Source organism: Bos taurus, chromosome 26 (genome assembly GCF_002263795.3).
Source record: "Bos taurus isolate L1 Dominette 01449 registration number 42190680 breed Hereford chromosome 26, ARS-UCD2.0, whole genome shotgun sequence".
Lineage (NCBI taxonomy): Eukaryota > Metazoa > Chordata > Mammalia > Artiodactyla > Bovidae > Bos > Bos taurus.
This window is the reverse complement of record NC_037353.1, coordinates 40473243-40761600: the sequence shown is the minus strand read 5'-3', so window position 1 is coordinate 40761600 and position 288358 is coordinate 40473243. Positions and strand designations below refer to the sequence as shown.

Genomic DNA, 288358 nt, shown 5'->3' with positions numbered 1-288358 from the left:
CGTCCAATGTACATATGTATATACACACACATGTATATTGTTTGAAAGCATAAAAAGTATATTTTCTAGTAGCTGCATTTAAGAGCTTTCAAACTCTTTACCTCAAGAAAAGAGATCACCTTTTAATAAGCATTTCAGCTTATGACGGGTACCTGCATAAACTGATCATTTGTTTTTTAAACTGATTTCCTGGGATCAACCAGCACTTAATTAACTTACTCTATCATATAAGAGCATCAGGAGAGAGTGTGTGTTTATCATTTTCCTGGGCCTCTCACAGTTTTGTTAAGATATTTGGTGGCAAATATCAGAAAGTGACTTTGAATGAGCTAAAGTACAGGGTGGGATTTCCTTGAAGACACTGAGGTAGTAACCTCTGAAATCAAAGAAGAGGCCAAGCGACACAGAGGTCAGGAGGGAGGAGAAAAGGAAGACTCTCTCAGCCCCCAGTTCGTGGGCTTCCCTGCTGGAGCCTCGTTGTCCGCATCTCTCAGCTATCTTTCCCATGTGTGCTGTTTCTCGGTTTCAGTTCTCGAGAGAGAGGAGCTGAGTGGTCCAGCGTGGGTCGGGCGTCCACGCCTGCTCCATCATCTGTGACCAGGAAAGCAGGGTCTCATCATAGAACCACGGCTGCTGGGGGTCCCAGTGTGCGTGTACATGTTTTTGTGTAGGTGTGCTTAGGTGTGAGTGACCAGGGTGCTGTGATGCAGGCGGTGGTCTCAGGGATCTGTGACTGGACGGACGTCTTCTCCACACACACAGTTTTTGCTCTGGAGGGGTAGAAATTCCCCTTCCTCCTATGACTCAGCAATATTGTTCCTAGGTCACCTCCCCTCTCTGGATCTTGGTGTCCTAAGAGGGAAGTTGCATAGGTGATACCTAAGCACCCTTGCAGCTTTAACCAAGCACACCCACAATAGTTCATCCAGCACCTGGGGAGTCTGTCTCAGTGGAAAATTCAGCTGTTCAGGGTGGGTGACAGGTTCTGCTTGGAAATACCTACTGCCTTTTGTAAAGGGATGACCACGAATGAATCATGTTTCAAATAGATATTCTTTTAAAAGAATAACCTTTAAATTGCTTCCATGTCCTAGCTATTGTAAATAGTGCTGCAATGAACACTGGGTGGCATGTGCTTTTCGAACTATAGTTTTCTCAGGGTATATGCCCAATAGTGGGATTGCTGGGTGAGCTAGTGGAAGCTGCTGTATAGCACAGGGAGCTCAACTCAGCGCTCTGTGATGACCTAGATAGAGGGTGAGACGGGGGTGGGGAGGGAGGGAGGCTCAGGACGAAGGAGATATGTGTATACATATGGCTGATTCACTTCATTGTACAGTGGAAACTAATACAACATTGTAAAGCAACCATACCCCAGTTAAAAAATAATAATAATGGTACTTCCCTGGTGGTACAGTGGATAAAAATCTGCCTGCCAATGCAGGGGACACGGGTTCGATCCCTGGTCCAGGAAGATTCTACCTGCCGTGGAGCAACTAAGCCCATGTACCACAATTACTGAAGCCCTCGCACCCTAGTGCCAGTGAGCCATGACAAGAAAAGGAGCCCATGGACCATAGTAAAGAGTAGCTCCTGCTTGCCTCAATTAGAAAAAGCCTACGTGCAGCAATGAAGATTCAGCACAGCCAAAATTAAAGTTAATTAATTAGAAAATGATAGTAGAAGAATAATCTGCTGCAGTATGCCTGTGATTGCCTGCATGTCTGTACCAGCTCATCTTTGCTGTAGTCCACTTCTGTGCGATTAATCAACCCTGGCCTGCAATGGGCTGGAAGGAGATGAGTGAGACTTAGCCACTGGCCGGAGTCAGGGACCCACGTATTGATCTTGTGTCTGCCTTTATTACTGATGGAGACTTGGGTGCATAGTATCAAGTGTCAGGACTCTGATTTCCTCATCTTTAAACTGGGATCCAAATTCCCATCTTTTCAAGGAGCTGGGAGAAGGCAGATGGAATAGTACATGTGGACGTACTTTGGACGTCGTAAAGTTCTATGCAAATGTTAAATATATTCTCCATTTTAAAATCTGCCTACCATGTCTCTTGGGTGTGTTAAACCACATGCGTCTGTGCTTCTCATCAATCCCATTTGAGACCCCACTTTCTCTGGACCATGTGACAGAGGAACAAAATCTGTGGTTATTTTCTTTGAACTACTCTTTCATTTTAGAAACTGCGACATCTTCAGAGAAAATAAATATTCTGTGATATTCACAGCTGTACCCCTATGAGAGTAATTAAGAGAATCTCAGAGGCAAAGTTATATATAAAATATCCCCAGGAGAGTCATTTTCCACTGAACTATTCCATAAAGATGAGAATCACTCCTCATACTCCCACCTGTCCCAATCTCGTTCCCGCAGACACAAAATACTTGTAGTATTATTGAGGTTACTACTTATATTTTGTTACAAATATGAATATTACTTAGTTTTTTAGGCCCTTAAGATTTAATATTTATACATATAGGGTCAACCTTTCTGATGGCTCAGTGGGGAAGGAATCCACCTGCAATGCAGGAGACACAGGAGATATGAGTTCTATCCCTAGATCAGGAAGATTCCCCTGGAGAAACAAATGGCAAGCCACTCCAGTGTTCTTGCCTAGAAAATCCATGGACAGAGAAGCCTGGTGGGCTACAGTCCATGGGGTCGAAAAGAGTCAGACACAACTTAGCAACTGAGTGTGCACATGTATAGGGTCACCACAAATAATTAAATATCATTCAAAAAAGGTAAATAATTCGTTTTCCTGCAAAAAGTAGCCTTAAACCTATAAAAGAAACTTCCCAGTCCATGGGTTCGCAAAGAGCAGGACACGACTCAGCGACTGAACAACAACAACTCTGAAGAGAGTTCATACCTCTTAACTCTCAAAGGAAATTAAAATTTCTGACCTTGGACTTGAAGTACATCCTTGTGTGATGAACCCATCTGTCCCGGACCAGCCCATCTCGTAGGGAGTGTGAATGATCATGCAAATTGTTTCACAAGCCTCATTGTCTGGCAGCTGAAGTTCCAAAGACAAGATCAGTGGCACCATCGACAGCTCAGAGGTGTTAAGGAGGATTATAAAGGGCATTTGTGGGACTTCCCTGGTGGTCCAGTGGTTAAGAATCCACCTTGCAATGAAGAGGACACAGGTTCGATCTCTGATCAGAGAACTAGGATTCCACACGTGGTGGAGCAACTAAGCCTGCACACCACAACCACTGAAACCCAGGTGCTCTGGAGCCCGTGAGTCACAACTAGAGAGTCCATGAGTCGAAACAGAAGATCCTACGCGCCCCAACTAAAGCCCGACGCAGACCAATAAATAAAATAATTAAAAATATAAAAGACATATCTTTTTTAAAAAGGCATTTGTTTATAGAGGAGGTGGCCATCGGTGATTTCAGTGACATCTGTCCACATTGGTCGAATAACAGGGCACAGAAGCCAGAACGCAAGGACGTCAGGCTGGTTGGGATGCTGAGGAAGTGGAGGCAGAGGTACCCACTTGCCTGATAGACGCATTAGCAATGAAAGGAAGGAGAATAATACAAGAAAGCCTCAAGGGAGGTGAGGTATTTATTTTCTTAGTTACTTACAGCCAAAACACATCCTTGTTTCAAGGTCAAGGAGAAGGAGCTAATGAGATCCACCAGCTGTAAGCTGTGCAACCTTGGACAAGTTACCTGACTTTTCTGAGCCTAAAAAAATCTGCTTCCATAAAGTAGGTATAATGATACTGCATATTGATACTATATGTTTCATTGGTAATGCGATAATTCGGGAATACTTAGCTTTACATTGTATATGGCACCCTTTAAGCGATTGACAAATAAGGTGATGATTAACAAAGGGAAGGAGCTGCAGAGGGAAGAAAAAGAGGCAGGCCGAGCAGAAACTGAGAGGGAGAAGGAGAAGGAGATGGTACTGGAAAGGTTGGAAAGGCTGCTCTACAATCAGATGGAAAAGGGATGGATGTCAGTTTACACAAAGAGGTGCTCTCCTGTTAAAGAGGGGGGCAGGAGGGGAGCCTTCTGAGGGCCAGTCCTCATTTCTTTAACAAAGGACACAAGCTTTTCTTTGAAACAGTAGCAAGAAGGGGACAGTTAGAAGAGAGAAAAAAGTTCAGGATTGCCGACGTGAAGCACATACTAAGACTCCACAAGAGGTGAACAAGTTTATAGAGTAGCCACGAGAGTCCATTCGAATCAGAAAGAAAGTCCGGGTCAGAAGTGCAGGTGAGGGCAGAGAAGAAGCGCAAGGGAGAGAAGAGAATGGAGTGGAAGTGAGGACAGCCTGTCTTTCCTTTTTTTTGTTTTTTCTTTTTCTTCTTCCCTCCTTCTCCCTCCCTCCATCTCCAACCCTTCATTACTTCTTTCCTTCTACCTTAAGAGGTAATAGATCGTAGATAGAGTTCTTAATTGTTCCTTCTGTATTTTCTATCATCTTGTAAATCTTAAAGGTTGGATGTCCAATTTGTAGGTTCTTGTAGATATACTGAGCTCTTTGGAAGAAGGAGCTGTAAAAGGGGAAATAATAGCAAAATTAACGTCAAAAGTTTCTAGTATTAACATTATAATATGCAGCTTGAAAATGGATCCCAGAGCGGGAGAAGCTTACGTATCACAAAGAAAAATGTAAGCTTAATTGGAAATCTCTCCAGACTCGTATCTTCATGCACTGTTTACTCTGTTCTGGGGTTTTCCTGGTGATTAGGTTATTAAAATGCAATAACTCTCCCTTTTCAGACTACTGAGGCAATATTTTTTTTCTCACGCAAAACATAGAGATAAAGTTAGAATTAAAAGTTAGAATTAAAAACATGACTTCACATATAATCTAAAATACCTTCAAATGAGTATACCAATTTACTGAGGAAATGTTTCAGTGAGAACTGGCTATACGCTAGGAATCGTGCATTAATGGGGAGATAAGTCTCATGGTTCCTGTGATCGTGGGCATCCATCATCTTTAGAAGAAATTCCATTTCCGGACAACATGGCAAATTAACCAAAGTAAAACCTTACTCTACCAGGGCTTCCCTGGTAGCTCAGCTGGTAAAGAATCTGCCTGGAATGCAGGAGACCCCAGTTCGATTCCTGGGTTGGGAAGATCCGCTAGAGAAGAGATAGGCTACCCATTCCAGTATTCTTGGGCTTCCCTGGTGGGTCAGCTGGTAAAGAATCCACCTGTAATGTGGGAGACCTGGGTTCAATCCCTGGGTTGGGAAGAACCCCTGGAGAAGGGAAAGGCTACCCACTCCAATGTTCTGGCCTGGAGGATTCCATGGACTGTATAGTCAATGGGGTGGCAAAGAGTCAAACACGACTGAGTGACTTTCACTTTCAAACCCTACTGTGGACACATTAAGGAAAAAAAGCAAAAGATATGTGGATGGGTCCTAGCACTTCACATCAAAACCATGAAAACCTATGGGAACACAGACGGTGGATAAGTCCTTGTGTGGAAGGCAAGTGACAGCCCGGATCAGGAGGAGCCCAGGGATGTAGGTAGGAGGTGTTTGGGAGGGCTGGCGGAGTGTGCCTTTTCCATCTCCCACCTTGACCTCAGTAGACTACTGACACTTGTTCCTTTAGTGGCAAATCAGCTCCCCAGCTCAGCACTCATCAGAGGTCGCTGAGTGACACTGAGGCAGAGCCAGAGCCCCTCTGTGGTGATAACAAACATGGAGAGGCTGGCCATCCCCTGAATGTTTCCTCCTCCAATCTGCCAGTGTCAAAGCAAAAAGGGATAATCTTTGGAAATAAGCAGTTCCCCAGGTTGTCTGAGGTGGGAGTCCCTGGGAAGTATGAGGGTGGGGCGGGATAGGAGGGAAGGGGTGACGCGCATTGGGAGTGGTTGATTCCTATTTGCAGAATCTGCCAAAATCTGTCCAGAAACATTCCCTACCTCACAGCCATATCTTTGACTTTCCATCTGGTACACATTACATCAACTGTAATTCCCTAGGCAACATGCATAGCCAGAGAGAAATAACAAGACTTCTGCAGAGCACACATAGCCTGAAAGGCTACGTACTGAAAACCTCTACTGGAGAATTTTAAATAAGTCTGAAAAATATCATCTAAAAAAAAAAGGGAGGAGAGATATTTGAAACACAAAGTAAGAAGATGAGGTTGTGAATAAGAAGAGATGGGAGATCCGGAGCATGAAAAATGGAACTGTAGAAATGAAAAGCCTAATAGATGAGTAAGAGAGCTGAATGGACACATCCAAAGAAGACAGACTGATTCAGGAGAGAGAAATGAGGTGTGGGAAGAATGGGTGAGGACAGGAATTGACACATTTTATTTCTGTGTAGATTTGCAATGACTTCCTATTACTTCTCCCTTGCAAAAGAAAAAGTGTAGCCATGAGAACCAAAACAAAGACCTTAGATGAGACCAAGAAGACAGGATGAGGCAGAACAAGATGGAAAAAGTGTGCGAATGCTCTTCTAAGGGAAAAGACATGAATAATAATTATACAAATAGGAGATAAAATCTAATTAATTAATTATATAATAAAACCCATGCATTTTGGTAAGGGGAGGGGAGAAGGGATGAAGAGTGAAGTGGGAGGGACTGTTCCCTTATTAAACTTTGGGGTAAAAAATACATTCTCAAGTACATATAAAACATGTAAATCATTCAGAATGTGTCCCTTTGGATCAAATAAACCTCCTCTTGGACCTAATTTCTGAAATCTGTGTTCAGTTTAAGGTCTTATTTCCCATGACTCCTTCTCAGAATCTGACCCTTCCATACTCAAGTCACACTTCAGGAATAGCTAAATGCAAATTATAAATACATTCTTGGGATATTGTTTCCACTATTGTTTCCAAATCCTCTCTTGGATCATTAGATTTTGGATTACAAACCCTCCTGGGGAAGTTTCCACGCCGTTGGTGTTTCTGAGCCTGATTCATTGACCAAGAGAACGACTCATAACTAGAATGATACAAGCGCCACCCTGCAGGATCACTTCCTCCCATCTCTCCAGTTCCTGGCCCTTTTCTCTACAGTGATTTTTATCACAGTGTTTCATCTGAATTCAGTTCATTGGTCTTCCTCTAACTAGCTGAAAGTGTCTCATTATCAGCCCATGCCTGGTCAATTATCGGATTACCTCCAGTATCAATCAACAAGACATCTCCTCTGATTTAATTTGTAGGCTCACAGCACTGAGACAGCATGGGGGTGCTTTGCTGTCAGAGATTTATTAGGGAGAGAGGATTTATTGCCCTGTCAGCAATATTTCCTTCATCCTGATCAGCTTCCCATTAGAGTTGGTTAAACTGCCATTGTGATGCACACTATAGACTGGGCTTCCACTGGAAAAGTGTTTTGGACTCTGGGGGACTCAGTGATACCATCAGCGTGCAAGGAATACCTTTAGGAATCACATGGGAGAAGACTGACTGTAACAGACTGGGGAAGGGTGAGGGGAGGCTTGGAATCTCCTTTATGCTTTGGGGTAACTGACCTTAATGCTTGATGTTTAGAAGGATCAAATTAGACCTTGAATTAAAGTTTTATCTACAAAAGTGATGTCAACTTTCTGGACTCATTTTCTTTTTTTATGCAGTCAGTAATTGTGTACGGTTGAATCTTTAAAAGGACAAGGTTTTTAAACAAATTGTGCTTCTTCTTTTGGTTACATTTCTTTTCAACTCAAGGTTTTAAGAACTTGATGTGTTCTGCTTTTTACTGAGCACCTGTTATATTCAGGGTTTATGCTAGGTATTAGAGATGTTGTTGCGGTGAAAAGGGAAAAAGAGGAATGAGTATTTCTTTTTCCCTTTTAAGAGAATGTGAAGAGAATATGAAGAGAACAGTGGGCAGGCCTGAAGAACAGTGAGCATACGTAGTGTTTTTACTTAATATGCTCCTAACTCTGAAGGGCTGTAACTAAGCTTGCTTTTCTGCCCCCTAACTCTGCAGGAACTATACTTCCCACCTATTTCCCTTTGATTCTATGCTAAATACATCCCCTATCTGGTGTTTACCCTTACACCTTTCCCCTTATAGCTACATATCAGAAGGGAGGCTGCAGAGCCACCAAAACCCCAGACTCAATTAGTGGGTTACTGTTGCCAGTTTATGACTGTCTTTGAAACAATGCAAGAGGAAGAAATCAAGATCACCTTTGTTCCTCATCACTGACTGCTCACTGCGAGCCCTTGTCTTATATAAGCCCCTAGACTCCTCATGGAGCAGGAGTGGGGTAGGGGATGGGCACCGTTCTTGAGGCATGAGCCTACTGTTTTCCCCTCTCCGCTGGCCGAGAATAAAAGCAACCTTTCTATTTGCCCCCAAATCTGTCTCTGTATTTTTCATTCAGCTTTAGTGGGCAGAGAAGGCCAAGATTTTGGCCAGCAACAATACTAGGCAAAGTATCTTGATTTGTTTATCTGAAAATAGGAGAGTGATAGAATTCTCTGAAGCTCTTCTAGGGCTTCCTGGGTGGCTCAGTGGTAAAGAATCTGCCTGCCAATGTAGGACACGAAGGAGACAGGAGTTTGATCTCTGGGTTTGGAAAAGCCCCTGGAGGAAGAAATGGCTGCCCACTCCAGCATTCTTGCCTTGGCAATCCCATGGACAGAGGAGTCTGGAGGGCTACAGTCTATGGGGTTGCAAAGAGTCAGTCATGACTGAGCAACTGAGCATGCGTGCACGCATGCACCACAAAGCTCTTCTAACAGGTAAGATCTTTGATTCTGACTGTGCTCTGAAAAATAATCAAATAAAAGCTGTACCTTCTCTTAGAAAAACTTCCTGAACAGATATAGTGAATTTCTCAGGATATGCTCTTTGCTTATCTTCCCCCATCTCAACTAGGCAATACCAGTGGGTGTTTAATTCAGACCCTGAATATAATATATTATTTGAATTCTCTTTTTTTCAGCAGAGGTACAGGAAGCAAACCGACCAAACCCATGAAAGAAACTACAGTTGACCCTTGAACAACGTGGGGTTAGGGGCGCTCATCCTCCATGCTGTAGAAAATCCGCTTATAACTTACGTTGGTCTCTTCATATTTGTGGTTCTGCCTTCGAAGATTCAACCAGCTTGGGATCATGTAGTGCTGTAGTATTTCTTATTGAAAAAAAAATCTGAGTATAAGTGGACTCATGTAGTTCAAACCCGTGCTGTTCAAGGGTCAACTGTATATTACTATTTTAGGTATTCACTTTTCTATTTTTTTTGTTATGAACCTATCTCTATATTAACAATTTTAGATGGAAAAGCATCTATATAATAGCTGTTAAATTGCCCTTCTGTCTTTCCAAATTGGATAAGTGATACTTTGACTAAAAAATAATCCTTTGGGACTTCCCTGATGGTCCGGTGGCTGAGACTCCACACTTCCAATTCAGGGAGTCTGGGTTCGATCCCTGGTCAGCTAATTAGATCCCTCATGCCACAACCCGACACAGCCGAATAGATAAATTAAATGGATTAAAAAACAATAATCCTCTGAGGCACAGAGGAGGGAAGGGGAAGGGGGAGTTAAATTCTAATAGCAATAAACCAAAGGTCACATTTCCAGGCTTGAGGCAAATTCCAAGGACTAGCTCCCTGTTTGCAAGTAAAGCACATTATTGCAAGGTCCTGCAGTTAGAATTTTACATGTCTTTACATGTTGGTACATGTGCTTTAGAAAAGAGTTTGGCATTCCTTTTAGATTTGAAGATACACTTATTGAATTATCCAGAAAGTTATCACCAAATACCCTAGAGAAACTTCTATGCAAGTATTCCAATGTATAGGAGCAAGAATGAGATTAGCAGCCAACTGTAAACAACCCAAATGTCCACCAGCTCGTGGATAGTAGAATGGATACATCAAGTTGTGGTTACATAATGTACTACTACAGTAATCAGAAGAATAGATTTCAATGATAACATCTGCATAAATGAAGTTTAGAAGCATCAGGGGCAGTTTTATAACAGTGGAATTACATAACAGTGAAGAAAAGCAGACGGTCCTGAGGGCTTCTCTGGTGACTCAGTGGTAAAGAATGTGCCTGTCAGTGCAGGAGACACATATTTGATCCCTGGGTGGGGAAGATCCCCTGGAGAAGGAAATGACAATCCACTCCAGTATTCTCACCTGGACAATTCCATGGACAGAGGAGCCTGGTGAGCTACAGTCCTTGAGGTCGCACAGAGTCAGACACAGTTGAGCATTCACGCATGCACACAGGCTCTGAGGAGGTGATGGGCTTTGCTTAAAGTCTCTGAACAGATAAGGGGTCAAAATGAAACCAAAACCACAGCAATCAAAACAACAGTTATGTAATGAGTGCCTTCTATGCCCAGGCATTGTATTAGGCACTTGAGATGCATCAGTAAACAAAAGAGATAATATATAATATTGGTGAAAAGAGAATTTTTTGTTTTAAAATACTGGAATTTATTACATATATATTTATATATACATATATATATATGGAATTTATAATATACATATATATTACATATATAATGCATTTGTTAAGAGATCATCTAGATGGCATTACAGGTTAAGAATTAAATGCATATAATGCATTTGATAAGAGATTTTCTAGATCTCATTTGTTTCTATTCAGACAGCAAACATAAAGAAATTGCAGAGAAATTAAGGTGGTAAGTAACGTAGGGCAAGGGGAGTCAGAAGTCTGGAAGGTGGAGACAGGGTTCGATTAGGGTGGTCAGCGTGGGTCTCATGGAGAAGGTGACAGCGGAGCAAAATCTTTAACATCCAAAGAAAGAATGTTCCAGGCAGAGGACCATAAAGGCAGTACCTGTGCTGCCATGTTCAGTGGAGAGGCAAGACCAGTGGGCTGAAGCAAAGTGAGTGGGGGAGAAAGCAAGAGGTGAAGTTGGAGAAGTCAAAGAGAGGTGATGATCACATAAGGGCTTATGTCTCAGGCCTCCGACTCCAAGTCCAGCCTTATTTTTGCCATTTACCCTAGAACTTAGAAGGAGCACTAGGCATCGAGGAACAGTCATTACAGTTAAAGATGAAGTCCACGTGAGAAAGTCTGGATGCCATTTAGATTCTAATTATTTCCATATTCCATCAGGTTAAAGCAACTTACACAAGAGATGTGGGTTCGACCCCTGGGTCATGAAGATCCCCTGGAGAAGGGCATGGCAATCCACTCCAGTACTCTCGCCTGGAGAATCCCATGGACAGAGGAGCCTGGAGGGCTGCAGTCCATGGGGTCGCAAAGGGTCGGACACGACTGAAGCGACTGAGCACATAAAACAACTTATTCATTGTGGGTAAAGCACCAGTCACTTCAGGGTAACTTTTAATGAGCTTGACCTAGAGTCAGCCTGCATTTTCTCCTATAGTGAACACTCGGTTTAAATCTTAAGGGAAAAGTAGAAAATACTTTGAAGTTTCTCTGCCAGTCATTTAAATAGCTTATTGGGTCCTTCAGTTTTCTTCCCTGGGCGTTACTGGTTTGAACCAGCTCCTACGTTGCAGAGGAGAGAGAGGCATCCTTTGGCTGGAGTGAGAATTTGGGGTGGCCATGACCTTCGCTTCAGTTTCACTTCCCCACAGAAAGAATTTGTAGACACAAAACTTGCATTATCATGCACAAATTGGCAGGAAGATTCTAGCTCTTAATGATAAGCTGGAATAAAACAACATGCGTGTGTCCATTGGAGAGGAAGGCTTTTATGCACAGGCCCCAAAGGGAAAGACAAATGTAAACTCTCTCAGAGCAATACCTGGGGAGAGTGGCTGCCTCCCAGCTGTAATAAGTTTTAGTTTGCTTCTAGGCAGCCCCAGTCCAGCCACGGCACAGGAAGTCTTTAAATAAGCATTTGCACAGAACGCGCATGAAGCTGTTGCCCTGAGTATTGACTTGGAGGTTTATGACAGTCTTAAAGGCCAGTCACAGCACACAAACTTCAAGTTACTCTGTTGGAAAGGGAAATTTATAGGACAAGACACAAGCAGGATGGGGATAGTTTTATAAACCTTACTCTCAAATATAAATAATTGATAAACTTCATCCTATGTAAAAGTATAATCTTTACTTCTGCAGGCATGGGTTTTGAGGTCAGACATGAGTTCAAATCCCAGCTCTATATTTATTGGTAAAAAGTCAGAGTAGTGGTGACCTCTAAGAGGCGAATGACCCAGAAGGACCACAGGCACCTTGCTGGGAGTGATGGGAAGGTTCTATCTGGGTCATTGTTGCAGGGATTCCCACATATGTTTAAAGTCATTGAGTTGTACGCTTAAGAATTGTGTAACTTACTTTACAGATGTTATACCTCGATTAAAAGGGAAAAAAGGAGAGGAGGAGGTGGAGGAAAGAAACAGAATGAGCTTCCCAGAGCTCAAAGTGTTCAGGTAGAATACAGATCACTATTAGGAATACTATAAAGGTCTCTTTACTTCAGGAATTAGGATTCAAAGATCCACATTGGGTTTCTCACCTTGGTAAACATATAGAGGACTTTCAGACTGGAGCAGTGCTTCAGGAAGAATGGAGTAATGCTGGCTATTTTGTAAGGCAGAACTCGAGAGAGATTGACTGAGCGGGAGGAGGTCTCTGCAATGGTCTAGAGACTTCTGTAAGAGTCTTGAACAGGGTTTCTTAGTCTCCGCTCTATTTCCATCTTGGACCAAATAATTCTTTGTTGTGTGGGGCTGCCTGTACATTGTGTGATATTTAACAGTCTCACTGACCTCCACCCTCCAAATGACAGTATTACCTCTGCAGTCAATACAGTAAAAAATGTCCCCAAACATTTCCAGTGTGGCAGTTGGGGAGGAGCACACCAGAATCCCCAGGAGGGTCTTTAAAACTAAAGATGCTCTTCCTCCAAGCTGGATACCAAGGTCAACCAACTTGATTCTCAATCCCTTTCTTTATGATCTAAATTTAGCCATTTAGATATAACTGGAAGTCTTTCTACAAAGTGCTTTCCTTTTTTCACTGAAACATAAACATGATGGCTGGAGCTTCAGCAGCCATCCTGCAACCATGAAATCAAAGTCAAGAGAATTCTAGATATTTTGGTTCTGACATGTGAGTGACTGGATCCAGTGCCAGGTAGCCTTTTAAAAATGTAAAAAAATAAGTAAATAAACCTGTTTTGGTTTAATCACTCTGGTCAAGATTTTTGTTATGATTTTTATAGTAAAAAGCATTTGTGATCAATATAGCTTTTTCCAGTGTTTCCTATGTCCTTCTCTATTTTCACCATGAGGATCACTGAAGTGTTGCACAGTTACAGTTAAGAATGTGTTGTATGTCTCAGGAATGGCAAAAAGCTTGGTCTAGTTTGGATTCTCCCAGCCCTCACTGCAGTTAGAATCTCCTTGCAAGTTAAAAATAATACTAATGATGATGATGATGCCTGGGTCTCACCCCAGACAAATTAACTCAGTCCATGTGGGTGAGACTCCATTTCCACTGTGTTTAGTGCATCTACTAGCTACATCCTTCTCTCCAGATGTATGGAGGATCCACGTGGGGTGAAGGTACAGTCTTATGACAAGCTGAGGTACATTTCCTATGTCCTCAGCCCCAGTCGGCAACATGATGCCCTGGCTGGTCCATGCTCTCCTTCTCAGCTGCTACATCCCCCATCTTCTTCCCCTTGTCGCACTGACTGCATTCTCCTGTCAGGGCAACATTCTCCCATGTGTCTGCTCCAGGAGTGTATCTTTACTTCATTCATCACCGTTCCCTGGCACGCAGAACATGGCATCTCACTAAGAGTGATCAGGAGCCAGGTACCAAAGTTTGAATCTGTCTTTACAACCAATGCTTTTAACCCCCAAAAATGCTCAAAGGGGAGCCTCCTGGCACAAGTGATGTTCCCATGAACCCTGACTACAGGGACCTTATTTCTGCATTGCAGCCATGAAGGTCTGATATCTCAGAAAGAGAGGAAGGAGAGCGAAGTGGTTATGGGCACGGCATGTTGGGATCCTGCTGTGAGCAGGAGACAGTAGTTAAGAGTCTGAGATTGGGCTGCTCTGGTTTCGAATCCTTCCTTTTTGTCCTGGAGCAAGTTATTCAACTCTTCAAAGCCTCACTTGCCAAATGGGAATGAATTACATAAATAAGGCATATTAGGGCCAGATATATAGTAAGGACCTAAGACGATATCACTCCCAAGGACTAAAGATGGGTTTTGGGAGGACAGAAATCTTACAGGTTACAATGATTTGTGGTTCTCCAAAAAGGACAAGGAGGACTTCCCCAGTGGCCCAGAAGGTAAATAATCTGCCTGTAATGCAGGAGGCACAAGAGACGCAGGTTTGATCCCTGGGTCAGGAAGATCCCCTGAAAGAGGGGATGGCAACCCACTCCAGTATTCTTGCCTGGAGAATCCCCATGGACAGAGGAGCCTGGTGGGCTACAGTCCACGGGGTTGCAGAGTCAGACACGACTGAGCAACTTATCGCTTTCACTTTCAAAAAGGACAAGAAAGCCTAGCATGCTGCAGTCCATGGGGTCTCAAACAGTCAGACACAGCTGAGCGACTGAACAACAACCAAGGGTCACAGAACAGAAACAGCAGTTTAGCACATCCATGGGATTCAAATTTCATGGGGAGGGACAGTTAGGAAAAATGCTGCCTTAAAAGGCTCTTTAAGGTGTGGGAGTCAATAATGGGAAAAAAAGGCCCAGCAACATTGGATCAGAGCCTGTTGATTAAGGTGTCTTTGGTTCTGAGCCATGGGTCCTGCTCTCCCCCTCCCCCCTTTCCCTCGCCCCCTCCCTCCCCCCAAGGCAGGCAGGTGCAGGCAGGTTTCAGGCTTCGATCAGCAGTGGTGAGCTGGCTATGTCGGGTACCAGGTTTCACATGTCTCTTTGTTTCTTGATTCACAAACTGATGACCCATGAACCAGCAGAAAAAGCACTTACTTCAACCTGATGGATTGTAGCTTTTCTAGAATTTCTTTCCAGTCCTTCATCCACATCCTTCATTTTGTCTCATATTAAGTTCTTTAGCTTGTATTCTTTCTCCTGAAACGTCTTTTGATAGTTCTTAAAATGGCCTTTAAAATGCCCTCAAGGATTTATTCTTCTCTATGAGGAGTGGTCCCCAGGGCTCTGTCAAGTTAAGGAGATTCTTCAACTCTCACTTCTCCAGGATGCTACCGAGACCAGTAGGTAGAGGTCTGCTGATTTTAGAAGTGCAAACTCTTTCCAAAGCATGGACTCCTTGCTGACTCATGACTTGAATCAGAAGAGTAGAAATCAAATAATACCCCAAAGTCAAGAAGGATAGATATCAAAACTCCTGCCCTGTCTGGTAGGAATATGTGCATTTAATACAAAGATATGAACCCATTCATTCAAAAGTTCTATTCAATGTTCATGCTAGTGTGTGGTTTTACTTCCCTATTTGCTGCTTTTCCTAAACTTTTTTCTTTGTACTTCATAAATCACATTTATCTAAACACCTTATGATCTCCCAGGCTCCTACTCACACACCTTGTTGGGATGATGTTAGCTATCTTTCTATGAGGATATTTTAAAATTCAGCATTAATTACAGTAATTCCTTCTTCCCATCCATTCAGGCTCTTGCAGAAAGAAGCAAAAAGTTTGCTTTTTTCCCTTCATGAAGAGCCTAAAGAAGTTTTTTTAATTAACTGCCAAATTAGCCAAGATTGGATTTAATATTTCAATTTGGGAGATTGCCTCAGTGCAAGAATATCTGTCTGCAAGTTAAGGGAGTAAATAAGAGTAAATGTAGCATGTTTAAACATTCAGAATGACAGAGTTCTCCTTATTATTCAAGTCAAAAACCAACTTCCCCCAAAAAACAGCATGAGGAAACTGGTAGAACCATCCCCCATTAGCTCTGTCCTAGTCCCAGAGATCCAAGCAGCAGAGTAAATGTTAAATTCTGGAATGATGTAGTAGGTTCTTTTTTTTTAATAGGCCATTTATGGAGTTCTCTGAGGATGCTCATTCCCCCCAAATAGCTACTATCAGCCTAGAACCCTGAGTGTGCACTGCCAGTGCTGGGCTGTCTGCCAAGCGCTTAGTATGAATGATCACACGGCCCTGAAGCCACACTGTGCATAGCAGAAATTCTGTTCTTGTCTCTGCCTCAAAGATGAGGAACTAAAAGTTAGAGAGGTTAAGGACCAACTTGAAGGCAGCTGAGGGATCGTTTCTTTTTTTCTTTTTTTAGTTTTCTTTCTTTATTTTTGGCTGCACTGGGTCTTCATTGCTGCACGCGGGCCTTCTCTAGTCGTGGCAGTGGGCTCTACTCTCCAGTTGCAGGGTGAGGTCTTAGGGCAGTGGCTTCTCTTTTTGCTGAGCACAGGTTCTAGGTACGTGGGTTTCAGTAGCTGTAGCACTCGGGCTCTAGAGCACAGATTCAGTAGTTGTGCGTGGGCTTTTTGTTGCTGCGTGGTGTGTGGGATCTTCCCAGACCAGGAATGGAACAGGTGTCTTCTGCACCGGCAGGAAGATTCTTTACCACCGAGCCACCAGAGAAACCCAAGGGATCAGTTCTTAATGACAAGCCTTCAGTTCAGTTCAGCAGCTCAGTCGTGTCTGACTCTTTGCGACCCCATGGACTGCAGCACACCAGGCCTCACTGTCCATCACCAACTCCCAGAGCTTGCTCAAACTCATGTCCATTGAGTTGTGGATGCTATCCAAACATCTCATCCTCTGCCACCCACTTCTCCTGCCTTCAATATTTCCCAGCATCAGGGTTTTTCCATTGAGTCAGTTCATTGCATGAGGTGGCCAAAGTATTGGAGTTTCAGTTTGAGCATCAGTCCTTCCATTTACTATTCAGGACTGATTTCCTTTAGGATGGACTGGTTTGATCTCCATTCAGTCTGAGGGACTCTCAAGAGTCTTCTCCAACACCACAGTTCAGAAGCATCAATTCTTGGGCACTCAGCCTAGACTGAAGTTGATGGTTCATTCTCAAAGGCCAGGGCTGATGGGGATGTGGCCCCACTTACTCGGGCCTTCTGCAAACCTCAGCCTGTCTCCCTGCTTTGGCAGCCCACGTAAGCAGGGAGACCAGCACAGCCCCGACCAACAGACACGTTACTGCAGTACTGTCCAGACCAAGCAGGACCCACAGTACAAGTTGTCCAGGTTTTCCCTTCTCAGATCCCCCTTCGGACTCCTCCCCAACCCCCTGACTGCACACCATCCTCCTCTTCATTAAAGGTAATCAGGAAGGGACTCCTTCTCCCTGCTGCCCCACATCTGCCCATGTATTCAGGCTGTTGCCACACTCAAGGCTCCAAGACACAGCGATGACAAGACTGCCCTTCACTCTGCTTCCAGGAGCCATGTACCGCATCCCCAAAGTCATCTCATTCTGCAGATCCCATCTCAGAACTCCCCCCATATCCCCACCTCTCTCCGTCACGTGTCTATAATTCAAGCCCCCATCCACTCCAGGCCAGACGGCCGTCTCACGCAGCTCACAGGAATCCTCCCCTGGCCTCTCCTCGCACAACACCAAGTTATCTTTCTACAGCTCAGCTCTGGTCCCAGCGTTTCACAGCTTACACCCCAGGGACTTCTTGACACCAAACCTCAAGCCATCAGCAATGACAGCAATGCCTTTCCCAACCTGGCCATGGCACTGACCTTGAACCTCTCACTGCAACCCCAGGAGAGCGCTCCGTGTCTGGGGTGCAGTGGGCTCCCGCACTGCAGCCACTTTCCAGCCCTTACCCACCCGTCCTTTTGCCTCCTTCTTCTCTGTTCTCTGTTTGGTAAATTCTGATTCCTCCCTCGAGACCCAGTTTAAATTGGCTTCGGCAGATGGGGAGTGACTGTTAGCACTAAACTGATTTCCAGAAGGGAATGAGGAGGCAACAAACTTCACACAGTTCAGTGGATTTCAAAACAACTTTAAGCACACACCACCTGACTCTGAGAGAAGAATTTAGGACAGTGGTGGTGAAATAATCTTCGTACCTATAAAGACCACTTTGATCATCGGAAAAGTCTCTTCTCCATCCACTAGATGGCGCATCTAAATTTACAAGGCACGCATCAGAGCAAGCCCTTAACTCAAAGCTGTATCGTTTACATTTTCTTTATAATGATTACAGAATTCACCACACACTGCTCACTACAGTGTAAACACTAATCACGTGAATACTTATTCAGAATACTAATTCATATACAGGGTTGGGTGTTAAGGATCCATAAGACCAATATTAAGATATGAGCCAGAACTAGACCTCACTACTCCATCTATCATCACCCCGTTTCCTTTGGTCCTGGGAGATACATTTCTCAGCTCTCAGCCTGAAGATGCCCCAAATTCAGCCAATTTTCTAACCACTTTTAAGCAAAAAATATTGAAACTAATAATGACTCTGCCTGACCTAACCATGGAATAAATGGGCATGATCTTGACATTCCTTGGGTCTCTTCTCTGATCCCGAACTTCCTCTCCCTTCATCCTAAAACCAAAAGCCTTTGTCTTCAGGGAGGCAATAAACTCTCAAGCTGGGGCAAGCACAACTGTTTTTATTGTATATTAAATGGTATTTATGGAACAATAATCATATGGTGATCCAAGCCAAAAATCTTTTAAAGTGATAATGAGACTATTTCTTTGTAGGTGGAGATGCATATTTGACTCACTCCCATGAATTCTGGTCTGATTGTATCCTATTCCCTTCATTTTATTTTGGTGCTCACAAGCGTGTTATCTGAAGTCACTCAGCACAGAGCTGCGCTGAATAAACCTGAGTGCTTCTTTATGGCCACTTAAGGAGAGAAAGTTCCCCTATTCCCTCTTTAAAGGCAGACATGGTCCACTGTGGCAAGTTCACACATTAAATAAGCCAGGTTTGCAAGCATCTGCCCTAAGATACTGGCAACAGAGAAGCCCTGTGCAGTCAACAGATTATTGAAAGACATTCTCATCCAAGTCATCAATTTTCTCCAGCCATCACAGGGCTGGAGTTCACAGTGAGGTCAGCCCATCAACCAAGTTTTACCATCTGACCCTGGAGGGTCACAAAGCTTACCCATAGCATTATAGGGTACTACTATAAGTTGTATTTAGTTGTAACTATTAGCTGGGCTTCCCAGCTCAGATGGTAAAGAATCTCCCTGCAATGAAACTACACCCAGCTTTAATCCATGGCTCGGGAAGACTCCCCTGGAGAAGGAAATGACAACCCCTCCCAGTATTCTTGCCTGGAGAGCTCCAAGGACAGAGGAGCCTGGTGGGCTACATGGGGTCACAAGAATTGGGGCTAAAATAAGTATTTGTTTTTCTTTAAAACTCAGTGTAGATGCCAATTCTTCCAGGAAGCCTTCTGTGAATTCCTTTCACAGATAAATGTTTTCTGAGTATGGTTTGATGATCTGCTATTACACTTAATGCAGTGGATTATAACTCTTTATGGGGTTGGTTAACCTCCTGAGGGCAAGGATTGTGCATTATTCATCCTGTTATCCAGCAAAATGCCTGATACATAGAAGGAAGTACAATAAGCAAATGGATGAATTACTCAAGCAATAATTTTTAAAAATTGAACATTTTCTAGGGGAGAGCATCTGTGTTCCCATTTTTGTGGGCTGGGATGTTTCCCAACCTTAGTTTTACAACTGATGTGTGTTTACAGGTTAAAGAAACTACTGGATTCCATCTATGTGACAAGAAATAATCAGGTGATTTAGTCAGTTTTATCAACAACTGAGCAAAAAGGTAAAAAGCATCCTGTAAGATCTCAAAAATTAACACATGAACCTTAATGATATTTTATATTATACAATTGTCTGATTGTATAATACAATATTATTTCTGTCTTTTTCTTTTTTGGCACATAGGGGTATTAGTACCCCCACCAGGAATCGAACCTGTGTCCTCTGCAGTGGAAGAACAAACTCGACCACTGGACCACCAGGGAAGTCCCACAGATGTATTATTTCTTCCCATCTCAGGACAACTCCATTGAGTGGGTTAGATCAGGGCGCATTTACATATGAAGGAATTGAGACTCAGAGACATTAACTGACTTGAGTTGGTGAAGGGTTGAATCAAGGTGACACCTTTGATTCCAAATCAGTGTTGCCCCTGGGATATCACCGGGCTCAGCGGTCACGGCCCGCCTTGCCATCACTGACCACTGGCTGTTTGACTACTCTGGCCAGTGGATTGGCTCCCTGAATCCTTAGTGTGACCATTCTGGGCAAATAACTCTCTTTTTGGCTCAGCCCTTTACTAGCTATCAAACCTTGAACAAGTCATCAAAATCTTTGTCTAAGCCTCCTGAAGCTGGGATAAAAGAGTAAAATCAAGGAAAATGTGTTATCTAACTCTCAGGTGATGAGGGTTCAGTGTCATCCTTACCATCAGTATGATCACAGCAGTAGCTGCCATTTATTCCATTCTGGCTATGTACCCTCACTGTTCCAGCCCTTGACATATCGTAACTCATTTCACCTACCGAATAGCCAAAGGTAAAGCAAGTATACTAAAGGAAATCCACCCTGAAAATAAATTGGAAGGACTGATGCTGAAGCTGAAGCTCCAATACTTTGGCCACCTAATGTGAAGGGCCAACTCATTGGAAAAGACCCTGATGCTGGGAAAGATTGAAGACAGGAGAAGGGGATGACAGAGGATGAGATGGTTGGATGGCATCATTGACTCAGTGGAGGTGAGTCTGAGCAAATTCTGGGAGATAGTGAAGTACCGGGAAGCCTGGCTTGCTGCTGTCCATGGGGTTGCAAAGAGTCAGACATAACTAAATGACTGAAAAACAACACTATCATTCTCATTTTACAGATGGAGAAACTGAGGTATGAGGTATGATAAGGTTAAGTAACTCAAGCACAGTTACATATCAAGTCAGTGGAGGAGAAAGGATTAAAGCGCACATAGTCTGGATTCCGAGTTTGTGTCCTATTGTATGGCAAGAACTTGGGCACATCTTACCAGCTTACGGGGGCAGAGGGTGCTATACCATTCTCATATTCAACGCAAAGAGGGCTTAGAGTTCATTTACCTGGAAAGATGAAAATTTGGGAAGTTCTCATGGAAGCTGAGTCTTCATCTAAATATGCCCGAGCCTGAAGCTTAAGGGCAAAGTCAAGGCGATAATTCCTGCCAGTGCCGCAGAGCCATGCAAGCAATTAGTTCATATCAAGCTGTTATTAAGAAGTTATTTTTGTAACAAAAATACTGTCTTCCTTTAATTTCTATGCAAATGCAAGGAAGCCAACACAAGTATAGTTTATTTAAAGATGTTCTTGTCGGAATTTAATTTATCCTTTTGAAGAAGCTACAAAAAGGAAAGGTAGGGAGATGAGCCAGACAACTTGGACGTGTCCTGAGCTGCTGATATAGAAAGGGCAGCTTCTTTCTCCTTTTAGATTCAACACCAAACCCTCCCCTCACCTTGACCAAGGACAGAGCATGCAAGTCTATTGTGTCCAGTGACACTTGGAGATAATATTCCGGGCATCAGTCCACACGGTGCAGAGTAAGTAAATCCCAACACACAACCAGTCCCCTGAAAGATCAGCACAGTGACTGCAAACGACACCGCAGCACAGTGTGTTTAGAGTGCCCTAAAGTGGGGCTTGTGAAAAGCAGTGGGGGAGAAACACTCAAGCACGACGTTTGGAAAAACAATGCGGTATAGAAAAAGGACACTGTACCTGGGCAGAGGGAACCTGAGCCTGGTTCCACATTTATAGATTGTGTCCCCTGGGTGTGTCATTGGCTTCCTTGAGCCTCAGTCTCTCTTGGGAAACAGAAATTGTCTTAACTGTTTCTTAAAGTTGCTGTTTCTTTTGAAAAGCATGCAACAAAGGCCATGAAAACTCTTGGCAAACTAGAAAATACGGCTTGAATTGTAAGACATCTTTCATTCACTCTTCATATAAAAGCAATCACCTCTACGAAGGGTCAGAACACCTGGAAGGAGCAGTACGTGGGTGATTATATGAATCCAGCATATCATCTAATTCTTGTTATACTGATTAGACCATGTTATTGAAATTACATTCAAGTTATGCCATACAAATGGTGGTCAGGGACAAAGTGTTGAACAGAAAATGGTGTGGTTTTGTATTTATTGTGTAACAGATCTACACTGGCAGCAAATACTTGGAGGGGCTGCATTAGGCTATTATAGCAATGAAAAATATTTCAATCCCATTGTAGCTCTGGAAGAAAAAATTGAACTTCAAACATTCATTTCTTAATAGCTTTTGATTAAGGCCTGATCAGTGATGACTGATTTTGATGCAAATCACTGACTGCTTAAAGGGTAAGCTGTATTATGCATCAACTTTTAATTTGTCATATGGAGTGATATGCAGAATCAGGATCTCCTTGGATTCTCTTTTGAAAAGTTGAGGAGTCAGAATGTAACAAGAGCAGGTGGGCACTGCTCTTGTTATTAGTGATTCCCACTCACGCACCAGCATGGTTTTGTGGAGGATCAGCTGTACCCTGGCTGAAATAAACATGGGTTATGGAAATAAACATGCATATGGGCAAACATGATCCACTGCAGATGAAAGATTTATCAGCTTTCCTCTCATGACCCATCTGGTAGCAAAATTCATGGCTGTTCAGATGTTATAAATTTAGAAAAAGGCTGTGTAGGTAGGAACTCCTGTTTACTCAGGCTCTATGTTAAATGGCCTATGAAACTGCTGAACCATTGAGAAGCATCTTTCCAGACTTTAATTTGTACACAGCGGTCCTATTTACTTGGAAAGTCTCTTTATTTTCCGAGGAATAAATCCATTGTGATACTTTAATAAACAAACAAAAAAAATACTACTTAGACCCTGCAGGATGAACCATACCAGTGCCAGTAACTGGGAAAAGTTTAGAGAATAGGGATTTACTCTTTGTGTAGTGGAACTGCAAGAAAAGCCTGGTCCAACTTGTCTCTCCCCTTAAATACACTGCAATGGCATTTTTAAAAGATCTTATACACTTAGTAAGAATTTGGGGGACCATTGGAGAAAGCGACTTGAAATGGAACAGCTGATTGGCCCCTCTGCAATATGGCAAGTAATTATTGCAATATGGCAAGACAGCAGTTATTCTCAGATTCTTCCAGCTCTGATGTTTCATGATCTTATAATCCCATGAGACTTAAGTCTACCTGTCAAGTATACAACCTTCTACACCTTGTGATTTTGGATACATTTCACAAACTTAAATGCCCTAATGGGTTAGGGAGCAACAGAAATGAATAACTGATCATATGGTAACTGTGGGGAACAGAAGGATGTGTGTTCCTTCTAAAGGGGGTGTATGGGTTAAATTGTGCTCCCCACAATTCATATGGTGAGGTCCTAACCCCCAAGTGCCTCAGGATGTGCTCTTATTAGGAATTATGGCTGTTGCAGAGGTACACAGCTAAGATGAGGTCCTAACAGGGGTAGGGTGGACTCCTAGTTCAGCATGACTGGTTCCTTACAAAAAGTGGAAATGTGAACACAGACACAGGGAGAACACTATGTGGACACAAAGGCAGAGATGAGAGTGATGGGTCTACAAGCCAAGGGATGCCAAAGACCTCTAGCAAACCACCAGAAGTTAAGAGAAAGACACGGAGATCTTCCTTACAGCCAACAGAAGGGACCTACCTTGCCAATATCCTGCTCTCAGACTTCTAGCCTCCAGAAGGGCAATAATAAATCTCTGTTGTTTAAGCCACCCAGTTTGAAACATTTTTTAGGGCCACCTCAGGAAGCTAATACGTGATGTCAACTAAACTCCAACCCAACTTTGTGTGTCAGAGTGCTGGTGTCATTCTTTCAATTTTCTAAGAGAATTCAGAAATATGGATTCTGTTCTATATATAAAATCTCTCAATTTAACAATGCCGGTCAGCAATACAGAGAATTAAAATGCAATGAAAAGGCAAAATACATCTGGTCCACAAATCACCAGCTGGAAACCTCTGCTCAAGGGCTTGCTAAACCTGTCTCAAATTATGGTCTTTAAGATCACTTCAAGAATTATCTTGACATTCTCCTCCATCTCTACTTTGGAGTAAGGTCCAGGAAGGCTACCAATAGCACCCTCGTGGGTTAGGTCATGTGCTAACACACAGAATCAAAATAATTTTTTTTCTCTTAAGCTTAAGTTAGTTGGTTAGATTCATTTACTGATTTTCACACTTCTGAGCATGGAAATCCTATTTTCAAAATTGACATCATGAAAGTGGAGTCTCTCTGGCATATATTATTTCATGTGTTTAAACTTATACATTATTTATTATAAAGGTAATTGATAAGAATAAAAAGACCCTTTGATTAACAAAAATATCTGAAATTAGGATCTGTGTAATTCTGTCAAAATTTATCATCAAATGTTTTCTGTACATTTTTTTTTAGTTTTGAAAAATCCTTGGTTCAGACAGATAAAGTGGTTGCAAAAGATAACAAAAGTATATAAATATGTCCTTTGAAATCTTTGGAATCTTTTCAATTTAACTTATTCAAGCTTGAAAGAAGAAATATAGGAGATATTTACCACTCATATAATATCTCATGTACAGAAATCAGAGAAGCACAAAACTTTTGCTTCCAGTAAATAAGTGCTACAGTATTTTAATAAAACTTTACTTATAAACAATGAAATTTGAATTTCAATGAGTTTATGTCATGAGATATTATTCTTAGTCACAGGATGTACAAAAACAAGTAATGATCTGTGGGCTGCTGCTGCTCCAGGGCATCCACTAAAATTGTTTAAAAGCATATAATTTGTAAAAAAAAAAAAAAAGGGAGGGGAGGAGATGAAGCAATAAAAAATTCTCAATCAATCTGAAAGAAGATGATAAAGAAAAGAAAAGAGAATGTAGAACAGACGGGACAAATAGGAGCAAATAAGATGGTAGATTTAAACACATATTAGTGACTACATTAAATCTAATCTAAAAGATACACTATTCTTTTTTGTACATCTTTTTAGGCAATCCACTCCAGTACTCTTGCCTGGAGAATCCCGTGGAGGGAGGAACCTGGTAGGTTACAGTCCATGGGGCCCCAAAGAGTCGGACACGACTGAGAGACTTCACTTTCTTTCTTTCTTTAGACACTATAAAAAGAAAACTGTACTCATATCAGATAAGCCATACATTAAGGCAAAACGTTTCACGGATGATAAAGGGAGACATTTCATAATATTCTGTTTCAAGCCATTGGGAAGATACAACTCATAATACGCGTGCACCCAATAGGATAGACTCAGAACTATAAACCAAAACTTGACAGGGCCACAGAGCAGAAGACAAACCACAGTCACAGGGGAGAAATGGACATAGCTCTCTTGTTGCCAACAGAACAGCAGACCAAACTTCAGAAAGGATTCAGAAGACTTCAAAAACATCATTAGAAAACAGGATTAAGGTATACGCATAGAATGTTGCATGGAAGAACTGCAGAATCTATATTCTTTTCAAGTACATATAAAACATTACTAAAAATTAAAATAACAATAAGCTGTACTGTAAGCAAGAATCTACCAATTTCAAATAATTATCGCCATTGACTATGTTCTCTGATCATAATACAACGAAGCTGTAAGACTATAAACCAATTATAAGATAGACAACTATAAAGTCTGCCTGCTGGAAAATTTAAAAATTGACTTCTAAGTAATCCATGGGTTATGAAGAAATCCCTCCCCCCAAAATTACAAAATATTTCTAACTGTATGATTATTTAAAATGCATGTAAAACTTGGAGGATACAGCTAATGGCATGCAGAGGAAATTTCATAGTCCTAAAACCACACTGTTACAAAAATAAGAAAGTTTGAAAATTAAGACACTAAATATCCATCTCAATAAGTTATTTTTAAAAAATAAAAAAATTAAAATCAGGGAAGTATTATACATAGAGGTTTTTATAGATACATTTATACATGGGTTACATAGTGAAGTCACTTCAGTCACGTCTGACTCTGTGTGACCCCATAGACGGCAGCCCACCAGGCTCCCCCGTCCCTGGGATTCTCCAGGCAAGAACACTGGAGTGGGTTGCCATTTCCTTCTCCAATGCATGAAAGTGAAAAGTGAAAGTGAAGTCACTCAGTCGTGTCCGACTCTCCGCGACCCCATGGACTGCAGCCTTCCAGGCTCTTCCATCCATGGGATTTTCCAGGCAAGAGTACTGGAGTGGGGTGCCATTGCCTTCTCCGCATGGGTTACATATACTCCTGTATTTCCTTGTTCCACAAGCTGAAAGACCCTAAAAGCAATGGCCCCCAGTAGCAACAAGAGCGAGTACCAAACAGATCTTGATTTTTTGGATGCCATTCTCCAGTAAAAGGAACCAGGGCTCCCTTGAGAAATGCTGGTTCTAGGACTGAGGCACTGAATATATAAGACGAGCCTGGAACACTATATAGTGCCAAAACGTAAGGAAGAGCTTAAAAAATCCAACAAAACTCCCCATAATGGGGTATGTCAAAAGAGCTGCAGAAGCCTCTGATAGAGCTCTCATGGCTAGAGCTAGAACAATTCAAGAAACAAAATAAAGTAGTAGATTATAGCCCAAACCATTAAATAAGTATCCACAAGTCCATGTTGAAAGAAATAAATGATAAAATAAATAAATGGGAGAGAATTTATTCCTTTTTTCCAAAGCACAGTATATGGAAAAGAGTAACATAACAGTGGAGGAAATGATACACTTTTCCTTAGCCAGGCGATCAAGGTCAACAGTAAGGTGGTAAGTCATGTTGATAGCATGTGCCCTTGATATGAAATGAAAATGGCAATTTACCTTTGCGGTCTCCACCCACGGATGCTTCCACCTCCATGTAGAACTTCCAGAGTGCCTGTGAAAGGGGGCGTCATCAAGATGTCCTTCCTGTTCAATGTCTCGGACTGGAAGTGACACCTGCTATTCCCTCTTAGGGCCCAAACTAGTCACATGGTCCCAACCTCCCTACACAGGAAGTGAGGAAGGCTAGGGAGACCCTGGCAAATAGTACTGCGTCTGCGTTTTTGGTTTTGGGAAGCAAAAGAAATGGATCTTGTGTGTGACGATCTTATAAAACTGGTGCATTCAAGCCAAATACAATAAGTTTAAATAGTAATGGCTTCAAGTGTCTCTGGGGAACAACAGTAAATCAGCCTGATAGATTTCTTTAATTCACCAGGCTGCAGACGGTTGCCTCTTCTTCACTTCATAATCTCCTGGCAATGATGTACATCTTGCCATCAACCTACAATTGCCTGCAGGGGTATATTACTAATGATGTAATTTGGGGTTTCAATTTTTATTCAAATTCTTACATATCTATGTGTTGGTGTTCTTCAGAGAGATTCTGATAATTCTGAAGTTTCTTTGAAACAAAAATCCAGTTTTAAAATGGATTGAAGTCTGATCCTAAAGGAACATGCTTTGTCAATCAGCCAGTAGCAAACATCACTCTTCTATTTCTGTAAGCTGCATTTTCAGAATGCTGGAGCGCCTTGGGTAGCTAAAATTTAGTGCTTTCAAAAAAATGATTTTCTTCCATGCCTCTCTTCCTTCATCCCTTTCTTCTAGAATGGTTTGCTGTTTACTTGCTAAGTCATGTCCAACTCTTTGCAACCCCATGGACTGTAGCCCGCCAGGCGCCTCTGTCCATGGGATGTTCCAGGCAAGAATACTGGGGTGGATTGCCATTTCCTCTTCCAGAGGATCTTCCCAACCCAGGGATTGAACTGCATCTCTAGCATTGGCAGGCGGATTCTTTTACCAACTGTGCCACCAGGGAATATTCCAGTCTAAAAGTCACTGGGGTTGGGGACACACGAGAAGGTGCACTCAGAGTGTACAGTGGCTTTCCAGAGAGGACATGGGCCATGTGAAGAAGATGAGTTGAGTGAGGGTGGTGACTGCCTGGAGGTGGGAGGGGGCCCTAGTGCTGAGACCTGAGGGAAGAAAGCAGACGTGCCTCGGACACCAAATAGCGGGTTTCACTCCACACACTAGGAAAACCATAGCTCAGTGCACTACAGATCCATGTCAGAAGTGTGCACATCCACCCAACCCGAGCAAACATCATTCACCACCACAAGGGGGAGACACCAAAGGAGAGCAAAGTGACTTGGCTGAAGCTGTCGACAGGAAGAAAGCAAATCTAATGCACTGGCCAGATCATCATCAACAGTTTCAGCCTCCTAAGGATATCACACACATTCATACGTGTGCATGCACACACACACACACACGTACATACCTATGCGTGCACACACACACACACACATGCTCACAGAACTGTTAAACAACAGCATGGTTTTCTGGTATGAGCCTAGGTGAAAGATCAAAAATGCTATTAGAATTCAAAATGTTAGTAGTTGGAAGGTCTAGTCAATCACCAAGTTGCAGGAGTTAGACCTGAGAAAAGAGACTCAAGATTTCCTTTAGGGTATTATTTTGCTGAGGTCCATGAAGCCACAGGATAAATCCACAGCCACACGGTTCCTGATGGATGTGGGAATAGACACTGGGGTCCTGTCTTCCAGTCTGATGCTCTCTTGAGTCAGCCATCGCTACCCTAAGAAGGCTCGTGGAGAGGAGCCAAAGGACCATTTCAGAAACCCCAGGGGAGAGGGATGGTACGGACTTAACCAAATTAAGTTATAGGCAAACAATGACCCAGGCAAAAATTTCTCTTTATCTCTCCTGTTGTCAGACAAAAAACAAATAAAAACTTAAGTAAGGAAAGGCTATGTTCCAAAGGATGTTAGAAAAGAGAAAAGGGTAGAGCTGTAGGAAAAAGGAAAGGGAACTATTGCAATATGGGACTTCTGACCAGATCTATAAGCATCTCAAAGGTCATACTGTAAAGAATTTTTTTTTTTTTTTTTATGGGGAGGAATAAGCAAATCTAGAAAACTACAGGTGTGGGGCATTGGGATGAGCAGAGATGGTGTGACTGGTCAGCAGATCACAGGATATTTTACCCCAAGGTCAGCTTATTTCTCAGGTTGGGCTGTTAAAAAGGGGTTGAATGCTGGCATAGGAGGATGGTGGGTCCGAAACCAGGGGCTTAGAGCATCAGAGTGATCTTAGCCAAAGTTTGGTTAATAAGCATGTTGTTCAGATCACAGATAGTTCAGTTAATATGAAACAAAGACTGGAAATTTGGAGAGCATCTATCTAGTCTTGTCCCAGGTAAACAAAGGAGGCATCTGTGAGTCTTATCTAAGCCCTGTGGGGAGGGAAGGTTCCTTGCAGCAAGTCAGCTCTGGAACACAAAGGACTGGAGCTTTCTCAAGCATCTGTTTTCTGGGACCACAGGGTACAGGTAAAATCAATGTTGTTGCAGCAAAGTAGGGCATTCTTTGGTACGTTTCCAACCACTTGTCTTCATTTCCCTACTCCACAGCCCACTCTGTGAGAAGTCTTTTATTTTAAGAAGAGGAACTTATTTCACAAGATTCTTCTTATGAACCAAATCTAAAGGTGGAGGCTGCAATGTCCCTCATGGTAACTGGATATTGATTTCAAAATGCTGAGACCCAAGTCACCCCATCCACCACTTCTTCTAATTGACTGTTAAAAGTTTTCATGCTGCCTTTTTCTCTTCTCTATGAATAAAAGACTCTCAGGACTTCCCTGGTGGTCTAGTGGTTAGGAATCTGCCTTTCAATGCAGGTTGGATCCCTTGTCAAGAAACAAAGATCCCACATGCAGCACTGCAAGTAGAGAGAAGTCCGTATCCTGCAATGAAGAGTCCACATGTGGCAATGAAGACCTGATGTGGCCAAATCAATAAATGAGAAAAAGACGCTCTACTATGACAGAGCTAGAGGTGGAGATTCCTAAATCTTGTCCCACCTAAGACCGATTCTGTGGGACCTCAGTAGTCCCCCAGATATCAGCTGAGGCCTCCCTACCTCTCAGGTATCTTGTTTACTTGATTTAAACCCTCAGTTTTACAATTTACATGAGTCCTGATACCTCCCCGTCCCACTTTTTGCAAACTCGGAGAGCCTTCTGCCTTGTGGACATTTGTCCTTTTCCAGGCAAAACCTGGGCTCAGAGCTCTGTGTTTTCAAAAGTCCTATAACAGCCTCATGTCCATGACGCACTGTGCTCGTCTCACAGTTTTAGCAAAAGCAGAGGTGTACAACACACATCACACACGCTTCCCCCAACTTGCTGTTTCTCAACTCTGGGAAAACAGTTTGTCCCACACCCAGACTTCTGGGTACTGGTTTTAATATGTATACGATTAATTTGTAGATGGAATTTTTTAAAGTATTCACTTTTTCTAAGCTTCACTGTAAACTTCACATTAACAATCAGGCCTTGAAAAACCATAAAATCTTAGAGTCATAAAGGATTCTTAACATCATCTTGTGTTACTTCAGTTGGGAGAAGAGTCATACAGGGAAATATCAAAATTACTTCTCAACTTTTACTGTGTCGGACACTTGACAAAACTGGGTCTTTCTACTTCTTTCTCTGGGTTGAGTTTACTTATTTTCTCTTGAAATTAGCAAAAAAGAAGGAAATTCCAGGATACCAGGAGACCTGGAGAACCACCAAAGATTATTCTGCTGCCCACTTCTTCTTAACAATATAATCCAATTTCTATACCTCACGGACTTCAGCCTTCTGATAGTGAGTTAAATAGCCTCATATGTCCCAGCAGAACTGGACTCATTCATTTTTAGGGGATGGACAGAGCGTCAGGATGCTATTGGACAGCATGACATAAACAAGAATCCTATTACTTCATCTGAGACAGATGAAAGGCAGGTCCTGCTCCATCTTTCCTGGCAAACAGCTGGCACAGCTTTGCAAGGATTTCTCGTAGGAACCTTACAAGCATCATGTGATCCATCTGGTGCGATAATGAGAAATTTATACTTCAGGGAAAGGTGGGCTCGGGGCCTGATGGGACTTATTGAAGAATTATACAACAGTCACAATTTACTGCTTCAACTTGCCTCTCATTAGCAAGGAAAGCTCATCAATTTTATGATGTGTGTTAAGAGGCCTATAAAGTAGATTGACCACAGTCTCCTGGATTCACTTTTATTTGCACAGAAATGGGAATTCCTAGCCTTGTTCATTGCTCTCTGATACTAGATGGTCACTCCCTTTGTCACTGGCTTTGGGTTTTGGGTTTTGGGAGGGTTGGAAGAGAATATGGGCTTTGTAGTTCAGAGGCTCAAGCTGAAGTTATAAGATACTAAGTTGCCTAGCAGTTTTCTGCCGTGGAATCACAAAGTTTTACTTCTCTGAGGGCTTTCAAGAGCTGGAACCTCCCAGATCATGTCAATTTGAGCCCCTTAAGTGCAGGGACAGGGTGTTGCTAGGCTAGGCATCCTTCACAACCCCCTCACTGAAGGTTGATGCTCACAAGTTTTCTGAATCAGATTCGGTCCCACAGTCCCACTTGATAAAGGAGGATATTAGGCTCAGAAGATCAAGAGGCTCTTCAGCAGATCAGCATTGGGAAAGTGCATTCAGTGTCCACTCTGCTAGGGACGATTTTTATTCCAAGATTCAGTTGAAGCTCCACAGCCTCTGAGAAAATCTGCAACTACCCCAGGTCTATAGCTCCTCCCATGAGAGGAGCTTTGCAGCTTCTCTGCAGAGGAATGTTTTGGGCCCTAAAACGCAACATTTGCTAAATGACTTTACCATTTCTTTTTGTCTTTTGCAATAGTCTTTTCTCCTTCCTGCTAATTCAGCACATTCTCATTAAAAGGCAACACTTTGCCCTCATTTCAGATTTTTGACCTCTCACCACCTTCTTTTTTTGTGCTACATGCTACATAAGGATTACTCTCCCAGGGCAGGGAATCCTGTCTCTCCTCGAACAGAGGGTGGGCTGCCTTCTCACCCACAAGAAGCCTCTTGTTCAGACTTGATTCTCCAGAGCTGGCATCTCTCTTGAGGAACCTCTGTGTCTCCCATGCCCTGCTGGCTGACTTGCCACACCAGTCAGCTCAAAGTGCTGCTTCTTTTCCCACCTCATAGTTCTTTGCCCTTAACGCTGTCCCAGTGCTGGCTGCTCTCGGTGCGGGTGGGAGGGGGAAGGCTTGATGCTCTCCTGCTCGCATCCTGTGAGCCCAGGGACTTGTCTGGGCAGACAGCCTCATGTCTTAAAGCAGGAATTTTCCACCTCAGCACAGTTGGCTTGTGGAGTGGATCATTCTTTGCTGTGCAGAGCTGTCCTGCACACTGTAGGATGTTGAAGGACATACATGGTCTCTACAGGGGCATCCCAGGTTGCCAATGAAGGAGACCCAGTTTCGATCCCTGGATCAGGAAGATCTCCTGAAGGAGAAATGGCAACACACTCCAGTATTATTGCCTGGAGAATCCCATGGACAGAGGAGCCCATGGGGCTACAGCTCATTGGGTCTGAAAGAGCTGAACACGACTGAGCTACTGAACACAAGCATGGTCCCTACACACCTGATGCCTGCAGCACCCACCCACCAAAAAGGTCTCCAGACAGTGCCAACCATCCCTGGGGACAAATTTACCCCTGTCTGAAAACCGCTGCTTGAATGGAACAGGCCAGCTGCTCATTAAACCCAAGGACAGAAGACAGGGCTCTGTGATTTCCTTCCTGTGTGAAAAGGACTGGGAACCAACCACCAGAGTCATGTCAGAAGAATCAAGTTCTGTGTTCAAGAAACCTACACTCAAGTGTAAGCTCTCTGTGTGGAAATGCCAGTGTATTTTCTTAAAAACCATAAAAATCTTTCGTTAGTTTCTTAGTATACACCAAAGCATGCTGAGGAAAAGGACCTGACTCTGGGGCATAATAATAAACTTTTGCATATAAATAATATTTTAGAGTTTAATACAGCCTTCCACATGTATCAGCTCATTTTGGTGTGTATCTTCGAGGTACTAAAGGGAAATTTATGATGGTAATGACACTGCTTTGTTAAAGCCATCCTCTGGAAACCGAATTCAGCCAGTTTTTAAAAGTTCTAAGAATTCCCTGGCAGTCTGGTGTTTGGGACTCTGTGCTCCCACTGCCAGGCATGGGTTCCATCCCTGGTTGGAGAACTAAGATCTTGAAAGCTTCAGGATGCAGCCAACAAACAACCCCTGCCCCCCCAAAAAAGTAAAAAAACAAAAACCTTCTCCACTGGATTTATTTCCTTGTTATACAAATCAAGGGCAAATACATATTTTCTTTAAAGTATAGAAAATAAAAATAACTTCAGGAAATAATTGAAAACTTAAATGGCAGCCCACTCCAGTATTCTTGCCTGGACAATCCCATGGGCAGAGGAACCTGGTAGACTACAGTCCATGAGGTCGCAGAGTTGGACATGACTGAGTGACTTCACTTTCTTTCTTTCTGTGAGGTTATATCCTGATTGTTTCTCACTCTCTCTCCTTCTTCCTACCCCAAATGGAAAAAAATAATTGAACTACCTTTTATTGGTGGAAAAATGTCCCCTTAGCAGGGTACGAGCAGGAAGTTGATTTTTGCAAACCCAGAAGTTGCTTAGTAAGCATTTTGCATCCATAGGGCCGCTTGGTAATCAGAACACAAAACAGCAAGTGCCCAGCAGCCAATCATTCCCAGGGTTTTCTTATTACATTCCTTGGTTTCTCGACCTTACAAGCTCATCACTGATGTCCAGTGGGATTTTAATGTGCTCTCTTCCCCACTGCTTCCTATTCCCTTAATAAGACTAAGTGATGAGCTTGGTTTGATGCTTCTCATTCAGGAGGGGCTGTTGATTACAACCATCTGTCTTCTGAAATGGCCTTATCTTTGGCCCCGTGCCTATCTGCTTCCTATAGCCCAGAGCACTGATGAGATGATGGGCAAGCTCCTCCCAGACAGCCATATGTCATCAAGTTCCCTCTGATTGTAGAGGTGCACCTACGGGGGAAATGGCTTGATTTGTACTATGAGTTGGTTGAGGTCACAGGCAGAGTCGTAATGGGACTCTAATGGACTCAAAGCTATGCTTGGAAAAAGCTGTTTTAATTGGCTGTGTAACTTTGATGGACGTAAGCTGAGCACCTGTAGTTGGAAACTTGGAAGACCAAGTTGGGCTGACTGGTACAGATACAAGGACATTCAAGAGAAGAAGCTAAGTGTATGCTGGGCAGTTACGTGAAGGATGTGGGAACCTGGAATGGGATACAAATTTTTCCATGACGGGCTCCCTCTTCTTGATACAGTGGGCACTGGATGCTTTACTTACAGTCAGAGGCAGTGGGGCTGCACTGAAAAAGCAGGCTGTCCACCCTCGGTTTATTCCCACAGATTCTAGCTGCCCCAGAGGGTCCTGTCAACAACTAGAAGGACAGAAAGACACATCCCAACCACCTGATGGAACTAAGGACATCATGATCACCTAGAGTGAACTCTGGGTGGCATGCAAAGTGAAATTCACGACATAAATATCAGAACCTGCTTTGGGAATCTGCAAGAACTTTCATACTTCAACATTCCGGAAATAATTTTTAAATTTCTTGGGTGACTGAGGAATCCATTATGAATCCATTTCTTTCTTTTCAACAAACTGAATTCCCTGAAACCAGCTGTCCTAACAGGGGGTTAATTTTCATTTCCTTTATTGCATTTTCAACCAAGTGATTGTGAGGAGACTGGGAATAACCAACAATCCAGGAAATTCCTCCAGATGGTCTTAAAGGGCGCCCCCCCCCCGCCCCCCGCCGCCAGTCTTCAAGCCATTGCTGATATGCAGTGAACAATCATATCACACAATGAACAGACAGATATTTACTTGAAATTGACTGTTAGGGAAGCAACAGGGTTTAGGGTGAAAGGAAATCAATTTTGAGAGATCACAAAAATGCCAAATTACAAAAAAATAAAAAATAAAACCCCCCAAACAGTAATTGAGCCGCTGCTTTCTTTGCACTTCAGTCCAAGCTGGAGGGAGGAGGGGTTCTGGTGCTTCTCAAAAAAATTACTTCTCATCAGAACTTTCCATTAATCATTCTGCCTGCGGTCAGAAGCCGAGCTGCCATGGAGGAGTGCAAAGTCCACCTGTAACACAGAGAATCTTCCAACTTGGGGATGTGCCGTCAGAGCTCTGGATGCCAACCACAATCACCTCTTGCCTTTACAAAGCCTGGTTTGGTTTGCAGAGAGCATCCTGGAACACTACATCATTTGAAATGTAATCTGGGGAGTAGGGTTTGATGGAGCTGCGGGTAAATGAATGGACATCCGAAAAGGGGGACTCTGCTTCTCTGAGGGGGAGATGCAGACAGCTAAGGTGTCCAGAAGGTGAATGGATTAGACTCATTAGTGGCTTCTGCTCCAAGGCGTAGTGTAACGAGCGAGTTGCCTGTTGTTCCCATTACTGTCTTCTGGAAGCCACTTTAGTTTTTAGCTGAAAGAGAGTTTTCACAAAGCAGGAGCTGGTGTTTCACCTCTTGGCTTTCTGAGGCCACCAGGTGAAGCTGGGAGCAGCTGCAGGGCAGGCTTTCCTGATCTCAGTCTCAAGCAACCTCATTGCCCTAAAAGCAGAGTGTGCCCACAGGCGGGTACTAATCACCCTTGGAGCCAAATGCTGGCTGCCCTGTGTGCATTTTTACATGGATTCAGGAGCTGGTTCAGTGTGGGTCCTCACCACTGAGGGAGCACTGCCCATTTCCCCCTCACCCCACCCAGCCTGCGGAGTGTGTGGTGGGGTGTGGACTCTTTCTTTCTAAAGCACAGAAGCGTATGTTAGACCTGGGTGGAAAGACAGGCCTGATGTGGCTGCCCGAGACTCAATGGGTCCTTTTCCTCGCCAGCAGAAATGCAGAGTCCCCAAAACACAGGACATTAATCCACTAGGAGAGGTCACCATGCAGGGCATTAGCCTTGCCTCTTAAAACTTCTCCCCAAAAATGTACGGGGCTGGGGGGGTGGTGCGCAGGAAAAAAGAGTGGGTATCATAGAGCTGTCTTCTCTTCTTCTCTAGTATATATGTTCCTCTGGTCTTATTTCTTCTGTTTTATCTTACAACTAAAGGAAGCTCACCATGGAAAAGTTTTAAAAATACAGAAAAATCAGAATTAAAGAAGGATGTGCTATACTGTTCCCTATAGAAAACACAGGTGGATTTCCTTCTTGTCTTTTCTCTATACATTTATATACACTTCCCAGGTGGCTCAGTGGTAAAGAATTCGCCTGCTAATACAGGAGCCACAGGAGACATGGGTTCAGTCCCTGGGTCAGGAAGATCCCCTGGAGAAGGAAATGCCAACCCTCTCCAGTGTTCTTATCAGGATAATCTCATGAACAGAGGAGCCTTTCGGGCTACAGTCCATGGGGTAGCAAAGAGTTGGACATGACTGAGCAACTAAGCATATATTTTATATAAGCATTATATTTATATTCTGTCTTTTCTTCATCTGCATACATTTATATATTTATGGTCTCATGGGATACGTGTTCTTTTAACCTTGCTCTTTACAGTTTATAAATCTTGAGTATCTCCCCACATCTTTAACTTTAACATAATATACAAAGCTGGGTGATATTTTGAGAGATTAATTTCTGCTTCTCCTCCCTATATTTCCCCTTCCTTCCCTCCCTACTCTGGCCCTACCCTTAAAGCAGAGAGTAAGCTCTGTGTTTTCCCACCCAGTAAGAGTTTACAGCCAGACAGAAAGAAGTTGCCATCAAAATGCGTCCTGTCCTGGAATTTGTTTCAAAAAGTCTGAGCCCACTGGAGGCAAGGAATAGTGAGCTGAGTCAGGTGAAAGGAGAGTCTGGGAGAGAAAGATGGAGGGAGGAAGGGGTGGATACTAAGAGGCCTCTGGGATGTGTAAGAGTGAGCCTGAGGAGCGCGCCAGGGATGAGAGGAAACGGTCTGATGATGTGTCCAGAAAGACAGGATCTGGAGACAAGCTCCCAGCACCAGCAGAGACGTTATTCCAGGGGGGACTGAGGACAGTCAGGAGTCCCCCACTTGAGGGGACCTGTGTTCAGGGTAGAGGGTGCTCGTGGTCGCTGCTGTGAAAAGATGATTGTAATTACAGCCCCCCTCCCCCTTCATTACCTCGCCAGCCATAACACTGAAGATGATCCAAAGCTTCATCATGAGCAGGAGGCAAAATGGGTGGAGCCTTTGAAACAACGAGGGACTTGAATCCAACAATAAAGGAAATGGGCTTCCCTTGTAGCTCAGACAATACAGTAAAGAATCCATCCACATTGCGGGAGACCTGAGTTTAATCTTTGGGTTGGGAAGATCCCCTGGAGGAGAGCATGGCAATCCATTCCAGTATTCTTGCCTGGAGAATCCCCATGGACACAGGAGCCTGGCGAGCTATAGTCCATGGGGTCGCAAAGAGTCTGACATGATTGAGTGACTTTCACTTCACTTCAATAAAGAAAATGAGGCTTTTTGCAGAGCTGGGCTTCAAAAGTGGAGGCTCATTCTGTGTACTTAACCCATCCTTCCCACAGGGTTCAGCACAAAGTATTTCTAATTTCCCCACCATTTGATCTCCTGAATCTTAACTGTCATTTTGCTATCAAATCAATGTCTTTGTAAAATTTCACTTATCATTTTTCCCCAAATTTTTTGGTCTAATTTTATCTGTTTAATGCAACATTTTATATTTGTATACAGTCTTTGTGTGCATGCGTGCTCAGTCATGTCTGACTTTTTGTGACTCTATGGACCATAGCCCACCAGGTTCCTCTGTCCATGGGATTTTCCAGGCAAGAATACTGGAGTGGGTTGCCATGTCCTCCTCCAGGGAATCTTCTCAACTCAGGGATCGAATCTGTGTCTCCTAAACTGCAGGCAGATTCTTTACCCTTGAGCCACCAGGAAAGCCCATGGCAAGTGGGAAGTGTCCCCACCAGGCGGCTGCAGGGAGGTTGATCTGTGGCCTGAGCAAGCCAGCCAGGGCATCGTCCTCCCCCCAGCTGAGCCTGCAGTGACCATCCCCACCTCCGGGAGCAGGTCACGTCACGTTCTCTGCAGAGAGGAACAAAGAGGAGAGGCTGCCTGAATCACTTTCGAATCTGGACAGTCCAGGCAAAGCCAAGATCAGAGTTCTATCTCGCAGTGAACAAGTCCTTCTCTCTTTGCAGGTTTTCCAGGTGGTGCCAGTGGTGAAAAAAAAAAAAAAATCCAGCTGCCAATAAGGAGACACAGGAGACCTGGGCTCGATCCCTGGGTTGGGAAGATCCACTGGAGGAGGGAATGGCAACTCACTCCAGTAGTCTTGCTTGGGAAATCCCATGGACAGAAGAGCTTGGCAGACTACAGTCCATAGGGTCACAAAGAGTCAGATATGACTGAGTACACACGCAGCAGCAATCTTCTTTCGGTTCACAGGAAACCTCAGCCAGGAGACAACAGCTCCTCCTACGCTACTAACCTGGCAACCACTGTACTTGGATTTCTGCTGATCCCTAGCAGTGGGGTGTCTGAGTCTCAGTCAGGAACACAGTGTGTCCTGGGTGGGGAAAGGAGGGATCACAAGAGTCAACTTCTATGGAGAGAGGATCTCTCTGAGTGGAGACTGCAGAAGCATAAAGACTCCTCTTTGGGGAAGTTGAAGAGAGAGATTGCATGGTAATTGTGGCAGACATGGTTCTAAAGAGGATTTGTTTGGATCAAGAGAGCTGTATGCTTCTAGACTAAGAGGAAACAATGTAGGCAGAGAGAAAGGTTGAAGTGGTAGGATCAGGGGAGGTCTGAGCAGTGAGGCGCTGGTGAGAATGTAAGAAAATAGGGTCAAGAAACTCATTTTTCAGGGTCACCCCTGAATCTTATCTGAATGACTGTTGCCCACTTGGATCACTTTCTAATATCTGCCATTTAAGAATATCATAATGAATAGGAAAAAATAACATTTAAAAGTCAAAAGAGAGGGGCTTCCCTGGTAGTCCAGTGGTTAAGAATCTGCCTTGCAATGCAAGGGACACCGGTTTCATCTCTGGTCCCGGAAGATCTCACGTGCCACGGAGCAACTAAGTCCACGCGCCACAACTGAGCCTGAGCTCTAGAGCCCACGAGCTGCAACCACTGAAGCTGGCAGTAGAGCCCGTGCTCCGCAACGAGAGGAACCACCGCAATGAGAAGCCCACGCACTGCAAGGAAGAGGAGCCCCCACTTGCCACGACTAGAGAAAGCCCGCATGTGGCAATAAAAGACCCATCACGGCCAAAAATCAAAAAATAAATAAACCTTTTTTAAAAAGGGTCAAAAGAGAATAAAAATCTACCTCTCCTCTTGTTGTGAATTGTGGTTATACCGATTTATATGATGGTCAAAGCTCATTGAACTGAATATTTAGAGTTGGTATATTTTATATATCTCAAGGTAAAAAAATAAACTTACCTCTCCTAGGAACTATAAAAATATTAATTAGGCATTCTATTGACAAACATGATTACAGTATTTAGAGGCAGTCAGAATTATAAAATTTGAAAGCAAGAGTACTACAATGTTTTCATTTCCCAAGTATGATTCTAAAAATGCATATAGAAGCTGGAAAATCACCATTAATTCTGCCCTTGTTGGTGCAAATTAGATGGGAATCTCTCCCCATAAGTGCTGAGCTGGATCAATATATGGTTTGCATTCTGTGATCAATAATGCTGATAGCTAAGATTATAATTATAACTAACATTATTTACCATTTCTATAAGCCAAGTGTTTCAAGAATGTTATCTCATTTCATCCTCATTATGAGCCTTTGAAGTAATGGCATTTTTGTAATGGTATTTTCCCAATGAGGAGCCTGAGGTTCAGAATGGCTATATTATCTGCTCGAGGAAAATAACCAATCTAGGGTTCAAGTCGATCTCTGCCTATGCCCAGAGCTCAACTTTTGAATCACTTGTGGCACTGAAATTTAAAAAAAAAATCATTTTATTTTAAATGTAACAGAGTTAGGGAGGGAGACCTGGTATTCAAAGAAATCAAGTGAGTAGTATTTTGGGTGAAATGAAACAATTTGTAATGTGATGAATCAGGTCATCTGTTGCATAAGTTAATATCTTTGCATCTGTCCATTTCCTCACGATGGGTATGCCCATGTGACCAGAGCTAAGGGGAGGAAATGTCTCAGCCAGGAGTCTTTCTTTAATGAGGCAGAGACATGAATACTCAGGAGAGGAAGGCCACTTCTTTCATAAACATTAGTAAAAAAAATCTACCTACAACTTCTGCTCACACCTCTTTGGTTTGAACTGCGGCACGTGGCAAGGGAAGTGGGGAAATAAATGTCACCTTTTGCAGCGTACACTTTCACTGCCAATTAAATCAGTTGTTCCTTAAGCAGAAGGATACTGAGAACCCAGCTAGAAGCCCCCACCAGAGAGAAAGTGAAGCCAGGATTACAGGAAACCAGAGCCCAGACTCAAGAGCAGGCACAGTGGCAAGATAGGAGGCAGGAGTGTCTGGGGTGTTAGGATGGGAAGAACTCCTAAGCCCTCCACCCTGGTGCCAGTGCTGGAAGGGAGGCTAGCTCTGCTTGTCCTGGCTTCGCTCAGCTCAAAGTGTGGAGGTTGGGAGAGGAGTCCCGGGAGCCCGTGTAGATGAAGACGTTGCTCCTGGCTTAGACACACAGCACCTGATGGACCCACCAAAGCAGGTCTACAGGACCATGAAGGGGAAAGCCTCCCTCCTCCAAAACACATCCACGGCGCCACTAGGAAGGAATAATGATGCCGAGGCCAGAAATCACAGACATTCACACCCATTGTGCATGTCTTGCTGGTATATCAGGGTTGGAATGTGTGTGTGTGCTGACTGCTACGTGGGTGAGTCTACTGGGGGAGGAAAAGTGGCCAGGACCCCTCTTCTTAGCAGGTCAACAGGGCTGTGATGCTGCCCTCACGTGGGTTGAATTGAATGGACTAAAATTGAGGACTATTGATCTCAAAAAGAAGCAAAGAAAATACACTGTAGTGTTTATCAAAGTGTGCACGGTGGACAAATTGCATCAGAATCACCTGGAAGTCTTGTTTAAAAACACTCATTCATTTATTCTTTCACTGAACAAACAGATAGTGATTTCATGTGTGTGGCAGGCCTAGTGCGAGGAGCTGAGAACAGAGCAGTAAACAGGGCAGACGTCATCCCTGACCTCCTGGAACATTCAGTTTTGTGAGGAAAATTTGTTGTTGTTTAGTCATGAAGTTTGCATCTGATTCTTTTGCGACCCCATGGATTGTAGCCTGCCAGGCTCCTCTACACATACAATTTTCCAGGAAAGAATACTGGAGTGGGGTGCCATTTCCTTCCCCAGAGCATCTTCCTGGCCCAGGGATCGAACCCATGTCTCTTGCTTGACAGATGGGATTCTTTACCACTGAGCCACCTGGGAAGCCCAGTGAGGAAAAGAATGAAAAGTAGAAACTGTAGTAATAAGAAAGTAAAGAAAGCAGTTGCACATTGCGATGTATTTCTGTGAAAGAAGCAAATCCTGGTGGTGACCACAGATTTCAGAAGTCTACGAGCTGTCTTCTATTTTTCAGATGCCAACTAAGTCCTTGAGCTCTCCCTTGTTAAGCCTTGGAGAAGGGAATGAGACCTTAACACAAACCGAGATCACTTATCTCACCACCTTGCATACCTTACAGTCAGTGTTAGTTTGATTTAGAAAACTAAAGGGACTTTTCAAAAAACATGACATATGAACTTTTCATGTTTATCTCCTTCACCAAATCCACTAAAACTGCAGGTATTACTGCACAAGTTCTGAGAGATTAGGCAGGAGAAAACAGCTATTGAAAGATTTCAGTGTGTTTTTGAAAGACAGAATGCAAATGAAATAATGACAGCAGATAGCAGGAAGTTACCACCTTGTGTGTGTTTCAGGGGAGAGGTATAGAGATGGGAGGATGCTGATGATAGAGATTCAGTTCATCCTACAGAACCTCAAGAAGTGCAAGCTTGGCACCACAGACTGTGGAAGCAGACAGAGGAGGTCGATTCAAAAGAGGGTGGTAGGTTGTCTTTGCAGTACGCAATTGTCCCCCTACCTACCACCACCAGCTCCTCTCTGCCACCCCACACAGCCACAAACAAGCTCCACTTATCTTCCTTCTATAGAAAATGGACTGCATAGTATGTATCCAGAAATGTATACATACATACATTTCTGGAGAAATGTATCCAGAAACCTACAAGCTCAGGGACATCAGGAGGGAATTCCAGGAGGCACAGTCATAAAAGAGTAAGACAAGTCAAGGTCTGCATTCTGAACCCTGGAATTCCCAGCCTACCCCCCAAATTCTGCTCCTAGGACCCTAAAGCAAGATATACACTCCCCTAAGCCAGAGATTCGCGTGTTCGTTTAAGAAAACACTTATTGTGAAAGCACTGGAACATACCAAACACTCCAAGTTGCTCTGGGGATAGCAGGCTGGCTGATCACCCACACTGGAACCTATTATCAACTAATCAGCCCTCTGCCCTCAATCTGAGGCAGAGATCCACGTGAGTGTTTTTAGAGCTTATCATTTTAAAAAGGTGGGAAAATAGCAATTAAGGAAAATGGAAGATGAAAGAAAGTAATCTGAGGAAAATAAAGGTGGAAGGAAAACAGGATGAAGCAGAAACAAGTGTTTTTTAATTGTTATAGTTGATTTACAAAGGTTTTTTTTTTAAATACAGTTATTACTTTATGGTCCTCAGGGAGATGAGGAAGCCATTCTACCCATAAAACAAGAACAAAATGCTTTTAGGAAAGAACAAATGGAAAATAATATATAACTCTTAAAAATACAAATTTGTTCTTGTTTAGTGGCTAAGTCATGTCCTACTCTTTTGCAGCCCCATGTACTCTAGCCTGCCAAGCTCCTCTGTCCATAGGATTTCCCAGGCAAGACTATTAGAGTGGGTTGCTGTTTCCTTCTCCAGGGGATCTACCCGACCCAGGGGTCAAAGATAGTTTTAAAGAGTAACCCAGAAATCACCCAGGAAAATAAAACCAAAATATGAATAACAGAAGAGAGGAGAAATGCAATAAGAGAATATATCTGTGAGAGTCCTAGCAATAGGAGTTTTAAAGTATGAAGTCAGAGAAACAGATAGGAAGAAATCATTAAGAAAATAATACAAGAAAATTTCCCAGAACTAAATTTGGGTCTCTTGATTGAAAAGGTTTGTTGGGTGTCCAGTCCTATGGACAGCAAAACATCCATAACAAGCCTCATCATGATAATATTTCTGAATACTAGAATGAAAAGAAAACCACACACTTCCAGGGAGCAAAAATAACAGGCTACATGAAAAGTAGCAGGAATCAGAATGTTATCAGTCTTCCCAGTAGCAACACTGGATGCTAAATAATGGTGAGAAACTCCTTTAAAAGATGATGAGGGAAGGTTATTTTTAACCTAAAATTCTACACTGCATGAAGGGTGAGAGTAGAATAAAGACCTTTTTTGAAGTGTAAGGACTCAAAGATTTACCTAAAAGGCACATTTCTTTAGAAAGCAACTGAAGAATGTGCATTCACAACATGAGAGCAAACCAAAGAAGACACTGGAAACAGAAATTCAACCCAGGAGATGGTGAAAAGCAGTCTAAGGTCCACTGGACAGAGTCCTAGAGAACAATCCATGCACAGTAGGACCAGAACATACAGGGTAGTGGGGAAAAGGTCCCCAGCTAAAGTTGGGACTGGCAGATTTTTGTTACGGACTGAATGTTTGTGTCCCCTCCCCCAGATTTCATATGCTGAAGTCTGGACTCCAGTGTGATGGCATTAGGAGATGGGGGCCTTTGGGAAGTGTTTTGGTCATGAGGATGGAGCCCTCATGAATGGGATTAGTGCCCTTATAAAAGGGGCCCCAGAGGAGTTCTTCCACCTTCTTTCTGCCATTTGAGGACACCACGGAAGTTGGCAGGCTGTAACTTGAAGGAGGACCCTCACCAGAACTGGGTCATCCTGGAACCTGTCTCAGACTTCCAGGCTCCACAACTGTGAGAAATAAATCTCTGTTGTTCATAAGTCACCAGTCTCTGGAGCTTTGTTATGGCAGCTCAGACTAAGACGGTTATCCAGTGTGAATGGGTGTTTTCTTTAAATATGGTAAAAACCTTCGGTGAATTTAGGAGGGAATTGGCAATAGAACAATAGAAAATTATGCAAATTATCAACTGTAAGGAAGACAGAACTATATAAGAGAGAAAATAGTCATCATGTAATTACTTGGTACAATAGTAAGTAATGTAGAGAATAGCAATATAAGCATTTTAATATATACGATATTTACCAGGAATTATGATACAATTCTATTGGTTAACTGGTAGTGATGGTAAGAGTTAATAGTCAATCATAATACAGTTAAAAGTCAGTAAGCAGTACCGCCTAACACAGATAACTTAGAAAATAGTACTGTAAATACATTAGAAAAATAAAATTCCCAAACATCATATCATCTAAATGCATTATAGCCTTAAGTACTTGATAAATGTCATCACCTGACAAAGATAGCTGATATTAAGTTTATATTCAATATCTTTAAGCAGTAATTGCAAGATGTCAAATTGTACTTTATTACCATCCCAACTTACAAGAGCCAGAAAATATTGACTACCATTGTTTTCCTGTGTTGAAGTGATGAAATCTAATTTTGTTAGCATTATGGAACAATTTACCAAGTGCATGATAACTATGAAATGGAGATTTTATATTGTCCCCCAAACCAATTTCATTTTTCCCTATTCATGCTTCTGGGTATAATTTAAAAGGTCTTAAAAACTGAATCACTCTGTACTATTTTCAGGCCCTATAATGTTAAGAAACACAAATATATACTTGACTTCTATTTTCCATTTGTTAATTTTTTTTTGTCATGAGAAAGTCATACAAACAGAATGAGGACAGATTGAACATTAAGATTCAATAGACTCATTTTAATGAGGAAGGTTATAATAGGAAGAGGAAATAGAATAAAATTCACCCAGAGACAGCAAATGATCCGATGCTAACTCCTTCTTCTGGCTGTTTTACGCTTGCAGTCATCATTCTAGATGCCTTGGCCTGAAGGATTTTTTATGTAATTTAAACATATCCTCTGTTCTCAGAACTGAGATAACCAGTTTCATATTTTCCATTTCGCTAGCAAAGCGGAAGAGGCTCCGGGTGGAATGAGAGGAATGCTTAGTCTAGGCAAACATATAATTGCTCTGTTAGAAACACCTTCATCCAGAAAGATAGATTAATGTAACTCATTTTGGTGGCATCTTCTTGAGCCAAATACACTTCAAAGTGGGGACAGGATAGGATGTAAGCTCTGAAATTAAAATGTGGAGATATATTTATATCAAAATCATTTTCTCTCCATCCCTGTAAAACAAGAAGATAATACTGCCCAGAACGACCAGACAGTGCTTACCCACAGAGGTGAAACAAATAGGAAAATTCAACACTTCACATTGGTATTCTGATGCCAACCCTCACAAGAGGAGAAAAGTCCACACTATATCCAGACCTACCTCTTCCAGGACTGCTCCAGGTTATTATCACATCTTTGGAGCCTTAATTATCATTTTCAACTTTTTTCCCCCAGTGGGGAAAGGACTCAGTTAACTAAATGTTCTAATGAACTAAATGAAAAATCTTCATGAAACTAAAACAATTTTTATTTAAGACTACTTTATTTAATGAAAATAAAATAAACCTAAAGTTAAACTAAAAGTTTTAATGAAAATAACCACTGAAAAACATTTGGGTTGGGGGGATTATTTCTCAAAGGCAGGTAAGACCCATGGATGAAGAAAATACTTTTGGCAAAGTTTGAATGCCCTAATTTGAACTCAGTGAAAATGAAAATAGTAATTTTTTTAAACTGTCATTATTGTATTTTTGATTGAGAAAAAATGAACTGCAGAATTTGTGTTTGTGTAATTCAAGAGATGGTTGCCAGCTGTCAAGTATTAAGTCCACAGGTAGAAATCTCAGTTTTGCTAAATTTTGTTTTATATTCGCTACTGAAAATACTGACTTAAATGTGCTCAGTTGCTCAGTCATGTCCAACTCTGTGCAATCTCAAGAACTGTAGCTTGACAGGTTCCTCTGTCCATGGAATTTCCCAGGTAGGAATACTGGAGTGGGTTGCCATTTCCTTCTCCAGGGGATCGACCCAACTCAGGGACCAAACCCAGGTCTCTTGCATCTCATGCATTGGCAAGTAAGTTCTTTACCACTAGTGCTACTTGGGAAGACCGGCTTTAAAACACACCACATCAAAGGTGAATAAAAACATTCATCAGTGCTTCAGACAGGCATGATATTGACTGGTTTCTTTCTGGAAAGACCTTGCCCAGAAACCCCAGGAGAAACACGGCCTCCTATGATAAAACATGGGAATACTTGACGACACCACATGGCCTCTCAGTGTCCAAAGAGCCAGCTGCCCAAAGACAAAATGCCATGTGGCTGTCTGCCTTGACTTAAGATGGGGAAAGGCATGGACCACACGCAGGCCACCCAGGCCCTGGAGTGCCTGGAGGATAAGGAGCCAATTTCCAGAGGGGCCCGAGAGGCAGGCTGAGGACGAGGATCCCAGCATATGCCTGGTGATGGGCCCTCTCCTCCTGTCCACTGAGCCCCCAGTGGTGACCTCTAACTTGGCTGAAGGAAGGACGCCTCCTCCCCATCCAGCCCCATGGCATTGCCTCTTCACCTGCTCTTTCCACAGCCTTTGGTTGAGAGCTTTGCACTCAGGGGCCTGGACTCCACTCTGGTTGTGCCAACTGTAGCTGCTACGCTCCCAGGAGGGGACTTCAGCTCTCTTTCCCCCTCTTTTCTCATCTAACAAGGAAGATGACTCCAATACCTACTGCCTGGGGTTAACAGATGCATCGAGGTGATGATGTGTTTAGCACTGAGCCTGGTGTACAGTGTGTGAGGAGTGGCAGTTACTCATTGTTTGTTGATCTACTGATGCTTTTAATATCTGTTGGCCCCCCCACAAGGGATTCCCAAGTGGTGCTAGTGGTAAAGAATCTGCCTACCAATGCAAGAGACGCAAGAGACATGGATTCAATCCCTGGGTTGGGAAGATCCCCTGGAGAAGGGCGTGGCAACCCACTCCAGTATTCCTGCCTTGAGAATCCCATGGACAGAGGAGCCTGGTGGGCTACCATCCCTGTGGTCACAGAGTTGGACATGACTGAGTGACTGAGCGCTCACGGCCCCCTACTAAGTGGTCCTGCCTGTGGACACAGAGATGAATCAGACACAGTCGTCCCCCAGAGAGACCATCATTCCCACAAGCCTCCATGCCTAATACAAGCCCTCTGACTGGGACAGAGACTTCAGACTCCGTTTGAGGGCACACATGTGATCCTCTACCCCAGGCCTCCACCCACCCTGTGTGTCACACCCAAGGTATCACAGCTGCATGTCCCTCTCTATAATTGCTATTTGCTCTCCTAGCTTCAGAAACTTTTATCCAAGGGCTTTCTGCCTCTCAGAGTCCTGTGGGAATTATGATAAACAGGTTTTGGAATTCATAAAGTGGGAGAGGTACAGTCTCACAAAGAGAAGGGATGAGAGAGAGACAAAATAGCAGGGATCCACTTTCCTAAGTGCTTGGCCAGTGCTCATTGATGGGATTTAACAAACGGCTCACAGAGAGGAAGTTTTGTTCCCGACTAATGGCATTCATCCCATGCCCCAAATAACCAGGAACCATGGATACAGTCAGCAATCAAAGAGCAAGCAGGTAGCCAGTCCCCACCTACCCTGTTGTGCTAAAGGCATAAAAGGCCACTAGCCGAGCATGCCCTTGGCTGAATGGAAGTAGACAGCAACCACACCACCCGGGAATTTTGCTGCCTGGTGACAAACCTTCTGAATCGATTCCAGCTTTTAGAGCTACAAGTCCTCAGGGTCCTCATTATTTTATGCTGCAAAAGCGTAAGTGCCCACAGAATAAGAAACGACAAAGGAGGCAGAATGGGAATGAGGAAGTGTGCTTGGAGGAGAATGCACAAGTAGTCAATATCATTTAACTCATGGAGACAAACGCCTTTGGAAGCTGGATCTCTTTTCAGGACGCAGGGAGCAGATGGGCACACCGAATCCACAGAAGCATCCTTTAGCCTTTGAGAGGCACTCGGGTCCAGAAGATAAGACTGGTTTTCCCTACGGATCTTCATCCTCAATGGCCCCACCAAGAGTCATCTCACAGAAGGGGGTCGTTGAGGGCTTTCAACAAGCTTGCAGGAAGTCGGCTCTCCCCTCCCCACTTGGCATGCTGAGATTTGCCTGATTACAATTTCCTTCCTTTCTTTTTAAAGAACTGTATCCAATATATTAACATCCCAGAGAGAAAATGATCATGTTAAAGGCTTAAAAGTTATAAAGATGTCTTCTAACTTTATTTAGTACAGTGTTTTTCAAACTTATTTGAATATAGACTTGTGTTTATGTGAAACTCCCACTAACACCTCAACTCTAGAGCCCTATGATAGCCTGCCCAGGAGCAACAGCCAGGAGAGGGGGCTGTCCATGGCCTCAACCCAAGGAGTCTGTGCTCACTGTTGGTCACTGTTACATCCACCTCTCTGATCAACCCATTGCCTGCTCCCAAAGTACCACCTTGAGAATCACTAACAATAACCTGCAGAGAATCCCACACAGTGTACAATTCTAGCCCTGAAGTGATCCTTTGCATTTATCTGATACAAACCAGTAATCATTCAGATGAGAAAACACCTAGAAAGGGGAAGCAAGTTGATAGCTAAGGTGGAAATCGAATTTGGATTCTCCAACTCTCTCCAGTGTTACTTTAATCAGTCTGTTCTTTCCCCCACCAGTTACCCACCTCTGGTTCACCTTGTCTAGGAGACTAGCAGTCCTGTTACACACCCCAGATCATCTGACAACACTCCCCATTCCAATCCCGAATTCTGCTTCCCATTGAACGTGACCACCATTCTTGTGATTACTTGCATTTGGAACACAAGAACCATCTGGGATCCCTCTTATTCCTAAACATAATCAAAGACACAAACTTACATAAAAGTAGGAACATGAGGAGGTTTGCACATTAGGATGACCACTCAGGCTGCAGTAAGAAAATGGAGGGGCCTGAGGCTGGTGTCTCTGCCGGGAAAGCCTTTTCCCCAGGCACACACATGATTGACTCCCATCTCTGCTTAAGTATCAACCTGTCATCTTCTCAGTGAGGCCTTCAGATAGCTACCTTAGACAAAATAGCCATCTTTCCCCATTCCTTTTAACTTTGTTTTTCTAAATGTCATTTACTAGCCCCTCCCATTACATACTGTTTCTGTTCATTTATCTTTTCTCTACTTGCGTGCATGACCTTATAAGTACAAGTGAAGTGAAGTGAAGTCGCTCAGTCGTGTCCGACTCTTCACAACCCCATGGACTGTAGCCTACCAGGCTTCACAGACCATGGGATTTTCCAGGCAAGAGTTGCTGCTGCTAAGTCGCTTCAGTCGTGTCTGACTCTGTGCGACCCCATAGACGGAACCCACCAGGCTCCCCCGTCCCTGGGATTCTCCAGGCAAGAACACTGGAGTGGGTTGCCATTTCCGTCTCCAATGCATGAAAGTGAAAAGTGAAAGTGAAGTCACTCAGTTGTGTCCGACTCTTAGCGACCCCATGGACTGCAGCCTACCAGGCTCCTCCATCCATGGGATTTTCCAGGCAAGAGTACTGGAGTGGGGTGCCATTGTCTTCTCCGAGGCAAGAGTACTGGAGTGCTTAAAAAAATACATTGCCACGTATCAAATACCTAGAACACAGTAGCTGCTCATTAAATTTTTTGAACACTGTTCTACAAAACATTTTTGTACTTAAGCTCTTTTTTAGGAACATAAGGATTTTTGTCAGGTATAAATCTAGAAATGGAATTGCTGTGTCAAAGAGTTTGTGCAAATCCAGCTTCTCTTATGATTTCCAAATTGTTTTTCAATGTGGTTGTATTAAGTTATATGCCTACAGGCTGTGTTGCCAAGTTCCTGCATCTTTACCAACCATTGATAGTCTGTCTTTCTAAATTTCAGCAATAAGGGTAATGATTTTTAGTTATACAGGAAGAATGATTCCCAAGTATAGAAAATATATAGTGTGTAATACGGGAAGGAAATGTATCAAAATATCAATGAAATAGTAATCACTGGGTGATGGCTAGTGGGGCAGAATTACACCTTGTTGTATAAATTTCCCTGTTTCTATGTGTCTTCTCCATCTCTCTTATCCCTTTGAACCACAAGGGCCATTTTTCCTTATGTTAAGCCATACTGAAAAGGAGCAAAGCCTCAAAATAGCCTCTTAATAAAATATGCCAATGTCCATCAACAAATGAATGGATAAAGACATGTAATACATATGTACAATGAAATATTATTCAGCCTCAATAAAAAAAGAAATACTGTCATTTCTGACAACATGAATGTATCTTGAGGACATCATACTAAGTAAAATAAACCAGATAGAGAAAGGAAAAAACCCTGCATGATCTTCCTTATCTATGGAATCTAAAATTGTCAGACTCATAAAAGCAAAGAGTAGAATGGTGGTACCCGGGGCTGAGGGAAGGTGAAGTGGAGAGTTACTGTTCAGCTGGAATAAAGCTTAAAGGAGAAGGGGGCGGCAGAGGATGAGATGGTTAGATAGTATCACTGACTCAATGGACATAAATCTGAGCAAACTCCTGGAGAGAGTTAAGGACAGGGTAGCCTGGCGTGCTGCAGTCCACGGGGCTGCAAAAAGTCAGACATGACTTAGTGATTGAACAATAACAACATGCAAGATGGGTTGGTTCTAGAGATCTGCTGTACAACATTATGGCAAGTCAACAAAACTATATTGTGACTTAAAAAGAGGATGGATCTCCTATTAAGTGTTCTTACTACAGAAAACAAAAAACTAAAAGGAACACAAAGGAAACTTCTGGGGGTGACGGGTGTATCTTTTATTTTGATTGTGGTGATGGTTTCACAAGTGTGTGTGTGCATCCAAACTCCTCAAATTGCTCACATGAAATATGTCCAGTGTGTTGCGTATCGATTATAACTCAGCAAAGCTGTTTCAAAGATAAATGGAGCATGTGGCAAAGATGCAGTGCCAACTGGCAAAGCCAGTTTCTCTCCCTCAACGATGAGGCAAGGCTGAGACAGAGGGAGAGGAGATGAGGGTGGAGAGGGAGGAGTAGGGAGAGCAGAGTCTGAGAAGGGGAGCAGCCTCCTGTTCCGAAATCTAGGAGCTGAGTAGGAGAAGGTGGGAGTCGAGCTGTCATAGCATATGGGCAGGGGACCTCCTCATCCAAAGTGACCGAGTCACAAGCTACCAGTCCTCGCGTGGTGGTGGGTCCACACAGGAATGTACAAATAACACACCTGCCTTTCTTTTGAGCTTTGTAACACCTCCCCAGATCCACCCCTCTCTCCAGGAGGGACCTTTCGCCTACATTCTGCTTGAACTGGCACACGCCACCACTAAGCAGTGATCACACTGTGTTCTTCTTGTTTTAATGACAGTCTCCTCACTGGACTGCAAGATCCCTGAGGCCAGGGATCATCTCTGTCCACCGCGGTATCCACAGACCCTTGTGCAAGCTTACACTTCAGGCTCTTGATAAGTTTGTGTGCGTGCTCAGTCGTCTCTGACTCTTTCTGACCCCACGGACTGTAGCCCACCAGGCTCCTCTGTCCATGAGATTCTCCAGGCAAGAATACTGGAGTGGACTGCCATGCCCTCCTCCAGGGGTTCTCTCTGGCCCAGGGATAGAATTTGCATCTCCTGCATTGCACATGGATCTTCATCACTGAGCCACTGGGGAAGCCCTTGATAAGTACATGTTGATGTGATTATCACCCCTGATCTCAGGAACCAGAAAACAGTGGTGCAGATAGTTCAGAAGAAAGTCACTTTTTCTCCCGGATTTCTTTTACTATCCTTTTTGGAAGAGACATCTCAGAGTCTGTAGGTACAGCAAAGGAGTCACTGGCACCAGCTAGAGGGTAGGAACCAGGCAACTCTGGATCAGACTCAGGTTGTGGGAGGACAGCTGTGACTCAGGAGTTGTGGACTCTGGAAGGATCAATGCAAATCTCTCCCCACCCTGGAGAAATAGCACAAAGCCTGTGCCTTCCAGGAACTTCCCCACAGGCTCGGCAGTAAAGAATCCACCTGCCAATGCAGGAGATGCGAGTTCTATCCCTGGGTCGAGAAGACCCCCTGGAGAAGGGAATGGCAACCCACTCCAGTATCCTTGCCTGGGAAATGCCATGGACAGAGGAGCCTGGCAGCTTACAGTCCATGGGGTCACAAGAATCAGGCAGGACTTAAGCAACTAAGCAACAACAACTGTACCTTCCTAGGGAGTGGTCTACAGGGCACACTCAACCCTCACTAGTGAGTTACTCCAGAGAGCCACAGCAATCTGAAGGGCAATAATTACACTTTTCCCCTGACATCACTTTTAAAATATCTCCCTCTGCAAATAATCAAATGGAATGAAGCTGCCCCATTTTAAAGCCAGATCTTGCAAGAGATAACTTTTGAGAGAAAAACAGCAATTTTCAGACTTTCTCACTTACATATTGCTCAGATGAAGATTGTGTAAAACCTGCCCCAGTAAGTAAGCAATAACTTTTGTGGCCAAGATCTAAGCCTCTGAGGCCTAAACTTCCACTGTGCTTACCGCCTAATGGGCTCAGAGGGGACTGTGTTCTAAGAACTCAAATGAGCACAGATTCACGGTTTGTTGTTGCCATCGTTTAGTTCTAAAAGGATAATTTCTGCATGTTAAATCTGCAGATGGATTTCAGCGATGCTACTATTAAGATTTATGCAGGTTTAGTTATGGAACCAGCTTAGAACAGGACATATGCCTGCTGGAAAGCAACACTCATCATCTCCATATATCACACGATCAGGGCAGAGAGGATCTACCAGACTGCCATAATTTGAAAAAGCCGAAACGTGTGTTTGCATTCCCTCTGGGACTTGAACTGGGAAGGCCCATTAGAGGGCTTCCCTGCAGGGATGAATTCACTCTATTATGGCCACACAAGCATATTCCAGAGCCTTTGGCCTCTTCACCCCAGCATAGGTACGAGTCTTTGACAAGTCAAAGGAAACTCTGATTGCTTTCAAACATTATCATTTTGATTGTCCCTAAATACTATAATCATGTTTCTCAATAGAACCCCTAATTAATATTTTTTATAGCTCTTCAAGAGATGGGAATACCAGACCACCTGACCGGTCTCTTGAGAAACCTGTATGCAGGTCAGGAAGCAACAGTTAGAACTGGACATGGAACATCAGACTGGTTCCAAATAGGAAAAGGAGTACATCAAGGCTGTATATTGTCACCCTGCTTATTTAACTTATAAGCAGAGTACATCATGAGAAACACTGGGCTGGAAGAAGCACAAGCTGGAATCAAGATTGCCAGGAGAAATATCAATAACCTCAGATATGCAGATGACACCACCCTTATGGCAGAAAGTGAAGAGGAACTCAAAAGCCTCTTGATGAAAGTGAAAGTGGAGAGTGAAAAAGTTGGCTTAAAACTCAACATTCAGAAAACGAAGATCATGGCATCCGGTCCCATCACTTCATGGGAAATAGATGGGGAAACAGTGGAAATAGTGTCAGACTTTATTTTTGGGGGCTCCAAAATCACTGCAGATGGTGACTGCAGCCTTGAAATTAAAAGACGCTTACTCCTTGGAAGAAAAGTTATGACCAACCTAGACAGTATATTCAAAAGCAGAGACATTACTTTGCCAACAAAGGTCCATCTAGTCAAGCCTATGGTTTTTCCAGTGGTCATGTATGGATGTGAGAGTTGGACTGCGAAGAAGGCTGAGCGCCGAAGAGCTGCTGCTTTTGAACTGTGGTGTTGGAGAAGACTCTTGAGAGTCCCTTGGACTGCAAGGAGATCCAACCAGTCCATTCTGAAGGAGATCAGCCCTGGGTATTCTTTGAAAGGAATGATGCTAAAGCTGAAACTCCAGTACTTTGGCCACCTCATGCGAAGTGTTGACTCATTGGAAAAGACTCTGATGCTGGGAGAGATTGGGGGCAGGAGGAAGAGGGGACGACAGAGAATGAGATGGCTGGATGGCATCACCAACTTGATGGACATGAGTTTGAGTGAACTCTGGGAGATGGTGATGGATAGGGAGGCCTGGCGTGCTGTGATTCATGGGGTCGCAAAGGTTTGCACACGACTGAGCAACTGAACTGAACTGAACTGAGGAGAAGTAGGTTTATTTTTTTTTTAATGTTGCGATATACAAAATAAAATGCACCAACTATAAGTATTTAGTTCAATGAGCTTTGAAAATCATATAAATCTGCATAACTACAATTCAAAACAAGAGGAAAGGTCAGTTTTAATTCTGCTTTCAAACTAGAGCTTGCCTTGGAATGACCACTAGTGGTAAAGAACCCGCCTGCCAGTGCAGGAGACATAAGAGACGAAGGTTCGATCTCTGGATCAGAAAGATCCCCTGGAGCAGGGAATGGCAACCCACTCAGGTATTCTTGCCTGGAGAATCCCACGGACAGAGGAGCCCGGCGGGCTACAGTCCATGGGGTCATATAGAGTCGGACACAAGTAAGCGACTAAATAGCAGCAGGAGCAAAGGAGACAGAGTACCCTACCCTGCCTCTCTGGAACAGATGCCAGTACCACCTTTAAAAAATAAAAATAGAGAAGCTCACACGACAAACGTATAGCTCAGTGGATTATTAAGTGCTGAGGATCCTCGTGGCCACCAGACAGGTCAAGAAATTGAACTTGGTCGTCCACCCAGAGCTGTCCCTCTCAATCTCAGCCCCCTCTATTCCAACTTTTACAGCAATCACTTCTTTGTTCTTTTTAGTTTTTTTCATACTTATGAAAAAGTATATATACTTGTATCCCTACACACTAGTTTCATCTTGCCATTAAAAATGTTGACACACTTTTAATTTCTTTTAATTTTTAGAATTACCTCCATCCCCTTCTTTTCCTTATGTGTATCTGTTGAAAACCCAAGCAACTTAACCTGTGGCTTCCAACAGTGTGGATTTTGTTGGCTGTGTACTTGTCTTGCTGTTAGCATGTCCCTCTTTCTTCAGATCAGATCAGATCAGTCGCTCAGTCGTGTCCGACTCTTTGCGACTATGAATCGCAGCACTCAGGCTTCCCTGTCCATCACCAACTCCCGGAGTTCACTCAGACTCACGTCCATTGAGTCAGTGATGCCATCCAGCCATCTCATCCTCTGTCGTCCCCTTCTCCTCCCGCCCCCAATCCCTCCCAGCATCAGAGTCTTTTCCAATGACTCAACTCTTCACATGAGGTGGCCAAAGTACTGGAGTTTCAGCTTTAGCATCATTCTTTCCAAAGAAATCCCAGGGCTGTACAGGTTTCTTGAAAATTAAACCCAGAGCCAAAGGCTTGAGTGGACTCCAGTTTGATTGCACTGGCAAGACTATAAGCATGCTATATTCTCTCTTTTTGTGAAGTTAGCCATTATTATTCCATAATGCCTAGGTCTGTTCATTCCCTGGAGATTTCAAAATGGTGGTATTCTAATTCCATATTTATTTTTATGCTTTTAATTGGAATGATTTTATAACAGAGAATGTTGTCCCTGATATACTATTTGGAGACCCAGTAGGACAGTTCATATAGGAAAAAAAGGAATAAATGCATCCTTCTTTCTCAGTTTTTAAGAAAATGAAACCCCACGAAGTTAGCCAGTTGGTTTGGGTTAAAACTATTAGTGATAATTCATGGACCTAAAACATGTATGATGGATTTTAATTCCTTTCAGTTGTTATCCTTATTGGAGCAAAATTGGGTCTTATATGTCAAATTGGGAGCCTATTCAGGTTGGTCAGTGCATCTTTTTGATATGATCTTAGTGGTCTTTGACAACTTTCTTGCCGTATTCTAGGCTTATTGGCTTTTTTTTTTTTTTTTTTTTTCTGTCTCAGACTTGGGATAAGCCATAATTTATTTTAATAGGAAATGAAATCTGAAGATCACTTGTGGGTGGGTCATTGTTTCTAGGTTTTAAGTGGGAAGGGTATATATATATATATATATATCCCTGGAGACGGAAATGGCAACCCACTCCAGTATTCTGGCCTTGAACATCCCATGGACGGAGGAGCTTGGTGCAGGCTACTATCCATGGGGTTGCATATAGTCCATGGAATTTTCCAGGCCAGAATACTGGAGTGGATAACCTTTCCCTTCTCCAAGGGATCTCTCCAATCCAGGGATCAAACCCAGGTCTCCAACATTGCAGGCAGATTCTTTACCAGCTGAGCCAGAAGGAAAGCCCAAGACTACAGGAGTGGGTAGCCTATCCCTTCACCAGCGGATCTTCCCAACCCAGGAATTGAATCAGGGTCTCCTGCATTGCAGGTGGATTCTTTACCAATTGAGCCATCAGGGAATTCCATATATATATATATATGGCTATGTCTAATTTAAATGAAGGACTACAGGTCCCTTTTACATGTTAGACCTGTATCTCCATTGTTCCACCTTAAGAATCCTGATGAAATCCTCAGAACCAGAGGATTATTTATTTGCTTCATTTCACAATACACATTCACCAGCTTTAGAATACCAATATCAATACAACAAATACCAATATGATTATGAAAAATAATTAAAGAATTTCTTATGTATGCTCTTCTTACTCCCTCCCTTTTTAAAATTGTTGTACCATATCTACATTGTCACAGCAGATACATACCTGTTAATACTTTCTCTTTTTAACCTTCATTTAGAATTCATTCTACAAATAGCTGTATATGCAATGTTCACCACCAGGCTTTATGTAAATATCTCTCTAGTTCCTTTGAGGATCTGAAGCTCATTCTCTGGTATATTTTCTGGGAAGGAGCCTGTAAACAATATTCACTGAGATCTTGCTTGTTGATAATACATTATACCCTTTATACTTATTTTATTCCTAAATCTTTCCTGAGTTGGTGTTATCTTTTGAGTTTTTCCAATTGTAATGGATATTGTTATTTCATGTCATGTATCATTTTCCAAATGTCATTTTGCTCATTTTGAAATACTGGATTATAGTTTTCTGGGCTTGCATTTCTGGCATGCATTCATCATCTTTAAGGATATTATCCTGCTCCTTATTCTCAGTTTTTCTACTATTAACTCTGAATGAACATGACTTTGAATTATACTTGCTGCTCATTTTTGTGTGAATTTATTTTCTCCTGAACTTTTAGTAGGAGGCAAGGTTCAGAACAGCTTTTCTCATTTCTCAGAGTTCTGCTTCTGTTGTTTTTGTTTGTTTTAAGAAGTGTGCAAAAATCAGATAGCTGACTTCCTGAATTTTCTTGGTGTTTCCCCCTCTCCTACTTCTTTTTTTAAATTTCACTTATTTATATTTAGTTTTGGCTGTGCCGAGTCTTTGTTGCCGCAAGCGCTTTTCTCTGGTTGCGGTGAGCAGAGGCTACTCTCTAGTCGTGGCGCCCAGGTTTCTCAGTGCCGCGGCTTCTTTTGTTTTGGAGTGCGGACCCTTGGACATGTGGGCCCCGTAGTTGCAGCTCCTGGGCTCTAGAGCATAGGCTCAATAGCTGTGGTGCATGGGCTCTGCAGTGTATGAGATCTTCTTGGATCAGGAATTGAACCCATGTCTCTTGCTTACATTGGCAGGCAGATTCTTTACCACTGAGCCACCAGGGAAGCCCTCCCCTGTTCTCCTTCTCTCTGGACTTCCTCTTTCCTTTTTCTCTATTGTCCATATCCTGCTCAATTTTGTTTCCACTCCCAGATGTTTCTCTTCCATATGAGTTTCTGTCCTGGAAAGCAGTTCTGATAAGTCAATTTCAAGTTCATTCAAACTGCCTGATCTCCTTTCAAAACTTGCCAAGGAAAGCCTCCATTTACTCACTAACAGTTTTATCCACTGTCCACAAATCGATCGAATTTCATTTTCCAGTGAATACCCACTGGGTATTTGGAGTTCCCCTCCTTCACAGCCTTCAGATGCCCCATTGCTGCCTTCCACTTCCTTCCATAGAAAGTGCTTTTAGACAGCCTTCTTAGAACATAGGCATACTTTTCTTTCCTCTGCTGTTTCACTCAAGAAAATTCACCATGACACTGTGAATTTTATAATCTATCCCTCCCTTGGAAAATATTTTAAAATATGATTAAGAAAGTGGTTATACTACAGGATTACAGCAACACTGTGGAACAGTCATAGAATCTACCTGAATCTCCACCAAAAAAATACATGAAAGAAATCAGACACTAAACGAAAACTTATGGACAATATATATTTACAAAATCATCAAGTGATAAGATATACCCCCTGCCCCACACCCTGTAATAAAAGGAGACGGGACAAACCTGAATTGGTCAATACATGCCCCTTGTTTTTCCAAGAGAAACTTGTGTTTCACATTTTAGAAGAAATGAAACATTTCAAGAAGCTTCCTTTTAGCTGTGGCCAAAGAAAATTACATTCCATACCCAAATATACACAGCTGGGTATGGGGGAGGGGGGAGTAAGAGCTTTCATGGAGTTATTAAAGCTGAAGCATAAGAAATAAAATTCTCAATGGAAATTCTCTTAAGCTCATGAAATTTTAGAGAAACGAAAAATTTAAGACCCAGTTTATTATTTGATTTCACAAAAATGCCTGGTGTGAAAGCAATTACCCATTTTAAATGTTTCAGCAGAGAAAATATACACTTCCTCAGCTGAGATTTGGGGGGAAGAAGGCAGACAGTAGCTGGTAGCATCATAAATCTTTGAAGGATCTGAACAAGCATCTTCTGAACATTTTAAGAGTTTAACGAGTGCTAAACTTCAGCCCTGAAGAAACAAACCAGAGAGCAGTTTCATCTTTTGTAAATCTCAGCTTCCATCTGGAGTCTTTCTTGCAGGGGGGAAGTAAACATCATCCTTTTTAAGAAGAGATAAGATCTTAATTGCCTGTTTGACCCTCACACAGCTTTTCCCCATGAGCAAAATTTAATGTAGCCTGTTTGGATATTGATAGCTTACTCATGAATATTCCTTGTGATATAAAATCAAGACAGATCTGTGAACACTTCTGAAAAACTGCAGTCTATCTTTGGAGAAAGGGAGAAAGTTGCACTATCATCAAATACAAGCTATGTTCCCAAATAACACTAGAATTTTTAAAGTTATATTAATAAAAATGATAGCAAATAATCATACAAATCCAGTTACAACACAAATCAAGATAGTAAAGGAATCTCTGGCATTGATATTTTTTAAAAAAAGATTACAGCCTAGGAAGGACAGTATAATCTAATTTTCTGAGTTGGTTGCACTAGAGAATTGCTTGAAATGGGATCCACTTAGAATTCACATTTCCTGCCACAGATTATTGTCAGGGTGTTGAAGAGTCATTTCCAGTGTGTTCTTTCATGTTTATTTCCTTGAAACCTTGGACAAGGACTATCCCATGATTAACAAAATCTTTCTAGAAGCAGAATGATGGCCGAGGGACAAACTATGCTTAAGACAGAGGAGCAAGAGCTAGAGAAGTCAGTAAAAGCCACACGTGATAAATTTGCAAATGATTATCACTGCCAGATGGAAAACGACAGTTGGCTTATTAGGATTCGACAGATACATAGAGGAATCATCAGAAAATTATGAGAGGTGCCGCAGCATGATACTTCAAAGCCTGTGCTTTAGATAGATGCACTGGGGTAGAAGTTTTGTCTACCAGTTGTGTGATCCTGGGCAAGTAACTTAACCTGATCCATCATATTGGGTTAATGATAGTATCAATCTTGTAGTGTGTCTGCGAATGAAAAGAGATGATGCTCATAGATGCTTAGCACTGGGATAATTTCATAAAATTTTTACACATCACTCAAACATTGAGGAGGGATAAGGCTGACAGTACAAGTTGACATCCTAGGCTAGCACTGGGTGCAATTTGGTAGGTGAGCTAGTCTTATCTGGAAAGTAGCTGCTGCTGCTGCTAAGTCACTTCAGTTGTGTCTGACTCTGTGCGACCCCATAGACAGCAGCCCACCAGGCTCCCCCGTCCCTGGAATTCTCCAGGCAAGAACACTGGAGTGGGTTGCCATTACCTTCTCCAATGCATGAAAGTGAAAAGTGAAAGTGAAGTCGCTCAGTTTTGTCCGACTCTGTGCAACCCCACAGACTGCAGCCTACCAGGCTCCTCCATCCATGGGATTTTCCAGGCAAGAGTACTGGAGTGGGGTGCCATTGCCCTCTCCGTTGGAAAGTAGAGACCACCCCAAATGCCAAAAACATTGCAGCTGAAGAACTGAAAGAGAAATTAGGAGAATAAATTGTCTTCTGTATAACAAAGCTGACTTTCAGACAAGAGTAAAAGAGAGTGGAGAGTTGGTCTCATTAACCTCCTAAGAATCTGGGGTCTGTTTGACTTTCCCTAGGTGAAGTAGACATGTTTGGGGTATCCACTACTTTTTCCTTCCCTTTCTTCAAGGACACACAAAGGTGAGCCCTTGTGCTCACGTTTGTGTCACATCTCCCTGCTCCTCCCTGGAACAGTCATTGAGATCAGCAATGGACCCAACCAAGCCCAGACGGGGCCAACCTGATCCTCTTTCCAGGAGAAACTTGTCTCATGTCTGGATGCCACGTATCTCAAGCCATTTTGCAAAATTCATCAACAATTTCCAAATAAAATTAATTTAGATTTATAACTTTACAATACATACTTGTAGTGTGTGTGTGTGTGTGCACGTGCATGGGCTTAGTTGCTCAGTCGTGTCCAACTCTGTGACCCTTTGGACAGTAGCCACCAGCTCCTCTATCCATGAGATTTTTCAGGCAAGAATACTGAAGTGGGTTGCCATTTCCTCCTCCAGGGGATCTTCCTGACCCAGGCATAGAACCTGTGTCTCTTGCATTGCAGGCAGATTCTTTACCTGCTGAGCCATTGGGGAAACCCACTTGTAGTAGAACAGTCTTTGGAATAAGAAAGAAATTGTAACATTAGATCAGAGATGAGGAGTCTTAAATCAAGAAAGCCAATAAATTCAGTGCTGTCAGAGGCATTCTGTGGGTACAAGAAGTAAGAGTCTGGCTGGGAAGAGCAGAGAAGACACAAAGTGATGCAATGCCAAGAGTTAAATGGACTGGTACAAAGAAGAGGTGAGAGGTGGAAGCTCTACCAAGAAGTGTGCTAGTTCTCCAGGTTCCAAAGCCCTTTGCTTATTGAGATGAGTAACTGGAAATGGCTACTAGGAACACCCAATGTCTTCTACTCCTGCAGTAATCTCCAAAGGACATTTACTTATTTTTGTTCTTGATTCTCTATTTTTTAAAATCTTCCGTCGGCACAGTAGAGAAATATTTTTAAAATTTGAAGAACTGAGAAATGGAATTTTCACTTTGACCGAGGAATAACAAACTATAGAGATTAAATGAAAACTCTAAACACCATTGAAGGCCAGTCTTCTCCTTTACTGCCTTTTATATTTTTCGTTTCTCCTTCCTATACAGTTACAGGAAACTCACTTCAGGAACCAGGGAAAACCGTGCCTGCTAAGCAGTCTGCCTCCTTCATCTCTCAGACTGACAGAGCCAACCCATTGTATCCTGTCCCCTCTTACAAAGCTGGCGAGGTCCTTCACTATGGGTGAGCAGAGCCATTTTGCAATGCAGCAGTGCAGCCTGAAGGCAGCTGGCAGGATAAGCTATCTCTTCTTTCTTTCCTTGGCTGAGTTATGCTCATGCTTTCTATTCCTTGCTCCCCTTGAGCTACTGCTTTGGGCCACCGATCTTGTTATGATATCCACATTATGACACAATGTCAAGGTTTCACCGCGGCCCTTGGGTTCACTGAAGATGAAAGCTCTGAGCGTATGTTCTCTGGGAAAGCTTGACACAGTAGAATATGAGGAGCAGGAATGAGGACAGGAAAGCTTAGTTATTTACTGCTGCTGCTGCTAAGTCGCTTCAGTTGTGTCCGACTCTGTGCGACCCCATAGATGGCAGCCCACCAGGCTCCCCATCCCTGGGATTCTCCAGGCAAGAACACTGGAGTGGGTTGCCATTTTCTTCTCCAATGTGTGAAAGTGAAAAGTGAAAGTGAAGTCGCTCAGTCGAGTCCGACTCAGCGACCCCAGGTACTGCAGCCTACCAGGCTCCTCTGTCCATGGGATTTTCCAGCCAAGAGTACTGGAGTAGGGTGCCAAAAACAGCCATAAACTCCTGAGCTGGGGGTGGCCCAGTTCAGAGAATTTTTCAGGCTTATTCATACCCAGATGGAGATCACTAGGCTGTATAAAGCAGCTTCCCTTGTAGTTCAGTCAGTAAAGAATCTGCATGCAATGCAGGAGACATGGGTTTGATTCCTGAGTTGGGAAGATCCCCTGGAGAAGCCAATAGCAACCCACTCCAGTATTCTTGCCTGGAGAATTCCATGGACAGAGAAACCTGGAGGGCTATAGTCCATGGGGTCGCAAGAGTCGGACACGACTTAGGGACTAAACCACCACCATCGGGCTGTATAAAAAAGGCTGAGAGTAGTCAAATATCAAATTATTCCTGATGGTCAGATTCGTGCAAAGACTATATCTATTGAAAAGATATGTCGGGCTTTGGGAATTATTTGATAATTAGTATTGGAGAGAAAGAGCTTTAACATAGCTAAGATTTGTTCCTCACTTACACAATTTCATAAAATATGCAGTTTTCTCCTCAATTAAATAGTGATTTTTGTCTACAATGAGACATCACAACACACTGATTAGAATGGCTAATAGTTTTAAAAACTGGTCATACCTAGTGTTGACAAGGATGAGGAGAAACTGAAATTCATATATTCCTAGTGTGTGTGCTCAGTCACGTCCGGGTCTTCGACCACATGGACTGTAGCCTGCTGGGTTCCTCTGTCCATGGGATTCTCCAGGCAAGAATCCTGGAGTGCGTTTCCATTTCCTACTCCAGGAGATCCTCCTGACCTAGGGATTGAACCCACGTCTCTTGTACTTCCTGCATTTCCTGCATTGGCAGGCAGTTTCTTGACCACTGTGCACTTCCTGGTAGAGGTGTCAAAAGAATATCACTAGTTTGATAAACAGACAATCTCTTAAAAAGTTAACCATACAGCTGCCATGTGATTCAGCCATTCTTCTAGATATTTACCTAAGAGAAATGAAAGCACACTTCTATGTAAAGCTTTGTGCATGAATGTCCACAGCCGCTTTAGTTGGAATAGCCAAAAACCAGAAACAACCCAAACGTCTATCAAAGGAAAAAGAATCAATAAGTTGTATTTTTTCCATACAATGGAGTGCTTCTCAGCAATAAAGAGGAATGAGTTACTGAAAAATCCATCAACATTGAAGAAGCTCAAAATAATGATCCCGAATGAAAGAAGTCAGAAAGAATAGAGCATATGCCATCTGATACCATTTACATAAAGTCCTAGGAAATGTAAATTAATCTGTCATGACAAAAAATGCTTCAGTGGTTCTTAGGGACGTGAAGGAGAAGAGGGGCAGGCAGAAGGGATCACCAAGGGGCAAGGAGAAACCTTTGGAGGTGATAATACTTTCAATGCCTTGACAGTGGTGATGCTGTCACAAGTATATACATAAGTAAAACGTTATCCAATTGAACACATTAAATATGTGCCATTTATTCCCTGTCAATTTTATCTCAATTATTCAATTTTTTAATTAAAAAATCATGTGATTATGTTTAACATCTCTCTCTCCTAGAGACATAAGCTTTTTGTGGATCAAGCCCAGGATGATCTGGCTCACTGCTGTATCTGCAGCAACTGAAACAGTGCCCAGCACACACTAGGCATATAATTAGTTATTAAGTGAATTAATGGATGAACTAATCCCTCCTTAAGCAAGAATTTGATATTATTATGTCTTCCATTGTCAAGTTGAAGTTTACATTCCTAATGATTTTTTAAAGAACCTAATTGGCTATTCTTAGTCTGGCGTTGAAAGATGTGCAATCTATAGGTTATGACAAATATACCTTTGAAATCAGGGATCCTGACTTTAAAATAATTCTTGCTTCTACTTAAAACATGCTTATCATAGAAAATTTGGGAATATAGAATAACATGGAAACTTTTTTTAAAGGCTGTGTGCTTGTTTCTTATCCTGAAATGTGACTAATTGTGAAAATAACATGTTTCAAAGAATGAAAATAATGAACTTGAATAAACTTTTGAAAAAATGGTTGTCCAGACTCTGTATGATTTCAATACCTGTAGACCATGAAATTTTTGCACCTTGCTTTATGTCCCTGGATATGCTCCAATGTCTCCTGGTTTGTAGTCTATGGGAACCCAATATAATTTGTATCCTCCTGTGTGTGAAAATTGTGTAAATCTTAATTATGTTGAATTGGTTCATAGTGCTTTTCAGCCTTACTATATACCCGTCTACTTTTCTGTCTATTCATTCTACTAATTTTTGAGAGCTTGATATTGAAATTCCAACTAAAAATCTTAATTTATCTACTTAAAAATAATTATATAGTAGAACTATATGTAACTTTGTTCTATATTTAAGTTTCTGTAAATGTGTTATCATACTTTCATATTTTAAAAAATAAAGAAGAAAAATAATGGTTCTCATCTCTAAGTTATATTACCAAAACCTGAGTGGAGTGAGCAAAACATACCTAATTTTCCTTTTTATACCAGATCAAGTTAGAAGGTTGACATGACTTCACTATTGACTTTGATAATCAGATATTACAGTTTATTCCTTAAAATACTTGAGAACAGGATGTAGGAATTTCATTCATACTGGAAAATAAAGTCAAACAAACCACATTAAATATGAGACAGGAGACAAGACCAACAAAATAGCAAAGATACAAATAGAACCTCTGCCCATCCAAGGACATTCTCCGAAGAACAGAAAAAAAGGTTAAAGAATTAAGACCAAACATATAGAAATTACTTAAGTAACTCTAAACAGTTTAACTTCGGCTGTTAAAAAAAAAATATTGAACCTAAAATAAACAAACCAAACAACCAAGCTCAGAGTTACAGAGAACAGACTGGTGGTTGCTTGGAAATGGGGTTTGGGGAGTGGAAGAAACAATGATTTTTTTTTCCTAGTTTAAATAAATTGATTTATTTTTTAGAAAATGAATTACTTAAAAATAATTGGACACTAGACTCAGAGTTGGGCTCTAAGGAAAGAAGGAGAATGTGTAAGGAGGCTCACACACAAACGGTTTTTTTTTCCTTTTTTGTTTTTCATCACACCCTGAAGCATGTGGGGTCTTAGTTCCCCGACCAGGAATCTGACTCGCGACCCCTACATTGGAAGCACAGAGTCTTAACCACTGGACTGCCAGGAAAGTCCCACATACACATTTCTACCCTCAGTTTATCTTTCTTCTGCATTTTAAAATTTGACTCTCTTCTACGTGAGCCACATTCCAGAAAACTTCCACAAAAACAAGTTAGGGTCTAGGAACCTAAATTAGAGCTTTTCAGTCAAAGCTGTATGACCTACAACGGCAGGAAGAGGATTCCAAGCTCATTTGGAATGAGGTGGGTTTCTCTACCCTCTGAGCTTTAGGTGACCTTTGGATTCAATAACTGGTGGTTAAATGATATTTTTTTTTTCCTTTTTCTTGCTGCTGAAATTCTACAAGGAGAAAAAAAAAAAATAGGGAAAAGGGACATCCATTTAAAACCTGGTTCTAGACTCAGCATGTTATACAAACTCTTGCATTGACAAGACTAGTCTCATGACCACAGCTCCACAAAAGGAGGGCTGGCCAAAGCAGACTGGGGTGGGCATTTACCTCCCAGAAGTAACATCATCCTGGGGTATGTTTGGTGGGGGTGCTTTTTGAATGGACAGCCAGCTGTCCAGCCACAGTGCCAAGCCGCCTAGCTTGGGGCCTGGCACACAGTAGGAGCTCAACAACTGAGCAAAAAGCCTCCCCATTAGCAGGCTTGATCATCATAGACAAATTATTTAAAGTGAGGTTTCAAGCTGTGTCCTGGTAAGAACTGCATATTCAAGTATAAGGGGTTTGATTACAAGTGCTTCTTAATGATTTAAGTAGTTAAGCTTTGTATTGTAAAATCTCATATTTTGTAAAAAGGAAAAGTAAAAAATAACTGGCTTCTAAAAGCATGATGGGGAATGTTTCATATTTTTGAGTTGGGTCGGGAGGGGTGTTTGAGTCACCATCTGGGGTCTGACTCCAGATAGACGACATCCCTTTGGTGTAAATGACCCCAGCTGGGCTGGTGGTCAGTGGTGTGTTCTTTATAGACTCAAAACCTTTGGCGTTTTACCATGTGTTAATTTCCTATGCCGTCTAATGAAGCAGAGGTAGAGAGTCAAACAGAGGTAGTCCCTGTGAAAGAATGCATAGTAACCAGGGTCCAAGTTTGATTTCAGGTACTCAGAATCTGTAAATTATCCCCAGGGAGCTTGGCCAAGAGGGCAGGATAGGAATTAGACCTTGCCTGGATGGTGAATTCCTCCTGTAGTGAAAATATTGAGCCCCAGCAGGACCCTCGCCAAGTGCAAAGCCCCACGGTACTTGAGCACAGGAAGGAGGACTTGGTTTTGCTTTATTCCTCTTCTCTTCCTCCCAAAAGGAGTTCCCATGGAGCTGGGTCTCTCGGGCAGGGCTTGGTGGAGACAAGCCAGCACCACCTCATCTTTGAACCAGGACAGATACTGGCTGGAGCCATCCTTCCCTGCTGCCTGATGAGCCCACATACCAGCCCAGAAGAAAAAACCACGTCTCTGCTAGGATGGCCAGGAACCCAGCATACACCAAGTAACTCTCAGCCCCATGCTTTGTGATATAGTCTTAAACCCAGGTGCCTAAAAACATCTGGCTGGGATACAAAAGCAGGTAGAAAATGCTTGGCGGAGAGTTTAAAAAGCCGTGGCTAAAGTCATCTTCATCCCACACTGCTTTTGGGGGGAGGGCATTACAAAGCCAGCCTTCAGATCTAGGGTTGTCAGCTAACCCGCTGTAATTTATAACTTGCATCTCATTTTATAACTCGGTCCTCTGTCCCATGGCTTCCCTCCACTGTTCCACTCTTTGTCATTTCTGGCGCTTTGTCACTGTTTGTTCATAAAATGAAACCTGGGATTAAAAAAAAGCATTCCTGCATTCTCCCAGACAGACCCGGTGAGATGTAAAGGGCTCTGGATGGGTGTCAGTTCAGTTCAGTCGTTCAGTCATGTCCGACTCTTTGCGACCCCATGGACTGCAGCACACCAAGCTTCCCTGTCCATCACCAACTCCCCGAGCTTCCTCAAACTCAGGTCCATCGAGTCAGTGATGCCATCCAACCATCTCATCCTCTGTTGTCCCCTTCTCCTCCCGCCTTCAATCTTTCCCAGCATCAGGGTCTTTTCCAATGAGCCAGTTCCTCACATCAGGAATTGATGTGAGGAACATCAATTTGGCCACATCAGGTGGCCAAAGTATTGGAGCTTCAGCTTCAGCATGTCCTTCCAATGAGTATTCAGGGTTGATTTCCTTTAGGATTCACTGGTTGGATCTTCTTGCAGTCCAAGGGACTCTCAAGAGTCTTCTCCAACACCACAGTTCAAAAGCACCAATTCTTCGGTGCTCAGCTTTCTTTATGGTCCAACTCACACCCATACATGACTACTGGAAAAATCATAGCTTTGACTAGACATACCTCTGTCATAAAGTAATGTCTCTGCTTTTTAATATGTTGTCTAGGTTGGTCATAGCTTTTCCTCCAAGGAGCAAGTGTCTTTTAATTTCATGGCTGCAGTCACCATCTGCAGTGAATTTGGAGCCCCCAGAATAAAGTCTGTCCCTGTTTCCATAGTTTCCCCATCTATTTGCCATGAAGTGATAGGACCAGATGCCATGATTTTAGTTTTCTGAATGTTGAGTTTTAGGCCAGCTTCTTCACTCTCCTCTTTCACTTTCATCAAGAGGCTCTTTAGTTCCTCTTCACTTTCTGTCCTAAGAGTGGTGTCACTTAGTGCTTGCTAAGTCGCTTCAGTTGTGTCTGACTCTTTGGGACCCCATGAGCTATAGCCCGCAGGATTCCTCTGTCCATGGGATTCTCCAGGTAAGAATACTGGAGTGGGTTGCCATGCCCTCCTCAGGGGATCTTCCCGACCCAGGAATGGAACCCACATCTCTTATGTCTCCTGCCTTGGCCGGTGGTTTCTTTACCACTAGCACCGTCTGGGAAGCCCATCCAGGGTTACTAAGGAGGAAATATTTGCCCACCAAGGCATTCCATGAGGGGCATGAATCACACACTGATAGTCTCCAAGGGCAAGTTCACACTGCCATTCGTCACCAGTACGATTAACTCAAATCAGTAATGCAGAAAGCTACAAGGGTAAACTTCATTCTGATAGAGAACAGGAAATTAATGCTCTGCCCTTCCTCTCTAGAAAAAGAAACAGGTCCTGTTATGAATGAACCTCTTACTGCTTTTTACGAGAAGGAAGCTGAAAAGTCTTGCTCCTGAGCTTTTACAGGGTGAGGGTGTGCGCGGAAAGCTAATTAGTTCAGACTGGTTTCCCCAGGACTGTGTCATGCTTGGCTTCTTCCTGCCTTGGTTACTTTTCTATGAGATTGTGATGAGGCTGTCATGTCTGCAGGATTATAGTGAAGGATGACACTAACCCACATGTTCAGAGACCGTGAGAACAGCAAGACGCTGGCTCTTCTTATGGATAAATGATGAGTTGTAGAGGTTTAAATGAAGTTGCCACAGGTGACTAAGTGTTACACCTGAAGAACCAAATGTCCTGATAGATGTCAAAGAACTTTTCATCCTGAAAAGAGGATTGAGAGGATAGGCGTTATTTGGGGCTGTTCTATTCAAACCCCTTCTTACAGATGAAGAAAACAAAGTCCAGAGAGGGGACTGCCAGCCAGAAGTCACCAGCAGGAGAATGGCAGAGCCATGCCTGGAAAGCGGGGCTTTCCAGAGAGCCCAGAGACCCAGACCAAGCTCTATCCCTGTGTAAACCACATAATAATATTGAGGACAAATTTTTTTCCGCAGCTTAAAAGTTTTGACTTCAAAGAATCTTAAACGCTTTCTTTGTGATCCCGTGTGTGTTTTGCAATTAAATTCTAGGAATTGAAACAATTTAGGAAAGTAAAGCCCTGGTTTGCCAGAAATCTTACGGAATGGGGAGTTTAGTTGAAATGTACAGCACTTTTATTTCACAATTAAAAGCTGCTGTTTTGGAGTACCTCTTTCATGTCACTGACTTGTGTGCAGGAGGCATGGTCCTCATTTACCCAGCATCCTCTGCGCACTGCCAAGCCCATTCACTTCCCTGACTTCATACCCTTTGCCCAGCAGGACTTAAGAAGCTGAGTTCTCCCAGGATTAGATGGCATTTGCGATTTTTCTGCACAAGTACATACTCTCTCACCTATTCCTGCAAGTGGGCTGGAAGGTAACTCTTGAATCTGAAGAGATGGACTGGTTCCTTATGCTCCAAGATGCCTTTGGTGGGTTTGACTGCTCAGTGATAACTATAGCTGCTCTACGCACCTCCCCTCCCTTCCCCTGTTTCAGATGTATCCTGAGCACCCATCCTGAATACCAGGTACTGAACTAAGTACTGAGGATGCCGGAGTTGATAAAACACAGACCCTGATTTCAAGAACTCCAAGACCAGCAGACATTCCTCCTGGTCCAGTGTTTAAGACTTTGCTTTCCAATGCAAGGGGGCGCAGGTTCAATCCCTGGTTGGGGAACTGTGATCTCACATGCTTCAAGCCGAAAAGCCCAAACATAAAACAGGAGCAATATTGTAACAAATTCAATAAAGACTTAAAAAAAAAAAAAAGAACTCCAAGACCAGGAGGCAAGTAAGGATTCATTACACTTCTGTGGGCCATGTGTGTTGGGGATTCTGACACATGGGGTTGCAAAAGGGCCAAGGGGATTCTGGAATTCTGGAGAAATTTTCCACTTCTGCCTTCCGGCCTTACGTGTGACCCACCCACCTGCTGAGGGCCAGTTGCGCTAAGGAGAGAGCTGCCACCATCACTGATTTCTGTCACTGTTACTGGTCCATGCAAAACTCAGGCAAGGATCTCAGCTCTCTGCCGTGATGACTGATCAGTGGATGCATAAGAAACAGTCACACCAACATGCCTCGCTCTCCCTCTGAGAGAAACCATGGACGAGAGGCCTCATTTAGCTGATGGGACCATAAGCCCAGCTTTCATCAGGAAGCTTCCCAGGCTGCTCTGAAGGACGCATTGGACCTCATGAGGAGTTGATGTGGACATCATTAAGTGATTAATTTCCCAACTGCTTCATCATGAGTTCCTTTTAAACACATGAGGCTAATAAGGAGTGCTTGCCATTTGGTGATTTTTCTCCTGGTCCCTTTACGCAGCCTACATGAAGACACTGGTTATGTAGCTTCCTTGCTTAAACCATGGCCTAAGGTAGGAACGGACTCTGGAGAGAGGTGGGCTGGCACTGCCTCTGTGACTGCTGGGCCTGTGTCTGAAAACACACACATGTGGAACAATCGGGCAGGACTCCAGAGAGGCCCTGGGCAGAGGTCAGAGCTCTGACTCCTCTATGTGAAAGTTCAGAATAAACCTAGTTTCCACAATGTTCCTGCTTTCTTTTCCCTGAAAAATGGAATGCTATCTGCTTGTTCTCTCTCTCACTCACCTTCCTTCCCCCAGTTCTTTGGTTTAAAGTCAGCTTCCTACAATCAAAAACACGTTCCAAAAGTATCTCCTTTGCCCTCTGCTGTATCCCAGCAGGTCCAAAAGTGCCTGACACCTAATAGATAAGACCAAATAGCTGTTGGATGAATGAGTGACTCTTCTTTACTCTTCAATTTCAGCACTCACCTCTATGGGGACAACTCCAGCCTCAAATTTTCTCCTACACAAAGTCCCATATCTCCAGCTGTTTGTTTGCATTTCTTTCTGCTGCCTGCTCACATTCAACATGCTTGCAACAGAAACCTTTTTCTTTCTCTCCAAACCAGCACCCCCACTTGACCTTCCTTTCTCTGCCAGCAACACCATCATTCACTCAACAACTCCAGTACCAAATTTCCGTGTGGGGCTGCCTCCCCTCCTCCGTCTGTGAACCATAGCCTTTCCTAAAGCCTGCTTACCTGTCCACTGCCCGGTTTCCAGCCACCTTCCCTTTCCTACCAATCCCAGTCCCAAGGTCTAACTCAGAATCTCATCCCCTTAGATTTACCCTCTTACGATAGCCTCCTAACTGGTTTCATTGCTTTCTTCATTCATTGGAAAATTTTCTCCAGTCAGTGTTCTCCAAGTTCTTTGTTCATCTTCCACTACTTTAATCTAACCAAAATTCATCAGCCACTCTCTTATGCCTACTGCTTTGAATTTGGCATTCAAAATTCTCCACAGTAACTCTTTAAATATTTCCCAGTCACACCTCCAGTGATTCCCAAGATAGAACCTTCCTTTGATTGAGTCTTATTTCTGAATATGTTTTACATCTTCCCCCACCTGGATTCAAGTCCTCTCCTGCCCCTCCCCCAGGAGTCTCTCTCCTCAACTCTTTCCAGTGAACTCTGACCCGGCCTTCAAGACCAGCTCAGATCACACCTCCTCCAGGAAGCCTTCCCTACCCAGTTGAGCCCACAGTTGTTTCCACGTCCTCTGAGTTCCTATAGAGCACGTCCTCTGTATCCTCACTTGATCTTAGCATCAGAGCTTTGTGGATATAGTGAGTCATTAGTAATTTTGTCATGTGTATTAGTCTTATCTCCCCAGCCAGCTTGTAAACTCCTTTTGAACAAAGCTCATGGCCCATGTTCTCTTATATTCCTACAGCAGTTAATCTCCTTGTTTTCCAAATCAAGACCTTGCACAGAGTAGGAGCTCAGCTGATACTAGTTGATTTTTAAGTAAGATTAAGACTGAAATAAATGAACATCAGGATAGGAATCAAACTATGCACATTTAGGAAACAGCTTTCCTGAGGGTATTTTAATGCACTTTTTCCCTCAATAAAACCGAATATTTTAAACAGTATCAACATCACATATTAGATGTGAAATATACTAGCTTATGTTAAAATTTATTTCATTGTTATTCATTTAGAGAAGAAAGAAAAGTAGAGAATGTTTTAAATTCCAGTAACAAAAGTGGGTCATCTGGAAATTGATCTTAATTTTACATATTTAAATCACCTCATTTTAGCAATAACATGGTAGATTTAGTAATGATGAAGGGCTCACAAAGTAACTCTTTCATAGTGTTTATGTTTTAAATCAACACAAAAGTGTTATTTATGCTGTTCTGATTCAAATTGGTTAAACTACATCACCTCTGGATTTTAGGGAAAGTCTCCAATCTGGTTCTTGACTCTAAAGCCCAGATTTGGCTCTCCCCCTTTTCCTCCCTGTGGTGTTGAAGAAGACTCTTGAGAGTCTCTTGGACTGCAAGGAGATCAAAAAGGTCAATCCTAAACAAAATCAGTCCTGAATGTTCATTGGAAGGACTGATGCTGAAGCTGAAACTCCAATACTTTGGGCACCTGATGTGAAGAACTGACTCATTGGAAAAGACACTAATGCTGGGAAAGATTAAGGGCAGGAGGAGAAGGGAACGACAGGATGAGATGGTTGGATGGCATCATCAGCCTGATGGACATGAGTGTGAACAAGCTCCAGGAGTTGGTGATGGACAGGGAAGCCTGGTGGGCTGCAGTCCATGGGGTCGCAAAGAGTTGGACATGACTGAGTGCCTGCACTGTCTGACTGACTCTTCCTTCCTCTTCAGGGATGAATGTCTGTGTCTCTCCCACAAAATCATATGTTAAAGCCTAATCCCCAAATTGATGAAATCAGGAAGTGAGGCATTTGGGTGGTGATTAGGTCATGAGGGTGGAACCCTTATAAATAGGATTAGTGCCCTTATAAGAAGGGACAGGAGAGAGCTTCCCCTCCCCACTCGGTTGTCCACCACCTGTGGATACAGGACAACTGTGTGCAAACCAGGAAGCAGGTCCTCACCAGAGACAGGATCTAGCATCTACCTTCGTCTTAGGCTTCCCAGTCTCCCAAACTGACAAATAAGTGCTTTTTGCTTAACCCAACCAGTCTGTGATATATTTGTTGTACCAGCCTGAAGAGTCAGCTTTTCTACAAGGAAAGCCTGACCCCAAAACCTGACCAAATGCTGCTCTCTCCTGTCCTTTCTATGTCAGAGATATTAAAGTCTGAAATCTCATCCTCAGTTTTCTGGTTAATCTCCTGGGTTAAACTCTGACCTGCTTGATTCCAGAGGTGACATCTATTTAGCTATGTATCCACAACTCCTACACATTGCCTGGTACACAACTCCACTGATACTCTTTGAATGCATATGAGAATAAATGATGACCTCCCAAAGAGGAGCAAGGGCTCTGAGCTGCTAGAGGGCATTCCAAAAGACTTTACAAAGGAAGTAATGTTTCCCTGGCTGGCTCTTCCCCTGTCCCCAAGCCTGTCCCCAGTCTACCATCTGGGCATTTTCTGACAACTGCAGTTTCCTGGTTCCAATCACAGAGCTATGGCTAACACTCTTGGGTTGGGCTGAGGACACACGTGCCAAAATGCTCCACTGGTGATTCTGATGAGAAATCAGCTTTGGGAATCCCTGATCTTCAGGCATGGGGCTTCCCTGTTAGCTTAATGCCAGAGAATCTGCCTGCAATGCAGGAGATATGGATTCAATCCCTGGGTCAGGAAAATCCCCTAAAGGAGGGCATGGAAATCTGCTCCAGTATTCTTGCCAGGAAAACCTCATGGACAGTGGAGCCTAGTGGGCTCCATTCCATTGATCACAAAGAGTCAGACACAACTGAAGCGACTAAGCACAGCACAGTACAGATCTTCAAGCCTGAAAAATCTAAGTGGCTTCTATGAGCAAGAAGTGGCCTACGGGACTATGCTAACCTCTGCCCACCAGGACAGCCTCATTTTGAACCACTCTACTCTCTCTAAGAGTGTGTGTGCACAACACACACCTACCTGTCTACGCATACCTCTGTGCCTCTGCTCAGCTCCCACTTGCCTGGGTTACCCTTTCCTACCTTGCCTATTCACCCAGTCCCTCCAGAGGAAATATTACTTCCTTTGTAAGGTCTTTTGGAAAGCCCTCTAGAGCAGCTCAGAGCCCTTGCTCCTCTGTGCTACCGCTGCCCTTGTGCACCCCTTTGGGAGGTCATCATTTGTTCTTGTATGCATTCAAAGAGCATCCGTGGAGCTCCAGTTGTGCACCAGGCGCTCTATGGGAGCTGTGGATACACAGCCAAATAGGTGTCAGCTCTGGGATCAAGCAGGTCAGAGTTTAATCCATTAGATCACCCAGAAAACCCAGGATGAGATTTTCAGGCTTTAACGTCCCTGACATAGAAAGGACAGGAGAGAGCAGCATTTGGTCAGATTTTGGGGTCAGAATTTTCTTGTTGAAAAGCTGGCTCTTCAACTGTGGTTTTCTACAGTATTAGGTGGCCCTAGTGGTAAAGAACCCTTCTGCCAATAATACACCATGTTATCATCATTAATTTAAGATCAAAGTCATAAACAATTGTTTAAATATCCTCTCTAGAAGTCCAGATGCATTCAGTACTTTTTCAAGCCCATCTTCCTAAGGAAACTCTCTCCCAGGGCCTTCGGTCGGGCTCCAGGCTGGTGGCCCGATGTGCCCAGCACTCAATGGCAGTCCTAGATCTCCTTGTATCAGCATCCTCAGGACTCCCTCCCCTCTGTCCTGTGTACCAGGGTAGTAACCAGACTGCTTTCTGCATCCCATGTCTTCCTCTTCTTTGGTTTATGGCCCTGTTTTGGAAAAGCACATTCCCTGGTATCTTCCTAAAAAGGTACCTAGAAGGTACGTTTTCTGAGGCTTTGCATGTCTGAAAAAAACATGACACTTGGTTAATTGCTTAGCAGTTGGGTCTCCAGCTCTACTTTAAACGGCTCTACTCATGCCAGTTTTCACAGTTTAAATGCTTCAATTCTTGGGAAAATGTGTGTAGGAAGTAATTCATAGTATAGTGATAACCACAAAATCTTGGGATAACCCAAATGCCTTTTTAACATGCAACTGTTAAAAATAATGAAAGATCCATTAATTAATCCACTTAGTCATTTCCCCAGCTAACACTTATTGAGCATCTGCCATATGCCGGGCCAGGTTCTAAGTGCTAAAGACATAACAGAAGTTCCTGTCAGCAGGTACTTTATACTATCTGCCTTTTTCTCACACTTAGGTGTATCTTTCTACATCCTAAGTGGAATCTGATTCTTGAATCTCTTTCAAGTCCAACTGGGGAAACATAAGAGTCGACCCTATTTTTTTTGCAAGTGAAAGATCTACTTAATCCACATTTCTGTTTATGTAAACGTATAAGAGCTAGATATAACTAAGTGATTGAGCACACACACAAAACATAATTTCGGTAGTTCAGTTCAGTTCAGTTACTCTGTCGTGTTCTGACTCTTTGTGACCCCATGACTGCAGCTAGCTAGGCTTCCCTGTCTATCACCAACTCTTGGAGATTACTCAAACTCATGTCCATTGAGTTGGGATGCCATCCAACCATCTCATCCTCTGTCGTCCCCTTCTCCCACCTTCAATCTTTCCCAGCATCAGGGTCTTTTCCAATGAGTCAGTTCTTCGTATTAGGTGGCCAAAATATTAGAGTTTCAGCTTTACCATCAGTCTTTCCAATGAATATTCAGGACTGATTTCTTTTAGGATGGACTGGCTGGATCTCCTTGCAGTCCAAGGGACTCTCAAGAGTCTTCTCCAACACCACAGTTCAAAAGCATCAATTCTTTGGCGCTCAGCTTTCTTTATAGTCCAACTCTCACATCCATACATGACTACTAGAAAAACCATAGCCTTGACTAGACAGACCTTTGTTGGCAAAGTAATATCAGTAATAAAATACCAAATATTGCCATTCTTTGGTGTCTTTTCAAGGTCAATAACCCTTCAATCACTGTTGAAGCTAAAGACTTGATAAAGATTTAAGACAATTTACCCAGTGCTTTTGTGTAGAGTGAATTTTCAAATCATAGACTCAAATTGCAGGTTAATTTATAGCTGAATTCACTGCATAAAATCTAAGTATCAATTTAAAAACTTTCTTTGTAATTTTAACCTGAAATTTACTGAGGGGTTATTATAAGTTTGGAAAGCCACAAGAAAGAAAGAACTGAAGGAGTATCCTTAGAGGCCGCAGGTTTCAGGCTTTTCTTTGGAATATCTGCAGACATTTTTGGCTGTCACAGTGGAAGAACAGGGTGAGAGAGTGGTGGGGTGCTACCAGCATCTAGTGTGTAGAGGCTGGGCTTCTAAACACCTCGCAATGCATAGGACAGCCCCAGAGCAAAGAACTTTCCAGTCCCAAATATCGGTAGTGCTAAGCCTGAGAAACCCTGGTTCAAAATCTTAGCCATAATAATAATTATCAGGCATTGCATAAACAAAATAAGTATTTATTCAGGAAGTGGTAGCAAAGGTTTAAATCACGAGTAATTTTAGCAGATATTTTTGAACATTAGGTTTGAATCCCTGACTCTTTCTGTGCCTCTTTGAATTGTGTATAGGACTTTCACCTTTGGCTAGGAGACTACATTTTCATTTTTTCTAACCCTAACCCTAACCCTGGAATATTTGGAATATTCCAAATGCCCTCTGTGGGAGGAGGACAAGCTGGTTGAGTAACACTGTCCTAAACAAAGACTTTGATTGTCATCTACTCGTTCTCTGCAATTGCATGTCTTGCTGGTACTTAGAAAATGAGACTGCCATGTGCAGTTGGCCAGGTTACTCACTGTGTAAGGGCAGCTGGCCAAAGATGTAAGGAAAAGCCAAAATCCAGCCTTTGCTCTGCTTGCTACATCTTAGTCCCTGTAATGGGTCTCTGTCCTGGAGAGAGAGAGACTTCTTTAGAACTCACATATTAGATGCCTTGTGGGCTATCTTCTTGTAGCAACATTCAAAAGTAATAGGAAGACTAGCATGTCAGATGTAAAACTCATCTAGCCCAACGGCTTCAGTCTTAAAGATAGGAAAACTGAGGCCCAGCAAATTATGGAAGGATAACTTTGAGAAATGTACTCTAGTTGAAAACTTGGGAAGAAAAGGGAGAAGCTGATTATACTTTAGGGAGCTTGAGTATCAAACGGGAAAATCTAACGTATATCTTGGAGAAGGGCCCTTGCATGAGTGGGGAGGGGGAGGAAGCACAATCCAGTTTACAGGCAGACACAAGACAAAGAGATAACCTTTCATATGAAAGGCAGTGTAGACAGGAGGAATGGGATGTAATGGGCCACACAGAAAAATGTCCCTGGAGAAGAACGTGCTGATGGTCACTGCTGCCCTGGGATCAGCTCAAAACCAAGACCAGAGTCTGATTCATCTTTGTGGCCTTTGGGTTCATTCCTGGCCCACACTGGCACAGAACAGAGGCACAGCAAAGCACCAGCCTGGGTAAAACACTACTGAATGTGGAGACCACGGAGGCAGAAACAGGAAGCCCTCCTGGTGGAAAGCACGGGCTGTCCAGGAGGAGAATGTTCCAAGAAGCCACTGCCTCGGTCTCCCTCATCCTCAGAGAGTTCTCCTCTCTGTCTCTAAGAAAGCAGGGCTAAATATGACACCCTCCCTTCTCCAGATGGTCCACTCGCTGAAGGTGATACAGCAAGTTGTATTTAACTACTGTCTGCCCTGGTGAGTCCAGCTGCACCCACATACCCTGGACTCACCAGTTGAACCCACCCTCCCTAGGACAAGCTGGGCTCTGGGGCTCTGAGCCCACTGACCTCCTGGAACTTCAGCATGTGGGCATCTGGCCCATGCTGTTCCCCTTGCTCATGTAGGTCAGCTTAACCTTGGCCAAGGGCTCTGCCCCTCTCACAGTCCCAGCAAGATACCTGACAAATCGATGATAGAGTTAACAGAAGCTGCAGCAAATGGCACACACGCTCAGAAGCCACCAGGAACACGTCTCCTCCCTGGGCTTCTGGCTGCAACCCCGTGGTGGGTCTTCTCCTTTCCTCCAATTCAGGGAACTCACAGCTTCACTGGTTCCTGCCTTTCCTGTTCTTCAGGGGCAGTGATTGAACATTAAGTAAGCAACTATAATGCACCAACTAGGAGTTTTCTCAATGGCTTAGTGGGTAAAGAGTCTGCCTGCAATACAGGAGACGTAGGAGATGCAAATCCGATTCCTGGATCAGGAAGATCCCCTAGAGGAGGAAATGTCAACCCACTGAATATTCTTGCTTGGAAAATCCCATGGACAGAGGAGCCTGGCAGAAAACAGTCAGTGGTGTTATAAAGAGTCGGACACAACTGAAATGACCAAGCGCGTACTTATGCATAATGCACCAACTAACCAGGAGAGATGCCCAGAGGGCTGCTGCTGGGTCAGGTGTTAATTCACTAGTGACTGGACCACATGGAGGTGCTGGGTGCTGGGGGCCATCTCCACTGGCACAAGAGTATCTCAAGGTTTTACCCCTGGTGGAGTCTTCCCAGTGGCTACCATATCCAGTTATCTCTCTCCTTCTTGGAAGTACAGTTTGACTCTGCTGGGCTCTTGCAAACACAGAGAAGCATCTGTAGCTTTTAACAGGTCCTCCAAGGGCAGTTCAAACTCTAGCAATCCACACCCCTTCGGAGGTGATGGGGTCCGGCAATAACCCCACCATGATCTCCCCTTGCAGGTCTCCTTTCCACAGAGCACCTGCTGTGGCACTTTTTCAAGAGGAGCCTAATAATACAGTCCAGGCCACTAACTCCTCTATTCTGCTGCCAAACTTTACAGATGTTTCTGCAGGGTCTGACTCGGTAACAATCCATAAAGCACCAACTACAGCTATAATTAAATTGTAAAAATCAATCCAGCCACAGCACGCAGCTGGGGAGGAATTCATCTCCTGCGATGTCCCCAGTGGGCCATAACCCTCCTCTGGTTGCCATGGCAGGTGGCAGAGGGCACTAAGCCAGCAGCACGGGAGCCCAGAGTGCACCTCTGGCTCTTGTTTCTATGGCAGGGTTTTGGGAACCATCAGAGACTCATCAGAGCTGCAGCAACAATGACATGGAAAAATAGTCCATAGGAAATGTGTTGTCAGGTTGAGAGACACTCCAGCTGGAGCTCATAGAACTCAGAAGTGAGGGTGTAAGATCTGGTGCCTGGAAGGGACCAGCCAGGGTTGGATGTGCAACTGGGCAGAGAGGGTGGGAGACCCGGAACCAGGAGAATGAAGGAAGAACGTGATCCAGGCTAAAGCAGGGGCAGAACCCCTAGTGCTTCAGACAAGGGTTGTCATTGGTAGAGATTGCCAGCCAGACTAATTAATTAAATTTGTATGGTATTTAAAATTTGCTATGTACCTGCTTAAGTTGTGTGTGTGCATGCATGTGTGGCTTATTCTACAATGTAAATTTTATTTTCAACGAGTCCATCTGCTATCTTTATGAAATGCTGGAATTAAAAGGAATCTCCTTGGATATTGTTAAGATGAAGTACTAAACCGAATTTGCATTTGGAACAAGTCTTTGGCAGCCTGGACTGGGAACAGCTGGTGACCACTTGCCTCACGTCCACTTTGCCTTTTATGTGGGTTGAATGCTGCCCCATCTCCCAATCCTCCCTTTCAGGATATGTCCATCCTATTCAGGAAAAGTCTTTCAGAAGAAATTAAGGGTCTCAACTAAGGATTAGGATGAATCCTAAATTCAATGACAAGAATCTAGAAGAAATAAGAAGGGAGAGACTTCCCTGGCAGTCTAGGGCTTAAGACTTCACCTTCCACTGCAGGGGGTGCGGCTTCAATCCCTGGTTGAGCTAAGAGTCCCACGTGCCTCACAGTCAAAAAACCAAAACATAAACAGAAGCAATATTGTAACAAATTCAATGAAGACTTTTAAAATGGTCCACATAAAAAAAAATCTTTAAAAAAAGGAAGGAAAAGGAGAAACTACAAGTCCACAGAGGCTTCCCAGATGGTGCAGTGGTAAAGAACCCACCTGCCAGTGCAGGAAACGCGGGTTTGATCCCTGGGTCAGGAAGAGCCCCTGGAGGAGGAAATGGCAACCCACTCCAGTATTCTTGCCTGGGAAATCCCATAGACAGAGGAGCCTGGTGGGCTATTAGTCCATGGGGTCCCAAAGACTTGGACGTGACTAAGCATGTGCTCATTCATATATGCACACATCAGTCTACAAGCCAAGGAACCCCATCAATTACCAGCAGCCACCAGAAGCTAGAGGAGAAGCATGGGACGAATTCTCCCCCAGAGCCAACTCTGCCAGTACCTTGATTTCAGACATCTGGCTTGCAGACTGTGAGAATAAATACGCGGTTTTAAGCCAGCCAGTTTATGGAAACTATCATAATATACATGGCAGCTCATGACACGGTGACGTGGGGAGGAGCATCTAATACTCGTTTTGGAGTCACGATTACCTGAATTTGGATTTTATTTGTGTCTCTGCCACTTTTTACTTATACGATTTTAGACAGATGATTTTTCAATGTTCCCCTCTGTGCTGTGGGGTGGTAATATTTATTTTACAAAGTTGGAAAAATGAAATGAGAGGCAGCCACATAGCATCTGGCACATAATAACAACTGGATAAATGTTAGCTCATTATCATGCCTTTATTATTAGAAGTTGGTTGGACATCCAAGTTAATAACAAGTTAAGGGGAAGACAGGAAGTTACTTTTTTTTTTCTTTTTTTGAGGAAGTTGCTTTTGAAATAGGCATTCCAGAAAGAGATGATGGCTCTTCTTCTGGGAAGAAGTAGGGAGAGAGGACATTTGGGAGAAAGACTAAGGAAGAGAGTCCATTATCTGTATTTGAAAAGAAGAGAGAAAAGAAAAGACAGAGGAATAACTGGGAAAGACATAGGGGGAGGACTGGTTTTAAAATAAAACAACTATCGCTATTATGGAAGATGAATGGAGGGTGTTGCTCTGTGTTTAGGAGGAGGACGGAAATAGAGAAAGTACTCTTTTAGATGACAGAAGGAGAGGCTGTAATTATAAAGGGAGTATATGTATCTCTCATGCTGAGTGGTTAAATAAACAGGCCTTTATGGAGGCTTCTCTCTTTATGGAGAAGCCCAAGGAAGACTGAACTTCCTTTTCAGGATGCCACCAGGTATCAGAAGGGGTACCTGCCCATCTCCTGAGCTGGGGGTGATGACAGGAAACAGAGACATTTCCAGGCAACTGCCCAGCATAGGGGAGGTGCACTGCCTAGGAACTCAGAAATTAGACCCTCTCCTCTTTCCCCCTATACCACCAAAAGGATACAGAATATGTTCATCAGTTCTCATCAAGACTGAGCTAGTCCTGTGACCCCATGGGCTGTGGCCCGCCAGGCTCCTCTGAATCCATCAGGAATTCTCCAGGCAAGAATACTGGAGTGGGTTGCCGTGCTCTCCTGCAGGGGATCTTCCCAACCCAGGGATTGAACCCAGGTGTCCTGTATAACAGGAATATTCTTTACCATCAAAGTCACCAGGGAAGCCCTGAGCTAGTCCTAAAAGGGTATTTTTGACAGCTGAGAGGGTGGAGTATGTCCTGGGAGGAAAAAACAGGTTGAACAAAGACAGCGAGTGAGGCACCCATTGCCCCGAGCAAGGGGGCACCATAAGCCGTGCTTGGGAAGGCCAAATAGAGAGCTCCATATAGAAATGGGAGGGGAAGGAGCGCTCAGAGTGTTTCATTAATAAGTTTAAATTAGCGTCAACATTTAAGAATCGAGTTTTTCCTTGAAAAGCCAGATTACTGGTATCAAGAGAAAACAGAAGGTCTGGCCGTTCTGGCTCTTTACTGTGATGTAGTCGAAGGGAGGCTGAGGCATGGGGCTGCGGCTGGAAGGCTCAAGCTTTCTTTGCCATGGCCCCGCCTTAGCCAGCATGTCACACATTCACATGGCCTGCCCAGGCCCTGGTGGCCAGAGACAGCAAATGTAGATGACTCCAAGGGACAAGGTAAGACATTCCCACCCTCTCTCCCTCCAGGCCCTAGTGCTGAAATGCATCTCTGATGTTGGCAGTTGATTGACAGCATTAATCAAACTTTCTTTATCCTTAACTATTTTTGATTTTGTCTACTGGTTCTATGAATTCTTGAGAAAGCAGTGTGTACGTGTATGTGTGTATGCATTTTAACCAGCTTCTTAGGAAGGAAAACTAGTCAGAAATTAGAGCTCTCACACATAACCTGGCACATAAGTAGTCTATTGACCTGCATGTAGTTCTCCTTCCCGAGCAAGGTTCAGACATTCTCCTGGCAACTTCATGATGTCTTTAGCCAAGTATGTAGATACAGTCTCCGGATGGATCCTCTTAGGCTTAATAAATCAATATTCTGAAAGTCAGAGTTGCTTAAACCAGGCTAACTACTACAAATACTGTCTAATAAGGCTTCTTATTTTTTTCCTGAGTAGAATACAGGATGTGAAGAAAAAGTATAGCTCTTTTCTGTTTTTTTCTGTGGTTTCAAACTCAGGGCAGGTATATCTACAGGCCACATTAACTGGATACTAGACTTTGTGTCAATACAGGCATCACCCCCAGGATGATTTTTCCCAGGGAATTTCTTTGGAAAGCTTTCTTAATGTGAAGATGCTACAACACTCTTCAGTCAGCCTTGGGAATTGCAAATGCAACCCAGAGATGGAACACTGACTTTCTTTAAAAAGACAGAATCCTAATGCTTATATCTTAAACTGCAAAGAACTAATAGTCATCATGCAATTCCATTTGATGGTAATTAATATGTATTATTTTTACCAATTCATGGAATTTCCTCAGACTTATTTTCATCCTTTGAGCTAAATTTTCTTTATTCTCCACGCAACAGTTGCTGTTCCAATTTATGCAAGTCAAACAGTGACACTCCAGTGGTCCATCCTCTGACTTGACTAGGAATCAGTTCCAGGAGTAAAATAGATGCTGGCAAGAAACACTAAATCCCAGCAAGGATCCTGGAACATATGATACAACGAGATTACCCTAGGATGGGCTGGAGCTGAGCTTGAAGTCTAGAATATAGGTAGGCAGAGAGGACAGATGAGGTCTTCCTGATAGGAGGTTGGAGAAGGAGTATAGCCAAAGAAAAGCCACCTCTAATGACAGTCTCCCTCACTGACCTTGACCTTCCTTGCTGCATGATGGCATCATCGCTCACGTACATGTTGTTTAGGCTAAGCGCCCAGGGTAAGACAATAATACATAGTCCCAATTAGCACCTGTTGTCACTGCTCAGAAAATAAGGACTGGGATGGGATGGGTCAATACTGACCACAGGAAAGGGGAAGAATTTTTTAAGCCAGGCTTAGATGGTACCAGTGTGGGAATCTCTGTTCTAAACAGAAGATCAGGGCATGGTCAACCTGTGCATCTCTACTGTTCTACCCCCTGGTGAAGTTACTTATATGACTGTCTTCCCATTGAGTTATGATCTTCTCCCACCACAGGGTCCTACTTTCCATTCAATTGCTTATTTTCTGATGAACTGTTGGTTGCAGAAACGGCGCAGAAATGCACCAGAGACTAGGAAACTGAGAATGTCTATTTCTGGCCATGACAAGGGAACTGGTAGCAGACTTATCTCTCCACCATGAACTACTAGAAAACCAACAACTGTTTTCAGATATTGGATAGCAGACAGCATAAGAATATGATCCCTAGAGAAGGGAGATAAGCAAGGTGAAAAAGATAAGCTCTGCAATGACCTTAGTTTTCTGCCTGGGGGCGCTTTGCAGATTTCAGTGCAAGGAGAGAGATCCCAAGCAGAACACAATGTGCTTGTTAAATTGAGAAGTGAAAGGGAAAGTTTTAGTCACTCAGTCTTGTCTGACTCTTTGCAACCCCATGTACTATAGCCCGCCAGGCTCCTCTGTCCGTGGAATTCTCCAGGCAAAAATATTAGAGTGGGTTGCCATTTCCTTCTCCAGGGGATCTTCCAGACCTAGGGACGTCTCCTGCATCGCAGGCAGATTCTTTACCATCTGAGCCACCAGAGGATCACTCTAAAAAAGCTTAAATACAAAGGATCTTTCAAAGGAACAGTTTGCTCTTCAAATAAATTGACTGCCTGCCAGAGCAAAGGCCAACTCTCTTTAAAAGAAAGTAAGAAAATCTATGTGATCAACAAGGTAAAATGTATAGTATCCAGCATACAATTAAAAATTTCTAAACATGCCATGCTGCAAGAATGGTGGGCTATAACCAGGAGAGGGAAAAAATTTAGTTTGTAGAAATAGAGAGTAAGAGCCTAAATATTTTAGGTATATTTGGGTCTTGTATCCAAATTCTTCTCTTCATAATTAGCAACTTATTTTACTCCTGTCAGACTCTTTGAATAAAAAGCTACTCCTGTTTACCTACCATCTGATGTGCTTGACATCTAATTAACTAAAAATTTATAACAAGTCCTCAAAGGCCAGCTGAAAGCTTCTGCCTTTGAAAAAACAAAGGCTGGGCTTGTTTGGGTGAGATAAAGAAAAGTTGCTCACCCCAGCACATGAGAATAATAAATACTGGATAAATTCTTTTCAGGGAGGTGATGCACCAATTTGCTTTTCAGCTTCTCTGGGTTTTAATTGTCTCCGTTTCCTCCTTGCCCATCGCCACACCTACAGTGATCTCAAAACCAACGAATGAGAACACACACATAGCAAATGTTGGCAAGATCCCAAAAGATGAAAGCAGAGAAATGAAAAATGAGACTCTATTTGGATGGTGCCTTGGGTTTCTCTATTATTCTTAGGGGATTATGCCAAATTATTTCTTTTCTTTAACAAGTACATTAAAAAGCAAGCCAATGTTCAATCACTATGATTTTACAAACAGCTGCCTAGCACAGCCTGCAGAGGTGGCCATCACCGAGCATGTGGAATACAGGGTGCCAAGAACAGGTGGGAGCAGGACAGGTTTTCTATCTCAGCCTCTGTATGGTAGTTTAGGACCTTCGCTTCATTTAATCAAGTGATCAGTTCGAGTTTAAGCATTTATTTTAAATCTCAACCACCCCCAATCACCACCACACACCACACAAAGCTCTTGATGTGTGGATTTGAGTGTGAAAACAAATTTTTAACCATAGGACGGATATTTGTCCACTCTTTGAATGGGCTTCCCCAATAGTTCAGTTGGTAAAGAATCTGCCTGCAATGCAGGAGACTCCAGTTCGATTCCTGGGTCAGGAAGGTCTGCTGGAGAAGGGATAGACTACCCACTCCAGCATTCTTGGGCTTCCCTTGTGGCTCAGCTGGTAAAGAATCCGTTTGTCATTGGTGAGTTTCTGGCCAACAATGACCATGCACGGTTTGGGACTGAGTGACTTTTATAACTTTTATAATTTAACTGGGTTGTCAGACGGTAAAGCATCTGCCCGCAATGCGGGAGACCCGGGTTAGATTCCTGGGTCGGGAGGATCCCCTGGAGAAGGAAATGGCACCCCACTCCAGCACTCTTGCCTGGAAAAGCCCATGGCCGGAGGAACCTGATAGATTACAGTCCATGGGGTCGCAAAGAGTCGGACACGACTGAGAGACTTCACTTCACTGGGTTCTGGGAGCTCCCCAGAGCTGACAGCACCGGGCTAATTAGAAAGGCAACTCAAGTAATTAACTAGATAATGAGGGGAAATGCCTGTGATTTAACTTGTACCTACTATTGTTCCCTGTGGGGTTTTTGAAGGGAAGTAATCACCTCCTCATTATCACAAGTGTTACTTGATGTGTGTTTTGCCTTGCTGCCATATTTGTTTCTTCTTCTGAACTCTCCAGGTGCCCGAGGTACAGGCAGCCCTCGTTTTATCACGCCTCACACATATCGTGTTTTTCACAGATGGAAGGTTTGTGGCAATCTTGCATCAAGCAAGTCTATTGGTACCATTTTTTCCAACAGCGTTGGCTTATTTCCCGTCTCTGCATCACATTTTAGTAATTCTCACAATATTTCAAACTTTTTCATGATTATTTTTGCTATGGTGATCTCTGATGTTGTTGCAAAAGACTACAACTCACTGAAGATTCAGATGATGGTTAGCAGTTTTAGCAGTAAATTCTTTTTAAACAAAGGTATGCACATTGTTTTTCTTCGACATCATTCATACTTAATAGACTACAGAATTGTGTAAACAATATTTATGTGCATTGGGAAACCAAAGAGTTTATGGATAGTAATATTCACTTTATTGCAGTGGTCTGGAACTGAACTCACAGCCTGTCTGAGGTGTGTCTGTATTTGCTTCCAAGAGGCTTGAGCTTCTCTTAGGGACACCATTAAGATCACTTCAATTTTCAAGAGTCAAACATGAAACATAGACTCTAAGCAGTGAGTTAGTCTTACTTTTCCCCCAGTGAATGAATTCCTTTGTTGACACTGAAAGGTTGTTGTTGAATCACGCGAATACACCAGGATTCTTGGCCCCCGGAGGAGAAGAATTCAATCCGGGGCCAGAGACGAGGCTTGATCGCTCAGAGCTTTTGTGTAATAAAGTTTTATTGAAGTATAAAGGAGATAGAGAAAGCTTCTGACATAGGCATCAGAAGGGGGCAGAAAGAGTACCCCCCTGCTAGACTTTAGCTGGATGTTATATAGTCACTAGCAGTCTGTTAATGAAAGAAAGGAATGTCTTAAAATTCAGAATGGCACCAGGCCCCTCACCCATAAGATGCATTTTGGGATAATCTTGGCACCAAATGGTTTATCCTGGGCCATAAAATGATTAACTTGAATCTTGAAGAAGGGCAGACCACCATACAAATAGTTTCATTTACATAGATTAGGGGAACAATATCCATACTGGTTTGTCAAGTAGGTTCTGGGCCGAGAGGCGGAACCGACTTGGAGACAGAGTTTGGGGTAAAGGCATAGTACATTAGCATAGCTTAAGACGAACATTTCCATAAGAAAAGGCATTGGTTATCTCTAGACTCGAGAATAGCTAACTTCAGGTGAAGCTGGGTGTCATTATGGCAACACAATATTTTAAGAGAAACCTCTCTTTAAATTTGTATAGAGAAGGAAAAAATATTGCTAGTTTGTTTTCTCCTGCCACTTAAGAGAGAGAAAAATATCTGACACTTGCAGGCTATTTCCTCTATTTGGAGACCCCTGGCCTTCCTGCCTGTTACCCTCTCAACACCCTGTAGGTGTCTGGTCTCTGCTTGCACATTCCTTGAGAGGGAACTCACTACCTCACTTGGAAACCCATTTCTCTACTAAGCAAGTTCTTAAAATTGAACTGAAGTCTCTCTCCTACTATTGCTTCTAATTCTTCCTTCTGTCATGCAAGAAACAGTCTGCTCAGGTTTCCAAATGAGGGTTCTTATGTCATACTCTGTTCCAGCCCTGCAACTGCTTCCCAAACCCCATCATCTCCCAAGTGTCCTCCCCTCAAGTGACCCTACAATAGAATTGACTCTTTCAGTTTGTTTTCCTTTTCCATTCTTTTTCTGTTTTTCCTCTGTCGTCCTTCCTTCTTCCCCTCTTTTTTCCTTCCTTCCTTCCTTCCTTGTTAAAAAAAATCAGTTCAGTTCAGTTCAGTCGCTCAGTCGTGCCTGACTCTTTGCAACCCCATGAACTGCAGCACGCCAGGCCTCCCTGTCCATCACCAACTCCCGGAGTTCACCCAGACTCACGTCCATCGAGTCAGTGATGCCATCCAGCCATCTCATCCTCTGTCATCCCCTTCTCCTCCTGCCCCTAATCCCTCCCAGCATCAGAGTCTTTTCCAATGAGTCAACTCTTCCCATCAGGCGGGCAAAGTATTGGAGTTTCGGCTTCAGCATCAGTCCTTCCAAAGAACACCCAGGACTGATCTCCTTTAGGATGGACTGGTTGGACCTCCAAGGGACTCTCAAGAGTCTTCTCCAACACCACAGTTCAAAAGCATCAATTCTTCGGCGCTCAGCTTTCTTCACAGTCCAACTCTCACATCCATATATGACCACTGGAAAAACCATAGCCTTGACTAGACGGACCTTTGTTGGCAAAGTAATGTCTCTGCTTTTGAATATGCTATCTAGTTTGGTCATAACTTTTCTTCCAAGGAGTAAGCATCTTTTAATTTCATGGCTGCAATCACCATCTACAGTGATTTTGGACCCCCAAAAATAGTCTGACACTGTTTCCACTGTACATCAGACGAAGACAAATATATATGATATCACCCATACATGGAATCTAAAAAATACAATAAACTAGTGAATATAACAAAAAAGGAGCAGACTCAAAGATGCAGAGGACAAACTAGTGGTTACCAGTGAGGAGAGGGGAGGGTCGAGGGGCAACAGAGGGGTAGAGGATTAAGAGGAGAAACTATTAGGTATAAAATAAGCTACAAGGATATATTATACAACACAGATAATACAGCCAATATTTTATAATAACTACAAGCAGAGTATAACCCTTAAAAATTATGAACCACTATATTGTACACATGTAACTTCTGTAATATTGTACATCAACTATACTTCAATAAACAATACACACACACATATATAACAAAAATATATGCACAATTTGAAACATTGTTCAGAAACACCAATCACATGCTTCCAGTATTCCCCAAGTCTCTTTGGAAGTACTAGACTCAAATCTGCTCCTAATCTAGTAGCTTTTTGCTCCATGAAAATAGACTTGTAGATCCTATTTACTCTAAGAATCATGGTGAAAATTTTGCTTTGGGATCTTACTTTTTCCAGAATGCCTGTATCTACCAGCCTCAGACCCCCAGTTTTCATTTCACTACACATCTCCTGAGCACAAAATAACTGAGGCTTAAGACAGTAACTTGGTTCAATTCAGATGACAAGTTTTTGGTCCCATGTAGCAGCTGATAGAAGAAAAGGAATTTCATGAACACGAGGCCTTTGGTGAGGGTCCTACACCTGCACACCATCACACAATGTAAAGAAAGACACAGACTCTGGGTGCACACCAAGAACAGGGACTCCTCTTTTCATAACCATAATCTGAGACTCTAGAAATGCACAGCCTGCCTGCAGGGAGACATGCCATTCACAAATCAAGGCAACTGTCCCAGTGCTTGATGGAAAACGAACATCGTAATTGTAAAAATAATTTTCAAATAGTATTTAATGTGTTTCATTATTCCTTGTGATATTGATGGTGTATTAACCCACTTTCTTCTTATTTCCTTGGGAAACAAACCATGGGGACTGCCTTTTCTCTTCATGTCACATCAAAGTAAGGATGGATTTAAATGTGGAGTTATTGATTTATATACACATATTTGGAAAAATTGGACAGCTATTTTCCTACATTTTCTAAAATGACATCGCGGGTATCGATAACAGGGTGAAACTGTGACTCTGAGCCATCAGAAATGGAAGTCTCAGCCCAGCTGCCTGTGTACGCTCAGGCTGATGAAGGCAGGCCCTGGAATTTTAACCAGCACACTGAGATGCTCTGCATTCAGCCTGCATCACCAGAGCCAGAAAGCAGTGTGCTGATGAGGGAGAAGGGTGAACACCACCAAGTTCCACTGGACAGGCTCCAGGCATCAGCCAGAAGAACAGAGAGCCATGGCTGACTCAAGGGCTGAAGGTGAGCCAGAGAAAGGAACAGGTGCAATGAAACATAAAGGAAATGCAAGTCTCAGAAAGACTCCCACTCAAAAGAAGGGAGACCAGTGAACAGGGAGGAAGTGGGCACTGCTTGTGTTTTAGGGCTTGCATTGGTACTTGCTAAAAGTAGTGTCTATTTTATTTGGTCACCTGGGGTGCAGAATGAAACTAAATCTGGCTAAAGCAGAAAAGGGAATTCATCGGTTCAAGTAACTCAAAAGTCAGGGGTAGGGTTGGTTTCTGGAACAGCTGGTGGAGAGTCCCAGACAATGGCTCCACTTCCCTTTCTCTATCTTTTGGTTCTGAATTCCTCTGTGTGGGCTCCACTTACAAGCAGATACAGCTGTTTGAGGCTTCCATTCCATCGTCACAGCAATCTCAAGCAACAGAGAAGCTTTTTCTCTTTTTCTATGGTTCTGATAGAAGTTCTGAAACTGAGTCTCAACAGCTCTGAGTGGTCGGCTTTGGGTCACATGCTTATCCCTTTACCAATCATTAAGCTCAGAAGCATGTGACACTCTGATTGGCCAGGCTCGGCCACATGCTTCACCTCTGAAGCTAAGATGGGGCCAGCCTCTTACTTACCACTTGGACAGAGAAAAGAATGGGTAGTTTTCCCCCAGAGTTGAAAGCTACCAAGGAGAAAGGCTGCAGGACAGGACACAAAATTGCATAACCACTTCAAGGTAACAAAAGTGATTGAGGGGCTGGGGCAGAGTCTATGGATTACATGAAACTGCTAAATATAAGACTAAATGGTGACTTCAGTTCAGTTCAGTCACTCAGTCGTGTCCGACTCTTTGCGACCCCATGAATCGCAGCACACCAGGCCTCCCTGTCCATCACCATCTCCCGGAGTTCACTCAAACTCACGTCCATCGAGTCAGTGATGCCATCCAGCCATCTCATCCTCTGTCATTCCCTTTTCCTCCTGCCCCCAATCCCTCCCCATGAACAGTATGAAAAATGGTGACTTCATCTGCTATCATCTCAGATGAGCTTACACCTTCTGGGGATTCTGTTACCCATTAGGGATCTGCTCTTTCCAGCCACCGTTTTCACCATGGCCATTACTGAAGAACCATGGTTAACCATCATGGTCTTGTCTGAGGATAAAAGCATGAGATTATCCAGGACAGCTAGAAATGAATTTGTTTACTTCAACAGTCAGTTGAAAGATGATTTAAATATATAGGACTGATAATGTTTAAAATATATAGGGATTGCCTTTAATTATTCTTGACAAACTTATTCTTGTAAGTTTTCATGTTTCCTTTACTAACTCTTTTTATTTATTTATTTTACTTTACAATATTGTATTGGTTTTGCCATACATTGACATGAATCCACCATGTGTTCCCCATCCTGAACCCCCCTCCCACCTCCCTCCCCATCCCATCCCTCTGGGTCATCCCAGTGCACTAGCCCTGAGCACCCTGTATCATGCATCGAACCTAGACTGGCGATTCATTTCACATATGATAATATACATGTTTCAGTGCCATTCTCCCAAATCATCCCACCCTTGCCCTCTCCCACAGAGTCCAAAAGACTGTTCTATACATCTGTGTCTCTTTTGCTGTCTCACATACAGGGTTAGCATTACCATCTTTCTAAATTCTATATATATGCGTTAGTATACTGTACTGGTGTTTTTCTTTCTGGCTTATTTCACTCTGTATAATCCCTTTACTAACTCTTAATAGTGAAACATAGACTCTTAATAGTTATGACTCACTATTTATGAGGTGGGTTTCCAATGTGACCTTGTAAAGTCATAGCTGTTTCTGTTAACACACACACACACACAAAATTCAGCCAAGTAAATTTGAAGTTTCAATTGACTGTTCGAGGATTCATGAGCCAGGCAGAATCCAGCTCCTATCAGAGGAGTTGTCCAAAATGGAAAGCTTTAGAAGACAGAGAAAGAAACTATTAGCAAAAGAAAATAAAGGACTGTTTCAGGCCAGGTCACCTTTTTTGGTGGGGGTAAAGGAACAGGAGGGGTCTTTACTGTGCAGTTACCTCACTGGTATTGACCCTTGATCAGAACATTTCAGATTAACTGTTTTAAAGGTCATTTCTGGAAGGGACTGAAACTGCAGTTCAGTCTTGGTTTGCTGTCATGGGGCAGGAAATATTATTTTTGACTTGTTATTTCTTTCTAACATGTCCCTGTTATTTTCTGTTTATTAGAAGTGCAGGGATCATCATTTCTAAGTTTGTTCATTATGTTGATGTCTCTCCCAAGTGTTCTATTACTCTTAGTGCCAAACAACTGGGAGAGATCATTCTGAAAGTCATAGTGAGCAGCCTTCTGAGTGATGAATTCATTATGAGGCCATGACACATCAACGGCCTCCCTCTAGAATCTCTCTTAGTCACTCCTACTGACTCAGAGCCGTTCCTTCTCAGAGTAGAAGTTTCCCTGAGGCAAGTCCCCACCATTTCGCTGTTTTGACTAGAGGAAGAATTCAAAGTGATGCTCACAAAGCGAAGAGGTCTTGTGACTCTCAGGCAGCAGATCATTGTCAAGCAGAAGGGAGCAAGCTTGACTACTGAGCTAGCACTGCTAAGGGTGTCATTTAAACTTCCATACTCTGCTTCATGACAACCCACAGATGCTGTACTACAGATGGAAGGACATAAGTGAGACAACATGAGAGGAAAAAGAGAGAACATGAAATATTTTCCAGTCATATTGTAAGCTTCCATAATCTTTGTCTCAGATGAGCTGGAAGGAAATCAAAATATGTAACCCCAAAATATGAACACTTTGGCAAAAAGACTGTTTTGAATTGAAAGCAATTAAGAAAAAGCAGTTACAAAAAAAAAATAGAAAAGTGTTCTGCCTTCTCACTATTTGCCTAGAAGCAGGACTTTCTATCTAGAAGGACACAAATTTGTCACTGGACACAACTTTGTGTTGTCTAGACACTACTTTAGACAACTTCATATCCATCTGGAGACAAATTTACATAATAAACTTTACTAACTAGCTTTGATCTGCCACTGGTTTCCAATATATTTACCTTCTTACAGTTTACCATCCTTGGAAGCCTAAAATCACCTTCTATGTTCTGTTATTTCTCTACAAATTTATTGTCTGTTGAAGATGTTACTTCAGCCAAGTTCCAAGCCTCCTCTCTCAGTTACTCATCTATCGGCATTCCCATGGGCCACGTGTATAGTACACATGTTAATCCACTTGTTTTTCTTCTATTAACCTGTGCTTTGTTTCAAGGCTCCAGCTGAGAACACAGAAAGGTAAAAGGGAAAGATTTTCCCCTCTGCCTTATTCCTAGTAATCATCTCGTTGAATTTCCTAGGGCAGGTATTGCCACATTACAGAGAAGAAGACTGAGGCTTGTACTGGGTAGCCATCTTGGATCCACTGCATAATGCTACTTGAATCCATCTCAAAGGGATTGAAGCGATGGAAGGTCTGGCCTGCAGACACTTATCAGCCAAGATCATCTGCGTATTAAAGACAGTTACCAGCCTTGCCCTCCTACCACTTCGTATAGCTCATTCTCAAGCTCTAGGCCTATTTCAAGCCACTGTCCTTCATCCCTCCCAAGAGACCAAAAGGTAAGGTAACCAAAGGGCCCTTGAATAAGCCCATTCCAATAAAGACCCAGAGTTTATGCAGGTGAAAAGCCTTGTTAAAGTTGTAGCCCCATTCTAGCAAATTATTTTCTGGGAGTAAGATGAGCCAACTTATTTGTTTCAATGTCTTCTCCACTCTTCTTTTTCTTTTTCATTTATTTGTCAAGTTAGCCACTCACTCTTTGGGGCAGTTTGCATCACCTACTGGAAGGCCCAATGATGCAAAGGAGGGAAGATGTGTTTATGAACCACGCTGAGAATGCTGCAGTATACACAACCCAAACACTGTCTTATCTTCTTCCTGAATGACTCAAATGGTTGTTTGGTCTTTTGTGAACCCCAGATCTTCCTCAATAAAGCATCTAGCCACTGTATTCTTATGTGCAATCATACCTTTAACCCAGTGTTAGTTAAAGGAAGAGAGGGGACTAAGCCATATGAGAGGCCCATTATCCTTGAGATTTAGAGAGGGACAGAACTTCAGATGTCATCTAGTTCAAAACTTCATGATGGGTAATCTCTAATTGTCCCTTTCTCTAAGGTTAGTAAGTAAGAAAAAGTAAAAATCAGAGTCAGTACTTCTCAGCTACTTGCCAGATGCCAGGCACTTTTACCTCCATGCTTCACATGTATTGATTTGCTTAATTCTCATGTAACATCTCAGATAAATACTATCAAGATCACCATTGTACAGATGAACAAACTGAAGGTAAGAGAATCTTTGTGACTTGCCCAAGGCCACATGATGCAAGTGAGATATAAATCTACGATGTGAATCTGTGTTTGGGCTAAGATCTGAAAAATTCAGAGCTGTCACTCTTAACTATGTTTTTGTTTTTTCCCCAACCAAAACATAGGACTGAGTTAACAGATATAAGGGGAATAAGGGACAATATTCTGAAGAGCAAAAAAGTCACATATCTGTACAACGCCGTGGAGCACACACCTTCCACTGAAGTCTGAGTTAGACTTGGAAGTTATTTACTTACGTGGGGCAACACAGGTCAAATTACTTTATTTTCTTTAAGTCAAATTAATTTTGATTTTGAGTCCCCAACTCAATCCTTCTGGCCTGGCAAGGAACCCAGGCTGAGTGAATTGGGGGCTGTTCTAACCCAGCTCTGGGAAGGGCTCTGGGGGTCTCAGAGGAGAACATTCGGGGGCAGGGGAGCCCATGGTTTCCAGTCCTTGCCAAGCTACTCTGCCCAAACCCGTGCAGTCCCTCAGATGCAGTGATTCTGCTCCTTCTTGCAGCTCTGGTATCTATCGATCTGGGTTGGTTAAGGTTGAGGTCTTCAAGATGTGGGGGGGGGTCCCCCCCTCCAGGAAGATCACACAGCCAAACCTCCACTTCTCTCCCACATTACTCAGGAAGCCCTCTTCCCTCACTGAGACCATCGTTCTCGGTCTCCACCCAGTGTGAGCTCTGCACATGCAGGAATATCTGTCTGTTTTGTGTGCTGATGTCTCCTCAACGCCTAAGTGAGAGCTTGACACGTGCACTTGTGCTGCTTCTACCCCCATCCCCCACCCCCATAGGAAGCCCTTCCTGCCTCCCCCCAACCCCCGCTCCCCTGGGAACACCCGGCACCATCCCCACAGTAAACCCAGGCCATCAAGAGAAGCAGGTTCTAGGGATCTGGAGGAGTGAGAAACCCGAGAAAAGGAGATAAAGCAGAGATAAACCCAGAGAACAGGACGATAAAGCCTCTCATCATATTGATTTCCCCTGCTGCAAAGACAGAACCCAGACTAATATCTCAATAAATCGCTCTCCCCTTCATGGACCAGCCAGTGGGCATTCAGTACTGTTCACTCGCATTTTAGCTGTTGGGTAAAAGTAGACAGTAGTGTGCAGATAATTATAAAGATTTCAAAGATCTTTCTTACTAAAATGACAAAGTTTGAGAAGTTCCTCTCTCCAGCCCCCGGATAATGAGATAGCATTCCCACACTTAAAAGGATTTCTCTGTCTCCTGGGTGGAACAAAAGAGCTCAGCTTTCAGTATGAGGGAGGCTAATGAAGTTTTACACAGACTCTCAGGCTTTGCACCACCAGAGCAGTGGCCAGAGAAAGTGAGAGGAAGGGAGGGAGCAGAGATACACTGGCAGAAGGAAAGATAAGTGTAGAAGTCACAGACACACATCAGTGTACAGAAACCCAGAAAAGACACTCTGAAGGACACAGAGACAGAGAAGAAAACTGAAGAATTAGAAGAGTTCCTTTTCGCTAAAAGGAAAACAGCAAGAGTTAGAACACACCAGTGCTGAACTGAAAATTAAATGCTCTATCATTCCCCAAACTTAACTAATTTCCCATTAAAGCGATAGCTATATCACTTAGGCACCGTGAGAAAAAATGACTTCCCTTAATGAGCTGTCTCATTGCAAACCTGCTTCAAGGTTCAGCCACTTAAAGAAATAATATATTTGCTCTCCTTTGCCTGCCCTCATTTCCCAGACACTTTTCCACGTGTACAAGCAGACTTCAGAGATAATGTGGGTTGGCTCCGACCACTGCAATAAAGCAAATATCAAAATACAGTGAGCTGCTCCAGTTTCTTTGGTTTCCCAGTGCCTATAAAAGTTATGTTTAAACTATCCAGTGGTCTACCAAGGGGTTTCCCATGTGGCTCCGTGGTAAAGAATCCACCTGTCAAGCAGGAGACACAGGTTCGATTCCTGGGCTGGGAAGATCTTCTGGAGAAGGAAATGGCAACCCACTCCCATATTCTTGCCTAGGAAATCCTATGGACAGAGGAATCTGGTGGCCTATAGTCCTTGGGGTCTCAAAGAGTTAGACACCACTTAGTGAGTAAAGAGCAGCAGCAGCAGTCTAAGTGTGCAATAGCATCATGCCTAAACAAATGTACATATCTCACTTTAAAAATGTTTTACAGCTAGAACACGCCAACTATCATTTGAGTCTCAAGAGGCACAGTACTAGCATCCAAGATCACTGATCACAGATCATCATAACAAATATAATAATAATAATAAAGTCTGAAATATTGCAAGAATACTAAAATGTGACACAGGGAGGCAATGTGAGAAAACGCTGTTGGGAAAACGGTGCTGATAGACTTTCTTGATGCACGGTGGCCACAGACCTTCAACTTGTAAAAAATACAGTACCTGCAAAGCATGATAAAGCAGAGCTCCATAAACAAGGTATGCCAGCACTTGGTGCTTTGGATTTGCTCTCTCACAGCTCTTCGGGGGTCAAATTAAGAGCTACCTTGTCCTCTACTTTTCTAGTCTTTTTGACAAACACCTCTTGGTTTTGTAAAAAATTAACAAAGAGATGCCAAGTCCCTTCAGTTGCCTTCCCTCTTTGCGACCCTGTGGACTATAGGTCGCCAGGCTCCTCTCTCCATGGGGATTCTCCAGGCAAGAATCCTGGAGTGGGTTGCCATGGCCTCCTCAATAAACAGAAGCTTCAATTAAATTCAGTTGGGAGACCAGAAGGGGGAGCTCTCACACCCTGTGAGGATAGGCGAGCCCGACAGGAAGAAGAGTCTTCTTCCTGACGAGGACTCGGTCAGTGGAAAGCCTTGGCTGTGTTTACCCCAGCTCTCCCAGCTGCCTTTTCCCCTCTATACAAGTGTCCTCCTTCTCTTGCCATGGGGCGACTTGCTTGCTGTGATTGCAGACCCTGAATGGAATTTTCTGCTGATACCAAATAAACCCATCTTTGTTGGAGAAATATCTGGTGGTCTATTTGTCTCAGGTCAACAGCTTATTGGTATGTTTTTTTTTTGTTTTTGTTTTTAATTTTATTTTATTTTTAAACTTTACATAATTGTATTAGTTTTGCCAAATATCAAAATGAATCCGCAAGTGTGCAATAGATAGGTTCTTGAAAGATCTTTGTAAATCAAATTGTAATATAGCAGCACTATTTACAACAGCCAAGACATGGAAGCACCCAAAGTGCCGGTTGACAGATGAATAGATAACATACATACAATAGAAAATGACTCAGCCATACAAAGAATGAAACTGCCATTGCAGCAACATAGACATAGAGATTATCATAATAAATGAAGTCAGAGAAAGACAAATACCATATGATATCACTTACATGTGGAATCTTAAAAAAGGATACAAATAAACTTATTTCTAAAAGAGAAATAGAATCATAGACCCAGAGAACAAACGTCTGGTTCCCAAGAGGGGGAATTAGGAGATTGGAATTAAAATACACACACTACTAAACATACAATAGACGACCAAAAGGGCCTACTGTACAGCATAGGGAGCTAGACTCAGTATCTTGTAATCACCTCTAATGGAAGAAAATGTAAAAAAAAAAAAAGAGTCTATATAGATAGAGAGAGAGAGAGAGTCTTTTTTTTTTATATTCTCTGGAGTGGGTAGCTGTTCCCTTCTCCAGGGAATCTTCCAAACCCAGGGATCGAACCCAGGTCTCCCACATTGCAGGTGGATTCTTTACTAGCTGAGCTACCAGGGAAGCCCTTATATATATGTATAACTGAATCATTTTACCCCTGAAACTAACAAAGCATTATAAATCAACTATATTTCAATAAAAATTAAAAAATCAAATTGTCATAAATTATATCATATGAGGATGGGTTGGGATAATAGTGGGATGTTCAATACTTAGGTTAAGAAAAAAAGTCTTTGGTTAAGTTGGTCGGTTTGCTTCCTTTAATGAAAACAACCTCCTTCAAGGTATCTAGTTTTGGTTGATATGTTGTTTCATTGTTATTTTTGCTTCTCCCTCCACAGCCCAGGGGCTTCCCCAGAGGCTCAGTGATAAAGAATCTGCCTGCAATGTAGGAGACCTGGGTTCAATCCCTGGCTCGGGAAGATTCCCTGTAGGAAGAAATGGCAATCCACCCCAGTATTCTTGCTTAGAAAATTCCCTGGACAGAGGAGCCTGCTGGACTACAGTCCATGGGGTCACAAATAGTTGGACAAGACTGACCATGCATGTAGGCAGGCTACAGCACAAATGTGAACCTTCTGAAGCACTTTAAGGAGAACAAGCATTCCATATTCTGCGAGAAGGGGAGGCTGGTAGATTTTCTTTTTTTTCAAGCTGGCCCTCAGGGAACTATGGAATAATTGGAATGATGTGGGACCAGGAATCAACAATTCTCTTGCTTTTAGCTGTGTCACCTTGAGTAGGTAATTTAAACTTCATGAGCCAACCTTAGAAGGATAACGGTGAGGAAAAGTAAGAGGATGTTCCCATTCACTAATTCAGCAACATATCAAGGCCTCCTCTGTGCCGGGCCCTGGGAACAGAACTGTGCACAAGACAGATGGGGCCGTGCACCCACCAGACCTACACTCTGGTGAGGGCAGAATGGAAAAAAATCTATTTGTTTTCTCAGGCTGCAGTAACAGAGTACCACAAACTGGTGCTTTAAACAATAGAAACCCATCAGCTCACAGTTCTGGAGCTAAAAGTCCAAGGCTAAGGTGTCAGCGGCGTGGGGTCCTCTGAGGGTTGTGAGTGAAGGGTCTGTCGAGGCTTCTCTCCCTGGCGTGTCCATGGTGGCTTTCGTTCAGTCTTCTCTCTGTGTAGATCTGTCTCCAAGCTTCCCCTTTGTATAAAGACATTGATCATATTGGATTAGTACTACCCTAATGCAGACTCATTGGAAAAGACCCTGATGCTGGGAAAGATTGAAGGCAGGAAGAGAAAGAGGGGACAGAGGATGACGTGGTTGGATGACCTCACTGATCCAATGGACACGAGTTTCAGCAACCTCCAGGAGATAATGATGGACAGGGAAGCCTGGCATGCTGCAGTCCATGGCGGTAGCAAAGAGTTGAACATGACTGAGAGAATGAAAAACAACAATGACCTCATTTTAACTTTGGTTACCTCTGTAAAGACCCTCTCTCCCTATAAGGTCACATCCTAGGATACTGGGGGCTTGGACTTCAACAGATGAACTTTAAGGGAGGTGATTCAACATGTAAGAATATATGAATAATATAATTGTGACATGAAGGAACTTAATAGGAGAACCTGAGAGAAAAATATAATTGTGTGTGTGTGTGCATGTGAGTGAAGAGTAGAAGACTGGCCTGGTGAGTGATGCTCAGAGGAGAAGGCATCTGAGTTGAGACCAGGAAGAAGAGAAAGAGGAAGAGCCAGGCAGAGCTGCTAGGTGCAGAGGGCACAGCGATGCAGAGGCGATAAACTACTCAGCTGATTTATGAACAGAGAGGAGGCAGCCAGAGCAGATGTGAGGGAGGAGGCTAGATGGCAAAAGCAGACAGCAGTCAGAAACAAAAGGCCACATATTAAGTGACTGTATTTATACAACATTCTAGAAAAGGCACAGACCTTCTCAGGTGGTGGTAGTGGGAAAGAATCCGCTTGCCAGCGCAGGAGATGTAAGAAACGCAAGTTCAATCCCTGGGTCGAGAAGATCCCCTGGAGAAGGGCATGGCAACCCACTCCAGTAGTCTTGCCTGGAGAATCCCAAGGACAGAGGAGCTTGGCAGGCTACAATCCATAGGGTCACAAAGAGTTGGATATGACTAAAGCTACTTAGCACGCATGCATGCAGAAAATGTATAACCTTACAATAGAAAGCAGATCCACAGTCGCCTGGGACTAGAGATGGAGGAGGACGTGGAGAACAGAGGCAAGAAGGAAACTTCCAGGAGGAGGGAGCACTTTAATCAGTGGTGGTGGTCACACAGCTGTGTACAGTGATCAAAATTCAAAAAGCTGGACATTCAAAAAAGGTGAGTTTATCCTATATAAATAATATTGTGGTTCAGTTGTGTCCGACTCTTCGTGACCCCATGGACTGTAGCCCGCCAGGCTCCTGTGTCCACGAGATTTCCCAGGCAAGAATACTGGAGTGGGTTGCCATTTCCTCCTCCAGGGAATCTTCCCTACTCAGGGATCGAACCCACATCTCTTGAGTCTCCTGCGTTGGCAGGTGGATTCTTTACCACTGAGCTACCTGGGAAGCCCAATATAAATAATTCCTGAATAAAAAAAGAACACAGTTATGAGGTGATTTGTTTTCTGTGGAACTTTTAGGGTTTAAGCCATGTTTTTAGGACATGTTAAGTAGCGCAAAACAGGGTCACAGTGGTCATCATGAACGTCCATGTGTGTTGTTTTGAAACACCTGCAATAGGACTGTCGGTGTCTACGAGAGATAAACTAAGGGGAGAACCTGGGATAAGAAGTTTGATGGGCCACATACATCACTGAAACAGAAGGGACAACTGTTAGAGCCAAGAACCCTCCCCTGTTCCTCCTTCAAAAAAGACCCCCAAGTCATGTGGCTACAAGGCTCTTCTGCTGAAAGGACCCGACTCCAGGCTGCCGGTAGCTGCTCTGGACAAAGCCGCCCTGTGCCCTGTTGCCTGACAGCTTGTGCAGAGACATCTCTTTCTTGGACTTCTCCTGGGAGGGCTCATTACCCACTGGTTCTATTTTCCCTACTCTGTCTAACCTGTGTCGTGTGCTAATTGGGTGCAATAAACTGTGTGAGTTGTGAATTACATATATTTCATACAGCTCCTGCCCCAGGATAATTACCTGGTCTCAGGGCTGGGCCCTGCAACACACACACACACACACACACACACACACACACACGGATACTTTGGCTCCTGAGTGCCTCGTGGATTAGGCACCAGAAGTGGACGTGGTGAGGTAGGTAGGAGGCATCACAGCCATTCATGTGAGAGAGGGTGACCCCCTGGACTAGGGTGGCCACAGCTAAGGTCGGGGGGGAAGTGGGCGAGTGAGGCATGGGGAAGTGTGTGGTGTATTTTGAAGGTAGAACCAAGAGGTGTTGCTTATGCCTCGGACAAAGGGAATCAGGGAAAAAAAAACCATCAAGGGAGACGCTAGGGATTTGGACTTCAGAGTCCATGTGGCTCCATGGGACACAGCATGCAGCACAGACAGAAATACCAACAGAAAAGAAAAGAACATGATCATTTCCGAGACCCTTCCCTCCCAGAGAAGAAGACGCCCTGAGAACAGCTCCATAGACTAGTCTCCTGCCCCTCCAGCCTATCCCTCTTGGGGAAAGGGAGGCAGGAGAAAGCCTTTCAGGCAAGGGGTCTGAGAAGTGCTTGTGAGTCCTCACTACGGATTCCGGGTTCTCTTTCCCCAGCGTCTAATTCAGGAGCTCTGGGGTGGCGCCTGGGAATCAGTAACCAGATGAACAAGAAAACTACCATGCCTCCATGTGCAAGTAACCTGAGGACCTGGAGAAAGGGAGCAGAGGAAAATGATGGGGACTCTCCCTTCCAAGCCCCCTGACTTCTGGTTGGCCACAGGACAGGGCTCTAGCCAGTGCAGATGGACTGAGCACGTTCGCAAGGGGAGGGAAGCGCCTCACGGATCACAGCTTTTGGCTGGGCTCTGAGCGAACCGTCTCCAACCTGCTTTGCCAGAGACTCAATTAGTAACCCCTCACTTCCAAAAAAGACCAGGGGCTGGGGAACAAATGACTTCATTCTCAGCCATTTTATTAATGCTTTGTGATGCTACATTTCCTTCATCTTAATAGAGCATGAAATTAAAACACATGCACCCACAAAACACCTGCCTTTTGTGAACTGGCTCATCATGGTAATTATGTCTCCTAAGGATGCTGCCATACACTTCATGTTATTACGCCCTTTGTGATTTTAATTACAATTTAATGAAAGCTTTTACATGGCCTGTCTTAGAACTTTCAATTTAATAATCATCAGCGTTAACAATGCTCTGTGCTTTGTTACTTTTCCTTCCATTTATTGTTAAATGTAAGTTTTTATATTAAATTTACATTTCATGGTCCAGAATGTTAAGTCATCATCATTAACTGAAGTGTGGTTCTCTCACTTTCCTCCTGCTTGTAATGCAGAGTAGGGGGAAAACCAGGATCAAAGAAATATAAGGGCGGCATTGGGTGGATTGTTTTTAACAGCAGGTAGCAAAAGGCTTCTTTCCCTGTATTTTTATATTTGACTTTATTTTCAAAATTATAGAATTTTTAGTTAGATCAGAATACTGTTTCAATTTTTATATTTTATATGAATTTTGGCTCTGCATTTAAAATTGCTGCATGCTTAGTCTCTTTAGTCACATCCAGCTCTTTGCGACCCCATGGACTGTAGCCTGCCAGTTTCCTCTGTCCATGGGATATTTTCCAGGCAAGAATACTGGAGTGGGTAGCCATTCCTACTCCAGGGGATCTTCCCGACCCAAGGATCAAACCATCTCCTCTGTCTCCTGCATTGCAGGTAGATTCTTTACCACTGAGCAATAAGGGAAGTCAGATTTTAAATTGTCTTATGAATTGCTGTGATTTAGCTTTTAAAGTATCTCATATGTGTTTTCAAAGTTACTCATGAATGTAACTGCTGCAAATTAAAAATATCTGACTTTGGAAGGACCTCAAGACTTCCCCTCCCCTTACCCCACAATAGAATAGTTGCTCCCTGGCGGGTGTGGACATAGGGTTGAAAGGACCATAGCTCTAGGGAGCTGCACTGGAGCTCACCTGATAAGATCTTTGCAAGTGGTACAGGCACTCCTAGGCTTAGCCCACAGCTGAGGTGGCTGATCAAAGACACCCTGATGGTTCTAACTGGCATGCTCAGGGCAGAGCTACACAGGCGACCGCTTCGACAGCCACTCGAGTCCCTACAGATGCAGTCTGTTACAGGAACTGCTGGAAAGTGACAGTCTTCAAACGTCAGAAATGCATCCCACGGTTGGAGGATCTGGAGAAGCACTTGGCACGTCTGATCAGAACTGAACGGAAGGTTGCTCGCTGCTTTGAAAAGAACAAGCTGGCTGAGGAGCGGCGGGCTCTGTACTCAGACTGCACACAGTTCTCCTCTGGCCACCTTTAAACGGTGAGAAGAGCTGAGCCAGAGACAGCATATTTCTGTTTCTGTTCTGGCACCTTCTGCGGGAGCCTCAGCACGCTGAAACGCCACCTGCCAGATAGGATTGGGGACCCGATGCTGCCATGTGATGAACCCTTTGTGCACCAGGACCCTAAAGGGGAAAAACTCCTACCCAGAGGCTGCTTTTACTCCAGCATCACCCAGCCATTCCCTTGAAAGGATATGGTACCCTCAGCCATACCCTCAGAACACTGCTTTGACCCTCTCCCCATACCCTCAATCTTTATTTTCCTCCTGTCTGGTAGAAACCTATGTGTGAGATGATTCATCTCATTTCCTTCTAGATTTGTAACAGGGAAGAACAAAATCTGACTCCACATTGGTGTTTCTTTTACTTTAATCTTTGCTTTCTGTTGCTTTTGTTACTATAATCACTGAGAGGATTGCTGTTTATAGTTATAAGCACACATAATGGCCTGCCTCAGGGAACCCTGCCCCTCAGCCTGAATGTTAAAAGTGTCTTAGGAAACTCCCTGCCCTGACCATGTGTGAATGGCTGTGGGAAAGAAGAAATTAATACATTCCCTCCCCGAGGATGACCAAACCAGGAGATATTTTGTAAGACTTATGAACTGTGATGTTGGAGAAGACTCTTGAGAATCCCTTGGCCTGCAAGGAGATCCAACCAGTCCATCCTAAAGGAAATCAGTCTTGAATATTCATTGGAAGGACTGATGCTGAAGCTGAAATTCCAATACTTTGGCCACATGATGCGAAGAGCATTTGAAAAGACCCTGATGCTGGGAAAGATTGAGGGCAGAAGGAGAAGGGGACAACAGAGGATGAGATGGTTGGATGGCACCACCGACTCAATGGACATGGGTTTGGGTGGACTCCGGGAGTTGGTGATGGACAGGAAGGCCTGGCGTGCTACGGTTTATGGGGTCGCAAAGAGTCGGACACGACTGAGTGACTGAACTGACTGATGGCCTTCATACATTGTTCCCTGACCTCCTCCCTCTATTCCATAAAAGGAACTAGCACGCACACCCCGTAAGACAGTGCTGTAGGGCATTAGTCCACCATCTCCTTGGGTGCCTGACTTTCCAGATAAAGTCACTATTCCTTGCCTCAACACCTTGTCTCCCAATTATTGGCTCAGTGGGATGACCAGGCTGAGCTTGGACTTGGTAACAGATTCAGTGATTCAAAGAGCCCTAGCAATGTCAAGGCTGCAGCTCCAGGCTGCAACTCCATTTCAGAGCTGTAATCAGCTGACAGTTCTCAAAGGTTGTCAGTCTCCGCCCACAGCTCAGTACCTAGAACCACCACAGCTAGAGCTGGGCCGGCTCTCCACCCTGGGGGTGGATGTGAAACTCACCGCAGCCCCGAATGATCTGTGCACTGGACTGCCAACACCATGTCTTCCAGGTGGGAGGTTTTATTATGTTTTACAACCATGAAAACATAGGACGGTGGCCGTGACGGCAAACATCTCGGAAGGAGGAATCGACCAAGCTGCACCCGCCCACCCCGGCAGCCTCCTTCCACATGTCTCTCACAAAATGTTCCTGGGCCCTTCTCTTGACCAGTTCAGGAGAGTTGAAAGTAGACGTGGAATGTAGCAGGATCATCGTCGGCAAAATGGGAGCGGAAGGAGAACTTGGAGAAACAACGGATGAGAAACATGTTACAGAAAACCTCTTCTACTGTGTGATGAGGTCGGGGTGGAGGAGCGTGGCCTGGGCTCAGTCCATCCCCCGAGGTCTGGGTCATACAGGGCCCTCGGTGATGCCCTCCAGGGGCAGGCTGGGCGCGCTGTCGGCCGTGGGCCTCTCATCTTTCTTCAGCGAGGGCGGGACTCGGAGACTGACGTAGGGTTTGTGACAGGCTGTGTTGGCCAGAGGTGGGTAGTGCTGTCTGTAGCAAATGTAGGCAAAAATGAGGCCAATGACGCCGCCAACAAACGAATCTAGGGCAGAAGAGCAGAACCAGGAGAAATGCATTATGATTCATTCAAATGAGGCCAGCTGTGTTTTCCAGAAAGCACTTTCCTACCGATTTCGGTGACTGGTTTGCTGATGAAACCCCTCGAAAGACTGGAAGGGGAGAGAAACGACACTGGAGGTGTACGTCTTGGTGGCCTCCGCAAACCCTTACCATTTCTAGAACTTAAACATCCCCTTTGTGTGTGCACTTGATTCTTCTCATTATTGATGGAATACGCAGCAGCGCACGGCACAAACTCAGAACTGCATTCTTGATTTTGAAAATCAATTCGAAATTCTGGAAGAATAATTCCAGCCATCTCCATGGGATGTAAATACCCTCGGGGGCTGTCATTTTTCTTTAGCAAGCTTCTGCTGGAGTCCTGCAATGTTGCTGGTGCACCACAGAAAGCCAGCGGGCATGCTGGCCTCCTCCTCAAAGTTAAGTGATTTCCCAGGGATGGAGTAAAACTTCTGAGTCACAAAGTGAATACAACATTTTATGCTGCACCAGGGTGGGCAAATTCGACACTCCCAGTGGGAGGGGCCTAAACCCTTCTACAAGCTGCAGATTTTATCAAGTCAGAAGACGTGGTGGGGGGCCCCCGCAGACAAGGTAGGAGAGGGAACCTGTGGGCAAAACAGGCCCTTCCACCACCTCTGGACCCCATGCTAAAGAAGGTATTCAGCTAGTGTCCACCAGAGACCCCATGAAAGTGGCCCACCCCAACAACCCTCACTGTGTGTGTGTGTGTGTGTGTGTGTGTGTGTGCATGCCCTTTAAACTGTGTCTTTGGGTTTATTCTTGCCAAAAAGATCCTAACACAATGGAAAAACCTCCCCTGCCAAGAGAAACTTTGATTTCTTGTGAAGGTCACTGCCAGGCTGAAGTGTCATCCTCCAGTGGGGGCTTTCCACTTTCACCGTCATTATCTTGTTGAATCACCCACCCCTGCCATGGGCAGGGATACACTTTCTCATCTCCTGGGGATGAGAACAGCAAGTGGTGTGTCGAGCTGTGTGATGACGTAACATTAACACTGGAGTCTCTGCTCCACCAGGGCAGGGGCTCTGTGAGGCTTGCTGGCTGTTGATTCCTCAATACCTGGAACAGCACTTTGCTCATCTGCAGAATTAAGTTGGTGAAGGGAAGTGGCTGAATGAATGCTGTTGCTTAGTCGCTGAGTCGTATCCAACTCTTTTGCGACCCCAAGGGTGTAGCCTGCCAGGCTCCTCATCCATGGGATTTTCCAGGAAAGAATACTGGAGTGCATTAACACTTCCTTCTCTGGGTATCTTACTGTCTCAGGGGTCAAACCCATGTCTCCTGCATTGGCAGGCGGATTCTTTACCACTGAGCCACCAGGGAAGCCCGGAAGAATGAATACGTGCACAGTAATTTGGGGCTAGGCTCTGGTTACTGTCTGGTGTTGTCCCCATTCCCCTCTCTGAACTTCAGTTCCCTCACCAGGAATAAGTGCTTGGCAGCTGAGAGTCTTTCTCATATGAATGTTCTAGGAATTTGGTCCCCAGGGTCAACCTACTGAGATCAGCCTGCAGATCATTATGAAACTCTGCTGAGCATCTTCAGAAAATAGGTCATATCCTTGATTGGGATAAAATGTCACTTGTAAACAAAAGTCATTCTAACAGGCCAGAGAAACTGAATAACTGTGGCTACTTCCTCTGCATAGGAGTGCAAACATGGTGCAACCTGGCAGAAAGAGGAGGAAAAGAGATTAGTGGCCACTTGGCCCTGATGAGTAGCCACCAAGGAAGAGGGGTGGGGAGGACCACTTGTGAGATACAGTGAAACCCCAGTGCCCAGCTCTGCTCCCAGAGCAGATGCCTGGGGCCACAGTAAGTTATCCAGCATCTATTCTCACCTCGGACTTGAGAATCCTCTTGGCTGAGAAATCCATCACAAAGACACTGTAGACCCCATTAGGGCAAGTCACTGCACCTCTGAACCTCAGTTTCCCCAGCCTCAAATGGAGATCTCAATATCCATGTCATTTTATCATCACAGTGATTTGATGAGATCTGCTTCTGAACAGTGCATGCCACAAAATAAGACCTTGAAATGCAGTATCTAAAACAATAGTCTCAGACTTCTATGGCAGTCCAGTGGTTAATGCTGTGTTTCCAATGTAGGAGACAAGGGTTTGATCCCTGGTCAGGGAATTAAGATCTCACATGTTGTAGTATGTAGCCAAAAAAATGTTTTTTAATTAAAAAAAAAAATAGTGCCCATCACTGTTATTGTGTTCCTCTCCAGCACTGCGTGCTGTCACTTCAATCATGGCTGGCTCTTTGTGACCCTATGGACCACAGCTGATCGGAGTCCTCTGTCCATGGGATTCTCCAGGCAAGACTACTGGAGCGGGTTGCCATTTCCTCCTCCAGGAGATCTTCCCAGCACTACTGGGGACTTTCTAATCCTTCCCCATCCTTCTCTTCACACAGTAACTCAACAGTCTATAGTTGTCATCTCTTTAGCACGGCCACACTTTCATAGCATTTTGATTAAATTCATGAACTTAAAAAAAAATGGTCACCCAAGAAATTGGAAAGTAGTAACTACTGTGAATTCCTCTGTGGGGTCATGAGGCATAATTAATGTGATTAAACCAAGTTCCTCAAATTGAGAAACTTCATACCGCCTGTGGGCAGGAGCCCGTGCTAGGGAACATGCCAGGCTTTTTCATGCACAAAGTCTTAGGGACACACCATTGTTTTGTTTTTCTAATAACCCCAGAGAACAGGCCTATGGGGTATTACTTTTATGAGTATCTGAAATGACCCAGGACATCTGTGTTTGAGTCATTGACTATTGAACAGACCATGCAGAGAAACCTATAAATAATGCCACTTGACTTTTATTTTCTGTGACAAGGCATTGGTCACATGCACAAGGTGCATCACGGACCAAAAGATACCAAGTCATTCTGAATGTACGTTCCCCGAGCTTACTGATGCGGCAGCAAGCCGAGCATGTGACTGCCATCAACGCTGTTTTCCCATTTAATGGAATGAATTAGAAGTGGTATTGTAGGTGCCACCATAGTTATTAGAAGCAACTAGGGCATCGGAGAGGGCAATGGCACCCCACTCCAGTACTTTTGCCTAGAAAATCCCATGGACGGAGGAGCCTGGTGGGCTGCAGTCCATGGGATCGAGAAGAGTCGGACACGACTGAGTGACTTCACTTTCACTTTTCACTTTCATGCATTGGAGAAGGAAATGGCAACCCACTCCAGTGTTCTTGCCTGGAGAATCCCAGGGACGGGGGAGCCTGGTGGGCTGCCGTCTATGGGGTCACACAGAGTCGGACACGACTGAAGCGACTTAGCAGCAGCAGCAGGGCAATGGAAGGTCTAGCAAAGGCGCCTTCTCAGCAGTTCTTCAGGGCTTTGTTTATCACAAAGATGGTGAATAAGATTTAAAAAATGACTTACTTAAAGAGAGAGATTGTCATTAAGTGCCATTTAATGAAATCCCATTCCCATCCCGTAGAGCATGTGCTTAGAGAAAAGCAGGCAGGAGACAAGCGGCCCTTGTTAGGGAAAAAACTGCCTGGGATTGACTTCACCCCAAATATGGTCGCATGGGACTGGAGGGCTCAAAGGGGGAGTGTGTGGATCTCCGTGTCCCCAGAGTACACAAGCCACGGTCTTCTCACTCAGCGTCGACATCATTCATCCATCATGTATTTTGCGAGGGGATCAGATGTCAGGAGTGATGCCCAGTACCAGAACACGAGGCTGAACAAAAGAGATGTGTTCCCAGTCCTAGGGGTTAAGATGGACACTGAGAAGTGACAGTCTTACCAGTGAGCGGCAGCTGTGGTGAGCGCCAGGAAGGAGGAGGCGGGTCTGTGAGATCAGCCCGCAGAGTGGTTTGGCTTGTCTGGATCGGGGGAGTTTTGCTGAGGACAAGATCCACGGGTCAGCCCTGCAGGAAGAGCAGGTGCAAACCAGCAGGGTAGGAAGTGGAGGCAGGGATGGCAGGGCAGTCTTCCTGGCAGAGGAAGGAAGGGGCATGGCCAGTTTGAGAAACTGAAAGGAGTGGTCCATCTTTTTCCAGAGAGGTGTGTCTTTACAGTTCTATAGGACATAAATTGACCAGGCTTCTGGTGTGGGCTGGAGAAGACGGTTTTCCATGGCCCCTTGGGGCTCTGTTGAGGACCAGGGGCTGCACTAGCTTTCTAGGCTGTTGTCTGTGCACCTCTCGGCTCACATCTACCTGTCAGTGTTAACTGCCCCTTGAGTGCCTCATCTTCATCTCCCCACGCCCAGTAGTTGTGTGCATGTGTGTAGGTGCAGTCACTAAGTCGTGTCTGACTCTTCGTGACCCCACAAACTGTAGCCCGCCAGGCTCCTCTGTCCATGGGATTTCCCAGGCAAGAATACTGGAGTTGGTTGCCATTTCCTCCTCCAGGGGATCTTCCCAACCCAGGGATCTAACTTGGGTCTCCTGCTTGGCAGGCTGATTCTTTACCACTGAGCCACTCGGAAGCCCAGCCCAGCAGTTATTATGCAGTAAATGTTGAGATGCCCTGAAGAGCATTTACAAGATGCACTAAAGAATAGACACCACAAGACACAAAAGGCCATATATTATGTGATGCCAAGAATATGCAATGTCCAGAAGATGGAAATCCATAGAGAAAGAAAGTAGATTTGTGGTTGCTGGGGGCTGTGGTGGCTAATATGATTTTCTGGAATTAGACAGTGGTGATGACGACACAGCTCTGAATATACTAAAAACCATTTAATTGCATACTTTAAAATGGAGAATTTATGCATTATGAGTTATGAATTACACCTCAACAAAGCTATTTGAAAGGGGAGGTTAGAATCAATACCTAGAGGGCTCCAATGGTAGTAGAAAGAGGGCTAGACTTTGAATCAGGCGACCTGTATTTCAGTCCTTACCTGGAAAACGAGCATGACCTCAACCCCTTCTCATGAAGTTGAAGGGCAGGAAAGGATCTCATGGAGTCTGGCCTACTGAGGTGCCAGTACTCAGCTCTGGCACCGACAAGCGGGTCCTTGGGAGGAACACATCCCTCCCTGTTGCCATGGCAACATCCAACATCACTCAGCTGGCTTACTTGGTATCTTGTATGCCTTGGGCTTTATGACCCAAGACCCTAGGGTAAAGGCCATTTCTGGAAAACTCAACAACCTCACATGATTGTTTCTGTTTTTTTTTTTTTTTTTTCTGCTACTAATAATGCATCCCGTTTTTGTGACTTTGAGCTTCTGTAAAAGAACTTACGTAGCACAGAGAATGCACACTCTACCTGCTACACTGTAAGCTGGCAGGGCAGCACCCAGTCTTCTGCCTCAATACTGTGCCTCCATCGAGAATATGCCTGACACACAGGTACAAGAGACATACTGAATGAGTGAGTGGATGGTTTTGGAAGTTTACTTTTTGGCTCATTTTTGAAAAGAAAGAACTTACAAAGAGTAAGAATAATTTTAGTAAAACCAGTGCATAGAGAAAATAAAATTAGTAAGAAAGGAATATGATTTAACCAAAATTATTAATTCCTGCATTCCACACTTATGTACTGAGCACTGCTAAGCATTAAGAATTGTTTCTCCAAAAGATACGCTGAAGTCCTAAACCCCAGTACCTCAGAATGCAACCATATTTGGATATAGAATCTGTACAGAGATCATCAAGCCCAGATGAGATCAGTAGAATGGGCTCTAATCTGAATGGTGTGCTGATAGGAAGGGGAAATTTGAACACAGAGACAGATACAGAGGGAAGGTGATGTGAAGAAACTCAAGGGAAATGCCACATGAAGACAGAGGCAGAGACTGGAATTATGCTTGCAGATGCCGAGAACTATCTGGGGCTGATCAGCTGCAGGATGCACGGAAAGCTCTTTCCCGTGCAGGTGTCAGAGGGAGAGGGGCCACCAACACCTTGACCTTGGGCTTCTGGCCTCCAGAACCATGAGACAACTTCTATTCAGTTTGTGGAAACTGGGAAACTAACACAAGCACCTACTATGTGCCATACCAGCAAAAGAGACACAAATCCTTCCCCACAGGGAGAGTATATTCCAGTACAGAGAGCAGCAAACTATGCGAGCCATTCATTTATAGGCTGGTGTTCACACCACCATCACCAACTCAAGCGTTACCATAGAGACCACATGGCCCATATAAAGCCCAGGATAGTGACTCTCTGATCCTTTACAGAGGAAGTGTGCAGACTCCTGTTCAAGTGGATAAGAACAGACGATAATCAATACCTAAGAAATGACTGGGGCTTCCCCAGTGGCTCAGTGGTAAAGAATTTGCCTGCAATGCAGGAGACATGTGTTTGATCCCTGGATCAGGAAGATCCCCTGGAGGAGGGCACAGCAACCCACTCCAGGATTCTTGCCTGGAGAATCCCATAGACAGAGGAGCCTGGCAGGCTATAGTCCATAGGGTCACAAAGAGCTGGACATGACTGAAGTGACTGAGCATGCACGCAAGAAATGACTGGGTTTGTCAGAAGGTGGTAGATGAGCAAGGTGAACACCACAGAGAATGTGGGGACTGGGCTGCGATTTCAACAGAGTGGTCACTATAAGACAGCCTCACTTGAGCTAAGATCAGGAGGAGGGAAGGGAAGGAGCCATACATACATCTGAGAGAAGCGCATTCTGGGCACTGGAGACAGTCAGTGCAAAGGCCCCGGGGTGGGAAAGCACCAGCATGAGCAAGGAGGGGCAGTGGAGAACACCATCAGAGAAGCAGGAATTGCGGGACCAGATCTCACAGTCGCTGTAGGACCTGGGCTTTGATGCTGATGGACACAAGGAGTCCCCAGGGGCAGAGGAGCAGGCACCACACGTGACAGGGTTTAAAGGCTCTTCCTGGCTGCAGTGTGAGGGGCAGAGGAGAAAGGAGGGGAGACAGTAGCAGGGCTTCTGCAATAACCCAGGCAGCAGGTGATGGTGGTCTGAACTACAGTGGGCAAAGGAAGGTGGCTTGTGGAATTACTTTGAACAGAAAGTCAACAGCAGAAAGCACTGTTAAATGAAGCCAAGTTGTCAAGAGACTTGGAAGCAGCCAACACCTGTCTTCCCTGGGAACTGAGCAATGTGGAGGCCAGGGCAGAGGGCAGGGAGCCTGGCTGAGAAAGCCTCTCAAGGCCCAATGCTCTCTGCCCAGTGGATTTTTTTTTTTTAATATTTACTTATTTGGCTGCATCGGGTCCTAGTTGTGGGGCATGCGGGATATTCGTGTGGTGGGTGGGCTTCTCTCTAGCTGAGGCGCATGGGCTCAGCAGCTGTGGCACTCGGGCTTAGTTGCCCCGCAGCATATGGGATCTTAGTTCTCTGACCAGGGATCAAACCCGCATCCTCTGCACTGGAAAGCGGATTCTTAACCCCTGGCCCATCCAGGGCAGTCCCTGTTTAGTGCATTCTGATCCCAGAAAGGGAGTGGCCTGGGCCTGCTCAAGGCCTCCACAGGGATGCCCTAGGTATGGTGGCAGAGATGGTGGATTCACGGGCAGCCAAGGCCCAGAGGCCCCAGACCCCAAGCAGCATTTGGCAGCTGATGATAAATGTGAATGCAGACACACCACATGGGCAGCCAATTGTGGAAGGAGGAAGAGATGAGATCAGTTCACCTGGGAAGGAGGATCTTGGAGGGAGGAACTTAGTGCTCCTGTTCTATGTAAGGCTGGTGGGTTTTGGTGGGAAGCATGATATCGTTCCAAAGTCTCCTTTTCAAGTCACTTCATTTAGAAAATCTATAGAGATTGTTTCATAGAGAAGGCAATGGCACCCCACTCCAGCACTCTTGCCTGGAAAATCCCATGGATGGAGGAGCCTGGTGGGCCGCGGTTCGTGGGGTCGCTAAGAGTCGGACATGACTGAGCGACTTCACTTTCACTTTTCACTTTCATGCATTGGAGAAGGAAATGGCAACCCACTCCAGTGTTCTTGCCTGGAGAATCCCAGGGACAGGGGAGCCTCGTGGGCTGCCGTCTATGGGGTCACACAGAGTCGGACACGACTGAAGTGACTTAGCAGCAGCAGAGATTGTTTCTGACAGCCCAGGGAGGACTGGTGAGCAGTGTGTCCCTCAACTGTGTGTGTGTTGGGGGGAGGGGGTGAATGGGACTGTGCAAGGAGGGAGCAGACTCTGCCTGGCTTTTTAGTGTGGTTCAGGTACAGTTAGGTGCAGGGTGCTCGCTACATTGCTCAGATGACCCCATGGACTGTAGCCCCCAGGCTCCTCAGTCCATGGGGTTTTCCAAGCAAGAATACTGCAGTTTGTTGCCATTTCCTTCTCCATGTAGGCACAGCGCCCTCATCCTCAAACACCCCATCTGCAGAGACCAGAAACTACACCTGAACTCATTGCACATCACAGACCCTTCATGGCCAAGTCAGGAAACTTGGCAAAAGCAGTGGCGCCATCTTGGAATTTTGAGGCCAGTAAACATGGCGTCTGTGACTGACATGGACGCATCCCGGCCTCAGGCTGGGTGGGAACAAATGACTGCTTCCTCCCTTAAGACTTGTTTCTCTGGATTACATTCAGACCTACGTGCCCTTTCTTATGACGAAACACTACCTAAGGCACCCAGGGCTGCTTAAGAGAGCTATGGTTAGAGAATCAGTGTTGGCTAGAAGGTTACTTGCAAGCTGGAGTCACATAAGGAAACACTGGATCCAGATACAAGGATCTGAGGGTAGAAGGAGCGCGTTATGTCCATTCATGGAAAAAACAACACACTCCTGCCACTTCTGGCTCTGACTGTCCACTGACAGGAACCATAAACCCAGGAGACTATGAACTGAGGCAGAAGATGGTTCAGGGAGGTGCTCTGTTCTTTCTGTGCGTTTTTCTCCATAGATATTCCCCCCAGCATGGGAATTCTACAAGTTTTAATGCTGAAAACACACAGTTAATCACAAAGGTAAGCTTCTTTGTGAAGCGTTGACATCACCCAGGGACTCTAACTTCCAGCTGACCCAAAAGCCAGCATGTCACAGAGACAAGGAGAACTTCAGCCACAGAAAGATTTATAATCCATCCAGTGATTTTATTTGTGAAGAAGCCCTGTTACATGTCTTACTGCCCCTCCAGACCATGGCCTGTGCCCTCCATGTTCCTCACTTAATAAAACAACAGACTCGTGTGGAGTGGCGCTGGGAAGGCAGAGAAGACCGGAAGGATGTTGATAACCATGATAATGAACAGAGCAAAGCATTTGAGATTATGGGTTATTTACTGGATATGAATATGTAATCGAGTAATTGGATATACTTCCACATTAGACACAGTTGCTTAAATCAAAATTGAAATGGAGTCATAAAAATCTCATAATATTAATGTTGTTAACTAAAGTCTATAATGAGAGGTTCTCAGGTTGTGCTGCTGCCTAGGGGTCTCCCCAAGAATTATCATCATGACGGAAGACCCCCGCCCACAGTCACTGGGCAGCTCAGTACACCAACAAACAACACCTTGTTAATCTCAGCCAGGCATCCTGCCTCCAACACCCTCCCACACAGCAGCCAAGGGCCTCACCATCTACCTTTTCTCCAAGCTGCAAACCTCTGCAGCCTCCCTGATTACTTCCTTAATAAGTGAGTGTTGAACAAATAAAATTTTCCACTCATTGAACACTGCTGCTTTTAGCGTGTAATAAGGGAAAGAAAGATGGAGCTGAGATGTGGGGTGTGTGTGTGTGTGTGTGTGTGTGCTTAATCACTTCAGTTGTGTCCAATTCTGTCCAATACTATGGACTGTAGCCCACCAGGCTCTTTTGTCCATGGGATTCTTCAGGCAAGAATACTGGAGTGGGTCACCATGCCCTCCTCCAGAGTATCTTCCCAACCCAAGGATCAAACCTGTATCTCTTCTGTCTCCTGCATTGGCAGGTGGTTGCTTTACCACTAGCACCACCAGGGAAGCCCGAGCGGTGGTGTAGTTGGGCTCTCTCAACCTCGGCCATAGATGTTTGGGGCTGAGAAGTCTTCCCGGTGGAGGAGGTGCTATCTCATACACTGTACAATGTTGAAGAGCTTCCCTGGACTCCACCCACTAGATGCCAGCAGCCACCACCACTCCCACCATCCCATCTGTGAAGATGTCCCCAGATATTGCTAAATGTCCCCTAGAAGGTTCAGTTGCTCCCCATTGAGACCACTGGTATAGACAAGGACAGATGACCTCCTAAAGGGGAATTAAGATAAAATGAACCCAACTCAGGGCCCACTAGAGGATCCAAGGAAAAGCACACTCTGCTCCTGGCTAACTCCAGGGTATGAGCTGAACAGGTGATGGCACAGCTGAACGAGTAGCTGGGCCACATCTATGACCTGTAACCCACTCAGGCACATTTAGTTTGGGCTGCAGGATGGGTCTACCATGATGCAATTTTGGCTTGCCCCTCCCCGCCCCCAAAGTACAGCCCTACACATCACTGATCATAAATTCTCTTGCTTTGCTTTCCCATCAGCTCACAGAGCATTAGTATTCTCCCTCTACTGCTCCAAGTTCCGTTCTGTGCCAGTTGGATAGGATGGGCATGAAGCTCCGCTGCCAACAGGGCTTGGGGGCACCAGCTGCATGAAGTCCAGCATCTCCCCAAAGCCAAGAACTGCGATTCTTCATCCTTTCATGATGCACCAACCACAGATCAGTAGTAACAAAAGAGCATTTAAGACAGGCCAACCTCTCTTCCTAGGTTTTCAGGATAAGATCACTACACAAAGGTTCTTACTATCTTCCAAGATGAAGCCAAAATATCAACTCTGAAATCCTTCATCATTTCTCAGGTCCAATGTGGAGAAATAAAAGTGGAAACCAGGGATTCAGAGCTTACAAATGTGCCAAAAGCATGTCCATCTCAAAATCAGTGGCTTGGGAGACACAACACATCCTTCTTTAGAAATGATGCACTAAGCAACTTCAATATTGATTCACAGTTGTGCAACACACTTTCATTTACAAAGTACACTCAGATCCATTATTTCATTTAGTCGATGAAATGGCTCTGGGAAATGTTGAGGGATTATTGTTCCCATGTTCAAAAGGAGAAACTACAGTTTACAAGGGATAAATGAGAAGCAGTTCATGAAATGCCATCCAGCCCGTAACAGTCCTCATGTGGAAATGCTCTAATCATATGCGCCACCATGATTCTGGTGGGAAATATTCCTAGTTCCAAGGATGCGATGGGTCCACCCTTGCTCTGTTGGCTCAGCGATTCTCTTCCTGCCCCTGCCCCATTGTGTGGGATCATTATCCATAACTTCATCCAAGTCACTGATAAAAGCAGAGAACAAGGCAAGGCTCAGGGTGTAGCCCGATGGGCCTCTACTGACCACCCCCATCAGCAGGGCCTCAAACCTCCTTGATGTCTCCACCTGTCTAGACCATGCATCAGCCTCCTTTTCTCCCAGACCCTTCACCCCCAGGTTGAAGCTGCTGCTGGAAGCTCATGACACCCAGCGTGTGAGTTTCAGGAGGGTAGAAAGTGGAGCTGAAGCCAGAGAAGGAGCAGAAGTCCCCTGGAGAAGATGGGGCAAAGTCACCTCCAACCAGGAGCTCCCCTCACCTCTGGCCTCAACTGTTGCCTCACTACCACTGGGACAAACACCTGGGAAGAGGTGAGAAGAGGGTGGTCAGAAAAGGGGGCAGAAGGGAATGAGCCCGGGGGACGGCAGGAGGACAGGAAAGGAAGAGGAAGGGCCGGCCACAGACAGATCGTGGAAGGCCATTCATCCAGGGAAGCCGGATTAGGATTCGGCACATTTCATGCACTGTGTTTGCTGAAAGCTGACACAGTGGAACTCTCCATGGTGCTTCTCAGACTTCATCAGAATAAATGGACTGCTTTGCACACTTCTGGCGGTCACTCCGAACCCACCCTCAAGAGTCCAATTCCTAGGTTGGAGTGGCCTGATCAAGGTGATCTGAGTATTGGATTCTGGGAAACACAGCCCTAAGCCCTGCGCTCCTGGAGGGCGCGCCTTCTATGGACACTGCCTCTGTCTCTGCTCCCTTTCTTGCCGTGGCAGATGCTGCTGTGGTTTAGGCAAGCTGAGAGCTGCAGCTGATCTGCAGAGGGGCATGGCACGGTTTTGCTTTATTCCAAGAACAAGCCCCTCAGTTGTCCTGTGTTATTCTGACTTGGCACAGACACCCCAGGGCTGAAACATATAGGTAAGCCTCACCCAGCCCTGCAGTGGCTGCTGGCATCCATCCCTGGGCTGGAAACCTCTTCTGGAAGAGCATCAGTGGTGAGAAACATGCCTTTACGGGGTGAATGCAATAGGAACCAACCACCACTTGGCACCAAGTCTGAGAACAGAGGCAAGGGATCCAGCAGGGAAGTCACATCTGAGTCTGTGCCTGAGGTCCTGCCTTCCTGGTAAGACTCGAGCTGCCTAGTTGAGCATGAAGGAATGGGAGGAGCTCTGATTCTGTTCCCAGCAAGGCCGGAGCTCACCTGAACAGGTGCATCTTCTTTAAAACTGTGTCTGCTCTGTCATTTCAGCGAACTCTAGTTTCTCACAGCAGGCACTTACTTCTCCCCCCGGTAGGTGCAAGTATCCCCCCATCCCTGCACGAGAGTAGCAGATGGCGTGTGGACCGGGCGGGCCCGGGGCAGGGACTCACCTTGCCAGTGATGCTTGTAGTCACACATGCGGGACAGGGCGATCATCATGGCGCAGTACAGGGGCAGGATGGCAGCACAGAGCCGCCAGCTCTTCCCCCGCCCGCTCTCGGTGAAGCAGTGCAGCTTGCCAGCCAAGTAGAACGTTGTGAAGCCAAGGCCTGAAAAGGCAACTGCCAAAGACAAACAGCAGGTGTTACCCTAGCAGGTGGGACGTGGCAGGGACACAGGGCACCCAAGCATCCTGGCTACCATCTTGCAACACCCCCAGGGTCAGGACCATGTTGGCGCCAGACACCATCTTGGCAATCTGTGCTCTTGCTAGAACCACGCTGGTATGAAGCTTTCAACAATGAGAACAGCCTTTCAGGCTTGCATGCGATCACAATCTACTCAATCTCATTCATTCAACAATGATTTGAGGGGTAGCTACTGTGTGCTAGACAGGCATTGTTCAACGTGGGAGAAATTAAAACTTGATTCAGAGGCTGTCTCTGCTCTCAAGGGGCTCATGGACTGGTTGAGGGTCATGGTTGTGCAAACAGAGTTTTAATACTGTGTTTGGAGTTCTATATGAATAAAAGTGCCTGCAGAACAAATGACTGATGACTGATTAGCTTTGAAAAATGAGGGAAAGAAAGGGAGTTTTAGCTTGGTAAGTTTTAGCTCAGGAAGATGGGACCAGCAAATGCTGGAAAAGTGGGTTTGACAGAGAAGCCAGTGGTGACACATTTCTTGTCTTCTCTCAGAAATTATGGTTATTAGTTTTTAGAACTGCAAATGCAACTCATAGCTTCATTGGATCAATTGTCTAAAGTGTGGAGTCAGGTGGAGTAGGTAAGCCCTGAGCTTTTCATCTAGTCAGGTTTAATACACAGTTGAAGTCAGTGAGATTTAAGGTGAGTATTCTGTGGACTTAAAACGACAGTGCTCAAACCCGGGCTACACTCGGAAATCACCTTTAAAACCTGCTGCTGCTTCTGCTGCTGCTGTCACTTCAGTCATGTCCGACTCTGTGAGATCCCCATAGACGGCAGCCCACCAGGCTTCCCCGTCCCTGGGATTCTCCAGGCAAGAACATGGAGTGGGTTGCCATTTCCTTCTCCAATGCATGAAAGTGAAAAGTGAAAGTGAAGTCGCTCAGTCGTGTCTGACTCCCAGCGACCCCATGGACTGCAGCCTACCAGGCTCCTCCGTCCATGGGATTTTCCAGGCAAGAGTACTGCAGTGGGTCGCCAGTGCCTTCTCTACTTTAAAACCTGGGAAGTTTTCAAAAATACTGGTAGTCAGACCTCATTATCAAACCTTCTATTTGCACTAGTCTGGAGTGAACCCTAATGGTGCACACATGCATTTATGTGTGTGTGTGTGTGTGTGTGTGTGTGTGTGTGTGTGTGTACTCCTCAGGTGATTGTAATGGCAGCCAGGAGTGAGTTTAGATGCTTCTTTTGAGGGAAGGGGCTACAGCTCCCACCTCCTCTGGACACTAGCCTACTCAAAACTCTCCTCTTGATCAGAAAATACTCCTGAGGGGCAGGGCTCCTAGGCAACCAGCCTACACAGTGATTTGATAGAGTTGGTAGAATGGGGCTAAAGCTAGGGCATCAAGGACTTTAACAGACTGTCTGAAGCCTGAGCAGCAGCCTCGGCACCAGTGAGTTAGTCGCAAATACAGAACCTCAGAACTGCCCCAGACGTACTAAGTTAGAATCCCCTTTCACAAGATCCACAAGTGAGCTGTGTGCACCCTGAAGTCTGAGAAGGCCTGGCCTATAGAACATTCATCCTCTTGATACAATGTGTCTGAGAGTCCATCTTCAGGAAATAATAAAAAACCATGGGGATATCTAGAAGATACTCTGCTTAAAATTATTATGTAATTATGGGGAAAAAAATAAAGAGAAAGAACTAGACTATTCCCACTCAATGAATTATGATGCAGCCATGGAAAATATTCTGACTATGCGAAGGAGATCACACCAGTCCATCCTAAAGGAAATCAATTCTGAACGTTCATTGGAAGGACCGATGCTAAAGCTAAAGCTCCAATACTTTGGCCACCTGATGTGAAGAGTCGACTCACTGGAAAAGACACTGACAGTGAGAAAGATTGAGTGCAGAAGGAGAAGGGGACGACAGAGGATGAGATGGTTGGATAGCATCATCGACTCAATGGACATGAATTTGAGCAAATTCTGGAAGATGGTGAAGGATAGGGAAGCCTGGTGGTTTGCAGTCCATGGGGTCGCAAAGAGTCGGAAATGAGTGAGCAACTGAACAACAGCAAATGTAGCACTACAGACAATACTTAGGATACAGTGTTAAGTGAAAAAAGCAGGACTCTAAGTTGTAAGTTCATTATAATCATGGTTATAGTATATAAATATGAATAACCTGCAGTTTTAATGAATTATCTCTGATAATAATGTGTCTTCTTAAATAGGGTTCCCCAAGTATGAACAAAAGCTTATGCCAAAGCAGAACTTTTTCAACAATCAAATTAAACAAGGTAACAGGATTGCTTGGTTTTGTTTTTTTATTAGTAAAACAATATTAAGCCAGGTTTATCTCAGGAATAAAAATGAAGCACTTAAATATTTTTGAATAATGATTTGTACTCAAACAGTAAAGCAGTGCCAGCATACATTGAATATTCTGTTTAAAGTAAAACTCTGTGCAAAACTGCATTGCCCAGGCCAGTTCTACATTGTTTGCTATGATGAAGGGTATTATTAATAGATGGTTTATAGTGTGTTCCAAAGCGGTCCCATTTGGCCACCTTCCTAGCAAGTGCAACGGGCTCTCAACTCCCCATCCTCATCCATTTTGCTCTGTTTCTTCTCTTCATTCACACTCTGCCCTGAGGCATCAGAGTGGGCAGCAGAGGCTGGGGACTTGGCTCTGGTGGGTACTGGCCTCATTCTGAGCTCTTAAGGGAGGAGTAATAGACTTTGTTCAAATCGGACAGCCTAGCAGTATACCCACCTAACTACTGCTGCTCCATTTATATAAGGATCTTGAGCATCCATGGATATCTGTGTCCACAGGGGCCCTGGAACGAATTCCCTGAAGGATACTGAGGGACGACTGTACATTGAATGTGATGAGCATCCAAGATCTGCCCTGAGGCTTTGCAGGGTTATGGATGGAAGTTTTCAAGATTTGAATTGGAAGAAAGGCAGTCCTGGGTGTTGCCAAGTTGTCAATATTAAAAACAAGGTCAGTAAGTATAGGGTGGATATTGAGCAGGAATTTGTATGTGTCCCTATAAACAATGGTTTGGAGACTTTAAGATAGATGAGTCCAGACTCAACAAGCTCTGGAAAGATTCACAAGATGGACAAGAGAAGGGACTGCTAAAAACCCACCAAGGTCAAGTCCTAGGGCATGTGGTCCAAGGCCAGACCCTTGACCTCCACCAGGTCACCTCCCTGACCCCAGAAACTCAAATTTGGATTCCAAATTTGAGCTCCAACAGTGGGGCCCGTGGCTCAAAGAAGAGCAGGCAAAGCACGTCCTCTCTCTCACAGTGGGGCCCATGCTGCAGGTCCTCTGAAATGGAGAGTTATCTGCTTCTTGGAAAGGAAGTGAAGTGAAAGTTGCTCAGTCGTGTCTGACTCTGCGACCCCATGGACTATATAGTCCATGGAATTCTCTAGGCCAGAATACTGGAGTAGGTAGCCTTTCCCTCCTCCAGGGGATCTTCCCAACCCAGGTGTCCTGCATTGCAGGCAGATTCTTTATCAGCTGAGCCACAAGGGAAACCCTCTTGGAAAAGAAAGAGGGGTTCAAAGGAATTTTAAAGGCTGAGTTCAACAGCCTAGATCCTGCAGGCATCCCGCAGCAGCTGATCTCCTTCGACACATCCTATTGGTCCTCCGGGCAGCGTGTCTAAAGCAGCACGGTGTGTCCTTACTTGTCTAGCTGACACAACAGACTCTGATTCCATGTTAAACTTTATGCTTGTCTCTTTCTCATTGATATTCCTACAGTTATTGAACTGGCATGTGCTCCTTTGACAAAGGGCTTCTGATGCACCTCCTTCTGGCCCAGCCATGGGCAGCTCAGGTACTTTGCCCAAACGCCTGTTTTCCCAAATACCAACTGAATGAGAATTAGGCTCTATCAAACTATACTGAACACATAGGATTCCACAGTTTTCTGCCCCCTCCTCCTTTGAGGCTGGCAGTTTGGGACCAAGATGCTTCCGTGAGCGTTTCAGCTCTGAGATCCTGGGACTTACCAAGGCTTTGATTCAAGTTCAACTGGGAGAAAAAGAAAGCAGAAAGGTTTTTAAAGAAATGCTTTCCAACTTGAGCCAAACAACACCTTCTTCTCTTCTCAAAGAAACGGGCATGTGAGACACTGAAGAGCCTCAGAAGCTGGTATGCGAGTGAGGAGCAGGGAGATGGCATTTGTTCCAAGGGTCTGCCTTCCCCCTGAAACGTGGTCCCTGCTTCCAGCATGATTAGGAGATAAAACCGAGCATTCAAAGATGCAGCAGAGCACCGGGCATTTTGGAAGATGGAGATGATAAAGTATGATAAATGCCTTCATATTTTGTTAACATTATTAGCAACAGAAATACGATTACAATAATGGTATGAGAGAAAGCTGAGAGCCGACCCCTCCTGGGGGCTCAGAACGTGTTTATTTGCTCTCCAGAGTTTAGAACACACACACACACACACAAGCACTCACATGGATCAAGGGAAGAGCATATGCCCCTTGTTTTCAAAGTCTGTAGCAGGTTTTCTTGGCAGGAAGCAGCTGATTGTAAATATTTCTCTGCTGAACTGGCTGTGAGAAGTAAAAATACTCTTGAAGCCTCTAAACTAGGAAGCAGATGAAGGAGGGTGGCTTCCCCACCTGTTTCTGGCACTTTTGGGGCTCACTTGGCTGTCATCAATGAGAGTAGATAAGCAAAACTTCACAATACGAGTTGCTGGTCCAGGTGGTGATGCTAGGCATGTGGCCTGAACAGGGCTATCTGCCTGCCTGGTGATTCTGAAAGGGAGTTACTGACTCATCTCTGACTACACAGATGAACTGTCATAGGTTTACAACATTCCCTTTGCAAGAAAGGTCTATCTACTGAGTCAGCTTAGGTGGCAACCCACTCCAGTATCTTTGTCTGGAGAATCCCATGGACAGAGGAGCTTGGCGGACTACAGTCCAGGGGGTGGCAAAGAGTCGGACTGAGCTACTAACACATACACACTTAGGTGAAATAAAGTCATTTTGCCTTTTCTCCCCAGCTTACTTTAAACCAAGTGAAAGAGGTTTGGACCCCAACGACTGCAAGGAATGAGAAAACTGGCTCCAAAGAAAAGGCTTTAAAAACAAATGAGATAAGAATCAGGGGGACAGGCTCAGCTTTTGGGGTTGTATTTTTTACTCTAATTACAATGAATTTCCCCAAACTGATTATAGCTGACACCACAAATGGAATTGTGTTCTAATGAGGTAATTTGTACAACTTTTTCACATGATGCTCAAAGAGTAAGTATTTTCTTCTCCAAGAGGGAGAAAGGCGATACTGGGTAGTGGAATAAAATTTTTTTCAATTAATTTATTTATGTTTGGCTGAACTGTGTCTTCATTCTGCATGCGGGTTTTCTCTAGTTGCGGTGAGCGGGGGCTACTCTCTGGTTGCGACGCTCTGGCTTCTCACTGAGGCGGCTTCTCTTGTTGGGGAGCACAGGCTCTAGAATGTGGGGGCTTCATAGTTGTGGCTCATAGGCTTAGTTACTCTGTAGCATGTGGGCTTTTCCTGGACCAGGGATTGAACCCATGTCCCCTGCATCGGCAAGTGGATTCTTAACCACTGGACCACCAGGGAAGTCTCTGAATAAATTTTAATGTTGAAGGGTGTTTTGAGGAGTTTGCCAGTACATCTCCACAAGACCATCCAAAACCAAGGATGCAGAACATGCATGCCTGGTCAGCCCCTGCAGACTCCTAACAAGCAGTGGGGTGCTGTTGGGAGCGTGGGGTACAGGTTCCCATTCTGGCTCTGCCATTAACTGAATGCATGATCTTAGGCAAGTCTCTTTCCCACTCTGGGCCTCAGTTTGCTCTGTAAAATAAGAGGCTGATCCACAAGGGGCTACCACATCGTGCCCAGGGGAGCCAGGTAGATAGGGAGCATGAGTTAAGTAGTTGGATGTTGAGTCAACATTTTTGCAACAGAAAGCCCTCTTGGTCTGTCTTCTATTACTCCTCTATTGCTAGACACTCAGATCCAAGAGATACTTTCGGAAAAAAATTCAATGGTTCATTTGTGGTGATAAATGGCAACTAATACCTGGCCTTGCCATTGGGAGACATTTGAGAGTGGTGAGGACCGGGGAAAATGGAAACATTCGCCTATTTAAAGATGCAGCGCCTTCCCTCTGCTCAAGCTGGTGTCTGCCACATGGGCTCAGTGTTCCCAGAAGTTTTGATATTCTAACAGAAGAGGGAAACCCTGATATTTATGAGAAGTGTCTCCATTTAAATGTGAACAATTCATCGAAAATGAATACAGTACAGACCACATGAAACTCATCTGTGTACTAACAGGGTTAGGTCAGTGGGCTGCCAACTTGAGAACACTGAAATTCTGTTTCCAATGCTAGTGGTCCACTGTCTAAATGATCCCCTAAGTCTGTGCTAAATGTGATAGACATCAATTTATCCCTTCTCTCTACACTAGAGCAAAGAAGCACTTGAAAAGCTTTAGAGTTGGTGTTGCTTAAACCAATAGCGACAACAAATTAAGTGACACAGGAGATTCAGGGATTGAATACTCAATTCAGTAGGAGGGAGTACTGTGTGCTGTTGAGAAAAGCAGACCTTTCAGGACTCAGCTCTGCTACCTTCTCCCGTGTGAGCTCATCTCTGGGGGCCTCAGTTTCCTCATCTGTACAATGGGGTTAGTAGCACTCGACTCACAAAGCCATCTTGAGGATGAGCTCACAGAGAGTTGTAACAGGCTTAGCTTGGTGCTGAGTGACTGCTCTCCTAACTCTGCCAGCTCTGCAGCTGCTGTTGAGTTCTGCCTGGTTCTAGAAAGTTTCATCCTCAAAGAAAAGCCTTCCTAAGCTCTACTCTTGCAATCTGCAGCTCCTCAGTTATATAACTGCATGCTTGCTTACAGAGATTTCTGGAGCTGGGTTCCTAGCCTCTTAGCATTTTTTAGCCCCTGCGGCTCTCAGCAGATGTAAAATGATCTCAGCTGGCAAAATGAACAAACTTACAGACCCAGTGAGAAAGGCCAGCAGAGATACTGTTCCCCACTCCACTCGGGAGATGACTGAAGCTCTCTGATGAGAGGGTCAGACAGCCAGGAGACCATTCTAATGCACATGACCCGTCATGTAGCTTGTCTCCTATGATACTGAGTTTCACCGTGTTGACACCTACTTTTACATCCCTTTGGCCCCAAATTTCTTAAAATAGTTTCTCATTCATAGTTTCTTAATTCATAGTTCATTCTAGCTAAGATGCTTGCTCTGTTTTCTTTATATGACAAGCTATATTTATTAACATTCTAAGTTAATAAGAGATTTCACTTTCAAAAAAAGGATGAGAGAAGATTGCTACAAATCTTAGACTGTGGATCCACAGGGCATCTATTGCCTAAAGCATTCAAGTGAACAGGAAAGACAGTTGTTTATTCCTAATGAAATGACTGACAGAAGATCATTAGCCTCTGATGTAGCTATCGAACCAGAATCATAATTTCAAGGGGAGATTTTGATAAAAATTATAGAACAGACTCAGTACCACAGTGATTTTTTTTTCAATCTCTCCTTTCTAATCCAGCAGTAAAGAGATTGTTTCACTATGATGTAGGAGACGTGTAATTTTCTAAATATCACACCAATGATACCTCTTAATTCAATTACAAAGAAGTTGTAATAAAATTTCTTTCATTACAATTGACATAATTCAAGGGTGTTGAGAGGCGGGATTAAAAGTATTCATCCATGCAGTAAAGTTGCCTGTGATTCCAGGAACAGTCAGAATGCCCAACGACCTCTGGTAGAATTACTTACTCCAGTACCATCAGTCATAAGAGTTAATAAGAATTGCTCTGCTGGTGAGGAGCTGAAAGCCATCTGCTGAGACAAAGGAGACTGGATGGGTCCTAAGCACCTTGGGGAAGGCAGGCGGAGTTTGAGGCTGTTGAAGCCAAAGTCATTCGACCACCTGAACCACAGGAATGGCAAGAACCATTTTAACCCACTGGAGGGGACCAGGTAACCAAGAAGACCCAGTGGCTGAAACACCAGAGATGTCAAAAGAATTGAGAGCCTACAGCACGGCAAGGGCGGCGTGGGGACTGAGCACAGGTGAGAATGCTCTTGTGCACAGCTGGATGGGTCCAGGCAGGCACACTGACCCCCTGCCATCAGCCTCCCACCTGTGTGACCTAGCGTGAGGTGCTTAGCTTCCAGAGCTCAGGCTTGTCGCCTCTAACATGGATGAGCCAACAGTTGTCCACACAGCCACCGAAAGCACCGATGATAGAGTGTCCAGGGCACACTGGACAAAGTGTGCAGCAGTCCTCAAGCCCTAAGTTAAAATCTGATCTCTTTCCCCTCCATCTGCTTCTTCTACTTAGGCTCTTCCTCAAAATCATGCTGCATCCCTGCAGTGAACCTGAGAACGTGGAAGAGGAAATAAAGCAAATGCGCATGGAAAGCTAAAAGGATGTGAGTTCCGGGTTGGCTCCATGACCACGCCACCAAGATGGTGTCTGCATCTGTTGCCATTCTATGCCCCACATCAAAAACTGGTGCTCGAGATGAGTGAATGAACAAATTAGTGACAAGAAGGATAATGTGAAAACTGGACCAGATGGTGTATACTCTTGGGGGCTCCAAGGAAACAGTGATGAGCCTCCCTTTTCTGCCTAACACACTTCTCCTCCTCCCTGCAAGGCTTGGTTTACATGACACTGCCTCAGAGGTCTTCCCCAGCTCCCCAGCAGGTGTAATGGGCTCTGACTGCCTTCTGCACCTGCCTTCATAACACTTAACACCACTACTCTCATGTATGCGACTGTCCAGCATCTCTCTCCCTTCTGCTAGATTCTCAGCCTGCGCTCACTAGAGGCCCCACCAACACACATACTGAATGAATGGCTGAAGACCTGATAACCAGAGGTTTCACAAAAGAAGACAGGAATGTACCCAGGGGAGGAGAAGGGCTAGAGTCAGGCTTGAACCGCACTGGGTCAGGATAACGTGTGGGCGGAAGGTGAGCTGGGCCTCCACTGAATTCTTCCTTATCACATCCCGCCCGCCAGACATTCACAGAGAGTGTGTGTGTCTCTTTTAAATACTCACACACACGTATACACACACTTCCCTGCCCTCCTCCTACAAGAATGACCCCAGAGTTCTCCTGGAGCCTTCATAGCAGGGGTTCCTCTGTTTTTCAGAGGCTGGTAGCCACCTCTGAGATATCTGGGCTAGTTTCTGAGAAACAATGTAAAAAATTCTACAAAAGGAAGCCATGAAATTCTAGGAGTCTGAAGGATGGGTGGGTGGAGTAGCAATTTCAGTGAATGAGAAAAGAAGGAAAGCGGAAACTGTCTACTCGAGCAGGTACCAGGAGTGTTCTATCAGAAGGAGGACAAGACCATCAGGCACGGAGAGCCCCTCTCTGTCAGACTCTGCACTAGACGCTTCCGTAACTTGTCTTTGCTGCATCCCCAGAAAAACACAATGACATAGCTATTGGGCCATTACATGGATGAGAAATGGAGGCTCAGGTCAAATTACCTACTGAAGGTTAATGCAGTCCTTAAGAAACTGTGAATTAAGTAACTAGCCACGTAATTAAATAAATAAATTAATTTGCAAAAAAAAATAAATAAAAAAAGAAACTGTGAATTATTTCTAAACAGAGCAAAAAAATCACATGTTTTCTTGGCACGGTTGTACTTACAGCACTTCTAGCTGCCTATTTGTTTTACACTCCCTGTAGGCATGTGACGATCAGGGTCACTGTTCAAGCCTTAGAACCCAGCACACTGCCTGGGAGGAGAAGTCAGCGACACATGGTGACTGAATGAATATATAAATGGCAGAGACAATTTAGTCCTTCCACAAACATAACTTCACTGGAACAAGTACTCTGGCAAGAGGCCAAGCTCCTTAGAGAAAGAAAGACATACATGGCCATGAAAGGTCGTGTGCTCCACCCACTGTTTGAGGCAGCGTGATTCTGCAGCTACCTGAGCCAGAAGATGATTTCCACCTCATGATGGAAAGGATCGCACCGCCTTGTTTGAGAATGAGCCATGGGGAAACAGAACTGGAAAGCTCGTAATTAGTCTGAAAGCAAATGTCAGAGGCAGGAAGTGCAAACAGAGAAAAGCAGACTATAAACTCCTTGCAAAACCTCAGTTTGCATCCTCAAAGACGATTTTGCTCTGGAAAAAAAAAAAAAAAGAATCAACTCAGACACGATGCACAAGAAGCGCAGAGGAAACACGAGGGGTGGGGATGAAACTGACTCTGGGAGAAGAAGGCGGAGGTCCTTCTGTCAAGCCCCAGAGGTACCAATCCTGGGGAGGGAAGAAGCTCAGCAGAGGAGGATTAAGGATTTCTAAGTGACAGAAGTCACTTTGTCTCTCCCCCATCCACCCTCTACAGCTTGATGAAAAATTCTTATTAGGAATCATAAATGTTACTCCTTGCCCCAGAGAGAGCTAAGTAAGAGCAGGCACCAAGATGGAATGTGGTTTTGCATATCACACTCTCCTAATCTACTGAAGGTCTAAATCCCCAGGACGACTTTTGTTTTTTTCAGTCTTGATTATACACCACAATGACCTGAAACATGAATATGAGAATAAACCTTCAAAAGGGAGAGATTACCTTTGTCCATAACACTATTAGAGGAGGCGATAAAAGCTCTGGCAGGACTCAGATAAAGATAACATTTTAATGGAAAATCATTTTATTTTACCTCCGACAGATGGCCTTAGCAGAACATAAATTTGTTGGCGAGATTTGAATAGTAATATACACATTTGAAAAACAACTAAAAAGAAACAACTAAAGGTAGCCATTAACTGGCCCAAGGTACTCATCTGATTGGACTTCTCAGGAGGCGCTAGTGGTAAAGAACGCGCCTGCCAATGTAGGCGACATAAGAGACCTGGGTTCAGTCCCTGGGTTGGGAAGATCCCCTGGAGGAGGGCATGGCAACCGACTCCAGTATTCTTGCCTGAGAAATCTCCATGGACAGAGGAGCCTCGTGGGCTACTGTTCATAAGGTTGTAAAGACTCGAACACAACTGAAGCGACACAGCACACACGTGCTCATCTGATTAGCCTCTTCCCAGGGTGTATGGTCTTCAGGAGAAACCCTGGAAGTCTCACTGACTGATACTTCTCAGCTGTCTTCTCAAGATGTGGCCTCAACAGCATCTGCCTTTTTTGAAACGTTGTACCACTTGCGGTGTGATTTGTCAGGGAGAACACCCTTCGAACGTGTCCCTGGAAGCCTTGACTGGGGCTTTCAGCCCTACCAGGAAAGGAATGTGTGAAATAATAGAAATATAGCTCATGACACAGAGCTCCTAAAATCCTTGAAAATCCCAAGGAATGACAAGAGCATGTTGTTCCTCTTAAGTTGCTAAGTCATGTCTGACTCTTCTGCGACCCCATGGACTGTCCAGAACTGTAGCTCCCCTGTCCATGGGATTCTCCAGGCCAGAATACTGGAGGGGGTTGCCTTTTCCTTCTCCAGGGGCTCTTCCCAATCCAGGGGTTGAACCTGGTACTCCAGCATTGGCAGATGGGTTCTTTACCACTGAGCTACCAGGGAAGCCCAATAAGAGTATGAGGAACATCTTTTGTTCTTTTGCAGTGACTCTGGGTGGGCTCCTGGAGCATGGCTGGTCCAGAAAGATCAAGCCATGATGAGAAGCTTAGAATTTTCATCTCCTGTTCTCCAGAGAGGGGAGAGGGACTGTAAACAGAGTTCATGATAGATCAGACCTGCATGATGAAGCCTCCACAAAAATCCCAAAGGTACGAGATTCAGAGAGCTAACAGGCTGGTGAACATATTCATGTATCAGAAGGGTGGCCTTGACTCCATGGGGACAGAATTTCCTGTGCCCAGGACCCTCCCAGACCTCATCTTATTATCTTTCTTATCTGGCTGTTCATCTGTATCCTTTATCATAGCCCTTGATAGACTGGTAAATGTCAGGAAGAGTTTCCCTGAGTTCTGTGCGCTGCTCTAGCAAATGAATCAAACTGGAGGAGGGGGTCAAGAGAACCTCAGATCTGCAGCTGATTAATGAGAAGTACAAATGACAACCTAGACCTGCGAAGGGCATCTGAAATAGCGGAAGTCTGGTGGGGATGAACCCTTTACCATGGGATCTGCGACTCTTCAGGCAGAGATGCTGGAAATGAGTGAAACTGTAAGACACCCGGCAGAGAACGGCTTGGTGGGGAAACCCCTGCACCTCTGGTGTCAGAGGCACTGTAAGTGAGATAGGCAAGTGAGAGGAGAGGAAAAACACGGGAGGAAGACTGGGTTGTAGCCGCAGGCTATAAATGGGCGGCCATTAAGAGGATCTACTACCTCCGAGGTGTCCGGCTCAAATGCGGACCTCCAGGGCAGCTGGTGATTAGTGCTGGCCACACAGTCCAACCAAACCTTCCCAGTACTGTGTAACTGGAAAAGGGGAAGGAGAATGGACTTCATCTTTCTGTCCTAAGCTAGGCTAGACCAGTGTTTGATAACTGAAGAAAACCACAGCATCTGTCACTTTTAGGACCAAAGGCCCAGGTGACTGGGTTAGCTGATGAGGCAGCTTCCCAGGCTTCTCCAACATCCCTGTCTCTCTGACAACAAACTCCCATCAATGAAGGCCAGCTCGGTTCATCTCTCACACCTCTAAGCAAACTGATCATAAACAGGACAAGAGCTTCATTTATTTGATGTACACAAAGACTATCTCTCTCTGTTACTTCAAAAAAGATGTCTGATGTTCATGTGAGAATTGTGGATTTTTTTTAAAGTTAGGATGGCCGTTTAAATTTTGGAAAGCAAATATGTGGCAATTCATCTCCTGTGGTCTTGGCAGCAAAGGACTTTATGCAGAAGCCAGCTTTGGACTCACAAACTTCCTTAAGGCAGAGTCCATGTGGTGACTTGCCCCACACAACAAGGTGAAATCCACCTTGGCTTCTTTTAAATCACTTCACCGAGGACTGCACAAAACAGAACAAAAATAGAAGCTTCTGGGTGTTCGAAGATCTGGTTCTAGCACAGCGTGGGGTCACCCTCAGTGGTCTCATCTGTTCACCAAATGGGGAACATCACCCAGCTCTCAAAAGACATGATATTGGTGAAAATACTTAGGAAACGGAAATTCAACATACAGATGGAAGGTGTTAGTAAAGCTGAGGAAACAGGTGACTAGAAATACTGAAGCTGGTTTCAAGCCTGGACCCGATTGCTTCTAAGCCCAAGTTTAATCCTCTTTCTCAATACAGAAATAGCTGTAATCCTCAAACCCAGGACTTTATTTCCAGCTATGTGGCAGACTCTATATCCTGATGGAAATAATTACATGTTAGATGAAATATAAATCAAACAAAAAGCTTTTAAACCTATCACTGAGTTGACACCAAGAGAAGAATTAAGGAAATTAATCCTTAATTAAAGAATTAGTGGAAACAAGGTTTCCCCAAATGACAGGAAAAAGAGGGTCTTAGATGCAAGGAAATGGCATAGCCAGATGGAGCCCTGAGTGTTTACGGAAACCTGCAGACCCTGGGCTTTGAAGGGTTGATGTCTCCCTGGGGCACAGGAGTGAAGAGACAGAGTCTCAGGCCTACCCAAGGTGAAGAATGTAACACAATACCCCTGAATAAACATTAAATCCTAAAGCTTCAGAGTGAGTAGGAAAGGAAGCCTGATTTTCAGAAGAAAAGGTAAGGAAACTTGTCTGTCTCTATTTTTCTACTGACTACAGAGATTCCATTAATATGACTTGTGTATATTTTTGCTGTCCCATTCATGCTTCTCATACGGTCCCCAGAAAACCTAAGGGGAGAATTAATTTTGGATGGCCCTGGAATAAGTAGTGGTCTCTGAAGGAATTCATTTAACTCAGACATCAAAATATTCCCCAAAATAAAGTTCTAGGGGAAGTTAAAAGCCCAGTGCAAGAAAACTCAAAACACAAAATATTTCAGGGCATATATATGAAAAGCAGATTCACAACAACTTTAGATTGTAAGGCATAGACTATAAAATAATTTATTGCAATATGTTTAAGGAAATTATAGGGCAGTATGAAAATGATGACAAAGAAGAAGCATTAAAAATAATGAAGCAGATTATTTTAAAGCCCAAATAAAATTTCTATAAATAAAAAATGAGTCTGGAACTTAAACTAGGGTTAAATAATAACTAGACAGATTAAACGGTAGGTGAGACAAAGCTGAATAGAGAATTAGTACATTGGAAGATAGATTCAGAATTTTTCTAGAGTCCAGTAGAAGAAGGAGGAGGAGAAGAAAGGAGAGAAAGAGTAAGAGAGAGAGATGAAAAATATGAAGAGAGATTATGGTAAAAAATTCTAATAAATGTCGAACTAGAATTCCAAATTAGAGGAAAAGATAATTGAGAAAAAGGGGAAGAAGCAATATTCAAAGAGCTAATGACAGAGGATATCTCAGCATGTAGAAGGATACAAACCTGAGAATTAGAAAGCCCAGTAAATCTCATACAAGATACAGAAAGGGAATCCCACACCAAGACACACAGTAATAAAACTTTATGACACACAAAAAGCAAGATGCTAAAAGCATCTCGAAAGGAAGCACAAAAGGGGCAGCAATGACACAACTGACTTCAAACATGCCCAAAAAATCGAAGCTAGAAAACAGCAAAATAATATCTTTAAAATTCAAAGAGACAATAACTGCCAAATTAGAATTCCATATTTAGTAAAGCTACCTTTCAAGAATGGGGTCAAACAAAGAAAAATTAGAAAAATAAAAAACAGAGCATTTTCCACAAAAGATGTATCAATGAAGGAAATTTAAAGGATATATTTTTGGCAGAAAGTAGAAACACTGAGATGGAAAAGAGAATGGTATGTACATGGCTAAACTATGCACAGGTTAGTGGTTTTGTTGGCGGGAGAGAAGAATTGGGCTAGAATTAAAACACCAAAGAAAACCCACCAGATGTGTTAGAATGCGTTTATCAGACCTAAGACATTCAAAGTCTTTATGTTGCTCAGAAGAAGAAAAACAAAAATATTAATTAATTAATTTGAGATTTCATTAACTACATGTGTTAACCAAGAGTTTTAGTAGAATTTGCAAACAAAAAGAGTAAAGTAATGGAATATGAAGATGAAAATGGTACAAGAAGTAAGGAGTACACAGTACATAATGAATGATGTCAATAAGTCCTAATACATGACTATTAATAACTATAATTGAAATTAGCTCCCTAGGCAAATGTTTAAAAAAATACATAGATAAAACATAGAACACAATCAGTACAGGACAGAAAAAGATATAAGAAGCAGAATTTAATCAATAGAAAGTTTGTCTCAATAATAAAGTCAAATTGTAAAAAACAACACTAGAAATAAAGATGGACATGGATTTAATTATAAAGGTAGAAGAAGCAGTAGAAGGTATAAGAAGAAGCAGGACAATTCTAAACTATATTTACACATCACTTCAAAATATATATCTCAAAAATGGGGGAAAAAACGAACACCATAGAACTACAAGATCTACTGTAAGAGTGGAATTTTTAATGTACACTTTAAAAATTAAGCATAAATTAATACTTTGATTAATTGTATGAACTAAGCATTAATTAAGTAATCATAAACAGAATTTAGAGAGTATATGTTAAGATTTGAACAGCACAATTAAGCTTAGTCCAATGGACATATATACAGCTTTATTTCTAGCTGTTTAAAAATTTACATTCTTTTTAACCATATGAAACATTTATGAAAACTAAACATATGCTAATAATTTTTGTAAATCACATTATCTGACCACAATGTAATTAAACTATAAACCATTTAAAAAAATAGAACAAGAAAAAATCATGCTTAAGATTTTTTTTTTTAAAGCTCTTCTAAGCAACTTATAAGTCACAGGAGACACATTTAAATTAGAAATTTTTCAAAAGTAAATTTAATGAAAACAATATGGGGACTTCCCTGGTGGTCCAGTGGTTAAGAATCTGCCTTGCAATGCACGGGACATGGGTTCAATTCCTGGTTGGGGAACAAAGATCCCCCCTGCCACGGAGCAAATAAGCCAAGTGCCTGCAACTACGGAAGCCCGCAAACCACAGCTAGAGAGCACCGCTACAGAAGACCCCGCAGGCCGCGTTAAGACCCAAGGCAAGCAAATTAATAAGAAGAACAGCTGTAAAAAGCAACATGCATTAAAATTTATAGAATGTAGCTAAAGAAACATTTATAGGAAAATGTATAGCCCAAATTGCTTAAGTTTAGAAAGGAAGAAAGGCTAGCATTATCAAGCAATGCATTTAAGTTAACTTAGTAAGTCCAAAAAAGAACAGAATATACTTAAAGTTGACAGAGGGAAATAATAAAGATAACAGCAGAAATAATGAAAAATAAAACAAGCACGTGGTAAAGAGGTTCATAGCAAAAGTTGGCTCATTGAGGAGACTAATAGACTAACTGTCAAGACTAGCAAGAAAAAAACTTAGGGGAGAGAGAGAGAGAGGAGGTACATATATACAATACAGAAATGAACAATGCAGATAAAACCTCCAGACAAATGATATTTTAAAATACTATGTCAATATCTTTGAAAGTTCATGTGAAAGAACTAAGTTCTAAAAACAAATTGAAGTTACCAAAAATTTCTCAAGAGAAAATTTTAAAACACAAAGAGTTTTATAACTTTAAGTAAATTGATTCAGTATTTTAAATCTAGGACCAAATACTTTATGGGCATATCTGCCAGGCATCACCAAAGGAAATAAATCATCTTACATGACTCTTTACAGAGAATTAAAAATAACGGAGCACTCATCTTAATGAAGCTTGTTAAGTGTGCTGGTCAAATCTTATATATTTTCCCATTTTTATTTGATTTGTTAGTCACTGAAATTAATATTTAAAATTTCCAATCATTTTGGGGAATTTTGTAAGTCTTGTACTTCCTTTTTGAACCTCTATCTGGCTTGATATCAGACTGATTATCTGATAACACTGATTATCAGACAAGTGTGGCACAAGAAATGAGAGTTATTGACCAACATCACTCAAATATATATATATACATATATATACATAAACATCATAAACGGAATGTTATCAACCAAAGCTAGTAGTAAATTAAAAGGAGAATACGTCTTCATCAAAGTGTTAATTATAGAAATTAATACTGGTTTAATATTTTAAAGTTACTCACCACATTAACACATTAAAGGGAAAGTAAACAACTTGTCAGATGCACCAAACTTAAAATTCGTCCTTAGCAAACTAGAAATAAAAGGACCTTCACAAAGAATGTCTACCCAAAAAAGTCTTACTTAATGGTAAAATGTTGAAAGCATTCCTTTTGTATTAGTAATAAGATATGGATGCTTGCTATCCTCAATTCCAGCACCTTTACAGGGAGGTCCTAGCTAGTAAAGTGATATGAAAACTAGGTAAAAAGTTAAGAACTGGAAAGGAAAAAATAAAACTGTCATTTGTAGGTAATATGATTCTCTTTGTAGAAAATCTCAAATCATCTATGAATAAGAAATGAGAACTACTAAGAGAGTTCAGCAAAATATCTGCACTAAAAATCAATATACCAAACTCAACTGTATTTTTTGGACACTAAGAAAAAGTCAGATAGAAAATGTAACAAAGTATTAAAAATATAAACAATAATATAAAGTACCTATGAATTACTGTAATAAATAATAGGTAAGACCTTTAAGGAAGAAGTATAAAATGACTAAAAGATATTATCACCTCAATTGACAAATATACCATACACTTAGATAGGAAGATGTCATTTCTCCCCAAATGAAACCTGAGATTCAATAAGACAGCAATCAAAATCTCAATAAGGATTTTCATGAAACTTGACCAGATGATTCTAAAATACCTGTACAAGAGCAAAGGGCTGAGAATAACCAAAATACTATTGAAAAAGAACAAAGACAAGGAGGGCAAACAATCCTCTAGTTCCAATTACAGAAGAATTGAATTCCCTTACACCTTTGAAATTAGGTGTGGTCACGTGACTAGCTCTGTCAACGAAACATGGGTAGAACCTACACGTGTCACTTCCGGGAGGAGGCATTAACAGCTGACTCTCCACACTCTCTTCTCCCCTCTGGAAGCACATGTTGAGATGGTAACAGAGCTTCCGTCTGTCTGGGTCCCGAGTGACTACAATTCTACGTGTAACATAAGTAAGAAACAACCATTTTTGGTTTTAAGCCACTGAGATTTATATTCAAAGGTAGCCCACCCATGCTGACTAGCAGGGAGATGTGCCCTATTAAATCTCAAGTCTTTATAAACCTGTAACAATGAAAACACTGCCGCTTTGGTACAAAAATAAGTGAACTGACACCTGGATCAGAATAGAGAGCCAATTAAAAGACCCATCCTTGACTGGACACAAGATATGCCAGAGGTTGTGCTATAGATCAATAAATAGTGTTGGGAAAGATAAGTCCACAGGGACAATAAAACTGGACCAGTACTGGACATTATTCATCATCAACAGCTCCAGATGGATTACAGACCTAAAAGAGAGCAATGAAATGGAAGAGCAATTAGCAGACGACACAGTCTTGGGAGTGGGAGGTAAGTCTAAAAAGCCACAAAAAGCACTAACCATAAAGGAAAAAACGGATGAAGCTGACTACACTTAATAATGAACATTTGTTGCTTCCAAATATGCAATAAATTCCAGATTGGATATTGGTTTGACCACATCTATAAAGGATATTGGTAGTAGATGGAGGAAATCTGAAGATCGTTTGCATATGCCATGTGATGAAAATTCACTGAAATGCAAAGATGGAAACTGTTGACTGAACTTGCATTTTGATCACATACACACACACACATACACACAAATGCAACTCAGTAGAATACGCACTGAGATGTTCAGGCTGATGACTTCTAGGCAGTAGAAATACAAAGTGCTTTAAAAATATTGTTTGCATCTCTGTATAGCCTAACTTGCTACAGTATGCATGTACTGCTTCTATGATAATAAAACAATATTAAAATAAATGAATGAATAAGTAAATGAAACAATGAATACACAAACTGTGGGAGGCTAAAACCAACACATAAAGATAATGAAAAAGACAAGCACAGAGAGGGAAAAGATATTTGCCTCACAAATAACCAACAAATAACTAATATGGAGAATTTCTTTAACCCTGTAAGTCAGTGATATAAAGGCAGAAAACCTATTTGAAAGATCAGCAAAATACATGAAGAGTAATGTCATATAAAGAAGAAATCTAAATTGCATTAAATTTATGAGAAGATGGTCCAGCTCATTAGTCATGTATAAGAAACATGTCATAACCCCTGGGAGCTACTATTACACCCTCCAGATGGGCAAAGATTAAATTCTGATGATGCCAAGTCCTGGCAAGGCTGTGGGTGATGGGTGCCCTCATAACTTGCTGGCAAGAATATATATATATATATATATATATATATATATATATAGTATGACATTATTTGTTAAAGCCACAGATGAGCAAATGCCCCAGAAATCTCATTGCCAGGAATACATCTGAGAAATTATTTTTGCAGAAAAGAGTTCATAGCAACACTGTTCATAACACATATCCAAACTGAAGATGAGCCAAATTTTCATTAACATTAAAATAACTTTTTAAAAACTGTGGTATGGCCATGTCTTGGGATACCATAAAGCAATGAACATGAATAAATTCCTGGTACATACATTAATAAACAGAAGAACCTCAAAAACAGTGGTGAGCAAAAGTAACAAATCACAAAAATACATCTGTATGACTCGATTTAAGTTCAAAACCAGGCAAAACCAAGTAATATATTATTTAGGAGTGTGTGTGTGTGAGTGTAAAACTATCTAGAAAAGCAAATAAATTAGTTTTAAAATTTCAAGACAATGGCTACAGTGTGAGTAAAAACAATAAGCCAGGCGGTGGGGGCAAGGGTGGCGGGGGTGAGACAGGAGTTCTAAGACTACAGTTAGATTCTATATTTTAATTCCAGTGGTGGGTACACCAGCGTCTGTTTTTCATTATTACTTAACGTTTATTGATATTATTTAACAATAACAATAATATCTGTCTGTGTTTGTGTGTGTGTGAGCTCAGTCATGTCCAGCTCTATGTGATCCCATGGACTGCAGTCTGCCAGGCTCTTTGACCATGGAGTTTTCCAGGCAAGAATACTGGAGCAGGTTGCTATTTCCTTCTCCAGGGACCTTCCTCATCCAGGGATTGAAGCCACGTCTCTTGCATCTCCTGCATTGGCAAGAGGATTCTTTACCATTGTGCCACCTGGGAAGCCTTAATAATATTACATAATATTATACAGATATTAATTATTATAGATCATGTTTCATGTGTGATTTTGTACATGCCTTTCATGGTTAACTAAATTATCCCTAAAAAACAACAGCAGGATATCAAGAAATGTATACAGTCCAGGAGGAAATGCAAAAATAAAACCAGTCACCAAACTTGTAAGAGTCACTGTAACAGAGACTATACAGCTATTCATTTGGTCATCAAGCAAGTCAGGCCGTTAAAAGAGGAACAAGTTCAAGTACCCAACTCTGGTCTCCTTTCTCTGTGAAGCTTGACTGTAAAACCTCTATGTTTCCAGGCAGGTGCTCTGCATGCCAAGGCTACGTGTGCTGGCTCGAACAGCTTATGAGTGAACCTGAAGTCCTGGATTTGGTTTTAGGAGATGCTGAGTGTCATGATCATGCAGGCTGTAAATTGCATTTTTATGATGACTGTGATTGTTTAACCAGAAAAACAGAAGCAATGCGCCTGAAGAAAAGACAACAAAGGAAGCCTACCCAAACATCACCTCATTATTCAAGTGCAATGAACTCCGACTAATACTTAATTACAAGAGGCGCGTGGAGGCTCTGAGCAGAATAAGACATGGCACTCTCCCGAGGCACTTGATTGATTTCTCAGATTACAAAATTCAAGCCACTGAGAATTATGAAAACATTGATTTAGCAAGAGTGAGCCCAGGGAACACTCAAGGCTTCTAATGGGAATAAATGCAGAATAAATGAAACTGGCCAGGCTGCCTGTTACAGATCTTATACCAGAACAGATTTCAAACTTCACTGATATTTTATTGTTCTAATGTAGCTATTTCTTAAAGGGGAAAAGACAGACCTCATCCCTTTTATTCCTGTTCAGTGCAGCAAAGGCCTGCAACTCTGTGCCATCTGTTGTGATGTTCTGCATGGCTTGCATAGCTCAGAAATATGCTAAGTCAGGACTTGGATTATTTATTTTTCTTTGAAAATTATTACCAAAGAAGCCTGCCCCACACATATGAACATAAAATACTTTGGTTACCAAGTTTTCAAGGAAAGAAATAGCTTCTTCCTGCATGAATCATCAATGGGAGAGTTCTTCACTAATATCTTGAATTAAATATCAAATAGATTGATAGTTGGGCAAAAGCATTAGTCGCTCAGTCATGTCCGACTCTTGGCATGGCGACCCCATGGACTGTAGCCCGCCAGGCTCTTCCATCCATGGAATTTTCCAGGCAAGAATACTGGAGTGGATTGCCATGCCATTCTCCAGATGGTTATGCAAAGTCACATCAAAATGCTTAGGTTTGAATCCTAGCTTCACTGCTTACCTGCTGTGACCTGGGGCAAGAGACTTAACCCTCTGGGTCTCACCTGCAAAATGGGATTAATAAGAATATCTACCTCCTGAGTTTTTCCTGAGGACTAAATAAAATAATGAATGTAAAACATTTGGTGCTTGTCCAGAATATAGTAAAAGCTCAACAAACAGCTGTATAAAGTCAATAGAAAGACTCAATGCTTAGTTCAAGATGCTCTACAGGAGACTGATTTTTCTCTGAGTCCCCACTATTGCAAATAGCAAGCTTAAATTTTATCCTCATGTCCACACCATTTGACATTCTGCTCATGCCATCTGAACACATTCTGCATCTATGAACAGAAGCTTGGGCCAGAAATAGTTTAACAGTTCCCGTATTCTCTGTGGTTACCCACATGAGAAAGAGAACAATTTCTCCCCAGGACAAAAGAGCCCTTCCCCACGTGATCAAAAATTACTTCTAGGGATTTTTGTAAAAGCAGGAGTAATAGGAAAGGTGCTGAAAGCCTGATGGCAGGAAAATATCCTGGTTTGTCTTTTGATAAAGGCTTGGGGCTTTCCTGGTGACTGTAGTAAAGGCTCTGCCTGCCAATGAAGGAGACATGGGTTTGATTCCTGGTCTGGATGGACCCCACATGCTGAGGAGCAATTAAGTCCATGCACCACCACTACTGACCCCGTGAGCCTGGAGCCTGTGCTTCACAACGGGAGAAGCCACCGCAATGAGAAGCCCATGCCCTGCAACTGGAGAGCAGCTCCTGCTTGATGCAACTAGAGAAAAGCCCATGCAGCAATAAAGACCCAGCACAGACAAAATAAATACATTAAAAAAAAATTTTTTTAAAGAAAGCCTTAAGGAAGCAATGAGATTCTGGAAGTTAAAGACTGAAGTATCTTCTATCAGTCTCTGGAAATAGTCACAGAAGGGAGTGTTATTTCCTCACAGTGCTCACCACTTTCCTAAGGCAAGGATGGGAAAGGGCACCAGTCTGCAGAAACAACAGATCCAGGGATAACTACACCTCTAACTTGGTCTCCTGGTACACAGAGCCAGTTAGTCTTCTGCAAGAATCCCTCCTTTACTGTCTTTACCTTACAAGACCTTGAGGAGAGATGCTGTCTTAGTCACCTTTGTAGCCTCAACACTTAATTTAGTGTCTGGAACCCCGGAGGCAATCAATAAATGTCTCCTATGTGAATAAAGGAGAAGTCAATAACCTGCTCAGGGTCACTGCTGAAAGTGATAGGTATAGGACTCCAGATTCCATCCATCCATCCATCCATCTATCTATCTAGCCATCTAGCCATCCATTCAGGCAAACAGGTACTAAGTCAGACCTCTCAAGTCCCGTGCTTTCTCCGCCTGCCACAGTGACACTCAGTGGGTCTTAATTTTAGTAAGGCATTTGCCAAAGTCACACCTGAGAACTTTACCAGAATGCTGTGGGAGCCCTTGGTCCTATTTCTATCTAAAGTCTTCCTGGATGATTTGGATAAGAGATTGAAAGGGGAGGTGCCAAATAAAGTCCCTGTGATGCGGACAGGAAGTCAAAGTGCTTTCTACCCAAGCAGCTCCATATGCCCTGGGTACAACGCAAAGACAATATAAAATCTGATTCAAACACTAAGGAAAAAGTCGAGTGGGGCCAGCTCACCATTTGGAAGTTTCTATATTATTCAAACCAGTCAATATTCATTAGAAGGACTGATGCTGAATCTCCAATACTCTGGGCACTTGATTAGAAGAGCCAACTCGCTGGTAAGGACCCTGATGCTGAGAAAGATTGAAGGCAGGAGGAGAAGGGGATGACAGAGGACGAGATGGTTGGATGGCATCACTGACTCAATGGACATGGGTTTGAGCAAACTCTGGGAGATGGTGAAGGACAGGAAAACCCGGCGTGCTGCAGTCCATGGGGTCGCAAAGAGTCAGACACAACTTAGCAACTGAATAGCAACAACATTTTACTCAGGTCAACTACATTACGGAGTCAATTTTTTTTTCAATCTAACTACGAGAGTAAAGGTTGGATTTGGGTTTTCCCTTTTCTTCTCTAGAGGCAAAGATCAATGCTTTGCTGCTGCTACTGCTGCTAAGTCACTTCAGTCTTGTCTGACTCTGCTCTATTTGGGTTCTATTTGGTTTTGGTGTCCTGGGTTTGTTTCTGCCTTTCTAGAACTAATCTCATTCCCTTCTGTCCCTCAAATTTGGTACTCAGTGTAATTACCAGTCTCTGGAAGGTTATCAACATTCCCAGAACTTCCAGAAGATAGGTTTGAGGGTTCTATGCTGCCCAGAGCGGGCAGGCAGAGCTGTCTGCTATGGATCTAGGGGTGTGCAGGTGCTGAGGACAGCAAGCTGAATGGCCAAGTCTGGGTCACAGCTCAGTTCATTGCTGGTCCTCTCAGACCTCTCCCTCTCCACCTCTGTGATTCTCAAGGAGTCTCACATACTCATAGGCATAAGGAGGCCCCAGGTACACAGTATCCAGGTTACTGTCAGCGACAGGCACCCTTAATAGCAGAAAGTTACTTAAGGTGAGTCCACTCAAAACCTAGAGCAAACTTTCATATTAAAGAGTGCAAAAAAGCTTTTATTAAGATTCAACTCAAAAAATTAAAACTCATAAAAATTAATTTTATCTTATAGTAAATAAAATATGTGTTGTAATTTCAATTAAGCTAATTTTTAGAACAAAAGAAATCAAATTTCCATGGTTTTTTATGTGTGTGTGTTAGTCGCTCAGTCGTGTCCAACTCTTTGCAACCCCACAGACTGCACCCCACCAGGCTCCTCTGCCCATGGGATTCTCCAGGCAAGAATACTGGAGTGGCTTGCCATTCCCTTCTCCAGAGGATCTTCCTGACCCAGGGAATGAACCCTGGTCTCCTGCACTGAAGGCAGATTTTTTACCATTTGAGCCACAGGGAAGTCCCGTTTTTTTTATATAATTAAAATAAAAATTGGTCTTCAGTCACTGAGTCGTGTCCAGCGCTTTGCAACCCATGCACTGCAGGACGAGACTGCAGGACACCAGACTTCCCTGTCCTGCAGCCATAAAATACAACACACACCCCTCAAAATCACCAGGAAGATCTTTTTTGAACAAAAATAGTAGTAGTATTCATTACTTTTTTCTCAACTACATCTCATAATTCGTTGACATTCATATCAGTCTCTTCTGAAGCAACTCCACTGGCCTCATTCTCTGCATTTGCCTCCTTCCAGTTGTTCAATGGTCTCACTGTCTGACCTGGCAGGCTCTGCAGCATCACTTTCACTGACTTCATGAAAGCCTGCATGTTTCTCAAGATGTGCAGTTTGACTTCATCATCAACTTGCAATGTGTTTGTGTTGTACTGTCATATTAAAACACCCAATAATCAGTGAGAACTGAGCAAGAAGGAGGAAAGAAAAGGAACAGATGTTTGAGAGCAGGTTAATTTGAGAGATGGTCAGTTCATTACTCTGCATTTCCTTTCATGGCATATTGACTTCACCTTTCCTGTGCAACTTCGTAAACTTTGTAAAGAATCAGATAATAATGTAAATGCTGAGAACCCCAATGTCTGCACCCTTCTCAAATGCAGTGGAACTTTGTCTACACCATATTAATAATCAGAAGAGAATTTTGCAGGGGGGATCCCAGCTTCCTACACTGCAACAAAGACTTTTTCCTGTATTGATTCCATCAGCAGCTTTTGTCACTCAGCTCCTTGAAGAGATCTGGAAATCAACACAGCCAATATGCCTTTCCAATCACTGATGCAAGCCTACAGCTTTGAGGAAATGAATCTCAGAGGTGAAAGCTGGTTGGTGTTTTGCAGTGCTGACATGGGTCATGGAGTTAGTTGACTAACTTTCTTCTTAAAAAAAAAAAGAAGAAGAAGAAGAAGGAAAAAGAAGCTGCAGCAGTCACTTGTTAATTCAGTCAAAAAAAAAAAAAAAAAACCAACCCGGACTGCCTTCCTGAGAATGAGCACAAAAGTATGTGCATTTGGAATGCAGGAAATTATAAAATTCCTAGACTTCCTAAGATACTCTTTGATAGTCAATGGTGATAGAATGCATATAGAAAATGTCGAAGACCTACAATTAAACCAGATTTCAATTTTCTACTCAGAGAAGGGATGATGATGTGTTGCCCTGATTTGGGCTTCATCGTTTCATCCATTAGATAAAGAAGCTGAAAGGTCACCTAACTTCTGTTATTGTTGTTCATTTGCTATGTCATGTCTGACACTTTCATGACCCCATGGACTGTAGCTCGCACGGCTCCTCTGTCCACGGGATTTCCCAGGCAAGAATACTGGAGTGGGTTGCCATTTCCTTCTCTAGGGGATCTTCCCGACCCAGGGATTTGAACTCAGGTCTCCTGCATTGGCAGGAAAATTCTTTACCAATGAGCCAGGAGGGAAGCCCATCTAACTAGAGGCAGTCAAATATCCAAGTTTAGAGAAAGGTGACTTTATTCCCTATGATAACGTAAGTTTTTGTCGAAAAATAAGAATTTAGTCTGCCAGGATTTTGAAAAAATATGTAGGCTTCATGAGACATACACACACACACTCAAAACAATACCACCTGGCATGATAAGATTGAGAGTTTTATAATGCAGCCATTATTTCAACAAATATTTATTCAGTTCCTCCTACGTACCAGGTATGTTAATGTTCAGGTCTGAGATAATGAGACAAAATTTGGTTCTTGGCCTTATGGAACCTAGAAATAGAAATAATGACAAACTATAAAAAGTATTAGGAAAGGAATAAGCAGGCTTTTGGGAGAGTGTGGCTGATAAGGCCAAGGAGGGGGGCACCACTTTATGTAAATCAGAAAGATGAGAAGACGCTAGATATGCAGAGCATTAGAGAGTATCCAAGGTGCAAAATGGGCTTCCCTGGTGCCTTGGACAGTAAAGAATCTGCTTGCAAACTGCAGGAGACCTGGCTTCAATCCCTGAGTCAGAAAGATCCCCTGGAGAAGGGAATGGCAACCTACTCCACTATTCTTACCTGGAAAATTCCATGGACAGAGGAGCCTGGCGGGCTCCATGGAGTCACAAAAGACTTGGACATCACTGAGCAACTAACACTTCTCACAAGGTAGAAAACCTCACAAGGTAGAAAGGCAGCCTCAGAGAGGGAGAGCTGGATACAATCAAGGAACTGTCAAGTCAGTACGGTGGCATGGAGCACGGCTGATATGAAGCTAGAGGATTAGGCAGGGGTTAGATTTTTACAAAGCTTTGGGGAACATGACAATTCACTTACTTTTATTCCAAGAGTTGAAATTTTATGCTAAGACTTTTAAAGAGAAGAGTAGCAGAAAATCAATTCATTGCTATGTGAAAGACCAAGCAGTGAAATAAAAGAAGGAAGACAGAACAGGACCCACTGGTCTGGACAACTGTATCAGTGGACGACAACTGACCTCTGGTCATCTTGCTATGTCACAGTGTCATTTCAAACGCCACTTAAATGTAATCACAATCTACAACTTGCTTATTTTTCAAGTTAAAATAAATGCTATGTGAAAATCCTCACCAATTACTAAGTTGTTCTTAAATATCCTTGAGATTCACTAATAAATATGTAGACAGTATGTAAATTTTTCTTTTTGGTCTAGTTTTTTTGAAACTGAGCTTAAATTAATACACAGTGAAACGCACAGATTGTTAAGTCCTAAAAAGCACAGACATTCTAAGAAGCACACCCCCACCCCCTGCTAAAGATAACGTTATAGCCTTTTCCAGTCAGCCCTACCCTCATCTACAACCCTTCCCCTGATCCTAACAATCACGCTGATTTCTACTCCATGGACTAGTTTTGCCAGTTCTTGAACCTCATATACACAGAATGCTACAGTATATATTCTTTGGTGTCTGGCCTTCTCTTCCTATATGCTTTTGAGATTCATCTCTATTGTGACATGTATTTGTAATTTGTTCCATTTTGCTATCTATTCTCCTATTGATAAACATTTGAATTGATTCCAGTTTAGGTCTCTTGGAGGAGAAGGGGGTGACAGAGGATGAGATAGTTGGATGGCATCACCGACTCAATGGACATGAGTTTGTGCAAACTCGTGAGATAATGAAGGATAAGGAAGCCTGGCATGCTGCAGTCCATGGGGTCCCAAAGAGTAGGAAACGACTGAGCGACTGAACAACAAAAGAAATAAAACTGCTAAATACATCTGTACGAGTCCTGTTATGAATATGTGTTTTTCTGTTGGGTAAATACCTAGGAATGGACCTGCTGAATCATAGGGTAAGTATACGATTGATTTCACAAAAAAGACTCCCAACTTACAAAGTCAATTTCTACTTCCATAAACAGCATATGAGAGTCCCACTTGAATCTACATATATCAACATTTGATGTTGTCTGTCTTTTTCAATTTAGCCATTAGTAAATGGCTGTGAAGTTGTATCTTAATAGGGCTTTAATTTGTATTTCCCAGGACCACAGCCTTGTCTAACTCAATGAAACTAAGCCATGCCCATGGGGCAACCCAAGATGGGCCGGTCATGGTGGAGAGATCTGACAGAATGTGGTCCACTGGAGAAGGGAATGGCAAACCACTTCAGTATTCTTGCCTTGAGAATCCCATGAACAGTATGAAAAGGCAAAATGATAGGATACTGAAAGAGAAACTCCCCAGGTCAGTAGGTGCCCAATATGATACTGGAAATCAGTGGAGAAATAACTCCAGAAAGAATGAAGGGATGGAGCCAAAGCAAAAACAATACCCAGCTGTGGATGTGACTGGTGATAGAAGCAAGGTCCGATGCTGTAAAGAGCAATATTGCATAGGAACCTGGAATGTCAGGTCCATGAATCAAGGCAGATTGGAAGTGGTCAAACAAGAGATGGCAAGAGTGAATGTCGACATTCTAGTAATCAGCGAACTGAAATGGAATGGAATGGGTGAATTTAACTCAGATGACCATTATATGTACTACCGCGGGCAGGAATCCCTCAGAAGAAATGGAGTGGCCATCATGGTCAACAAAAGAGTCCAAAATATAGTACTTGGATGCAATCTCAAAAATGACAGAATGATCTTTGTTCGTTTCCAAGGCAAACCATTCAATATCACAGTAATCCAAGTCTATGCCCCAACCAGTAACGCTGAAGAAGCTGAAGTTGAATGGTTCTATGAAGACCTACAAGACCTTTTAGAACTAACAGCCAAAAAAGATGTCCTTTTCATTATAGGGGACTGGAATGCAAAAGTAGGAAGTCAAGAAACACCTGGAGTAACAGGCAAATTTGGCCTTGGAATACTGAATGAAGCAGGGCATAGACTAATAGAGTTTTGCCAAGAAAATGCACTGGTCATAACAAACACCCTCTTCCAACAACACAAGAGAAGACTCTATACATGGACATCACCAGATGGTCAACACCGAAATCAGATTGATTATATTCTTTGCAGCCAAAGATGGAGAAGCTCTATACAGTCAGCAAAAACAAGACCAGGAGCTGACTGTGGCTCAGACCATGAACTCCTTATTGCCAAATTCAGACTTAAATTGAAGAAAGTAGGGAAAACCACGAGACCATTCAGGTATGACCTAAATCAAATCCCTTATGATTATACAGTGGAAGTGAGAATTAGATTTAAGGGCCTAGATCTGATAAATAGAGTGCCTGATGAACTATGGAATGAGGTTCGTGACATTGTACAGGAGACAGGTATCAAGACCATTCCCATAGAAAAGAAATGCAAAAAAGCAAAATGGCTGTCTGGGGAAGCCTTACAAATAGCTGTGAAAAGAAGAGAAGCGAAAAGCAAAGGAGAAAAGGAAAGGTATATACATCTGAATGCAGAGTTCCAAAGAATAGCAAGAAGAGATAAGAAAGCCTTCTTCAGCAATCAATGCAAAGAAATAGAGGAAAACAACAGAATGGGAAAGACTAGGGATCTCTTCAAGAAAATCAGAGATACCAAAGGAACATTTCATGCAAAGATGAGCTCGATAAAGGACAAAAATGGTATGGACCTAACAGAAGCAGAAGATATTAAGAAGAAATGGCAAGAATACACAGAAGAACTGTACAAAGAAGATCTTCATGACCCAGATAATCACGATGGTGTGATCACTGACCTAGAGCCAGACATCCTGGAATGTGGGCCTTAGAAAACATCACTACGAACAAAGCTAGTGGAGGTGATAGAATTCCAGTTGAGCTATTCCAAATCCTGAAAGATGATGCTGTGAAAGTGCTGCACTCAATATGCCAGCAAATTTGAGAAACTCAGCAGTGGCCACAGGACTGGAAAAGGTCAGTTTTCATTCCAATCCCAAAGAAAGGCAATGCCAAAGAATGCTCAAACTACCGCACAATTGCACTCATCTCACACGCTAGTAAAGTCATGCTCAAAATTCTCCAAGCCAGGCTTCAGCAATATGTGAACCATGAACTTCCTGATGTTCAAGCTGGTTTTAGAAAAGGCAGAGGAACCAGAGAACAAATTGCCAACATCTGCTGGATCATCGAAAAAGCAAGAGAGTTCCAGAAAAACATCTATTTCTGCTTTATTAACTATGCCAAAGCCTTTGACTGTGTGGATCACAATAAACTGTGGAAAATTCTGAAAGAGATGGGAATACCAGACCACCTGATCTGCCTCTTGAGAAATTTGTATGCAGGTCAGGAAGCAACAGTTAGAACTGGACATGGAACAACAGACTGGTTCCAAATAGGAAAAGGAGTACATCAAGGCTGTATATTGTCACCCTGTTTATTTAACTTATATGCAGAGTACGTCATGAGAAATGCTGGACTTGAAGAAACACAAACTGGAATCAAGATTGCTGGGAGAAATATCAATAACCTCAGATATGCAGATGACACCACCCTTATGGCAGAAAGTGAAGAGGAACTCAAAAGCCTCTTGATGAAAGTGAAAGTGGAGAGTGAAAAAGTGGGCTTAAAGCTCAACATTCAGAAAACGAAGATCATGGCATCCGGTCCCACCACATCATGGGAAATAGATGGGGAAACAGTGGAAACAATGTCAGACTTTATTTTTCTGGGCTCCAAAATCACTGCAGATGGTGACTGCAGCCATGAAATTAAAAGACGCTTACTCCTTGGAAGGAAAGTTATGACCAACCTAGACAGTATATTCAAAAGCAGAGACATTACTTTGCCAACAAAGGTTCGTCTAGTCAAGGCTATGGTTTTTCCTGTGGTCATGTATGGATGTGAGAGTTGGACTGTGAAGAAGGCTGAGCGCCGAAGAATTGATGCTTTCGAACTGTGGTGTTGGAGAAGACTCTTGAGAGTCCCTTGGACTGCAAGGAGATCCAACCAGTCCATTCTGAAGGAGATCAGCCCTGGGATTTCTTTGGAAGGAATGATGCTAAAGCTGAAACTCCAGTACTTTGGCCACCTCATGTGAAGAGTTGACTCATTGGAAAAGACTCTGATGCTGGGAGGGATTGGGGGCAGGAGGAGAAGGGGATGACAGAGGATGAGATGGCTGGATGGCATCACTGACTCGATGGACGTGAGTCTGGGTGAACTCCGGGAGTTGGTGATGGACAGGGAGGCCTGGCGTGCTGCAATTCATGGGTCGCAAAGAGTAGGACACGACTGAGTGACTGATCTGATCTGGATGAACAATCATCTAACATCTTTTCATATGCTTACCAGCCATTCATATTATCTTCCTTTATGCAGTCTCTGTTTAGGTCTTTTGCCTACATTTTTATTAGATTGTCTTTCTGTTGCTTACCTGTGGGAGCTCTTTATATACTCTGGATGTGAACACATAAGTCTTTTGTGAGATATATGAATTACAAGTATTTTCTTTCAGTAGATGACTTTCCCTGTTACTTTCATAATGATATCTTTTGCAAAGCAAAACTTAAATTTTGGTGAAGTTCGATTTATCTTGTTTTGTAATTGTTGGTGCTTTTATATTCCTTTTAAGAAGTCTCTGGGGCTTCCCTAGTGGCTCAGTAGTAAAGTATCTACCTGCCAGGAGACCCTGGTTCAATCCCTGGTCCAGGAAGATCCCTGGAGAAGGAAATGGCACCCCACTCCGGTATTCTTGCCTTGAAATCCCCATGGACAGAGGAGCCCAGCAGGCTTCAGTCCATGGGGTCACAAAGGAGTCAGACAGAGCTTAGTACCGAACAAGAAGAAGAAGCCTCTGACTAGCTCAAAGTACCAAAGACATTCTTCTACATTATCTTCTTGATTTAAGTCTCAGCATACAATTTGTCTTGAATTATTACATATAGTGTGAAGTAGCTGTCAAGGTTAAATTTATTCATAATTTTATTCAGGTTTTCTGGTCTATTGATTTTAAACTTTTACTTTTGCCACTAAAATGCCTTGGCACCTTTGTCAAAAAAGTTTATTCCTATGTATTCATAAATTGATGCTGCCGTAAATAGGACTTTTAAAATATGCATTTTCTATTATAATTGTTTCCTGTTATACAGAAATAAAACTGATTTCTATATTAACCTTTTATCCTATAACCTTCCAAAATTCAATTATTGATTCTAATATATTTTGTAGATTTCTTAGGATTTTCTAAATAAATAATCAAATTATTTAAATAAAATAAAAATTACTTCTTCTTTGCCTATTTTTTTTTTTTTGCCTAATTGTACTGATCAGAATAACCATCACAGTTTTTAATAGATACAGTTTTATATTTTTACATAGACAAAATAATTAAATGAAAAATTATAGTAAATGGACATGCCTTTATGATGTTACCAATCATAAAAGAAAAGCTTTTGATCATTAAGTATGAAGTTAGTAGTAGATTTTTCACAGACGTGTTTCATCAAACTGAAGAAGTTCCATTTTATTTCTACTTTAATGAAAGAAGAATTTTTGGAAAATTATGGATGGCTGATGCTTTTTCTATGTCTATTGATAATATGATTTTTTCCTGCATTTTGATAATTTAGTCAATAACAATGATTGATTTTTAATTTTTAAATCAACTTTGCATTCCTAGGATAAATTCCAATTCCTTCTTACTTATTACTGGACTTGACTTGAAATTTTATTAAAGAATTTTGTGTCTATGTTCATGAGAGATATTTGGCCTATAATTTTTCTTCCCTGCAATGTCTTTGTCAGATGTTATCAGAATTAGTCTATAACCTTATCTGTATAGTCTTAAAGAACCAGCTGGGACATGTTCCCTTCTTTTCTACCTTCTTTTTTTTTTTTTTTTTGAAGTTTTGTGTAAGATTGATATTACTTCTCCTTAAATGTTTGATGAAAGATACCAGTGAAACCATCTGAGCCTTGAGATTTCTTTCTACAGAAGCATTCAATTACAAATTCGATTCCTATTTAATCTTTAAATCAGTCTTAGTGAGCAGTGGTTTGTGAAGAATTTGACCATTCTACATACATTGTTGAATTTATTGGCATAATTTCTTCACAATATCCCCTTAATGTCCTTTTAATGTATTTAGAATCTATAAGAGTAGCTCATCTTCTTTTCCTGATGTTGATAATGTGTGTGATCTCTCTTTTTCCCTTGATTAGTCTTGCTGGAAGCTTATCAATTTTATTAACCTTAAAAATAACAATAAGGGCAAATCCAATACCAGTTTCTCCCTCATGACTAGAACTAGAAATTCATTATCCAACAGTTGGCATCTATATCAATCCCCCAAGTATAAGACCAACCATCTTGGACCATATGTACATATTATCCCTAAATTTAATAGAATGTAGCTAAAGCAAATTTTTAAATTAGCATATTTTAAAAGCTAAGTGATACAATCCTCACAGTAACATTATGAAATATTGTTGCATCCATTTGAAAGATGAGAAAACCAAAGCTTAGAAAAATTCAGCAATTACCAAGGTCACAAAAACTAGTTCAGATTCACAGTCATGTCCTTCTGATTCTAACACCCATGAACTTTCCACTCAACCATGAAATGTCCATGAACAAATGATTCAGGATTATATTATCAGCACTCGAGCAGCCTACCTTTAGAAAGGTATTGTCCTTATGAAACTGGCCTAAATGCAGCCGGAAAAAGGAAAGTAACAGGAAAAAAATGTCCCTTGGTTTTTTTTCACATGGCCAAGAAGCATCACATAGCACTGAATAAAATGTTACTATTGATGAAAATTACAAAAAGCAATATTTTGGCCAAATCTACATGAATGTAGTATTTTTTTTTTTTTTTTTACTTATTGATGATCAATCATTTTCCTACTGGGTTTCTTCTCTAAATTGCCAATTGTTTATTTTTTAATAAAATTTTAACATTCACTTCAAAAATTATGATTGATGAGGCTGGGAAATGTCACTTACAAGATTATGCCATGCTATATTTAATAAAAAATCATGCCATTTCTGTTCATCTAATAATGGATCCTCATAGAGCTATGCTTTCTCCTCTGCCTTGACATTTATTTCCTTAGTCAAGAAATACTAGAGTTCACAAAGATGTACTGCAGCCATGAAATGAAAAGACGTTTGCTCCTTGGAAGAAAAGTTATGACCAATGTAGACAACATATTAAAAAGCAGAGACATTACTTTGCCAACAAAGGTCCATCTAGTCAAAGCTATGGTTTTTCCAGTGGTCCTGTATGGATGTGAGAGTTGGACTATAAAGAAAGCTGAGCGCCAAAGAATTGATGCTTTGACTCTTGACAGTCCCTTGGACTGCAAGGAGATCCAACCAGTCCATCCTAAAGGAAACCAGTTCTGAATATTCATTGGAAGGACTGATGCTGAAGCTGAAACTCCAATACTTTAGCCACCTGATGCGAAGAACTGACTCATTTGAAAAGACCTTGATGCTGGGAAAGATTGAAGGTGGGAGAAGAAGGGGATGACAGAGGAGGAGATGGTTGGATGGTATCACCAACTTGATGGACATGAGTTTGAGTAAACCCTGGGAGTTGGTGATGGACAGGGAAGGCTGGCATGTGCATCCATGCGGTTGCAAAGAGTCGGACACGACTGAGCGACTGAACTGAACAGAACAAAGATGTAGAGAACAGACTTGTGGTGGTTGGAAAGAGCTGGAGCCTGCTAACCACAGTGGCACCCACACAGGCAGGAGACTCTGTGCCAGGCAGCTATGAGGGTGCCAAGGTCACCTGGGCTCCACCCCTCCTCTGCCTTCACCATCTACAGGTAAGGATCAGTTCAATTCAGTTCAGTCACTCAGTCATGTCTGACTCTTTGCAACCCTATGGACTGCAGCACACCAGGCCTCTCTGTCCATCACCAACTCCCAGAGGAGTTTACTCAAACTCATGTCCATCGAGTCAGTGATGCCAACAGGTAAGGACAGTGGTGTCTAAACAGAAAAGACATACAAACTGCCTCTAGGGGAAGAAAAACTCAATCCAAGTGAGTGTTACAGATGCATGGAAGAATTTTTGAAGACCCTGGGACATGAAGACAGCATTTATCGACAATCAGGGTAGTCTAGCGGTGGTGGTAGTTTAGTCGCTAAGTCATGTCCATCCAACTCTTGCGACCCCAGGAACTGTAGCCCATCAGGCTCCTCTGTCCACAGGATTTCTCAGGCAAGAGTACTAGAGTGGGTTGCCATTTCCTTCTCCAGGAGATCTTCCCAACCCAGGGACCAAACCCATATCTCTTGCATTGCAGATTTATTCTTTACTGACTGAGCCACCATCGAATCCAATCAGGGCTCTGTTTGTAATGTTGGGGACGAGATAAAGCATCGAGGACAGCCACATGGCAGTGAGTTTTGTGGTTATTGTTACCATATGAAAAGCTTTTACCAGTTAATTTCTCAGCAGCAATTGAGAAAAAAAGGCACATATGGGCTGGATGCATGAAAGAAACTAAATATACTTTTACAAAGTCATGGGGCTTATACATTCCTGTATTGGGCCGAAGGCCTCCAAGTGAAGTGAAGTCGCTCAGTCATGTCCAAATCTTTGCGACCCCATGGACTGTAGTCTATCAGGCTCATTTGTCCATGGGATTTTCCAGGCAATAGTCCTGGAGTGGATTGCCATTTCCTTCTCCAGGGGATCTTCCCAACCCAGGGCTCGAACCCGGGTCTCCCACACTGTAGACAGAGGCTTTACCCTCTGAGCCACCAGTTAATAGCATGAAGGCCTCCAAAGGCACCTCTTCTCTCCTTGGGGAGGTGGCCAGCTCCTCTGCAATGAACTTTCACTGCTAGCCTGTGCTATTGCAAATCCCATCCGTCATAAAGAGACTGAAGGAGGCTGAGTAACAACCAGTGGTTCCCAGGTTAACTTCAATTGGTTAGGACTACCATCCCAGCCCTACTCAGAGGCTTCCTTTGCCATCTCAAGCGACTGCCTCCCTAAATCATGTTATTCACTTCAAGAACTGAGAACTGTGCTTCAGCTTTAGCTACCATCCAATGAGGAAAACAATGGATGACTTAGTGGACGATGACTTCCAATCCCGTGGTCTAAGGTCAGGCTATGTCTCTGGTAGTTTGTACTTGGGCCCATGCTGGCTGACATTCTGGCTGACTGCACTCCGGTATCCCTGCTGCTGTGAACTTTCTAGCTGTGGGTGCAACTGTTCACCAACCTTCTAGGAAATGCATCTCCAGCAGGCCTCCCACTTCTCAGTCTGCGGCCATCAGGCAAGTGTGCCATGCTGTGGTCATTGATTTGGCCTTGTCCAGAAGCCTGGCTCAAGGGAGGCTCTTTGAAACACACCCTGGTTTTTAAGAAGGATCTAAGTGGCATGCCATAATTCTTAAATACACAGGAGGCCATGATCAGAGAAATCTTTGTTAACGTTTTACTTTTGTTTTAAAAAATTGTAAGACAGTGAGTTTCAGAAATTTATAGATCTGTTGTTTAGTCACTCAGTCGTGCCTGACTCTTTATGACCCCATGGACTGTAGCCTGCCAGGCTCCTCGGGGCATGAAATTCCCAGGCAAGAATACTGGAGTGGGTTGCCATTTCCCTCTCCGGGGGATCTTCCTAACTCAGGGATCAAACTCGTGTATCCTGTATTGCAGGCAGATTCTTTACCACTGAGTTACCTGGGAACCCCAGATAGATCTGTACATAGAATCAAATTAATACCATAGGTGTAGACAGGAGAACCACTGCAAGAGGAGTATGTTGACTGAATATACTGTACGAATCTCACAGCAAAACACATGCCATGAAGGACGGTATTAAGGATGCAATAATCAAACACTCATCTTTCAGTAGGGAACTCAACTGGCTGCATCTATAGTCTGCTGTCGTATGACATAAGAAACAAACACACTTGAATCAACACACGTTGACCAGATTCTGTTTTGTTTCACTCTTGCTTTCCCATTGCTGCCAAAGGGGACAGAGACCAGCATCTTCTGATCTTTCCCAGAGTCAGAGCTCAAGGGGGAATGGGCACTAAATCATCACATTTAATTTTCCCCATGCCTTAAAAAGTAGGCATTAGAGATCCCATTTTACAGATGAGTAAACTGAGGCAGAAATTCATGAAGCAATTTGCCCAAGATCACATCAATACAAAGTAATGGAGCCAGGCCAAACTCAGGTCTGTCTGAATCTGAAAACAATTCTTCTCTTTCTATCATAACTAATACTAAAGTGCTCTTAAGTATGAAATTATTTATGTAGAGAAATCTAATGATTACAAAAGCAAATTTATCATTTTTTACCCCATGATAGGTCTTAAAATGGCATTCTTTGGACAGTCAGCAATGCATAGTTATGAACATAAAAAAATAAATAAATGCTCTAATCGAACAAGTGGTTAGACCAGAAATCCAAAAGTCTTAAACTTATCTAAGTGCCCTGGCTCTCTTCCCCACAGGCACCAAGACGATGGGTGGGGATGCTTGGGGTTCTTCTGATGAGAAATGTTCTCACGCACTCCTCCTTCTGAATTGTCCCAGACACCTCTGCCTATGTAAGAGACACTACTTAATAATTATGCATTAGGTACTTGCCTTAGTTGTATATGCCAGGCTTGTAATTAAGTGTCTATTTGAGTAGTAATTTGTTTAATGTCCACTGCTGTCCATCAGGGCTGCCAAGAATGGTTGTTCAAAATACTCACTGCCCAAGGGCTCCCACCTGATGAAGGACACCTGCTTTCACTGACGATGCTCCATACCTGGGACTGCATCTGCCGGGAGCAAGAGACACCTTATCCTGATGGGCTTAAGGCACCATATGGCTCGCTGAGGTCATGCTCTGTAAAGGCTGCTAGGACAGGAATGGTGTCTGCCTCCTCTTGCACCACAGGCAGACCTAGCACATAGTAGGTCTCCACGAAACACAGGTTGAATAAATGGCTGAATCACTAAAGAAATGCACAAATGAACACTTTCTGAAATACAGGGCATTTGGAATTCTACCTAAGATGTGACAAAGGCCAGATCATGAAATATGTGGCAGCATCTCACTTGTTTTTCTTTTTCGCTTTGTTCGGTCGTGTGGAATCTTAGTTCTCTGACCAGGGATCGAACCAGCACCCCCTGTATCCCTGCATTGAAAGCACGGAGTCTTAACCACTGAACCTCCAGGGAAGTCCCTCTGGATTTTATAGGTAAATCCTAATAACAGGAGGAGACAACCCTCTGACCATAAGACACAGGCAGTTCTTCACTGGGCTCCCTGGCTCTACACAGTCAGCAAATGCCAGTTACTTTTCTTCTTTTCCAGAAGGGAGTAATTTTGAAAGAAAGTAAATGGACTCTTGTCTTATCTGTAAGCTGTGGTAAAGAATATCCAGGCCAGAAACCTGAACATTTGATCAAAAAGCCATATTAGTGAAGGACAAAAATATGAGACATACATATATATATATATTTTTTTTTTTTTTAAACAAAGTTACTAATCACCATGGGATCCGAAGTCTGTCAAGTTTCCCCTAGCCTCTAGCTAGTAAATGAACCATCAAGAAAACAATGTGTTTTTCCTCCCTTCCTCCCCTTTCTTCCTTGCTTTTGATGAAAAACTGTAGAGATTCTTATGGTCCAGAAAACTGAGGGAGATAATCCTATGAGAGAAAACCAACTGAAATTGAATCTACTTATTGGCAGAAATACGCACAAAGATGCTCCCAAATAAACTTTAACTTCTGAATATGTTTGCTTACAAAAACAAGCAAAGACTCAGGAAGGCCAAAGCTCTGGAGTAAAGCAGCTCACTGGTCTCTCCTCCCAGGATTCCCCAGTTCCCAGCCCCCAGACCCCACTCCAGGCTTCCAGGCAGAAAGGACCCTCACCCACAGTGTCATCTTGGTCTCTGCAGGCATTATCAGGATTAACCAGCTCTGCTGGAGGAGTCAGAGAGAGGATCCAGTCACAAAGCACCTACTGCGTGCTCAGCACAGTACAAGTGGCTTCACAGCCTTTATCCCTTTCAATACTCACCACATCTTTGGGAGGTTTTTTGTTTTTTTGTTTTTGTTTTTTCCTTTTTCACATTAAGCAAAGCCTTGATTTTCAAGGCAAAAGTACATTTTTTTTCACTTTCTGTTCTTGGCATAAATTTTGATTATTTCCAATAGAACCAAGACCTCCTGAACCCCTTTCAGTGTCATCTAAAGCTTGAACTACCTCAATTTCTGGATGAAATATCCATTCAGAAATAAGTTGTGCAATTCAATCACCCTTTTTGACTTCAAACTTTTCTTTGCCAAAATTAAACAGAACAGCACCAACATCTCTATAATCTTCATCTATGACACTTCATCTATGACACTCCTACCTCTATGAAATGTTTTGCCAAGTCAGAATGTGGAGCTTCTCTCCCATAACACTCAGAAGGAAGAGTATCTGAATGTTGGTTTTCACAAGGACTTTCTCCGTCAGTGGTATTGTGTAATCTTGGACTCTGTACAGGTCATAGCCCAAGGCACACACGGACCCCGTGGTTGGGGCAGTGGTGTGCTCCCAGAGCTGGGCAAAGCAGAGCCTCATGACTTCCTCTTCCACAACCAGACCCCACCTTCTGGGGGAGATGACTGAGCCTCTTGAGAGCTGGGCAAGAGGGGCAGAACATCAGCACAAGAGGGAGCAGAGGAAACAAGAGCCTTTGGGAGGTATTTTTAAACCCTCTTTCAAAACTGATGACAGAGGCTGAAAAAGTATTCCATCACTCAAAATGAGTTCTGAAACCTCATCTCAACTATATCCCTTCATCTCTTAAAAAGTGAAAGAGAAGACTGAAAAGTCAAGTGTTTGCCATGAAATGACATTGCTGATTAGAAGGAGAGCTGACCACATTATTCTAACAGCTCAGGTCCCTTTCTTACTCTAGACAAAGGAAGGCAGGGGAATTCTGAAAACTCAGTGTTGGTGGTGAATTTGGGGTCCTGAACACACTTTTGGAGTTGCAAAGAGTTGGACACAACTTAGTGACTAAACAACAACAACTCTTCAAAGGCTTGAAATGCTTTTTCTACTCTGTATCCCAATGCTAACTCTGCTGCTGGCATAAAAGGAAGGTGCTATTTAGCAGTAATTAGCAGACTCCAGAGGAGGGTGGGTGGAAAGAAGCATTGGCTTGAATCACCCAACAACTGCACACACTTGGCTGTGGAATGATCTGCTTCATTTGCCTTCAGCAGACTTAACTTCCTAATTAAGTTGGCTCCAGCCAACATTCAAATGACTTTGCATTTTCCAAGTAGATGCCAAAAGAGGCCAGAGCGATGGCCCCCAAAGCCAGTGGGAGAAATGAGGAAGCAGGTCTGGAATGAAATACATGCTGTGGAGACCCTCATGGGAATAACTTATGTACATACATGAGTTCTAGCCAAAAGGGAAAAGAAACCACACTGGTTCTAAGGATATGCACACTAGATATGAATCTGAGAAAACACAAAGAAAGGACTTGGTGTGGTTCTAAAGCCAAAAGATAATGTTTCCATGGCAGGTGCCCAGCTGAGGCTGGGACTAGGACAGTTTCCAGAGAATGGGATTGTAGAACAGTATTATCTTATATTTATCTACCTATGTCCCTTCCTCCTTCCGTCTATCTATATCCCAAAAGATGTCCACTGCAGAAGACATGTGGTTATCTGAATTTTTATTTTTAGAACATATCTAACATCTTGAATGATCCCTGGGCCCAAATTTGGAAGACTGAGTTAAAAGTCAATGATTTGAAACAGTGATAAAAGAAACACCCACACAAACTAGCTGCCTATCCAACAAGTATTCCTTTATAATTCAAGTCCATTCTACCATCATGGGCCAAGAACAAGATCTCTGATGAGTCTAGGGCCCTCACATCCACAAGAAGTCATTACATGCAATGGGAGAGAGAATGGAGAGTAGAGGACATTTCATAATGGTTAAAGAAAGGGTCAGATGACAAGAAAATACAGCAATCATAAATGTGTGAGTGCCAATAGAAAGCGCTCCAAAACACAGGAAGCAAAACCAGCAAAACAAAAAGGAGAAACAGACAAAATCCTGTTAACACTATCAAACTCTTGATTGATAACAGTGAGACAGAGAAAAAGAATTAGAAATCTCTGAATGACAACATCTTAATCAACACACATGGAATGCCACACCCAACAAATTCAGAATATGTTTTTGGGTGTGAATGAAATATCCACCAAGATAAAGAATGTGCTAGGCAATAAAACAAATCTCCATAAATTTCAAAAGACTGAAATTTTCATGAGTATGTTTTCCAGTCACAATAAAACTAAGTTAACAATTCATTCCATTAAAATAGCTGGGAAAGTCTCCAATATTTGGAAATTTAAAAATTCACTTCTGAATAATACATAGATCAAAGAAAAAACCACAGGGATGTTAGAAAATAATTTGAACATAATAACAATAAAAATACAATATAACAAATTTTGCGGGGTATAGCTAAAATAGAGACATTTATAGCTTTAAATGCTTACATTAGAAAGGAAAAAATCTTTAAACAATTATTATTTAAATTTCTAACTTAAGCTAGAAAAGTATGAGCAATTTAAAAACAAATTAAAAGCAAGGAAGCAATGAAAATAAGAACCAAAATCAACAAAGCAGAAAAGACATAAAAATAGAAAAAATAAAGACAAAGTAGGTTGTTTGAAAAGTTTAATAAAATCAATAAACTGCAAGTAAGTTAATCAAGGAAAAAAGGATCAGAAACAAATTACTACATCAGAAATGGAAGCCAGACTAGCACCACCAATCTTAACAGACATGAAAAAGTCAATAAGGTAATATTATGAACACCTTTATGTTAACAAACTCAACAGTATAGATAAATGTACAAATTATTTTAAAATCACAATTTATCAAAAGTGACATAAGGGAGTTTCACTTCCACACTGGCATATGAGAAGCTCTGGGGACCCCACTTTCAAGCTAAACTGGAGAAAATTACTAAAAATATAAAATCAAGTCTCTGGAAGTGATCCTAAAAGCACATAGCAAATGAAGAAATAGTCATCTAAGAAGACACTAAAACTCAGTAGGGACAGTGAAAATCTCTGGCATCAGAACCTCGATCCATTCTTGCTCCTTCCCTCCCAGCCTAGTGTGAAGGAAGGTCCATCCCAGATGGATACAGCCTAGAACACAGGGCTCCCCCTTCCTCTCCTCACAGCTCCTCGTCGAGGACAATGGTGTCCTGCTGGGAGAGACAGGCTGTTGGTATTCATCACCCTGAAGGTCAGAAGCTACTGTGCTCCCCTCCTTCCAGTGGCCAAGTCCTAGGCATGAGCATCACTCAGAAGGAACCTGTCACTGTCCCTATCTTCAGCTCTAGAAACAAGGCTCGGGAAGACACATCTTAAAACAGAGAACTCTGGAGCTCTTCTCAAAGGAACTGACTTTATTTGAACATGGTAAAGTTCAAGCCTAAGGGTGCACTCAGAAACACTCGAGGTTGTGATGAAAAGCAATTAAGAGGAAAATGGGAGCTTCACTAGAGAAACGAACTAAATAACACATGTTAACTCTTCTTTTCAAATTCTGTTGATTGAGTGTAATCCCAATTATAATGCCAGAAGACTTTCTTATGAAAATTCATAAACTGATTCCACAGCATATATTTTGGAAAAGTAAAGAACCTATAATTGCCAAAGTAACCTTGAGAAAAAAAAACAACAAAGATGAAAGACTCCAGCTGCCGGACTTCAACAGACCTACCATAAAGCTACAGTAATCAATACAGTGCAGTTCTAGAAAAAGGGTTGGCAGACAGATTAATGACATTGTAGAGAGTACAGGAATAGAACCACACTGTATGGTCTATCAATTTCTGCAAAGGCACTAACGCTACCTGATGGTGAAAGGAAAAATTGTTTCAATAAATGGTGCTAAAAATGGATATAAATGCAAAAAATATTAACTTTTAAACACTGTCTCACACACTGAACAAAAATCAACTTGGTTTTAAATATAAAACCCAAGCCATAAAGCTTTTGAAGAAAACATATGAAGACAAGTTTATAACTGGAAGGTGGGAAAGATTTCTTACATAAAACACAGAAAGCAATAACCACAAATGAAAAAAGTGACAAGTAAGATTTAATCAAAATTTAAAACTACTACTCATCAACAGATACTATTAAGAAAATGAATAGGCAAGCCACTGATGGGAGAACATATTCACAAAACATTTATTTGACACAAGGCTTCTAAACAGAATATGAAGAAACATCACCAGTTAATCACAAATAGACAAAAATAATTAATGGAAAAAGGATTTGAACAGACATCGCACCAAGGAAGATATGAGAACAGCCAGTAGGCAAATGAAAATGTCAGTGACATCATTAGTATTAGAGAACTACAATGAGACACTGTATAAACCCACCAAAATGACTAAGCAAACAAAAAAAACCAGTAACAGCAAATGTTGGTGAAGACCCAGTGTACCTGAAATTTTCATACGTTGCCAGAGAGAATGTAAACTAGCTCAAGCATTTTGTGAAAATATCTGGCAGTTTCTTCAAATGTTAAACATATCCTAATGTTTTTACGTTAGCAATATCACTCACAGATATTTAGCCAAGATAAATGTCAGCATAGTTCATTAAAAGAACTGCACACAAATGTTCATAGCAGCTTAATTCACAATGGAAATAACCAGAAAGACAAAAAAACCTGTGGAATATTCATTACAATGAAATACATTGCAGCAATAAAAAAGAATAAATTATGGATACTTATAACAATGTGGATGAACTTCAAGATATTATACGGAGCAAAAACTGCCAGACTCAAAAAGAATACACTGCATTATTCCATTTAGATGAAATTCTAAAGTAGGCAAAGCTAATCTAAAGGTTGAAAAAAAAAAACAGTACAGTGGTTATTTCAAGAGAATGAAGATTGGAAATGAACATAAAGACCCTTCTGAGGTGATGGAAATACCTTACATTGTGATAGGAATATGGGTTACATAATGAGCCCACTTCTCAAGACCGAATGGCAATGACCTATGCATTTCAATGTAAATTTTACCTTAAAATGCTAAAATAATTTTTTAAAGATATACTACCATGTGTAAAATAGCTAGCTAGTAGGAACCTGCTATGAAGCAAAAGGGGCTCAACTCGGTGTTCTGTGATGACCTAGATGGGAGGGGTGGGGCCGGGGGTGAGGGAGAGTCAAGAGGGAGGGGATATATGCATACATACAGCTGATTCACTTCGTTGGACAGCAGAGATGAATGCAGCGCTGTAAAGCAGTTATGCTCCAATAAAAAGAAACTGTCAGCATTCTCAGTGGTGGTAGGAAGTGGGCAGACAAAAACAGGAAGGAAGAAGGGCAGACTCTTGTACTTGAAGCATGTGGGGATTCATTAGCTCTGTTTTCTTTTATATGTCTGAATTTCTTCATAATAAAAAATTTAAAAAGAAAGAAATAAAAAGGCATTAGGCTTTAATTACAACCTTTAATCTGACCATGATCTTTTTTTTCATGGAAGTCAAATGGAGAGCCAAGTCTTTGAGGGAGAGTATTTTTAATTAATTAAACAGTAACCATTTCTAAAACTACTCTATTTATTCAGACCAAGAACCTGAAGAGTGGATGAATTTAACATGTGAAAGATAACTTTCTTCCGTATATTTGCCTAATTATCTTAGAATGGGGCTCTCAGCCTAGACATCATTGACATTTGGGGCTGGATCCTTCTGTGTCGTGAGGACTGTCCTCTGCACTGTAGGAAGTTTGGCAGCATCCCTGGCCTCGACGGAGGAGATGCCACATGTCACATGCCCTTGTGACAACCACAAATGTCTCTGGACTTTGCTAATATCCCCTAGGGGGCAAAATTGTCCAGTTGAGAACTACTGCCCAGGAATACTCATTCCCAACCAAGACCACGTAGCCCTCATTGTTCAGTTGCCCAGTCGTGTCCGACTCGTTGAGACCCCATGGACTGCAGCACGCTAGGCCTCCCCACTCCTCACCATTTCCCAGAGTTTGCCCAAGTTCACGTCCATTGCATCGGTGATGCCATCTAGCCATCTCATTCTCTGATGTCCTCTTCTCTTTCTGCCCTTAGTCTTTCCCAGCATCAGGGACTTTTTCAGTTAGTCAGCTGTTCGCATCATGTGACCAAAATACTCGAGTTTCAGCTTCAGCATTAGTCCTTCCAGTGAGTATTCAGGGTTGATTTCCCTTAACATTGACTGGTTTGATCTCCCTGCTGTCCATCAGACTCTCAGGAGTCTTCTCTAGCACCACAGTTGAAAGGAATAAATTCTTTGGCTCTCTGCCTTCTTTATGGTCCGGCTCACACAACTATATATGACCACTGGGAAGACCATAGCCTTAACTATAGGAACCTTTGTCAGCTGAGTAATGTCTCTGCTTTTCAACACACTGTCTAGGATTGTCATAGCTTTCCTGCCAAGAAGCAAACGTCTTCTGATTTCATGGCTGCAGTCACCATCTGGAGTGATTTTGGAGCCCAAGAAGAGGAAATCCGTCACTACTTCCACCTTTTCCCCTTCTATTTGTCATGCAGTAATGGGATCAGTAATGGGAAAGTTATGACCAACCTAGATAGCATATTCCAAAGCCAAGACATTACTTTGCCAACAAAGGTTTGTCTAGTCAAGGCTATGGTTTTTCCTGTGGTCATGTATGGATGTGAGAGTTGGACTGTGAAGAAAGCTGAGCGCCGAAGAATTGATGCTTTTGAACTGTGGTGTTGGAGAAGAGTCTTGAGAGTCCCTTGGCCTGCAAGGAGATCCAACCAGTCCATTCTGAAGGAGATCAGCCCTGGGATTTCTTTGGAAGGAATGATGCTAAAGCTGAAACTCCAGTACTTTGGCCACCTCATGCGAAGAGTTGACTCACTGGAGAAGACTCTGATGCTGGGAGGGATTGGGGGCAGGAGGAGAAGGGGACGACAGAGGATGAGATGGCTGGATGGCATCACTGACTCGATGGACGTGAGTCTGGGTGAATTCCGGGAGCTGATGATGGACAGGGAGGCCTGGCGTGCTGTGATTCATGGGGTCGCAAAGAGTCGAACACGACTGAGCGACTGAACTGAACTGAATGGGATCAGATGTCATGATCCTGGATTTTTCAATATTTAGTTTTAAGCTGGCTCTTTCACTCTCTTCCTTCACCCTCATCAAGAAGCTCTTTAGTTCCTCTTCACTTTCTGCCATTAGAGTGGTATCCCCCCAAGGGGACAAAAATTGATTCTTGGGGAGATGAGAAAATTCTAGATATTACAATTTTTTGTGGCCCTCCAAACAGCCATAATATTAATACAATATATCAGTGGAATTAATATTTCATGGTAGAGAAGAGAAGTTGAGGGTTAGGGTTAGTTGAAGGGGAAGCCTACAAAAATGAGGATGGGTGATAATGAAAAAAAAAAAAAGATTGAAAAACATCACCCCATAAAGAGGTCTGATTCTTTTTAAAGCCAACTATTTCCTCCAAGGATTTGGTATCCCCAAAGCAAGACTTTTCAGTATTCAGGGGGGTCTTCATTTCAATGATGAAAAAGTTGCAAAATAAGCACAGTTGCTTCCCAGAACCTCTGAAACTGTCTTGGAAGTTTAAGATAAAAGATAATGCAAATTTAGGTGAAAAAACCTAGGAGAGGCTCTTGCCAAGTATGATGATGTCCCATGACAGGACAATGAATTTGGAAGCTCTCATTTGTCACTTAGAAGGTAAACCACACAAATCAAACTGACCTCAGATAAGTGACCACCAGTTTGTCCTGGTTGAACATGACTCAATCAGCCCATGTCATTTCATACCATTTTTATTTTTATTTTTTTTACTATTTTTTTTTATTTTATTTTTTAACTTTACAATATTGTATTGGTTTTGCCATATACCATTTTTAAAAGAAGAAGATGGTCTTTTTCAAGCTTCCCATCTAGCAGCAAAATCCCTGGACAGCAATTTCATTTCATTAAATGATCCAAAACAAACGAATCTTGCATTTTATTCTGCTCTTCTATTTCCTGTATCTTTATGCAAAAGTCTGTCTAACCACTCCAAAAACCAGCTGGTTTATAACATTAAATATTCATGCTTGATGGAGTTAAACCTGGCTGCTTAGCATAGATGATATCTTATGATAATTTTTCAATCCATATTTACAAACCCTTTAGATTTGTTCCACAAAAGCAAACTCCCAGACACTCAGCCTACAAAGACCCTTTGTAGGACTCTTGTCCTACAAGAGTAGGACACTCACCAGGACTCTTGTCATCAAAATAACACTGAGGTTATATGAGAATCTTCTAACATACGGTACCCCCGCACTAAGGCATCAGAACATTACCAAGGTATTCCTGAATTGAAAATGATAAGGGAAGGAAGGAATAAGAGAGTGATGACTAATTTTGTGTATCAGCTTGGCTAGGCCATAGTGCCCAGATGTTTGGTCAAACATCAGTCTGGAAGTTGCTTCAAAGACATATTTTAGATGTGACAAGTGTTTACTATCAGTTGACTTTAAATTAAGGAGCTCACCCTACATAATATGAGTGTACCTCATTCAATTAGTTCAAGGCCTTAGGAGCAAAGACTGAGGTTTCCCAAGCAAGAAATTCTACCTCAAGACTGCAACACAGGGATTTCCCTGCTGGTCCAGTGGTTAAGAATCAGCCTTCCGATGCAGGAGATGCAGGTTTGATCCCTGGTTGGAGAACTAAGATCTCACATACTGCAGGACAGCCACTGAGCCTGCGTGCTCTGGAGTCCACGCACCACAACTAGAGAGCCTGCATGCCGCAACTAAGACCCAATGTGAAAGTGGAAGTGAAGTCGCTCAGTCGCATCCGACTGTTTGCGATCCCATGGACTGTAGCCCACCAGGCTCCTCTGTCCATGGGATTCTCCAGGCAAGAATACTGGAGTGGGTTGCCATTTCCTTCTCCAGGGGAATCTTCCTGACCCAGGGATCGAACCCAGGTCTCCCGCATTGCGGGCAGACGCTTTGACCTCTGAGCCACCAGGGAAGTCCCAACTAAGACCCAACACAGTCACAATAAATAAACAATAAAAAAGGAGACTGCAACCTTGAAATCCTAACCAAATTTCCAACCTGCCAGTGCTCATGATCTCACAAGCCAATTCCTTAAAATAACTGTTCGTCTCCCTCTGTACATACACACATCCTATTGGTTGTTTCTCCTGAGAACCCTGACTATGCAAAGAGGGAGACGAATTCTATCTTCGATAAAACGAAAAGCACCTCAACACCACCCCACGATATACGAGGGTGGGAAGAAGCTGGCAGAGCAGATGCTGACTCAGAGAGGAAAGGCACATCTCCACGTGGTCCTGTGGATGGTGATGCCCATGAGAAGCCCTAATTCACCAGGAGGGGCCCTGCAAATGTTTGAACTGGAGGCAGAGGTACTGCAGAGGGCAGGGGTCAGATGTGGGCTGGACAGGAAAGTAGGTGGGAAGTCCCCAGAGAGCAGCTGAACTTTCCAGGTCCCCACCTCATCTTCGAACCAGTAAACTGTCACCTCCTCAACTCTTGAAGAAGGTAGAAGGTTTAACCATCCAAGGCTCTGGGCTTGGAAAAAGCAGTCAAATGGAGAAAAAGGCTAAACAATCAGGCTGAAAACAGGGGGGCTTAGGGAAAGTCTGCAAGGTAACCTGTGAGAAAGCAAGCCCCTGGGCTTGGCTTGCAGAATGCCAGGTTCATATACACCCGGCCAGAGACTGGGGAGGGCAGGGGAGGGGAGTTCCCGCCAGTGAAAAGAATAGCCTCTAAGTAAAGGCCAGAAGCTAGCACTCAGGGCCAACCAGTGAAGCCCCAGCTCGCTTCCCTCCCACTCTTCAGCGGAGCCCACTTAACGGACTCTGTCCAGTTAGCTTCAGCACTCCCACCTTAGATAAGAACATCCAGCGGAAGACTGCCAGATATGTAAGGAAAGCTAGATACCAAAAACATGCAGATCAAGAGAAGGTGAGGAGCAGATGACGTCTGCAGTCAAAGAGAAAAGAGAGTATACCCGTGAGAAAAAGAACCTGATGTTATTTTTTTGTTAAATCAGAGTTCAGGAAAGAGCTCTTGGAAATTAAAAATACAAAATTCATAATAAAATTCAATAGAAGGGTTGGTAAATAAAATTTTTAAACTCTCCTAGAGAGATGAACAAAAACACAAAGAGAAAGATAGTAGGAAATAAAATTAAAAGATAAAATCAACCCAGGAGATTCAACACCTGCCTAACACAGGATCCAGAGAAAAGAAACGGAATACAGAGGAAGTGACACAAAGTTCCAGAGTAGAAGGACCTACTGAGAGACCAGAACAATAAATATAAAGAAAAAAAAATCCCAGGAAGGCACATCATTGTGAAACTTCAGACGACCAGAGATAAAGCCTCCTAAGAAGTTCCAGAGAGAGAAAGAGAAAAGCAAGATGAAAGAGGGGAATGTCATAGGGTCTCTCTGAATCACACAGTAAACTAGAATCCTGCACAGAACTGATTTTCAACCTAGAATTCTACACTCAGCTGGAGGGTAGCATAAAGATACTTCAAACATAAAAGACCCCAAACACCTGCTCATGTGTGCTCTCCTGGGAAATGACAGAAGAAAGGGCTTTACCTCCAGAGGCTGTCCCTGTCCCTGCACTGGAATTCCCAGCTCCCCAAACCCAGAGCACTGTGGAAAGTGCCTGGCATTGGCCTTGACCCCAGACAGGACAGGGCCATTTCAGAGCACCTGTGCCCTCCTCAAGAGCAAGACTGTGCCTGCAAAACACTGAGTGCCCGAGAAGAGTTAAATCACCACCAGTCAGGTCTTGAAATTCTGTCTGTCATGTAAAGAATGCATCCCATAAGCACTGATTATCCTTCACGACTTAGTGACTGAACACCACCACCACCCTGTAAATGCCTCCTTTTTATTCCATAGCGGAGTTCTTTAAAAATGAAACGTCTGTGTGCACAATTCAAGTGCACTGGTCTTGCTTTACTAACACCTTTTTCCTAGACCTTAGTTTCTGAGACCAGCATTAGGTATACAGCAAATTTTAAAAGGTACAGAGACTTCCTATAGATGCTAAGTTCCCCCTACCCCAACCCCGACCTTCACAGCATCCTTCATTATCAACATCCTCCAACAGCTGTCACAATTGACGAACCTACACTTACACATCAGAATCACCCAAAGTCCACAGTTTGATTAGGGTTCACTCTTGATGCTGTATAGTCTATGGGTTTCGACAAATGCATAATACAGTGACAAGCATCCACCAGTATAGTGTCATATAAAGCCGTTTCACTGTCCTAAAACTCCTCTGTGCTTGGCCTATTCTTCGGTCCCCCACCAGGAACCCTGAAGTAATGCTTTTTAATACTATTTGTTTGGAATATGGGCAATATGCTTGTAGTTTTGAGGGCCAGGTCTCTTCTGCAACTACCAACTCTGCCATTATAAAGTAAAAGCCTCCACACACAATATGTAAGTGATGGGCACCTCTGTGTTCCAATAAAACTTTATTTACAAAAACAGGCAGTGCACATGCTGTCATTTGCCAAGCCCGGAATACAGTATCACCTTATTCATTCCCTCCATTTTATAGAAAAAAGTTTCTTAATACCTTGACTTGGTAATAATAGGGTGTTTTTTTTTTTTTTTTCCAATTTTTGTCTCTGAAATCTATCCTCTTTCTGCAAGTTGAAACAACACCCAATCAAAAGCTGAGATAATGTGATGAAAGACAGTTCATCGCCTTTCTCCACTTTAAACCCCAAGCTTCTCAAAACTCTGAAGGAAATCACTCGCTCTTTGAAGCTGTGCCTCACACAGCCAGTCCTCTGACATGGCTGCCACGGTCACGCTATGTGCTGAAAGGTTGTCACACGAGCCCTTCAGGGCAGTGCTGTTTGACTGCTTGTGGTAAACCAAGGAAAAGATCTTTGGTTTCCAAAAGACATTAGTGTTTGTTCTTCTGTTCAAATAAAACCAACTGTTCTGCGGATGACATGTGGGCGTCGACTACCTTCCAGTCACCAATTATCTGTGAACAGAGCAGAAGCAAACCCATGTTTACCCAGAATGGGGGATTCGTCTCCGGAGATCCGTTGGTCCAGAACCCCTGGGTCCACTCACTCAAGTGTAATCCACAAAAATGGATAAATAAGAAGGGAGAAAGAGCCTGTGTCTCAAAACGGGAGTCCACTGAGGTCACCCTTCTGAGGTCCACCACCTCCTCTGGGGAGCAATGAGTCACACCAGGTGTCCTATCAGCTACAGTAAGAAAGCCGGAAAGCGGCACTGATGGTTTTCTAAGTGGATACGGCAGCTGCCTGCAAGGCAACCACTGATCTGTCATAAAAAAGAGCAGAGGAAAATACTCACCGAAAGCCTAGAGGCTGGGAAGGATCCTGTCAGCCAAACAGTAAAAATCTGTAACATTTTAAGCACATCTTAAGCTGCTGCTGCTAAGTCGCTTCAGTCGTGTCCAACTCTGTGCGACCCCATAGACAGCAGCCCACCAGGCTCCGCCGTCCCTGGGATTCTCCAGGCAAGAACACTGGAGTGGGTTGCCATTTCCTCCTCCAATGCATGAAAGTGAAGTCTTAAGCAAAAGATAGTAATAGCCTCTGTCAGAAAGCTTGTCGAGCACAGAAGGGACATCAGCCTCCCATTGGACAAGGCAGCTGGTGGGCAGATCCATCAGGAAATGCATTTGACAAGGCAGGGGTGTGCCTCTAAAAGAAACTTCTGAGGGTCCTGACCTCTACTCTGCAATCCAGCAGTCTCCTAGCTTGAGTCATTCACGTGAGAGCTATTTCCTTCCCGAGTTCAGATGCAACGGTAGATAGAAAACTGTGCTGCAGTCCTCAGATAACCATTTGAAAACCAGGATGAAAATTTCCCCAAAGGGTTTCACTTCTTACTGCTAATGACTTTTGAACCCTTTAAAGCTCAGCACCAAATCTCTGAGAGACCAGAAACTGCAGAGAACTTGAGTGACCCCGCAAGGATACAGATGAAAAGCAGATGGAAGCCGGCCCCGGTGAATACTATCCCAGGTACATCTAAAAAATACCACCCGGGGAATTCCTGATAACAAGGAGACAGAAAATCAATATAGCAGGCCTTCCTCCAACTAAAGTGATTATTCCAAACAGATGCTCGACCATAAATACCAGGAACGACTAGAGCCTAGAAGCACCATGAACCCTAAGCCTTCATGCATGCTGTGCCCCTGGCCATATTAACCTCAGGAACGCATGTTCTGTCAATCTCCCCTCCCCCACCTCCAAGGCTCTGAAGCCAGACCTGCTCTGTTAACCAGGAAGTGTTGTCTAAGTCTCCTCCTTCTTTACTCAGGGCTGCTGTTGAGAGAGGCTGAGGACCTGGGACCTTTGGCTGCAGTGCTGCGATGCTTGCACCTGGACACACTTCTCCTTGAGCAACAAAATACAAAGAAACTGTATGGGACTAAAAGTAACTGTGTACACACGCAGGTGGGGCAAATTCTGGACAAAAGATACAAAGAGACCAAGAAATCCATTGGCCACTTTTGAGGAGCCTGGAGCACAGAGCGTTGGGAGCAAAGGCAGGGTACTGCACACACCACCACCTAAGGGGTGGGCAAAACACCTAAGCCACCCCTTCGGCCTGATCCCCGGACACACCCCTGCCCTCACCCCATATAAGGAGCAGGCTTGCCCCCTGCTCAAGGATTAAGGGAAACCTGTTGCTTGTTCTCGCTCTCCCTTGCTGCAGTAGGGCCCCCAGTAAACTTGCCAGTTTCTTGTCTGGCCTCCAGTCAATTCCTATTGACTGGGGAAGGCCAAGAAGCCTGATGGATAACACTGTGACAAATTATCACAAACTTGGGGGCTGAAAATGAAAGAAATGTATTCTCTCCCAGTTCTGGAGACCAGAAGTTCCATATTAAGGTGCTGGCAGGTCCCCAGCCCCTCTGAAGGCTTCAAGGGAGACTCCTTCCTGCCTCGTCCAGCTTCTAGTGGCTCCAGGGTTCCTTGGCTTGCGACTGCTGCTGCTGCTGCTAAGTCGCTTCAGTCGTGTCCGACTCTGTGCGACCCCATAGACGGCAGCCCACCAGGCTCCCCTGTCCCTGGGATTCTCCAGGCAAGAACACTGGAGTGGGTTGCCATTTCCTTCTCCAATGCATGAAAGTGAAAAGTGAAAGTGAAGTCGCTCAGTCATGTCTGACTCTTTGCAACCCCATGGACTGCAGCCTACCAGGCTCCTCTGTCCATGGGATTTTCCAGGCAAGAGTACTGGAGTGGGGTGCTATTGCCTTCTCCTGGCTTTCGACTATATCACTTCAATTCTTGCCTCCATCTTCACGTGACCTCCTTCCTCATATCTCTAAGTCTCAATATTCCTCTGCCTTTCTCTTATAAGGGCATCTATCCTAGGATTTACAGCCCACCCTAAAGCCAGGATGAACTCATGTTGAGATCCTTAACTATATCTACAAAGGCTTTTTTTCCCCAAATAAAGTCACATTCACAGGTCCTGTGGGCTAGGATCTAGACAAATTTTTTTTTGGTGTCATTATTCAACCCACTAAAGTCTCCAATAAACTAGGGGAGAAAAAGAGTTATTTATTTAAATGAACATGGACTGTGAATCAGTTCAGTCACTCAGTCACGTCCAACTCTTTGCAACACAATGTAATGCAGCACGCCAGGCTTCCCTGTCCATCACCAACTCCCGGAACTTGCTCAAACTCATGTCCATCGAGTCGGTGATGCCAGCCCACCATCTCATCCTCTGTCTTTCCCTTTTCCTCCTGCCTTCAATCTTTCCCAGCATCAGGGTCTTTTCCAATGAGTCAGTGCTTCGCATCAGGTGGCCAAAGTGTGAATACCTTGTTGTATTTGTTGTTTAACCACCAAAAGCCCAAGACACTATCACATTAGAGGCTGGCAGGGAGGTCAGCTAGTGTCCTTGAATAATCTTCTGAGTCTGTCTAAGCCTCGCTGTCCCTATGCACACAGTAGGGACAACCGGACCTGGCAGGGCTGTGGCACAGGCCAACGGAGAGTCACTCAGAGTGCCAGGCACCCCGATATTGCTGACAAGCCCTAATCTCCAGTGAATCTGAGCAAAAATGGCCAACTACCACTCTGCAGGAAAGGCCATCCAGTTACTCCTTGGTCCAGCCATTATCAGGGTGTGTATTAGCTACTTAGAAAAAAGAAAAAGGATGAGGGTAACAGGCTTGGCCAAGGTCAACAACGATCCAACCTGTGGGGAATCAAGGACTTCAAGTCATAAGAGCGGCCAGTCCTCTCCCAAGTGGTCACCTGGGGACCTGGTTCCTCTCCAAGGATTTCAGAATCACCAACCTAAATACACAGCCTGCCACTGCCTACGGACTCCCCAGGACACGAGCTGTGGCTCATTTATCTCCATGTCCCCAGCACCTGTCACAATGTCTGGCACCTGACTCACTCGGTAAACACTGATGGAATGAAAGAAGATGTGACCAGGACACTCTGACATGGATAACTTGGTTCATTTAAAGCATGATACCAAGTACTTGACATTCATGGAGTGGATTAAATAAGATAATGCACTGAAACATTTTGGCATGGTGATGCTCCAGAAATGTCAGTGGTCACCATCACTTATTTTAACCCTCACTCCAACTAACAGTGGAGGCCTTATCATTCCCAGTCTACACAGCAGGAATTGAGGCACAGAGAGGTTAAGTCACAGTTCGTATCTGCATAGCCAGGATTTGTCACACTTTGAAGACCTGCGTACTCTCCACTACACCACACTGCACCTGGTTCACATTATTTAGTTTAAGGCTGGTCCCAGCTTGAAAGAAAGTGAAAGTGAAGTCGCTCAGTGTGTCCGACTCTTTGCGACCCCATGGACTGTAGCCTGCCAGGCTCCTCCGTCCATGGGATTTTCCAGGCAAGAGTACTGGAGTGGGTTGCCATTTCCTTCTCCAGGGGATCTTCCCCACCCAGGGACTGAACCCGGGTCTCCCACATTGTAGGCAGATGCTTTACTGTCTGAGTCACCAGGGAAGTCCCAGCTTACATACCTATAATCAGACTATATATTAGGGGTGACGGCGTGTATGTACATGTATATATATACACATATATGCTATATGTTGGTACAGTACACACATATACACACACACACACACACACACACACACACACAAACTTTCATTGAAGGGGTAACCTAGCGAGGACACTGAGCTGAAAGGCATACGGTCCCGGGGAACACGGTTAATTCCCTTGACTGTCAGCATCCTGAATGGCTACTGCCAAAGGGTAAAGTGTCGCAAGTTTCACCCTGCTGAGTTGACAGGAGCCACACATACAATGTTTTGTAAACTCCAGAGTCTTGGCCTCAGGCTTATTTCTTCCTGGGGAATGTCTTGTTTCTAAGACAACCGCCCTACAGTGAAGAAAAGTGAACTACACTTGACATTCAAGGATCAATACTTTTCCCTTTACATAAATTCCCAAAAAGAGTGATCAGGAGACATGACCTAGGAATCAGAGTCTCCCAAGCAGGGAACTTACAGGAGGAATGGATGCTGGGGAAGCTTTTGCGGCCCTCGGACACCAGGTCGGGGTCACCGGTGCAGTGCATTTCCGAGTTCATCACTCCATCTGGAAAGCAGCGGTAAAAGAAATCGGGGCGAGGTCTACAAAAGACACCATGGACAGTTTCAATATAAAACGCTGCCATCACAAACAAACCCCAGCTGACCCCGCCGACCCCTGCTGCTGCCCCAGTTCCTTCTTCTGCCATCAACACCGCAGCCCCCACCGGAAGACACCGTGGGCTTAGGCAAAGCTCAGGCTTCAGGGTCAGAAAGATCTGGGCTGGAACTCCCACTCTGCCACTTACTAGTTTTATGACTTAGGTAGTCACATAGCCACCCTCAGTCTCCACATCTGTAAAAGAGGGATATCAATACCTACCCAAAAGTAAGGTACTGAGGGTCAAGAGAGATGACTTCCGGGAGCCACCTGAGCATGGCGGTGGTGAAATAAAGATGGAGCCACAGCTCCATCTATGGCTCCACTGCTTGGAGGCTGCTACCAGGATCCAAGCCTCCAGGCTCCTCATGGCCCTGTATCTTGAATCTGATGGCCAACTGCCTACACTTCCTTAAAGAGCAGGTTTCACTGAGAAGACCTGAAAACTCAGTTCTAAGCTTTGGCACACAGTCACCAGCCCAGCTCTTGGTCCAGGTTGTGGGGGAAGGAAGTAGGGGACAAGCTGGTCCCGAGGCCAAGTCAACTGCCATAATCATGGCTAACATGTACTTAGTACTTAACTGCATACCAGACCCAGCACTAAGTACCACCCATGGGTCACACTGTATGATTTTTATGACAACCCTGGGGCAGGTCCTGGAACTTCCTTCATTTCACACGTGTGAAAATGAAAGCTTAGAAAGATCACACTCCTGCCCAGGGTCACACACAACCAGTAAGTGGCAAAGACAAGCTCTGAACCCTGGCAATTGGATTCCTGCACCTACACACCACACCCCACGTGTCCACTTCACTCAAGTGTGGATTCTCACTGTGATGAGTGATGGTGAATTCTTCACATGAATTCAACTAACTCTGCCAGATGCCTGCCATGGACAAGGTTTTTCTAATACTATAAACACAGCCCCCCTTTTCTGCACACACTGGGTTACAGTTCATATGGTTCTCACTGTGAACTCTAAGGGCTCACTGGTCCTCCAGCTCTGGGATCTGGGCCCAATAACAATCTATCAGTATCTATAACATATCAATTATCAATAATCTATCAGAACTGTTGGTGTGCTGTTTCTCCCCTATGTGTGTCTTTAAGTGTGGCTATTCACCTACTGAACCAGAGCCTCAGAGAGGACCTGGGAATCAGCATTTCATTGGGCCCTCAGCAACTCTAAGCACAGAAAGTTGGAAGGACAATGCAGCCCAAGGCCACTTGCTGACCAATCTATATCCATCTTCTGCCCCCTCATTACCTGACCAGGACTGCACACCAAGTACCTGATTGCTAAATACTGAGGTTCCGAGAGGGAAACCAACCTGTCCAAGGCCAACAGCTAGTCAGGGCCTAAGTCAGGTCTCGAACTCAGATCTTTTGACTGTTTTTCTCTACAGAGACTAGCTCATTTCCAGAGCATTTGGGGGAGAAGGCAAGATAAACAGAAAATAGAAATCATCTCCCAGGAGGGTAAGAGAAATGTGTCATGAGTCACAGCTCAAATACTAATCCATATTGCTTATCCCAGAGACAATGATAAATAAGCAAGATTATCTATTTTTTGGATGCCAAAACTGATAAGTGAGTGGGTGTCTGGTGAGGCCCTGGAATACCAGTGGGCTGGAAATGGCTTTCTTGACATTGGTCCCCAAGAAAGTACAGTCATTAGATACTTCTTTACTATTGATGTCATGCTTACTGAAGTAGTGAGTTTATCATTCAAAGGAGTGGAAAGATCTGAGTTGAGGACAGAAACCCCAGAAGGACAACAATTTAAGGAAAACCAGATGAGCTCCAATCTGTCCCATCCAGTTTCCTGTGGCCAAGGTTTCTACACGGCTGACCTTGAAACTAAGTCACTGCTTGTTTCTTTTTGGAACTTACCTTCCCACTATCAATTTAATAGTGTTTGTGCAGACTCCATTCAAAGCAAGAGCCAAGGACACGGCTACAAAACAAAACCAACAAACAGAAAAATAACCAGCTGGCTCTCAAATCAAAATTATCATCAGTACCATCATTATCATCATTACTTTTCCATCACACTATTTAATTTATGACCATAGAAATATGAACCAATGCTTTTTAAAAAGGAGGGAAGTTTGAGTGGCTAGAGTAAAACATAATTAGAACTGGACTTTGGAGACTGAAAGTTCATAAAATTCCAAGCCCCTAGGACATGAAATTTATCTCTCCTCCTAGACTGAAATTTTCAGTATCATAGAGAAGCCCATGTATCATGTTCTGACCTGATAGAACAGATTTAATACTACAGCATGTAGAATTTCTTTTACTGGTAGCAAGAAACATAACATTTTATTTCCTTCTGGCAACCTTCTCAGACATAATTCTAATCAGAGCAGCTGCAGGAATCCCTTTGCATACTGGCGTGCCCACTCAGGCATCACCTCCTTGTTGACCTGTCCCCTGCTGACAGCTGTCCACTTGTTATCAAACAAATCACTACTTCTAAGAAGGTGAAGTGTCTCAATACCTCATTACTGGTGTTTGAAAAGGTTTGCCCAGGTGGTTCTTTCTGCCACCTAAACCAGTAGGCACTTCTGGATGACATTCTTCACAAATAGACAGCCTGGGGAATTTCTCTAAGCAGCTTGGAAGGACTTTGCTGGATGAAGCACAGATTGTCCAAAGGATGCAGGTGAAATGAGTCATGGAGTTTTCCCTGCAAGGCCCCTGCATCTCTCTCTTGTGTTTATCAAGACTACACAAAAGGCAAGTCAATGCGATGGAAGGTCAAATGCTTTGCATAAGCAATAAAAACCTATCGATGTCCTGTTCTGTTGCTTTGTCGAGTAATAAAGCATGTGAGTTACCATTTCCCTTTGGCAAGTATTAACTGTTCGATACTAGCTGAGACTTATGTAAGGAAACAGCGGTGGAGGGCCACTTTCGGGAAGGAGCTGCCTGGAGCAGTTCATGATCATGGGGAGACAAATGTGTTATTCTACAAATGAAAGGACTGTGAACAGTCAGCACAGTCACCCAGGGCACAGGCCACTGAGATAGAGACAAAAACCCACCTGCTTGTATCAAGTCACGGGGAAGCAGAGAGAATGGGAGGGACCAGTTCAAATGAGCACCTCTGTCAAAGGGAAACTAGTCCCCAGAGCAGAGGATGGGCCACATTACAGTAGCTGGAAAGGAGGGATGGGCCCCCTGGGTGCAGAGTGGGGCATGAGTCAGCAGCACCAGACCACCATTAAAACACCTAGCATGCAACGCGGTGTAACCTGGAGGCAAGCATGGAGGAACTTGGAGAGATCTGCTGATTACACTCTGCACGCACAGATCCTTCCTTCCTAAAATGCTGGCTTCCCTTCTCTCTCACAAGCTTGGAGCACTGCTGAGAGGTTTCCTTTGCAGAGAGGAGGGAGAATTCCCTGGGCCATCATTGCTGCAGGATTCTCCCAAAGCCATGACAGTTAACAGACTGTGAGATTGCCCTGAGATGACAGGGGTCTTTTCTTGGTAGGGCTGGCCCAGCACAGGCTCACTGCTGTGTTTCCCCAGCGGGGCTGAACTCCTTCTCCTCCTGGTCCTGGCAAGGCCTCTGCACAGAAAAGGTCTTCAGGAACAAGCATCACCAGCTGACCTCCCAGTGCCCTTGGGGAAGTTCAGAGACCATGTCATCAATCCAGAACACCATACACGTCCCCAGCCTCTGCCCTGGCTGGGTTTACTATAGCGCAGAGCAATTCTCTGAAAAGCTTCAAGTGGCTGAGCTAGAAAAGGTGTGGCTGTGATGGAAGCACCAACAGCTGGCAGCTTCCCTCTCTGATCCAAAAGCCTGAAGGAGACAGAAGAGAGCGAGGATCTGGGTGGAAAGCGTCACAGCCTTCTGGAAGTAAAGTAAACCAATTATTACGTTCTTCTGCATAGCATAACCTCCAGGGGACCCAGACAGGGGACCTCTCACTGATGCCACAGGGAAGGCTGGGCTGAGAGTAGAGGCATGAAAGGCTGGACGAGCAGAAAATGAATGACCCCAACCATGGGGGGCTGGCTTGTCGATTAACAAGGACCCAAGGCATCTGGCTCATAAGGGGTGCATCAACAGCATCCCACGGCACTGCACTGGGGTTGAGAGGAGAGTCAGAAAGACAAGCCAGACTGTGTTCTGATAAAGAAATGCAAATCAATGTGTCATGTGAGTTGGCCTGCAAGTGGCCTGTATTGAGGGCGCTCCTGCTTACAAGCAACCCCAGAGGATTAGAGGGCTTTTGTTGCTGTAACTTTTGTTGTTGTTGGGAACTCAACATTGCAGTCCTTCAGAAACAGGGTTTTCTATTAACACCAACTTGGCCGTTCTGCAGCCAAATCCCTGGGTGCGGCGAGCCTTACTTGCACACGAACAGATGCACAGAGTGGGCTGCTGTGGACAGGCATCTCAGGGGCGTTCTTAGGGTCCAGGTCTGCTGAAGACGCCTGGGTAAAGAAGGGACCTCAGACCAAACCACCCTCACTGAGAAAGTCCTGAATTCCAGATAATGGAGAAAAAGCTACACCTAGCTTTCTGTCCTTGGTTTTGAAAGATCATTCCCTCCAGCCCCTTCCAAGACTTCCTAAAAGTGGTAACTTTTTTTTTTAATTGTGTGCAAAGGGAGGTTCTTCATCATTTTTACAAGGCAGCCTCTCATTTATTTAGGCAAACAGAATATCCAATTAACTCCACCTTCTCTGTTAACAGGCCAGGTATGGTGTACAATTTTGAAGTGTCATCCTAAGGGAGATTTAGCTGAGAATGAAAAGGTCTAGAGAAAGTAACTGTAAGCTCCTCAAGGCCATAACAATCTCCCAGCTCCAAAAGCAGCCAGTAAATTATAACTGAAACCATGAAAGACAGTTCCTACTCACAGCCATACATCTCGGGACTCAGTGTCAGGGGAACAGCTAGAATAACAAGTGAGGCAAAAAGATTTCCAGGTCAGCTGAGAGGGGCTCCCAATGGGACATTTGGGAACCACAGTAGTATCCGTCCAAATGCTGACACAGCTGCTTGAGCCTCAAGAGGGAGGGCACCTACACCCTTCCTGGAAAACCTGACCTTTCCATCACCTCAGCTGAAGAGACAGAGACCATGTGATGACCAGAGCCTGAAACCTCAGGTGAGCAGCCTGGGGAACACATCTGTCTTCAAGCAGAGCATCCACAGGCTGGCCAGAGACTCGGGACTTTTGCATCCAGGCTTGAGATTTGAGTCAAGTCCAGAGTCTCCGCCTGGGAAGTCTGGACCACAAGACGCAGTGACACTGGGAGGTGGCACTGGAGCTGAGCAGTCACACAGGCGTGGGGCAGGGGCACCCGCCACTGCAAGCCCAAGCCTCACACAGACCAAGATGCAGGCAGCAGAGATAACATCTTCACAGGAGACTGAGGCAGGGAATGAGAGGAGAGGAAGGACGCATCACAGAGAAGAGGGGGCATAAACTGACAGGGCGCCTCCACCCCTCTTGGCCTGGATCCCTATTCCATCCCCATGAGGGTTTCCCTCTGATTCTTGAAGTTCTGTAAGATTGCTTGTTATAGTCCTATAACCAAACCTCTAATTTATTCAATCCAATTTGAGAGGAATTCTGTTCTTTTCAACTACACAGAGCCTAACCAAAGCCTGGCTATGTCAGAAACGGTCCCAATCCTTCCACTGCTCTGCATACCCTAGAACTCACCCCACCCTCCTTCCCTTACAAAGAACAGGGAAGACCCTAGTTTGCTATGTTTTTCATTTCCTCAAAGTCCAGTAATTGACAAACACCATCTTCAGTGAAGAATCTCATATTCCAGATTTACTACCTTACTGAATGGTGAGCCTACACAACACACCAACAACACAGCGTGTGTGAGGGTTTGGATAACGTCAAGGCGTCATGTCAGAAAAGAAACCCAATCCAGTTTTCCTGATGACCAAAAAGCTAAAACCCTGGCTTCCGGGGAGTTTATTTTGCTAAACAAGCCAAACAGTTCTGCTTTTTCTTCATGCTGTCGTTTACTTTGTCTTTTGATTAATATGTAGATCAGGAAAAAAAAATGGATTTAACCTTAAAATTATCAAACTCCTGTCACACGCAGATATGGCTCAGCTTAGGGAGAATTTATAAGCATCATGTCATACTCAATGGCAAAGATGGTAGCATTCTTTACATAATAACAACTGATTAACTGCCAAAGTGTCCCCACAGTGGCGATGGGTTATGGAGCTTGTTTCCAACTGATATTAAATTTTACATCTGCTTTTCCACATTTTTGCTTCCAGTCAATGGTGACTGGTCCAGGAGTCTGTGGTTGATGTCTGAATTGCCCCAAATGGGGGCCTATTAGCCACAAATGTGGGGTTGGACAGTCAGCGGTGACAAAGCTTCAGATTCACTTTGCCTTACAGCCAAGAGCTGTCCTTCCAGTTTGCTTAGGAAGCACAGAGCTCTGGAGAGGAGCCCGAAACGCATTTTCAGCACAAGGGACAGCGGCGATGGGCTGGCCCACAGATGAGCTACTTACCAAGCACTGGCTCTTTAAAAGGGCTAAACGTTTATCTTGTCTTGTGTCTACCAAGCTTAATTTGACCAAGAGAAAAATCAGTTGAGTGCAACTGAGATTTTAGAAATCTGGTAATCTAATCAAGTTCAGCCCCATCCCCTAAAGCAGGAACTGGGAATACTCTACCTAGGAAGGCTTCCTTAATTTCAGTCTTGTCTGTCCGCCGGATAATTTTCACCACACAAATAACAGCCAGAGGTGTGAGGAAAGAAATTGCCTGGAAGAAATAACAAATAATCCCTTATGAAGGCAGTAGTTTGCTATCAGAGAGCAGATTGATAATTAGTTCCAGTTAGCTTCCTTTGGATTCACTAGTTGAATGATCTCACTGAACTCTTGACCTCATACTAAGAAGGATTTATATCTATACTGAGAGATTCCACAGACTTGAAAAATCAGAGGTCTGATTATGGGTTATAATTGATTTGTAATTGCTGTGAGTCACGTTTAAAGTGGTGGCTTTTTAAACAGAAAAGAAGAGTCTATAATTACAGTGACATCTTTGGTAGTAATCATCCTCCCATCCTCCCCTGTGGAGGGATGGAAGAACCCTTGGCCTCCCATCCCCAGCGCTCTGGCCACATGGGAACACGTGGGATTTGCTTGGAGTCTATTGATTCATTCCCCTTTGGTATTCTTTGGTTGAATACTCATTTCCGCTGCAAAGCAGAGGTTAGTCCCTTCACATGAAGTCTCTCCTCTTCTCTTCTTCCATCCCCTTTCCTCTGCTAGACCAAAGCACTCAGGAGTACAGTATGCACTTAACAAATCAAGCTGTTGGGATTCAGATGCAAACAACTCTTATCACTGAACCTTCTACGAGGCAGGAGCCATGTTTGGGCACCATCCAGTACTGGGGTCTCTTAAATCCTCTCTTAAAATTGTGACAATCTTTGCCAGGCTTGGGGACTATGTGATATGCCCAAGGACACAGCTGGGAAGTAACAAGATGGGATTCAGAGGCCAGGTTTTCTGCCTCCCATATCTAGTCTTTACTCAGCATTCTATAATTAGTACTTTTTCCCCCTAACATTCCAATGATCAAAAAAAAAGGTATTGGATTGGCCAAAAAGCTCATTCATTTGGGGGTTTCATTCTGTCTTACCAAAAAACCTGAACGAACTTTTTGGCATACAATATTTGTTACATCCTTATGATTATAACATCTCAGGATAGCAATCAAAAGGGATTAACTATCTCACAAGTCTACAGCTGGGCTCACAGACGATGGTGGGAGGCGTGGGCATGGGAGATGGTAACTGTTAACCAACAGTGTTCACAATTTGGGAAGTCTCCACTTGGGTGCTAATCAATGTTGCTTTTTGGAAAGGAGGCTTTCTAACAGGACTAAGGCATGGCTGGACGATACTTTCCTTTGTTAAAAAAAAACACCAGAATTCCTCTAAATGCACACAGTCTATAAAAATAATTGGAGGTGTCCTAGACATGCAAGAACCAGACCGCGAGAGCTCAGAGCATCTTGGGAACTCCTCTTTAGGAGCAATATTCACAGACAGTTCATGAGACAGGAGAAAACCCTTCTCCTTACAGGCTGGTTCCTTTCTGACCACAAACGGTAGAAACCAGCTTGATGAGCCTCCTTATTGGCCATGGCCCTGAACAACTTAACATCAATAAGTCCTGTCGCCATGGAGGGTGTTCAGAAGAGTGTGGCCCAGGTTTTAGGACAGCTGCACAAAAGGAGATTCAGAACTGGAGCAGAGAAGCAGAGGATTCACCCAAGGTGACTGAAAAAGGCAACACTCACTTGTGAGGGAAGAGTTCCAGCAAGTCTGTGAGTCTACACCAGTGCCTGGGGGTCTCTTCACCTGCAGCATTTGTTACAAGGCTCCTCAGACCCTCTTCTAGGACAGGTCTGGAATCCACATTGTGTAACAAGCACCTCAAATGACTCTGATGACTGAGAAGCACTTCATCAGTTCTGATTCACACATTCTGTGTTTAGAGAGTGCTGGCTGAAGCGCCATCTTACCTAAGTCTAAAGTTAAGCTTAAGGTCAAAGAAGTCCTGGGCTTTTGGTTTCCTCTCACTTTGGGCACTACAGACCAGCCACTGCCCTCAAAGAGGAGAGAGCAGCTCACTGAACAGTGAACAGTACTGCAGCAACCCCACCAACAGTCAAACCATAAATATGAGAACAATAGTGAACTGAAGATGTGCTGTGTACTGTGCTTAGCTGCTCAGTCGTGTCTGACCCTTTGTGACCCCATGGACTGTAGCCCTCCAGGCTCCTTTATCCATGAGGATTCTCCATTCTAGTGGAAGTAATGATAGCTTTCCTCTTCTTGGACTCTAAGATCACTGTGGATGGTGACTGCAGTCAGGAAATCAGAAGAAGTTTGCTTCTTGGCAGGAAAGCTATGACAAACCTAGACAGTGTGTTGAAAAGCAGACATTACTCTGCCGACAAAGGTTCACATAGTCAAGGCTATGGTCTTCCCAGTGATCATGCACAGTTGTGAGAGTTGGACCATAAAGAAGGTAGAATGCCAAAGAATTCATGCGTTCGAACTGTGGTGCTAGAGAAGACTTCTGAGAGTCCCTTGGACAGCAAGGAAATCAAACCAGTCAATCTTAAGGGAAATCAACCCTGAATACTTGCTGGAAGGACTGATGCTGAAGCTGAAACTCCAGTATTTTGGTCACCTGATGCTGGAAAGATTAAGACCAGAAGGAGAAGAGGGTGTCAGATGATGAGGTGGCTGGATGGCATCACCGAAGCAATGGACATGAACTTGGAAAACTCTGGGAGATGTGAGGGACAGGGAGGCCTGGCATGCTGTGGTCCATGGGATCACAAAGAGTTGGACATGACTGGGCAATTGAACAACAACAACATATGTAGAAACACACACACACGTATATGTGTATGCTTTTGGTGGCTTCTCTGGTGGCTCAGATGGTAAAGAATCTGCCTGCAATGCAGGAGATCTAGGTTCAGTCGCTGGGTCAGGAAGATTCCATGGAGAAAGGAATGGCTACCCATTCCAGTATTTTTGCCTGGAGAATTCCATGGACAGATTAGCCTGGTGGGCATGAGTCCCTGGGGTCTCAAAGAGTCAGATAAGACTGAGCAACTAAGTATCTTAGCACATATATGCTATTAACATAAAAGGAAAGGAAAGTGAAGTCGTTCAGTCGTGTCTGACTCTGTGACCCCATGACCTGTAGCCTACCAGGCTCCTCCATCCATGGGATTTTCCAGGTAAGGGTATGGGAGTGGGTAGCCACTTATTTCTCCAGGGGATCTTCCCGACCCAGGGATTGAACCCGGGTCTCCCACATTGCAGGCAGACACTTTACCATCTGAGCCACCAGAGAAGCCTGCTATTAATATAAGACAATCCCAGAAGGCATAGTCTAAGGTTAGACAGATTTGGAACCCCAGAGAAAATATGATTTGGGAAGACTTCCCCTCCAAGGTTCCAGAGGCTGCCTGCTGGGGATGACCCTGAGCTGGACTGTTCTGACCAAATAGGAGATGGGGCGCCATGTGGGAGCCCCGTGGCTCCAACCAGGAGTGGGAACTGGAGAACACAAGGGCCATACCTTGTGCATCCACCAATGAAAGCAACACAGGACATGCCGTCCGTCCCCAGTCCAGACAATGGGTGACCCCTGGGTGCTGATATAAGGCACTGTGTTGCCAGGATGCTTCTGGGAATCCACCAGGCATGACACCAGACACAAGGCTTGTCTCCAGGGAAGGGCATGAGTGGCCAAGAACTTTTAGCCACCGAGGGGGTTGAAGCCCGGGCACCTGGTGTTCGGATGTTTTAGCCACAGAAGAGCTTGTCAGACAAAACCATGGGCATCTGACAGGAAGGCGTGTGCACTGCACGGCGCTTCTAACAACTCAAGACACACGGCCACCTGGGAAGGGCCCTGCGGTGGGCAAACAATCACGGCCTGTCACTGAGCTGGGAGCGAAGGCTTGTCAAAATGTCTAAAAACTCAACTACCACGAGCCAGCTTGGTCTCTTTTCCTTCCCTCCTCCCTGCAAACTGATTTTATTTTTGTCTTCCTTAGAAGCATCCTATCACAGAATAGAAGCTCCTGTTATTAAATCAACACAGTACCAGTAATACACTACTATTTTTAAGTTAAGAATTTGGGCAACACCTCCTCTTCCCTCAGTTCCCTGAGTCTTGCCTGTCCTTCGAGGGTTTTTCTGTGATGCTGAATGGTCTGACTTGTGTTCATGTCTCTGTTCCCACTAGACTAGAAACCATACCTACTCAGCTCTGTACCTCCACTACACACCGTGCTTGGCTCTAGGAAAGTGCTCCATAACTTTCTGTTGAATTAAGTAATAATTAACTAACTTGAAGTAGTCCATACTCTGCCTGTACCCCTGCCTCCCGCTGCCCCCTTCACCATGCAGTACTCCAAGCAAACTCCCATTCATGGGGCCCCCAGAGCCTGGTTCCACTGTGTCTTCTCCTTGACACCTGCTCTTCTGTGTGTGACAGGCTGCACTCACCACCTGTCCACCTCCCTTCCACCTCCAAGGAGGCAGCATGGCTGAACGGCTCCAAGAGTGTCTGCACTCTGATCGGCGGCGTTCAGACCCTGGTCCAGCCACTGACGGTTGTAAACCTGGGATAAGCTGTTTAATCTCATGACAGTTTCATTTTCTCCACTGAAATGATGGGATCACAAAAGAGCCAACCTCAAAGGATTCTGAGAGAATTCACTGAGATGCTAGTTGTAAAGTGATGAGCACAGTTACTATATTCAAGAGATGCTAGCTGCTGTTGTGACTACCACGGTGATGAGAAGGAGAAGGACAATGGTGAGGATGGGGATGAACGTCCCTAAAAGTGCACCTGAGCCTCTCCTCCACTCTTTCTCAGATTCCTCTTTGCTTCAGGGTACCACTGCCCCCACGAGCCCTCAGGGGTCAAGTCTTATTTGACTTCACATCACCTGCAATTCCTGTGGCTTTCCTCACCCTGGAAGTGTTCTCTGGACAAAGACACTACAGGCAACAACAGAGAGAAAACTGAAAAGCAATAACGAATACCGAGTAGTCTTTCTACACCAAAAAGCAGGCTTTCAAAGATGCGCTGATACACTCCACATGTTCAGAAAGGAAGCATGGCCTCTTCTGAATAAGGAAGCGGCTGATAGCCTGGGAATATCCAGCAAATGTTAAAGTCAAGTCCCAGTATGTGAGAAGAGAGTTCTCAGCCTTCCTCTCTGGTCCACAGAAGCCCAGGGGCATCCAGGGAAACAAGCTCTTGGAATCTCACGGTCCAACCACACCCAAGTTTCATGTTGACAGATACATTCACCTTAGCTAATGGTGCCAAAGACAGAGAAAATGCCAGGCAGGGCTTCCAGGTGATGTCGTTACCATTTACTCCTTACTTAGTTCCCTAACCTTCTGATAATATTTTTGTAACATTTGACCAAGTAGCTCTTTTAAAACAGACATGCACACAAATAAGCATAACTCCAGAAACACTGATTTCGCAAAGAAACCTGGATTCACAGCAGCTGCCTTTAAAAAACACTTTGGTTATTAGAAAGTTAGCAAGTTTGCCTTTAGAGTAAAACATTCTAAACAAAAATAGAGGAGACCCCAGGATTATTTATGTGTTAAATAATGAAACTGGAGCTTTCTAAGGAAGCCAAGCGATTTTTAAAAAAACATTGAAAATATGTTCTCTTATACATTCTTTTAGAAACACCATAAGGTTTGTAGAGATCAAAAGCAGACAAATGATATCTTGCATTAAACTCTCAATAAAACCCAGGAGAACAAATCTAATTTATGTGGTGACAAAGCATTTTTCATCTTGCGTTGCACATATTCTAAATGTATCTACTGCTTTCCTTATGTTATTATGGAGCCGCACTAAATCTTGCGACCAAGTGAATGAAATTCATCAACAACTATTAACAAAACAAAAGGTTGAACTTATTTCATTAGGAGATTAGAGGGTATGAATCAGTGTTTGTGGCTGAATCCGCTTCTATTCTCTGAGAATCCCAGCACTGAATAACTCCTTTACTGTCTTCTTTCCTCCACTGCCAACATGCAAATGTGCTCCATCCTATTTGTGTCTGCAGCCAGGATATTTGTGGCATTTGTATCTAGACTTCAAAACAATCCATTGTTCATAAATCTAGGACACAGCCACAGACTCATCACAACATCCCATATGAGCAGTCATCTCCAAATTGGGTTTTACAGCACACAAAATGTGAAATCTTTGAAAATGGGGATAAGTGATAAACAGAAGCTCCTCCTACTAAAACCATGGAGTAAACTAGTGATGCACATGCTAGTTGCTTTATTTCTAGGATTTATGGAAGATGTGAGTTGGAACAGAAATGGAAAAAAAATCTGATTTTACTACACAGATGTAAGGCAATGCCCAACTCACAAGAACCCTACGTTATTCAATTTCCCTGATACTCACAAAAATCTGGTTTATTTTCCAGCAGGAAGGTAATTATGAAAAAGCAATAAAAATAAGACTGATGCTCATGTAGTGTTCTGGACATTTGGGGATGTCTGCAGACATAAAGATCTTTCCAATCATCTTTGAAATAAACATTGGTGATCTTTCCAGTCACTGATGAACAAGATTTCCTCCCCAAATCAGAGGGATTTCTTTCAAAGTGCAAAAATATCCCTCGTGTGCTCTATAAAAGCTCTGGAACACACACCTGAGTTCCCAGAGACAGGACATGTGATGGCCGGTCAATGGGCAAAAACTTCAAGCTACATCCAAAAGCTACATTCTTGTTCTATAACAAGACCAAGCTTCAATATTTCCTCTGCCACAGAAAGGCCTTAAAACAATTCTCCAGGAGCTGGTGAGCCTTAGCAAGGAGTCCTGAACACTCAGCTCCAGACTGCAGGGCAACCTCCTGGCTGAGAGCAGGGCTCAGATCTGGCTGCTTGGGTGCAAATCTGGGCTATCCCACTCTCTAGCTTGTGTGGTTTGGGGCAAGCTCTCTCATCTCTCTGGGATGCAGGTCTGCAACTGCAAAATTCAGACAATAATGACATCTTCCTCACTGGGAAACATTTCAGTTCAGTCGCTCTGGGAAACATTTCAGTTCAGTCGCTCAATCATGTCTGACTCTTTGTAACCGCATGGACTGCAGCACGCCAGGCCTCCCTGTCCATCACCAACTCCAGGAGTTTACTCAAACTCATGTCCATTGAGTCGGTGATGCCATCCAGCCATCTCATCCTCTGTCATCCCCTTCTCCTCCCACCCTCAATCAAGGTAAGTCTAAATGAGAAAATCCTCCCTAAGCTTTCAGCAAGTGACCAGCACATAATAATGTTAGCCACTCAGTCGTGTTCCACTCTATACAACGCCATGAGCTATAGCCCGCCAGGCTCCTCTGTCCATAGGATTCTGCAGGCAAGAGTACTGGAGTTGCCATTCCCTTCTTCAGGGGATCTTCTCGACCCAGGGATCAAACCCGGGGCTTGTGCTTTGCAGGTGGATTCTTTACCACCCGAGCCACCAGGAAAACCCATAGTAAGGAAAGTGTAAAAGGTTGTAATCAACATGGAGCAGAATGAAGAGGTAAAAATAGTCCCAATATACCCACCAATTATTTGGGTGTTAGCCCATTTATCCTAGGATCAGAGACACTATCCAGAGTTGAGTCATACACAGTGGTCTCATCACCGGTTAACTGACCAGCCAAACCCAGAAAAGCGGTTAACAGAGCAGCTTAATGGTGTCTGAGGATGGCTAAATCAAGGTCTGCTTTAAAAGAAGATGGAACAGACAACTCTGTTCACTAGTTGCTCATCTTATTCTACTCTAAGTATTTGCAAAGAGTTCAGGTTTAGCTCAAGTAAGCATGGCTCTTCTTTTCCAAAGCCTCAGGCAATTGCTTCTCACATGACCAAGCAGCGAACCCTCCTGATCTGGAATTGAATTTTAATTTGTCGGGCCACTTGCCTCTGTTCTTCAGGCTGCTTGCCGTCATCAGCATGGGGTGGAAAAACAGAAGTGAAAACCCATGTGGCTCACACTCGGGGGAGTGGTCCCATCAACCATGAAATCACCGGTACTTACAAACATGAGGCGGGTGGGGATGTTGTCTGACTGCACCAGAGGATTCTTATAGAGCCAGATCTCTTCTGGCTGGATGACTCTCTGGAAGGGATCCAAAAACTCTGTAAAACTGAAACAAAACAAAGAAAGAGGCATGAGGGCTGAGCACCAGGGAGGAGGCGGCTTACGCAAGAGCTCAGAGTGGACGAACTGGTCCCTGGGGAGGGAAGGACAGGCTGCCCAGCTGATGGTTCTCAGGCAGCTCCAATGGGGGAAAGATGGAAGAATCACCAGGACTGTAGGGTCTTTTTTCACCTCCAGCCTGCAAGGACCAACGGCGGGCATAAGAGAAGAGCTGAGAGGCGGACACACAAAGACCCTAAGAACTCGGGGATCCAAAGGGAACTGGGAGTTGAGGTCCAGAATGGTGGCTCAGACTGGGGCAAGGCCAGGCCAGCAGCCATCTCTGGGGACAAAATGGACTTGAGTTGGAGGAAAGGTGATGGAGCAGCGGGCAGGACCAGAGAAAAGAACCCACGGAGTTCCTCCTCTACGTTACTCCAGATAGCGCCCCTCCACCATCACCACCACCAGGGGGCAGAGCGAGAGAAAGAAGCTTCCAGAAAGGAGAAGGCTGGGACACGAGAGACAGCAGAGGAGAGGAAAGAATGAAGGAAGCGGGAGGGGGATGGGGGACTGCTGTCAAAGAACCAGAAAGCTCTAAGCCTCCGCCTCCCGACCCCTCTCTCACCCTGGGAACCCGCAAAACCCAGGTGGATGAAAAGAATCACCACCAAGAGAAAACCTGTGGGGAAGAACAACAGTTTAGCCAGCTTTCAGCCCTTGAGCCCCCTCCCAGCTCTCCAGCCCAGTTCTCCAACTGGTGAATCCAGTTCAGAGTGGCTTCAGATGTGTCTGGGTGAGTCAGGGCTTGTGTGCCAGACTGAGGAATCTGGCTTTTGAACCAAGGAGGAATTTGGCAGAAAAGCATGGAATGAAATGAACAGTGGTGAAGACGGGCATTGGAGCAGAACAGAGGAGGGAGGCAGAGACAGTGAGGAGGTGAGGACAGCTGTCCCAACAAGAGATGCCGGCAGAGAGAAGCAAAAGGCAGGGCAGAAAATGGAAGAACATACACAGGCAGGGGCAGGGGTGACTGGCAGAGCTGATTCCAAGGGCTCCGGCTTGGGCTTTCAGGAAATGGGGTACCATTGCCAAGATGAGGAGGAGGGGAGTTGGGGGATGGGAGTTGGAGGTCAGCAGTCGTCTCATCTAGGAGACCAGCCAGGTGACCAACAGTCCCGGTTTGCCCAGGACTCTCATGGGCAGAATTCCCTCATAGCTCAGTTGGTAAAGAATCCGCCTGCAATGCAGGAGACCCCAGTTCGATTCCTTGGTCGGGAAGATCCCCTGGAGAAGAGATAGGCTACCCACTCCAGTATTCTTGGGCTTCCCTGGTGGCTCAGCTGGTAAAGAATCCACCTGCAATGAGTGAGACCTGGGTTCGATCCCTGGATTGGTTGGGAAGATCCCCTGGAGAAGAGAAAGACTACCCACTCCAGTATTCTGGCCTGGAGAATTCCGTGGACTGTATAGTCCATGGGGTCGCAAAGAGTTGGACATGACTTAGTGACTTTCACTTTCACTCCTGGATTTAGCACTGTAAGTCCTATATCCCAGGAAAACCCCCAATCTCAGAAAAAACCTAGATGGTGGGTCATCTTAAAACCATTCCAGCCCTGGGACAGAGTCAGCAGTCTGAGAGTCTTGGTTTCTACCCTAGATTTGGGGCTTTGCATGATCATTAGTCTGTATGCCCAGCTACATTGGGAGGGTAGGGAGATTGGAGTCACTCTCCAGGGCTATGTCCTCAGAGTCCAGCAGGATGGAATCTCAGTGACTCTCCAGTGACTGCAGAATCTACTGTCTGTTCCAGACTTTGAACAGCTGCTACTGTTAAAAAAAAATACCCTCTGTCTAATCAGCCTCACACTGAATTCCATCATGTCTATATCTAAACGAGACCTAAAATGCAATCTGTCTTTTGTGTCTCTATATCCATGTTCCTCCCTCTCTCTGTCTCTCTCTGTTCCTCTCCTCCCCTCTCTCTCCCCACAACTGAGGTTTCTCACGTTGTAAAACTCTGTCCTTCTGTCTGTGTATTTAAGAAATTTCAAGAAGAAAGTGGTGCTGGCCCCTGACTGTTTCACTCAGCACTCAGCCCAGAGCATATCTACTATAGGATCTTATTGCAATGCCCTGAGACCCCTGCATTGATGTGTAAAGTAATTTCTGCTAACAGCCCTCCAAGCCTCCTCCAAGACACAAGGGTGCATGCCATCTGGGTGCTGGGAAACCTGCTTTCTTCCCGAGCTCCACCATTAAGCTGCTCTGGCCTCAGAACAACCCACTTCTCACTGGGCCTCAATGTCCTCACCTGCAACCTGGGTGCGTGAGTGCGTGCATGCTAAGTCGCTTCAGTCATGAACGATTCTTTGCAACCCCATAGACTGCAGCCCACCAGGCTCCTCTGTCCATGGAATTTCCCAGGTAACAATACTGGAGCGGGTTGCCATTCCCTTCTCCAGGGGATCTTCCCAATCCAGCGACTGAATCCTGTCTCTTACATCTCCTGCATTGACAGGTGGGTTCTTTATCATTAGTGCCGCTTGGGAAGCCCCCTACAACATGAGAGGTTGGCTTAGGTCAGAGGTGACAAATGAAGAAGGGTTAGAACTTTTGGAGACACCCTACCCCAGACCTATAGCCTTGGTATGGACTGGGCCTGGTACGTGAATTTTAAAATATTCCCCAGGTGATTCTGAAGGGCCCGGCACTAAACAAGAAAATTCTTCAAGATTCCCAGAACCCTTGTCCACAAGAAGAGGAGACTTAGAAATTTAGCTCTCTACATTAACAATTCTTCCATCTGCTGAAGGACAGGCACTGGAGTCAGTCTCATCCATGTTCAAATCCCAGCCCCTGCTGTGTGGCTCTTAGTGAATTTATTAACATCTCTGAGCCTCAGTCCACCCATCTGTAAAATGGGCACACTTTACAGAGTGGAAATGAAACTTAAATGAACAAATATAAAGTGCCTAACAGAGCACAAACAGAAACCAGCATTTTGTCACTCTATCATTTTACTCTAGCCTCCAACTGCAAATTTTTACTAGATAGTTTTCTAGTAAAAAACTGTTCTCTAGACAGTTTTCAGGCTTTCTTTCGGCAGGGGGGAGGTGAGGAGTGGATTTCATTTTGCAACAACCTACTCACTGCACTTGGGTATTTTAAAAGCATTTTAAATATAACTAAGTAAAAAGAATTTTATTTGCAAGTTATTTTAGAGAATAAGTTGGCTTCCCTGGTGGCTCAGATGGTAAGAATCTGCCTGCAATGTGGGAGACCTGGGTTCGATTCCTGGGCCGCAGAGGTCCCCTGGAGGAGGGCATGGTGGCCCACTCCAGTTCTTGCCTGGAAAATTTCATGGACAGAGGAGCCTGGTGGGCTATAGTCCACGTGGTAATAGAAGAGTTAGACATGATGGAGTGACTAACACTTCAAGAATATACTTATGAAACTTAAAGCTTCCAGAATACTCCAATTACTCTGGATGCATAACAAATTACCCCAAAACTTAATGTCTTAAACCATTCGTTTTCTTTTGCTCATGATTTTGTGGACCAGGAAATCGAGACGGGTCCAGCTAGGCAGAGCTCACTTCACGTGGTCACAGAAGTTAGACATCAGCTGGGGCTGCGTCTGAAGGTTTGACCAGGCTGGACCTCAGGATAGTCCCTTACATGGGTGCTGGCTGTCAACCAGGAGCTGCCACCTGGAGCACCGCACACGTCTCTCCAGCACGACAGACTCAGTATGGTCTGAATTTTTCACAGTTGCTGGCTTCCTCCGGAATGCAGGTCTCAGGAGGTCCAGGCAGAAGCTGAATGGCTTTTCTGACCCAGCCTCCGAAGTCCTGTAGCATCACTGGGTGACAGAAGGTCAGCCCCAATACAAGACAGGGGGACTGACTCCACCTCTTGGCAGTGGTGTAGCAGAATCCCATTATGGAAAAGCAGGTAAGATGAGATACAGGGCTGCAGCCACCTTTCAAATACAATCTGTCACCCGTAGGCTGTCATTGTTATAATGGTCTTGCAGCCCCTACTCTCAGAGACCCCAGAACTCCGATCTCCATTTCCTCTGCACACAGCTGGCCACAGAGCCAAGGAGCTCGCACACCACTGAGCCCAGTCCTTCCTCATCTCGTCTGTTGCCCAGGGGACACTATCCCCATGGCAATTTTTTAAAGCCTCGTGCACCCATCCTTTCACACGACTCCTCACCCCACCCTGAGTGGCTGCAGCCAGAACACATCTGTCGAGGAAACTGTATCCTCTGGGAGCAGCACACCAGGAAAGATAGATGTCCCTTCTCCCCGCACACCAGCCACTGGCGTCTGCCTCCGAGAATCCAGTGAGGCAGCTACACAGAGGACGTGAGTTCCAAAATGCAGACGGGAGCAGAGGTGGGCATGCAGTAGAATGGAAAGTTCTAGAAATGTGAAAGGGTGCCCCCAAGAGAGGGCATGCCAGGCCTGGAAACATCCTTCCAGGAACTCTTTGTAAAATGGGTTGGAAAGCAGGAAATGGAACCTTGCTTCCCGGGGAGGAATTCAGGCATGGGATCCAACTGCCTGCTCAGCAGAGCTCACTATGCACTGAGGACCTCCCCTTGGCCCCCCAGCAGCGTGGACGGTCAGGGCTTCCCAAACAAGAATGCGCCCGGAGAGCTCTTGGGGACTGCTGATACAGCAGGTCCAGGGCTGGCATCTCCAGCAAGCTCCCTGAGGATGCTGATGCTGCTGGTCTGTGGACCAAACCTAGAGTCACAAGAGGCCACCATGTCAGCATCACCTCGGACGGAGCTGTTAAAAATACAGAAACTGGACTTCCCTGGTGGCTCGGTGGTAAGGAGTCCACCTGCCAATGCAGGAGGCATGGGTTTGATCCCTGGTCCGGGAATATCCTACATGTTGCAGAGCAACTAAGCCCGTATGCTACAACTACTGAGCCAGTGTTCGACAGCCAGGGAACTGTAACTACTGAAGCCCTAGCATCACACCCTAGAGCCGTCCTCTGCAAAAAGAGAAGCCACTGCGATGAGAAGCCCACTCACCATGCACCGCAACTAGAGAGTAGCCCCTGCTTGTCTCAACTACAGAAAAGCCCATGTAGCAACTAACACCCAGCACAGCCAAAAAGAAATAAATTATATTTTTAAAATGCAGAAACTTGGGCCCCAGCCCAGATCTGCTGACTCAGAATCTTCATTTTTCACAAGCTTGCTGTGAGCGCTATAGTGGTACAGACAGAGTTCTTGGGGAAAGCCCATGCTTCCCAACTTCAGCCATTTAAGAACCAAGGTGGGGGGTGAAAAAAGAACCAAGGGGGCCAGTTTTGCTTGATGTGCTCTCCACTTGCACTGTGACTTTTCTTCAGACTTTGTAAACTGCAATGAGTTTATTCTAGAAGAAACCTGTTGTCACTGCTGAGTTATGGGATTGGCATTCCTTTTATAAATTGTTGGTAAATGTTAAAAGCAAGCTATTAAATTCTACCTTAATGCTTTAGCCTCTGGGCAGAGGCCGGCCTTCTCTGTGAGGTCAACAAGACCATTCCTTGCAATATGGGAGGATAGAAGGAGAGGAGGCGGGATGCACAAGCCTTCTTCATAATACAGAGTCAGTTGGATCATGTCCACAGATAATGGAAATTCGCTTTGTGAAGCCCCTACCATTATCTCCAGCACCACTTGCACCACAGAAGAGGCAGAAAAAAGATGAAAAGCAAAAATGATAACTCAAAAGCAGAGCAATCGGAGGCCATTCACTACAGAAGAAATAGCCCCACGGGTCTTAGGACCTCCTGCCAGCATCAGCATCATAATGACTTGACTGTGCTGATAATCCCAGCACACCCCAGGCCAGTATAATGACCGATGTCCTTGCATTTTGAAGAAAACACTGAAGGAAGAGGAGCAACTCTTTGGCCACTGGGAGGTATGTAAACGCACTTCGCTTACTTTTATTTCCAATAAATATAATGCAAAGAAAAACATCTCAATGCCCAGAAAGGGTCTGACAGATCCACCAATGCAGAGTTCCTCATACTCTGAGGCTAAGAATCAAAACTATCCCCTCTGTGAATGGCATTTCTGCATCACCTCAGAGACTCACGAAGAAAGAGTCTTGGTGTGACAATTGGTACCCCAATTCTGTGGCTAAATGCCCCATTTATCCATTTTAAATCCAGACAGGCTTAAGTGTGGAGGGGACTTCAAAGACTTCATCAGACTCAATGACCAAAAGTAAACAGAAAGGAAGAGCAAGAGCTATGAGACAAGGATGGATGTAAATCTAACAAGTCAGAAATACCGTGTATTAATCATTTCAAAGAAAAAGTATGAGTTAATGAGATCCCATAGGTATGAAAGCAATGTTTCTGCATTGGTACTGATCAACTCTGATTCAGCATCCAGGACCAGTCTAGTCTCAAAATAACTGACTTCTCCCCCCATCAAATGCAGTCACTGAATCTTCAGTTCAGTTCAGTTCAGTCACTCAGTCGTGTCTGACTCTTTGCGATCCCATGAATCGCAGCACACCAGGCCTCCCTGTTCATCACCAACTCCCAGAGTTCACTCAGACTCACGTCCATCGAGTCAGTGATGCCAATCAGCCATCTCATCCTCTGTCATCCCCTCTTCCTCCTGCCCCCAATCCCTCCCAGCATCAGAGTCTTTTCCAATGAGTCAACTCTTCGCATGAGGTGGCCAAAGTACTGAAATTTCAGCTTTAGCATCATTCCTTTCTAAGAATACTGAATCTTAACTATTATCAAAAACATCATTGCCCTTAACAGTGATTTGAAACTAAAATATAATGACTAAGCTATATAGGTCAACATGTTCTGATGTGAAAAGCATGAAGTTTCTATTATAGGTGGTCTTGGTTGAGTCACTAAGTTGTGTCCAGCTCTTGTGACCCATGGACTGCAGTCCCCCAGGCTCCTCTGTCCATAGGATTTTCAGGCAAGAACATTGGAGTGGGTAGCCATTTTCTTCTCCAGGGGATCTTTCTGACCCAGGGATTGAGCCTAGGTCTCCTGCACTGCAGGCAAAGTCTTTACCAACTGAGCTACTAGGGAAATATGAAATGAATAATGTTCTCTCCTGAAAATGAAAACTGTCCAAAGTCAGGTAACTTGCTGTGGGATTTTGATCCAAGACAAGCTCCTTCGAATTGGACAATTATCTTAATCTAGCCTTCTCTTAATTTCTCCCTGCAAAGTTTAGGCAGTGCTACTCATCTTCTCCCCACTCCAGTCCTCTTGCCTGGAAAATCCCATGGATGGAGGAGCCTGGTAGGCTACAGTCCATGGGGTCGCTAAGAGTCTGACAGGACTGAGCGACTTCACTTTCACTTCTCACTTTCATGCATTAGAGAAGGAAATGGCAACCCACTCCGGTGTTCTTGCCTGGAGAATCCCAGGGACGGGGGAGCCTGGTGGGCTGCCGTCTCTGGGGTTGCACAGAGTCGGACACAACTGATGCGACTCAGCAGCAGCAGCAGCAGCAGTCATCTTCTTCTTAGTTCTCTGATGATACAGAAGAATTTGGAAAACAGACAAAAAGAAAATTCAAAGATGTTCTTCTAACTTTTTAGTATCAGTGTTAGTCTCTCAGTCGTGTCCAATTCACTGCAACCCCATGGACTGTGCCCTGCCAGGCTCCTCTGCCCATGGAATTCTCTAGGCAAGGATACTGGAGCAGGTAGCCATTCCCTTCTCTATGGGATCTTCCCAACCCAGGGATCAAGCCCGGGTCTCCTGCATTGTAGGCAGATTCTTTACCATCTGAACCACGAGTCAATGCATAGCATAGATGCTTTAATCCTCCTTAGACCAGAGCTTATCTACATATCTCATACACACACACACACAACCACAACCACACACATACACACACACACCAACACAGAACTTTAGTGAGCAGAAGCAAGAAAGTTTCTAAGACACAGGAAGACCTTACCAAAACTAACTGAAATAGAAAAGAGGCAGAAGGAGATTGGATGTTGACAGAGTGAAGAGCAGGCAGAAAGCTAAAGGAGAAATAAAGCCAAGCAGACAAAAACATCCTAATGTTTCCCTTTTCCCCTCAGGTAGGTGACCAGTCACTGCTCCTCGCCAAATCGCAGACACATGGCCTGTCAGCCTTCCGTGGTCCCCAAACCCTCACCCAGAGAAAAGGACGCAATTCCAGTGTCTCACACTGTATCCTGAGGGTCTCTCCAGGAAAATAAAAACATTTTTATGTTTTTTTAATTTATTTATTTTAATTGGAGGCTAATTACTTTATAATATTGTAGTGGTCCATCAGCAGACAAATGGATAAGAAAGCTGTGGTACATATATACAATGGAGTATTACTCAGCCATTAAAAAGAATACATTTGAATCAGTTCTAATGAGGTGGAGGAAACATTTTTATGTTTTAATAAAAAAATATTAGCAGCAAATAAAAACATCACCTTGCCCATCAGAGGATCCCCAGACCAGGGCCAGCTAGGGTAGCATTTACAGTATGACAGATACATACCACACTCACACACGCTCACAAACACACATACACATGCACAGACACATTCTCTCTGTTGGCTAGTCCTGTTTTCATAGCTCACCTGCCCTTAAGCAGCCTAGGATACAGTCTGCTTACACAGGAAGGGGCACAGCAGGGGCCAGACAATCAACTTCCGCCTTTGCCTGTTGTTTATTCATTCAACAAAAATTTACTGAGTGTCTGTGATGTACCAGATACTGTCCTATGAACCCTGGTGTATGAAACACATATGATCACACTCTTGTGGAGACTACGGTCAAGGGATGCTAAGCTCCACCTGACTGGGGAATGAGATGTCAAGGCCTTTAGTTACAGGTGTTAGAACTCTGACCACACAAAATCTCACCACCCCAGGGTGTGACTCTATTACTGTCCACTTGCTGAATATGGCAAGAGATTCAGCCCAAAGCTGGGAACCCAGAGAAATGGCCAATCTTGACATCACAGTAGCAGGAACAAGTCCCTGAACAAGGGACTATGATGCTACTGTCCTCTGGGCCTTTTCTGACTCAAAGTTAAGTTCTCAAAGCCCTAGGATCTCCCTATAATCTTCTAAGAGATTCCATAGATTTGTCAATGACATTTAACTCATGTTCCTTAATATGCTTTTTTTCAAGATAAGTTAATATTTCTGCCACATACTAGACTCAGAGGTCGACATCCTTTCCCCCAAATATAAATAACACAAGATTATATGGAAATATGAACTTAGATCCTTAAACTTGGTTTAAATCACTGATTTGGCATTTGCCAGCTGGGTGACTTGAAAAAAGTCACTTAACCTCTCTGAGATTTCCGATCTCCTTCCTCGCTTCCCAGGATGGCCAGGGCAGGGCAGTAATAATACTGCTATCATTAGCAAGAAGAAATATTAGAATATGGCACAGTGCCTGGGGCACTAAAGGGCTTAGTCAAACCTGATTTGATTGGCTGCTGTTCTTGCAAACGTGGACAAGAATGATGCTGATGGCTGACATGACCACTGGGTCTAAGAAGTCTTCCCCTCTCCGTTTCTGCCCCACCCGGGACAGTGAGGTTTCATGTTGTGGGAAGGAGATGAGACAGGACAGATGAATGCCAACAACTACCAACCACATCCTTTAGCCATTCTTCGAGCAAACAATGGCCCAGAAAGTCACTTTTGAACCTTGTGAGATCCGAAGGAGGAAAAAACAAGACACATGATAAAGCTTTCCAGGCAAGAGCAGAAAGCAGAGCATGTTTCTTAATTGGACTATTGACTTTTCCTCTCCAGTGAGCGTCACTCAGGCAAGAGGGGAAACACTTACAAATGGTCAGCAGAACAGGCAGGCAGTTCCACTGGCAGGGAGGAGGTGTTTCAGATTTTCCATTAGTCCTGGGGACAGCCCATTGAGAGAACATATTGATGGATTATTTCTGTGAGGCAGTAAACCAGAGACCTGCCACCAGACAGGCTTTACCCTGGATAGGGGAGCTGGGCCATCCCCACAACAAGTCTAACAAGTATAATAATAGTAACTAGTTATCACATTCGGAGCTGTCTTCTGCCAAGTGCTTTATTTGGTGTTTTCCAACATTACTTTGTTTAACCTTCATAAGAATCGTAGGAGGTTGAAATTACTGTTATTCCCATTTTAGAGATTCCCATTAGTTATAACCTTATAACTAAGGTTGTAAGACATAGGAGGTCTTGCCTAAATCTGCACAGTTCTATCTGTGCAGTCCACGGATGGAAGTCCACTCTTCCATGTCCTCCTTGGCACATTCTGGAATTCTAAAGAGATCAAGGAACATGGACATGTGCACACACACATGCCCATGCACACACAATTCTCACCAATGTAATGGCATCTGCAATTATTTTAATAAGAGATAAACATTTCCACAATTAGAAATACAGCCTCACTCTTGGGAAATGCAGGATGTCAGTCTCAATTCTCTCAGTGTGAACAACTGAGATCAAATCTTTGTAAGGAGCAATTTGCTGTTTGTTGTGAAAGAGAAAAAATAACACACCAGGAAGGAGGTAAAAAGAGAAATGGAAGAAGATGCTTCGACTTCCCTCCTCCCCGTCCTTCAGAAAAGCAGGTTCCCTAGCAGCAATTGACTTAATCAAAGCTACCTGCCCTTCACCTGGATGGAGGAAGAATTGCATCCAGGAGACCAGCCATGGACCAGGCAAGAAACAGCTCCTGGAGTCACCACCACCCTCTTGCGATGGTCCCCCTTGCTCCGTAATGAGCTTGCGATAAATGGAGAGCCTGGGGCTTCAGCAAGTGTAACTGCCCACCTGAGGCAGAGCCTGGATTCATGTCCCCCTTTCTCCACTCTAGATCTCATGTCTTTTTCAATCAAGTGGACACAGACCCCGGAGGGCAGCCTGGGTGAGCGTTTCAATCACCCCCTCCAGCTGCGGGACCTTGGTCAAGGCATTTCACCTCCCAGGCCTCAGTTTCCTCATATATAAAGTGGTGCTGGTGGCAGCACCTACCTCAGAGGGCTGGTATTACTGGTGAGGTCATACCGTAAGATGAACTGCTGTGGGGGGCAGTGCGTGCGTGGAGAGAGTGTACTGGAGGTGTGTGCTGTACTGCAGTGAAAAGCCAAAAACTAAGGTCCAATATCACATCCTCCCTTGACATCTGAAACCACAAAGGCTTCTCATGTCCTAACCACAAGTTCCCCTTCCACTCAGCTCCTTCAACCTAACAAACCCCCTTATCAAGGAGACTAGGTATAGTACCTGCCAATCCCCAAAGAGCAGGTTTCAGTCCCAAGAAATGCCGGCCCATGGACTTATTCTAACAAGTCAACCACATCCTCCTGTGGGAACCAGGGGGCACTAGAGCCCCTTGATAGTACAAAGCCTGCCTCCCGTTGCCCATGGTTTGCTATGCCCCTGGCCAGCCTATGTGACATTCAGCGTCCTGCTTCCCTGGGCTGTGAGTCTGTCACTAATAAACTACTTCAGTCTCATCTGTCCAGTGTCGGCTGTCATGAACGGCTGGGATCCCTGTAACTCCAGGGCAGGAATCCCTCCCTGACCAAGGGGGAAAACAGGAGGTGATTAAAAGATGCATTCCTCCACTATGCTCTCCTAAATTATGATGGGATGGGATGGGGTGAGTGGTGCTGTGCTTAGTTGCTCAGTCATGTCTGACCCTTTGTGATCCCATGGACAGAGGAGCCTGGCAGAGCTCCTGTAGCCCTCCAGGCTCCTCTGTCCATGGGATTCTCCAGGCAAGAATAATGGAGTGGGTTGCCATGCCCTCCTCCAGGGGATCCTCCCAACCCAGGGATCAAACCCAGGTCTCCCACCTTGTAGGTGGTTTCTTTACCATCTGAGCCACCAGGGAAGCCCAAGAATACTGGAGTGGATATCCTACCCCTTCTCCAGGGGATCTTCGATTCCCAGGAATTGAACTGGGGTCTCCTGCATTGCAAGTGGATCCTTTACCAGCTGAGCTACCAGGAAAGCCCAGGGGTGAGTGCTGGGACACTGGAAATATATGGGTCAAGTCTGGAGGTGTTCTCATCCATCTAGAGCCCAGGAAGGAAGACAGAGAACCAGGAACAGGCTGCACGGAAAAGGCAAAGCCACGGGCTCAAAGATGCTCTGCTCACACCGACTCTTCTTCAGCTTTTTTTCTTTCTTTTTTTTTTTTCTTTTGAAAAATGGCACTAACCTGCACACCCAACCTGTGGTCACCAAAGCTAGGACCACAGTCCCCTGCAGATCCCTGACATATGGTTATATGGAGTGTATGGCATCCCCATGAAGCATTCTTCCAAAGGTGTATACTCTGAACTTAATGAGGATTTTGGACTCAACTTCCAGCTTGTCAAAATACAGGGGCAGAGGAAAAGACAACTCCAGAAACAAAGTTGCAATATTCCACATTATAAGAATCTGAAGACATAAGAACCAAATGTAACCACTGTGTGCTGACTGGATCTTGGGTCAAAAAAAAAGTTTGTTTTTTTTTTTAACTTATAAAAAAGAAACTTTGAGGATGACTCAGGAAATTTTTGGAGAAGGCAATGGCACCCCACTCCAGTACTCTTGCCTGGAAAATCCCATGGATGGAGGAGCCTGGTAGGCTGCAGTCCGTGGGGTTGCACAGAGTCGGACAAAACTGAGCGACTTCACTTTCACTTTTCACTTTCATGCATTGGAGAAGGAAATGGCAACCCACTCCAGTGTTCTTGCCTGGAGAGTCCCAGGGAGGGGGGAGCCTGGTGGGCTGCCGTCTATGGGGTCACACAGAGTCGGACACGACTGAAGTGACTTGGCAGCAGGAAATTTTGGAACTAGACAATGAGCTGGATATGAGATGACTGTAAGGAAATATTATAATTTCCTTCAATAGAGAAGAAATGTAGAATATTTGGGGGAAAGCAGCTTAAACATTTAGGGTGTTTAGGATCATGACATGTCAGCAGCCTGCTTTCAGATCAGAAAAGTGTATAAATAAACACATAAATACAGAGATAAAGCACATAGGATAAAACACAAATTGCTTAATCTAGGTAGAGTATATGGTGAATCATTTGGCTCTTCCCATTTTTCTGAATACTTGAAATTTTCTGGATGAACACTGGCACAGCGAGGTCCCAGTGCAGGACCCGGAGTGGGGGAAATAGCGTAGAAGGTAGTGTGACCATGAAAGTGCGATGGAAGCATCCAGAGCTGCGGAGTGAAAACCTATTTTCTACCCTTGCCACTTTTTAGCTATGACCTTGGGCTAGTGACATCTCTCTGAGCCTTGCTGCCTCCTCTGAGAGTGGAGATAACCATGCCACCTGCCTGGAGGGCCGTGATGAGGAATGGATGTGAGGACTTAGCATGGACTCAGCATAAGACCAGGCTACTCTGCTCAGTTGTCATCTCCCCCCAGAAGTCATTTCGAATAGTAGAGGCATATTCAAAACCACTTCTGCTTCAGAGGAAAAGCAGAGCACATTCGGACACGCCCGCGCTGGAGCACAGGCATAAATGGAAACTTGTTTTGCAGAAGCATAATGTTCAGAAACCATATGGATCACCCCAGAAGTCCAAACATTCAGAGCAATTATTTTCAAACATTTCTACAGAGGAGGCCTTCCCTTTGGAAGGAGGCAACAGAAGAAAGAAAATGCTTTCATGGCCTGACCTAAACAGAAAACCCTGGGCTCCATAAACTCAAGCTGCAAAAACTAACACATCCGGTCCAGTCCGGGCTTCATGACCTGGGGCAAACTGCTATACTCCCTTCCGCATCTGTAAAATGGGTAGAACACCCTGCTGGACATAGTGAGAATCTGGGATCATCATCAGGGCCCACAGGAAGCACTCAACAACCAGCAAGGACATACTACTCACTGAAAAATTCTAAATTAAAAAGTCATTCCTAAAATATCTGCACACCAAGTAACCATGTGTGGACTGTATTTGGATCCTGATATGAAGAAATTAATGTTAATTTTATTGGGTGTTACAAACAGTATTGTGGCTTGCGGGGGAGTGGGCAATTAAAAGGCTTGTTTTTGTTTTCATTCTCACTGGTTAAAGTTACCTTTTGAAGAATTTAGATGTGATGTCATGCAATATTTGAAATTTACTCTAAAATACTCCATAAAAAGACTGAACAAGGAGGACAGTGGCGGGAAACAATAAATAAAAGTGCTGATAACTGGAGGCAAGTGTTGTAAAATTCCACAACAAAAGCGGTTTTATTTTTGGTTTTTCCTAATGATTTCATTCACTGGCTATAAAGACACTTAACAAAATTAAGTATCTTATCAGCCAAAGCAGCTGATACCCTTGGAAAGTATTATTAGCTTTGATTGGATTTCAGTAAAGCGTGACAATGGGAAGAGTAATGAAAAAATCAGAAAGAAGACAGAAATGAAAAGAGGTCATCTGGTCATTCACAAAACGAACAGCCTTCAAAAACCCACACACCTGGACCTACCTGGAAACCCTCAGGTTAAAGGTGCTCCAGAGTCTGGGGTGATGAGAAGCACTCTCCCTGGCTCAGATGCTGCCTTGGCAAGTAGGTGCCTGATAAGTAGAGTAATAAGGAGCCTGTGGAAGTGAGCCCAGCAGTGGCCGGTGACTAGGGGCAGAGCCAGGCCACTAAACTTGGGACTCGGGGAAACCTGGCTGCCAGGACTTTGGAGCCCAGACCCCACCCCAGCACAGGGCCCTACTCTCCCAACAGCGTCAACAACACTGACCCCTGTAGGACTGAACATTCTCTGGGCCAGACATACTTCCCAGTGGGAAATGATGTTTGGTGCAGAGAACACTGTGCTGGATCTGAACCAGAAGCAAACAAAAGCCACTCCAACAACAACAACAACAACAACAAAAAAACTAGTAAGAAAAGAGGGAGAAAAGCGTACATTTCTTTGCTAAGAGACCTCAGTCTCCAATTAATCTTTGACACTACAATGCCCAGTGAACCATTCATTCCTAGGTTAATTAGGACTCTTTAGGCACTTACCAGAGCTTAAAGTACTCTGGAACATTCTATATACCCATTCCCAGACCCAGTCACAGCAAGATCCTGGGACTCATCACTGAGCAAAGAACTGGGGCAGAAGAAATGCCCCTCAACACTCAGGGCAAAACACAGTGAAGATAGTACTTAATTTGAAGGCAGGCTTCTGAGCTATAATTTTAATTAACTACACCAACCAGAGAGCTCTTATTTCTAAACAGGAGACTGCGACATGTCTTTGTGATCTTTTTCCCCCCTTAGATCCTCATTTGATTTTCCCTGGTGTCAGCAGTAGCAAAGGACAGTACTAGGCCTTTCTTACTCCAGTCCTTTGCAGAAATCTGCCAAGTTTTCACCTGGACTAAGCCCCTGACCTTTCTCTCCATGACCTATTTTCCCCAGGGGAGGTATCAGGTCACGTTCTCCTAAAATGATCTTCAGTGGGGCTGGCAGGTGAGAGGAGGCTAATGAATGAGATGGAAAAGCCACCAATCTAAAGGCTCAGGGTTAGGGACAGCTGTGATCAGGTGAGAGGTTGAGAGTAGGGCCCAGGGCAGAATTGAGAACAGGAATAGCCAGGTCTATGGCATTTAAGCAGATCAGTCCTTATTTTTGCCCCCAAAGTTTGTTGCTGATGGTAAGCATCACTAAGTGTTTTTGTGGCCATGTGCCCTGCAAACCCCAAGCTCCTCAGCACAGAGTCACATTGAGACACAGGCTTATGGATGTGGGCTTGACCTTGGATGACTGGAGACACGCCTATGCTGGTGTCTGTGGCCCCGACAATGGCCAGTATCCAAATCAAGAACCAAGCCATGGTTGCCAGTTGGTATGACTGGGCTCTGTGGTTGGGATGTGGTTCAATCAAAATCTTCCTAAGAAGGGATGAAGATAACCAGGTCATCATCACAACTTCAAAGATACAGCAGGCACAAGGCAGAATGTAAGGGCCACAGTGGAACGGCAGCTCCAAGAGGAACCCAAGATTCCTGTCTATATTTAATGAGAGCTGCATTCACACATCTTAGAACAGCACCTGGTATGTAGTAGATGCCCCCAAAATATTTGCTGAGCAAAGGAAACCATCAACAAAACAAAAAGACAACCTACTGAATGAGAGAAAATATTTGCAAATGAGATGAACGATGAGAGGATAATATCCAAAATATACAGATAGCTCATACAACTCAATATAAAAATAATGACTAAAAATGGGTATAAGATCTGAGTAGATATTTTTGCAAAGAAGATACATCAACAGGATATGGTCAAAATACATATGAAAAGATACTCAAAATCACAAATCATCAGAGAAAGGAGAACCAAAACACAATGAGATATAACCTCAAAACTGTCAGAAAGGCTATCATCAAAAAGTCTGCAAATAACAAATCTTGGCAAGGATATGCAGAAAAGGGAGCCCTAGTATACTGTTGGTAGGACTGTAAATTGGTGAGGCCACTATGAAAAACAGGATGGAGCATCCTCAAAAAAACAAAACAGAACCACTATATGACCCAGCACTTCCACATCTGAATAACATCCAGAGGAAATGAAAGCAATCATTCAAAAAGATCCATGAACCCCAGTGTTCAGCTTTATTTACAATAGCCAAGATGTGGAAGCAACCTAAGTGTCCAGCAACAAATGAATAGATAAAGAGGATGTGGGATACAATGGAATATTACTCGGCCATCAAAAAGAATGTAATCTTGCCATTTGCAACAATGTGGTTGGACCTAGAGGGTATTGTGCCTAGTAAAACAAGTCAAACAGAGAAAGACTAATATTGTACGTTATCACTTATATGTGGAATCTAAAAAAGAAAACAAAAGAATATATAAAACTAAACAGAAAGAGGCTGATAGATATAGAGAACACACTGGTGGTTACCAATGGGAAGATGGAAGTGGGAGGGGCAGGATGCGGTGGAGGATTAAGAGGCACAAGCTACTGACATTATGTATAAAATAAATAAGCTACAAGGACATATTGTACAGCACAGGAAGTATAGCCTTTATTTTGCAATAACTTTAAATGGAAGACCATCTACAAAAATATTGAATCACTGTGCTGTATACTGGAAACTAACGTAAAATTATAAATCAACTATACCTCAATAAAAACAAGCAAATATTTGCTGACTTAACAAATAAGTCCAGCTGTTTCAATACAGATCAATCCTCCACCACATAGAATCTTAAGTCAGAGGCTGGCAGCTGGTCATCCTTAAGACTGATTTTTTTTTTTTAATGTATGATTTGTAGCCAATATTTAAAGCCAGGAGGTGTTGCAACAAAGTCTGTATTTCTGGCTTCCACTGAAGAATTTGGTCTGGCAACCTGGGGCCTGCATCCCTGCAGGGCAACAGGGAGTTGGAGGAGCTGGGCAAGCAGAGTCCTGTCCAGGGTCCTGTCCACCCATCTGTTTGTGACCCCCCATTCTGGCTGTGTGTGTGGCATCTGTGCTCCCTCTTGTGGAGGGAGACCACTGGCAGGTTGCTGGTTAGTCTGAGAGTGGGGGGTGCCGGGGTCCAGCCCCGGCTGATCCAGAGTATTCAAAGCGGGGACGGCATCGGCGACCTATTTATTTAAATATTTTATCAAAGATATAAAGGGTAATAGGATGAGGATAGCTCAGTAGGAAAATTCAGTGGAGAAAAGAGGCTGAGTAGCTTGGTTTACGTGGGAGACCAATAAAACTTCAAGACAAGAAGCTTGCACCACTTACGTAGGCCACAAGCGTCCTTCCGTTCTCCAGAAGGAGAGGCGACACTGAGACCTCCCCGGTTGGATCTTAGAAGCCCAGGCATAATTAGTAAGCATGGCGGGTTCCACGCTCCAGATGGAGACTCAGCCAGAGTGAGAGAGAGAGAGAGAAAGCGACATGGGGAGACCAGTATTTCGAGAAACTGATCCCAATTCTTTATTTTCCATGGTCTACTTTTATACACTGAGATGTTATGCAAAAGTCATGTGGGGTCAGCAGTCCTGACTTTTATCAAAGTCAGGTGCTTCATACAAATGTATACAGAGGTCTTAGGGGTGTTACATCATCTTCTGGCCAGGGGGGCCTGCTGACAATTTATGACCCTCTCCTTGTGACAGCGGTCAGTCAACCAGGACACTTATTTCTCCAGGGGTGATTATTCTTAAAACAGACACCACCCAAATAAAGTTACATTCCTATAGGGTGAGGGTATAGTGGGTTTTAGTTAAGGAAAGAATTTACTTAGCCTAAGGTCTAACGTGATTAATATCAAAGGTTAATACTTATTTCTTCTATATATTCATTAATGTGTGTAAGGGCAGGGGATGTGGAGTCTTAGCAACAAACATTGGCTCAACAAATGAAAAACCCTTCACCAATACAATTTCTAATTAGCCCATTATACTTATACTAATAGTTTTCTAACTTTTCTAAGGAACCTGTTTTTAGAAGGTTTAAAGCATCTCATGCCTCTCACAGTTGGGAGGCTGTGAGCAATCACATGAGGCCGGACAAGCCTGTCAGGCAGGCTAGAGAACCTTCAGAGGAGTTTGTAGGTTAAAACACTCTTGTCACGCCCAGGAGTTTTTATTAACTGGAGCTCTAGGTTAACTCCTTCTCCAAAAGAGGTGGTGGGGGACAGCCCCCCGTAAAGTCAGAGGTGTAGGTGAGAGCACAAAGTAGTAAAGTAGGCAGGCTCTGGTTATGGGGGTAGATGCTCGAGGAGTTCCAGGGGGACTCCTGAGGCTCGATCCCGCCTTTGCGTATGTCGAGCCTCCTTCCTCATGACCTTTGCCACAGGCAGAGTACCTCACTCTGGCCCCCAACAGGGGGGCATTTAAGCAACTCTAGGACCTCTCGGACCCACTCTATGAAGTCAGCTCCCCTGCAGACGATGAGACCCTCTCTCTTCAGGAAGCTGGGCTTTTCAGAGTGCTCATCTGCTGAGTGGTATGTTAGGACTAATCGATCCATGGAACTTGCATATTTATCTGTTTCCCACCAGCACCATCATCACCACCAATTCTGGGCTGAAAGGTCAGAGTACAGACCTTGCTCTCCTCCTCATCTGTGCCAAGTAATAGAACCACCCCAGTCCAGGACCACTGAGAACTGGCTGTGAGATGTCACGGGCTGCCTGAATGGTTCCTTCTTCCCTTGGTAAATGAGATGCTGTCTGCAGAGACATCAGGAGGGAGAAAGGGAGGAAGAGGAGAAGGGAGAAAGCGAATTGAGGTGGGGAGGGAGCATCCATGGACCCCTTTCTCAGTGCTTCTTACCAGCCAGCAGCCTGCTAGGTGCATCTTACACCTTCTCTCGATCACTCCTCACAAGTAGAAAAAGCAGGCCCTATTATCCCCATTTTCCAGAGAGAGAAACTGAGGCCAGAGAGGCTTCTTGACCTACCCAAGGTCATTCAGCCAACCTGGAACCCAAACTCAGATCTTCTAACCATAATCCTGGGCTCTTTTCATGGCCCCCACCTTGGAAACACGGGCAAGTACATGGGGCCACAGGTGGGCTGTAGATGACAACTCAGCTCAGTAGAGGGTGGTGGGAGGGCCTAGGGCCTGACTAGGTGGTACAGATATAGCCTGGCAATAGTGAGCAGCTCGCTGGACTAGGAAGCCAAAGAGCTGCTAGCTTGGACTCCACCACTGATGACTCTGTAATTCTAGGAAAGTTACTTGCCCTCCACTGTTGTTACTTCTTAACAGATAAGACAGAAATGCCCTCACTTATTCATCCATTCACTTGCAGTACAGCAAGGCAGTTAAATGAAAAGCACACATTTTGAAAGTGGTCTGACCTTGGCCAAATCACTTTACTTTTCTGTGCCTCATCTGCAGAAGGACTACTATAAATAAGATGACTGGCACTGAGTAATCGAAGCAGGTCCAATGCTCATCATCCACTCTTCCAACAAGCATTGATATCGCATCCATTGAGTGGGTATTGTGACCCTGGGTTTCTGGGGCATTTCCCCCTGTTCTTCCATCCCTCTCCCTGTTCACATGTTCTTTCCCAAGTGCCTCTCCTTCTGTCTAGGCCCTTCATGAATAATGTTGGCCCTTCAAGACCAAGGCCATCAGGCAGTAGGGACTACACTGGCTCCCACAGCCAAGCTCATCCCTGACTTCTTCTCTTCCCAAATTGAAATCTCCATCCCTGAGTTCTCACTCTCCCTCCTGGACTGAATCTCTAGTTGCTTATGACCTGACAGCCATGGATTTCCTTTTGGCTTTGGGATCAAGTCCTAAGCAAGCAGTAGCCACCAACACTGGGAACCAGAATACCTAATCTCGGCTTAGCTGTTAAATGAACTCCAGTAAAGGTTTTTCTCATTTTTTTCAGTAAGGAACTGTACCTTCAGAGTTTCTTGTCTCAGTTCAGTTCAGTTCAGTCACTCATCATGTCTGACTTTTTGTGACCCCATGGCCTGCAGCACACCAGGCCTCCCTGTCCATTACCAACTCATGGAGTTTACTCAAACTCATGTCCATTGAGTTGGTGATGCCATCGAACCATCTCATCCTCTGCTGTCCCGTTCTCCTCCCGCCTTCAATCTTTCCCAGCATCAGGGTCTTTTCAAATGAGTCAGTTCTTTGCATCAGGTGGCCAAAGTATTGGAGTTTCAGCTTCAGCATCAGTCCTTCCAATGAATATTCAGGACTGATTTCCTTTAGGACGGAGTGGTTGGATCTCCTTGCAGTCGAAGGAACTGTCAAGAATTTTCCTGTCTAAAATGCTGCAAATCCTTCCCCCTTCCAAACAATGGGGATTTTAACAATTATGTAACACCTACCTTCCAGCTGTGCAATTATGCACCTATCATATTATTTCATTCAGATGTTACCATACCCTACAAGGTAATTTTTGCCTATTAAGAAACTGAGTTTGGGAAATGCAAATTAAAACCACACTGAAATATCACCTTACACCTATCAGAATGGATGTCATCAAAAAGATAAGAGAGAACAAGCGTTGGAGAGGATGTAACAAAAAGAAAATCCCTGGGAACTATGGATGGGACCATAAATTGGTGCCATAAATGGATAACAGTATGGAAGTTCCTCAAAAAATTAACTATAGGACCACGATATGAACCTACAGTCTCACCTCTGGATATTTATCCAAAGGAAATGAAAACAGGATATCAAAAAGATATCTGTACTCTCATGTTTAGTGCAGGATGATAAAGGCAAGATATGGAAACAATGCTCATCTGTCAGTGAATGGACAAAGAAGATGTGGTCTATACATACAATGGAATATTATTCAAACATAAGAAGGACATCCTGCCATTTGCAACAACATGATGGACATTGAGGACATGAAGCTAAGTGAGAAGAGTCAAACAGAGAAAGACAAGTGGCTGTATGATCTCACTTACATGCAGAATCTAAAAAAGCCAAACACAGGAACAAACACTAGAATGGTGGCTACCAGAAGCCAAGGAGGTGAGTGAAAGCAGGTGGTGTTGGTTGAAGGGTGTGTTCAGCATGTGTGCAAGTTCAACCACCCAGTCATGTCTGACTCTTTGCAGCCCACCAGGCTTCTCTGTCCATGGAATTATTCAGGCAAGAATATTGGAGTAGTTAGCCATTTCCTTCTCCAGGGGATCTTCCCAACCCAGGGATCAAACCTGCATCTCCTGAGTCTGCTGCATTGGGCAGGTGGATTCTTTATTCCTAGGTGGCTCGGTGGTAAATAATCTGCTTGCCAAGCTGGAGATGCAGGTTTGATCCCGGGGTCAGGAAGATCCCCTGGAGGTGGAAATAGCAACCCACTCGAGTACTTTTGCCTGAAGAATCCCATGGACAGAGGAGCCTAGAGGGCTACAGTCCATGGGGTTGTAAAGAGTCAGACATGACTGAGTGAGCACGAGCCACCAGGGAAACCTGGTCAAAGGGCACAAACTTCCAGCTACGAAGATGAGTAAGTGCTGGGGATCTAGCTTACAGCAGAGCGATGACAGCTAATAATACTGTACTATATGGATGGTCTTGGTCCCTGTTTCCTGTACAATGTCACGAACCTCTGTCCATAGTTCATCAGGCACTTTGTCTATCAGATCCAATCCCTTAAATCTATTCCTCACTTCCACTGTATAATCAAAAAGGATTTGATTTAGGTCATACCTGAATGGCCTAGTGGTTTTCCCTACTTTCTTCAATTTAAGTCTGAATTTGGCAATAAGGAGTTGATGATCTGAGCCACAGTCAACTCCCAGTCTTGTTCTTGCTGACTGTATAGAGCTTCTCCATCTTTGGCTGCAAAGAATATAATCAATCTGATTTCAGTGTTGACCATCTGGTGATGTCCATGTGTAGAGTCTTCTCTTGTGTTGTTGGAAGAGGGTGTTTGCTATGATCAGTGCGTTCTCTTGGCAAAACTCTATTAGTCTTTGCCCTGCTTCATTCCGTATTCCAAGGCCTAAATTGCCTATTACCCCAGGTGTTTCTTGACTTCCTGCTTTTGCATTCCAGTTCCCTATCATGAAAAGGACATTTTTTGGGGTGTTAGTTCTAACAATAAACTGTGGAAAATTATGAAAGAGATGGGAATACCAGACCTCCTGACCTACCTCTTGAGAAATCTATATGCAGGTCAGGAAGCAATAGTTACAACTGGACATGGAACAACAGACTGGTTCCAAATAGGAAAAGGAGTACGTCAAGGCTGTATATTGTCACCCTGCTTATTTAACTTATATGCTGAGTACATCATGAGAAACACTGGGCTGGAAGAAGCACAAGCTGGAATCAAGATTGTTGGGAGAAATATCAATAACCTCAGATATGCAGATGACACCACCCTTATGGCAGAAAGTGAAGAGGAACTCAAAAGCCTCTGGATGAAAGTAAAAGAGGAGAGTGAAAAAGTTGGCTTAAAGCTCAACATTCAGAAAACTAAGATCATGGCATCCGGTCCCATCACTTCATGGGAAATAGAAGGGGAAACTGTGGAAACAGTGTCAGACTTTATTTTGGAGGGCTCCAAAATCACTGCAGATGGTGATTGCAGCCATGAAATTAAAAGATGCTTACTCCTTGGAAGGAAAGTTATGACCAACCTAAACAGCATATTAAAAAGCAGAGACATTACTTTGCCAACAAAGGTCTGTCTAGTCAAGGCTATGGTTTTTCCTATGGTCATGTATGGATGTGAGAGTTGGACTGTGAAGAAAGCTGAGTGCTGAAGAATTGATGCTTTTGAACTGTGGTGTTGGAGAAGACTCTTGAGAGTCCCTTGGACTGCAAGGAGATCCAACCAGTCCATCCTAAAGGAGATCAGTCCTGGGTGTTCTTTGGAAGGACTGATGCTAAAGCTGAAACTCCAGTACTTTAGCCACCTCATGTGAAGAGTTGACTCATCGGAAAAGACTCTGATGCTGGGAGGGTTGGGGGCAGGAGGAGAAGGGGACGACAGAGGATGAGATGGCTGGATGTCATCACCGACTTAATGGACATGAGTTTGAGTAAGCCCTGGGAGTTGGTGATGGACAGGGAGGCCTGGCGTGCTGTGATTCATGGGGTCGCAAAGAGTCGAACACGACTGAGCAACTGAACTGAACTGAACTGATATACTTGAAATTTGCTAAGAGAGTAGTCTGAAATGTTTTCACCACAAATAAAGAAATATTAATTACGGGATGTAATGCAGGTATTAACTAATGCTAATCACTCCCCAATATATAAGTGTATCAAATCAACACATTGTATACAATGTTACACGTCAATTGTCTGAGTCAATTGCCTGGTGGCTCAGATGCCTGCAATGCAGAAGACCTGGGTTTGACTGCTGGGTCGGAAGATCCCCTGGAGAAGGGAATGGCTACCCATTCCAGTATTCTTGCCTGGAGGATCCCAAGGACGGAACAGCCTGGCGAGTTACAGTCCATGGAGTCACAGAGTCAAACACAACTGAGCAACTATCACATCTCAGTAAGCCAAAAACAGGCTACAACCTGAGTTTAAAGGTCAAGTAGTATTGGGGAAAGGAAGCTATAAGTATGTAACTAAATAAACCAACTGATGCTTCTCCCCTAAAATGACTTCCCAGAGTTTCTTTAACTTTTTATTTTATCAGCGGTATCACGTGTCTTCAAATGAATCAGCATCCAGTGCAACTGGCAATATTACTAACCAGCATGACAACCTTGCAGAACGCCAACAGCGAGTCTGCATCACTATATGCCCAATCAGCAGAAGAGTGGGTACCTTCCCACCTCCACATGTTACATGACAATACAACTCCCCAGCTATCAGTGAAGTATAAAAACATCCAAAGCAGAAGAATTGTCCTCACCATCCTCAACCTGTTGGCCAACTGGCTAGACTTACGAGAGCAACTTCCCCAGAATCTGTAGTCATTACTGGAAGGTCTTAATTGGCTTTCGAGATTTTGCACAGCCTTGCAAATTCGGATAATCACGTTTGGGAAAGTGTGTAATCAAGCTGATTTATCCACAATTATCTCCCCCTATTACCCTCCTTGTTACCCCATACTGCAATTACTTGCACAGAAAATTTTTATGTACTGGAGAACACACAGGAGAAGGCAGCAAGTCCCTTCTGAATAGTAGAGTAAGTGAGGGGCTGAGCTCTGGCCAAAGAGCCCGGGCCCGTACAGGAGACGGTCCTGAGAAGGCAGACCTCAAGATAGGGAGGAATAATAGGAGTAAATGCCCAATGAGCCCTCACTTACACTTGCTTGGAAACTCACAATTACCTCCTCCAAGAGAAGACTCTCTCTCGTCCAGTCAAGGAATGACCCACTGGGCACTGTCCAAAACAAGCTGAAAAGCACCAGTGAAAGATGATGCATCCATCAACACTTGTTACTGGCTCTGATGCTTGAACTCCCATCCTCTTCCCTCTATTAATAGTAATTTCATACAATAATATTTATAACATCTGGCATTCACAAACCACACACTCTTCTGGGCACTTTGAATGCATTATATGTCTTCTTTCAAACTTCACAACCCCTGTGGAGTATTATTACTACTATCCCCATTTTACAGATGGTCAAACTGAGGCTCTCAGAGGCCATACAGTCTTAGTGCTGCCAGATCTCAGAGCCTGTGCTCATGCTCACCAAGTGGTCCGGCATCATCAAGGGAAGTGTGGAGACAGATGGGCCATGTTTGCATCAAAGCATCAGCTGATCTTTAAAAAAAAATGACTAGCTTCTTATTTTTTTTAATTTATTATTTTTAATTGTAGGGTAACTGCCTTACAATGTTGTGTTGGTTTCTGCCACACATCAACACAAATCAGCCATAGGTAAACATATGTCCCCTCCCTCTTGAACCTCCTTCCTATCTCCCACCCCATCCCACCCCTCTAGGTTGTCACAGAGTACCAGTTTGAGCTCCCTGAGTCATACATCAAATTCCCACTGGCTTATCTAGTCTACATAGAGTAACGTATATGTTTCCAACCTACTCTTTCAATTCATCCTACCCTTTCTTTCCCCTACTGTGTCCACAAATCTGTTCTCTATTGCTGCCCTGTAAATAGGTTCATCAGAACCATCTTTCTGGATTCCATATATATGCATTAATATATGGTATTTAGTTTTCTCTGACTTACTTCACTCTGTATAATAGGTTCTAGGTCCATCCACCTCATTAGAACTGATGGACATCAAGGTTGCTTCCACGTCTTAGCTATTGCAAATAGAGCTGCAATGAACATGGGGGTGCATATGTCTCTTTCAATTATGGTTTCCTCAAGGTATACGCCCAGTAGTCATATGGTAGTTTTATTCCTAGTTTTTTACGGAATCTCCACGCTGTTCTCCATAGTGGCTGTATCAATTCACATTCCCACCAACAGTGCAAGAGGGTTCCCTCTTCTCCACACCTTTCCCAGCATTTATTGTTTGTAGACGTTTTGATGATGGCCATTCTGATCGGTGTCAGATAATGTCTCATTGTAGTTTTGATTTTCATTTCTCTGATAATGAGCGATGTTGAGCATCTCTTCATGTGTTTATTAGCCATCTGCATATCTTCTGTCAGCTGACCTTTTAAAGGAGCATTTGGCACAGATGTAGAAAACAAACTTATGGTTACCAGAGGGGAAGAGAGGGAGGGAAAACTGGGACATACACACGGCTATATATAAAACAGGTAACTAATAAGGACTCACTGTATAGCACAGGGAACTCTACTCAATACTCTGTAATGGCCTATATGGGAAAGAAATCTGAAACAAAAAGTGGATATATGATATGTGTTGCTGATTCACTATGCCGCACAGCAGAAACAAACACAGTTTAGTTTTACAGCATAGCTGTAAATCAACTAATCAAAAAATACGGAGCATTTGGGAGAAGTAAGAAAAAGTGTGAAAAACTGAAAGTCACTCACAGATGGAAGCTGGTGGGATCATTCTGGTTTGAGGCCATCGACAGCACCAGCTTGATCTGTGGAGGGCGTGAACAGTCCTCAGATGGAGACCCTGGTCTTATGACCTTGGTTTCTCCTTTTGTAAAATGCTTGACTATAATACCAAGTAATACCACTGAATGACTCTTAGGGTTTGGAGGCTTCTAACAGGAGAACAAAGCAAAGCAGGAATGCCCAGGGGCACTGATTCTCAACCCCTGCTGCATACGACACTCACTCCGGGAACTTCTGAAAATCCCACTGCCCTTGTCCTGCCCCAGACCAATTAAATCAGACTCTCTGGGCATCCAGGGTGGGACATCCCTGCTCTGAGGCCTCTGTACAAAGACAGGCAGGCAGGAGGCGGCTCGGAAGGTCAACGGCCAAGTTTCTTCATTCTTTCAGCTGTCTTAGTCCTTTACTCTTTTGTTTGGCTTTTCGCTTCGATTTGTCTTTACCTCACTTATTTCCTTGCTGAATGAATCAATAATTGTCCTTTAAAAAATGTTACAAGGAAGCCACAGTATCCAGCATCAAAAAAGAGAACATGTGCATGTTTTGAGTTCTGCCCGTGAATTCTTCTCCTTTATAAGGACATCCCTTCGGAAGGAGGCCCCGTTAGCTAGGAGCTGAGCAGGCAGGCCATGCTCTCTCTCCATCAGTGTCACCTGTTCGTGGCTGAGAGTGGCCTTGCCTGGCAGCCAGTCCCTAAGCCTTGGAGGCCTTTCCAAGTGGGTAGCATCAAGACTAGAGTTTGGATTTAGGGAAGAGAATCAAGGAGGCCATTCCACCCCTAATTCCGAGGTGCAGCTCTTGATCTGGTGCAGAGGTTAGCAAAAGTTTGTTCAGCCTGAAGGCAGTGCCCAGCACTGGGAACCAGAGTGAATAAGGCACGGCTCCTGCCCTCAGGGAGCTCACAGTCCAGGGGGGAAGCCATGGGCTTAAAAACCAACCATAGGGAAGTCCCTGGTGGTCCAGGCATTAGGGCTCTGTGCTTCCATGGCAAGGGGCCGTGGGCATGGGTTCCGACCAGGTTGGGGAACTAAGATCCCATAAGCTACGAGGCACGGCCAAAAAAAAAAAAACAAAACAACAATGACGATAGTATTAGGCTCCTTTCACCAACATAACAAAAAACCACAAGCTTATTCATTTTAAACAACACGTGTTCCCAAGGTCAAAAGTCTGATGCAGATCTCACCAAGTGAAGATCCAAGTGCTAGGCAGGACTGCATTCCTTTCTAGAAGCTCTTAACCGAAAATTCACTCCCTTGCCTTTTCCACCTTCTGGACACTGCCTGCCTTCCTTGCACAGGGGCCCTTCATCTTCAAAGCCAGCAACAGTAAGTCCAGTCCTGTCCACAGGAAATATTTCTGCCTGATCCTCTGATTCTCTTTCTACTTTTAAGGACTCATGGAATGAGACAGATTCTAGCCGGATCATCCAGGATAATCTCCCATTCTCAAGGCTGACTGATTAGCAACCTTAATTACATCTGCACACTTAATTCCCTTTGGTGTGTAAAGTAACATATTCACAAGTTCCAGGGGTTGGGATGGGGACACCTCTGGGGGAATATTACCCTGCCACACACTGGGGGTGATAACGCAACGGCAGGTGAAGGAGTTTCCTGGGCTCTCCCCTTTTTGTTGCTGATGTTGTTATTTACACAACACACAAACACACACAGGAGAGAAAGAGAGACATGATGAAAATCCTCCACATGGTAACATATTTATATCTGCTCAGGCACTATTACATCACACTTAAATTTCCCCTGTGGCACTTACACGCAAATATTTGCTCACTGCTGCTGGGGCCCGCCCAGCTGGAAGCACCACAAGAGCACAGCACACTGCCTGTCTCTCCTTCTTCATCCTGGGACCAGGGCAGTGCCAGGCCCCTGCTGGTGACCACAGCGGATGGTGACCAAGGATCCACACTGTGCCCAGCAAGTTCTGAGTGCTTTTCCATGCGTTAACTCACTCAGGCCTCGTGAGACCCCTCAGAGCATGGGCTTACTAAGCACCACTGTCTGCACACGAGCAAGGCACTTCACCTGCCTCTCTCAAAGCCACCTCACGGCCCTGGAGAGGGTCACTTGGCACTCCCACCCGCCCCTGCTAGGGAGGCCAGGACCAAGTCTGTGTCCTGGCCTCGAACACTAATTTCTAATGTATTCCGATTCCAACCTAGATAAATACTCTTCCCACAGAGCTTCCACAGGGATGAGCCTTAAAGCTGGACAGGGAGTGCCCCACAGGGTGGAGGAAGGAGCAGATCTCTGCTCCTGGCCAATGCTATGGACACCTGCAGGAGTTAATAGTCAGCCGCCTGTTGCTCCGGCTAAGCCATGAGAAAATCACCATGGGAAAAGAATAAAAGCCAAATGTAGCAATACAACATAAGGGGCTGATCAGTTGGGGCTGTCATGCCCTGCTCAGCTAAGGAGAAACAGTGTGGACCTTGGAATGCCGGGTCAGCGCAAGTTCAGAACACTGCTTGTGCACACCCTAAGATGTTTTCCCAAGGCATATGTGGGTCTGTGACCTCCAGCCCTTGTACAAGATAGCCCTTGTACAAGAAAATAGCAAAGATAGTTTCAAGTAATCAATAAAATGGGAGACGTGACTGGGGACACAGGAAGCTGACTTCATCGCAGCACAGCAGATGCTTTCTGCATGCCGAGACACTAAATAAAGTGATGCGGCCTCGAGGAACAGGGCTCTTGACCCAAGAGGTCTTGAGTCCCCTGGTCCCATCTTGAAAACTTTAATTCTGTCTCTAGATTCTTTTTCCCAAACTGTGCGTTGACCCTTTTCGATCCCTACCTGCTGTGCTGGCTGCAGCAGACACCCCTGCTGGACTCCAGCCCCCTAAGCTGGGCGTGGACATAGGGAACCAGGAGGGTGACTCTGCAGAGTGGAGGGAGAGTGGAGTCTCCACCAGCTCAGCCTGCTGGGAGGTGCAAGGACTTTAGAATCATGTGGATCTAGGTGAGAATCTGCGCTCACTACCCAGAGCTAAGGTTCTGGGTGTGTCATCTCCCCTCCCTACCTCCCAGCGGAGAAGCAGGACTTCTCGACAGTGGGGACCGGTGCAGATGCACACGGCAGCTGGACCCAGGGCCTGGAATCGAATGCCCAGTCGATCCGTGCACCATCCTCTCGCTCCATTCTGACCACGCTGGCCTCCTGAGGCTCCTTGAACTTGCCAAGCAGGCCTGACTTGGGAATTGTATCCAGGTTTTCCCTCTACGGGAGTGCTCTTCCCAAGCACCCACGTGGCTCCCGCCTCACTTCCTTCAGTTTCTGCTCAAGTAACATCTGTCTGCCAGGTTTTCTCAAACACATTGACTTGAAATAGCAACACGTGTCCCAAATCAGCTATCTCCTTCCTCCTCACCCATATAGCTTTTCTACTTTTTTCACCCTCCAATTGACTGCTTTCACCTGTGTACTTACTAATCTGGTACTTCTCACCCGATTAGGATTTAAGCTGCGTGAGGGCAAGGTCTCTGTTTTGGTCACTGATACATCGTCAGGGTCTGCCTGACATCTAACAAGTGTGAAGAAGAATTTGTCGAGGAATAAACAATCCTTCTCTATAATTTCAGAGAAGAAAAACCATGTACCTATTTACTGATATTCCCTCAAACAAATGGTCTGTAATCATCTTTCTGGCTACAGAAGAGAGTTATAGAAAACACCTTGAGAAGATACACACACACACACAACACACACATGCCAGACAACTGACAAGGCCAAGGACAGTCAGGATGACAAAGGGCAGCAAGGCCTGGATACAGGACATCCCCTGGGCAGCATGAGGCCAGCAGAGTTCAACAGTGTATTTCTGCCCCTTCCCTCTGCCCTGATACCTGTTAGGCAGGGAAAGTTCTACACACCACACACACACAGTGTGGACAAATTATGTCCATTTTGTTTTCCTGGATATGCTCAGCTTATCTGGACAACAGATTTCTAACCATTTCAATCATGAACAATACAGCCAAGAATCTGATGGCAGATGGGAGCACAAGCCATCTTTTACCAGGGGCCCCCTGGATCATGTGCTTTACAAAACTAGAGGCTAACTCTACATTTCACAGCTGAGGCTCAGAGAGGTTAAGGGACTGGACTGGGGACCCACAGCCAGCAAGTGGCTGTGGACACTCAAACCCAGGACTGTGTGGCTTCTGGATCTGTGAGGTCTTCCATCACCTTACTATGCCTCAAGACCCACAGAAGCCAATATCTGCAAGTTAACAATGCAGCTGAATGAGCCAGTGAAGGCTTGACACACAGATGGAGGACGTGGGGAGGGGCTCTAGGAAGCTGGCCCAACTCTGAGGCCACTGAACTTCTACACTTCCTAGATTCTGGAGGAGATGCTGCTTAACCTTCAGACAGCAGATTCCCAGCATCAGAGGCCCTTAGCATGGGAACAGGCTTTGGTGATCTGCTGCTTACTAGCTGGGTGGCTTGATACAAGGTCTTGGAGTCTCACCTGCTCAGCCGATATAGAGGAGCACCAAACCCCACATGGGATCAAGACCATCCCCATGGAAAAGAAATGCAAAAAAGCAAAATGGCTGTCAGGGGAGGCTTTACAAATAGCTGTGAAAAGAAGAGAAGTGAAAAGCAAAGGAGAAAAGGAAAGATATAAGCATTTGAATGCAGAGTTCCAAAGAATAGCAAGAAGAGATAACAAAGCCTTCCTCAGAGATCAATGCAAAGAAATAGAGGAAAACAACAGAATGGGAAAGACTTGAGATTTCTTCAAGAAAATTAGAGATACCATGGGAATATTTCATGCAAAGATGGGCTCGATAAAGGACAGAAATGGTATGGACCTAACAGAAGCAGAAGATATTAAGAAGAGGTGGCAAGAATACACAGAAGAACTGTACGAAAAAGATCTTCACGACCAAGATAATCACGATGGTGTGATCACTGACCTAGAGCCAGACATCCTGGAATGTGAAGTCAAGTGGGCCTTAGAAAGCATCACTACGAACAAAGCTAGTGGAGGGGATGGAATTCCAGTTGAGCTATTTCAAATCCTGAAAGATGATGCTATGAAAGTGCTGCACTCAATATGCCAGCAAATTTGGAACTCGGCAGTGGCCACAGGACTGGAAAAGGTCCGTTTTCATTCCAATCCCAAAGAAAGGCAATGCCAAAGAATGCTCAAACTACCACACAATTGCACTCATCTCACACACTAGTAAGAAGGCAATGGCACCCCACTCCAGTACTCTTGCCTGGAAAATCCCATGGACGGAGGAGCCTGGTAGGCTCCAGTCCATAGGGTCGCTAAGAGTCGGGCATGACTGAGCGATTTCACTTTCACTTTTCACTTTCATGCATTGGAGAAGGAAATGGCAACCCACTCCAGTATTCTTGCCTGGAGAATCCCAGGGACAGAGGAGCCTAGTGGGCTGCCGTCTATAGGGTCGCACAGAGTCGGACACAACTGAAGCGACTTAGCAGCAGCAGCAGCAGCAGCACACGCTAGTAAAGTAATGCTCAAAATTCTCCAAGCCAGGCTTCAGCAATATGTGAACCATGAAATTCCAGATGTTCAAGCTGGTTTTAGAAAAGGCAGAGGAACCAGAGATCAAATTGCCAACATCTGCTGGATCATGGAAAAAGCAAGAGAGTTCCAGAAAAACATCTATTTCTGCTTTATTGACTATGCCAAAGACTTTGACTGTGTGGATCACAATAAACTGGAAAATTCTGAAAGAGATGGGAATACCAGACCACCTGACCTGCCTCTTGAGAAACCTGTATGCAGGTCAGGAAGCAACAGTTAGAACTGGACATGGAACAACAGACTGGTTCCAAATAGGAAAAGGAGTACATCAAGGCTGTATATTGTCACCCTGCTTATTTAACTTATATGCAGAGTATATCATGAGAGATTCTGGGCTGGATGAAGCACAAGCTGGAATCAAGATTGCCGGGAGAAATGACACCACCCTTATGGCAGAAAGTGAAGAGGAACTCAAAAGCCTCTGGATGAAAGTGAAAGTGGAGAGTGAAAAAGTTGGCTTAAAGCTCAACATTCAGAAAACAAAGATCATGGCATCTGGTCCCATCACTTCATGGGAAATAGATGGGGAAACAGTGGAAACAGTGTCAGACTTTATTTTTCTGGGCTCCAAAATCACTGCAGATGGTGACTGCAGCCATGAAATTAAAAGATGCTTACTCCTTGGAAGGAAAGTTATGACCAACCTAGATAGCATATTCAAGAGCAGAGACATCACTTTGCCAAATAAGGTCCGTCTAGTCAAGGCTATGGTTTTTCCTGTGGTCATGTATGGATGTGAGAGTTGGACTGTGAAGAAAGCTGAGCGCCGAAGAATTGATGCTTTTGAACTGTGGTGTTGGAGAAAACTCTTAGGAGTCCCTTGGACTGCAAGGAGATCCAACCAGTCCATTCTGAAGCAGATCAGCCCTGGCATTTCTTTGGAGGGAATGATGCTAAAGCTGAAACTCCAGTACTTTGGCCACCTCATGCGAAGAGTTGACTCATTGAAAAAGACTCTGGTGCTGGGAGGGATTGAGGGCAGGAGGAGAAGGGGACGACAGAGGATGAGATGGCTGAATGGCATCACTGACTCGATGGCCGTGAGTCTGAGTGAACTCCGGGAGTTGGTGATGGACAGGGAGGCCTGGTGTGCTGCGATTCATGGGGTCACAAAGAGTCAGACACGACTGAGCAACTGAACTGAACTGAACTGACTGAAACCCCACAGGGAGGCCATGGGGACTCAGTTACACAAAGTGCCTGACACCTGGGGAGGGCCTGGAAGGGTTAGCTATTGTGATGGTTCTTATTATCATTAACTTTCAGTTTCTACATTTGCCATTTAAAACTCCTCTCCTCTCTTCACAGTCAGTGAGCAGCTCCTAGCAAGTCAGTGGTTGTACGTGCTTGGACAGCTCCATGCTGTCTTCACGCTCAGGCATTCAAGGAACCAAGGCCTTGAATCCCTGTGCTTCCCTGCACTGCCCTGGAACCCCTGAGATGGTCCACACCCTTCTTTCTTGGAGGCTTACACCTGGGCATGGTCTAGCTGAGCATCCACAATTCTATCGCCTGTTTGTCACAGGAAAAAGTCTGCAAACCAGTCACTAGCTGGTCCAGGACCCTACCCAGGTTCTGAGAATGGATATACCCCCAACCAGGGCATCCACTGGCCTCTGTTGTGTGCCAATCGCAGTGTTACTGCTTAGTTCAGTTCAGTCGCTCAATCGTGTCCGACTCTTTGCAACCCCACGGACTGCAGCATGCCAGGCCTCCCTGTCCATCACCAACTCCCAGAGTTTACTTAAACTCATGTCCATTGAGTCAGTGATGCCATCCAACTGTCTCATCCTCTATTGTCCCCTTCTCCTCCTGCCTTCAATCTTTTCCAGCATCAGGGTCTTTTCCACTGAATCAATTCTTTGCATCAGGTGGCCAAAGTATTGGAGTTTCAGCTTCAGCATCAGTCCTTCCAGTGAATATTCAGGACTGATCTCCTTTAGGATGGACTGGTTTGATCTCCTTGCTGTCCAAGGGACTCTCAAGAGTCTTCTCCAACACCACAGTTCAAAAGCACTGCTCAGAATGGAGCATTCAGGGAGAAGATACAGTCCCTGCCTTCCAAGAGCCCTGGATCCAAAGAGGAAGATGAACAGTCAGACAGATAGCCACAAGGTTTGGGGAGACTACACTGGGGAAGCCGTGATGCTGTCTGAGCACCCAGGAGAGCATAACTCACTCCATCTTGCCGGCTCAGGGAAGGTTCCTCAGAGAAGGAGCCCAGCTGGGGTCTGAACACCATGTGAGTTGGGTGAGGCTGTGGGGAGATGGACAACGAAGAGAAGTTCTGCGGGAAGGAATTTCTATGAGGCCATTTGCCATCCTTAGATCTGGAGGCCGTACTGCTGTTAACAGTATATAAGGCATCCTTAGTTTTTTTAATGTTGCATCTAAGAAACCCACAGGCCTTACGAGGTCTTCGCTACCCAAATGGCCTTCAAATCAGGCCCCTCCCGTCGCTGGCAGCTGCAGCCTACTCTGTTGAAGTGAGATGCAGGACTTCACACGTAATCCTGTTAGGGCTTACCTTGTTAGTTTCAGACCCATCATTCCTGCCAAGAATTTTATGAATCTTGATTCTATTATCCTACGTATTAGCCTTCCATCTTGGTTTTGTGTTATTCGCAAATTTGATAAGCCTGCTTTTTCTGTGTCCTTATCCAAGTTGCTCATAAAAACCTTGGACAGAGGAAGCCAGATTCAGAGTCCAGAGGCATGGCCCTTGAGAGCATCCCCCAGCCACGTCCCAGATGCACAGCCACTGCCAGTCTTCTCTAGATAGGCTAGTTGTTCAATATCTAACTACTATGTTAGCCATGCTTCCCCTTGTACTCAAAGGAGAGACAGCCTCAGTAACAAGAATTGCAATACTCTGCTCATTTAGGACTTAACTATCAATACTATCCTCCTATAGTAGTAGTGTTAGTCGCTCAGTCGTGTCCGACTCTTTGCAACCCGATAGAGTGTGGTCTGCCAGATTATGGGATTCTCCAGGCAAGAATACTGGAGTGGATTGCCATTCCCTTCTCCAATCGTCCTATAAGAACCAAAAAAAAAGAAGTCAAAAAAGCCTCTGGGCACACAGAATATTCAAGCAGTTAAACACTGCAGAGCTATTCAGACCCTCAAGCTAAACCTATTCATTCTTATTTTATACACAATATTAATAAGGTGGCTTTCTCCTTTCAAAGCTTTGGCAGACTAGTAGCTGCAAATCAGAAGTGGAAACATAACTTGGGTAACTGTCTATAACTTTTCAAGAAGAGAGAAAAATTAAGCCAAAAGAAACAAACCACAGTAATTATAAACCCAAGTTAGGGCTTGGGAAAGGGGCCTTACCCCTCAGTACACCAAATGGAGTCATGCCATCACCTGAGGGCCACTGGTCACCAGCAGTGTGTTAAGAGATGCTTGGCATCCTTCGTTTTAGAATAAAAATAACAATTTTAATGCATGATGATACAAGTGTCATTGACATTATGGGTAAACATATGTTCATTCAGCAAATTTATCCTGCACGCCAAGATGCACAAGTGTAGTGGAAACGGCTGACTGGTTGAAAGGCACTGCCCAACAGCAGTGACCCCCAGCAGGCAAGGCCCCTGCACTCACAGGGCTTACAACCTGCCAAGTGAGTTGCCGCTAAACAGGGATGCCAATAAATAATGGATCCTTGAATGTGAAGTCAAGTGGGCCTTAGAAAGCATCACTAGGAGCAAAGCTAGTGGAGGTGATGGAATTCCAGTTGAGCTATTTCAAATCCTGAAAGATGATGCTGTGAAAGTGCTGCACTCAATATGCCAGCAAATTTGGAAAACTCAGCAGTGGCCACAGGACTGGAAAAGGTCCGTTTTCATTCCAATCCCAAAGAAAGGCAATGCCAAAGAATGCTCAAACTACCGCACAATTGCACTCATCTCACATGCTAGTAAAATAATGCTCAAAGTTCTCCAAGCCAGGCTTCAGCAATACGTGAACTTCCTGATTGATGTTCAAGCTGGTTTTAGAAAAGGCAGAGGAACCAGAGATCAAATTGCCAACATCTGCTGGATCATCAAAAAAGCAAGAGGGTTCCAGAAAAGCATCTATTTCTGCTTTATTGACTATGCCAAAGCCTTTGACTGTGTGGATTACAATAAACTGTGGAGAATTCTGAAAGAGATGGGAATACCAGACCACCTGACCTGCCTCTTGAGAAACCTATATGCAGGTCAGGACATAACACGTCCATAACTGGACATGGAACTACAGACTGGTTCCAAATAGGAAAAGGAGTACATCAAGGCTGAATATTGTCACCTGCTTATTTAACTTATATGCAGAGTATATCATGAGAAACGCTGGACTGGAAGAAACGCAAGCTGAAATCAAGATTGCCGGTAGAAATATCAATAACCTCAGATATGCAGATGACACCACCCTTATCGCAGAAAGTGAAGAACTAAAGAGCCTCTTGATGAAAGTGAAAGTGGAGAGTGAAAAAGTTGGCTTAAAGCTCAACATTCAGAAAATGAAGATCATGGCATCTGGTCCCATCACTTCATGGGAAATAGATGGGGAAACAGTGGAAACAGTGTCAGACTTTATTTTGGGGGGCTCCAAAATCACTGCAGATGGTGACTGCAGCCATGAAATTAAAAGACGCTTACTCCTTGGAAGGAAAGTTATGACCAACTTAGATAGCGTACTCAAGAGCAGAGACATTACTTTGCCAACAAAGGTCTGTCTAGTCAAGGCTATGGTTTTTCCTGTGGTCATGTATGGATGTGAGAGTTGGACTGTGAAGAAAGCTGAGCGCTGAAGAATTGCTTTTGAACTGTGGTGTTGGAGAAAACTCTTGAGAGTCCCTTGGACTGCAAGGAGATCCAACCAGTCCATTCTGAAGGAGATCAGCCCTGGGATTTCTTTGGAAGGAATGATGCTAAAGCTGAAACTCCAGTACTTTGGCCACCTCATGTGAAGAGTTGACTCATTGGAAAAGACTCTGGTGCTGGGAGGGATTGAGGGCAGGAGGAGAAGGGGACGACAGAGGATGAGATGGCTAGATGGCATCACTGACTCGATGGCCGTGAGTCTGAGTGAACTCCAGGAGTTGGTGATGGACAGGGAGGCCTAGCATGCTGCGATTCATGGGGTCGCAAAGAGTCGGACACAACTGAGCGACTGAACTGAACATCATTTCAGATTAAAGTAAGTGCTATTAAAAAACAAAAAGGGTTGATATGATACTATGATAGGATAGGGCGTGAGACATTGAACAGAATGTTCAGTGAGGATTTCTCCAGCAGGAGACAGTTGAGCAGGAATGGTAAGGAGAACCAAAAGATGACACATTGCAAGGAGCAATGTTAATTGGTACAACCTTTCTGGATGGCAAGCTAATGAAAGTAGAGGGGAAAAAATGCTTTGACCCAGGAATCCCTCCTCCAAGAATTAAGCCTATGAATCTAATCAGAGATGTGTATGGCAAGGCATGAGCCATAAACCCTGTTCAACACAGGGATGTCTCTAGTTCTAGTTCAGTTGCTCAGTCGTGTCTGACTCTTTGCAACCCCATGGACTTCCCTGTCCATCACCAACCCCTGGAGCTTGCTGAAACTCATGTCCATCGAGTTGGTAATGCCATCCAACCATCTCATCCTCTGTTGTCCCCTTCTCCTTCTGCCTTCAATCTTTCCCAGCATAAGGGTCTTTTCCAATGAGTCAGTTCTTCACATCAGATGGCCAAAGTATTGGAGTCTCAGCTTCAGCATCAGTCCTTCCAATGAACATTCAGGACTGATTTCCGTGAGGATTGACTATTTGGATCTCCTTTCAGTCCAAGGGACTCTCAAGAATTTTCTCCAACACCACAGCTCAAAAGCATCAATTCTTCGGCACTCAGCTTTCTTTATAGTCCAGCTCTCCCTTTATAGTTTTTTAATTTCATGGCTGCAGTCACCATCTGCAGTGATTTTGGAGCCCAAAAAAATAAAGTCTCTCATGTTTCCATTGTTTCCCCATCTATTTGCCATGAAGCAATGGGACTGGATGCAATGATCTTAGTTTTTTAATGTTGAGTTTTAAGCCAACTTTTTCATCTCCTCTTTCACTTTCATCAAGAGGCTCTTTAGTTCTTCTTCACTTTCTGCCATAAGGGTGGTGTCATCTGCATATCTGAGGTTATTGGTATTTCTCTCAGCAATCTTGATTCCAGCTTGTGCTTCATCCAGCCTGGCATTTCACATGATTTACTCTGCATATAAGTTAAATAAGCAAGGTGACAATATACAGCCTTGACGTACTCCTTTCCCAATTTGGAACCAGTCTGTTGTTCTATGGCTGGTTCTAACTGTTGCTTCTTGACCTTCGTACAGATTTCTTAAGAGGCAGGTTGGGTGGTCTGGTATTCCCATCTCTTCAAGAATTTTTCACAGTTTGTTGTGATCCAGATAGTCAAAGGCTTTGGCGTAATCAATAAAGCAGAAGTAGATGTTTTTCTGGAACTCTCCTGCTTTTTTGATGATCCAACAGATGTTGGCAATTTGATCTCTGGTTCCTTGTCTACATCAGCTAAAAACCAGAGACAGACCACTAATGTCCAACTCCAGTCTGTTTACTGTATTAGATTATTTGCCTAATTTAATGGATTGTGTTACAGCTGTAGGAGAGGAAAAAAACAACATTCCCTCTACCATTCCGAATTCTTGGCTGGGACTCCTATAACAAAAGACAAAAAATTAACAAGAAAAATAAAGAACCAGAAGTTTATTAACATGGATATCTCATGTATACATGGGGGATATCCAGGGGAAAATGAGTAACTCTAAGTAGTGGCTTAGAACTCCAGTTTATATAGCACCCCCAAGAAAGAACAATGATTTAGTGAAGAAATGACAGGACAAATGAAAGATGTTTTAGGTTTCCAAGGACAGCAAACCATGGGGAGGTTAATACATAGAAGAAAACATAGCTCAGTTGGTATAGAATCTGCCTGCAATGCAGGAAACCCCAGTTTGATTCCTGGGTCGGGAAGATCCTCCAGAGAAGGGATAGGCTACCCACTCCTGTATTCTTGGGCTTCTTCTGTGACTCAGACAGTATAGAATCCAGCCACAATTCGGGAGACCTGGGTTCGATCCCTGGGTTGGGAAGATCCCCTGGAGCAGGGAAAGGGTACCCACTCCAGTATTCTGGCCTGGAGAATTCCATGGACTGTAGAGTCCATGGGGTCTCAAAGAGTCAGACATAACTGAGCAACCTTCACTTTCACTTTCAAAGGTCTCAGTCCTTCCTAGTGCGGACAGGTGGATGGATACCCTTGAAAGTTAATGCTCTGCTTTTAGGAAAATAGGGGGAGGGCAGGAAGCCCTTCCTGCATCTGCTTCCTCTCAACTGCCCTCAACCTCAAATAATCTTTATGCCAGAGTGGCATATTTGGGGGCAGCAGATTCTGCCATCTCTCACAGCTTTTAAAAGAGCAAGTTGGGGAAGAATATTTATTGGTATAGAAAGATGTTGAGGGTATAATGCAAAATGAAAAAGGCAGCCTACACAATTCTCTTTCAGACAAAGCATACCTTCTCTGCAGAAAAAGTATCATGTATCATGGTATGAGTAGGGGTGAGGGAATGGAAGAAGACTAAAAGAATGCAAAACCAAAATGTTAACTCTGGCTTTCTCTGGGTGGTAGGATCATAAATAATTCCATCTTCTTTCCATTTTTTTTCTTTCTATTGAGCTTTCTGCACCAAGCCTATATTTGTGTCATAATTTTAAAAAATCATTAAAGTAAAATGAAAGAATTCTAACAAAGATGACTTGTTTAAAAGCTGAGGTCCCAGAAGAGGTAAACCTCAGGTCAGAGGTAATGCAAACAGACGAAGCAGCTAACCCCCAAGGAGGGATGGGAAGTAACTGATCGCAGAGCCTGCATCTGGGGAAATGGGTATGACCCCACCAAGGACCCTTTACCAGAAGGTTGTCTGGACAGTTGTGGGTGCGGGCCCTGTTGGGGGCGGGGGTGGGGCGGAGATGGAGGCCTGGCAAAGCCTGGTGTGTGTCTGGATATTTAATCAAACACACACGTGGCCACACTACCCCTCTGCCACTTTGCCACCTCCCTGCTCTCTCCCACCCTGCACAGTCTCTAAATGACAGAGCCCAAGGAAGGCAGCCCAGAGGTCTGCCAGGCTCCCCAGGAAGCTGAGAGAGTAGCAAACCCACAGGACCTCTCCATGCAGCTCCTGGCCCTCTGTGCACTGCATTTCTTCCTGGGGAGGAAACGTTGTCTTCCTTTAGTGACACGTGTCCTCCTACAACTGTTCCTCCCAGCTTCTCTGCACATCTGAGGACAAGCCTTGGCTTCTGACTTCCTGTCTGCAGGCCCGGGAGGCCCTGGTTGGAAGGGCTCTTCCTCTAGAAGGTGATAAAGTGACCGGAAATCAGTTATATCATTCACTCCGCATCTTCTGAGCATCTATTTTGTGCCAGCCACATATCAGGGGCGGGACAGAGAGCGGTGACACAAAGGTCCAGACTCCTCTTCTTGAGAAGCTTGTGGTCAAATGAGGAAATGCTTTCAAACCCAAGGCCACACGGGGAAGTTGTGCCAGGACTTCTTTATATCTGACATGGATTTGTACCTAGGACTTGACTCCGTTCAGTGTGAAACTGAACCCCACTTGGTCCGGGGTGAGCCCTGCTTCCCGATTTCCTGATGTAAGCAAAGAGTTGTGATTTCCAGCACAGCCAGCAGAAAAACCCAGAGTGATTTTCAAAACATCTCAGATACAAGCGAACAAAACTGACAGGAGGGACCCTTCTTTCCTGAGCACGATCTTCACAGAGTTCTTTTCCCTTCTTTTTTACAAACTTGAAATGATTAAATTGAATCCAAAAATTATTCGACACACCTTCAGATTCTCTGCAAAGATAAAAGAAAACCCTCAGGCAATAATTCTGAGTGCTGATACAGCAGTAGGGAGATTTAAAACAAACAAACAAACAAACAAACAAAAAAAACCCACTATATTGCTGGATTAATTCAAAGCAGGCAACTCACATTCTTGAGAAGGAAATGAAAACCATGATTCACGCTTTAGGCATAAAGTACACAGATAATTAATCAAGCTTCATCGGATGCTTTTTATGTTTGCTGTTCCAAGGCAGGCACTGTTTTCCAACAATGCCTGCTGACATCCAGGGAGAGGTTCCACTTGGTCAAGAAAGAAACAATGATCACAGCGAAGAGAGACACATAATTCTTATAAACAAACGGCTCTCACAGGCGAGATAAGGTCAGGGTGACAAGAAGACCACCAGAGAAGGGTGCAGAAAAAGAGGTTGTTCTGACGACAGGGCGAGAAGATGGGTAGGAAAATTTCTAGATGAGTGCTTGTGAGTATGATAGTAATGGGGGTTGACACATACACTATTGAGACTGTGTATAAACTGGTGCGCTGCAGTCCACGGGGTCATAAAGAGTCAGACACGACCAAGTGACAGAACAGCAACATAAACCAGACAACCGATGGGAGACCACTGTGTAGCACAGAGAACTCTGCTTAATGCACTGCGGGACCTGAACGGCAGGCAAATCCAAAAGGGGGAGTGTCTACGCATATGTAGGACTGATTCATTTTGCTGTACATACAGCAGAAGCTAACACGACATTGCAAAGCGACTATACTGCAGTAAAACATAAATTAATAAAAAATACATTACACCAGGGCTTACCTGGTGGCTCAGCTGGTAAAGAATCCACCTGCAGTGCAGGAGACCTGGGTTTACTCCCTGGGTTGGGAAGATCCCCTGGAGGAGGGAAAGGCTACCCACTTGAGTATTCTGGCCGGGAGAATTCCATGGACTGTATAGTCCATGGGGTCGCAAAGAGTTGGACATGACTGAGCGACTTTCACTTTCACATTTAAGCAAGAAAAAAATAACAGCTTACATTTGTGCTCCCTACGTGCCATGCATCACTTGGCCAGTATTTATCCCCTGACAGGTTCCAGCAGGTACTATTTCTATCCCCATTTTACAGGTCAGTAAACTGAGGAAGGAGAGGTTAAAGTAACCTAAGCCGAAGTGGAGGCAGCAGTGGATGCCAAGCAGCCTGGCTCCAGATTCTGGACCTCAGTGCTAGACTCAGGTACATCTGACTATAGGTTTGTTGTGACCAAGATCCACACCAGACGTAGTGGGCAGCAGGCCATTGTGCGGGTGGTGGTTTAGTCACTAAGCCATTTCCGACCCTGCGACCCCATGGACTGTAGCCCACCAGGCTCTGTCCATGGAATTTCCCAGGTAAGAATACTGGAGTGGGGAGCCATTTCCTTTTCCAAGGGACCATCCTGACCCAGGGATCGAACCAGGGTCTCCTGCATTGCAGGTGGATTCTTTACCAACTGAGCCACCAGGGAATCGTGTGGGTGACTCGGAACAAAGCTAATCCCCCACCGAAGTGCAGCCGCAGAACAATGGGAACAGAGAGCGATCAGAGCCAGGCAGGCCTGGACTCCAATTCCACCTCCACCACCTATGAGCAGACAACCACAGACAGATCACACCCCTCCCCGCACTTCAGCACCTCTGCCCCCTGTAAGGTGAAAAAAATCACAGCACTCACATCATGTTGTGTGGATGAGAAGAGCTAATTGCCCACAAAGCACAGAGAAAGCACTTAAAAAGAAAGAAGCTGCTATTTCTCATGGCAAAGCAGCTCCAAGGACAGTCCCTGGGGCTGGAGGGCCAGCCGCAAGGTCTACCCAGAGAAGGGTGTGGCTGGCCCCAGGCAAAGCTGCTCCCTGGTGTCCTATACACTACCTTGTCGCCCCACTCTGAGCACTGTTGTTTTTTCCCCCAAGGCCCTGATCCCACTGCAACCCCCTAACTCCTGGCAAGTCTTCTTGCACTGGTAAGTCCCCAGGCCAGAAAGACTGGCCTGGCTGTAACCCAACATACAGAGGCTCTGCTGTTCACTGGCCATGTGACCAGGGCTGGCGTGTCGCATCCTTCTTCTCTGTGCCCCGGGCCTGGCACAGTGGGACTCAACCCAAGCACGGATCAGGCTGCAGAAGTGAAGGAATGGAGGGGATTTCAATGGTATCTTAAGTGAGGGCAGTGGCTCCCTGCCCTTAAACGTCATCTACTCCTGCTCGCGGGACAAGGGAACTGGGCCAAATAGAGCAACGCATCATCAGCTGCAGTCACTCTGCCAACGAACACACACTTTGAGTGTGCAACGTGGTGCCCCTCAGTTTCTAAAGCTGGACTTTGGAGAGAAAACACCTCCAGACACACCCACCCCAGAACTTCAGGTTGCATCCCTTGTCCCGATACTTAGAACAAAGTCCACAGGAAGCCCCAGGTCAGGTTGACCACCAGGAGTGGACACCACCCTCAGGCATGGCTGGCTCGTCACCTCACCTTCTCTCGGCCTGGAGACACCCCTCTGCTGTGTCCTGTGGAAGTGTGACCACACACGGGAGGGAACTGTCAGGACTTCTTTTTTTCCCAGCTTGATGGAGATACAGTAGACCTCATGTATGTTTAAGATGTGCGATGCTAGTCTGATAAGCATGTGTTGCAAAACGCTCCCTGCAGTAGTGCTAACCCTTGCATCACGTCACATAACCATCGTGTCACATAACCATCGTGTCACGTAACCACCGTGTCTTTCCTGTGTACAGAGCAGTTACGATCAACTTTCAAATATATAATAGAGTATCGTTAACCATCATCACCACGCTGTACATCAGATCCCCAGAATTTATTCATCTTTTAACTGGAAGTGGTGGGGGGCAGCGGGGGAAGATGTTGGACCAAGGACTTCCTTTTGAGCAAGTGTGTGTGTGTGTGTTTTAGTTTATTTATTTATTTAATTGGAGACTAATTATGATATTGTAGTGATTTTTGCCATACGTTGACATGAATGAGCCCTGAAAAGTGGCTTCCCAGCTAGCTCCCCACAGAGGCTATCAAGAAAGGCAACTGCATTCAGATGATCCCAACAGGATGGGGAAAAGAGGAGCCCAAATGCAAATGGGCAGGACCTATGCCATATCAGAAGCAGAGGAGGTCATGTGCTGAGCAGCACCTGGGGCCAAGAATCAAGAGACTGGGGGTCTAGGTTTGCCTCCACCGCTGAACAAGGAGGACGTGATTGAAGCCCCCTGTTAAAGACAGGAAAAAAAAACAACAACACAGAGGGGAAGACAGATGAGACAAGCCCTTGAGACTCCCAGGTCAGACGCAGGATAAGATATAATTCACTCTGTGGTGCCTTCTGGTAAAATGTCAGAGTTCCATTTGCTCAGCGTACGTCAATCCCCTTCATGTCCGTGACTTCACTGAGGATGTCAGGGTCATTTAATTACCAGAAAGCCTCACCACCAGACCCTTTTCTCCCCTCTCTACCCAAATCTGATGCAAACTGTTCCATCGCATTAAACACTCAATTTAAATGTTTCACTGAAGGCACTTTCATCTCACTTATTAACAGTCTGATGCTGGGTGAGTTCTTAAACCTCTCTAAGCCTTGGATTTCTCATCCAAAAATATGAAGAATTATAAAACTCCTACCTCATAGGATTGAAGACTTCAAGGGTAAATTGCCTTGCATATATTTGCCTTGCATAAATTGCCTGGCATACAGTGAGTGCTCAATAAATATTAGCTATTATCATCATCATCACCCCTGGAGCCAAACAATCCCAATCTGCTCCTTTTAGGAAACAATGAAAGGATATTTTGCATCTAGAAAAAATCAAAGCATAAGTATCTTTGTTTCTTGTGTTTTTACATAAATAAGGTATTCATATTTTTTATATCTAATTTAATATGTTCTCATTACATGGCTGAAGACATTTTCACTTGTTCACAAGACTGAATTAAAACCCAATACATCCAGAAAACCAAGTATTTCTATCATTAAAAAAAAAAAAGATATATGCGGGACTTTTTTGTAACTTTATCATCAGTATTATATACATTTAGAGTTAGTATATTTAAATAAGATACCACAGAAAAGCAAATTCTGAGCCAAATCTTGGAAATTAGCTAAGATTTTAGATTAGCAAAGAGGAGACCACTTACTTGATGACTCAGAAAACTATAAAAATATTCACAAGTGGAAGAATCAATTTTTAATATAATATTCATATAAAATATAAACACTGTATCAAAGAAAAATTTGAAAAAGGTTTTTGAAAGAGACATCTAGTTCAAGAAGACTAATTGAACCTGCAGTTTGTCTTTCTTCCCTCTCAGAAGTCCACTCAAAAGAATGAAGAACATAAACTCCATATCCAGGCTGAAGAGCCTCAAGGGGCACCGACTAGCAAAGCAGAAGACAAAAAAAAAACATTATGGAAAACACAAAGCATATGGCGAGAAAATACTGGATAATACAAGAAAGGAGACACATCCCTGTTAAGGAGTTTAGACAGAGAGTGGGAATCCAAAATTCCATGTACAAATTTCCTCCGAATCATTGGCAAACTCAGAAATTCCAACACGCAGGAGAAGAGCACAAATTACAACAATGGAAAGTAACAGCCACATGGAGAAGGAAATGGCAACTTACTCCAGTGTTCTTGCCTGGGAAATCTCATGGACAGAGGAGCCTGGCAGGCTACAGTCACTGGGGTTACAAGAGAGTCGGACGTGACTTAGCGACTAAGCAACAACCACCTAGTTAACCAGTGGATCAAACTCAATATAATGTTTACTTTGTGTTCTGGGGTAATTCAAATTTTTAGTACTGAGTTGTCTCAGGCAAAACTGGTTGTTTAAGAAGCCTATAAACATTGGCCTTTGGCCACAGAAGAACTAAGCTTGCTACCTTAGGTTTATTAAGATTTGCCCCATAAAAACTTAAATTTAATTGAAAATACCTATGCAGTATTTATTTTAGCAACTGTAGTTTGGGGTTTAACTAAGTTTTCAAATTTTCTGTGGTTGTGGAAAATAGTATTTGAGGCAACTGGCTGTAGCAACAGTACTTCCTAGTGGTATTATTTGGGTACACCTGTTAGTGACCACATTTCTAGGCGTAGAATATCCAGAAATCTCAGTTTGGGCAGTTTTAATTAGCTAAATTGTAAATATAGCTGGGAATGTGTATTCTTCTTCTGCAAAATATATAATTGCTTAAATAATAAGGAAATGCCACCACCTCCATTAAAGGTTTGGTCTTATTAAGTGCTCTCTCTCACAATGTGGGCAATCATGAGTTTCTGTGGTCATTTGACATTATTCATATATATGTTTGCACTGGAAAAAAAAAAAAAACCACAGAGAGAGAGAAAGTAACAGCCATAGTGTAAAGAGTGAAGGACAGACTTCAGCAGCCAGGAGACAGAGTTTGGAGTTGAAATTTCCCCAAGTTACACTTTCAACTGAAACCTCAAAAGGGTCAAACCACAGGAATAAGAAACACATCCTAGAACTTAAGGACACACCCTAGTATCTAAAGCAAAACCAACACAGACTTATCCAAACACAACCTAGAACCAAGGCTTCTAGTAAGGTGACTCCACAGTAAATTAACTGCCTACAAGCTTAAAACTCAACATTTTTCAGAGGACAGTAACAGTCAAGTGTCTCATAATAGCCAACACACAATTAAAAATTATGACACAAGCAAAGAAACAGGAAAACATGATCCATAATTCAGAGAGAAAAAAACAAAACCATGGATCATCCTAACAATGGAAATAGCAGAAAAGGACTTTCTACTCTAAAATATGTTTAATTCTAGGGAAAGATGACAAGAATAGGTGAACCAGTGGAAAATATCACAAAGAAACTAAAACTCTATAAAAAAGAATCAAAAGGAAATTAGCAATATATAACTGAAAAAAATAAGCATTTGAAATAAAACATCTGTTGCATGGGCTTACCAAAAAAAAATAGATACAGCAGAATAAAGAATTAGTGAATTTGAAGAAAAGTCAATAGATATTATCTTAAACTAAGTCACAGAGAGGGAAATTTAAAAAAAAGAAAAGAAAAACAGAAAGAACTACCCAAGACCTGGGGAATAATAATAATAATAAACTGTCTGATATATACATAACTGAAGAACCAGAGGGAGAGGAGAGACAGACAGACTGGGGCTAAAGAAATATTTGAAAAAATAATGTCTTGAGAATAACTAATTGATGAAAGACATCAAACCATCACTCCAAAAATCTCTATGAACTAAGCAGCAAAAATACAAATGTGCCACTCCTCTGGGGTTGGCCTGCTCCCTTGTCTCAGGAGTGTACTATCTACTGTCTATCTAATAAAAGATCTGTCTACTTGAGCTGTAAAAAAAATATATATAAATGAGACCAAATGAGACATATCATAGACAAATTGCTGACAACCAAAAATGAAAATAAAGTTTTAACATCAGCCAACAGGAAAACATGTGGCATTCAGAAGAGTGACGGCTGACTTCTCATCAAAACATTAAAATCTACAAGACAATTCAAAGCCATCCCTAAAGAAACGGAGAAGGCAATGGCACCCCACTCCAGTACTTTTGCCTGGAAAATCCCATGGATGGAAAAGCCTGGTAGGTTGCAGTCCATGGACTGCAGTGTTCTTGCCTGGAGAATCCCAGGGATGGGGAAGCCTGGTGGGCTGCCGTCTCTGGGGTTGCACAGAGTCGGACACGACTGAAGCGACTTAGCAGCAGCAGCAAAGTACTGAAAGAAAATTGTTGATCTAAAATTCTATAACAAACAAAAATGTCTTTCCAAAGTTAAGGCAAAATAAAGACAAATCCAATAAGGCAAAAGCCAAAAGAATTCATTTCTGGCAAACCTGCCCTACAAGAAATGCTAAAGGAAGTTATCTAGGCTGAAGGGATAGAATCCTAAAGGGAAAATCAAATATGCAAGAAGTAATAAAGAGTACTAGAAATGGTAGATGTGTGGGTAAACATATATTTAAAATTTAATTTCTGTAAAAATGTATTAATTGCTAAGACAGAATAATGTAAATGTTTTATGGGGCTTACACATAAAAGTGAAACCTAAGACAATGTACCAAAGGCATGAGAAAAACATGTTTTTTTAAAGATTCTTACATTGTACATAAAATGGTATAATATTGACTTAACAATGACAAGTAAAAAATGCATACTGTAATGTATAGAGAATCATATGAATTTTTTAAAGAGCTATAATTAAAATACAATAAAGGAGATAAAGTGGAATACTAACAAGTATTTGATTAGCCTAAAAGAAGACAGAAAAAGAGAAACAAGAATAGGTGAAAAAAATAAAAATCAAATAAGAAGGTGGTAGGCTTCAACCCAACCATATCCATTGCATTAACTGTAAATGGCTTAACCATTCCAACTGAATGTCAGAGACTGGTCAGACTGGATAAAATTAAAAGGCACAACTAAAAGCTATTTCTAAGAGTCATAGTTTTATACATTAAACATAAAAATACAGATAGGTTGAAAATAAAAAGACTGAAAAGTACATTCTGTGGAGACATTAATCTGAAGAAAGATAATGCAGCTACATATTAAAAGTAAATAAAGTAGAATTTAACATAAAGAACATTAAAACAAAGATTGAAACTTCATGATGATAAGAGGTTCAATTTCATCAGAATTAAAGATAATTTAAGAACACTACCCAGAAATGGACATAGTAATCTCAGTTACAAATCACTAAAAGAAAAAAAAAGGAGGTAGCAAAGAAAAGTTGAACTATTCAGCAAAGCAAGAAACAAAAGGGGGGAAAAAACACAAAAATGAGCACCACTTAAAAGAAAACAGAATAAGTTCGAAGCAATACAAAATAAATATTAGTACCTCAAAAAATGTGAAAGCTTTAATTACCCCAGTTTGACATAGGGAGCATATCTTCACATTTAAAAGAACAAATTTAAAAGAGTGAAAATATGAGGATTTGAACAGCACAGCTAACTTGCTTTAATATATTTAGAGCTTTATATCTACCAAACAGAAACTATTCATTATGTTCAAACTATGTAAATTTACAAAAATTTACACTGTAGGTAAATTTAAAAATTGACTATGTATGTGACCATACAGAGAATCATAACAAATTTTTTTTAAAAACTAGAAATCACACAAGTCACAGTCTCTGATCTCAATTCAATGAAACTATTTTAGCACTGTGGTTGTTCAGTCGTTAAGTCGTGTCCAGCTCTTTGTGACCCCAGGGACCCTCCAGGCTCCTCTGTCCATGAGGTTCTCCAAGCAAGAATTCTGGAGTGAGTTGCCATTTCCTTCTCCAAACACTGTAATTATCTCCTTATTTAAGGCTAAGAAGCTGAAACACAGAGAGATAAAGCAAACCACCCAAGTTCACATAATTAGTCAACAGCAGATTAGTGTTTTGAGCCCCAGACATCCTGGTTCTGGATCTTGCAATCTAAACCTTCTCAGGAAGAATAGGCCATTTCCCTTCAGATATCTCAGTAAACTATAGAGTTACAGTAATTAAAATGTTATATTGAGCCACAACCAGGCAAACAAATAACCACAACAGAATGCACTTGCAATCTTCGGACATACCGAAGTTTGTTACATGATAAAGAAGTCACTGAGAAAACAATGTCTATTTTGTAACTGACAAACCACATGTAATAAAAATGTTAAATCCTCCACTTCATTCCATAAGTTTAAAAAATTCTGATACAGAATTAAAATTAAATTAAATCTCATACAGAATTAAAATTCTAATAAAGAATTAAAATTAAAGAAGGAAAGTATAAAATACTAGGCAATACAGAAAAATGTTTCTGTTTTAGCTGATAAAAGTGAAAGTGAAAATGAAAGTCACTCAGTCAGGTCTGACTCATGGTGACCCTATGGGCTATACAGTCCATGGAATTCTCCAGGCCAGAAAACCAGAGTGGGTAGCCTTTCCTCTCTCCAGAGGATCTTCCCAACCCAGGGACTGAACCTAGATATCCCCAATTGCAGGCAGATTCTTTACCAGCTGAGCCACCTTTCTAAATAGGACAGAAACTCTGAAACCAAAAGGAAAAGACTGATAGATTTAACTATATCCCTGAATTGTGCACAATAATAGAAAGTGCAAAAAAATTTAAAAATCATACAGGTATAAAAGTTTTGCAACTTATGAAATAAAAGGTCAATAGCTATTAAGAACAAAGCACTCCTACATATCAGGAAGATAAATGTGAAGATCCAATAAAAGCATGAATAAAGGGAAATGGCAGATATTTTAGTTAAAAAGACAAATTTCCAACACACGAGTGAAAAGATGCAAATGATATATTCCCTCTCATGGTATAAATACAAACTGTTAATAACATCCAGCATTGGCAAAGATGTTAAAAAAAACAGATACCTCTGAACTATTGGTAGAATGTAAGTAGGTATAGCCATTTGGGTAGCAATTTGGTAATACCCAGGAAAGGGCACTGGTGACCCACTCCAGTACTCTTGCCTGGAAACTTCCATGGACGGAGGAGCCTGGTAGGCTGCAGTCCATGGGATCGCTAAGAGTCAGACACGACTGAGCGACTTCACTTTCACTTCTCACTGTCATGCGCTGGAGCAGGAAATGGCAACCCACTCCAGTGTTCTTGCCTGGAGAATCCCAGGGACGGGGGAGCCTGGTGGGCTGCCGTCTATGGGGTCGCACAGAGTCGGACACAACGGAAGTGACTTAGCAGCAGCTGCAGCAGAGCTTCCTTGATAACTCAGTTGGTAAAGACTCCCCCTGCAATGTGGGAGACCTGGGTTTGATTCCTGGGTTGGGAAAATCCCCTGGAGAAGGGAAAAGCTACCCACTCTAGTATTCTGAATTCCATGGACAGCCCATGGGGTCACAAAGAGTCAGACATCTCCAAGCGACCTCCACTTTCACTTTTGGTAGTACCCATCAGAATTTAAAATACATGTGGCCTTTGGCCCAGAGATTTCACTTATTGGGTTTATCACAGCAGTAATTTAATAGGTATATCACAATATATGCACAACTGCAATGTTGTCTATTATAACAAAAGATGAAAATACTCTTAAAATTCTGTGAAGAGGTTAATACAACAGAACACTACACAGCCAGCAAAAGGAATCAAGTAGATCTATAAAGATAGAAAATATCTCCAAGGTATATTAAGTTAAAAAAGTTAAGCTATAGATAAAATGTATTTTCTTTTTTATTATATAAATATTTGTTTAAAAGTTTAACTTTAAAAAGTGAAGGGAATGGAATTGGCAAAAGTGCAGGAGTTCTGGGAAACTTACACCTTTTGTATTGCTTTAATTTTTAAAATAATGTTCAAGTGAAGGGGAACATTCATTCCCATCAGATTCATTTTTTGTAATCTTTTCTAACATTTGTCCGAATCAGATCTATTTCCAATAGTCTGGAAATACATATATTTTTGTGTAGTGTTTTCCTTAACAATTACTTCATAAAATTTTACCCTGTTTCTTCATGGTTTTCAAAAAGGTTACTTTAATAGCTACATAGTATTTCTTTATATTCATAACTTCTACAACTTTTCTTCAAATGTTGACCATTTGAAATTTTTTTGACCATTTGAACTTTAATTTATTTTTATTTGACAAGTTGTATTTGCTTGGCATGGAACATAACAATGAACATCTTTATACAGGAAGATTTTGTGTCTTTTATATTAGTGTTTCAACATATTTTTTAAAGCATTCTAAGTCAAAGAACAGGAATAATTTTTATGGCTGTCTACGCACTGCGATGTTACTCTTCAAAAGGCTCATGTCCATTTATAATTCCACGTATAACATCTGATCATATCTGTTTTACCATGATCTCACACATCCTGTGTGTTAATCCTTACTTTCTGATTTTCCTTGAAACATTTTATTTGACATGAAATATAGTAAGGTTGATTTTTGACACATTCCCACTTCAGATATTTCTAAAGCAATCAGAAAAGAATCATCCAGTGCCCTGTCTATGGATATTTAATTAGCTTCTTTTTTCCCCTATAACAGGAAACATCTAAGTCAATTTCTAATTATGTATGAAAGTAATAAATGTTTACTGTAAAATAATTACACAATAAATGTTATAATGAAAAAAAAGCAAATATTATATAATCCCATCAGCCTGAAATAACCACCATTAAGATTTCATTGTTTATCTTTATAGCTATTTTCTTACCGACATAGATACAAATTGATTTTATTCTATTACCACATTACAGTAGCTTTATACACACTTATGTAACCTGCTTTTTATCACTTAACAACAGTTTATGGATATCTTCCAAGCTAACCAATGGTTATCTACATTATGTACAAAACTAAGTTCAATGGCTACACTTGTTCATCAGAGCCCATAAAAAGCTTGTGCTAATCTATATGCGTGAAGAAAGCTGAGCACCGAAGAATTGATGCTTTTGAACTGTGGTGTTGGAGAAGACTCTTGAGAGTCCCTTGGACTGCAAGGAGATCCAACCAGTCCATCCTAAAGGACATCAGCCCTGGGTGATCTCCAGGGCTGATCTCCATTAGGAAGGAATGATGCTAAAGCTGAAACTCCAGTACTTTGGCCACCTCATGCGTAGAGCTGACTCATTGGAAAAGACTCTGATGCTGGGAGGGATTGGGGGCAGGAGGAGAAGGGGACGACAGAGGATGAGATGGCTGGATGGCATCACCGACTCGATGGACGTGAGTCTGAGTGAACTCCAGGAGTTGGTGATGGACAGGGAGGCCTGGAGTGCTGCGATTCATGGGGTCGCGAAGAGTCGGACATGACTGAGCAACTGAACTGAACTGAACTGAAAACTCTGTAAATTAGGACAACAGTATCACCTCCTAAAGGATTGAAAAGATTAAGTCATCTAGGGTGTGACAAATGCCTAGTATGAACATGGCACATGGTTAGTATTAAAACTTGTTTCCTGTAACCACGATGGAGAGACAGGTCAATTAAAGGATACCCACACATACACATAAGCAGTCTCCTGCATTGCAGACCGATTCTTTACCGACTGAGCCACCAGGGAAGCCCCTATACATGCATATAAGCCTCTTCTTTTTCTCAATGACTTCTTGGACAATTATTCAGAACACCATCCTCAGACTCCCCAGACACCAGTTCCAGGTTCATGTCTGCTGTGGCACTGAGCGCTGCACTCAGTGTTACATTGCGACACTGTTGTCGTCGTTCAGGTGTTCAGTCGTGTCTGACTCTTTGTGACCCCGTGGACTGCAGCACACCAGGCTTTCTTGTCCTTCACCATCTCTCGGAGTTTGCACAAACTCATATCCATTGACTCAGTGATGCTATCTAACTATCTCATCCTCTCCCACCCCCTTCTCCTCCTGCCCTCAATCATCCCCAGCATCAGGGTCTCTTCCAATGAGTCATTTCTTTGCATCAGGTGGCCAATGTATTGGAGCTTCAGCTTCAGCATTAGTCCTTCCAGTGAATATTCAGGGTTGATTTCCTTTAGGATCTCCCTGTTTGTGACATTAGGTATCTTTTATTTACCTCTATCTCAACCTCCCCCTTTTCATACTGTTCATGGAAGAAAAGCTATGATCAACCTAGACAGCATATTAAAAAGCACAGACATTACTTTGCCAACAAAGGTCTATCTAGTCAAAGCTATGGTTTTCCCAGTAGTCATGTATGGATGTGAGAGTTGGACCATAAAGAAAGGTGAGCACTGAAGAATGGATACTTTTGAACTGTGGTGTTGAAGAAGATGTGAGAGTCCCTTGGACTGCAAGGAAATCCATCCAGTCAATCCTAAAGGAAATCAGTCCTGAATATTCATTGGAAGGACTGATGATGAAGCTGAGACTCCAATACTTTGGCTACCTGATGTGAAGAACTAACTCATTGGAAAAGACCCTGATTCTGGGAAAGATTAAAGGCAGGAGGAGAAGGGGACAACAGAGGATGAGATGGTTGGGTGGCATCACTGACTCGATGGACATGAGTTTGAGTAAACTCCAGGAGTTGGTGATGGACAGGGAGGGCTGGTATGCTGCAGTCCATGGGGTCACAAAGAGTTGGACACGACTGAGTGACTGAACTGAATCTTGACATCCCCATTGGAGGGAAGAGAGGTGGAGGAAGGAAAGGAGCCTGGCTTTAACACTTACCGTTACTTCCCTTAACATTACTTCCCTTCACCTTTAAGCCTCCTCGGCAATGATATCTTGTCCCCACTTTACAGATAAGGAAGCCGGGATACGTCTCTCTCATCAGCAGTCAGGATACAGCTCTGATGCCCATGAGCAGACTTTGGTGCCAGGCTGTCCCCCTCCTGCAGAGTGGGGACCCATCCTCTGCGCATCCTCCTGTCATTCACCACGTGCTTTACACAAAGTAACTGATCAACGGATGGAGATTAAAGCAGCATTCAGACTAGTGCTCTCTCTCAGGATCTGGGCCAGACAAAAAGAAGCCAAATCCTCTTTAAAAATCTCAGATGAGTTCCTGAGCATTTCCACCCCTCAGTATATAGCCCACAGGAATTACAGATATGTTCATTAAAAACAGTAGCAGCATTATGCTTAATAGCCAAAAATAATAAAGAATCCAAATATCAATAAATGATATCCATATAACGAGTAAACAAAAAGGCACCATCATGCAATGACAATGAGAATTAACAAACTAAAGCTACGCATAACACGGATAAGTCTCCAAAGCATGCCCAAGCAAAAAGCCCAAAAAAAGCTCCAGAAAGCAGTACACACAGTGCGTGATGCCATTTACACAAAGCTCAAAAACGCTGTTAGAAGTTAGAATGACGGGGACCCTCAGGGTGGCAGAAGGGGCCGTCAGGGTGGAGGGTGCTCTGTACAGTCATGAATCATGCACTTTTCTTTGTGGATATTATTTTTAGTTTGGACTGAGATGAAATTCCTGAGTCTATAGGTCAAAACAGTCAAATATCAGCAATTCCACATGGTTCAAACTGATACTTCAATAAAAACACGTTTTAAAAACCCTCTAGTAAAGGAGAAAGATATGTCTAGTGCTGATCGGCAGACTGTTTGCTTTCTGCAAACCAACCTAGATGCTCCTGCAGCTTCTGACCCCGTTTCTCACTGCTTTGTCTTCAGTGGACACAGGATAACAACTCGTCCCTCACCTCGACGGGACAATTTTTCACAGTCATGTATTAAAAGATTGTTATGAAGCAGTCCTTGGGCTCCACAGCCCCAGCCCCTCCTGGCTTCCTGCTCAACCATCCCAGGCACTGCCAGGTCCTGTACTAATTTACTTCCTCACGGTGAACCAGGGTTTCTAATTCATCCGCAGAACACCAAGATTATATTTTTTAAAGAAACAATATTACTGAGACAATTTTCATATTTAAAAACACTATCACAGAAAAATAGAGATATGGAGCTTTTACGAGCCTTGTGTGGGTCATAAAAGGTATAATCTTTATAACTAATTGAGATAACTTTATCCCAAAGCTATAAAACTAATGATCTCTTTTTGTGGCGTTGTAAGCATTTATCTCCCTGTGGGAAAACATCACCAATTCTCAGAATTCTGGGTACAGCCGACTCATTCTACAGTGGCAAATAATATTTCAAATGGAAGGGTGCTCCATTTAGCAGAAGACAGAGCAGATGCCCTCCTGGGTGGGGGGAGAAGCGCTGGGTATACTTGGTCTGGCATGCAGAGACTGGTGGGTACAAGGGGTGTCTGATTGAAGAATTGTCTGCAGCAGGCTTCTAGCAGAACTCTGTGTGACAAGCACAGACTCAAAAGTCAATGATGGGAACACAGCATTTTCCTTACATATTAGCGAACGCTGATAACACTTCTGATTCAGTGTCCTAGAATCGCTGCTGTAAAAGGCCAGTGATTTGTCACTGCTGAGAAGCTACAGGGCTGAGACACCATCAGAGAGACAGCACCCCATGCTTTAATGGGGGTACAGCTCACTGAATGAACTCATGGCAATTTATGTACCTCACTTTAGGGAGCTAAAAGCAATCGTTTGAAATATAAAGGAGTTAATCATTTTACAGAAATCTTGTAGTAAATCATCTGCAATAAGAGTATCGTTAGCTACCTATGGCATTTTCCTTAGCGTGTACATTATGGATTCATCTAAATAAAAGGATAATAAAAATCATATCACCATTTGTTGAGGCTCTCATTTAGTACTCACAAGTCTTACATCTGAGGATGCTGTTGATGGAGAATAGATGGAGAAACATGGACTGAACTAGGATAAACACTTTGCTAAAAGGTTCACACAGCTAAGTGACAAAACCAGGATTCAAGCCCCAGGAACCCAACGCCCAGGGCCTAACTGTGACCACTATACTACACTGCTGGATTTTGACAGGACATACAGACAATAGGGATTCACAAGAGTAGGGAGCAGACACCTAATTATCGGTGTATGTACTCTGGGCACTTACAGCACCTTATTTAATAAAACCCAGTGAAGTAGGAACTAACCCATTTCACTCACGAAAAAACTGAGGTTTTAGGCAATTTGCTAGTTGGTAGCAGAGTCAAAATCCCATCCCAACCCTGTCCATCTAGCTCCAAAGCCCATGGTTTGTCATTTACACTTTGCCTCAAAAAACCCTTTGTTCCTAGAGAGTGAGCAAAATTATTACAGGTGTAGTAGATAGAATAGATTTCTGCTACAGTAGCTAAAGTGAAAGTCACTTAGTAGTGCCTGACTCTTTGCAATCCCATGGATTATACAGTCCATGGAATTCTCCAGGCCAGAATACCGGAGTGGGTAGCCTTTCCCTTCTCCAGTGGATCTTCCCAACCCAGGGATGGAACCCAGGTCTCCCACATTGCAGGCGGATTCTTTACCAGCTGAGCTACCTCAGTCCCCAAATCACAGTTAATGAAAAAAAGCTTCCTTCTGTCCCATAAGTCCACCTCCAACAGCAGCTGGCATCTGGCAGCTTTGCCACCTCAACACAGAGCTCCATGCTTGCCGCCAACAGAGAAGGACAATGACAGGTCACCAAAGGGGCCTGATGCTGCCTCAACCTGAAGGTGACCCTCTCACTCTGCCCATGTTCCCCACGGCCCCACCTGAACGCAGGGATCTGGGAATGGTCGTCTCCCATGTAGCCAAAGGAGAAAATAACCAGAGGCGACCGTAGACCACAAGAGGGTCTCAAGCCTCTGTAACTGCACGTCAGCAGTTCCCAAATGTGTAAGAAGGATCGCCTGATGAAAATGCAACACTCCAGAGGCTGATGGGAGTGTTGATCCACTCCAGGGTCGGGCTCCACTCCAAAGGCTGATCCAGTTAGGCCTGAACTGGGGCCCAGGTAAGTCAGGCGCAGGTGGTCAGTAGGCTGACCTTCAGGAAGCCTTGCTCTGAATGGATGCCAAACTCAGGGGTCTGTAAACACGATCTTTGCAAACCAAGCACCAGCTGGTGAGCTCTCCTGAGCGCCAACCATGCAAGGCCCAGCTGAAAGAGCAGGGAAAGCAAGACAGGGATGTGGATTCCTGCACAGACGGCAGAACAAACCTCAGGGTCCCCAAAAGCACAGAGGAGCCCAGCAACAGAGGCGCACATGGCCACTGACAGAAGGACCGGGGCCTAGGTGCTGAGGGAACTACTGCACCCTCCACAGTGGGCACGTGTCTGTTCATGGTGCTTTTTTGTTTCAAACTTCCCAGAGCTCCCCAGGGACGTTCCACACAGGGGAACATCCAGGCTTCACGTGGGCCCTAAGATGTCCTCGTGCCATGCTCATTTCCTGACCCTCCTACAACTCAACTCCCCAACCTCGAAACCCACACTTTGTGTTGAGGCCACACGTGGCGAGCTTAGTGTTAGTCACTCATTCATGTCCTACTCTTTGCAGCCCACCAGGCTCCTCCATCCATGGGATTCTCCAGGCAAGAATACTGGAGTAGGTTGCCATTCCCTTCTCCAGGGAATCCTCCCAACCCAGGGATCAAACCTGGGTTGATCCCTGTAGGCCGATTCTTTACCATCTGAGCCAATTCCACCCAAAATGTGCCTCCAGGCTTTGGCTCCAGGACTCTGTCTGCAGGAATGTTCTCGGGCCCAGGGTCTCTGCACCTTCCATGCCCTGCTCAAGACTCAGGTGAGAGATGCCAGCTCTAAACAACCTTCCTTGGCACCTGTCTCTTCCTTGTCATTCCTCCCAGGGCTAATTAATTCCTCCTTCTAAGTAAGACCTAGCAGTCTGCTCCAAACACCACAGCCCTCCCCAACCTCGAGTCTTAAATCAGACTCCTCAGGGTAATAAAGAAAGATCTATTAGCTACTGCCAATATTCCAAAAATCAACCTCACAACCAGGGCCCTCGAGCAAGTCACCTGGATCAGCTAAAGCGCCAAGTTACTCTGTGTCTGTTTGGAATTACACAAACTGAAGTTTACTAATGAAAGAGAAAAAAAATAACCATGATAACTGCAGGCACCTACAAGATGCCAAACATGCCTCTACAGGCTGGATGGATAATAAAAGGGAAATGTTTGGAGGCAAAACTTTCAAAACCAGTGATTGCAAAGTGACGGGGGGGCGGGGGGTGGGGGGAATAACAAAAAGCAGTGTGTCGTGTGCTTGCTCTGCCAGGCTGCGTGCTCCTTGGAGGCCCCTGGTCTTCCTTACCCAACCATCCCTGCCACCTGCTCAGGCCTCCAGCATAGGAAGTGCTCAAAGGAGAGAGGCTGAGTTGATCTGAGGTGAAGCAAACACCATTGCCTGGCATCCTGAGCACACCCCTACTTCTGGAGGGACATCCCAGACAAGGATCCTCCGGGAGCCACAGGGAGGGAGAGAAAGAGGATGGAGGGATGTGGGGAGAAAAAGAGAGGTTGAGGAGCCCAGACTCACAAATGAAGTAGGCAGCTCATCTGTGCCATCCCCCACCCACCCGTTAGCAGGTCAGGTCATCAGCATATGTCCAGGGTCCTTTCTGCAAGGCTATAAATAAAGGTTTCTCCCATTTAACTGATGCCCCAGAGGGGAACGGCCAACAGCGGCAAGAGAAAACAGCGCTAGTCCTTTAGTGTCTTTATCGGCAACTTCCTCACCACGTCATGCTCTCTGGGCTCCAGCGACGTAAGGAAGACCCTTACAATCTGTAACAAGCCCAACCCCTCCTCTTAGGGAGGGTGAACCACAGCTGGCCCCCTCCACCACTGAGATGTCAGAGAGTCTGGTTTTGGAACTAGAGTGACATCAGTCCAGACCGTGCTTCTCTACAGATAAAGGATCGTTAGCGGAGGGATGGCTTCTAAGAGGCGGTCACTTTGGTTCCCGTCTGGAAGCCTGGAACTGGACATAGTTCATCTCAGCAGCTTTGGGAAAGGAAGACAACTGCCTGAAAGCATGTTATACCTCCTGCTGGCTGAGTACCTGCAGACAAGTTACTTAGCTTTTCTAAATTGGTCTCCCTATTTGTAAAGTCGGAAAAATTAAGAGGATCTCTTCAAGCAAAATGAGGCTTAAAGGAGAAATCACATGCAGTCCCTTTGGTGGACAGCGAGCCCTCAACAGACCACTGCTGGCTGTTTTTATTTTTTTTCCCTGAAGCTGTACAGCAAGGTGACAGAGCTGGAGCATCGAGATTTAGGTCTCAGCGCCCTTACCAGCTCTGTGGCAGTTCCTTAATCTGTGTTCCAGATCCTTCATCCATGATTAGAAATGTCAACACACCCGCCTCATCAGGTGCATATAACGGTTAAATATATATGCGATTGTCTTTATTAGTGTCTGGCACATGGTAAGTGCTGAATACATGGCAGGTATTGGAGGGGCCCAGGCGGAAACGTGGCAGTAGTGTACCAGTAGTGGTTCACACGTGGGTCACAGGGCCACTGACTGGCCTCCTTGCCTCCACACTCCACTCACTCAGCAACATCCAGTCTGGCTTTAGCAGGAACACTCACAGTATCCCTGCTGGCATCTAGGGTGATGGCAGAATGGAGGAAGCCTGTGGGTACTCCTTCTCTCTGCTTTGCCCACAGCCCTTGCCATGCCATACTAAGTCACTTCAGTCATGTCTGACTCTTTGTGACCGTATGGACTGTAGCCCACCAGGCTCCTCTGTCCGTAGGGTTATCTAGGCAAGAATACTGGAGTGGGTTGCCAGGCCCTCCTCCAGGGGATCTTCGTGACCCAGGGATTGAACCCACATCTCATGCATTGGCAGGTGGGTTCCTTACCACCAGCATCACCTGAGAAGCCCTCCCATGGGACCCTTGAGGAAGAGCAAAGCCCACAAGTCTCAGAGTACTAAATTCAGCCTCAAAGCTGCACACCATATTTTGATGTTTCCTAAACACTGATTCCTCAAACCAATTTATTTCTTGGTAAATTAAACTTTACATACCAGCCCTGATGGGCATTACTTGTTACTAATTTTCTCCTCGGTGATTGAGCTTCTCAGGCAGGACCGAGCATTTCTTGGGTGCTCTCTGGAGAGTGGTCCATGAAAAGCATCCTGTTGGAATCCTGAGCCATCAAACCTCAATGCTAAACCTGATCTAGAGACAGAGAACCGGTTCCTTAAGAGAACAAGGGAAACCTTGGTTCCTAGTCTATGCCCACTACCCATGCATCCACAAATGCATTGCATTAGCACTAACCTCACACCTCTAGGGGGGCTTCTCTGGTGGCTCAGCCATAAAGAATCCGCCTCCCAATGTTAGGAGATGCAGGTTTGACCCCTGGGTCGGGAAGAACCCCCTGGAGAAGGAAATGGCAACCCACTCCAGTATTCTTGCCTGCGAAATCCCATGGACAGAGAAGCCTGGAGGGCTACAGTCCATGGGGTCACAAAAGTCAGACACGACTTTGGGCACCAGGAAGTGGGGTTCTAGTTTCATGCAGAGCAAATCTGATCAGAGAACAGGAATATCTACAGGTGATGCTCCCTAGAGGCACAAGTCTGCAAAGAAATAAAGTATCCCCCAGCAAAAGATTATTCCCTTATCCTCAGAAATAAGGGAGATACACCAAGAAGAACCAAATAGTGTCATCTAAGTTGGACCCAACAGCAGAGAAATGGATTCGGCCTGTCCAGAGGGACTTTCTAAACCTACGGGGATGAAGCCCTCCTACTGAGACCATCACCTTCATGACTAGAGGTGGGTTCAAGCCACTGAAGCACCAGCGAAAGGAAGAATAAAACTCCCCTCACCCCGAAAGCCAGCCTCTGTCATCTCGCCAGAAGCTCATCTCAGAAAACAAAGGGTCATCTGTATCTCGAGCTCCACACCAGTCCTTCCGGAAGTCCGTATCTGCCTGATGATAACAGCATCTGAGCATCCAAGATTCCCACCCAGGGAGTCGAGCACAGATAGCCAAGCTGGTCTTTGCAGGTAAAAGAGCCACAAGTTGAACACACTGTTAATATTTCTAATTTGATACAAAACCAGGGAATCATCCAAAAATGCCATCAGCACCCAAGATTTTTGGTGATAACAGATCCCCTCTGGGTGATAGAAGATCCCCCATTAAGTAATTAATACAAAGGGGAAGCTGGAGAAAAAAATATGAACTGCCTGATTTTTACATAACATCTTTAGAGGAAGCAAGAAGCACATAAAATGGTAATTATCAAATTTCCAAATCCACTGCATGGACCATTCATTACGTATTTATAAAATTTGCATAAATGTTTGGTGGGGGGGGAGATATTTGAAGGAGTGTTTGAAAATAATACAAATATTTACATATCATTGGATCCTTTTTTTTTAATTTGATGATTGCCAGTGGCAAACAAAACTAGCAACCAAAGAGCCTACCTTACTTTATTTCAACATAACTCACACGAACATTCACCCAACAAATGGTAAATTTTGCTGTGCACTGAACACTATTTTATCATTTCTATCACACAATACTTTAATGGGGCTCAGCCTAATTGCCAATTGGAAGCTGTCCCCATCTGGCCGCAAGGCAAGTACTAGTTTGAATGTATATTCCAAAGGTAGAAAAATAGATGAAGAGAAGGGAAAAGTGTTTTCTGTTTTTTTCTAAAGTGCCTCAGGAACCACCCGAGTTCTTCTTCTGGCTGAATAACACTAGTGTTTAGTCAGAAGCTAGGAGAGGGGGTTTTCTGCATCTGGGGGAAGCTCACGGATTTTTTTCTAGCAATGTGAATAAACACGCTGGATGAATTTAGTCCCTGGTAAAGAAAAACATGCCAGAAAGGGCATTTCTTTGCACGTGTATACCCTGGGTGAACAAAACCGAAGTCGTCTCATGGCCTCCCACCTGCCACCAAGGACTCCGGATTCGGGGCAGAAATCCAGAGAGAGGCCTCCTGTTTGGAATGGCTTAATGGGCTTTTTAAAAAAATGCAAATCCAGAAAGTTCATGCAACTTAAATATTTAAAATGTGTCTGAAAACAGCCCTGGGCAGAGGAGGAGAGAGAACCTGAACCCCTAATGGAGGGACAAGTGTAGACACGGCGCCTAGGTGACAGGAGATGACAGAAGGCTAGAAATGGGTCTGAGCGGATGTTCTGGGCTTGAATCTGAAGGGCAGAGACGCGACAGATCGCTGCTGCTTGGGCGCGGGGGAAGCTGGAGGCGGCGGCGGGCCCCCGGGGGTACAGTGGGGCTCAGACGTCTCTGAAAAAACCCATTGCCAGATCCCCCTCCTCTTGCCAAGCACCCGCCGCTCAGGGCCCCCGGGGCATCTCGCTGCTGCCCTAAGTGGGCATGGACTCCGCACAGAGCTCTCGACATATGGAGCCCACATCCCGGGCTGCCGGCCCTCCGACTTCTTAGCCGCCGCAGCAACAGTTTTCCAGCCGGAGAAGCACCGCAAATGCCTCCGGGGAAAACGCTCAACAGGACCCCCCGGGCGCCAAAGCCAGGGGCGCGAAGGGAGACCCAGCCCGGCCCTGGGCACCGCGCGGATCCAGGAAGGATGCAGCCAGGAGCAGAGACTGCAAACGTCGGGCTCCGAAGATCACACACAGGGAGAAACTTCCCCAGGGCGCCAACGAGGGTGCGCGTTTGCGTCCCCGTGAGCATCCAGAATCCCCGGCAGGTGGTGCAGGGCCGGGGAAAGGCGCCGGCCAGGGGACCTGGCGCGTTGAGGTGACGGGAGCCGGCTCAGTCTCGCGCGCGGGGGTCCCTTCGTGCGCAGAGTGCCAGGAAGGGGACAGAAGGGTCTTTCTAGGTCCCCTAGGACGCATCCCTGGGCGGGGAAGGGACCCTCCAATCCAGGCACCGGCGGGGCGCAAACAAACTTGGGGTGCCCAGACGTCTGCTCGGTCCGTGGGTCCCCGAGTCCTCGCGCCCAGACCCGCGGCGCGCCACTACTTACACGAAGACCCCGAAAAGCAGGGCTCGGACCCCGATCTCAATGGCCAGTTCTCGCATGGTGTGGCCGGAGCGGCTCCCGCGGCGGCGGCTGGTGCTCTCGGCGGCTCCCGCAGCCTGGCCGGTGCCGGCTCGCCAGACCCGGGGCGGCGAGGGAGGCGCGCTCCAGGCCGCGGGCGGGGGCGGGAGGCGGGCGCCGGGAGGGGCGGGCGGGCGGCGGGGAGGACTCAACACAAATCTCCCGCCCAAGGCTCTGGGGTTCGGGGACGCAGCGCCGACCGCCCCCGACGCTCCCAGCCCCGCGGCCCCTGCGCCGAGCGGGAGGGAGCCTGGGGGACTCCCGGGTCCCCCGCGCCCGGCACCGCCTCCGCTTCCTGGGCCCGCCGCGCCTTGCGCTCGCGCCCGGGCGAGGGGAAGCCCGGGGAAGCCCGGACGCCGCCGCCTCCCCTGCGCGCTCCCCGGCTCCCCCGCCAGTGGGCGGCCCCTGGGCTCGGCGCCCGGGCAGCGCGCTCGCTGGGTCTCTGCCTGCGGCCCCTCTGCGTCTCCTCGCTCGTCCTCGACTCTCGCTGCTCCCGGGGCTCTGGCTCCTTGGCACACGCACTCACGTGGGCAGGTAGTAGCGGAGCGCTTTGAGGATTCTCTCGGGCTCCAGACAGCCCTGGCACCCACTGTTCGTGGCGGGCAGAGCTCCTTCCTATCTATTCTCTGCCCTTCCTACATTTTTCTAACCTGGAATTTTTTTTTTTTTTTTCCCCTAAGAAGTTACCCGAGATTACTCTCAAGCTTTGCTTTGCCCCCTGGAAGACCCGGCCAGATTCCAGGGTCCTGGCACAGACTGAGGGCAAAGGGGAACCTGGCTCTTCGCCAACCACCAGCGCCACGCCAAAGGAAACCGCCCTCACCCCCACCCCGCGCAGCCCCCAAGCAGCTCCGGACTGTGCTGTGAAACGTAAAAGAGAGAGAGAGACTGGCCCCTACCCCAGCAGGTGGGCAGGGTCCCTCTTTGCTGACACAGCATCGTCATCAGCACCTGAGGCAGCAAGGGCTGCTGGGAGGACCAGAAGCCTCACCCGAAGGGTTCAGAGTCAAAGGCCAGATCCTCACCGGTGACCCGAGGGTCAGGACGTCAAACCAGAGCCCAACCAGGGATTAGGTTTGCTTTCCCATCACCTGTCAGGATTATATGTTTGTCAGAATTTGAACTTCCTATTTTTATTAATTTAAAACAAATGGACATTCAAGATGCAAAACTCATATAACCATAACCATCAGGTTGTCTCTGGGGAGCCCAGATCTCTCCTGGGTTTAGAGATCTGGGGAGATGGTAGTTACTGGGAATGAGAAGCCAGAGTGCGGCCTTGGACAAGAGGGAGGGTAGGAAGAAGGAAGACCTTAGGAGAGCTTAGACATCAGCAGAGGGCAAACTGACTCTACTTCAGAAGGGACCCATGACAGATCCAAGATTCCGGAGCCAAGACATCTCAAGGACTAGGGAGAGAAAGGCAGACAGAGGAGGAACAGTCCTGGCTGTGTGAAAGGACGCCATCCTGGAAGCCCCAGAGGCAGGCCCTGCATCTGGTTAGCCTGTCACTGTATACATGATGCCTGGCACACTGTGCTTGGTAAGTATTCGGTGAATGAATGAATGATTGATTATGTATATCACGCACGTGGAGTGTCAGGTGTGGGTAGAGTAATGAGGACTTGGAGGAAGGAGGTGTGGGTCTGTTTCCTCTGTTCCCCGGGCCTTGCAACTACCCTGAGCACACTGGACTGAGCTGGGGTGTGGGAGAGTCCATAGTCAACCCAGTGAACACTAGGAACCCAGATCCAAAAGGATCTGGTCAGGAGGCCAGATTCTAGATTACTAACAAGAGCCAATGATATTAATACATCACTTACCTATGAGCATCAATTGAGCACAGTTATGTGTTGGGTGCGAGGACTCATAATCTAAATCCGCCCTCAAGCAGACAGACAGACAAGGAACCGTGAAGAAACATTAAGGAACTTAGCAAAGCAGTACCAATCAGTCCCCTTCTGAAAACTGGATCACTCTGAGATCAGAGGTTGGAGTCCTCCCTTTGGTCTGGGGTGGCCAGAGCACAAAGCCTTGTTGAGGAGAGTTGGTTCTTAAAAGGCCAAGGAAATTCCAAGTGAGGGCAAGAACATAAATAGGTGAAGGGAGAAGAGGTGGAAGGGGTCTGGAGGGCAAAGTGGATCAACCTCTCTGGCAGTCGGAAGGGTGGACCAAGGTTAAGTTCATGCTCAAGACCTAATTGTGTTGGTGCTGCCCACCAGGGACTGTTACCAAGATTGTAGATTTAGAATCTTTGTGCCACATGTTCCTGATCATTGCTTGCTTGTATTAGAGATGCCTAGAGAAGGAGTTTGAAAGAGTATGTGACTACACTGCTATTATCATTAAAAAGGGACTTTGAAACACACAGCTCTAAAGAGCTGCCCAGGTAACCCCCTCTTTTGATGCCTTAAATTGATTCTATGCTCTCCCCTCAATGTGGTCATCCTGTTTGGATCAGAAATCCTGCTCCTGATAAAGAATTCACCCTTGAGGGAGCCTGTACCCTCTCCAAACAGCTCTGTCGAAATCTCTCCCCTATGGGGAATTACAACAACACAGCATCCTGTAACATATAATAACGGATTAGTCCTACTTCCCCTGTTCCCATTCTAGGCCTACCAGCTGCACAGAACTGATACCATTAGAACTTCTGTGGAGCAAGGAACAGATGGCTCAAGCCAAATTCATTTTAAAGAAGTAGAATTGTAAAGTTCAGAAGAAGATCAGGCTTCAGGCACAGCTGGATTCAGCATCCAAACAGTGTCACCAGGACTTGACTCTTTCTACCTCTCCACTCCACTCTGCATTTGTATTGGCTTCAGTCTTGAGTTCCTGGTAGCTCCAAGGTGATTGCAAGAATTCCAGCTTTCCATGCTCTCAGGATCAAATCTGATGGGAAAGACCTCTATCTTGAAGCCAGCAGTCCCAACAAAAGTGTCATTGAAGGTCACTGGCCCTGTCCAGTCCTGAACCAGGCACCGTGGTCTGGGAATTATGATTGGATTGATTGTCTCAGGCCTGGGCCACGTGTTTCATCCCTAAGCTGGGAATGGAAACTTCACCCGCAGCTTCTGAACTGAGAATGGGAAAAGGTGGACCCACAAATGATGCTTTGGAGGAGGAAAAATGTTTCATGTAGAGCAAATGAACATGGATCCGGATACCCGCTTCCATGTCATAACCATGCAGATTAAAGAATGCTAGTGTGCTTCCCTGAGTTCTTGGCCAGCCCCTCCATCTTTAAGTAGTAGAAGAGTTACACATGGTAAGGCTGCCTTGCCTGTGCTCTGCCAGGCAGACTGGCAGAGCTGCCTTTACACAAAGTGGTGATGTCACCCAGGGGCTCCTCCTCAGCTGCAGGGGCTCCTCCTTCTCCACTCATGCTGGTAACTCTGTCATCTGCTCTAATCATCTCCTTTCTCATTCACCAAAGCCAGCTGTCAAGGGAAAACTCCAGCCTTCTTCATTACGTGGTGGCTCACATGGTAAAGAGTCTGCCTGCAATGCAGGAGATCCGGTTTCAATCACTGGGTTGGGAAGATACCCTGGAGAACAGAATGGCAACCCACTCCAGTATTTTTGCCTGGAGAATCCCATGGACAGAGGAGCCTGCCGGGCTAAAGTCCATGGGGCTGCAAAGAGTTGGCCACGACTGAGCAATTCACACTTTCACTTTCTTCATTACATATCCTGGATCAGGATATTTCATGGGCTCGCTCTCTCATACACACTGAAGCTCTGATTATTTAAGGCGGGTCCCTCTTGAAGGGCAGTTCCCAGAAATGGCCTGAAGATGGCATCCTCTGTGTCCCAAATCGCCCACAATGGGAGGCCCCTGCCATGTGTGCAGGAGGCCGGCGCCAGCAACTGTCCAGCTGTGCATGTGTGCTCAGTCACTCAGTCCAGCTCTTTGCAACCCCAGAGATTGTGCAGCCCACCAGGCTCCTCTGTCTATGGGATTTCCCAGGCAAAAATACTGGGGTGGGTTGCCATTTCCTCCTCCAGGGGATCCTTCCAACCCAGGGATCAAACCTGAGTCTCCTGTGTATCCTGCATTGGCAGGAGGATTTTTTTTTTTAACCACTGGCAGTAACAGGGAAGCCCCATCTAGCTGTGAACATGTGCCAAGTAGTAGAGCCCCTCAAAGTGCCGTGATGCTACTGAAGCAATGAGTCGACAAGGGAGTGAAGTAAAGCAGGTTAGATAAAGCCGTCTGGCCAGGTGCCCAGCTTGACAGCTCCAGCTGGGTCTTCAGAAGCCCCCCATGGAACGTGATAAGTTCTCCCGTGAAGGAAGCATGGGTCAGAGGTTCTAGCAGTCTCAGAAACATTCTATCATAAGAAATGAAATAAACATGCCAATTCCTCCCCGAGATAAAGTGAGCACTGTAACTGTAAAGTGTGAGATTGACCTTTGAAAAATCACTGCAGGACGCAAACTCTCAAATGAGTGCAGCTTCCTTTGGTACCTCTGTGGTGGCACACCTTTACAAAGTGCTACTTGGAGGAAAATCTCTCATGTTTCATACTGAGCTTATGGGCATGCCAAGGAAATCACCCTTGTCCCTCCATAGTCATGCTCTGTTGTTGGATTATTTTTTAAATCCCCAAATGGTGTCTAATAGGGTGATCCCATATTGATCAGATTTGGGGCTATTTCTAAGAACCAACCACCACTTTCAGACAACACAAATCTGCAACAATTTCTTATCACTTCCAAAAGTTATACACTGTGTCTCAGTGACTCCTACCTAGCTGCTCTAAGAGTGTGTCCTGGAAACGGGTAGCCAGCATAGCGATACTTCCCTATAGAGACCCACACATCCAGGCTTTCCACTGTGGTTGCCTGGTGTGAACTGATGTGCAGAGATTGAAGAGGAATTTCAGAAGAGGTCATCAAGTTCAACTTGTTCCATAAATATCCTCCATAAGGGTCGCAATAAATATCCATCTGCTTGAACACCTCCGGGGATGAGGAACTCATTCACTGCTCATGTCATCCCTGGAGAGATCTATTGTCCTTGATGTCTGAGTAGAAAGAGACTTGCCTATAGCCTACATCCAGTTGTGCTTTGAGGGCCACACAGAATATATTTAATGCCTATTCTTCTACATTATGGCCCTTTAATTATTCCTCAACTGGAAACAGAGATAGAGAGATGGAGATGAGAATGGAGGCAGGGAGGCAGAGAGAGAGAGAGGAAGAGAGGGCAGGTCTTCTAAACAAGTTAAATATTCTCAGCTCTTTCACCTTCTGGTAGTAATATTTATTAGACCTCTGAGGATACAGAACTGCAGATCCAACACTGAAGTGCTTTAAGCCAAATTCCACATAATGAAAGGGAATTTTTCTACTTCCTGGAAGGAGATAAAGTACACTGAAAGTGACTTAACGTGTTCCTGTCTTCAGAGCAGCTGTTAGGCCATCAGAGGAGAAAACGTATGAATTGATGAAGACTTCAGGAGAAAATGTTACTTCAGTTCTTAGAAAGCTTTAAGTTAGAAACTTTTTTTTAAGCAGGATTTTGTCTCTTGTTTTCAAATTTATCATGTGAAAAGTCTGAGTATCACTACCTTTGCATATGTGCTAGATTCACTTCCATTTGTCTGATTCTTTGTGACCCTATGGAGCCCGCCAAGCTCCTCTGTTCATGGGATTCTCCAGGCAAGAATACTAGAGTGGGTTGCCATGCCCTCTTCCAGGGGATCTTCCCAACCTAGGGATGGAACCATCATCTCTTACGTCTCCTGCATTGGCAGGCGGATTTTTTTTTACCACTAGCACCACCTGGGAAGCCCTACCTTTACTTTGCCCAAAAAGAAATCTTTATGCAGGAGCCAATAGGATTCTCACTAATATTCCTAATTAGAATCCTGGAACATTTGTGCAAGGGAAAGTGAAAAGTGAAAGTCGCTCATTCGTGTCCGACTCTTTGCAACCCCATGGACTATAGTCTATGGAATTCTCCAGGCCAGAATACTGGAGTGGGTAGCCTTTCTCTTCTCCAGGGGATCTTCCCAAGCCAGGGATCAAACCCAGGTCTCATGCATTCAGGCAGATTGTTTACCAGCTGAGCCACAAGGGAAGCCCACCAACTGCAAGGGAAGAAAATTCAAAATTAAGAAGCCTTTGTTCTTAGGGTGCAGCTATTTCTACTCCTTCACTTGTGGGTGGTCCAAACCCTTGCCAGGACTCCCACCCCCACCTCAGGGTGTCAGGGACACAGCCAGGAGCAGGACCCAAGTCCCTCATTCACAGTTCCATGCTCTTGAAAGACATTCAGCTACATCCTGGCTAAGATTGTGTGTCCTGGAAACGGGTAGCCAGCATAGCGATCCTTCCCTATAGAGACCCACACATCCAGGCTTTCCACTGTGGTTGCCTGGCTGACATCTGATTGTGATCGTGGTTTGTGTCTCCCTGATGGTTAATGATGTTGAGCATCTTTTCATGTGAGTTTTGGCCATTCTTTCATCTTTTCGTGTGAAGTATCTCTGTGTGTCTGTTGCCCATTTTTAAATTGGATTTTTGGTTTTTATTATTGATTTGAAGGAATTTTTAATATTTATCTCAACCCCAGTTCCTTCTTAGATGTACAAATATCTCCTACATCTGCCTTAACTTTTTCTTTACAGTTCTTTTGGAAGAGCACACACTTTTAATTTTGATGAAATCCAATTTATCAATTTCCTCTTTTACACTTGTTCCTTTTGTGTGTGAAGAAATCTTTGCCCGTTCCGTATCTGTGAATGTTTCCCTTTGTATTTTCCTCTAGAAGCTTTATAATAGCTTTTACGTGTAGATCTATGTTATGTCTCAAATTAATTTTTGCATGTGGTATAAAGTAGGGGCTGAGGGACTTCCCTGGTGGTCCAGTGGTTAGGAATCTGCCCTATAATGCAGGCAACGTGAGTTCAGCCCCTGGTCAAGGAACTAAGATCCCGCATGCCATAGAGCAGCAAGAGAAGCCTGCTCATTGCAACAAAGACCCAATGTAGCCAAATTACAAAAATAAAATAAAATATAGTAGGGGCTCTCAGCCAAATAAAAAACAAAGTAGGGGCTGAGATTCTTTTATGTGAAAGGATATTTGGTTACTCCAGCATTGCTTGTAAATAATACAGTCTTCTTCAGCTGAATTGCCCTGATGCCTTTGTTAAAAGCTGGCCATTGTATGGGTCTCCTCAATTCTTTTCATCCTCTCCACCCATCTGTTTGGGGTCCAGATCTATGCTAGCCAATATCAAGGGACTTGTACCAATGTTCATTACAGCTTTATGCATGATAACTGAATATTAGAAACAACCCAAATATTTATTAACATAAACACAGATAATGGATAAATGGTGGCATATTAATACAATGAAAACTGTGTGTGTGTGTCGTCGCTTCAGTTCAGTCCAGTTCAGTTGCTCAGTAGTGTCCGACTCTTTGCGACCCCATGAATCGCAGCACGCCAGGCCTCCCTGTTTATCGCCAACTCCCAGAGTTCACGCAGACTCACGTCCATCGAGTCAGTGATGCCATCCAGCCATCTCATCCTCTGTCGTCCCCTTCTCCTCCTGCCCCCCAGTCCCTCCCAGAAACAGGGTCTTTTCCAATGAGTCAACTCCTCCCATCAGGTGGCCAAAGTATGGAGTTTCAGCTTCAGCATCATTCCTTCCAAAGAACACCCAGGACTGATCTCCTTTAGAATGGACTGGTTGGATCTCCTTACTGTCCAAGGGACTCTCAAGAGTTCTCCAACACCACAGTTTAAAAGCATCAATTCTTCGGTGCTCAGCTTTCTTCACAGTCCAACTCTCACATCCATACATGACCACTGGAAAAACCATAGCCTTGACTAGACAGACCTTTGTTGGCAAAGTAATGTCTCTGTAGTCATGTCCATCTCTTTGTGACCCTGTGGGCTGTAGCCCCCAGGCTCCTCTGTCTGTGGAATTCTCCAGGCAAGAATACTGGAGTGGGTTACCATTCCCTCCTCCAGCGGATCTTCCCAACCCAGGGATCAAACCCACGTCTCTTATGTCTCCTGCATTGGCAGGCAGGTTCTTTACCTCTAGCATCACCTGGAAAGCCCACAATGAAATACCATTCAGTGACAAGAAGGAACGAGCTACTGATACCTGCAAACACAAGAATAAACCTGAAAAGCATATTTTGAGCAAAAGAGACCAGACATAAAAGAGAGCATATCATAGGATTCTATTTATATGAGCTTCTAGAACAGGCAAACTGGGCTGTGGCAATAGAGAGTGAAAGGGTAGTTACCTCTGGGCAGAGTTGAGAAGGTGACCCAGCGGAACTTCCTGAGGTGTTAGAAATATTCTATGCTTAGTTGAGGTGCTGGTTACATGGGTACATGCGGGCTTGATCCCTGGGTGGGGAAGATCCCCTGGAGTAGGGCATGGCAACCCACTCCAGTATTCTTGCCTGAGGAATCCCATGGACAGAGAAGCCTGGTGGGCTACAGTCCATAGGGTCACAAAGAGTTGGACACTAATGAAATGACTTAGCATGCATGTCCCTATCCAGTTGTATATTTTATATCTGTGTATTTAATTGTGTACAGGTTATATCTTAACTTCTTTTAAAAGAGGAAGAACGCAGGGGAAGAATTAGGTCACAGGATGTGGAGGAAATTCTCAGTGGGATACCTCCAAGCAAACAATGCCAACTCCTCAGTTCGTTCAAGTATTATGAGTGCCACGGGGTCAGACACACTCAGCAAAACCACCGTGCTTTCAGAGACTCAAGCAGAAAGATCTCTTCTGGAGAATCTGGAAGCTTCCCAAAGGCTCCTTGTGAGGAGGTACTCAGGTAACAGTGAAGATTGTTTCCCTGGCCACTGACCTGACCAGTGAACTCAATACTCCAGCCCGTTCTTCCAGGTCAACTCTTCATTTGTTTGCAAAATTTTAGCTTTCATTAGCCAGAAATCTTCTTCCTGGGGTCTTCTCATGCTGGTCACCTCCAAACCTTCACTCAGCTCCCCACCTGCATTCTTGCCCATCAGGAAAGCAGGCTGTCTGGTTGGCCCTTTCTCTTCAACACCACCTGTTTGCTTATGTGTGCATGCTACAGCAGGCATGCTCAGTCATGTCCGACCGTGACCCCTGGACCCTGGACTGTAGCCCCCCAGGCTCCTCTGTCCATGGGGATTCTCCAGGCAAGAACACTGGCGTGGGTTGCCATTTCCTCCTCCAGGGGATCTTTCTGACCCAGAGATGGAACCCACATCTCCTGACTCCTGTGTCTTCTGCATTGCAGGTGTACTTGTTATCATTTGAGCCATTTGAGGAGTGCTGCAAAAATATCTACCGGCGAGAAGAAAAATGTTCTCCTTAATGAATAGATTCTTCCAGGTCCTAACTGCTGGGAATGAAGTCGGCCACAGGGCTGGGCTGGGGAGCACATGCCTTCACTGGACAACTGAGTTAGGTCTGGCCTCTTCCCCCCAGAACAGTGACCCCGGCTAAAGGCTATTATTTCACCGTTACAACTTCATTTGTGTAGCCAGGAAATCTTTCCTCTTCAAAGATCTCCTTTTAAAGTAGACATTCTCCCAAGCAATTAATAATGATGTCTTCTTTTTCACATGTCAACTAGCTGGTTACACCGCCATTCCCATGCATCATCTCCTTGATCCTCACCACAAGATCATGTGGAAGAAGTATTATTATTATTAATATTATGATCTCCACCTCTTTTTTGGAAGAGAGAGCCCACAGTTATGTGTTCACCCAGACCACCTAAACGGTCCAGAGCAGAGCAGAACTAAGCAGGTGAATCTTCCAGTAACAGGCTCCATGTCCCTTCCAGGGTGCCAAGGCCCCCAGTCCTCAGAATCCAAGTGAGGATCGATGGGCTGCTGGGAGAGCAGAAAGAGAACACAGGACCAGTGCCTGGGGAAAGCAGGAAGACTGCATGTGGCAGGATGCTGGGGAGTGAGCAGAGGGGTGATAGGAAGGAAGGGGTGACCAGGTCCGCCTTCTCTGGCTCCATTGTTTGGCATATCCACCCCCATGCGTGCAAGCTCAGCTGCTCAATTGTATCTGACTCTTTGCAACGCCACTGACTGTAGTCCACCAGGCTCCTCTGTCCACGGGATTTTCTAGGCAAGAATACTGCAATGGTTTGCCATTTCCTCCCCCAGGGGATCTTCCTGACCCAGGGATCAGACTCGTGTCTCCTGCATCTTCTGTACTGGCAGGCAGATTCTTTACCACTGAACCACCTAGAAGGCCCATATCCATCCCCAGAGAACCTTAAATACCCCAGGAATTCAGAACATGCATGTAGATGAAACTACTTCACTGAGTCTTCCAGGCCAATAAATTGAATAAATTTTGATTCATCTAGTAGCAATTGATAGAAAACCTAATTCAAATTGACCTGGACAATGATCAGAGGGGAAATCTGGGTTCAGGAACAGCTTGATCCAGATTCAAAACAGTGTCATGAAGACTCCGTATCTTTTACACATCACTCAATATAATTTCTCTGTGGTCTTCATACTCAGCTCTATTCTCTCCTTGTTAGGCAGCTCCATCTTACAGCCTCTTAGGTTCAAGTTCAGCAGAGAAAAAAAAGTGTGTGTGTGTTTGTGTGTGTGTGCATTTGTGTTTGTGTGTGTGTGTGTGTGTTTATTTGTTTTCCAATAGCTCTTGCAAAAGTCCTGAGATTTGCTCTGATTAGACCAGTTTGGGTCATGAGTCTAATGACCATGGACCCATGATGGCGGGGAACTATGCTAATTGGGATAACTCTGGGTCATAAACCCATCCCTTTAACCCAAGAGGATCAAGAGTAGAAAAGGGACAGAACCTTGAGCTAAAGTTTGTTACTGTTACCAAAGAAAGGTGAATGGATATGGAAAAAGCACATTTCAAATTCTCACCACACAACACGATGCCCACCACATAGATCTCACTAGAAGGTAATCACCAATAGAATTAAGTTGTTTCCATGTTCAGTCCCATGGCTCCTAGAAAATTACCTGGCATAGAGTACAATAGGTACTCGGTAAATAGTGACATTTATCATACAAATAAGTAAATGAGTGAAACACTAGCTTTCAGAGGAGCTGCTAATACGGTATCACATGGTTTGCTTTGCTTATTGCTTTCTTGGCCCAAACTAAACTTTCAGGAAAAAACTGGATGCACAGCCACCTCCAGTAGCTATGCCTGTTCATGTTACATCCATCCATCTGAAAGTCCATTTGCCACTTGAGCTTAAATCAGACAACACATGTCATCTTCTAACATGGTACAAGCGACACTGATGTATTGACTTGTATTAAAACTGCATCTTGGAGCCTAAAGAAATCTTTCCACCCTTTGTTCTTCCTCAAAGAGATTAAGGAGGATCTACTATAAGGAGACAATGTGTTTATAGCAGCAATGGACAGACATACACACATATTGGCACAACAGCCCCACACAGCACTGCCAGGGAAACAGCACAGACTTCCGAATTCCCTAAAGCTATTGCCCTGTAGATGTAGTCTTTGCAGTCAAGGAACTGGGATTAAAGGTTGTGTTATCTGAATTGCGACCCACCAACTTCTCCAAATGTTACTCCTGAGTAGAGTTCTCTGGGGCTGCCCTGGTGGCTCAGTAGTAAAGAATCCGCCTGCCAATGCAGGAGGTGCAGGTTCAATCCCTGGCTAGAGAAAATCCCATGGAGAAAGAAAATGGTAACCCACTCCAGTATTCTTGCCTGGGAAACCCCATGGATAGAGGAGCCTGGCAGGCTGCAGCCCATGGGGTCACACAGAGTTGGACACAACTTAGTGACTAAAGAACAATGCAGTTCCCTAATCATGATGTGTGTATAACACTGGGACTTCAAGAATAACATGAAAAACCCACACTGTTTGCAAAGTCTGAAATTTATTTTATTTTTCTGAGAAGAGTGTCCATAATTTTTATCTGTTTCTCAGAAAGCATCGTAGGAAAAAAAAAGTCAAGAACATCCGCTTTAGTGAGTATCAGACCAAATCACCTATGAGTCCAGTAAGGTTTGATCAGCAGCAACCGCAGCCTTGTGCCCCAGAGGCATTAAACAGCTTTTTTTTTTTATGATTCCAACTGAATAACAAAGATTCCCTTCTGTGGTCAGACTTGGAATCAGGTCCATCTGAGCATCTAACCTAAGTCAACCAAAACACCCAAGCTATATTTGAATAGGTTGAGGGCCCCTGATCATGAAGAAAGAGGAGTGAAGTGGCCTGGGGTGGAGTTGTGGGTCCACCCAGAAAGTGATGGAAGTGTTAGTTGCTCAGTCTCCAACTCTTTGTGACTCCATGAACTGTAGATCACCAGGCTCATCTGTCCATGGGATTTCCCAGATAAGAATACTAGAGTGTGTTGCCATTTCCTTCCCCAGGGGATCTTCCCACCTCATGGATGGAACCCAGATCTCCTGCATTGCAGGCAGATCCTTAACCCTCTGAGTCACCAGGGAAGCCCAAGGTTGGTCTACCCAGGTGTCCCTGAAGGCTGACATTTCAAAGCCATCTATAACGAAGTTTCTCTTCCCAAAAGGAATGACCCACCTTCTCAGAACAGCTGTCCTCGGGGCTTTGTCCTGTATCATCCACACTTTCTTCCCTAACCTTCTCCATTAAGACCTTCAGATCAGATCAGATCAGTTGCTCAGTCGTGTCTGACTCTTTGCGACCCCATGAATCGCAGCACGCCAGGCCTCCCTGTCCATCACCAACTCCCAGAGTTCACCCAGACTCACGTCCATCGAGTCAGCGATGCCATCCAGCCATCTCATCCCCTGTTGTCCCCTTCTCCTCCTGCCCCCAATCCCTCCCAGAATCAGAGTCTTTTCCAATGAGTCAACTCTTCGCATGAGGTGGCCAAAGTACTGGAGTTTCAGCTTTAGCATCATTCCTTCCAAAGAAATCCCAGGGCTGGTCTCCTTCAGAATGGACTGGTTGCATCTCCTTGCAGTCCAAGGGACTCTCAAGGGTCTTCTCCAACACCACAGTTCAAAAGCATCAATTCTTCGGCGCTCAGCCTTCTTCACAGTCCAACTCTCACATCCATACATGACCACAGGAAAAATCATAGCCTTGACTAGATGAACCTTTGTTGGCAAAATAATGTCTCTGCTTTTGAATATGCTATCTAGGTTGGTCATAACTTTCCTTCCAAGGAGTAAGCGTCTTTTAATTTCATGGCTGCAGTCACCATCTGCATTAATTTTGGAGCCCAGAAAAATAAAATCTGACACTGTTTCCACTGTTTCCCCATCTATTTCCCTTGAAGTGATGGGACTGGATGCCATGATCTTTGTTTTCTGAATGTTGAGCTTTAAGCCAACTTTTTCACTCTCCACTTTCACTTTCATCAAGAGGCTTTTGAGTTCCTCTTCACTTTCTGCCATAAGGGTGGTGTCATCTGCATATCTGAGGTTATTGATATTTCTCCCGGCAATCATTGATTCCAGCTTGTGTTTCTTCCAGTCCAGCGTTTCTCATGATGTACTCTGCATATAAGTTAAATAAACAGGGTGACAATATACAGCTTTGATGAACTCCTTTTCCTATTTGGAACCAGTCTGTTGTTCCATGTCCAGTTCTAACTGCTGCTTCCTGACCTGCATACAAATTTCTCAAGAGGCAGATCAGGTGGTCTGGTATTCCTATCTCTTTCAGAATGCAAAGAAATAGAGGAAAACAACAGAATGGGAAAGACTAGGGATCTCTTCAAGAAAATCAGAGATACCAAAGAACATTTCATGCAAAGATGGGCGCGATAAGGACAGAAATGGTATGGACCTAACAGAAGCAGAAGATATTAAGAAGAAATGGCAAGAATACACAGAAGAACTGTACAAAAAAGATCTTCACGATCCAGATAATCACGATGGTGTGATCACTGACCTAGAGCCAGACATCCTGCAATGTGAAGTCAAGTGGGCCTTAGAAAGCATCACTACGAACAAAGCTAGTGGAGATGATGGAATTCCAGTTGAGCTATTTCAAATCTTGAAAGATGATGCTGTGAAAGTGCTGCACTCAATATGCCAGCACATTTGGAAAACTCAGCAGTGGCCACAGGACTGGAAAAGGTCCGTTTTCATTCCAACCCCAAAGAAAGGCAATGCCAAAGAATGCTCAAACTACCGCACAATTGCACTCATCTCACACGCTAGTAAAGTAATGCTCAAAATTCTCCAAGCCAGGCTTCAGCAATATGTGAACTGTGAAATTCCTGATGTTCAAGCTGGTTTTAGAAAAGGCAGAGGAACCAGAGATCAAATTGCCAACACCCACTGGATCATGGAAAAAGCAAGAGAGTTCCAGAAAAGCATCTATTTCTGCTTTATTGACTATGCCAAATCCTTTGACTGTGTGGATCACAATAAACTGTGGAAAATTAAGACCTCAGAGGCATTTAAACAAGAGTCCCAAGACTGGGTCAGCACAAGGATGACCAGTCCAGACAAACCAAAGAACTGGCATTTGATGACCAGTTACCATGACCACTTTCAGGAAATCTCTTGACTCGGAAATAGTGGAGGTCCATCATTTTTCTTGTTGTTGTTCAGTCGCCCCGTTGGGTCCAACTCTTTGCAATCCAATGGACTGCAGCACGCCATGTTCCTTTTCTGTCCAGCATCAATTTTTCCTGGACAACTAATGAATAGTCCCTCATTTTCTTCTGGGAACAACTGTGGTGTAAAAACCTAAAGCTAAGATCCAGTAGTATGCGTTGTGTGGACATCTGGTGAGACTAGGAGGGCCTCAGATGGCCTAGGTTCTCATTTCCCTCCCTGGTCTGCTGTTGTGCAAGGCCCCCTAGGCAATAACCTCCTTGTCACACAGGAACCAGGCACAGTTTCTGCTTCTCCCAAGGACCAGGTTTCTGGCCTGCAAAATTATTCAAACAGGCCTATCACATCTTTCCATGGAAACCAGGGTTCACCCCTCTTGCCCATGCGATTCCTGAGTGCAACCCTCACATGGCCATGCATGCCATGCTGTGTCCTCCTTCCTGGGACTGGGACTGCATGTGACTAATCACTGTCTCACCTGTCCAGTGTCGTAGGTCATGTGTCCTGTGTTGGCCATCCTTATAACCCCAGGTCAGGAAACTCTCCCTGGCCAAAGAGGGAAACAGGAGGTGATTAAGACAATCCCCACACTCATACCCTGTGCCCCAAGGCTGACCTCACCCTAGCTTCAAAGATGTGACTTTGACTCAGACCTGGCCAATCAGAGAACACTTTCTTCCAGCCACAGTGATTGGTCAAGGCTGGACACGTGACCTGGTTAGAAGCAATGAGATTCAATGCAACCTCTCCTCCTGTTGCTGAGCAAGGTGCTTTTCTTCTTCTTTCATTGTAGACTTTGGGGGAGATGGGATGGGAGCTGGTACCTTTTCACCACAAAGATACTGAGAATTAAGCTACCATGGAAGAGAGAAGGGATAAGGTTTAGAAACCTCAGGCCCCATTGACATTGTAAGGGGGCCTGGGAGAAGTTATGCCTAAAGCTACCAGTACTTAGAGTTTCAAGTTCTCTAAGCCACAGCATTCTTGGTTTTGGTAAAGACAATTTGCTTGGGATTTTTTTTTTTTTTTGTCATGGAGATATTTGCCAAATATCTACCATGTTCCATGCGCTGGTAAGGGATATGTGTGGGACACAGGGGTATAGGGGCCACAGAGGTTTATTGAGCGAGATCAACATCCACAAAACAACAAGCTAATGAGTAAGGACTGCATTCGATGGCACTGACGTGGGCAGGGCTCGTTGAGAGTGACTATTCTGTCCATCAGTTGTAGAATAAAATTCCGTTCCAGAATGACTCCCTCTCTCACAGGCTCTAGTGATCCACGTGCATGACCAGGAACTCTCAGCAGCAGACAGGAGGAGAAAGTGATGTCACCAGGACCAAGCTGGCCCCTTCCCACTTTACCTGAAGCTCATCTCCTTATTCAAATCACAGGTCTGTTTTATAACTTTCCAGGACACAAGATGTTCTGACACCTGAATAATAAGTGATATTCACAAGATGTTTTCCCCTTCTCCGCGCCAAGGGTGCCAATGAGCATGGTGCCACGCCTCCCCTCTTCCCAGCCTTTGTCCAGGTAGTAAGGTGATGGCCCGCCCTCCCTTTCGAGTGCATCATCAGTAGAGCTAGACAAGCACAATGCCCTCAAGCTACACAGAGAGAAAGCAAAATAGGGATGCCAACAGCCCTGAAGAGTTTCTTCTGTTTTGTCCTGGTGAGTTGAAGCAGAAAGTTAATACTAGGCCAGAGGCTCAGTGGTCCCACCAGTCAGGAGAGCCAGACAACCCTGTAATCACTAAGAGCATCTCCAGAGCAGGGGCCCCTGGATAGGGGGATGGGCAGATGAGTGGTTCAGCCATTCACTAAGAGAAACACCTCACAGGGGATGGGCCTGCACTAGCAACAACCACGCTGAGGTATTTTTTATTGCAAACACAGTTCCAAAGATCTACTGGTAATAGCTAAAAATTTAGAGAAGTTGGATCTCTGTGGGTGACAGGTGCTATACATGCTACCCATTGAATGACTTGTTGTAAAAGTAGGGAACATGACTGTACATGATTCTTTGCCAATTTTTACAGAGTCCTACCAACACTGTGAAGATAAAAAGATACCTTCTTCCAAGAGGAAGTGAAGTGAAGTGAAAATCACTCAGTCGTGTCCGAGTCTTTGAGACCCCATGGACTATATAGTCCATGGAATTCTCCAGGCCAGAATACTGGAGTGGGTAGCCTTTCTCTTTTCCAAGGGATCTTTCCAACCCAGGGATCGAACCCAGGTCTCCCTCATTGCAGGCAAAAGTCCCTTATTTTCAGGCCTGCCTCATCCATGCCCTTAGGAACAGTTAACACATTTGGGGAATGAATGAGGCAGGGCTTGTTAAGCCCATCAGAGAACCCTTTGGAGTTGGAAGATAGATGTGAACCCCAGCTCTGCATCTCTTTCACTGTGTGATCTTGAGCAATGACTTAACCTCTCTGCACTTCTTTCTCTATAAAAAGGAGATGGTAATTATATCTGCCTCACAGAGCATTTGCGGTGCCCAGGGAGATGAAGCACGTGAGCACTGTGTACCACGCGTGGGACATGGCCAGTGTTGGGGAACCAAGCTGCAGGTACGTAGACTGGAAGAGGGAGGGGCCAGGAGTTTTGCAGGCTAAACACAGAATATGGTGGTTTTGAACCGGGCTCTGCTTCAAGACACTGTAATCAAATGGGTGCTGTTTTGAAATATATTTTAAGCACCTTAAAAACTGTAATAAAAAAAGAACACACACCTACTGGGGTGGCATACTAAATCTTAACATATCCAAGATTGCTAGAGTGTGAACTGGTGCAGCTGCATAAACTCATTTTTGTGCGAACTTTGGGAAAGAACACATCTTCCATCTCTGTGTTGGCCTGACTTTCATAGGAAGGTGGCACCAATTAGGCACCAACGCACTCTGGTGGGTTGTTTTAAAAAATCCAGCTTCTGCACATTTTTTCGCCTCTAATGCACAAATGAGGACACCATTGCCCGCCTGGGGCCTGCCCTTGTCACTTCAAAGCAGTTAGCAGTGCCACCACAGGTGAACGTAGGGGCATTCACGCCGCACACCCACAATGCAGCCGTCTTATCAAGGTAACCCTGTATGCTTGGCCAGGAGAGGTACTGCTTTTCTCAAAGGGTTCTGCTACTTCTTGCTCGATCTCCAGAATGGAAAATGGTTTCAATCTGGGGTGCTTCTCAGGTGAAACCTGAAACTGGCTCCCACACACAGAGGGCCGGGAGAGATGGAGGAAGAGGCAGACCTCTCCAGATGGGCTGTTGTTGTTGTTTAGTCGCTAAGTTGTGTCTGACTCTTTGCGACCCCATGGACTGTAGCCCACCAGGCTCCTCTGTCCATGGGATGTCCCAGGCAAGAATACTAGAGTGGGTTGCCATTTCCTGCTCCAGGGGATCTTCCCAACCCAGGGATCAAGCTCACGTCTCCTGCTTAGCAGGCAAGTTCTTTACCACTCAGCCCCCAGGGAAGCCAGATGGGTGGGTGCCAGGTTTAATAAGCACATGAACTTACAAGGCTTGTCTTGGTGGTCAGTTCAGTTCAGTCACTCAGTCGTGTCCCACTCTTTGCAACCTCATGGACTGTAGCACACCAGGCTTCACTGTCCATTACCAACTCCAGGAGCTTGCTCAAACTCACATCCATTGAATTGGTGATGCCAGCCAACCATCTCATCCTCTGTCGTCCCCTTCTCCTTCCGCCTTCAATCTTTCCCGGCATCAGGGTCTTTTCCAATGAGTCAGTTCTTTGCATCAGGTAGACAAAGTATTGGAATTTCAGCTTCAGCATCAGTCCTTCCAATGAATATTCAGGACTTATTTCCTTTAGGATGGACTGGTTGGATCTCCTTGCAGTCCAAGGGACTCTCAAGAGTCTTCTCCACACCACACAAGATGAGTTTATCTCTACACCCACTCGCCAGAGTCTTAAAAGTTTGTCCAGAGGCCTTAACAGGGTTCAGTCACGTACACTGTCCAGATGGTCTCAGTGATGCATGACTTGCAAGCTGTGACCTTGAAAACAGCTCCCATTGTGAGAACAGTGGGCAGAAGATAGAGTCCAAAGACAGGGCAGGGGTGAGGAGCCCAATTCCAATCCAAGTCAACAAGAGTCACTTCCTCTCAATGACCCCTTCCCCATCAAGTGCTTGTTAGACCTTGTTGTGATTAAACCTTGTCAATGTGAAAATAATCACTACCCGTTTCTCATGCTTTTGGGAGTTTAACTGAAGAATGCATACTGTGATTGCAAGGTGAAATCTTAAAAGCCCATTGATAATGTGTACTACCATGATAATGTTGACTACCATGTGTAAAATAAATAGCAAGAAGCTGCTGTAGGGAGCTCAGCTCGGTGCTCTACGATGACCTAGAGGAGTGGGATGGGAAGAGTGGCAGGGAGGCTCACGAGGGAGGGGATGTATGTATACATGTGACTGATCATGATGCTGTACCACAGAAACTAACAAATTGTAAAGCAACTATATCCCAATTTTTAAGTTTCAAAAAATAAAATAAAATGCAAAACCTAGAAGACAAAAACAAAAACATTGTTAGATTTGTAATTCTGTGCCTGGGTGAATAGGGCTTCCCAGGTGGCTCAATGGTAAAGAAACTGCCTGCCACTGCAGGAGACATGGGTTCGATCTCTGGGTCAGGAAGATCCTTTGTGCCTTTCCTTCACAAAGAAGGAAATGGCAATCCATTCCAGTATTCTTGCCTGAGAAATCCCACAGACAGAGGAGCCTGGCAGGCTACAGTCCATGGGGTCACAAGAGAGTCAGATACAACTTAGCATCGAAACAACAAACCCCTGTGTGAAAACAGTCTTTTTCTCTACCATGCAAACCAAACAGACCAAAGTAAATGGGGGTAACAACGCTTAGTCCTGGCTCCTCTAGAGTCTGGCCCTAAGACAAGGGTCCAAGTCCTTGCAGCTTATTTAGGAACTGAACCCTCTGCCTGCCTCCAGCAAGAAGCCCTGCAGGAACGTGAGAAATTGAGACTGGGAAGGGATCAAGCAGGTGACCACTATGGTCCACAAAAACTCAGCTCCACCGAGGAACTCGAGCAGACAGCATCTCAGGGTCATCCCACCCTCACTCCCACCCCAGAGCCAGGGTTCTTATCCACCAATTGTTGTCAGTCTTGCGGAGCTGAGGAGCACTTCTGGGCATTTTCATCCTCCTCTGAGCTCTGGCCAAGCACATGACAATGACCAGAGAAAGCCCCCAGCCAAAAGTTGCAGGTGTTTGCAGCTAGAAGCCAGGATCCCTCTTACTCAAGAGGTGGTGAATACTGAGGGGTGTAGGTGAGGTGTGAACAGTATCGGGTACCCCTTCCTCTTTCCACCAACTTTGATAACAGCTCAGGGTGCAGGGCACCTTGCCTATGACACCTTGTGTGATCCTCACACCCACCCCATGAAAAAGATACTATTCTGTGCCCATTTTAAATGTGAGTAAACTGAGCCTTGGAGAGATTAAAGAACTTGCTCATGATGCCATCAGTCAATACAATCAACTACAGCACTCGAACCTGGAGCTATCTGACTTCAAACTCTTTGCCCCTTATCATGCCACCAAGTTGCAGTCTCATTCATTCTCATGTATGATGTTAACTAGTTGGTTACTCTGATTTCTATTCCATAGCAGACTAGAAACAGAAAATGCCAGATAGACACGTGGCCACTGCATGCCAGCACTCAGGGATAATGGATCAATCTCACTGTAGAACAGCTCAGCCCAATGATGAACACCTACCGCAAATAATCATATAAATCTTAAATGATGTACAGTACCTCCCAAACAGAACCTAATGATGCTATGAGGTTTCTGAAAGACTTCCAATAAGAATCACAAACAAGGTTCACGTTTGTGCTTCGGAAGAGTCTATCTCAATGATCTGATTATCTGTGCCCTGGCAGAGTTGGGTTCCCCATTGCAGAATTTCTAAGCCTATGTGATGAGTCCAGAAAAGAGAGAGGAAAAGGGCTGAAGGGCCAAGGGGATCATTTTGGGAGGAAGGCAGTGCAGCCTTGTGGGTAGTAAGGGTTAGCAAGGTCACACTCCAGAGGAGGAGGGCTGGGAGGGCACAGCAGCATCTCAGCTGACAGCTCATTTGTGGGAACAGGACCGGAACTGGTTTTCCAGAGAGGCTGCAAGACCAGATTAAATTAAGGGGGAGCCACATGAAGAGAAAGCACCTCCTTTTATCTTCAAAGCCCTTTGCAAAAACTGAATCTGAAAACAGTCCGACCTCCTAGGAAGCACTGCATGGGATGGCTTCTGCCGGCCAGTTTTAAAGGAGGAGTGAGATGGAGGCAGCCTGACAGGGCCAGAACCAAGGAAGAGGCTAGAACCAAGGAGGACGCATCCTTTAAAGCAGTGCTCTGGTCTGACCACCCATCACTGCCCCCAAGAGGGCTACAATTTTGAAAACCTCCTTCACAGGGAATAGGCTGCAGACCATTCCCTTCAGTCACAGCCTAGGAAATAGACATCTGTCACACTACGACTCTCACCTAACTGTTCGATCCTTGTCCTTTAGGGAGGGGGCAGCACCTACAAGCTGCTGCCTCTGTGGTTCTGGTCATGCTGCCTGGTGACTCTTAAATCCACATTATAAACCTGTCAGACAATTAATAGCAGCACCTGCTTCTCAGGCTTCCCTGGTGGCTCAGATGGTAAGGAATCTGCTGGCAATGCAGAAGACCCAGGTTTGATCTCTGGGTCGGGAAGGTCCCTTAAAGAAGGGGATGGCTACCCACTCCAGTATTCTTGCCTGGAGAATCCCATGGACAGAGGAGCCTGGGGGTCTACAGCCTATGGGGTTGCAAAGATTCAGACATGACTGAGTGACTAACACACACACACACACACACATAAACCTGCCTCTCACCTGACATCAGAGGTTCTCTTCTGCTTTGCCCTGGTTTAACCAACTCTACAATACACACTGGAAACAACACAAATGCAACACACAGGCCGGGAGCAACATTTAACACAAAAGTTTGATGCTGACAATGTTCTCATCTTCCATCCCACCCTCATCATTATTTTCTGTGGTTCAAGTCATCTGGTGGAATTTTTCAGTTGCATTCAGTTAAAAAGAACTCTGCCCAAAAGATTTATGAAGCATGTCCTTGTGGGAGAAAATGTGAGAACTTCTAAACTGATGGACTGCAAGAGTAAACTCAGCCTCCAGAGGAATTATGAAGAGCTTGGCCAGTGATTCCAGGGTTTCAGCCATTCACTCAGTGCATCTCAAGCTGAGTGTCACTCAAGCAGCAGGAGCCATGCCAGTTCTGGAGTATCAGACCAGACTTGGCAGGGAAAGCTGGGAAAGCGTCATTGCTTTTTATTATTAAAATCCCCTGCTGGAGGACTTGTGCACTGATGTTTATAGCAGCATTATTCACAATAGCCAAAAGATGGAAGCAACCCAAGTGTCCACAGATAGAGGAATGGATAAACAAAGTATGATTAAACATAAAATGGAATTTTATTCAGCCTTTGGAAGAAGGAAATGCTGACAGCTGCTACAACATGGATGAATCTTGAGGACATCATGCAAAGTGGAATAAGCCAACACGAGAAGATAAGCATTATATGATTCTACTTATAATAAGAGGGACCCGGAGGAGTCAAATTTATGGAAATGTTACCGAGTCCAAGCTCATTCTGCTTGCCACGCTCTAGGCCAATGAATCCAAGAGGAGGTGTTGAGGCAAGGAATACGACTTTATTTGGAAAGCCAGCTGACTGAGAAGATGGCAGATTAGTGTCTCAAAATAACCATCTTGTCGAGGTTTGGATGCCAGCTTATTTTATGGATCAGAGATGGGGGGAGGTGAAGAAACAGTAAAAAGAACATTTAATCTTGCTAGTACCTCCTGGAATCTTCCCCTAGGGGGTTGTGTTAATTTCTTTGTTTCCTGCAATCTACAGGTGGACAGGAGAAGGCAATGGCACCCCACTCCAGTACTCTTGCCTGGAAAATCCCATGGGCGGAGGAGCCTGGTGGGCTGTAGTCCATGGGGTTGCTGGGAGTCGGACACGACTGAGCAACTTCACTTTCACTTTTCACTTTCATGCATTGGAGAAGGAAATGGCAACCCACTCCAGTGTTCTTGCCTGGAGAATCCCAGGGATGGGGGAGCCTGGTGGGCTGCCGTCTATGGGGTCACACAGAGTCGGACACGACTGAAGTGACTTAGCAGCAGCACAGGTGGATGGGCTTATGGACAAAGGCATTTAGTTTAAGGGTCAGGGAGTGCTTGGTTGCTCTGTCATGTCTGATTCTTTGCGACCTCATGGACTGTAGCCCCTCAGGCTCCTCTGTCCGTGGGGATGCTCCAGGCAAGAATACTGGAGTGGGTTGCCATGCTCTCCTCCAGGGGATCTTCCCAACCCAGGGATTGAATCCAGGTCTCCTGTATTGCAGGTGGATTCTTTCCCATCTGAGCCAACATGGAAGGGTCAGGGAGAAGGGGCAGGATTCTCTGAGGCAGGACATTATGTATGATTATAATGACAAAAGCAGCAGAAAGCAAGTCAAAGAAACAGTTTCACCATGGAGTCAGAATTGACTTCTCCCTGCAACGGAGAAGACAGTAGCATGGTCTGGGGGTGGGGAGGAGAATGGTATGTTAGGATTTAATGCGCATGGAGTTTCGGTTTGGGAGGATGAAAACTTTCTGTAGATGGTTGGTGGCGATGGTTATTAAACAATGAGCACATTGAATGCTACAAAACTATACACTTAAAACTGGTAAATTTTATGTTATTCCTCTTTAACCACAGTGATTCAAAAAAAAAAAATTCCCCTGCTGGAAGAATTTCCCATCATGTTGTTTTTCCATCAACCAAAGAACCGTGCAGAGCAATGATTCACGCCATCCCACAAAATTCATGTTGTTTGCCATTTGATCTCATTTCCATTCTCATCTTCATTTTCTCTTCATCTTGTCTGTGCCTGACAAGGTGTTCTTTTTTAGAAACTGACTTTTTCTAAGTTGGAAGTACCATGGAGTACACTTTTTACTGGATATAACAAATAAACAAAAAACAGAAAGAAAAAAAAAAAAACCCACTGGGTTGTAGTATCCTAACACTAACATTCCAGGCCTTCCTATTTCAAAAGTTTGTCACACAGACTCACATTGAGTTACACTTTTAATACGGCATGGTAAAAGCTCTGACTTCTTTTTGGCTGAAGACTTTAGGCACACATAACTTTCTGCTTAATGACCTCAGAGCAATTTATCTAATTTTTCATAATATGCAAGGAACGAAGAGGCCAAACGGAGAGCATGACTTAATGTTTCCAAACTCTCTGCACTTCATAAATGTATCCTTTAATGCCATCACGCAAATCCATCTGGCAGCACTTTTTTCACTTTCTTCCTTTCAAAGGGGACTTGGTGCCAGCAAAAAATTACACAGAAAATTCTAAAACAATAAAGACAAAGTAACACCCCCCTTTAAAAAGACAGAAGTAGAATTCCAAAAGTAGGTTCCATGACCTGTCTGTATTAGAATCACGAATGTGCTGATTAAAGATGTAGATGCCCCAGTGAGTCAGAATCTCTGGGGTGCTGGCCCTGAACCCACTTTTTAGAATATTTCATAAGGTCCCGGGTAACTAAGGGAAGGCTGGACTGAGGCAAGATGGTGGACAAGACACAGCTGGACTTGCTCAGAAGGGCTGCACGCCAGAAGGCTGGCTAGGGAGAGCGGACACGTGAGCCCAGGGCCTCACCTACTTGAGGCCCAACCCAGGTGCCTCTCTTATATGCCTCGAGGCCCCAGCCCTCCACGCCCAGCATCCTCAGACAGCCCCACTGGCTGACTTCGAGCGGACAGCGACACTGCGCTCTCAGCACCCTTGCTTAATAAACACAAAAATGTAACGGCCGGTCTGGGCAGGAGCCTCAACTGCCCTCCTTTGGCCTTCCTGACTGGCCTCACCACTGTGGGCACTGCCCTGACCAGAACTTCTGCCAGGCTGCACCCTATTCAACCAGAGCCGCTTTCCAGGCCTGCTGGAGTGGTGGGACCAGGGTGAGCAAATGATCTTGGTCTTAAGCACTCAGTCTCAACCAGGGCTTGTGGCCACCTGGGCCCTGTGCTGTCTGGCATGGGCTGGGAGGGGCAGGGCAGTCAGTTTCCAGCACGCCCTCTCTGCCCTTTAACTGCTTTAAGACAGGGGTCCCCAGCCTCCCGGATCTGATGCCTGATGATCTGAGGAGGCGCTGATGTGAAAATAATAGAAATAAAGTGCACAATGAACCTAATGTGCTTGAATCGTTCCGAAACCATCCCCACCCCCACCCCCACCCCCAGCCCATGGAAAACTTTTCTCCTAGGAAACCCATTCCTTGTGCCAAAAAGGTTGGGGACCGCTACTTTAATACAATACTTTTCATAGCTCTGTGAATTATTTACTCATTTAAGTACTTATGTAGCACTTTCTATGTTCCAGAAACTTTCTAAGTGCTTTATAAATATTAACTCATTCAATTCTTATAAAAACCTTGAAGCAGACACTCTTTGTGCTCAGTCGTGTCTGACTCTTTGTGACCCCATGGACTGTAGCCTGCTAGTCTCCTCTGTCCATGGAATTTTCCAGGCGAGAATACTGGAGTGGGTTGCCATTCCTTCTCCAGGATCTTCCTGATCCAGGGATCAAACCTACATCTCTTGCATTAGCAGGCGGATTCTTTACCACTACTACAACTTGGGAAGCCCTAGAGACTCTTTCCCCTCATTTGAAACTGGGACAGCCAAAGCACAGAGAGGTTCAGAACTTTGCCCGCAGTCGTTACCTGGCAGAACCGATTCAAGCCAAGATGGTCTATCGCCACAATCTGTACCAAGCTGTTTAAATAGGGTGTTTATGATTTAAAGGCAAAGTAAAGCACATCAATAAAAACACAGAGGGTATTAAATTCTGGTTACTGTTCCCTAACCTGAGGCTTTGTTGAAAGAGGAAATTAAAGAGCATCTTTGAGAGGTGTTAAAGGAAAAAGGACAGAACTGAAGCTTTCTCACTGGTATTGCTGGAACTGAACGAGAACTGAAAAGCAAGCAAGTTTCTCATTTTGTGTGCCAGAGCTACTTCATGCCACCAAAGGCACAACTGAGGGCATCTTTTAGGGAAACAGCCTGCTGATAAATTATCGCTTTGTACTTAGCCCACCTTTCTAGTTTCTTTTCTTACAGCTTAAACCTCTTCCTCATGTCTATGGATGCTGTGGATTCACTGAAAAGATCTTATCTTTTCTGGTGCAAACTGACATCTTAGCCCTAGTCACACGTCACCATGCAAGTTGAGTCTAAGTCGACAACACCTCTACAGTTGAATATCTCCAGTCAGCACACAGCATCAGCTGGTCTAGGAGAGGAGTTCTCCATATGTGATATCTGCCCAGCAGGAGCAGTATCACCCAAGAACGTGTTAGGACGAATTCTCTGTCCCACCCCAGAGCTACTGAATCAAAAACTGGGGACTAGAGCTCTATGTTCTGTGTTTTAACAATTCTCTGAATTTAAGAAAACTAGTCTAGAAAAAAAAAACAAATACCATGCATACACTAATAAAAAAAAATGTCAATTTCTTACTATGAGTTAGGTTTCTAAGAGTTTATCTGGGATTAAATACTGGTTCTACATTGTACTGCCTCTATGGTTTTAGGCAAGCCATTAACCTCTGTAAATCTCAGTTTTCTTTTCTGTAAGATGGGAGTAACAAGACTTGATGTTACCTGGATTAAATGGAAAATATGCATCCAGAATTCTGACAGCACATACAACATGACAAATACTCAAGATATGTTTGTGTTAGTATTTATCACTTTGGTCATCTTTATGGGTGCAACAGCATGTGTTAAGGAAATATTTTAAAAAGAGAAGGACTGTGTTATGGGTGGGACTTCTCAGAGAATACCCAGTCAAAGATTATAGATAGATTCCATTTTGTTCAAAATATGTGCCTAACCTAGAAGAGGTGGGACTTGGATGGGGGTGGGAAAGAAGCTCCAGAGGGAGGAGATATATATATATATATATATATATATATATATATATACACATACTGAGAACCGATCCACACTGTTGTACAGCAGAAAGCAACACAACACTGTAAAGCAGTTATTTTCCAACTTAAAAATAAACAAAACTATGACCCTGTCTGGCCAAACTCTTTCCCCACTGGCCTATTAACCTAGAGCATCAGCATCCCTGACTTTCAAGATCCCTAGAATGCAGAGATGGTCCTTTCGATAGACCCTGCCAGCCAGACTCTTCTCCTCCCCAGGAAGTATGTGATGATGGTGGCTGGGGGAGGGGATGGGGTGCAAGGAGGACCCGATAAACAGGGATGGGGGATGAGGAGGAAGATGGGACCATCTCGGGCAGAGCCCAGGTCCCGGGTCTTCCCCTCTGCCACCCGCCAAGGCCCTGTCCTCCTGTGGCCAGCCTTGAAAAAGTGCTACTCGCCTGTCTCTGGACACAAACCTTTCCCACAAATCCTGCCACACAGGCTGGAATTTTCCAACCCAACCTGTACTAAATCAAAGGCAAGAAGAGATGGGGGAAAGAAAATGAGCATGAAGAAATCAGGGAAAACTAACACAAAGCCCAGAGGACCAGTGGTGCTCACCACGGACTGGGATCTGACCCTACAACAGCAGCTCCATAAGCTTCTGTGAACTGATTTTTTTCATTAAACCGAAATCACAGGGTAATCCCAAGGGAGGTGCTACCCAGCCAAGGAGAGCCCTCATTGATTCGAAGGCTCTTTTGTTATGGCATCTGAATTCCTAACCCTAACCTACCTCTCTTCATTCTTCCCACTTGGTCCTTTGGGCTAAGCTCGCTTTGTGGGAAAGAATCCGCCTGCCAATGCAGGAGATGCAGGAGACCCCAGTTCAGTCCCTGGGTCGGGAAGATCTCCTGGGGAAGGAAATGGCTACCCACTCCAGTATTCTTGCCTGGAAAATCCCAGGGACAGAGGAGCCTGGCAGGCTACAGTCCTTGGGGTCACAAAGAGTAGGACACGACTGAGTGCGCACACACACGCCCAACAGCAAGGGAGATTACATTTGCTGACTGACAACAGATAAGGTCAGCAAGTTAGGTCACAGGTGGGTTGAACCACAGCTGAGGATAAGCAAGAGTCCATCAGATGGAAGACAAGAATGATAACCACACAGCTGAGCACCTAGGAAGTGCCAGGAACTATGCTGAACTTGTTACATCCACCCTCTCAGGAAAGCCTCTTTTTTTTTTTTTTTTTGAGGAATTTAACTTATTTATATTTATTATTTTTGTGTGTAATAGCATTAACTTTTTTCTTCTACTCTTGTTTTTTTGGGTAGAGGTTACTGACTCTTTATGCTTTGGGATTTGGGAGATATACTTTCGATTTTCTATAATTTCTATCATTGTTTAAATTTAAAAATTGCTATTAAAAATTTCTTTTTATTATCCCTGGTGGCTCAGACGGTAAGGAATCTGTCTGAGGTTCAGGAGGCCCAGGTTTGATCCCTGGATCAGGAAGGTCCCCTGGAGGAGGGCCTGGCAACCCACTCCAGTATTCTTACCAGGAGAATCCCATGGAGAGGAGCCTGGTGGATTGCGGTCCATGGGGTCGCAAAGAGTTGGACACAATTGGGCGACTGAGATAACTGACAACTGATCAAGACTAAAGCAGTGTTTGGCGTTACTTTTACTTTACCCCCATATATCTTTTGTCCATCTTACTTTTTAGCTATTTTAAGCACTTTTTTTTTTTTTTAGAAACATGCTGTTACTTTGTAAAGTGTGACTATTTGTATTTCTTTTGGCTTATGATACTGAATTGAAAAGAAGCAATTTGATAATTCAGTGTGAAGGCAAGTATATCATTTTTCATATTATGTTGGTGAAAAGGCTATTTTTAAAGCATGTGAACAGTATAGAAAAAATATACATATATAGGAAAAAATGTAATTATATATATTTATAGTCTTGCCACCCCCAGACCTAAATCCACAGTTATTTCGATATACATAACATTTAGATATTATTAGTATCCCAATCTCATGCACACTGAAATAAAGTCTCGATTATTGGGTGGGTGAAGTGAGTTTTAAGCAACTCAAGTGAACAATCTAGTTCACAACACAGCATATTTTACTGACTGGATCTTCTAGGATTATGTGGATATTTTTTCTCTTCATAGCTTGCCTTCTGGGCTTCACTCATGTCTGTATTCTCAATTATCACTTCACCTACTTTCTTTGAGCAATTCTAACTTTGCTTTCTGTTTTTTTTTTTTTTTTTTAATAAACTTCTGTTTGATTTTGTCCTGCTCAGGAAAGCCTCTTAACAAATCAACAAAGGCAATAATAATAGTTATTGCGATCGATTGAGCACTCACTGTGTGCCAAGCACTGGTCTAGACACTTTACATACAGTCTTCACACATTTAATTCTTATTACAACTGTATAAGCTATAGATCATTATTGTGCCTATTTTTAACATGAGGAATTTGACACCAGGAAATTAACTGCTGGACCCGAAGTCACACGGAGTAAATATAGCAGAGGCTGGAGTTGAACCCAGGGGCTGACCAGAAAATCCACGGTCCCCAGCACTAGGAAAAGGGGACAGCAGTCGTCCAGGGAGAGCAGGAGTGGCATTGGCCGGAAGGTTCGCTGAGTGCTGGGAAAGTGCGGTCATTTTAGCTTCAGGAAATGATTTGCATGAAAAGAAAAAAATAATAATAATAATGTGGAACCTGGGCCCACAGGGCATTCAGGAAAAGAAAATTCGGTCTCTAAGGAAAACAAAAGAATTGAGAGAGAAGAGGGTGAGCTGCTGGCTCTTTCAATAGCTACATCCATCAAGGGTTTCACTAAAGAGAAGAAACAAAAGTTCTTAATAGCAATTCTTTGGATAGATTTTATAACATCAACAGAAAAGACAAAGGACCAGACAAGCGAGATCCAAGCAACAAGAAATGCACTGTGCCCACGCCCCAAGAACAATCGGTTAGGACCCTCCCTGGGCCTTCTGCTGTGCCCCGCCCCTGATCCAGCCGCCCTCGGCTCTGAGCCACCTCTCAGCTCCCTCCACTGGCGTGGCATATTCTTAGCTGGGGCCACTGGGATGGCAGAGTGTGGACCAGGGACAAACCCTCGTTCCGCTTCTAGGATCTCTGAAATCAAGATTCACACCACACAGGATGCCCTTCCTTTTCCTCCCAAATCCACGCCACCCGCGACAGTTGCCGAGGCCGACTTGAACAGATGCACAACGTGCCAGGTCAACAGGGATCCTGAAGACCAGCAAGCCTGGAATAAAAACTGTTGGCCAGGGATCTAATACAGGGGCGAACTCACATGCCTCTCTGAGGAGATGTATCAGTTTTAATGACTGAGACGCTGAAGCCTTCTTCCTGAGTACCAGCATCACCAGCCTTATGAAAAGGTTCCCTTGACTCAGGAGGGTTTAAGACTTGAGGTCCCAGTGCCTCCTGACCATGCAGTGGCTGAGGATGATGACCAAGGGCTCCTGGAGTCAGTGGGCTGGAAACTTCTCCCCCGAAGGTCCCCTTGGACCCACCATTCTCTGTGTGACCGATGCTCAGAGGAACAGTGGCAGGAAAGTGCCCTCTGGAGGGGCAAGTTCATGGCCATGTGCTGACCTCCTATCAACAGGAGGCACTGTGACCCTGGAATTTTTTTCATCTGTGCAAAGGCTGGCCCTGCATCCAGTTCTTCAGCCTCTGCTTGTGCTGACCTGGAAATAGCGGGAACTCCCCTGTGCAGTGATAAGCCTTCCCAGCTCCCAGAGCTCCCTTTGTGGGGACATCCCTCTTTTTGCTTAGTTCCAGCTTGAGATCCCTCTTTTTGCTTAGTTCCAGCTTGAAACGGCAGGGTCGGACAGCGAATCATAAGCAGAACTCATTCATGGATGCACATGCCACAGCTTAGCAGATCTGGCCATCGAAATCAAGACACAAACATGCCTCTGGAGAGAATAATCACCACCACGAATGGAACCAAACAGCTGGCTGAGGATGACAGCGAAAGAAAACGCTCAATGGGGACATTTAATTTCAAAGGAAAAACCTCCAGAAGATGACAAATGCAATCTTTGGATTGAACCATCTGCAGTTGAATAGCTTCCTGTGAGCAACACATTGAAACATTTATAGAATTAAGATGCTAAAAAATTAATGTTTACTTATTATAGAAGTGCTTATAATTGTCTGACGCTCTTCCATCATCAAATAAAGTTTCAAACATTCCAGGCCCGCCCCATCCGGCGAAACTGTCAAGAGAACAAGGAAGATTTATTAGAGGAAAAGTTTGTGAGCTGCGAGCCCTCTTGTGGCCACAAAGTGCAGTGCAGCCTGTGTCTCCATCCCCACCCCCAGCTTTCAGTCCTGGAGGAGGTGGAGTTGGGGGTTAGAGCGTTGAATTTGAGGACTGTCTCCTTCACCAGACCAAGACCTCTGATTCAAAGAGACTGCTGGACAGCAAGAAAATGCTCTTCCTTCCTGGTGGTATCATCAAGGACATTAGGACAGGGCACAAAGCTTCCCACACCTCCACTGTTACTCATAAACTGTGCTGTATCCACAAACATTTATGGAACTTCAGAGTTGCATTGATAGACAACATCATTTATCTAGAAAGAAAACACCACTGAAACTGAGGCTTCAGGAGACGATGTGACTTGCCTGAGGTCTCTTATTCTTCCAACCTGATCTTAACATGTCACCTCTTCCTGATTTGAAATGGTCACCTGCCTTTAAATGTCTTCCTTGACCCTTCTGTATAAAGTCACACCAGCACCACCCACACCCCCTACTGTCAAACACAGTCCGCCCTCTTTTCCTCCATTTCCGAAAATGGTCACATGTGGGCTACATGCCCCTCCCACTGCAGTGGAGACGCCAGTGGGTCAAGAACCGTCTCATTCACCCACACTCCAGGAAGTATCCGTGGAACAGTGAGTGACGTGATCAGTAAGGCACGTGGCTGAAATACAAGCACAGACTCGTTGACTCCAGACTCACTGGAGAAGCACAGGGCTTGTTGACTTGCTGTCAGTTCCTGGACACCCAGCTGGGCTCAGCCTGCAGACCCCGGTGTGTGAGGTTAACTCCGCCCTTTGCCACGCAAACTCATTCCTCCTCCTTTATCCCCCATCTCAGGTTGGAGGCACCACTCTCCACGCAGCTATACAAGCAAAACATCAGGAGGTCAGCTTGCCTCCATTGCATGTGAACAGTTCCTTTATCTCCCCACCACGTCACCAACCCCAAGTCCCACTAATTCTATTAATACCTCCTAAAGGGTCCCTTGTGGCTCAGCTGGTAAAGAATCCGCCTGCAATGCGGGAGACCTGGGTTCAATGCCTGGGTTGGGAAGATCCCCTGGAGAAGGAAAAGGCAACCCACTCCAGTATGCTGGCCTGGAGGATTCCAAGGACTGTACAGGCCATGGGATTGCAAAAAGTCAGACACAATGGAGTGACTTTCACTTACATTTAAAGAGTCAGACACGACTAAGCGACTGAACTGAACTGAATGCACTCGCCTGGATGTGCCCACTGCTCTCTATTCCAGCCATGCTCCCTTGCACAGGTCATCATCATGAATCATTCGTATCAGGGCAGAAGCTTGTCAGCTGTCCTTCCAGCTTTGGGCTGCTGTCCTGGCTGCAGCCAGAGGGTGGTTGCAGAATTGAGCTGCCTTGTCACTTAGAACCCTCCAGGGCTCCTTGTAGCTTTTTGGAGAAAGTCCAAAAGGGTTCACATGACCCTTTTGGCTCCTGCTGCTTCCCTGTCCTCTGCCCCCCGCCCCTAACTCCAACCCCTAGCTCCAGCCTTGTAGACATTCCTCCAGAGAGTTCCTTACAGCCCAGTACTACTACACCACACCCTTTCAAGGACATTATTTTGCTAAATTCTCACAATACCTCTGCAAGGGAGATATTACTGTTCCCATTTTCAAAATGAAGCAGCTCAAAGAGGCCAAAGTGACTTGCCTGGAGTCATCAGGCCTCTTGGTTTGAGATTCACTGTACTTTCCTATTCCCCATCCTCATTACTGTCCTTGACAGTGTTTGTTAAACGCCTACTGTATACAGGACAACATGCAGGATAAACTCCAGGGCACTCTTTTGAGCAAGTCATAAAGCACCCTTGTTCACACATAGCTACCCAGGCGCTCACTAGAGCCCACCTGATCCCTGCACCTTGAATCTCCAGCCTCTAGAACAGGGTCCAACACACAACAGGTGCCCAATAAATCCTTGTCAAGTGAAAGATTGTCCGTTCTCTTTCCCCTTTCAGAGAGCATAGTTTGTAGTGTTTCTAGAGCCATCCGTCTTGTAAAAGACAAAGCACAAGAAAATATGAGCTGGGACTTCCCTGGTGGTCCAGTGGCTAAGACTCCGTGATCCCAGTCCAAGGGACTTCGGTTTGATCCCTGGTCAGGGAACTAGATCCCAGATGCTGCATGCCCAACTAAGACCTGGTACAATCAAATAAAATAACTTAAAAAAAAGAAAATACAAGCTTTTCTCCTTTTCCTCTCTGGTTCTTCAAGTTCCTGTAGGTCTAGAAAAGATTTTTTCATGTCTTCAGATAGAACATGAATTCTGCCATCATACAGGTCTCTCACCCCCACTGGCAAGTCCCATGACGATGTGAATAAATACTGTTGAAGATACTGGAAAATGTCAGCCATTCATGGATTTGGTCCTGAGGCAATATGGCAGGGGCTTCAGGTGTGACCTGTATTGGAGTTGGAATATAGAGCTGAGCTCTTGCGAAGCCACAGTAAAGCAATGACTCAGGGAGACAGAGGTAGCCCCCAGTGGGAGAAATGTTCCAGGCAGCTGCTCATCGAGTTACAGGAGTAGTCCGGTTATATTAGTTGCCATAGCAACCCTGCCCTTCAAATTCAGAAAGTTTCATGAACAAGATTACTCTGGTGTTAAAGATTTCATGAAAAAAAAAAAAAAAAACTGGCCAACTCAGCCCCAGGGGGTAGTTGTACTTTCTTGGAGGACTTCTCCCCTCAAACCAACCACAACATTAAAGGACTCTGAAGGCTGGTAGTCGGTTGGTGCAAACATAATTGCGGTTTTGGACTGTGAATTTTAAATCATTATAACTAAGTTCAAATACATCCGCAAAACTTGGGAGCCCAATCCTTTCAGCTATTGACGTGTTGTGCGATGTGCAATTGGGCATTTTCATGGAGAAAACTTAGGCCCTTTCTGTTGACCAATGCTGGCTACAGGCATTGCAGTTTTCAGTGAAGCTCATCAGTTTGCTGAGTATACTTCTCAGATGTAATGGTTTCAACAGGATTCAGAAGGCTGAGCAGATCAGACAGGCAGCAGACCACCGAACAGTGACCATGATCTATTTTTGGTGCAAGTTTGGCTTTGGGAAGTGCTTTGGAGCCTCTTCTCAGTCCAACCACTGAGCTGGTCGTTGCCAGTTGTCATATAAAAGTCACTTTTCATCACACGTCACAATCCGATTGAGAAATGGTTAGTTGCTGTTGTGTAGAATGAGAGAAAATGATACTTCAGAAAGACAGACTTTTGGGGTTTTAGATCAGCTCATGAGGAACCCACTTATCAAACTTTTTCACCTTTCCAATTTGCTTCAAATGCCAAATGACCATAGAAGGATCAATGTTGAGTTCTTCAGCAACTTCTCACTAGCTGTAAGAGGACCAGCTCCAGTGATTACTCTCAGTTGGTCACCATTATCTTCTGATGGCTGGCCACTGTGTTCCTCATCTTCAACGTTCTCGTCTCCTTTGCAAAACTTCTTGAACTCCCACTGCACTGTACGTTCATTAGCAGTTCCTGGGCCAAATGCACTGTTGTCTCTGATGCTTTATGACCCATTTTGAACTCATTAAAAAACCACTCAAATTTGCTTTTTGTCTAACATCATTTCCATAGTGTCAAATAAATATAAAGTAGGCAGCAAGTAATTGTCATTAGCAAAAAAAAAAAAAAGCAAGAAATGCACATTAAAATAATGTATAACATAACCACATTTATTAAGAATGTATTCAAATATCAAACAGTAAGTTTCAACAATGCAAACACAGCAATTATGTTTGCACCAAACTAATAACTATGAATAGGAAAGCAATACAAACTGCTTTATTTTTCATTCCACTAGTTAAGGATTTGTGAAAATCAAAAACAATTACCCTGGCATGCAGCTGGTTCAAATACTGTGTGATGAACATATGAGTGAACAAAGGAATATTTTAAAGTACTGACTTGATTAAAATAAAATATCATTATTTACATTTATAAAAATATTTTAATATTTAAAATTTATTTATCTTATAAAAATATAGTTATAATATAGATATAGATATGTTAAAACTGCCTGGAAAAACTGCCTGGCTCTGAAGGTTGGATTTTCGAATGCGCTATAATTTATGATTAGAACATAAACACTGACTGGCAGGAAAAGTCTACTAGGAAGCTAGTTTTCTCATTTGAGGTTCAGTTCAGATCAGTCGCTCAGTCGTGTCCGACTCTTTGCGACCCCATGAATCGCAGCACACCAGGCCTCCCTGTCCATGACCAACTCCTGGAGTTCACTCAGACTCACGTCCATCGAGTCAGTGATGCCATCCAGCCATCGCATCCTCTGTCGTCCCCTTCTCTTCCTGCCCCCAATCCCTAGTCATGATAATAAATAAAAGAGTATATGCTTAAAAAGGGGCTTCCCAGGTGGCCCTAGTGGTAAAGAACCCACCTGCCAATACAAGAGACATAAGAGATGTGGGTTTAATCCCTAGGTCAGGAAGATCCCCTGGAGGAGGGCATGGCAACCTCCAGTATTCTTGCCTGGAGAATCCCATGGACAAAGGAGCCTTGCAGGGCTATAGTCCATAGGGTCGCAAAGAGTCGGACACAACTGAAGCAGCTTAGCACATACACACACGTATATGCTTAAAAACAGCTTGGAAAAGCTAATGTGCTAAACCGATGCTAATCATTTTTTGTTTAATCACATCTCACCAGGCTCAGATTCTTGTGTTTCTGAAACTTGGATCCTACTTCTCTTTTATATGGTCAGTAAATATTACTTTTCTTCTGCCTTAGGCAGCCACATCCAACCAGAGGGTTAGACCAGCATGCAGTCTGCAGAGTGGGTATGTTTGTGGGCACCTGGCTGCATGTGTCTGTCCATGGGTGAACACAGTTGGGACCCAGTCACACTGAGCGGAACCCCCTGGCCATCCTGGACAGGAAGCAAACGCCTGGGCACTGAACTCTGAGCATTCACTCAGTTTGTTTTCCGACAAACTCACAATTGGAAATGGGAGGCTTCCATGACAACCCTTTCAGGTTTGTCTGGATGAAACCTCCACTCTCACCTTTTCTGTGCACATGATCCACAAAAATTCCTTCTTCAGTTTCTTGGCAGGTGACCATACCTTGGTGCCATTCGTGAGCTAAGTGAAAGAAGAAAGTGAAAGAAAGTGGCTTCCCTGGCTCAGACGGTAAAGCGTCTGTCTACAATGTGGGAGACCCGGGTTCAATCCCTGGGTTGGGAAGATCCCCTGGAGAAGGAAATGGCAATCCACCCCAGTACTATTGCCTGGAAAATCCCATGGACCGAGGAGCCTAGTAGGCTACAGCCCATGGGGTTGCAAAGAGTCAGACACGACTGAGCATCATTCATGAGCTAAGGGGCCTTCAAATCACATCCAGACAGAGATCTCTACCCACGTCTCCCACTCACCAACTGACCACGCTACCTGCTTCTTCTCCAGAGGCTGGAGGTAATGAAAATGGGCAGACAGTATCTGGAGCAAAAGGAGGCCTCTAACCCATTCATATCATCCTTTCCTTTCTTCACTCAT

At 44.3% G+C, this 288358-nt stretch overlaps 1 protein-coding gene and 1 pseudogene across 1 annotated transcript; both read right to left on the bottom strand.

The window, feature by feature from the left end:
* Window positions 1–104815: 104815 nt before the first annotated feature.
* On the bottom strand, window positions 104816–251872 carry PLPP4 (phospholipid phosphatase 4). Its single transcript, NM_001206550.1, is given in 7 exon segments — window positions 104816–105015; window positions 117694–117864; window positions 173564–173688; window positions 175641–175704; window positions 180435–180525; window positions 188391–188499; window positions 251776–251872. Coding segments are annotated over 7 exon segments (816 nt in total). The 5' UTR covers window positions 251832–251872.
* LOC101901989 (deoxyuridine 5'-triphosphate nucleotidohydrolase, mitochondrial-like) lies at window positions 156618–157706 on the bottom strand (annotated as a pseudogene).
* Window positions 251873–288358: the final 36486 nt, after the last annotated feature.